The 222,957-nt window shown below is 39.1% G+C and overlaps 3 protein-coding genes, 1 long non-coding RNA gene and 2 pseudogenes across 8 annotated transcripts; 1 reads left to right on the top strand and 5 right to left on the bottom strand.

The window, feature by feature from the left end:
• Positions 1 to 39,084: 39,084 nt before the first annotated feature.
• Positions 39,085 to 55,043, bottom strand: LOC113921476. Its single transcript, XR_003519701.1, has 3 exons — positions 54,918 to 55,043; positions 41,359 to 41,447; positions 39,085 to 39,220 (listed from the first exon to the last, which is right to left on the bottom strand). It is a non-coding gene; the product is annotated as an uncharacterized LOC113921476 (long non-coding RNA).
• Positions 55,044 to 62,133: 7,090 nt separating this feature from the next.
• On the top strand, positions 62,134 to 77,991 carry TMEM263 (transmembrane protein 263). Its single transcript, XM_027592215.2, has 3 exons — positions 62,134 to 62,408; positions 71,070 to 71,136; positions 75,032 to 77,991. The coding sequence occupies exons 2-3, from the start codon at positions 71,076 to 71,078 to the stop codon at positions 75,316 to 75,318; spliced, it is 348 nt and encodes a 115-aa protein (XP_027448016.1). The 5' UTR covers positions 62,134 to 62,408; positions 71,070 to 71,075; the 3' UTR covers positions 75,319 to 77,991.
• Positions 77,992 to 81,095: 3,104 nt separating this feature from the next.
• MTERF2 (mitochondrial transcription termination factor 2) lies at positions 81,096 to 95,480 on the bottom strand. Its single transcript, XM_027592213.1, has 2 exons — positions 95,377 to 95,480; positions 81,096 to 83,372 (listed from the first exon to the last, which is right to left on the bottom strand). The coding sequence occupies exon 2, from the start codon at positions 83,332 to 83,334 to the stop codon at positions 82,156 to 82,158; it is 1,179 nt and encodes a 392-aa protein (XP_027448014.1). The 5' UTR covers positions 83,335 to 83,372; positions 95,377 to 95,480; the 3' UTR covers positions 81,096 to 82,155.
• Positions 83,238 to 203,446, bottom strand: CRY1 (cryptochrome circadian regulator 1). Of its 5 annotated transcripts, none has more exons than XR_003519699.2 (14): positions 202,950 to 203,144; positions 133,860 to 133,968; positions 111,160 to 111,302; positions 105,689 to 105,873; positions 105,211 to 105,299; positions 104,490 to 104,630; positions 104,096 to 104,407; positions 102,775 to 102,926; positions 102,341 to 102,543; positions 102,141 to 102,236; positions 95,556 to 95,627; positions 95,377 to 95,480; positions 88,025 to 88,147; positions 83,324 to 83,372 (listed from the first exon to the last, which is right to left on the bottom strand). XR_003519699.2 is itself a non-coding variant. In XM_027592211.2 (13 exons), the coding sequence occupies exons 1-12, from the start codon at positions 203,105 to 203,107 to the stop codon at positions 95,377 to 95,379; spliced, it is 1,764 nt and encodes a 587-aa protein (XP_027448012.1). In that variant the 5' UTR covers positions 203,108 to 203,144; the 3' UTR covers positions 83,238 to 83,372. The 5 variants fall into 5 exon arrangements, 3 of the variants coding, with proteins under 3 accessions (XP_027448012.1, XP_027448013.1, XP_027448011.1); XR_003519700.2 differs by having other exon boundaries at positions 88,025 to 88,124; XM_027592211.2 differs by lacking the exon at positions 88,025 to 88,147 and having other exon boundaries at positions 83,238 to 83,372.
• Positions 125,240 to 125,356, bottom strand: LOC113923182 (annotated as a pseudogene).
• LOC113923183 lies at positions 179,931 to 180,040 on the bottom strand (annotated as a pseudogene).
• Positions 203,447 to 222,957: the final 19,511 nt, after the last annotated feature.

Here is a 222,957-nt window from a genome sequence, read left to right as displayed (position 1 = left end):
GGTAGATATATTTATATACATCATATTCTTTAATCCAACTAACAACTTTAGGAAATAGTATTGTTATTTTCCTCATTTTACAGCTGAGGAGACAAAACACTTAGAGAAGTTGAGTAGATTACCTCAGATCATACTTAGGTAATATCATGTAAGTGACAGAACAGGATTTCAGACCCAGGTCCATTGGACTCAACACGCATTGACTTTCCACCATTAGCCAACAGTTTCAGAGCGCAGGTGCGGGCTGCCAGGCTGGGCCTACAGCACTGACTGCTCAGAGGGTCCTCAAGCCCCTTTATCAATCTCTGTCCCCATCTCCCAATATCCGTTTAGCCTGATCGCTCATTATTCCCAGCATGGGAATAATGAGCGATCAGAAGCCACCTCCCGAGCCATTTATTGAGCAAATGCATTTTGAGCACTATCACGTGCCATGTCCTGGTAAACAAGAGACACGGTGCTGTCTCCATGGAGCTTACAGTCTAGTCGATGGGAGGAGACAGACAATACACAAGTGAACGATGGTGTCATCACAAATTGGAAAAGTGCTCAGAAGAGAAGAAATGGGCAAAGGGATAGGAGGCAGACATAGAAAGGCTGGTATGGGACGGCTGGTCACATGCAGAAGTAAGACTGAAGCTGCAAGTCTCAGTCTCTCCCCTCTTGGCCCAAGGCTTACTTTCTTCAAGAAAACCAAGGAGCTACAAGATCCCTTTCAATTTGAGAGGTTTTAAATTCTGAGACATCTCTGCCTAATCCCTTAGGGCTACCCCAGCTTTGCAGTTTTTCAGTATTTTTGTTCTAGCTCTATATTTTAATTTTGGTCTCTGGCCCCATGGTCTGTAAACATTTTTGATTGCATATACCACCAGTAACAAGCTGAGCTGCACGTATATGTTTTCTCATTTATGTATCAATGTATGCACTTAGACAACAGTATTAATGCACACTATAACCTGTGCTATTCAATATAGTAATCACTAGCCACATGTGGCTTAAAGTAACTTAAGTTACTTTAAATTTTAAAACACTTAAAAATTCAGTTCCTTGGTTGTACAGGCTACATTTCAAGTGCTGATATAAAACATTTCCATCATCACAAAAAGTTCTACTGGACAGTGCTGTTCTAAACTTTAAACCAAAATAGAAGTGTTTAAAGGGTAAGATAAAAAATTAAAATAGAAATTCCAATATTTTCCTCCCACACCTCCTGAGATCATCTAGCACATCCCTGGGAGGCACGCAAACCACCCTCTTCTTTAGAGATCACTGCTCTAGATGTCTGATGTGTAGAGTGGATTAAAATGCAAAAGCAAAAAACAAAACCAAAAAACTGCCTTCACCAGTATGCCTTCTATCCAAGTAAGTGTTCCAATCCTAATATTTCTCTGTTCCCTTCCTCACCTCCTATACATCCAGCCACCCTTATCGAATTACCATTCCCCGAGTGCCGGATGTCCTCCTTCATAAATGCCCGAGCCACCCTGGAATGAGGACTAAGCCCCACTTCTCTGCTGGGTGAACTCAGTTTCAAAATCCATCTCAAAGTCACCTCCTCTGTGAAGCTTTCCAAGAACTCTTAGAAAAAAAAATCAGTGATTTTTTTCCTTCCATGATGCTTCTTTACTCACTTGATGCTTCTTTATACAGTGGTTACAATGAGCCAAACATGAATGAATACATGCCAGGAGGTCCGAACAGGGCAGAGCACACTGAAAGAACCGCCTGAGCATCAGCTGCAATGAGGATGATGGTAACGATGCAGCTGCTGCTGGAGGGCAGACACGAAACCACAGTCCATGACTCAGGACGCCTAGAGTCTCTGAGAAAGGCCCACAAGAAATTAGGAGATGGTACAAGTACTTCGTACTAAAGCATGGGGGCACTGTGGGGTCCCCTGGACAGCACTCCAATCCAGTCCAATCCAGCTCCTGGGAGAGGTTAAAAAATACCTCCAAGGAAGACGTCTGCATCTGTTCAGGCTGCTATAACAAAATACCGCAGACTGGATGGCTTATGAACAACAGAAATGTATTTCTCACACTGTGGCGGCTGAAAGTCCAAAATCAGAGTGGCAGCATGGGCAGGTGAGGGTTCTCTTCCAGGCTGCAGACTTCTTGTATCCTCCGCTGGTGGAAGGGGCAAAGGAGCTCTGGCGGCCTCCTTTATAAGGGTGCTAATCTCATTGGTGAGAGTTCTACCCTCATGACCTAATCATCTTCCAAAGGCCCACCTCCTAAGACCATCACATTGGGCATTAGGATTTTAACATCTGAAGTTGGGAGGGGAGGGGGGAGACACAGTCAGACCATAGCATAGGGGGCACAGAATGGAACTATATAAATATATAAATACATATTCCAAGAAGCACGAAGGCTCCCCACTTTTCTGTACTACTCTTTGTGAGTCCCTGAGAGCAGTTTACACAAGGCTTTGAAGTCAAGCCTCATTTCTGACGGAAGAGTCCATGGCCTGGCTTGCCCACCCAGCTTATCAGTGGCAAAGCCAGAATTCGTGTCTAGTTCTAAGAAGCTTCCGGAAGGACGTCTCCCCGGGGCCCCAGGAGACTCACAAAGTCCCCTGTTTTTTCCTTTCACAACTCTCCTCCCAACTTGTAATTACATGATTATATGCTTGTGAGTGTGTTTACTGTCTCCCAGGCTGTCAGCGTTTTTGCTCACCACCGTATTCTCAGGGCTTGGCTCTCAGGAAAGTTTCCGCAAAGCTTTATAGTTCAGTTTCCCGGAGCCGGCACGTGAGCCCCGCCCACCGACCACAAGGCCCCGCCCATCTACACACGGTCCCGCCCACTCCCTGCTAGGCTCCACCCTCCACCTTGCCTTAGTGGAAGCGCAGGGGGGCACCCAGGGCCCACAACGTGGCCCAGCCACCTGAGCCAGGCTGCCCAGGTCCCACCCACCTTCGCCTTTGCCGTCCAGGCCCCACACTGGCCCCTCTCTGCCACTGCCGGCCATGGAGGGCCCAGGCCTGGCGCCTGCGGTTTGGGAAGAACTGGAGGTCCAGCATGGCCAGCCTGGGATCCTGGTCACCCCTGCAAACCTCTGACCCCAGGCGGCACCCCCAGGCTCATCCCCTTTCAGTGCAGAGCGAGAACCCATTCCCGGTCAATATGAGGCCACAGCCACCATTGTAGCAGCTCCAAGCAAAAAGGGCCCGTCCTTGGGGCCGGGTGGAGGGAGGGCCGGGGGGAGGGGGGGGCGCAGGAGGGCAGCCTTCTGTGTGAGGACCGCCCTTAGGGGTCGCCTACAGAGCTTACAGCTTTCTTGTAATGTTTTTTTTAAGATTTTATTTATTTGACAGAGAGAGACACAGCTAGAGAGGGAACACAAGCGGGGGCAGTGGGAGAGGGAGAAGCAGGCTTCCCGCGGAGCAGGGAGCCCAATGTGGGGCTTGATCCCAGGACGCTGGGATCATGACCCGAGCTGAAGGCAGACGCTTAAGGACTGAGCCACCCAGGGGCCCCAGCTTACAGCTTTCTTAACTACTACGTATTGCTGCTTCCACAAACCCACCCAGTGCAGTGGGCCCAGGCCTACTGAGAAGCGCCTTGCCCGGCTGTGGAGTGGGTGGGGCCTGATGGCGGGAGGGCGGGGCTAGTGAGGTGCGGCTGTGGGCAGGTGTCTCCTCCCAGTGCTCCGCCCAGAGATTCGATTAAGGGTAAGACCCTGCGGCTGGCTAACAGTCCCTGTCTGACAGGTAGCCTCCTTTAACTGGCCCATCTCCCACTATATGGACACAGTTTTAAAAAATGTACATTCTAGAGACACCTGGGTGGCTCAGTCTATTAAGCGACTGCCTTCGGCTCAGGTCACTGTCCTGGAGTCCCGGAATCGAGTCCCACAGTGAGCTCCCTGCTCAGCGGGGAGTCTGCTTCTCCCTCTGACCCTCCCCCATCTCATGCTCTCTCTCTCTCTCTCATTCTCTCAAATAAATAAATAAAATCTTAAAAAATAAAAAGTACATTCTAACCGTTGCAGTGGCTCTTTTCCTGACTTCAGGGTAAAATCCGTATCTTAAACGCAAGATTATAAACACAATTAATCAGTGTTGTTTCAAATCAATTTATGATTATCTTGTAGTATTTTCTAAAAATATTTAAACATTAAGAAAGTTAATTTTTTAACAAAAAAGCAATTCCTATACATGCGACAAAATTACATAGAACTAAACACACACAAATGTATGCCAAACTGGTGAACTCTATAAATTCAACGGGTCTTATCAATATCAATTTCCTGAGTGTGATATTGTATTATAGTCATGCAAGATGTTTTCTTTGTTTTATTTCTTATAACTACATGTGCATCTACAATTGCCTCAAAATAAAGCTTTTTTTTTAAGCAACCAATTGGATATATAACAGGAAATAGTTTGTAATGTTATTTAAGTAACATTAGATTTTTATGTATATTTTATGTATAGATTTTATGTACACCTTATGAAAGGTGCTTGAGGACAAGAATCAGGCCTGACTAATTTTCATAATGGTAATAGTAGATAGTAATTAGGCCAGGACTTTGTACATAGTACAAATGAATGTCCATGAATCCCCAGCCCACACTAGAGCATCTGACTTAATAAATACGGTGTTAGGGTCTAGGGAAGCAAGGGTCCTTGCCTTCAGGGATCTGGCAGGAGGATACAGAGGAGTAAAACCCACAGATACAGTACCATGTGATCAGTGCAGTGAGGGAGGGAAAAATGGGTTCAGTGAGAACATTCAGAGAGGGCTTTTGGAGGGGGTGGAGATGTAGCTAATAACAGAGAGGCGGGCTTACCTTGAACTCAGTGAAGATTAAGCTTCTGGGAAAAGCAAAGGGTCACATGATTAAGTATTTTTAATAAAATTTAAAAATGAAGATATTTTAATGGCCATTTATTAAAATTACTGTTTCTTTTCACTCCATCTTTTATCATACTTCCCTTCTATCAGGTGGCATTGTCTTGACTGAGGGCATTCTAGGGTCTTGGTAGGTGGGGTTAAGCTGGGAATACCCTGTTCTAACCACAATTTGGAAAGATGCTTTGAGAACTTAAAAAAAAATGAGAAATTTCCAGACTCCTGATGTGGATGCATTTTTAAATTTATTTATGATATATTTCCTCTAGAGGAAATTCATATAAAATAAGGCATATGAAACAAAAGGAAATAAAGATGAGCAATGAAATCGAAGGAAATTGTTCTGGCACCGAGAAGAATAACAAAATCAATTTCAGATAAACTCTGAAATACCCTTGTTTATTGAGAAGAAGAGACACATTTCAAGTAGAAATAAAAACTAGGATTTTGGATTACAGATCTAATTAATGAGTGAATCGCAGAAATATATTGGGAATAGATTTGAATTTCTTGATATGTCAAGAAATACAACTATAAAGAGAATATGATATACACTAGCACGAGAACATTAAAGACATTTTGGCATCATCATTTCAATAAGTAATTGATATACTTATTGGCATCATCAACTCAATGAATATTTAATAGCAGTCACTGTGCAAGAAAACTTTAAATGCCCTGAAATCTTATAGTTCCTTCATGACAGGAAATTGGTATTTCTTCAAATTTGACAATTCTAAAAAACTTGTAAGACATTGCTGGTATTTAAGATTTGTTGTGGGGTTGGAATAAATATTTTCAAACTATCCATATAAAAAACAAATTTTGATCAACCACACTACAAGAGAGGCTGGATTCTCTGTTTTTTCTACAGAAAATATAACAAAATCATTGTCAGTATGAAGAGGTGATAAAGAACATACAGCTAATGTAGGACAATAATTATAACAGAGGATATCAAGTAACTAATAAAAACATTGTGGGGCGCCTAGGTGGCTCAGTTGGTTAAGCGACTGCCTTCGGCTCAGGTCATGATCCTGGAGTCCCGGGATCGAGTCCCATATCGGGCTCCCTGGTTCTCCCTCTGACCCTCTTCCCTCTCGTGCTCTCTATCTCTCATTCTCTCTCTCAAATAAATAAATAAAATCTTAAAAAAAAAAACTGTGTATTTTTCTGAATCTTGTGATGTTTGCAGTACTGGACAACTGTTAAAATTTTGTATTTGTTGTGATTCTTTTCATCCTTCCAACCAAACATTTACTTTCATGCCTAACTTTGTATTCATAATTTTGCACCCCTTTCTTAGAGCGAGCAACAAGAACTGTCTAAGCATGAGGTCTCACAAACTGGGATCTGTCTCTATCTATGCAGCTGAAGGACATGCCTTGGCCCCTGCCAACCCCTCTACCCACCACTCACTCACCTCCAGCCACATGGACGAACCCAGAGTCCTCTGAGCACCAGCGCGGCACATAGGTCACCTCAAGACATCTTCACACAAACCCTTTGAGATGGGTACTATCTGTATTCCTATCCTGAGGGACTAATGACAGAGCAGGGATTTGAACCCAAGTAATCAGGTTCCAACATCCACGGTCCTAACCATGACACTTGACTGCCTCTCAACATTGGTCCTATCTACACCATATATCAAGAGCTTGCGAATAACAGTGCTAGAGACATAGACATTACTATTGACTCCTCATAAACACGTGAGGAGAAAGGCACTATTACTGTTCCTAATTTATAGAAGAGGAAACGGAATCTTGTTCCTAACAGCACATCTCCTGGGCAGAGGACCTGGGGAAGCCTCAGTGAATTATTTCCTCTCTGCAGGACATTCTAGGTCTGTCTTGCCCGCAAAGCTTTGCAGGTGCCTTTTCCCTTACCTGAGCCAGAACACTCCCTCCCAACCCCACCGTGCTCATTCCTGCTGTCTTATAAAGCTCAGTTCAAGCATCAGCTCCTCTATAAAAGCATCCTTGTCGCTCTCTTCTCACTCCCTGAGGTGTCGTTTTTCCCCAAAGCATCTTGTGCTCACCTCCATCCGAGCTTCCCCGGGCAGGCTGCGGCATGAGAGCAGTTTCACTGATCCATCTCTGCCACATGACCACAAGCATCACAAGAGACATGGACCGCGTGTTGAGATAAGCCTCCGTGTTTTAAGGCACTGAGCTTGTAGGGGATGTTTGTTTCTGCAGCCTATCCTCGTTTGGCCCAACTGATAAACACCTAGAACTTCCTGAGTGGAAGTGGGGAGAGAGACTCAAATTTTCTCTGACGGGAAAGATAGGAGTCACGCAGATGGCTTCCAGTCATGTTTCCAGGCCACTGGGAAAAGCTGATCTGAGAAAATGAGACCAACCAAGACAGGCAGGGATGGAGAAAGTGCATTGATAAGCAGAAGTCCATGGTTCTGCGTGGCTCTGAGGTCCAACTGGACCTGTTTCCCACAGTTACCGTGAGCCTATACAATCCTGGGCTGCCTCTCAGAGACTGCTACAGAACACAGTCAAACTACCATGTACCGAGTTCCAGAAAAGCATTTTAGAAGCAGAGAGAATAAAACTGGAACAAATCTCAAAGACCCAGCCCTGGGATAGAGAAGTGATCTGGCCATAGCCACTTAAGAAAGATCATCGAAAGGACCCAAGTGAGGTGCAACCAACGTCCTAGGCCTCGAGGGACCCACACCACAGCTCTGGCTCCACCTGGCAAGCTCACACTGAGACACTAGCTCATAAAAACTCCACTTCTGGATTTCTCGTTCAGGCTCTCCTAATTATGAGGATCTTGGGAGAGAGAGTGTGAACCGACCAGACAGCCATCTTTGGGTTAAAGGAGTGCAGGAAAGTGCCCTGGAAAAGTAGGCTGTGTGCGTGTTGGGAAAGGAGCCCCAGAGCCCTCAATGAGCTGGAACCAAGGGGGAAAGGAGCAGCAGAAAGCCATAGGCAAATTGAGCCCTGGGGCAGGGGGAGAGCTCCTGGCCGGTGCAAGCTCTGCACCGGTCACCCTGGGCTTCCAGATCCTTCCTTGTCTGACTCATCACAAAACTGGAATGAGCTGCGAAGGGGGTGAACTGGGAAAACTCCAGCTCAAAGGACAATGTTCTCAAACCCCAGGCTTTTTGGATGCTTCACTCTTCCTCCCACTTGTAGCTGTAGCTGACACTTTTCCAGCTGCCTGCCCAGCCACACACCCCCATCCCCGCTTGCTTGTTTCCCTGCGAGCTGCTCCCACCCAGCCACACTCAGAGCCTTTCCGGTTACCCCTGTGCCCATCAGCCCTGGCCCCAGCCTGGTGGCACAGACAGAGGCAAAGCGCTGACACGGTATGGGGCTGTGGGATGAACAGCAAAGGTCCTGTGGCTCTAGAGGGCCACGGGGAGTCACGCCAGAGCCCTGGACTTTTCAGGACCTTGTTTGAGGCCTGGGGTACTTTTATCCATTTGTCTGTTTAAGCCAGTGGAGTGGTTTTTAACAGTGGTTCTTAACCTTTGGTGGGTCACAGATCACTCTAGGAATTCAAAGAAGACAGTAGAACCAACCCCCCAGAAAAAGGCACAGGTGCACACGATCGGACAAACAGCATCAGGGGAGTTGCAGACTCCTGAAATGGATCATGGACCCCAGGTTAAGAACCCCTAGACTAAGGGCCAAGGAATTTAGGCCAAGAAGGCTAGACAGAGGGTCCCAAGCCCATGGCTGAGAGCTGGCATGGTAGAAGAATCAGGGAGATTCAGACTTAAATTCTAGTCCTGCGGGGCGCCTGGGTAGCTCAGTTGGTTGAGCGACTGCCTTCGGCTCAGGTCATGGTCCTGGAGTCCTGGGATGGAGCCCCACATCGGGCTCCCTGCTCAGCAGGGAGTCTGCTTCTCCCTCTGACCCTCTTCCCTCTCGTGCTCTCTATCTCTCATTCTCTCTCTCTCAAATAAATAAAATCTTTAAAAAAAAATTCTAGTCCTGGTAATAGCCATGTACAAGAATATGTGTGTGCTGAGTGGGGGGTGGATGGGGGGCAGTGGGGTGGCGATGGAGGCATAACAGGATACAGTCATAAAACCCAGAGATACAGGGCGCCTGGGTGGCTCAGTCGTTAAGCGTCTGCCTTCGGCTCAGGTCATGATCCCGGAGTCCTGGGATCGAGTCCCACATCGGGCTCCCTGCTCAGCAGGAAGCCTGCTTCTCCCTCTCCCACTCCCCCTGCTTGTGTTCCTGCTCTCACTGTCTCTCTCTCTGTCAAATAAATAAATAAAATCTTTAAAAAAAAAAAACCAGAGATACAGCTTAATGAATTGTCATTAAGTGCATGCCTGTGATGCTCTAAGTCAAAAGATTAGAACAGTGCCAGCACTCCAGAAACCTCCCTCATACCTTTTTCCAGTTATAAACTAACCCCCTTCCGCCCCTTACCCAAGGGTAATCACTGACGTGATTACCCTTGGTGTGTGCAACTTCTTGTTCCCATTCTCTCTCCTTCAGCTGCTTTCCAGAGCTTCTGGTTTTGGTCATTGAGGTACCCAGACCTCATTTCAGATGATGCAGAAAGCAGAGTCCCCCATGGCAGCTCTTGGGCCAAATCCCTGTGCTCCTGATGGTTCTTTTAGTGCCTCACTAGCATCAGACCCTTCCTGAAGACTGAGCATGAAGGAAGCTGTCTGGAGAGCTCTTGTGGAGGGAGTGGGGGCAGGGGAAGGTAGAATTGGCAGACTCAGGAATCTGGACCAGCATTTAGGACACTGCTATTCTCTCTCTGCAAGGCCATTACTTAGATCTGTTCTTGGGCATATTCATTAGCCCTTCTGTGCACCCATCTCTTCCTCTGGGGAGAAAAACCACCAACACCTGCTCAGATAAGGCCACTTCTAGGCATCACAAAATGATAGAGAAGAAGGCCATCAGAAGAAGAAGACCATCTATCAAGTGCAGGGAAGGAAAGGGGCTAACACAGTTTCTAGTTCTGGTCCTTTCTGAGACTTGACTACATTTTTTGCCCTTGGAAACCATGAGATGCCCCCCATATCCTTCCCATACATTGACCGTTTTTGATTAAGCCAGGAGAATAGCTTTTTGTTTCTGGCAATCACATGCACCCTGACTAGGATAGAAATAAATCCATCTGGTTCTTTTATCTCTCACTTTTCAAAAAGTCTATCTTTTTGAAGTCTATCACCAAACCAAGCCTCAGTAATATTTATGAAGTCTCAGACACCAAAAATATCTCCATGGCAGGTCACGAGGAACACAGACAAGTTCTTCTACCCTTGTCTTCCTTTAGTATCAGGCTCTCTGTGTGCACACCACACTTTCTCCCAGCTGCTGCCTGGATTCACAGGAGGCATAGCTTAGTGGGAGAAGCTTGGGTTTGGGTGTTAGAGCAGAGTTTGAATCATGGCTCTACAGCCTTGAGCAAGCAGCTTCACTTCCCCAAACCTCAGCCATAAAATGGAAATACCTCCATCTCTGATGGTTTGTTATAATGAATACCACAGTCTATGCAGCTTAACAACAGAAATGTATTTTCTCACACATCTGGAGGCTAGAAGTCCAAGGGCAAGGTGTAGGCAGGGTTGGTTTCTTCTGAGGCCTCTCTCCTCAGTTTGTAGCTGGCGGTCTTTTCCATGTGTGTTCACACAGTTACCCTCTGTCGGTGTGGTCTGTGTCCTAATCTTGTCTTCTTACAAGGACACTAGTCGCAGTGGATTAGGGCTCACTCTAATGACTTCATTTTAACTTAATTACCTCTTGAAAGGCCCTGGTTCCAAACACAGACACATCCTGAGGTCTTGGGGGTTAGGACTTAAAAAATTGGGGGGAGGTACACAATTCAGCCCGTAACACCATCGCAGGCTATTTTTTAAGGATCTTAGAAGATGAACCAGCACAGAGAAGGTATCAGGGTGAAGGCGTCAAGGCTCAGCCCAGCCTTGCTCCCCTAACCTGGGAGTCCAGCAACTGCCTGGTGGAACAGCTCAAACTGGAGGCCAGCGGGGTGAGGTTCAGGGTCTTGGAACTGCACCAGGGCTGTGTGGAGAAGGCCTGCCTGCTTGTCAGAGCTCCAGCCAGAAAGAAGCAACACATTCCAGGAGTCTAGATCTTGGGCTTTGCTTTGAGGACTGTGAAGAATCACTGAGGAATACTCCGAAGCACAAAGTGATGAATGACTGCCCCCACAGCTCCAGAAAACACTTTTCTCTAGCCTGATAACTTTAAGATATTTCAGACCTTTCCCGCGACCTGGTATTACAGCCAAAATTCTACAGAAATCGGTGAGTCAATTCAAATAGGGAAACCAGGCAAAGGAGTAAACATTTAAATAATAATGGCCTGGTTCTTTTGGTGAAGTGCTTTATACTTGACAAACAAAAGCCTTATCACCAAACATATCAAAACAGATTTCTTCTGTAAGTTAATGAGTGGTGTTTCTATACCTGGGGTATTATGTATGTTTTATTTACTGTGTGTTTACATTTTAGGAAGGAAGGCATTTTTATTTTTTTTTAAATGGAATATTTGCAATTTGTTGTTCCTAAGATTTTTATCCTACAACAGAATTTGTTCTTTTCTCAAATCATAATTTATAAATGCAGACAAGTATAAAATTGGGGGAAGAATAGGCTGTACTAATCAAATTAGATCTTGGTTTTTCTCAATGAGATTATTTTATTTTTAAACACCAAATATGGGAGCTGTTTCTTAGCAAACATGTTTGGGAAGATTAATGCTGTGCTGATATTAGATTGCCCCATCCCGTATATGAAATGGATATGATTGGGCGCCTGGGTGGCTCAGTTGGTTAAGCGACTGCCTTCGGCTCAGGTCATGATCCTGGAGTCCTGGGATCGAGTCCCACATCGGGCTCCCTGCTCGGCGGGGAGTCTGCTTCTCCCTCTGACCCTCTCCCCTCTTATGCTCTCTCTCTCTATCTCATTCTCTCTCTCAAATAAATAAATAAAATCTTTAAAAAAAAAAAAGAAATGGATATGATCTTTGTCTTAAGTTCCTCTCCTTTATAGTTGTGATTGTACTTTTTTGAAAACAATACATTATTTCACGCCTTTAAAAAATGCTTAAAATAGGACCTATAGAATACTGCAAATGGTTAAAAAACTAAGTAATGTGAAAATATTACAACCTAAAAGAATTCTCAACATCACAAGTGTTTTCCTTTGATTATGTGCCTTGATTTAGTTTGGGACACTTTTAAAAGGGTACTTTATAGGGGTGCCTGGGTGGCTCAGTCATTAAGCATCTGCCTTCAGCTCAGGTCATGATCCCAGGGTCCTGGGATCGAGCCCCGCTTTGGGCTCCCTGTTCAGCCAGGAGCCTGCTTCTCCGTCTCCCTCTCCCTCTCCCCTTGCCTGTGTTCCTGCTCTCACTATCTCTCTCTGTCAAATAAATAAGTAAAAAATGTTTTTTAAAAAGGGGTACTTTATATGTGTAGTAATTTTTGAAGAGTTTGGAAATCAGATTTCTGCTTAATTCGTTTCAAAAAAAGCGGTAAATATTACTTTAACTTGAACCTCAGATTTTTCCGAGAGAATCCTAATTACAGTATTCTCTCCTGTTGTTCACAGAAACCCCTGGATTTTCCTGGACATTCTGATATTTTAGTATCCAGTCTCCAGAACGGAGACCTTGCATCCCCGAGTCTCGCGGGGAATTTGTGGTCCTTGCCCTTGAGAGAGACCTGGGCTCCAGGACGGGTGGACAGTGGCAGAGGCAGCTTGCTGGTCCCTAACAGAAGAACGTTATTCCTCTGAGGCTTGAGAATCCTGCTCTTCGGTGATGGCATTGTCCCCGCTGCCCCACAGAGCCGCAATTCAGGCCCTGCGCTCAGCCCTTGCCAAGCTCCCGGAGAGCTCTGGATCCTGCCCGAGTGGTCATCGGCCTCTGGAGCCAGAGTGTGAAAGAGGCCACTTTACATTTGATACAAAGCATCAGCCGGTCTCATTCACGGTGCCTGGAACATGCTAAGCTCCGGACGTAGGGCTGGAAAGTGGCACTTGGGCACAAATGCCCTTTCCTGCCCCCCCACCCGCAAGGCTTTCACAGGCCGAGAGGAACACGCAGTGGCTTGTCTTTGCCACTCCTCATCTCCCCAGATGTCAAGAGATGTTGTTCTGGGGAACAGCTTGAGAAAAGCCCTATTCTCCTCGCTCTTCCTCACCTGCCAAGAAGCCCTGGGCTGCAGGTGCCTGGTGGCACCGAGGAGCTGCCAGGAAGTGTCAGGCCATTCAGGCCGGTTGAGAAGTGGCCTCCCTTCTGCCAAGTCTCAACCCTGGCAGCTCTGTCCGTGGGGACTGTTCTCATGAGCGGCACCTGTCTGCCCAGGCCTCAAACTCCAGTGCCCGCCTGCTCGTCACACAAATGCAGGTGACCCTGTGACCAAGGGCCTCCCTCAGGGCTGTGGTGCCTCCCCTGACAAAGCCTTGCTTGTTCAAATCACTGAGTCTCAAGAAGGTCTCAAGTCCCGGAAGGAAATGAGAGAGGCCAGGTGACTGACAACATTGCCCAACGTGCTCATTTTACAGATGGAGAAAGTCAGGTGGAGGCAGGAGAGGGACTTTGAAGAGTATCAGCAGTTCTGAGGGTTCTCAACCCTGGCTACAGTTAGAATTGCCTGGGGGAACTTTAAAAACCGAGATCCTTACTTAGAGGGTCTGGTGTGGGGGTGGGAGGGTAGCACCCCTCAGTGGAGCCCTAAAAATATTAAGAATCCCTGACCTGGCTCAACCCACTTGTTTTATAGACACTGCAGACAAGAAAAACAGAGGTCCTGACAGAAGGGAATTTTGAGATGGTTAATCTTGTGGGGAAACTGAGGCCCGAAAGCTTCAGTAGAACCACCCAAGGCTCCACAGCTAGTTAAGTGGTATTTTAGTATTTTGGGCAGCCTAACTTTTAATGGTCTCAGAATGCCTTCTACTGCGATCATGTCCAGTTTTATTTTCACAGACTCTGCTTTAACCTCATGTTTGTTCCCTACCACTCACAAAATGAAGTCTGCCTTCCACAGCAGGGCATTCAAGTCCCCCTCACAACATTGGCCCTGCTTGCCTCTCAAAAGGCACCTTCATACCCAGGCAAGAGGGGCCTCTGCCCTAGTTCCCCCACTGTCGAGGGCTCCACTCCAGCCTTTTTCTGGCTGTGTCACACATCATGGAACAGGGTCAATGGGGTCAAAGGGATGGAATCACCTGGGTACTCTGGACCTCATATAGCCCAAGTCCATCTACAGGGCCTGTGTAGCCTCTTCTTAGGGCTTTCTGGGGAAAAAAAGTACCGCTCGGTCTGAGGGATGGCCCCACAGCAGCTGCCCTATCCACGCATGTCCATTCTGGTCTCTTCCTGGTACAGGCTGGAGTCCAGAGTGGGAAGAGCAGAGAAGGAAGCTTTTAGGCCAGAAGCTGGCTCCTCTGTGCTCTGAGGAATCCAAGTATTCGAATTCCAAATGTTGCCTTCTAGACTGTCACAAAGGTACATTTGTCAAGGTAGAAGGATAGAACATATTACACTGTTTGATTTATAAACTGTAAATATTTAGACATGGTACGTAGGCCTCCATTTGTACTCTTGCCCTAACCCTGTACATGCTGGGGAGGGGGGCTGATTCCTGAGGAACTCAGGAAGGAATGGTGGTCAACCTTGCTGCCGGAAGGTACATGGCCCAGCCCTCCAGTAGACAGGAAATTTGCACTGGCAAATCCTGGAGGGACCACAGGCTGTGAAGTGATCTGGAAGGTGGTGTCCTCCAGGCCCTGGTTGGTGAGCACCTCCTCCCTTTCTTCCTGCAGTGCAGTTCTTATAAAGTCCTGTCTTTAAATTCCTAGGCTGTGGCCTTTTTTCGGCAATAGAATTTCCATAGATCACGTAAATACTAGGAACAGGACTGCTAGATCAGAGGATATCTCAGATATTTAATTTGCCTAAGTAATTCCAGATTGTTCTTAGGATCGCTGAACCCACCTACCGTCACCCCAGCTTGCTGTCCGTGAGGGTCCCACTGTCCCTGAGTCTCTGCCCACACTTGATGTTATTCAGCTAAGTTTTGCCAGATCATTGGTAGATAAGTTGTATCTCGCTGTTGCTCTTATCTGCAAATTTAAAAAAATTACTGTCTCGGTCTGTTTGGGCCACTGAAACAGAATGCCATAGACTGCGTGGTTTATAAACAACACAAATTCCTCACGGTTTTGGAGCCTGGCAGTCTGAGGTCATGGTGCCAGCATGGTGGGGTTCCGGGCCCAATCCTGGGTTGCAAATGGCCATTTTTTCATTATGTCCTCACATGGTGGAGACAGCAAGAAAGCTCTCTGGGGTCCATTTTATAAGGGCCCTAATCCCATTCATGAAGGCTTTACCCTCATTACTGAATTACCTCCCAAAGGCTTCACTTCTAAAATCATCACACTGGAAGTTAGGAATTTAATGCAGGAATTTTGAAGGGACACATTTCAGCCCATAACAATTACTACTGATTGTGAGTAGCTCATCATATGCCTGTTAGCTTCAATCAGCTCCAGATACTCCCACTGACTTACCAGGCAGCCACCTTTCTCTAAGGTTCTCTGCAAAACGAGCTTGAGAGGCAGGAACCAGTCTGCTGACATCTCGATTCCCTGAGACGCTAAATAACAGAGATGCCCATGACGCTATCGCATTTGCCATTCCTGTTTATTCTCAGCTTTCAGGGACTTCATCTCCTACCTTCTTGCCTTCCTAGCTCCGTGTTCTACAGCTGCACTGGCCATGAAGATGCAAAGCCATTCCCACCTCAGACACTTTGACTCCCACTTGTTCCCTCTGTCTGGACCACTGACCTTCTCAAGACTTGTTCCCTCCTTCCCATGAGTTTCTATTCAAATGTCAACTCATTGGTGACATCTCTGTCCTTTGTATCTAAAAAAGTAGCTCTTTGAGTATTTCCCCCCTTAAGTTTTATTTTTGAAAATTTTAAAAAGTTTATTTTAAGTAATCTCTACACCCAGCGTGGGACTCAAACTCACAACCCTGAGATGAAGAGTCACATGCTCTTCCAAATGGGCCAGCCAGGCACCCCCCCCTTACATTTTCTTCTTAGTACCCTCCACCATCTGGCATTCCCATTGTCTATTGTGGTGTATGTTTACTGGTCTGGTTATTTAGTGTCTGTTTCCTGGGCGCCACAATAGCAAAGACCATGTCACTGAGATATCCCAAGTGCCTGGAAGGGGGCCTGTCATATAGTAGATACTCAGTGATCACCTGTTGAATTGAAAAAATTCTTACTAGTTCCTTCTGTACAAGTATTATACCCTCCTGATACAATACTCAATTGCAAACGTCTGGACATTTACCAGTTTTTCTCAGGGTAGTTTTAAACCCAGACCTAATGGGTTAACATAGGAAGAGCCATTAGAGAAGAACAAAACCCACACACAGGCGAATAAATATGAACAGAGTGGATTTCCCATAGAAATTCGGTTAGCTCCCTGGGATCTCTGGTGTCTTCCCCAGACTGACCAAATCAATATATTTCCAGATCTGGCTTTAAAAAACAAAACAAAACAAAACAAAAAAAAATGGTAGTTTCTCCTAGATGTGAAATTATTTCCTAGAGTTCATTTGGCACAAATTACTTCGGTTGCTTTATATTGCTTCTACTGTCCTTGGTCTGAATGTTAATTTCTTATTTACCAGAAATATATCTTTCCATAAAAAGCCACTAGTTTTTAGGCTTAAATTTTTAGTCCAATGTAACTGACAGATTAGAAAAACACTTTGTCACAGTTGCACAAACCCTTTCCAAAAAACTTAACTCTACTTGCTTTCTCTGAAACTTGGGGGGGAAAAGTGGTTAGGAAACACTGGGGCTAGAATTCTGTCCCAGCCAGGTCTTTCTAAAAAAAGGAAAAAAAAAAAAAGTCAGTTGGAGTCCAGTTGTATGGGCTGTCCATTGTTTAAAAAAAAAAAAAAAAAGTTTTAACCCCAGGGTGGAAAAACTAACATTGTCACTAGGATATGAAGAAACCATGGTGAAGAACTAGCGTCGAGGAGGCCCCACAGAATGGCCGGTGGCATCTGCTCCTAGGGCCTTTATCAGCAGCCTTGTATGTTCTATTCAAGGCTCTCAGAACGATTGTTGGCATGATGTAGACAAATTGACGCAAATTAGTTTAGCACGGGCTATGCAAAGTTTAAGCTTGTTGAGCAACACATGTGGGCCACATAGCAACAGCTCCCAACCCGATGCAAAAGGTGTTGGATGCAAAGTACTAACTATCCAGATTCTCCACTTCTAGATTGGAGCAGAATTTGCAAATCACTGGTAGAGACTGGGGGAGGGCTGGGAAGGAGGGGGGAGCAGGAAGTTGGCAACAGAGGCTGGAGCCCCCACACTGACCCTGAAGGCCAGTGATGGTTGACAAGAAGGACTCCTGAAAGAGCCACTTGCACTGTCTACAGTTTACTGCCTGGTGTAGTGTGGTCACAAATACTCAGAGGACTGGCCCCCAAAGATAAAGGAGATTCAGCCACTTTGCTCTTTACTTTTGGTTCAAATATCTCACGACAATTCCTTCTGGGCTGGTGTCGTGCAGACCACATAGAGGGGTCTTCTAATTGTATTTACAGTAATTTAATTACAGCAAGGAAAGCTTCAGAAGGCCGGGTTGACAAAGATCTATACTATAGGTGTTGCTGGCAGAGTTTTAATCTGTTAAATCAACACAGAAATGGTAAAAATAAAGCTATTCCAGAGTTTGGAAGCCATTTCATGGACTCCCACCTCCCCTACCCTGCCCCCCCCTTTTTAGGGGAGGCTGGGAGGGTGAAGGAGACATTTTCCTGAGGTCTGCGGCTTTCCCACTTTTGTTCATATTATTTTATACTCCATGAACACCTTACATCCATCTGAACACACACATGAAATTAGATATTATAACTGCACTATTGCCATGTGTGTGTGCACGTGCATTTAATTAAATCCATCTCTGGATAGTTGTTCAACAAATTGGTAATAGTGGGGTTTCTGGGGAGGATACCTGGGAGAGTAAGGGGTTGGAGAGAGAGGCAGACTTACCCTTAACCTATTCCTATGTACTATCGCTTTCCCTGCCCCAAACATCTTTATACCAAATATTTAAAATAGTTTTTCAATAAATTCATAAGGAAATTTTTCCGCAAATACTAAATCACAGAAGTCAGCAATCTGTATTCAAATTTGATTATTTGGCTAACTACTTACCTAGTCTTGTAGGTATCTTTCTCTCTGGGGGCCTCAGCTCTCCTATCTTTACAATGGCAGAGAATGGACCAGCTACTCCTCAAGTCCTCTTCCTTTCTCTGAGATTTAGAAACCAGAATCTAAAAAAACAGCATGTGCTAATACTGCCATCTAGCAGTCCAATGGGGACCATGTGGGTCCAGCTTTCCTCTGGCATTTTGAAAAGAGGTCTGTGAGCTATTATGCAAAATACAAAGACTTCATTGGCTATGCAGACATCTTGCAGCCCCTAAGTGCTTTGTGGAGCATGAGAAAGTATAAATATATAAACAAATCGTTAGACATTTAAAAAATAGTTGTCCATCAAAAAAACTATTAGAATAAATGAATTCAGTAAAATTGCAGGATAGAAAATCAATACAAAAGTTAGAAAACAATTCCATTTACAAATTGAATAGAGTATAGAAAATAGAATAGAAAATCAATACAAAATTAGAAAACAATCCCATTTACAAATTGAATCAAAAAGAATAAAATACCTAGGAATATATTTAACCAAGGAGGTGAAAGACTTGTACACTGAGAACTATAAGACACTGGTGAAAGAAATGGAAAAAGATGCAAATAAATGGAAAGGTATGCCATGCTCATGAGTTGGAAGAATATTGTTAAAATGTCCATACTACCCAAAGCAATCTACAGATTCAATCCTTATCAAAATTCCAATGGTGGGGCAGAGTAGGAGGAGTAGGAGACCTGGATTTCGTCTGTCTGGTCTCAGGAATTCAGCTGAATAGGGATCAAACCATTCTGAACACCTACGAACTCAAAAGGAGATCGAAGAGAAGAATAGCAACAACTCTCTGAACAGAAAAGCGACCACTTTCTGGAAGGTAGGACGTGCGGGGAGGTGAATCCGAGGCGATATTCAGGAGGATAGACGGCGGGGGAGGGGGCCTCCGTCGGCCGCTTCTGGCAAGTGATAGAGCGGGGGAGCACAAAATCGGAACTTTTAGAAGTTGGCTCCGCTGAGGGACGTCGCTGCAGTGGCTAAGCGGGGGGTGGAACCCTCGCGGGACAGTGTGGTCTCAGGACCCTCGGGGTCACAGAAAAACCGGGGGTGCCTGAGTGCGACAGAGCTCCCAGGTATCGGAGCGGGGAAGCCGGCTGCAGAGACGGAGCCGAGGTGCGGGCTCTCAGCTCGGGGTGGCCATATACTGTGATCCGCGGCCCAGTCGGGCCACTGCTCCTCCAGCAGGGACCCAACAAGCGGCAGATCCGGGGAGACTCCCCTTCCTCCCCGGAGAGGAGTGGTGCGGGAGCGCACCGCAGGGATCTGCTGGGTCTGGAGACTCCACAGGGGGTCGGTTGCCAGAGATAGAAACACTCGATCACAGGCCGGGTGAGCACGGAGTGCGGCCGGAGAGTGGGGAGACGGGAGTGACTGCTTTTCTCTGGGGGCGCACTGAGGAGCGGCACCCTGAGTTCTCAGCTCCTCTGGGTGGAGATTGGGAGGCCACCATTTTCACCCTGGTCCTCCAAAGCTGTACCGAGAGCTGGCAGGGAACAAAAGCTCCCAAGAGCAAACCCGAGCAGATTACTTAGCCCGGACGACACGGGTGGGGCAATTCTGCCTCCGGCAAAGACATTTGGGAACCACGGCAACAGGCCCCTCCCCCAGAAGATCAGCAGGAACAGCCAGCAAGCCAAGACCAAGTTTACCCATCAAGGAGAATGGGAGAACTCCAGCGCTAGGGGAATACTGCGCATAGAATTCATGGCTTTTTTTTTTACCATGATTCATTAGTTTTTCAAAATTAATTTTTTAACTGTTTTTTTTATTTTTCTTTTTCCCTTTTTCAACCAACATCTTATCAATCCTTTTTTAAAAAAACATTTTTTATTTTTCACTTTTTGAGTCATATTTTATCCCTTCATAGTAGTTACCCTTATTTTTGGCATATATATATAAGTTGTTCTCTTTTTAAAATTTTGAGATACAGTTTCTTCTAACAGATCAAAATATACCCTAAATCACTAGTGTATGGCTTTGTTCTAGTCTCCTGCCTGATCACATTCTCTCCCTTTTTTTTTTAAATCTTCTTCTTTCTTTTTTCACAGAACCTCTTATCTTATCAATTCCTTTTATAAAATCTATTATAATTTTCATCTTTACAGTCATCTTCCATCCCTTCATTGTATCAACCCTTATTTTGTACATATATAAGTCTTTCTTCCTTTAAAATTTTAGGAGGCACTTTTTTTTTAACAGACCAAAATACGCCCAAAATCTAGTGTGTGGCACTGATCTATGCACTAGCCTGATCATATTTGATCATATTGTTTTTTTTTGTATTGTTCTGTTTTTGTTTCTATCTTTTTCTTTTTGTTTTTTTTTTTCTCTTTCTTTTTTCTTTCTTTCCCTTTCTTTTCCCCTGGTTTCAGGTCTTTTCTGATTTGTATAGAGTATATTTGCTGGGGACGTTGTTAACCTGTTAGCATTTTGTTCTCTCATTCATCCATTCTCCTCTGGACAAAATGACAAGACGAAAAAAATCACCTCAGCAAAAAGAAAAAGAGGTAGTACCGTCAGCCAGGGACCTACTCAATACGGACATTAGTATGATGTCGGACCTAGAGTTCAGAATCATGACTTTAAAGATACTAGCTGGGCTTGCAAAAAGCGTGGAAGTTATTAGAGAAACCCTTTCTGGAGAAATAAAAGAACTAAAATCTAACCAAGTCGAAATCAAAAAGGCTATTAATGAGGTGCAATCAAAAATGGGGGCACTAACTGCTAGGATAAATGAGGCAGAAGAGAGAATCAGCGATATAGAAGACCAAATGATGGAAAATAAAGAGGCTGAGAAAAAGAGAGAGAAAGAACTACAGGATCACGAGGGCAGAATTCGAGAGATAAGTGATACCATAAGATGAAACAACATTAGAATAATTGGGATCCCAGAAGAAGAAGAGAGAGAGAGAGGGGCAGAAGGTATATTGGAATAAATAATAGCAGACAACTTCCCTAATGTGGGGAAGGAAACAGGCATCAAAATCAAGGAGGCACAGAGAACCCCTCTCAAAATCAATAAAAATAGGTCCACACTCCGACATCTAATAGTAAAACTTACGAGTCTCAGAGACAAAGAGAAAATCCTGAAAGCAGCTCGGGAGAAGAGATATGTAACCTACAATGGTAGAAACATTAGATTGGCAACAGACCTATCCACAGAGACCTGGCAGGCCAGAAAGGACTGGCATGATATCTTCAGAGCACTAAACGAGAAAAATATGCAGCCAAGAAAACTATATCCAGCTAGGCTCTCATTGAAAATAGAAGGAGAGGTAAAAAGCTTCCAGGACAAACAAAAACTAAAGGAATTTGCAAACACGAAACCAGCCCTACAAGAAATACTGAAAGGGGTCCTCTAAGCAAAGAGAGAGCCTAAAAGCAGCATAGATCAGAAAGGAACACAGACAATATAGAGTAACAGTCACCTTACAGGCAATACAATGGCACTAAATTCATACCTTTCAGTAGTTACCCTGAATGTAAATGGGCTAAATGCCCCAATCAAAAGACACAGGCTATCAGACTGGATTAAAAAACAAGACCCATCAATATGCTGTCTACAAGAGACTCATTATAGACCCAAAGACACCACCAGATTGAAAGTGAGGGGGCGGAAAACCATTTACCATGCTAATGGACACCAAAAGAAAGCTGGGGTGACAATCCTTATATCAGACAAATTAGATTTTAAAACAAAGACTGTAATAAGAGATGAAGAAGGACACTATATCCTACTTAAAGCGTCTATCCAACAAGAAGATCTAACAATTGTAAATATCTATGCCCCTAACATGGGAGCAGCCAATTATATAAGGCAATTAATAACAAAAGCAAAGAAACACATTGACAACAATACAATAATAGTGGGGGACTTTAACACCCCACCTCACTGAAATGGACAGATCATCTAAGCAAAAGATCAACAAGGAAATAAAGACTTTAAATGACACACTGGACCAAATGGACTTCACAGCCATATTCAGAACATTCCATCCCAAAGCAACAGAATACACATTCTTCTCTAGTGCCCATGGAACATTCTCCAGAATTGATCACATCCTAGGTCACAAATCAGGTCTCAACCGATACCAAAAGATTGGGATTATTCCCTGCCTATTTTCAGACCACAATGCTTTGAAACTAGAACTCAATCACAAGAGGAAAGTCGGAAAGAACTCAAATACATGGGGAGGCTAAAGAGCATCCTACTAAAGAATGAATGGGTCAACCAGGAAATTAAAGAAGAATTAAAAAAATTCATGGAAACCAATGAAAATGAAAACACAACTGTTCAAAATCTTTGGGATACAGCAAAGGCAGTCCTAAGAAGAAAGTATATAGCAATACAAGCCTTTCTCAAGACACAAGAAAGGTCTCAAATACACAACCTAACCCTACACCTAAAGGAGCTGGAGAGAGAACAGCAAATAAAGCCTAAACCCAGCAGGAGAAGAGAAATAATAAAGATCAGAGCAGAAATCAATGAACTAGAAACGAAAAGAACAGTAGAACAGATCAACGAAACTAGGAGCTGGTTCTTTGAAAGAATTAACAAGATTGATAAACCCCTGGCCAGACTGATCAAAAAGAAAAATGACCCAAATCAACAAAATCATGAATGAAAGAGGACAGATCACAACCAACACCAAAGAAAGACAAACAATTATAAGAACATAGTATGAGCAACTCTATGCCAGCAAATTAGATAACCTGGAAGAAATGGGTGCATTCCTAGAGACGTATCAACTACCAAAATTGAACCAGGAAGAAATAGAAATCCTGAACAGACCTATAACCACTAAGGAAATTGAAGCAGTCATCAAAAATCTCCCAACCGACAAAAGCCCAGGGCCAGATGGCTTCCCAGGAGAATTCTATCAGACATTTAAAGAAGAATTAATACCTATTCTCCTGAAACTGTTCCAAAAAGTAGAAACGGAAGGAAAACTTCCAAACTCGTTTTATGAGACCACCGTTACCTTGATCCCCAAACCAGACAAAGACCCCATCAAAAAGGAGAATTACAGACCAATATCCTTCATGAACATGGATGCAAAAATTCTCACCAAAATACTAGCCAATAGGATCCGACAGTACATTAAAAGGATTATTCACCATGAACAAGTGGGATTTATCCCTGGGCTGCAAGGTTGGTTCAACATCCACAAATCAATCAACGTGATACAATACATTAACAAAAGAAAGAACAAGAATGATATGATCCTCTCAATAGATGCAGAAAAAGCATTTGACAAAGTACAGCATCCTTTCTTGATCAAAACTCTTCAGAGTATAGGGATAGAGGGTACATACCTCAATATCATAAAAGCCATCTATGAAAAACCTACAGCGAATATCATTCTCAATGGGGAAAAGCTGAGAGCCTTTCCCCTAAGGTCAGGAATGCGGCATGGATGTCTACTATCATCACTGCTATTCAACATAGTATTAGAAGTCCTAGCCACAGCAATCAGACAACAAAAAGAAATCAAAGGCATCCAAATCGGCAAAGAGGAAGTCAAACTCTCACTCTTTGCAGATGATATGATACTGTATGTGAAAAACCCAAAAGACTCCACCCGAAAACTGCTAAACTCATACAGGAATTCAGTAAAGTAGCAGGATATAAAATCAATGTACAGAAATCAGTGGCACTCCTATACACCAACAACAAGACAGATGAGAGACAAATCAAGGAGTCAATCCCATTTACAATTGCACCCAAAACCATAAGATACCTAGGGATAAATTTAACCAAAGAGGCAAAGGATCTGTACTCAGAAAACTATAAAATACTCAGGAAAGAAATTGAAGAAGACACAAAGAAATGGAAAAAGGTTCCATGCTCATGGATTGGAAGAACAAACATTGTGAAGATGTCAATGCTACCTAGAGCAATCTACAGATTCAATGCAATCCCCACCAAAATACCATCCGCTTTTTTCAAAGAAATGGAACAAATAATCCTAAAATTGATATGGAACCAGAAGAGAGCCCGAATAGCCAGAAGAATGTTGAAAAAGAAAAGCAAAGCTGGCGGCATCACAATTCCGGACTTCCAGCTCTATTACAAAGCTGTCATCATCAAGACAGTATGGTACTGGCACAAAAACAGACACATAGATCAATGGAACAGAATAGAGAGCCCAGAAATGGACCCTCAACTCTGTGGTCAACTCATCTTTGACAAAGCAGGAAAGAATGTCCAATGGCAAAAAGACAGTCTCTTCAACAAATGGTGTTGGGAAAATTGGACAGCCACATGCAGAAGAATGAAACTGGGCCATTTCCTTACACCACACACAAAAATAGACTCCAAATGGTTGAAAGACCTAAACGTGAGACAGGAGTCCATCAAAATCCTAAAGGAGAACACAGGTAGCAACCTCTTCGACCTCAGCCGCAGCAACTCCTCCTAGAAACATCGCCAATGGCAAGGGAAGCAAGGGCAAAAATGAACTACTGGGACCTCATCAAGATAAAAAGCTTTTGCACAGCAAAAGAAACAGATCACAAAACCAAAAGACAACGGACAGAATGGGAGAAAATATTTGCAAATGACATATCAGATAAAGGGCTAGTATCCAAAATCTATAAAGAACTTATCAAACTCAACACCCAAAGAACAAATAATCCAATCAAGAAATGGGCAGAAGACATGAACAGACATTTTTCCAAAGAAGACATCCAAATGGCCAACAGACACATGAAAAAGTGCTCAACATCGCTCGGCATCAGGGAAATCCAAATCAAAACCTCAATGAGATACCACCTCACACCCGTCAGAATGGCTAAAATTAACAAGTCAGGAAACAACAGATGTTGGCGGGGATGCGGAGAAAGGGGAACCCTCCTACACTGTTGGTGGGAATGCAAGCTGGTGCAACCCCTCTGGAAAACAGTATGGAGGTTCCTCAAACAGTTGAAAACAGAGCTACCATATGATCCAGCAATTGCACTACTGGGTAATTACCACAAAGATACAAATGTAGGGTTCTGAAGGGGTACGTGCACCCCAATGTTTATAGCAGCAATGTCCACAATAGCCAAACTGTGGAAAGAGCCAAGATGTCCATCGACAGATGAATGGATAAAGAAAGGTGGTATATATACACAATGGAATATTATGCAGCCATCAAAAGGAATGAGATCTTGCCATTTGCAACGACGTGGATGGAACTGGAGGGTGTTATGCTGAGTGAAATAAGTCAATCAGAGAAAGACATGTACCATATGACCTCACTGATACGAGGAATTCTTAATCTCAGGAAACAAACTAAGTGTTGCTGGAGTGGTGGGGGGTGGGAGGGATGGGGTGGCTGGGTGATAGACATTGGGGAAGGTATGTGCTATGGTGAGCACTGTGAATTGTGCAAGACTGTTGAATCATAGATCTGTACTTCTGAAACAAATAATGCAACATATGTTAAGAAAAAAGAAAAAGAAGAAGATAGCAGGAGGGGAAGAATGAAGGGGAGTAAGTCGGAGGGGGAGAGGAACCATGAGAGACGATGGACTCTGAAAAACAAACTGAGGGTTCTAGAGGGGAGGAGGGTGGGGGATGGGTTAGCCTGGTGACAGGTATTAAAGAGGGCACATTCTGCGTGGAGCACTGGATGTTATGCACAAACAATGAATCATGGAACCCTACATCAAAAACTAATGATGTAATGTATTGTGATTAATATAACAATAAAAAAATTTTAAAAAATTCCAATGGTATTTTTCACAGAAATAGAACAAAGAATCCTAAAATTTGTATGGAACCACAAAAGACCCAAATAGCCAAAGCAGTCTGGAGAAAAAAAGAACAAAACTGGAGGCATCATACTCCTTGATTTTGAACTATATTGCAAAGTTATAGTAATTAAACCAGTGTGGTATTGTCGTAAAAACAGCCACATAGATAAATGGAACAGAATAGAGAGCCGAGAAATAAACCCATGCATGTACAGTAAATTAATTTATTACAAAAGATCCAAGAATATACAATGTGGAAAGGATAATATCTTCAATAAATGGTGTTGGGAAAAACTGGACAGCCATACACGAAAGAATGAAACTGGATGACTATCTCACACCATACACAAAAATTAACTTGGATTAAAGACTTGAACATAAGACCTGAAGCCATAAAAACCCTAGGAGAAAACATAGGCAGTAAGCTCCTTGACCTAGGTCTTGGTGATGAGTCTTTTTTTTTCTTTAAATTTTTTATTTAAAAATTTTTTAATAAAAATAAATAATAAAATAATAATAATAATAAAATAATAAAATAAAAAATATTTATTTATTTTCTTCTTCTTCTTTTTTTTCTTGACTTATATCGCATTATTTGTTTCAGAGGTACAGATCTGTGATTCCACAGTCTTGCACAATTCACAGCACTCTTGGTGATGAGTCTTAAAATTTGATTCCAAAAGCAAAAATAAACAAGAGAGACTACATAAAACTAAAAAGCTGCTGTATAGCCAAGGGGACTATCAACAGAATGAAAAGGCAACCTACTAAATGGAAGAAAATAATTGTAAATTGTATACTAATAAGGGGCTAATAGCCAAAATATATAAAGAATTCATATAACTCAATAGCAAAAACCCCAATCTAATTTAAAAATGGGCAGAAGATCTGAATAGGCATTTTATACAAAGAAGACATACAGATGGCCAAAAGGTACATGAAAAGATGCTCCACATCACTTATTATCAGGAAAATGCAATTCAAAACAATGGGATATCACCTTAAACCTGTTGGTATGGCTATTATTAAGAAAACAAGAAGTAACAACAGTTGGCGTGGATGTGGAGAAAAGGGAACCCTTGTGTACTGATGGTGGGAATATAAATTGGTATAACCAATATGGAAAACAGTATTGTTTTCAAAAAATTAAAAATAGAACAACTATGTGATTTAGCATTTCTACTTCTAGGTATTTATCCAAAGAAAATGAAGACACTAATTTGAAAAGATATATGCACCCTTATGTTCATGGTACCATTGTTTACAATAACCAAGATGTATGTTACAACAAACTAACTGCCCATAGATGGATGAATGGACAAGGAAATTGCGATATATATACAACGGAATATTATTCAGCCACAAAAAGGAATGAAATCTTGCCATTTGTGACAACATGGATAGACCCGGAGGGCATTATGCTAAGTGAAAGAAGTCAGAGAAGAACAAAACCATATGATTTCTCTTACATGTGGAATCTAAAAAACAAAACAAAACACCAAGCTCATAAAAACAGATTGGTGGTTACCAGAGGTGGGGCATAGGAAATGGGAGAAATGAGTGAACCATTTTTTTTTAAGTCTACACTGAATACATTTAAAAAATAATTCTAAGCCTGTAATATTTGACCAACAGTAAAACCCTCATTGAAATTCTGTGGTCTCAAGGGCCTTTGGGGATGTTCCCAGGCTGCTCGATGTAACAGATATTTGTTGGGTACCTACTAGACCACTGTGCAGATGTGGTGGGGAAAGGCAGGAATTTGGTTTCATGCAGTTTAGACCCTGTAGCCCTATTAGGATGAAGACTAAGATCTTTTGGAAGTGTGTTCCTGGTTAGCCTAGGCATCTCCAACAGCTACATAGTATTGGCACATACCAGGAACTTCACAAATTCTTGCTTTCAATGAATGAACAAAGGAATGAATGAATGGCCTGGATTTGAATTTGTGTCCCCTGTGTAAAAGGGTATTTTCTTCTCTGAACTTCTATTTCCTAGTCTGTAAAATAGAAATGATAACCCTTACCCCAGATTGTGAGGATCTATTGATATAACAAAGGGTGATGCTTCTGTCAACTGGAAAATACTAAAAAAAAAAAAAAAAAAAAAAGGAGGTGGGGGAGGGGAATCTCTGTGTTTTAAGACTCACCAACAATTTGCTTTGCATAACTAGGAAATATATTTTTCGCTCCCCAAAGTGATGTTTCCATTTGAGAACTAGAAAATGTTTTCTGCCATATTTTCTAAGTTTACTTGATTAGCTCAAAGAGATATTGTGGAAATAACCCAAATTCAATGTGAAGTAGACTGTTTTTCCCACCTCTTCTCCCAACCCCTCTTTCTTGGCAAACGAATAGGTTGTGCTCTTTGTTTTTTGTTTTTTGTTTTTTTACCTCATTTCCAGGTTTCCATATATGTCAACTGAAGGAGATAAATTGGATAAATTCTAAATTTTCTTCCTTTTAAAACAGATTGGAACAGGGACAGTTGTCCGGGAAGGACAACATAGCACGCCCAATGTTGTGGAAAAACGGTGATATGCTGCCACCTGTTGGTGATGCATTGAATTATTTTTTGATTTTTTTTTTTGTCAAAGCTGAAGTTTAGCATTTAAATATTATTAACTACAACGTAATGAATTTACACATATATTTACAGTAGAAACTCCCTGCAGTGCCAAGGGAAAGCGATACCTCCCCCAAGTATTAACAATAGTCGACTCTTAAGAAGCATCCTGTACAAAATGCTACATGTATTCTCCCATTTACCTCCTCATCGCCACCTACTTTGAGTCTTTGATTATCCCCACTTTACAGATGAGGAAAGGGATGTCACTAGGTAATAGCTTGCCCCAGGTCACAGGGGTGGTAAGGAGCAGAGGCAGAACTCAAGCCCAGTCCTTTCTGACGGGGCCCAGGGGCCCAGCATTAACAGGTACCCATGCAGGTGTATTTTATAGTATTGATATCCTTGCTTCTGCTTAGAAAAGTAGTTAACATCTTTGTAGAAATTTTTATAAATTACAAAGAAAATAAAAATAACTTGAAATCCTATGACTAAAATGAAATCAATGTTAACATGTTGTGTGTATCTACACAGTATTTTTTTTTTAAGTTTATTTATTTAAAGTAACCTCTGCAACCAACCTGGGGCTTGAACTCATGACCCCAAGATCAAGAGTCACATGCTCTTCTGACTCAGCCAGCCAGGCAACCCTCTAGCCAGTTTTTTTTTTTTTTTGAAGATTTTTATTTATTTATTTGACACAGCGAGAGACACAGCGAGAGAGGGAACACAAGCAGGGGCAGAGGGAGAGGGAGAAGCAGGCTTCCTGCCGAGCAGGGAGCCCAATGTGGGGCTCGATCCCAGGACTCTGGGATCATGATCTGAGCCGAAGGCAGACGCTTAACAACGGAGCCGTTCAGGCGCCCCTCTAGCCAGTATTTTTAATGCTTATATTGTGTATATATTTGTACTTTAATATATAATTATTGTCAAAAATCCCCTTCTCCTTTAAAAAATTCATTCAGTCATCCAATTAAGTTTAGCAAATGCTTACTTTGCGCCAGGTGGAGATGCAATGGAGGAGATTAAAAAACAAAAACAAAAATATGACCCCCGTCCTCGTGAAACTAACAGTCTTAAAAAAGTGGACAAATAATTACACTAAAATAAATACTCCAAAGTATTCTATTTGGAAACTGTTCCAGAACAGGTGACAAGGGAAGCCAGTCTACACTGGAGGCCACAGAAAGCTTTTTTGAAGAGAAGTTTAGAAAGATATGGACAATTCACGTACTTTTTGACCACCCTTCTCACTCCCTACCCCCGCCCCCACCACACATATATGCTCCCACAACCAACTTTCCAAGCAATTCTTGGCTTCCCGGACGGAAAACCTGGCCTCTCCATTTTCTCCCCACTGCTCAGGTAGGCACAGGGACAGACATGTAAGCCCCTCTCTAAGCAGATGAAAGAGTGGGAATAAGATATTATTCTCTTACTCCAGGCACCCCCAATATTTACAAGTGATTTTTGGGGACCTCCCCTCTCTTGGCTTCAGAGAGAGGAAAGCTTCTCCCCACACAAACTCCCCATTTCCACTTCCACCACTGCAGGGATCTAGCCCCCATGGCTGGCGCCTCTATTTGGAGAGAGCTCAAGTCTACAGTTTGCAGCTGAGGTCTTAGTGTCAATGCCTGGGTGACAGGAAAAGGCCCACTTCACAATTATGCCACCGGTTCTCAATCCTAACTGCAGAGTAAAATCACCTGAGTTTTGGTCCTCAGCCTCAGAGATTGATTTAAGTGGTCTGGGGGCAGTGCCTGGGTCTCTGGGGTTTTCGTTATTGTTGTTTTAAGCTATCAGTGTGCAAAGTAAGTGGACAACTGTGTCATTTTTGGTATTTCTGTAACATTTAAAACTATTATCTGCTTCCTCCTCCCACGTCCTTAAAGCTTTTTCTTTCCCTGTTTTCTGAGGTGGTGTTGTTCTAATGGACACATCCCTGACCACTCCACATCTTCCTACTTTGATGGCTCCTTTCTCCTTTTGGCCTCCAAATGTAGGTGTTCCTCTGGTTTTTTTCTTCACCTTCTCTACTGTTACACTTGTTTCTTTGGCATCACATAAACTTCCAGAGCTTCAGCTGTCTCTCTTCAGTTCTTTTTTTTTTTTTTTTAAAGATTTTATTTTTTTGTCAGAGAGAGAGCACAAGCAGGGGGAGCGGCAGGCAGAGCAGGTAGAGGGAGAAGCAGGCTCTCTGCCAAGTGAGGAGCCCGATGTGGGACTCGATCCTAGAACCCTGGGATCATGACCTGAGCTGAAGGCAGACGCTTAACTGACTGAGCCACCCAGGCATCCCTGTCTCTCTTCAGTTCTAATCTCTTCCCCTAAACCCAGACTCACATTATATTTTCCTCCTAGACATTGATACTTAGAAATCTGATAAGACCTATGGAATCATTACTCCTTTAAATGTCCTTGCCACATTTCAGCTTCCCAACACTGATACAATAAATGACCACAAATTTTTGTCCCAAACAGTATACAATTTGTTATCTTACAGTGCTACAGGTCAGGAGTCTAAAACCAATATTACTGAGTTAAAATTAAGATATATCAGCACAGCTGCATTCCTTGCAGAGGCTTTAGGAGAGAATTCGTTTCTTCCCTTGTCCAGTTCTTAGAGCCTGTTGCATTCCTTAGCTTTGGGCTCCCTTCCACCAAAAGCCAGCAACAACCTGTTGAACCATCTGCCTCCCTCTCCCCCATTTAAGGATCCTTGTGATTACATTGGTCCCACCCATGTAATCCAGGATAACCTCCCTAATTTAAGGTCAGCTGACTAGTACCTCAACTGCTGAAACTGCAGTTTCATCTGCAACTTTAATTCCCCCGGTCATGTAACATAACACATTCACAGTTTCTGGGGATTCGGATGTGAACATCTTTGGAGGTCATTGTTTTGCCTGCCATAGTCATCTCTCCACTCCTTCCTGGCATCAAGGTTTTCATTCATTTTTTTTAGGGGGGCGGGACAGGGGGAGAGGGAAAGAGAATCTTAAGCAGGCTCCACACCCAGTGTGGAGCCCAATGCGAGACTCAGTCCCACAACCCTGAGATCATGACCTGAGCCAAAATCAAGAGTCAAACGTTTAACCAACTGAGCCACACAGGCACTCCCATTGCTTTCATTCTAATGCAGTCCTTCACTTTTTCTCATCTAAATTATTATTTTTTTAAATTAACATATAATGTATGATTTGTTTCAGGGGTACAGGTCTGTGATTCATCAGTCTTACACAATTCACAGTGCTCACCATAGCACATACCCTCCCCAATGTCCATCACCCTGCCACCCCATCCCTCCCACCTCCCACCACTCCAGCAACCCTCAGTTTGTTTCCTGAGATTAAGAGTCTCTTATGGTTTGTCTCCCTCTCTGGTTTCATCTTGTTTCATTTTCCCCTGCCTTCCCCTATGATCCTCTGTCTTGTTTCTCAAATTCCTCATATCAGTGAGATCATATGATACTTGTCTTTCTCTAATTGACTTATTTCACTTAGAATAATACACTCTAGTTCTATCCATGTCATTGCAAATGGCAAGATTTCATTTTTTGATGGCTGTATAATATTCCATTGTGTGTGTATATATATATATGTATATATATATATATGTATATATATATACTACATCTTCTTTATCCATTCCTCTGTTGATGGACATCTAGGCTCTTTCCACAGTTTGGCTATTGTGGACATTGCTGCTATAAACATTGGGGTGCAGGTGCCCCTTCAGATCACCACATTTGTATCCTTGGGGTAAACACCCAGTAGTGCAATTGCTGGATTGTACGGTATCTCTATTTTCAACTTTTTGAGGAACCTCCATACTGTTTTCCAGAGTGGCTATACCAGCTTGCATTTCCACCAACAGTGTAGGAGGGTTCCCCTTTCTCTGCATCCTTGCCAACATCTGTCGTTTCCTGACTTACTAATTTTAGCCATTCTGACTGGTGTGAGGTGGTATCTCACTGAGGTTTTGGTTTGTATTTCCCTGATGCCGAGTGATGTTGAGCACTTTTTCATGTGTCTGTTGGCCATTTGGATATCTTCTGTGCAGAAATGTCTGTTCATGTCTTCTGCCATTTCTTGATTGGATTATTTGTTCTCTGGGTGTTGACTTTGAGAAATTCTTTATAGATTTTGGACACTAGCCCTTTATCTGATATGTCATTTGCAAATATTTTCTCCCATTCTGTCAGTTATCTTTTGGTTTTGTTGACTGTTTCCTTTGCTGTGTAAAAGGTTTTTATCTTGATGAAGTCCCAATAGTTCATTTTTGCCCTTGCTTCCCTTGCCTTTGGCAATGTATCTAGGAAGAAAAGAAGTTGCTGTGGTTGAGGTCAAAGAGGTTGCTGCCTGGGTTCTCCTCAAGGATTTTGATGGATTTCTGTCTCACATTTAGGTCTTTCATCTATTTTGAGTCTATTTTTGTGTGTGGTGTAAGGAAATGGTCCAGTTTCATTCTTCTGCATGTGGTTGTCCAATTTTCCCAGCACCATCTGTTGAAGAGACTGTCTTTTTGCCATTGGACATTCTTTCCTGCTTTGTCGAAGATTAGTTGACCATAGAGTTGAGGGTCCATTTCTGGGCTCTCTATTCTGTTCCATTGATCTATGTGTCTGTTTTTGTGCCAGTACTGTACTGTCTTGATGATTACAGCTTTGTAATAGAGCCTTGAAGTCTGGAATTGTGATGCCACCAGCTTTGCTTTTCTTTTTCAACATTCCTCTGGCTATTCAGGGTCTTTTCTGGTTCCATACAAATTTTAGGATTATTTGTTCCATTTCTTTGAAAAAAGTTGGTGGTATTTTGATAGGGATTGCATTGAATGTGTAGATTGCTCTAGATAGCATAGCCATTTTCACAAAATTTGTTCTCCCAGTCCATGAGCATGGAACGTTTTTCCATTTCTTTGTGTCTTCCTCAATTTCTTTCATGAGTATTTTATAGTTTTCTGAGTACAGATTCTTTGCCTCTTTGGTTAGATTTATTCCCAGGTATCTTATGGTTTTGGGTGCAATTGTAAATGGGATCGACTCCTTAATTTCTCTTTCTTCTGTCTTGTTGTTGGTGTATAGATATGCAACTGATTCTCATCTAAATTATTGATATTAGCTTCCTAAATGGTCTCTCATAAAGTTTATCCTCACTTTATCTAATAGTGGGCTATAAAATCAGTCTTCCCAAGGACGGTTCAAACAATACTATTACCTTGCTCAAAAACATTCAGCATATCTCTAGAGAATTGATTCACTGATATTTTGTAAAACAATTAACATTTGCTAATACCTTCCCTTTGTTTTCTTCTTCAATTTCAACTTCTTCCCTTTCTTTCCAGGGATAGCCTCACCAAGAATTTTGTGTGATCTTTTGGGTGCATGAATTTCTATATTTCCCATATAAATACATAAATACAGCAATATATAGAATGTTTTGGATACGTTTAAGATTTTTTACATAAATGATATCCCATTGTTTGTATCTTTTTGCAAGTTGCTTTCTTCAACTTGCTTTTGAAGTCTCCACTTGTTCATATGTACAGATCTAGTTAATTATTTTAACTGCTATGTAGATTCAATTGGGTAAATATGCTACATTTTAGTTTTTGAATTCTTTTTTTTTTAAGATTTTATTTATTTATTTGACAGCACAGAGGGAGAGTGAGAAGCAGACTCCCTGCTGAGCAGAGAGCCAATTGCGGGGCTCAATCCCAGGACCCTGAGATCATGACCTGAGTCAAAAGCAGATGCTTAACCGAATGCACCATCCAGGTGCCCTGAGTTTTTTAATTCTTTTAAATGGATAATTCAGTTGCATGGTTCAGAAGTGAAAATTATACCAAATGGTACACACTGAGGTCTTGTTCTGCCTTTGCTCCTGTCTACCCACTTTGACCCCATCACTTACGAGTTTCTTTTATATCATTCTAGCATTTCATTATGAAAATACAAGTGTATGTTCCTATTTTCAACTCCTTTGTTTTATAAAAGATACTACAATATATTCACCCTTCTGCATTTTGCTTTTCACATAACAGATTATTCTGGAATCACTATGAAGCTGGGGGTCTTCAGTTCCATGGGAGGTGCAGGAACCCAAGCTCCTTCAGATATAAGCCTCAGGGGCAGCAAGACCTTAACAGGAATGGTTGTGTACCCACCTTAAGAGCCTCGGCAATGAGGGGCGCCTGGGTGTCTTAGTTGGGTGGGTGGCTTAGTTGGTTGGGCGTTTGCCTTCGGTTCAGGTCATGATCCCAGGGTCCTGGGATCGAGTCCCACACTGGGCTCCCTGCTCAGCAGGAAGCCTGCCTCTCCCTCTGCCTGCCACTCCCCCTGCTTGTGCGCACTCTCTCTCTGACAAATAAATAAAATCTTAAAAAAAAAAAGCCTCGGCAATGGTCCATATGGATGATCTTGTCATGGTGAAAGATGAGCTACCTATTTTCAAATGGAGCAATGGCAATGGTAGACCCCACCGAGCAAGGACCTTCCACATTTCCCTGGACTGTTGATTTGAGAAACATTGTCCATGAGCGAGGAAAAGGACACAGAACAGCAAGCAAAGTTCACATGTAGAAATCAGCCATGTCCACACCTAAGGTTAGATGAAAGTAGCACTGACAACAGTCCTCCAAAGATCACCCCCTGAACACAAAAATAACACCCAGAAGATTATGTCAAAGACCAGAACCGCTACCAGAAAGATGTTTCCACCAATCAACCAATTTAGCCAACAAAGAATCCAAATCATGTTTGAGAACAGGAGAACAGTATCTATGGTCTTATGATGAATGATCAGGAAATATTTAATTCTGAGTCAATGAATTGGTGACATCCAATTTTGCCTCTTAGATAAAATGACAAGAAAATTTAGTATATTCATGCTTCTGTGAATATCATCTAAAAGCATGTACTGTTAACAACAAAACAAAAAGAGGCCCAGCTATATGAATAATATAAAAACTCCTCCAACCACCCTGCCCTAGGCATGTGGGATGGGTGTCTATATGATAATCGCCTGCGAACAACAAAGAATAACCAGACCCTAAAAAGTAAGTAAGCCTTTGAAGGTGTTATCAATAGAGATGTTAAAAGGACTTAAGTTCCCTGGTTAGTTTTCAATAAAAGACCAACCCTAAAGGCCCCCACTGGCAACCCTGTCAGGACCCCTCTCACTGTTGAGAGCTTTTTCTGTATCTTCACTTAATAAACTTCTATGGCTTTACTAAAAATAAAATAAAATAAAATAAAATAAAATAAAATAAAATAAAATAAAATAAAATAAAATAAAATAAAATAAAATAAAATAAAAATAATAAAATAAAATAAAATAAAATAAAAACTCCTCCACTGAACACATCTGCTTGTTAGAGCTTTATGATTTCTGGCTATCTTGTTCTTTAACTTAACTATAAATCAGTGGTCTTCTAACTTTTCTCCTTCTTTCTTTATGTTAGCTTGTAGCTGCAAATTTGATGTAGTATACTAATCAAGAACTCTAAAGAAAGTTTAAATCCTATATAACTAACTCTGTAAGTCTAAAGCCAACATTAAATCTAATAAAACAAAAACAATTAAAAAAAAAAAAACCCTAGTGGTACATCTTAGAAATCTTTCCAAACAAGTTCATTTGCTCATTCTTTTTTATTTTTTTAACAACTTCTTAGTATTCCATTGTGTGGGATGTACCATAGTTTAATTATTTCCCTATTGAAATAATGTTGTAATGAATAACCTTGTACATTCATCATTCCATACATTTGCAAGTGGATCTTAAGGATAAATTCCCAAAACTGGTATTGCTGATTTGTGTTAGATATTGCCAAATTGCCCTTTAGAAGAGTTTATCTTTTGACATTCTATCAGTAGAGGGCAAGACAGTATATATTTCCACAAACCTCTCTAAGAGAAGGTATTGTTGAACAATTGGATCTTTGCTAGTCTGATAGAGCAGAAAGTATCTTAGTATAGTTTACATTTGCATTTCTCTTAGTATGAATGAGGAGTGAAGGTCAACATTGTTTCATGTATAAGAGGCATTTTTGTCTTCTTCCTTCCTTGTGTCTTTCTTTTGGAACTCTGTTCTTATATTTTGCCCATTTTTTCCTATTCCTATTGTGTTGATGTTTCATTTCATCTTAATTTCTAGCAGCTCTTTACATAGTGAGTTGATAAGTAGAGTGATTAACTCCTTCTGTCTATAATATGGATTGCAAATATTTTTCCCAGTTTACTATTTATCCTTGACTATGGTTTCTTTTACTTGAAGAGGTTTTAGATTTTTATATAGCCATATTTATCAAATTTTAAATGGCATCTGAATTTTGAGTCACAGAAAAACCTTCTTAAATCCAAGGTGATAAAAAATCTCATTTTCCTCTAGTACTTTTGTGAAGAAAGGATCCATTCCCCCCCCCAATGATCACCCAGTTGTCATAACACTATTTACTTTACTAAAGCATTTTTACTCCACAAAATGGAGATGCCAACTCTATCATACAGAAAACTCCCATACATATTTGGATCTTCTGAATTTTCCATTATTTTCCATTGGTTTGTTGTCCATTAATGCACACACTGTTTTCATCACTGATACCTCATAGCATGTGTAATATTTGGTAGGATTAATTTCTTCTCATTGTTTTATTTTTCAGAGTTTTATTGGCAACTATTGCTTATTTTTTATATTAACTTCAGATTTAACTTGCCTAGATTTTTAAAAATGGTTGCTATTTTTATTGGAATCAGGTTAAATGAAAATATGAAGTTATAATCTGTTTACTGTTCAAATTATCCTATCTTTACCAGTGAGAATCATTTTAAGTTGGCTTCAAGTTTTTTTTAATTAAATAAAATGGTTATAAAAAATTAAAAATCCCTTTACGTACACATCATCCAGGTTTAACTATTATTAACTAAAGGCCAGTCTTGTATCATCTATACTCATCTTTACTCCCCCACCCACAGATTACTTTTAGGCAAATACCAAGACATTATATATATTATTTAATTCATAAAATATTACAGTAGGTACTAAATTATAAGGACTCTTTTTTCCCAGCTTTGAGATATAATTATCATATAACATTGTATAAGTTTAAAGGTGTACAATGTGATGATTTGATACACATATATATGAGAAATGATTAAGAACTTTTTTATCTTTATTTATTTTAAAGATTTTATTTATGTATTAGAGAGAGCATGAGCAGGGGTAGGGGCAAAGGGAGAGGGGCAGAGGGATAGAGAGAAGCAGACTCCCTGCTGAGCAGGAAGCCCACCATGGCATGAGGGGCTCAGTCCCAGGACCCTGAGATCATGAACTGAGCCGAAGCCAGATGCTTAACCGACTGAGCCGCCCAGGCACCCCAAGGACTTCTTTTTTTAAAAACATAGCCACAATGTCACCATCACAACTAAAATTTCCTAGAAGTTAGATTTCTGGGTCAAAGGGCACTTGCATATGTAATTTTGTTGATATTGCTAAATTCTCCACCATGAGGCTTGTGCCATTTTTGCATTCTTAGTGGCAATGTATGAAAGTGCCTACTAATATAATCTAATTGTCAAACTCATGGATTTTTGCCAATCTGGTAGGTGGAAAATGAGATTTTATCATGAGCCAGGTAGAGATATTTTCAAATGTCTTTGTATTTTTTCTGTGAAGAATCTATTTAATATCTCTTGTTCATTTTTTAATATGATTTTTGGTCTTTATCTTTTCTACTTAAATTCTTTATATATTAAGGACATTAACCCTTTGTGATATCAGTTGCAAGCATTTTTCTCAGTTTGCCATCTTTGTTTTTACTTACCACGGCTTTTGTCATGCAATTTGTTATCGGCTGAATTGTTTTCCTCCCAAATTCCAATATTAGGTCCTAACCCCAAGTAACTCAGAATGTGTATCCAGACTGTATCTGGAGATAGGTCCTTTAAAGAGGTTATTAAGGTAAAATGAGGTCATATTGATGGGCTCTAATTCATTATGACTGATGTCCTTATAAGGAGATTAGAACACAGACACTGGGGAAGACCATGTGAAGACAGAAGATGGTAATCCAGAAACTAGGAAGACCTCAGAAGAAGCCAACCTTGCTGACAGCTGATCTCATACCTCTAGCGTGCATAATTGTGAGAAGTTTCTGTTGTTTAAACCACCAAGTTGAAGTCTGTTATGGCAGCTCTAGCAAACTAATACACAAAAGTTTTCTAAAACCTTGTCAGATTTATCAGCCTTTTCATTAGTGTGTCTAAGTTAGACACTAGGCAGTTAGTAAATGTGTCCCACTCCCCAGTAGAGAAATTCACCCTCACCTTTTTCCTAATATTTGATCATTTAATTTTTCCCCATAACTGTTTAATTTTAGAAGTTTTAGGTTTGCAGAAAAGTTGCAAAGATAGCAGAAAGCATTCTTGTATAACCCTCATGCAGTTTTTCTTGCTGTTACCATCTTATATTACCATAGTATTTTCGTCAAAACCAAGGAACCAACATTGATACAGTGCTATTAACTAAACTTCACACTCTGTTTGGGTTTTATTAGATTTCTTCTGATGTTTCTTCTTCTGTTCCAGGATCTCATCCAGGATACCACATTACACTTACTTGTTGTGCTGCTTTAGGTACCTCCAGACTGACATTTTCTCAGCCTCTCCTTGTTTTTGATAACCTTGATCCCAGAACTACTGCTCATGTGTTGTGAGGAATATCCTCTGTTGGGGTTTGTCTGGTGTTTTTCTCATTGTAGACTAGGGGTTGGGACTGCTGGAAGATCACAGAAGTAGAGTGTCATTCTCATCACATCATATTAAGGGTACGGGACTTATTTTTGATGATGTTAACCTTGATCACTGTAAAATTACATTTTTTCCTCCCCTTTTCATACCCAACTCCTTGGAAACCAGGCACACCCTCAAGTGAGACAAGGAATTAAACTCTTGTTAGGAAAATGCCTGATGAATTTTTTTTTAAAGATTTTATTCATTTATTTGAGAGAGAGAGAGCACATGCAAAGAGAGGGAGAGGGAGAAGCAGACTCTCCGCTGAGCAGGGAGCCGGACACGGGGCTCGATCCTAGGACCCTGGGATCATGCCTGAGCTGAAGGCAGACACTTAACCGACTGAGCCACCCAGGCATCCCATCTGATGAATTTTTGAGGGTAAGTGCCCTACCTGAACATTCCACTGCCCAAGCCTCTGCTGTGAGCAATAAAAAACCTGGTCAACCTCTTCAACGCTGGCCAGATTCCAAAAATGTAAATATAAATCATTCATATGTGATACTTATTTGGTTTTCATGGAAACTTAAAGCAATTATTTTAATTAATTATATTGAATTGCTCTTTGAGAGAATTTGTTTACTTTATGAAACCACATACTTAAAATCTAAGATGATGTGGATTATTGTTAGAATTTGCAACTTCACTGGCAAATTAATTCAACTATTTTTCTATAATCGCTATTTCCCTAAACGTACTTTTGAAAACAATCACATTGCCATAATTTAAATAAATGATTGCTGTATGTATAGAAAAATAAATGTGGTCCTTTTGAGGTTATGTTTTGGAGTATTTATCAGTAACTGAAATTGCCAGTAACTGTTGTCAGGTAGTGAGTTCATTAGCCAGTGTTTATTTTTATTCTTGAGCTTTGATTAGTGAACTTTTTTTGAGTTAGTAAACTCTTTTTGAGTTCTACCTGATTTGTATTGTTTTTAGCCAAATAGGTCATACAGCATTAAAACCTACTATTTATGGAAACTACATTAAAAAAAAATCCAGGCCAATACATAATGTAAATCATGGTTGTCCTATATTGGGATAAGCTATCAATTCTGCCTTTAGATGCAATATGTAATATTGTTGCATCAAGTTTACTGGCAACAAATCAGTATCTGCTCTTCAGTGACAGGCAGTGACAGTGCCTTCCTCCAGGAAAAAAAGGGAAAGAAACATCTCATTACTTTGTATACTTATATAGTTTCAGTGACAAAGACTTCTGAAAAAATCAGTTTCTTACAAGTGACCTTGAATTCTACAGTCTTTGATTTTTCTTAAAATTGTGATTTAATTAACTTTTTAAATGACAAATTTAATGTATGTGATTCTCTATGCATTTAAGTTAAAATGCCAAAAATACGAATTGAGACATAGCCATGTCTTTGTATTATAAACAGTAAGCAATCTGTTTGAGATGTTAGGTTTTATCGCCCACTGCTGTATTTGTAAACAAAGACAAATGTTGCTCTAAGATGTAGTTGTAATTGACTATGGATGTGATACTTGATTTCTTAAAGATAAGCTTGTTTGCTCTTGTGCATTATACTTAAAAACTTTTTAAAAATGTATTTTCATAACTTTAAGAAAGTTAGGTAAGTTCCCCCCTTTCTTTTTTTCTTTCTCTTCCCCTTGTGACAATTCAGTCCAAGACCACTAGATGCCAGGGTGGGCTTCCACAGCAGGGTAAGGACACAGGTTTGGGGGAAGATGTTCACGTGGGGTGGGAGCAGTATGGGATTTTACAGCCCATGTGGAGTGAAGAAGATGTTAATGTAGGAGGGTGGCCGCTGCTGTGGAACAGAAGCCCAAGTGGAAGAGGAAGATGGGGCCATGGGGGCGATGAGAGAATGATTACATAGAGTGCGATTAACCAATTAGGTAAATACGTTAAAGGTAATGGGAACCAAGTGTCTCGTCAGAGAAAGGACAAATAAATATGGAAAGGGAGAAGGCAAAAATGAATCTTATGGCATTAATTTCAAATCAGAGGTATTGGTGTAAACTTATGGTTGTCAATAGAGAGACATATGGAAATATAGATTTTATTAAGATATCAATAAATGTGTGTTTGTACAACTTAACAGCAATGAGCCTACCCAGTGCCAGATCTTGGTTTCCACATACCGTAAAGTTGGAACATCTTGTATAGGAAGTTAGAAACTGCTCGAGACACTGTGAATTGTGCAAAACTGTGGAATCACAGATCTGTACCTCTGAAACAAATAATGCGATATATGTTAAGAGAAAAAAAAGAAGAAGATAGCAGGAGGGGAAGAATGAAGGGGGGTAAATCAGAGGGGGAGACGAACCATGAGAGATGACAGACTCTGAAAAACAAACTGAGGGTTCTAGAGGGGAGGGGGGTGGGGGGATGGGTTAGCCTGGTGATGGGTATTAAGGAGGGCATGTTCTGCATGGAGCACTGGGTGTTATGCACAAACAATGAATCATGGAACACTACATCACAAACTAATGATGTAATGTATGGTGATTAACATAACAATAATAAAAAAAAGAAACTGCTCAAGAGTTATGGGCACATGTCAAAAGGGCATGGGAGGCAACTTAAAACGGGCTCCTGCTAGCCAAACCTAGGCCAATCTGAGCATCAAAATAAATAATGATAACCTATTGAATAAAAGAGAAATCCATGAGTCCATATTGATTTAAGTAAACCAATTAATTGAATGTTTGATGAGGAATGGGAATATTTAGTCTCACAATACCTCTGCACAAAATACTAATTACAAAGGGAAGAGTAATGTTATAGTAGATACCACCTAGACAAGTGATCAAAATGAACATCATAAGTTATGAGACAGATTGAAATCATGAGCCAAATGACTGTTCGAAATGCAAAGAACACCATATCACCTCTGTCATACTCCTGCTGTTCTGGTTATCTCTTGTGGCTTAACAAAACACCCCCAGCTAGTGGTGGGAAACAAAACCATGTTACATGTTCACAGATTCTGTGGGTCAGGATTTGCATGAGGTGCAGCACAGATGAATCATCTGTGTTCTATGAGGTTTGGGGTCTCAGCTGGGGAAAAGACTATAACTTCTGGGGGGGCACTGAAACAGCTGGGGGCTGGAATCATCTGGAGTCTTCTTTACTCAGTTTGGTACCTGGGCTGGGATGATTTGAAACCTGGGCTCAGCTGGGGCAGTCAACCAGAGCATCCTCATGTGGCTCTCCATGTGGTTTGGCTTCTCATGGCCTGGTACCTGGGTTAAAGGGAGCATCCTGAGAGAGATTCTAGGGAGGGAGTATTACAAGGGACATACACAGAAGCTGCAAGACTTCTTTTAACCTAGACTTGGAAGTCACCAACATCACTTCCACTGCATTCTCTTGGTTACAAGAGAGTCCCTAAGGCCCACCCAGATTCCAAGGGAGAAAAATTAGACTCTACTTCTTTTTTTTTAAATTTTTTTAAATTTTATTTGTTTATTTCAGAGAGAGAGAATGAGAGATAGAAAGCACGAGAGGGAAGAGGGTCAGAGGGAGAAGCAGACTCCCCGCCAAGCAGGGAGCCCGATGTGGGACTCGATCCTGGGACTCCAGGATCATGACCTGAGCCAAAGGCAGTCGCTTAACCAACTGAGCCACCCAGGCGCCCTAGACTCTACTTCTTAATGGGAGAGTGGCAAGGTCACATTGCAGAAGATCATGGGAGATGGGAAAAAGACTGGTTCAATTCAATAATTTTGGCTACACTTTCTTTCATTGTGTGTTTTGTAGGTATTGTCCCATTGTCTTCTGGTGTTCAATGTTTCTGTGAGAAGTCATATGTTTCTGAGGAGAACCTAATTTTCTTTCCCTTAAAAGTGACTTGATGTTTTTACCTGGCTGGCTAAATAATTCCTTATTTCTCTCTCTGGAATAATTTACATACCATAATATTTGCTCATTTCAAGTGTACAATATAATAATTTTTGACAAATTTACATAGATTTGCAAATTACCACAATCCATTATTAGAACACTTTTATCACCCCAAAAAGATCCCTCTTGCCCATTTGCAGTTGATTCCTATTCACAACTCCCAGTCCCAGGCAACCACCTTAACTTTCTACTTTCTATCTACTTTCTATCCTTATAAGATTTGCCTTTTATCTTATTCAACATAGTACTGAAGTCCTAACCAGATGAGTTAGGAAAGAAAAAAAATATATAAGGCACTCAAATCAGAAAGGAAGAAGTAAAACTATTTCTATTTGTAGATAACATATTATATATGGAAAAACCTAAAGATTCCATCAAAAAAGTTAGAAATAATAAATACGTAAAGTTGCAGGATACAAAATCAATACACAAAAATCAGTTGCATTTCTATACATGAATAATGAACTATCATGAAGAGAAATTAAGAAAACAATTCCATTTACAATTGAACCATAATGATTAAAATACCTAGGAAAAGGGGCATCTGGCTGGCTCAGTCAGGAGAGCATATGACTCTTAATCTTGGGGTCATGAGTTCAAGCCCCACGTTGGGTGTAGAAATTATTAAGAAAAATTTTTAAAAATTTTATTTTATTTTTTAAAAGATATTGATTTATTTGACACAGAGAAAGATAGTGAGAGAGGGAACACAAAGCAGAGGGAGTGGGAGAGGGAGAAGCAGACTACCCGCTGAGCAGAGAGCCTAACACGGGGCTCGATCCCAGGACCCTGAGATCATGACCTGAGCCGAAGGCAGACACTCAACAACTGAGCCACCCAGGCGCCGCCCCCCAAATTATTAAGATAAATAAAATAAAATAAAATATCTAGGAATAAATTTAACCAAGGAGGTGAAACACTTATACACTGAAAACTATAAGACACTGGTGAAAGAAATTGAAAAAGATGCAAATAAGTGGAAAGATATTCCATGCTCATGAACTGGAAGAATTAACATTGGGTTTTTGGGGAAGAATTAATATTGTTAAAATGTCCATACCACCCAAAGCAATCTACAGATTCAGTGCAGTCCTTATCAAAATTCCAATGGTATTTTTCACAGAAATAGAACAAACAATTATAAAATTTGCATGGAACCACAGAAGACTCTGAATAGCCAGAGTAATCTTGAGAAAAAAAAGAACAAAGCTGGAGGCATCACATCTCCTGACTTCAAATTATGTTACAAAGCAACAGTAATCAAAATAGTATGGTATTGGTATAAAAACAGACACATAGATCAGTAGAAAAGAATAAAGCCGAGAAATAAATCCATGCATATATGGTCAATTAATTTACAACAAAGAAGCCAAAAATATATAATGAAGAAAGGATAGTCTCTTTAATACATGGTGTTGAGAAAACTGGACAGCCATTTGCAAAAGAATAAAAACACTATCTTACACCATACACAAAAATTAACTCAAAATGGATCAAGACTCAAACATAAGACCTGAAACCATAAAACTTCTAGAAGAAAACTTGGTAGTAAGCTCCTAGACATTGCTTTTGGCAATAATTTATTGGGTTTGACACCAAAAGCAAAGGCAACAAAAGCAAAAATAAGCAAGCGGGACTACATAAAACCAAAAAGTTTCTGTACAGCAAAGGAAACCACCAACAAAATGAAAAGGCAACCTATCGACTGGAAGAAAATGTTTACAAATCATATGTCTGATAAGGGGCTAATATTAAAAAGTATAAAGAATTCATACAACTCAGTAGAAAAACAATCAATTTTTAAATTTTTTTTAAAGACATATTTATATATCAGCATCATGATCAGACTATTACATTTAGCAATCAGCAGCATGGGTGCAAAAAAAAATCTACATTAAAACCCTTTGTTGGAATGCTTTACACCTTCCATAGAACAGAAACTAAAGTAACATGTTATATAATTAGTCACAAATACAGACCTTGAGGTTTTTGCCCATACACACGAGCGTCGTCTAAAACATGTCTTCTTTGTAGCAGCTCAGCCCTGCCACCACCCTGCTTGAGTTCACAAATCTGTTGCAGCCTGTAGCTTCCCTGTCACTTGTCTGGCTCTCCTCTCCGGCTGAGCTTTGTTTCCTGGCAGCAGTGAAAATCTCCTGCCACTGCCATAGCTACTGCTGTTGCTGGAACCGCCGTAGCCACCTTGGTTTCACGGTTTGGCCAAGTATTGGCCTCCACCACCATAGGGGCCAGAGCTTCTGCCTCCAAAATTTCCTCCTCTCATGGGTCCAAAATTTGAAGACTGACTGTTGTAACTGCCAAAATAATGATATTCCACCACCTCCAGAGTTGCTTCCAACATTACCAAATCTGTTCTAGCCATCCCCACTGCCACCATATCCACCACCACGACTGCCACCAAAGTCTCCTTGCCACTGAAGTTTCCTCCATGACCAAAGTGTCATTCCCACCAAAACCACCTCCACGGCCACCACCAAAGTTTCCAGAACCACTTCGACCTCTTTGGCTGGATGAAGCATTCACCACCTCTTGCTTAGACAAGGCTCTCCTTACTTCACAGTTGTGGCCACTCACAGTGTGGGATTTCTGAATGACAATTTGTCTGCAGAGTCATGGTCATCAAATGTTACAAAAGCAAAGCCTCTGTTGTTGCCACTGCATCTGTCAGTCATGATTTCAATCATTTCAATTGTCCCATACTGTTCAAAATAATCTTAGATGATGTTCTTCTGTGTCTTCTTTAATACCACAGACAAAAATCTTTTTCACAGTTAAGTGGGCACAGGCCTTTGAGAATCTTCTCTCGAGACAGCCCTCTTTGGTTCCACAATTTTTCCATCCACCTTGTGTGGCCTTGCATTTGTGGCTGCATCCACTCCTCCACAGTGGCATACATGACAAACCCAAAGCCTCTTTGGACCTGTCATGACCACACAGTCCATAAGTGTTCCCCTTGCTCATAATGGCTCCTTGGATTCTCATTGGTTGTTTCAGAGCTCAAACCTCAAGGAAGAGCTTCCACAGCTGTTCAGGGTCTTTCGGAGACTCTGACTTAGACATGACAGTGGTGGGAGGGGAGACTTTAACGATGCTTACTTGGCGGTGTCCACGGGCAGAAAGGCACAACCTGGTTTTTTAAATGGGCAGAGAATCTGAAGAGACATTTTTCCAAAAAAGGCATACAGATGGCCAACAGGTATCTGAAAAGATGCTCGATATCACTAATCATCAGGGAAATGCAAATCAAAACCACAATGAGATAATCACCTCATACCTGTTAGAATGGCTACTCTCAAAAAACAAGAACTAACAAGTGTTGGCAACGATGTGGGGAAAAAAGGAGCCCCTGGGCACTGTTAGTGGGAATATAAATTGGTACAGCCACTGTGGAAAAGAGTATAGAAGTTCTTCAAAAAATTAATAGAACTACCATGTGATTCAGCAACCCCACGATGGATATTTATAAAAGAAAACAAAATCACTATCTCAAAAAGATATATTCACTCCCATATATTCAGTATAGCATTATTTACAATAGCCAAGACATGGAAACAACCTAAGTGTCCATCAGTGGATAAAGAAAATGTGGTATACGGGGACACCTGGGGGGCTCAGTTGGTTAAGCATCTGCCTTCGGCTCAGGTCATGATCCCAGGGTTCTGGGATCGAGTCCCACATCAGGCTCCTTGCTCAGCGGGGAGCCTGCTTCTCGCTCTGCCTGCCGCTCCCCCTGCTTGTGCTCTCTCTCTCAAATAAATAAATAAAATCTTAAGAAAAAAGAAAATGTGGTATACATATGTAATGGAATACTATTCACCCACAAAAAGGGAAATTCTGTCATTTGGAACAATGTGGATGGAACTTGAGGGCATTATGGTTAAGTGAAATAAGTCATAAAGAAAAAGACAAATACCATATGATTTCATTTATATGTGAAATCTAAAGAAACAAACATTTTACAAAAAGCCACTCATAGATATAAAGAACAACAGATCAGTGGTTGCCAGAAGTGGGGGTGAGGGGGCAGGCGAAATGTGTGAAGGTGGTCAAAAGGTACAAACTTCCAGTTATAAGTAAGTCCTGTGATGTAATGTACAGCATGGTGACCAGGGTTAACAATATTGTATACTGGAAAGTTGCTAAGACAGTGGATCTTAAAAGTTCTCACAAGAAAAAAATGTAACTATGTGTGGTGATGGATGTTAACTAAACTTATTGTAGTAATCACTTCACAATATACATCTATTGAAACATGTTGTACACCTAAAACTAATACAACAGTACATGTCATTTACATCTCAATTTTAGAAAAGGATTTGCCAGGGTGCCTGGATGGATCAGTCAATAGAGCGTGTGACTCTTGATCTCAGGGTTGTGAGTTTGAGCCCAATGTTGAGTGTAGAGATTACTTAAAAATAAAATCTTTGAAAAAATAAAAAAAATTAAAAGGGATTTGCCTTTTCTGTAAATGTCACATAAATGAGATCATGCAATATGTAGTCTTTTGCATCTGGATTCTTTTACAAGTGGGAAATGTTACTGAGGAATGTTGAAGTGTGTAACTAATCATATGTACTAGATGCACTGGCAGAGGCAACCATAGGAGGTACTGATAAAAATTATGAAGAACAGAATATGAAAGTAAGCCTGATAAATTATGAAAATCAGGACTTCAGAGTAAGTCTGATAAAGAATTATGAAAAAGATGATGTCAGAGTAAGCTCAATGTACCTAGTAACACAAATTGAAAAATTGCTTCTATTAAAAGTAGGATGATGTATAACAACTGTAGCTTCGTAGTGAGTACACTTGTGAGTAACTTGTATGCATTCTGGTATTTTTTCACTCAATAATAAAATTTTCTAATTGTATATTTATGAACTGGCACGTTCCTTTGGGTCTCAATTTCTCATTTCTCCTATATACACAGCATGTTTTTGAGGTTCATGTATGTTGTTGCATCTATCAGTGGTTTGGTCCGTTTTAACTGCTGAACAGTATTCTATTGTATGGATACACAGTCTATTCTCATTATTCCTGGTACTTATGTTCTATAAAATTGCTTCAAACACTGAATTTAGTGAATACTGAATTACTGGCTGTAGGGGAAATGCAAGGTTAGGTTCCTGCAACACATCATTTTCATCAACTAATAATATATAAACTTGTTTTTTGTGTGTTTCTGTCTAAAGACACCATATTTACTATTTAGTGTTGATTCATTAACATCGAACTCATGGCAAACAGCACTATAACTCATGCCTGAATGAAGCTTCTCTAACACATGTATTTTTTTCCACAAGGCACATCACAACTTTCTTGTGCTTAGGAATACTAGCTAGCACTTCAGCCCTAGGCCTGGATGCTTTTTTAAACAAAATCACCAACAAAAGCACCAAAAAAAAAAAAAAAAAAGTGAAAAACATGGCACTAAATAGCCTGCAAAAGGACAACTGTGTACAGGAACAGAGCTGAAACAAGAAAGCAGAGTGTCGCCTTGTCTGACCTCAGCTGGGGATGTGTTTGTTGGGTGACTCAATGTTTCTGCTGCCCTGCACATGTGCATATCCAAGAATGGCCAGGAAATTCCTATTGATTTTGAGGTTACAAATAAGTTTTAGCAAGTAGGCAAGTCTGCACATGTGGAGTCCATGAATAATGAGAACTGACTACTATATTTCATCTATTCACTAGCTGATGAACATTTTGATTATTTCTACACTTAGGCTATTGTGAGTAATTCTGCTAGGAACATTTGCATACAAGTCTTGGCAAAAATATTTGCTTTTATTTCTCTTGGGCAGATACCTACAAGTGGAATTGCTTGTTTACCTTTTTAAGAAACCACCAAACTATTTTCCAAAGTGGTTGTACCATTTTATACCCCCACCAGCAAAGTCTGAGGGTTCTAGTTTCTCTATGGCTATAGTAAAATCACCATAGGTTATAGCCTATCTTTTGATAATAGCCATTTTCATGGGTGTGAAGTGGTATCTCATTATAGTTTTGATTTACATTTCCCTAATGTCTAATGATTTTGTACATCTTTTCAGGTATTTATTTAGTCATTCACATGTCTGTTGTAGGTGAAATGCTTATTAAAATATTTTGCTTGCTGGGTTTTTTAATTGGGTTGTCTTTTTATTATTAAGGTCTTTCTATATTCTGGATACAAGTCCTTTATCAGATATATGATTTGCAAATATTTTCTCTGTGGTTTGTCTTTCTATTTCAATGGAGTGCAATTTCATGAAGTACAAAAGTTTTCAATTTTGATTAAGTCTAGTTTATTGATTTTATCTTCTCTGGAAATGATTTTGGTGTTGTGTCTAAGTGATTTTGGTGTTGTACTTTGTCTAACCCAAGATCATAAGGATTTTATGCTGTTTTCTTCTTGAAGTTATATTCTTTATCTTTTAATGTCCAATGATTTTTATGTTGGCCAGTATTGAGCAAATTTTTCCTAAATTATTATGTATAAGTCAAAAAGATTTTTTCTCAGAAAAAATATATTTTAAAATTTTGCTTATAGATATTTCTATGTTCCACTGTTTTGCTTTTCTTCTTAAGGGAGAATTAAGTATTTTGCCTGTCTTCTATTATTTGCCATTTGCTCTAGTCTTTTTTATGTCTTTCTTTTATTCTGTTTCATCTTTTCTTTTCTCATTTCTAATCTCTATTAGAAAGAGCCCCTAACTGTGCTTTCAGTCATGCCTCATATTGCTTGTGCTTCTTATAAGTTAGTCTTCATTTTTTGTAATGGTTTGTTTTTCTCTTGTTTCTTCTTTGATACCTATCACTTAATGCTTCACCCTCTCCTATCATCTAGCTAGCACCTCCTATTATCTGACCATTTCTTTCCTGAGCTTGTCTACTTCTGCCATGTGTTTTCCCTTCTTAGATTTAACTAAAGCACTGAGTTTCTGAAAGTTCACACTGGGATATTGGGTAATCATTTTCTTTTGCTTTGGATCAACATTTTTCTGTTAAGTTTCTTTGTCCCTCAGGGAAATTTTATTGCCCTATTTCATCATTTTCTTACAATATCATTGTAAGAATGTTTTTTACAAAATTATATTAGATTTAAAGATTTATTAGTTACATATTCCTAAGGAGGTTAGAAGAGGGCAACTTCCAGGTTTTGCATTGCAAAACTGGTTTGTCACAGAAAAACTCCCTAATAAAGTGACATTAGAGCAGACTTGAAGGAAATGAGGTGGAAGCCAGAAATCCCAAGCATTCTGGGAGAGGGAATAGCAAGTATGAAGTCCCCGAGGAAGGAGAATACTTGATATGTTTGGAAGATAGCAAGGGCCAAGCTGGCTGGAGTAGAGTGTTTAAGGAGGCAAGAATAGAAGATGAAATCAAGGTGCAAGATAGGGGGAAATAGTACAACTTCCACAAGGCTTTTGTAGGAAGTGAAAGGATTTTGGCTTTTATTCTGAATAAGATGGGAAACCCCTGGAAGATTCTGAGCAAGAAGTTGACATAATCTAATTGAGATTGCAAAAGAATCACTCTGAATACTTTGTTGAGAGCTGACTATACAGGTGCAAGCATGAGAATAGGGAGACTGGTTGGGAGACTACTGCAATAATTCAGGTGAGAAATGATGGAGATCTGGACCACAGGGGTAGCAATGGAAATAGTGAGAGATGATTAGATTCAAAATATATTTTGAAGGTACAGATAACAATTCCCCAAAGACTGGATGTAAGCTATGAACAAAAGTGAGTACTCAAGATGACTCCAAGGTTTTTGAACTGAGCAACTACAAGGATATAGTTGTCATTAACTAAGTTGGGAAAGACTGATGAAAGATGAAGTTTGAGGGGCAACAACAGGAATTAGAGTTTGGACATCAACTCTGAAATGTCTATTATACATCTTAACTGGAGACTTCTAATAGACAAATTGCTTATACATACAAGCCTGGAGTTCAGGGGAGAGGTCTAGACTAGAGATAATAATTTAGGAGTAATTGGCATATACATAATATTTAAAGTCATGATACAAGAACTAGAGGAATAATTGAAGTTACTCAATCTAGGGGGTCACTTTTGATTAAGATATCTGAAGCCTGAGCCCTGGGACTCAATGTTTAGAAGTCAGGATGAGAAGGCACTAAAACATGAGATTCATACGGAGCCTAAAACACCAGTGAAGACCTAGTAGAGAGCCCAAGAACCCATTCACAGAGCGGCCACTTCTCTTCCACATTGCCATGAGGTCATGTACAACACACAGCCTCTGGGGAAGGGGAATGGTGGGGAAGACCACCCTGACGGACTAAGCATTTATCCCTAAAGAGGCTAAATTGACTCTAAAAAGACTCTTTATTATGGAAAGAGACTGAGTTACCTTTAATAACTGGCAATTTGTGATTTTTTTCCTCTACCATCAAAGGGAATCGAAGCATCAAGGCAAGTTATAGGAATAGAGTGCTATATGTTTTACACATTTGGGTATAGTGTGAAAAATTTAGATTCTGCCATATTGATCAACAATTCAGTCAAAGACATCCATGTTTCTCAGCTCCCCTGAAGCTCTGACACCCCCAGTGGATCCAATTTACTCTCAAGCCTCAATAGCTTGAAGGCAGAAGATATTGTACTTTCAATTGTCTATCACAATACCAACAGCTACTATATACTGACACTTACTCTGTGTGTAAGCAGTTTAACACATTGTTCCTTGCTCATCATCACAATCTTAGGAGATGAGGACTATCAGTCTACATTTTAGAGATCAGGGAAAAGAAGCCCAAACAAGTAACCTGACCAAAGCAGCAAAGTCAAGATTAAAACCAAACTCTCATTACAGCACCTGGACTTTGATTCACCATATCATATTGCTAGTCACATCACCTTGAAACTTAGGTTCATCTACTCAAGGCTCCAGGAATCTTGAAGGAAGGGGGGGCATAATTAAGGCAACCCACGAGAGACCAACTGAGCTGAGGGGGTTGGAGGTCACATCTTTCATAAGCATAGAGGCACTGACAGATATATCTTGCTCAAATTTTGTCACTCCTATAATCCATCTTCCTAAGAAGCACTGGGCTGTGGGACTAGTGGTCTATTTTGGGACTATTAACTAGCACAGAGGCTCTGAAAAGCTAATTAATCTCTTGGCAAATAAATGATTAGACCCCATGTAAGGATGTGCCCTCAAAGCAAAGAAGGAAATTAGGTCAAGGAGTCAGTGATAACAAATTTTAGCTTGGCAGTTTTAGATCTAGGGAGAGATTAATGTTGGCTCCTTCACACTTTGGTGAAGGATTTGTGGTTATTTACCTCAAATTCTATGTGAGTATATATGACAGATTTCAAAAGTTGCTCTAAAATAGGGTTTCCTCTCCTGAAACTCATTTGCCTTCGCAAATTGTTGTTTGATATTAGTATTTCATGTTAGGAGAAATCCATCTTCCCTGGTTACAGAGGACTTGATTTAAGATACTAGATATCCTCAGGTTTTTCTTCACCTGTAAAAGAGAGACCATACCCTTTATAATGCATACAGTATTGCCTAAATCATAGATGGGAAGTTGTTCCCAAACATAGGCCAAACTGGGAGAGGCTCTCTTACTGCAGTTCACAAAAGTCCCAGACAATCATACTGTGTTCTGGGGTCACATGGAAAATGTTAACTCAGAAAGTCTCTCATCTCAGGGTAAACATAGAGGTTCTTTCAACCTGACTATTGCAGATGACAATAAAGACGCTTTGGTTCAACTTCAGGCTGCTCTACTGTCTATTTTTTTTAAAGTTCTACCTTGACCATCTTCACCAATTGCCATTTAACTCTTTATCATTGAAAAGGCTTCTGCCAAGTGAACTCTGCTACCACTTTGGGTACTTTGTCCCAAGGTGAAGTTTTTATTACTAGTTCCCTTCATGGGTCTAATATCTATACTGGATGTGGGTGGAAAATAGTAATCATTCCACTCTGCCTCTTTATAAGTATCCAGCTCAAGTCCTTATAAAAGTAGGCACTTAACATTTATTAAAAGATAACTACCTCCCACCTCCTTATCCTAGAAGCTCCCTGCAGGCCACATCCCTATCTATCTTCTCTGTATTCATTCAGTCCTCATTGTCAGGACCACCCATTTTGACATTTATTTGTATTATTCTTCAATGATTTATAAATGCTTAATGTGCCTATGTCTTGCCTTAAGAGTGAACTACCTAGGGATAAGATTTATATCACCTATCTTCTAGTGCTAAACACATGGATGGTATGTAAGAAATGCCCAATGTTTTGGTTAGATTCTGCTGGCTACAAGAAACAAAGGCTACAGAAGTTCCCTCAACTAATGAGAGAAACTATTCAAAGAGAAACCAAAGCCAAACAGCCCATAGGAAGAGCAGGGCCTGCAGCAGAATCAGGCTATAGGATACTTAGCATTCTACTACTCTAGAAGGTAGAACCAGGGGCAGAAACCAGATTCAAACTGGGGTACATAGGTTGTTTTCCCTAGGCATATAGACTTGAGTCCCAATAATTCTAGTAGGAAAGCTGGTTTGAAGCTAATCTGATAATAAAAGTTATCTTTCCATATCTATGAGCAGCTTCCTCAATCATAGAGAGTCTACCAGTTCATGGTTATAGACCTTCATGAGGTCTGGTTACACTTACTGTCCTTGCCTTCCATAACATGTCTACACAATCATCTTCCCAATTCCACCTCCTTTTTTTCTGACTCTAGCTCAAATGGGTTTCTCTTTCTCATAACAAAATGATCCCTTTCTAGAAACCAATTTCCTACAATAAAATGGTTCCTCACTAAGATCACAATATAGAAGTAGTCTATGAAAGCATCCACATTATTTCAACCCTACAATAAATTTTATTAAAATTGTTTTCTGGGCCGATTGGGTGGCTCAGTTGGTTAAGTGTCTGACTCTTGGTTTCAGCTCTGGGTCCTGAGATCCAGCCTCACATTGGGCTTTCTTTCTCCCTCTCCCTCCCCCTTTGCCCCTCCCTCTTTGCCCTCATGCTCTCTCTCTCTAAAATAAATAAATGAAATCTTTTTAAAAAATTGGTTATTTTCTTTTCAATAATTGAATTCCCTCCTTTTTGGAACTATTGGGAAGAGAGAACACTACCTTCAGTGTACACATTATAGCCTGTGCTGTCTCTTCTGACCATGGAGGGGTTAGCAGAGAGAGTGCAAAAAATGCAGACCACACTGGGCTTGAGAAAATTCTAAGTCACAGGGAGAGATGAGCCAGACAAACCTTCAGTGGCTGAAAGAAGAAAAGAAGATTCAATGACAGAAGAAATAAAAGAGAATCTTTAAGCAATTATAGACTCTCTGTCCCAGCTCTGGGTTAGGAGACTTGGACAGAATTGTAAAACTGGAAAAAGAACTGACAAATGCTAAAGAGGAACTTGAATTCAGGGCTAAAAATTGGGGGTATGTCAAATGCAGATTTTTCTTTGAAATTCACTATAGCTGAGCAGAAAGAGATGCCAGGGAAATCTGATGATATGGAGTCCCTAACTAGGAATACACAAATTAAAGATGACTTTATGAAAGATATGAAAGTACAACTGGTTGACCCCAAAGACACCAGATATGAAATGCTTGACTCCAAAATTTTTCTCCTTCAGGAAAAAATTTCTTGAATCCCTGTCAAGAAACGTCAGGAAAACAAAGACAACAGTAGCTACTGATGTTGGAAGAGTTGGTAAATAAACCAACCTGGCATGTTGAGACCCTTTAAGCAGACAGCTCTACGGCAGTCTGATGAAGTTTCATACTCACCCAGGGAACTATGAGTGAGGCTGAATTCTGCAAATGAAACTGGAAGGTTTCCAGGTATTATGCAGTCTTCTTTAACTGCTTCTTAGAAGGTGCCTGGAGCACTTAAAGCAGAATGAAGACCCTGGCCACCACTGCCACTGAAGAAAAGGGAAACAAGAAAGTCCATCAAAATGAGGCCCTCTGAGCACTAGTGGGTGATGTCCAGATTGGGCCATTAGCATGGACTGTGAAATTAATCTCAAATTAATCCACCTGTATCTTTGCTTGATCTCTACATAACATGATAGAGGTTATTATAAAAGTATTAGCCCCTTTTAAATCATTCTTAAACTAGATATTTACTCAAGAGAAATGAAAGCACGTTTACACAAAAACCTGGACCCACATTTTATAATAGCACAAAACTAGAAATAATCTAAGTGTCTTTTAATTGGTGAATGGATAAGCAAATATTTTCATCTTCATTCCCTTTTCCTAGGTCTAAAGGAGAGCAGCCATATATGCTCCTAAAGGGCAGCACTTCATAGCATGCCCACTTCACGAGCATCCCATCAGTAACACAACCCAAGTTCAAAGATGCTCAATTTCCTTCTGTTTTTACCTACTTTTGCCTACTTTGCCTACTTGACCACTGTTGGCTACTGGTAGGCTCTCAAAGGCTTTTACCTCTACAGTACAGCATTAGGAAGCTCATTTGTGCAATAAACATGTTCCTGCAAAGCTGTAAATCAGTTTTTGAAATCCAAATATATTTTCCCACAGTTCCTTAGTTTCAGGGATGTTTTATCTTAATTTGTGATTAATAATCAGTTGGCAGTGACTTTTAACTCCAGTTTTAAGTTACTCCACTATAAACCAAGTAGTTCCTCATTTGTACAAAAACATTCTTTTAAGATTTATTTATTTATTTAAGAGAGGGAGTGAGAGAACTTGAGCACGAGCATGGGGGAGGGGCAGAGGGAGAGGAAGACAAGCAGACTCCCCACTGACTGGGGAGCCTGACTCGGTGCTTGATCCCAGGACCTTGAGATCATGTCCTCAGCCAAAATCAAGTCAGATATTTAACTGACTGAGCCACTTAGGCACCCCTGTACAAAAACATTTCAATGTACTATGAACTTGCTCTACAAAAAAGAAAGGACAAGTTCTTTCATAATGTGGATTATGCACTAATAATTTATCTTTTTAAGATTTAGAATTTAATTATCAGGTGGGCTACTGTTCTTGTCTTTTTTTTTTTTTAAAGATTTTATTTATTTATTTGAGAGAGAGAATGAGATAGAGAGAGCATGAGAGGGGGGAGGGTCAGAGGGAGAAGCAGACTCCCTGCTGACAGCAGGGAGCCCGATGTGGGACTCGATCCTGGGACTCCAGGATCATGACCTGAGCTGAAGGCAGTCGCTTAACCAACTGAGCCACCCAGGCGCCCCTGTAGTGCCCGGTGGCCATACCTCATATCTCAACTTTTTTTCCATTTCAACATTTTTCTAAAATCAGGCTTATTGAGATATAATTGACATGCAATAAAATTGCTCCTAAAATTTCTTCAAAACTCTATGAGTTTTATTTTTTTAAAAGATTTTATTTATTTATTTGACAGAGAGAGAGAGAGAGCACAAGCAGGGGGAGCGGCAGGCAGAGGAAGAGGGAGAAGCAGGCTCCCTGCTGAGGAGAGAACCTGACATAGGGACGTGGGGCTCGATCTCAGGGTCCTGGGATCATGACCTGAGCCGAAGGCAGATGCTTAACCAATTGAGCCACCCATGTGCCCCAAAATTATGAGTTTTGAAAGATGCAATGTGTAACCCACATTACACTCAAGATACAGAACAGTTCTATCACCCCAAAAAGTCCCTCAAGCCCCTTTGTAGTAAACACTTCCCGACTCCCATGTTACCACTAATCTGTTTTCTTTCCCTACAGTTTTGGCTTTTACAGAAACATCAGTATATAGATATTTGAATTTGCACCTTTCACTTAGAAGAATACATTTATTACTTTATGTTGTTGTATCAGTAGTTTGTTCCTTTCACTGATGAGTATTTTCCATTGTATATACAAACCACTATTTGCTTATCCATTCACCAATTAAAAGGCACTTAGATTGTTTCCAGTCTTTGACTATTATAAAATGTGTGTCCAGGTTTTTGTGTAAACATGTTTTCATTTCTCTTGAGTAAATATCTAGGAATGGTATTGCTGGATCATATGGTAAGCTTATGTTTAACTTTATAAGAAACTGCCAAACTGTTTACTCAAATGTCTCTCTACTATTCTGCAGTCCCACCCACAATGTCTGGGAGTTCTAGTTGCTCCACATCCTTAACAGCACTTGGAATTATTTTTATTTTGACCAAGGAGTAATATTTCATTGTGGTTTTGATTTGCATTTCCCTAATGACTAATGATGATATAATTTCTTTTGCCATCCATATATCTCCTATGGTGATCATTCAACTACCCCAATTTTTTTTAAAGATTTTGAGAGAGAGAGAGAGCACGAATGGGTGGGGATCAGAGAGAGAGAGAGGGACAAGCAGACTCCCTGCTGAGTGAGGAGCCCGACATAGGGCTTGATCCCAGGACCTTGAGATCATGACCTAAGCTGAAGTCAGATGCTTAACTGAGCCACCCAGGCACCCCAACTAATTCTATGTTTTTAAAACTGGTTTCCTTGTCTTTTTATTGAGTTGTAGGAGTTCTTGATACAGTCATTTATCAGATATGTTCTGCAAATATTTTCTCTCAGTCTGTTACTTGTCTTTTCATTTTCTAAACACTGTCATCCAAAGAGCAGACATTTTTATAAATTAATTTTTTAATGGAACTTTGGGTGTTGTAACCAAGGATCACAAAGATCTTCTCCTATGTTTTCTTCTAAAAGTGTTATAATTTTAGATTTATGATCCATTTTGAGTTATTTTGTTTGTGGGGCAAGGTATGGGTTGACAGGTTGTTCTCTTTTTTCTTGCCAAATAATGTTCAATTATTCCAACATTTTCTTTTCTTTTCACTATCTTTTGGTAAGATTTCATTTATCAGACACTCCATATAGAATCTACAAAAATGAAGGACATCCTTTAGCTTTGGTGTGACAATCTTATGACTAGAGATGGGAGGACAGTTCCCACTTTCTTTGGCAAGAAATGCGTAAGTTGTGTGCTTTCTGCTCCATAGATATGCATTGTATAGGACAGTCCAGAAAGAATTGTCAGTGCTCTCTAGCCAGGGATCACCAGGAACACACCAGTGGTTTAACAAGGGTGCTTATTACTCAATTTCAGTGAGGGGAAGCACACACTATGGGCATCAGTGAGACATCTCAGTAAGAGGAAGGACTTATATTTTTAGATTTGTGTTAGGTGATTTAGGGAAATGTGCTTTAAATTGGATGCTGTCAGGAAGCAGGGGTAAGTCTACGATTGAGTATCTTAATAAATCTTTTGGAGAAAGAGGGAAGACTAGCATGACACTAAGGCTGTAATTGGTAAAGAAGTAACAGTCACATTATTTGATATTTTCTTTTTTTTTTAAGATTTCCTTCAAGGTGTTTATTTGATATTTTCAGTTTGTGTATTCCATTTGGTGGTTTGGATAGGTTTCATGTTTTCGTCTATGTTCAGACATGGTTATGGGGTAGTCTTATTTTTGTCCTGATCTATCATGATCATGTAGTGGGCTTTTCTGATGTTGATGTTCTCTGAAACTGTTTATGTTCCACAGGTAACACAAAGGCCTAGCTATGCCAGGCCAGCTCCTAGCAACACCAAGACCTGCCTGATAGCACCAGGTCAGCCTCTTGATGTCAGGGACTGCTTTTTTCTCTCAGAATATAGTGGTTGAGAACTTAGCCCTAGAGTGAGAAAAAAAAAAAAAAACGTGTTTGATTCCAGGATCTGCTCTTTACTGGCTGTGGACCCTTGGATAAATTATCTAACTTCTATCAGCTTCAATTTCGTCATATGAATATGGGATAACAGTACTTGCCTCATTGGATTATTGGGAGGAATGAGATATGTGCTAAAAACTTGTGTCAAGGGGCGCCTGGGTGGCTCAGTCGGTTAAGCGTCTGCCTTTGGCTCTGGTCATGATCCCAGGGTCCTGGGATAGAGTCCCATGTCGGGCTCCTTGCTCAGCGGGGAGCCTGCTTCTCCCTCTGCCTGCCGCTACCCCTGCTTGTGCTCTCTCTTGCTCTCTGACAAATAAATAAATAAAATCTTAAAAAAAAACTGTCAAATAAACCTTAGTTCTATCACAGAAAAGGTTAAGAAAGCTATTGGGGCACAGAAAGGAAAACCAAGAATAGTCCAGGTAATTGTGCCAGGAAAGTCAAGAACAGTAAGAAAGTGAGAACAGAAAAGCAAAATAATTTTCTTTGGGTGATAATCTATATAAAGCTGTTAACTGTCCAGTTCATTTCAAAATGCCAGGATAATGCAATACATTCATAAAAACATGATGGAACACAGGAAGATATATGGACCTTATACCAAGTGATTTGTCATTTAAATGCATTCACATAGAAACACTGAGAAGAGTGGTCTACAACTCAACAATGAAAACTATTATTGTGCCTATGCTAGGAGGTAGATTCATGTGATGGATAGAAAGGGATTGGGATCCCTTTCAACTTCAATGCCTATAAATAATTTATTTATTGCTTTCATGCTTTTGGTGTACAGCTTGCTTCTTTCTGGTCCTTACTTTTTGAACGCCCCATCTTGTTAAGCATGCAATATCACATCTAATTTCTAGTTTTTCAATAATGCAGAAGGCTCTCTGTGTGTAACCAACTACAGGAAAATAGCGATTTAAGAGACTGGCTAATTGATAAAGGCTGCATTAAGAATTTGTTCCATTAAAAGAAAATTATTGCCTGAAGGCTCCACAGACTCATCATTTTAAGACATTATACAATCTTTCAAAATAACATCTAGAAATGGTTTCATTTTAATAATCTGAGAATGAGATTTCACAGAACAGGAATCCAGACCTGAGTGGATTCAGTCTATAAAATGAAGAGGGCCTGCTTCCTTGAGGCTCCTTCTGCCGCACCAAGGTACCCCAAATCAAGACAGCATCCTTCTGTAGAAGCTATTTCATCATTATCATAATATTTTCATTTTAGATCTAGGGGCGGGTGGGCACGGAGTGGTGCTATTCACTTTTACAAGTTTGAAAACTGAGGTAATAAGAAATGTTAGTGTCAGCCTTACAAGAAATACATGCCTATCTATACTGGTTCTGGTGAACTCACAACCTCCCAAAGAGCTTCCCTCCATCACGGTTGGTTTATGTGGTGGTTTTTAACCACTGCTGTGGATTATAACTTTAATAACTGTAAAAACATACAATCTCCCAGGAGCGGCCTCAGTTTTATTAATCATCCATACTTTAATACTGATTAAATTCTCTTGTAGAGAGAAAGAAGTGAAAGGGAAGAACAGTGTAATTGTCCACTTTGTAATTCTGCCTAGTGTTCACCCTGGGAAAGTTACGTATAAGGACAAAGGTTTCTGTGATAATAATAGAGTAGGTACCAAACTCTTCACATTTTGGGTAAACACCACAATCCTTAGAGCCTGCTAATCCTCCAAATAATATTTTACTTATTTTTATAATTTTTTTTTTTTTTTTTTTTTTTTTTTTTAGAAAGGGAGGGGAGGAGGGACAGAGTGAGAATTCTAGGCAGGCTCCATGCCGAGTGCAGAGCCAGGCAGCTGGATCATGAGATCATGACCTGAGTGGAAACCAAGAGTCCCACACTTAAGTGACTGAGCCACCCAGGCACCCCCATCCAAACTATATTTTAAAAAAGTGACAATATTTGTTAATTTCCCCTTTAAGTTCTGGAAAACTAAAATATCCTGATAGTCTTGCAGATCAGTAGTCTAAGTGGATTTGATTTGCTGCTTTGATAAATCAGTGACTAGGCTGAAACCATAAACTATCTAGTCCACTACATTTATGACCTGGGTCAAAGTTAGCTTCTTCTAGGGTGTTCTCCTTGGTTAGCATGTCCTTTTCTGAGCCTGGTCAACAGTTACTATTCGGTTGCATCACCTTGATTATTTTGCATTGGGAGGGGGTAACATTTTGTGAGGTTACTGACTGGTTGCTTCGCGTGTGTTTTGTCTTGCTGACTGGCCCGTGAAGGAGGATCTCAGACTTCTAAAGGAATTCACATTTTGGAAAGCCCTTTCACACCCACCACCTCTTGATACTCTCAAAAAAACCATGATGGACTGCCTGTCCTCTTCACGTTAAGGTGTGGAAGGAGGGGCAGAGAAAGGTGAGCGGGTCCCATTTACCTAGCTGAGCAGCCTCTGAGCCCCACAACTCCTTTCGTCCCCACAACACCTGCAGTTAAGAGTGAGACGCCTCCCATCGCCCAGAGCTCAGGTGCAGACAGCGTCGTCTCAGCGCTACCCGCTTCTCCACACCTTCCACAACGGCAGGCAGAGAGCTTCTGCCACGGCGGGGAGGCGAGAAGAGGCACCCTGCTAGTCAGCAGGTGGCGAGGGAGGGGCGCCACGCCAGGTTTCTAACTTCGACTCACTTCTCTATCCACTACCAAACACCCCCTCTCCTCTTCGAGTGGTCTGGCGAGCCCTCAGCACCAACCGCAGCGGTTCTTACTGCCAATTCCGGGGCAGGGCAGCTTTATAATAACGTCCACAACGTCTCTGTCACCTGGACAGTAAGGGCGCGTCGAGAGCCCCACATTGAAGGGCTGACAGAAGGCCCAGCTCGTCACTCTCCTGAAGGGAAGCAGGGAAAGGAAGAAGATTGAGGCCCAGGGGCTAAGAAAGAGCCCGAAAACTGGCGACCATTCCACCGTCCCTAGGGCAAAGGTTCTGAATTCCAACTGACCGTTACTCGCAGCGGAACGAAAGCTTGGAGAAGCCGCCGGGCGAGGGCTCGAACCCTGACAGCCGCCGCCAGCGCGTTCCCGGGGCTCCGCGCCCCTCGCCCGATCTGATTGGACGGCGGAGGAAAGGGGGCGGGAGGCCCCAGGACAAGGCGCGCGCGCAGGCAGGCCAGGGGTTCCCGCGGAGGCACCCAGGGGGCCAAGGGGCGGGAGCAGGCCGCGGGGCGGGGGGGCCCCCGCGCGTGCGCACGTTCGGAGGCGGCCTGCTGGGGGCTGCTGGGAGGGCAGGGCAGTTCGAGAAACGGGTGGGCGTGTGCCGGGTGGGCGTGGGAGGGGCCTGGGGTGCGCGTGCGCGTCGGAGCCGGAGCCGCGGGAGGAGGCGGGAGCTGAGGAGGCGGCGGCGGAGGGGGCGGGTCGCGTCCGGCGCCACGTCCGCAGCCAGAGGCCGCTGCTGCCGCCGTCGCCAACGGAGTCTTCAGGCTCCAAAGCTTGAGGAGGCGCCTGCCGAACCCGCGACTGCCCGGGGCTGTGCCAGTCGCTCAGGCCGCCGCAGCCCTCTTCGGTGCTGCCCACTCCCTCCGCCCAGCCCCGGCTCCAGGCGCCAACCCTCGACCCCGGAGGTGAGTAAGTGGGGCTGGGAGGGCGGGGGGCGCTGTCCTGGCTTCCTGTCCTCCTCTCTGTCGCCTTCTTCCGTTAGCTCTCCTGCACCTCACCACCCCCGGGCCTGGCTTGCCCGAGCGGAGCCTTCTGGGGGGGACTGAGCGGGAAAGGGGGAGGGGCGGGACGATGTTGGGGGCGAACGGAGGTACGCTGGCGGGGTTGTTATTCTTTACATGTCCCGGACTCCCCAGCGGTGGTTTGTGACTGGGGACGCTCCTTGGAAGCCTCCGCTTCACTTCTTAGCTCCTTGGGTGTCAGGCTGGGGGGATGGGGGTGGGAGGGCGTCAGCAGCTTGGGAGAGGAGAGGAATGCGGCTGGGGGGCTGTGTGCTGGGCTTCCCCACCACACTAACTCCTGACCTGTTGATAAACCGCTCCCGTGGGTTCAGGCACACAAGCCTTGGTCCCAGTGCTCTTCCCACGTAGGAAGGCTCTACTCTCACGCCTAACCGAAAGCTGAAACTGGAATGGAGAGAGGCGCTGACGGCGCCAGGGGTGACTGGGGATCGATGGAGCACCCGTCGGTGCCATCATTGCCTCCCGAGTCTAAATAAAAACCGTGCCTGCTATGCACACGCAGCTTCGAGACTGGTCCCCAAGCTCCCACTTCCAATCAGATCCCCGCCTAAACAGATCGCCTTTTCTATATGAGAAGACAGAAATTCTGGAACCCTATGGGAGTGGGGGTGTGCTTGGTGTACAACGTGGAGCAGAGGGAGGAGGTGCTGAGCTTAGCCCTAGTCACGGCTTCTCCAGGGTCATTTTCTGCCTCTCCTGCCACGTCACTCCCTCTGCTAAAGAAAAAAAGAAAAAGACTTGCTTGTGACTAAAGAGATCAGTGGGGGGAGAAGGGGCCGCTGGGAAAGGTTTAGAAACACCTGAAGAGGAGAGTTATTACTTTATTACGCCCTTGTGAACGCTTGTGCTAATTCCAAATGAAAATACTTTATTTGCTATATGCGATTGCTTAACCTTTAGAACATCCACTGGTGTGGCTGCTCTAAGGGGCTCCCAGGAATATTGATACCACATCAACAGGTTTGTGTTTGCGTGTATGTGGGCATGCCTGCTTTTTCAAAGAACTAGGGAAGTAATCTTTAATAAACCTGTATGCACTCTATTTTGACTTTTTTTTTTTCCACTTTTATTTCTTTATGCTATGGCAGATGTACCAGAAACCAAGTTCAATAAAAATGTGTCCATATATAGAGAATATCATTAGAAAAGTTTAAGGATAGGGGCGCCTGGGTAGCTCAGTCGTTAAGCGTCTGCCTTTGGCTCAGGTCATGATTCCAGGGTCCTGGGATCGAGCCCCGCATCAGGCTCCCTGCTCCGCGGGAGGCCTGCTTCTCCCTCTCCCACTCCCCCTGCTTGTGTTCCCTCTCTCTCTGTGCCTCTCTCTGTCAAATAAATAAATAAAATATTAAAAAAAAAGTTTAAGGATAGATGGGAAAGTTTCTGTGTGTGTGTGTGTGTTTAACTTCAGGAAAATCTTTACCTGTCTTTGTTTCAGTCATTGAGTACTTGCTGTTTTTGCTACTTCCTGAAGATATCTCACTGGATTACATATAAACACCTCCAGAGTAGGGCCTTCACATGCTTGTTCTAGTTGTAACCTCAGTGCCTAACACAGTGTCTGACATGGTAGGGACACAAATATCTGTTGAACTAATGAGGTATAATTTAGTGAAGATTACTGATGTACTGGTTATCTGGTTTGATAGCTTATTGTAATTCTGCTTAATGTTTCATTTAAAGGCAACACTTAAAAAATTGCCATTTTGATACTCTCAGTTGTTACTGTCACTAAGGTGGTCGCTTAAGACAGATTACTTTTTCTTTCCTGCCAGATTCAGTGCATTTCTTGTAGCCTGTGTTCTGTTGATTTAATGGGCAGGGGCCATGTTTAAAATCAGCCTGTTCAGGATAGTTGGTTAACTAGAGAAACCTAAACACAGTAAGCTGGTGTTTTAATATACACTGCTTATTGGTGTATGTGTGTTAAAGTTCTGTATAAATGTATTTTTGAAACTCCTTGTAGTTATTTGGCAAAGAAGCTAAAACGGGAGTGAGGATGTGGCAAAGTTCCTATATATAGAATGTGTAGAAGAATTTAGCTAATTCATTTATAGTCTTTTTCTTATAGGAAATTGGCACTTACTATTTAATAACAGGTTTTTGAAATGGCTTTGAAGGTAAACTGTTGTGTATCGTATTTTGTAGTTCGGCTTCATGTAATGTGTTAGTGTTATTTAACTTCCTTTGGTACACAAAGGGGTGTTTAGCCATAGGCAAATTTGTGCACTATTTTCAAAGTTTGTTTTCACCATTAATGAAAACTTTATCAAATGGTGTAGATATCCACAAACAACAGGGATTCATCTGTTTTCCTTAAAAAAAAAAAAAGATTCCTAAGAGGCATTTGTTTACTTATTTCTATTATTGGAAGAAATTACCCTCTAGGGAATAGTGTTGTTATTAATCCTTGCTCAATATACTTGCCAGCTGCTATATCTATGATACTATTGTACTGAACAAGAATTATTTCTCCTTGGCTTAAAATGCCTAATGTAACTACTGGTGAATTGTAGTCTACAGTGAAGAAGTCTTTCACATTTCACAATTTCTTAAAAAAAAAAACAACACTTATAACCAGTTTTAGTTGGTAGTCTAAATTTCGCATGATAGGACCAAGTAGTAAAACTGATTTATGTCCATAGAATAAGTTCAGTTATTTGTCCTGATCTAAAGGCTGTTTTCTGTTTTTATTGCCTTCCTTAGGAAGGTACTTTTTTTTTTTTAAAGATTTTATTTATTTATTTATTTGAGAGAGAGAGAATGAGAGAGAGAGAGAGAGAGCACATGAGAGGGGGAAGGGTCAGAGGGAGAAGCAGACTCCCTGCTGAGCAGGGAGCCTGATGCGGGACTCGATCCTGAGATTCCAGGATCATGACCTGAGCCGAAAGCAGTCGCTTAACCAACTGAGCCACCCAGGCGCCCAGGAAGGTACTTTTTTAAAAATAGAAACTGTGTATTATGAATTCCTAGAGAGCAGATAATTTTGGGGGTTTTGCATGAAATAAATTGATAAGTCCCAAGAAAGTGTGTCCCCTTTGGGGTAAACTGGAGAAGTCCTGTGTATGCTGAATCACACTGAAATCTCAGAGCCTGACAGGGTGTCTTGGCACATAGTAGGGACCCAAGTATATATTGAACTAATAATTCAGTGAGTTTAGGGCAGATGGTTTGCATAGAATTTAATAATTTTGTTTAAGGATAACATTTAAACGGTCATTTTGACACTTTTCCTGCCAGTTGTTACTGGTCTCCATGTGTGTACTTTTAAATTTTACAAGCAGATTATTTACCTTTCCCAATTTTAAGAGATTAGGAGTGTGTTTGTGTTCAGAATTACCAATTTAAGAAAAACAAGACCCCTGTAATGATGACCATGAACAGGATGGTAATACAAAAAATAGTTCTCCTTAGTGATAAAGTGGTAGTATCTGTAAAGAGGTAATATCACTAAAAGTTTGGCACATACATGTGTGTAGGTGTTGGGAATGATTTATGTTAGTAAAAAATACAGGTGGCATTACAGATAGTTAAGGATTTTAGCAAAAATACTTTTTACAAGGTATTTGATGCCTTATGACCAAATTAGGAATTTAGAAAACAACAGTATTTCAAATACTTGCAGCTTTTACACAATTTTTATTACCCTGAGTTCTAAAGGAATTTTAATACTACATACTTGCTGTTAACACCAATGATGTACAAGAAACTCAGACATTAAAAAATATGTATACAAAACAATCCCTGTGGCCTCTTAAGATTTCAGAGCCCTCTAATACCAAGTTCCTCTCCTCTTCTAGCTTGGCAGGACTCCAGATTTTCTGTTTTACTGTTTATTGATAATCCTGCTGGTAACTGTCACTAACAATATTAAATATATCTGTGGATATTTCTGTATAATAGTATCTAGATTCTTACATTTCAAGCTCTTCTACCAAAAATACACCTAACTTAAAAGCAGAATAAATTCAAGGGGGGTTGGGAGTGTGGTGGGCTGGGAAGAGAGAGCTGGTAAATCTGAGAGTATATCCTGAAGAAGTTCCAAGCAAGAATGAAATTTCTTGAGAGTCTGATTATCCTAAAAAATTCCCAAGCACTTTTCAATTAGCTTTTTAATTTGTATATATTTAAACACAAAAAGTATTTTAAGTTACTGTGTAGTAAAATGCATGCATCATACCTCTCCTGGTTCTTGAAGCCACTGGCATACTACTGCTTACTCTTAAATAAGAACATTTGAAAAACACAATTCCAGCTTAAAGTATTTTTTTAACCAAAAATTTGGACCATATATTGGTATGTATCTTGTGATGCTTAAAATTAATGTAGATACAGATGATAATTTTATCCCACTTATTCCACAAATACTGTGTGTCAGCTTACAACAAAAACATATTCTAACAAAATGATAAGAATATAAATAAGATACTCAAATTGCAAACTGACCAGGGAGAACAGCAAATGAGTGGGGGTCTTGAGGTGTGGAGTTGGGGGAAAATAGGACAACTAGGCAGGCCACAGGAACCTTATCCCAACCTTAAGCTGGGATATTACCTGTAAGCTTCCTGGAAGTCAGAGGGAAAGGGAGATATCACATCTTTCTTTGTATCTTTTAAGTAGGAAAGTACATAGATCTCTAAGAGAAGAAAGCATTCTAAATCTGTTGCAGAAACAAAAGTTTTTCTGAATACCGCTAAAGAAATTTCTTACGTGGAGCTCCGTATCAGAGCTATCGAGTGATATAGTAGATAATTCCTTTACAGTGCAGTACAATGTAGTAAATAGCCTGCATAAGGCTCTTTGTCAGGGTTTCCTTACTAAGGACATAACCGAGAATTAAACTCAGTGTTGTCATTTTCTTCAAATCAGCATTTTGTGATTTAAGTATGTTGTTTTTTAGATCACCTTGATTTGAGGATAAAAACCTAAAAAAAACTAGGATAAAAACTAGGTAGATGAACTACATAATCTTTGGAAATACGCTTTTTGAATATCACTGATTTCTAAGACTTAAAATATATAATTTTCTTTAGGTATGAAAGCAATACGTGTTTATGGTAGGAAATTAAAATATAGATGTTAAATGTAGATTTATATATGTGTATCTATATATAAAGGGGGATGGTATTTTTCTCTGTAGCACACTCTCTCTCTGTCTCTGTCTCTTCTCTCTCTCTATATTTCTATTCCCTAGTGGCAGTCTTTTTCAACATTTTGGTATACTTTCTTTCAGTCTTTTCATGTGCATTTAAAAAAATTGGATTATATGATACATGCCTTTTATATTCTCTGAATGTAACATTAGCATTTCCCCATAGTATTTGGTCTTGATAAATTATTTTAACATCTGCCTTGTATGTCTCTAGGAAACTTATAAATTCATCTCTTGCTTTCCACGAGGCTATACTCACTTGTACACTTTCACATGTATTTTGTATTTTGTTTGTTTTTGTTGGCCTTTCTTTCACTCACCTCTTAAATATGAGCAGTCCAGTGAAGGTTAGCAGTCTACTTCTCTCTTCATTCTTTTCCTTGATCATATCACCCATCCCCCACATTTGTACCTATCACTTCAAACCACTCTCAGGGCCTCAGCTCTAACTCAGACTTCATGCTGAATTTCAGACCCTTTAAATCCACTTGCCTGCTAAGCATGTCCTGTAGATGCCCTGAAGGCATTTCAAATCGAGCTGTTCAAAAACAAGTCCTTTCATCATACGTATAGTCAACAGTAATGTATTGCATGCTTCTATTTTAGAGGGTAGATCTCATGTTAAGTATTCTTGCCACAATAAAATAAAAATTTTAAAAAGTCATCTTTTCTCAGGTTTCTTGTCTCCTGTCCCTTGTCTTCATCATCTTTGTCTACTTAGTTGCTCACACTAGAAATTTTCCATCCTATGTTTTCCTTTTATCTCATATTAATACCCAAGCTCTGTTCTACTTCGTACAAAAAATTCAAGTATTTGTCTATCATACATCTGGCATTGAAAAAGGCTCTGGGGATGGAGCAGTGAACAAAACCAAGCCTTGTTCTCATGGCGTTTACATTCTAATTGTGGGAGACACAAAGTAAACATATGTATTTTTATATATAAATATTTGATATATATGATATATATATATAAATCATATATATTAAGTGAAAGTAAGAGCAATGAAGAAAATTGAGCAGGGTTAGGTGAAAATGATAGAGAAAGGAGTAGGAGGGTGCTAATCTAGTGTAAGGTGGTCTGGGAAGATCTCTGTTAAGGGGACATTTACATAAAGAACTGAAGGAAGTAAGGAAGCAAGCCATGCACGTATCTTGGGGAAGAGCCTTTCAGGAGAGGGTGAGCAGGGAAACCCGTGTTGCTAGACTGGTATAAGTGAGAGGCAGAATGGAAGGAGATGCTGTCAGAGTATTAGATGTCAGGCCTCAACTCTGGATTTTATTCTGAACAAAACAGGAAGCAGTTGTAGGGGTTTAAGCAGAGTGTGACACGGCCAGACTGAAGGAAGAGCAGAGGTAGAAGCTCAGAGGCCAGTTAAGAGACTTTGTAGCAGCCCAGGTAAGAGATAAGATGTAACTGAAAGCGGTAGCCGTAGAGGTGATGAGAAGTGGTTGTGTTCTGGATTTATTTAGGCAACAGAGTTTACTAATGATTAGATGGGAATGTAAAAAACAGGAAATCAAGGGTGACACCTAGGTTTTTGCCCAAACATTTATTTATACAGGAAAAACTGGCAGAGATTAAACTGTTTATTCTATCTCACTGAACTTCTAAAGTAGCCACTTACTGTATTTAATCTCTCTGTCCTTCACCTGTTCTTTTTTTTTAAATTTTATTGTAGAAAGAGCAAGCGTGAGTGGGGGAGGGGAGAGGGACAGAGGGAGAGAGAGAATCTCAAGCAGATGCACTGTGTGCAGAGCCTGACATGGGGCTCAATCCCACGATCCCCGGAGACCATGACCTGAGCCGAAATCAGGAGTCAGCCATTTAAACGACTGAGCCACCCAGGCGCCCTGCCTTCTTCATCTGTTCTTGCTTCAGTTAGCTTCTTAAAGCACAGATCTAACGATGTTACTATCATGGCTCCTCTTTGCCTACCCATAGAAGGATAAAGTCAATTCATATTACATAGATGAACTTGCAGATGTCTTTTATAAAGCAACTCTGATCTTTTGAAATGGTGGTCTTTTTCTTTTTTAAATTACAAGATATATGTGGGAAAATAATTTTTTTAAATTATTTTTCTTTCTATTTCATTTTTCTTTTTTTTAAGGAAAATTAATTTTTTTAAGGGATTCTGATTTAGGAAAAGGTAAGTCTTTTTAGTTGGGATTTGTGGGATATATACAGAAAGGCAGTTTTGAAATGTATGCAATTGCTATCACACCTGTTTTTAAGTAAGCTTTATGCCCAGTGTGGGGCTTGAACTCATGATCCTGAGATCAAGAGTCACATGTTCTACAGACTGACCCAGCCAGGCACCCCCCATCACACCTGTTTTTAAAGTCCCGTTAACATACGTAAGATGTATGTGTGTATATAATTTCTCCATATTTCTGTACGTGGTATGGTGGCATCTATTGATTGGTTGATCAGCCAGGTGATCTGGATTTGTATGTGTATGGTATACAGATCCTGGGAACACAGTGGTGAACAAGCTAAACAGTCTCTCCTCTTGGAATTAACAGTTCAGTGGGGAAGAAGGTGGCTCCACAGTAGTTTTTCATAAGGAAGAGATACACATACTCTGTTAGGAATTTCTGCATATTTTGTTTTAAATTTGTTAAATAGTATTCTAATACTTGTAGTATTGGAGTAGTACTAGTATTCCAGTCTTGACTTGTTTTAATCTTTTCTTAGTCAAGTGAATGTAAGAGCAAATATTTTAAGATAGTAAAGGAGATTGGGAAAAGAAAGTTTAACTGTTTTTTTTTATCCCAGTGTAGCTTATTTTATTTCTTGGGTTCTTTTACTACTCGTACCAAGGGCGTAATCACATATGTATTTTTTCCATACATTTTGAGTTCTTTTGCTACCTGTGTTTGTAAGAGCTCTAAAAACAACAATAAAAATGTAATCAAAGTCCATCTCTTAATGATTCAGATTGGTGATGTCATCTTTATAGGATATCATGATTTTTAGAAAATTTTCAATAGAACATGTTTTTTAGTCATAGTATAGGTTTCCTTAAGTCTGTTCTGAAATAAATTACAGTTAAGTTAACCAATACTCTGTAGGAGGAAGCACTTAAGATTTTTGTCTGCCAACCCTGACTTTCCAATTTTCTTTCAATTATAAGCATCAGTAACAGCATCGGAAAGCTTGTACTATGCTTGGTTAGCTCTTTGGTTGGTGTTTGAGATAAGATTTATATTGTCCGCTAGTGTAATTAAAAGTATTTCTTAAACACCACAAAGTAGGAGAGAAATAAGATGTAGTTTCACAAGTGTTTTCAAATGTTGTTTATCTGAATAAAGTTAAGTCTTAATTAAGCATGTGCTAAGAGGTCGTCTCACAGGTTGAGGTTATAATGAAATGTGTATGTGTTTTTTAGGAGATCATGAATCAGGCAGATAAAAATCAAGAACTCCCATCATACCTTAGTGATGAACCACCAGAAGGTGAGTATGCATCCGACATACTAAGAATGGAAACAAACATCCTACTGAAATAAAATTCTGATTGTTTTTATTAAATTTAAAGTAACAATCTGTTTACCTTGTCAGTGAATATGTTCCAAAAATAATTGAAGATAAACATTTTGAGCTTCTAAGAAGAAAGCACAGATATTGCTGAATGGGGACACCACGCAACTGTTTTATTATATAAGATCTGTTCTTTTGCTACTCTTTTATTAAGACCATTTCACAAGTTAGAGTACCCTTTCATTTGTAAAGAATGGGTGTAGGGTGCAGAGGAAGGATGGACTATGTTTTTTTTCATGTCATGCATATAAAAACTCAATTCAAGAGGCACTTGAGATTTGTTATTAAGCTGTTATTTATCATTGGCAGTTCTTCTTCCTGTATTAATACATGGTCTTAGGGTCTGCTTAAATTTAAATTCTCTTTTAGTTTGAAAATTGTGACATCATACGTCCTTTTCTTACCTAAACTTCAAAAATCCTTGAAAACGCTAACTGCATATGTGAATGTCTTCATTATATACAGAAAATGACTATAGGCATTTTCTATTTGTGGTTTTGGTATAGAACATTATTAAACTTAAACCAAATAGTAATTTCCTTTCACAGCTGCATGTTTATATAGGACAGTCCTAATAGGTAAGATAGAGAATCAAAGTGAAGAATAAGGGATGAAGTGGCCAGCAGAGCAGACTGGAGTTGCAGACAGACTAGTATCTCTGGGAAGAGGGGAGAGCTGGAAGTTGTGACTCTGGGTATTTTATTTTCTTCCCAATTACCCACCGTCCAGAATTTTCTTCCTGTATTTCTTATGTTGGTATTTCAAAAATGAAATTGCTAGGAAAACACAATGAAAAATTTGTACTTAAGCCTAAAAGAAGATGGAGGTAGGTAGGTGATTAGTTTTAGTTTGGTGGAAGAATAGCCTGGAAAATTATTAGTTCAGCTGTTTTCTTGACTTATTTTTTTAGGTCTAGAACCCTAGAGTTTTGAAAAGAAAAGTTAGGGCTTAATGAGAAAGTTGATAAGGACTTTGTAGGAATAAAGTCAGGAAAGAGAGAAAGACGGCTCAGGAGCATGCTTGTCAAGGAAGAGAAAGTGCTTTAGTAATATCTTTATATGGCAACCTGCTAAACCAAAGTAGTTTGCAGAGCAGATGATTTATATGGTGGTAATTAAGAGCACACTGTAATTAAAGAGATCAACAGCATTAATATTTATCTGCTTTGACTAAGAAAAATTGTCTTCATTAAATGCATGTGCACCAAATTTCACATAGCAGGATAATCCTAATGAGGGTATTCAGCATGAGGCAGTTACCTGTTTTATCCTCAAGTCAGGATTTTTTTCCTTTTCCTAGTGTTAGTGACCTTAATTACAAAAGAATTACCAGTTATGTAACCCTTTTCATCATAATTTTATAATTAACATATTCAAATGCTTTTCCACATCTTGTCTTTTATTTCAGCTCTTATATTAAAAATAATTTTATTTTATTTTATTTTTTTTTTTTTAAAGATTTTATTTATTTATTCATGAGAGACAGAGGGAGAGAGAGAAGCAGAGGGAGAAGCAGGCTCCCAAGGAGCAGGGAGCCCGATGCGGGACTCGATCCCAGGATTCCGGGATCATGACCTGAGCCGAAGGCAGATGCTTAACCATCTGAGCCACCCAGGCGCCCAAAAATAATTTTATTTATTTCAGAGAGAGAGTGCATGTGCTCGCACAAGCATGTGGGGGTGGGGGGACACAGAGGGAGAAGCAGACTCCCTGCTGAGCAGAGAGCCTGATGTGGGGCTTGATCCCAGGATGCTGGGATCGTAACTTGAGCCAAAGGCAGATGCTTAACCAGCTGAGCCACCCAGCTACCCCTAGTTAAAAATTTGTATTAACTATGCTTATTACTCAGATAGCTTCAATTAAGAATTTGGTTTTTATAAATTTAGCCATTGCTATATCTTTGTGAACTATTTTGACAGTCAGTGATATTTTCATACTTGTGATATGATGTAAAACCTCTAAGCGATGGAAGGAAAATGTTTATGAAGGTAAATTTGTGCTATATTAGAAAAGCTCAATTTTCAGCATTTTTTCTCCATCAGGTATTATCCGTCTCCCATTGTTGTCTTCTCTGATACATTCTGCTACGAGTTAGTAGCTTTGGTAGTCCTAGTTGGGCCTGTGTACCCAAGAATTTACTTTTCTTTGTGTGAGTTGTACCTTTTCAGTGATTAAAGCCTGAACTATTTAGTGACCAAGTAGTTTTCCACAAAGTTTAGAAAAACATAAACACCATTGCTTATGTGTTGTTGCTGCCTAAATCATTAGATTACAAAGGAGAAAAGACCTGGGTTTGTTTGAGGTTGATACAAGCAAATTTTTATGAAATCTTACTGTTAGTTATTTTACGCTTGAGTTTGAGGTTACATACCAACTTGAATGACTCTATTCAAAATGAAGCAAATCAGAGAACGAACTTGTGACTTTATAAATAAATCTGAATTTTTCATACTGATATTACCTTTTCTGGAGTAAAAGAGTTTTTACAGACTGGATGTTTAAATCACATACTCTCTCTCTCCTGTAAGAATTACTGATGCAGTGAAAGTATTAAGCATAGCTGTAGTTTCTCAACACTACAAAAAATGATTTTAGGTAAGTAACATGATTTTAAGATATGAATAATTATCCTATTTTTACATGGCATTAGCTCTTTAAATACATTATTAAAATGCAAATAGATACCCACATATATTTAAATTAGTGGTTCTCAAACTTTCTGGCTTTTCCACTTTTAAAAATTGAGGACCCCAAAAAGCTTGTGTCTGTTGATATTTGCCATATAAATAATAAAAACTGAGAAATATTTTATTCATTAAAAACCCCAATAGACCCATTACATATTAACGTGATTAACAGTTTTTTTTATTTTTAATTTTTTATTTTAAAGATTTTATTTTTCAACAGAGAGAGAGACAGCGAGAGAGGGAACACAAGCAGGGGGAGTGGGAGAGGGAGAAGCAGGCTTCCCGCGGAGCAGGGAGCCCGATGTGGGACTTAGTCCCAGGACTCTGGGATCATGACCTGAGCCGAAGGCAGACCCCCAATGACTGAGCCACCCAGGCACCCTAACATAGTTTTTAAAAGCAAAAAAAAAAAAAAAAAAAAAAGTGAATAGGGTGGGTGACATTATTTTTGAATTTTTGCAAATCTCTTTAATGTTAGGGTTAATAGAAGACAGCTAGTTTCTCACAGCTGCTTCTGTTTAGTCTTTTGTGTTACTGCACATCATTTAGATTCTGGAAAATTCTGTAGACTTGTGAATGAATGTGAAAGAATAAAAGTGAAAGGATAAATGACATGTTAGTATTATTATCAAAGTAATTTTTATCCTGCAGAGCCCCTGAAATGGTCTTGTGGATACCCAGGGGTCCCAGGCCATACCTTGAGAACCAGTGCTTTAAATGAAGAAGGTTGTTTCAGTGATGATTGAATTCTGTCAAGGAAATGAAGGCTAAATATATTTATCTTCTTATTTTTTCATGCTCCTTTTAGGATATAAAGATTATTAACAGCAACAAAAGTGTAAGTCAAGGAAACACTTAAATTTAGATTCTATTTTATGGAAGTTGTCTAGTCCCAAAAGCATTTTTCCTCATAGATATGAAGACTTAGCATTGGACGAAGGTGTTTTAAAAACATGTACAACCATAGCTTTGAGGGAAGAGGTTTTTAGTGTCTTGATCAGTTTGTATTTATGTGGTTCACCTTACCAAAACAACCTCCTGGTTGTTAGGAAGTCTTAGGGTACTTGACTTGTACTGCTCTTATAAAGACTTATATTTGATGGTCTTCATATTTTCTCTCATTAGGTTCAGTGAAAGATCACCCACAGCAGCAACCAGGCGTGTTGTCCCGTGTGACTGGCGGTATCTTCAGTGTTACAAAGGGAGCTGTTGGTGCCACCATTGGTGGTGTGGCTTGGATTGGTGGGAAGAGCCTGGAGGTGACCAAAACAGCTGTTACAACTGTGCCTTCCATGGGAATAGGGTTGGTGAAAGGGGGCGTGTCTGCTGTGGCTGGAGGTGTTACAGCTGTTGGGTCTGCTGTTGTAAACAAAGTGCCCTTAACAGGAAAGAAGAAAGACAAATCTGACTAAAATATGGAGATACACTCGCTCTCCACAGCATTATGATGCCAGTGGCATTGAATTGCTAAATTATGGACTACAACCAAGTCACCTGTTTGGACGTTTATCTTCTAAACTGCTGTGTTGAAAGTATTGATGACTGGCTTTTGTCCAAAAAGAAGAGACCAATACTAGCACAGTGTATGAAGGTTTCTCATACTTAAATTCCAGCTTTTTATCTGGTAAAATGTTACACTTATTCAGTTGTAACTGAAGATATGGTATATTTGATATTTACTATAAGTCTTTCAGTTTAACTAAAAAATGTGAAAGTTGAATTTAGTTGATGATCTTTACAGTTCCATATGTATAATGTGCCAGGTAACTCATTTGCCCCTTAAGAAGGGAACCTTGAACTACATAAACTGTACCTTTGATGTGCCTAATAGTTTCAGATGTCTTAGTTTTTTTTATAACCATAGTTGATTAGGCCAAGAGGCATTCTTTTCTTAAGCTGGTAAAAGTAGCAGGAATTTAGAGAAATTTAAAAGAAGAGATAAATGGTTTTATGATACTGAGTGTTAACCATCTTTTGTTAGATACGCATTACATTAATTTAATCATTGATGCCTTATAAAACATCTTTTCTAATACCCTAAACATGTACAGTTATTAGAACTATATATGGATTCTTTTAAAAATTGTTTGTGAAATTAGTTTTCCCTCTTAAGAATCTCAGGAGTATTGGGGTAAAGGCATTTCTTGCTCTCAGTAGTGCTTGTAGGCATTTTGTTAACTGTCAGTGTAGTTACCGGTCAAGGTTATGCTTCAGCCTGGTTTCATGCTCCATCTTTAATACACCTCACGGTGCCTAAGGAATATTTCTTTGCTGGTCATAAGCTATCTTGGAAGTTTCATATTAAGGAGGAACAAATAATTTTAAATTCTTAAGAATCACCTAAAGCATCCAAGATATAAAAAAATCTTCACGCCAATTTTATCTTTAGGATGGCTTAAAATGTTAGCAGTACCCCTTTTGAAAAACACAGTAAAAGCAGCCAGAGATATTTGGGAGCTGACTTTTAAATCGAAATGAAATGGGCTCTACAGATTAGTTTTGAATGTAAAGTAGTAAGTGCTGTCAGTGGTTTGTAGACTTTTAAAATGTTACCTTACAATCCTTTGAAGAAGTCGTAGACTTTGTACCATTTCCAAGTCAATTTCAGGCAGGGAATTGAAGTTTTTTATTGTGGATGATAAGTGTGTCATGTCTTCTTAACATGTCTCATCATGTCTCATTCATTCTCAAAGAATATGACTTAGCTGGAATTCATCTTTTTATTTCATACTCAGTTTCATAAAAATTTTAAAAGTGGCACATATATATTTGGCATTCCTCTTAAGTAAGGGTTATAATCCAAGCCTGAAAAATCTTAGTTTTCTTTATACTTCAGTCTGGAAATTTGCCTCCATTTTGCAGAATTTGTGTGTGTGTGTGTGTGTGTGTGTGTGTGTGTGTGTGTGTGTGTGTGTGTGTGTGTAGGAAAGGAGGTGATGCTCTAGAGTAAATAAGTCAGAATACATCCTTGAGAACTTAAAACAGATCACTCCAACACCCAAGGCTTATAAATGTTTGTTTCTAAACCACTAGAGTTTTACATTAATAATGTGGAACAACAAATGGATAAGAACATAACTTTTAAAAGCTTTCATAAACACCAGTAGGGATCTTAAGCAAACATACAAAGGTTCTCGAACCTACCGCTACATAGAAAACTGAGAAGTTGTTGAGTTCATCAGAAATTAAATGGTCATTTATTTCATGCACTATGATTTAAGGTATATTTGTTGGTATATCTGGTCAGATGTCATAATCAGCAAAAGGGATTTTTAAAAGAAATTCCAAAGTTAATAGGTGAACACTAAACAATGATCTAAATAATGGTATTGGAGAACTTGTTTCCTGCTATTTGAAAGAAATTATTGCTTCATTACTAGTTTATATTTCTAATTTATCTTCTGTAGTCATAGGCTCTGCTGTGCTTTGTACCTGAATTTCTAAACACAGACTTTAATTTACTGTGTGCTTGCATATTTATTTTCAACCTTGCTTGTCTTTAAAATTGCTTGAGGAAAAATGGTTGTCATTTCTGCCACCTGGTAGAAAAGCCACCTGGTACATTTTATCTCATCAAGTTTGTTTTAAACTCTGGACTATAACTTTATTCAGGGGAGGCTTTTGCAAGGATGGCAGAGAAGTGTACAAATGAATGGTTAGTTATAGAGGTTCTTGTTGTAATGAACTTGCCATTTGATGATATGTACAGCTGTACACTTGAGTCTTTTCCAGTTTATTTGTGTAGACTAGCAACTTGACCTGTGAAACAGTACTGGTTCACTTCAAGAAACTTAAGGTTGATACATACACTTGGAGGCGTCTGTTATTCAGTGTATCTGTTGAGTGGGTATTTGGCACAATGAGGATGCACTTGTGTGACCCACTTGAATGACTGATCTAATAATGTTGACATGAATCCTGTACTTAGTGAAATGTCAGATGAAGATGACTGGTGATTAATAAAATTCTTTTGTATTAAAGGAATGGGAAAAGAATACATAAATCTGTTAATAAAGCACTATGATCTGCAAAAGATGAAATGTTTCATAAAGATCTAAGGAAATAAAGGAAATTTAAAGGAAAAACAGGGCAGTCTTAGAATTTTTATAGTTCAGAAAGTACGTAGTCAGTTTTTAATTTTTGATACTAATGCACAAACATGACAAAACATCTTTGAATATGTATTTTGATACCAAGACAATGAAATGCAAATATATTTTAGTCAACTCTGATGAAGATTAAAAATGCAGATTTTTAGGTTTTACCCCAACTTTCTGAATCTCTGCAGGGTGGGGCCCCAGGACTGCAATTTAACAGCCTCCACAGGTGATTCTTGTCTACAATTTGGGATCTGATGGAGAAGTAGGGAGCACTTTACTCTGTCCTAAGTAACTATGGAACCAACTTGCACCCCTCCCTAAACACAAGTGACTCAAAGAGATGGAAACCAGTTGGAGGAAGGTAGAAAATGGATATATACTGGGTATCTACTTACCTGCCAGAGGCTATCCATACATTATCTGATTTAATCAGTGCTGGGTAAGTACCTCTTTTTACAAATACGAAACAGGCTTTCCGTGTTTGAGCAATTTCCCATTATCACTTTTGAATTCGAGTAAGTCACAACTTCTCCAGTTAATATCCAGAAACATAAATGGGGCTACTCAGTAACTAGTATTTCATTCTGCTGTTGGCAGTCAGTGCTGACTATACACTTGATTTCCCAGGCTAACTTGAGTTCCCTGGAAGTCTTATAGGTAATCATATTTATTTTGGCAGCTAATTACATTTTGTCACAGAAATGAATTTAGTGTAGTTATAAACTGTTGAAATAATTTTGTTATTTGAGCGTTTTTTTTTTTCACGGAGGAAATAAAATCTGACTCTAGTGTTTTATGTAAGGCTGTCTCTCCTTGCTACATTGTTGAAGATTTCAAATTTTATTCTTAGGAAGACCTAAATAAGAATGCAATCATGGAAAAAGGCAGAAAGGTTCAAGGGCTAAAAACTAGTGGAATAGGAATTGGTCTAAGGGAAAATAAAGTCCGTAGACTATGTTTGGCCATGAATGTGTATTTTCTAAAAATTTAATCTTGTCAAGTCAGAGTAAGCTACACATGTATTTCTAGAACTGTGACTGCCTCTGGTTTTCCACGCCTGGACCTGAGCACAATTTTGCTGATGTACTGACTAGGCTTTTTGCAAATGGCCACTCAACCCTGCCAAACTTTCTTATATACCTTGTATGTTCATTTTCTTATTCCTCAAAACAACACTTCTCTTCTCCTTCCAGCCCTCCTGCAGTACTCCCCTCCCACTCTACTGCCCTTTGTAAGAGGCAACCTGACAGCAACTCTCCTCTCACACCACTTAACCCCATCACCCTGCCTGCATCCATCCCCATCCTCTGTGGACCAGGACTACAACCTAAGTCAGTCCGCTTTTACTTCCTGCAGGATATTCATCCTGCAGTTTTTCCATCTCATCCCTCTCTCTCTCCTGGGTCATATTCATCAGCATATAAACATGTTCTGGTATTTGCTTTCTTTAAAGAAAAATTATGCTTAATCCTACAACCATCATTTTCCTGCTTCCCTTTGCAGTATTGTTGAGAAACTTTATACAGTCTCTGCATCTTACTTATCTCCTGTTGAGACCCGCTCCAGTTGCCTTTTTACCTTCTCATTGCACCAGAATCGCTCTCGATAGGGCCAATGATTTCCTTTTTGCCAAATCCACTGGTCACTTTATATCTTAGTTGACCACCCCATGGCATTCAGTATTATTGGCCATGCCCTCTTTTCTTGGCAGACCTCTTTTGGTCAATTCCTTCCAGGTGTGGCCAGCCACTACAAATCTATACTTATTTCTGGGCAATCTCATTTAGAGTCGTAGCTTTTTTTTTTTAATATTTTATTTATTTGACAGAGAGATAGCGAGAGCAGGAGCACAAACAGGAGGAGCGGGAGAGGGAGAAGCAGGCTTCCCACCGAGCAGGGAGCCCGATGCGGGGCTTGATGCCAGGACCCTGGGATCATCACTTGAGCTGAAGGCAGACGCTAAACGACTGAGCCACCCAGGCGCCCTTAGAGTCGTCGTCATAGAAACACAGATGATCCCTGAATATCTCCCGCTCTGACTTCTCACAGTTCCAGACTTTGCCATTTGCCTGTTTGACATCTCTGCTCAGATATTTAGTAGGTATCTCAAAATGAACTACAACTAAGGTAACCGTATAAATGTATAATCTGTTCCAAACTAGGACACTTCTGAGTGGAAGATAAGCACACCACTTACAATTATGTCAGGACAACAAGCGAACTTTACATAGCACATTTCATCTGGGGTATAGACCCAAGTCGTCTTGCTCACCACCAGCTCTGAAACACCACTTTCTTTCCAAAGGTTCCAAAGGTTTCCCATCACACTTAGGGCGAGATCCTGTTCCTTAGATGGACAGGTGACACCCTGTCCCACTCTCCCTGATAGTCCTGCCCCAACTGTTGCTGCCTGTCGTTCTTTTTCTTGAACAAACGTTCCTGTTTAACTTTGGGTGACACCCTTCCTGTGCCTGAGTCTCACCTGTGTAACAGTAAATGGCGGTACTCAACTGTAAGGGCTCTAAAATACAGCACGCCTGGCACCCAGTAGGTGCTACATGGGAGTATCATTCACTACCCTAAGGAACCAAACAGATTTGGATAGTGAGGGTTACTTGCATTTGCTTATTGAAAAAACACATGGCCTGCATTTTTAATAGGTTTTTCATTACTTAAGGCCATGCACACGTAGGATACAGGTGTTTGTCAGAGCCAAATGTTTGGTTGTGTATTTGTTACAAAATTCAAACTCCACAGCTGAAAGTGAGCCAGTCTATATCTGTATAATGTTTATCTTGGACCAATATTTAGAAATAGAAACTTGGAATGCTACTAAAATCGGTACCATCACACACTTTCTCTTTCAGAGCCAGACCTGGATTTTTAGAGTTTTCTAAAAAGCTGCTTACTTCAAATGTATATAAATTAGATCACTTCAGGAGCGCCTGGGTGGCTCAGTTGTTAAGCATCTGCCTTCGGCTCAGGTCATGATCCCAGGGTCCTGGGATCGAGTCCCACATCGGGCTCCCTGCTCGGCAGGAAGCCTGCTTCTCCCTCTCCCACTCCTCCTGCTTGTGTTCCTGCTCTCGCTCTCTCACCCTGTCAAATAAATAAAATCTTAAAAAAAAAAAATTAGATCACTTCATATTTAAGGAATTTTACATAAAAATCCCTAAGTTTGTTGTTGGTACTCCTTTGGCATGTCAGGTAAGGATATGGCTTTTCTTTTCTTAAAAGACATTTATTTGAGAGAGAGAGAGAGCATGCAAGAGGGGGACAGGGCAGAGGGAGAGACTATCCAAGTGGACTTCCTACTGAGCATGGAGCCATGAGATCAGGACCTGAGCTGAATCCAAGAGTCGACACTCAACCTATTGAGCCGCCCAGGCACCCCAGGGTGTGGCTTTAAAGCAATCCTTTTTCTATTCACAGGTTTCAACAAGGTCAGATCATAGTAAATCCGGGCTCTATCACTTGGCAGGACTCTCTAAGCTTGTTTCCTCATCTATAAAATGGGGAAAGTAATGAATGCACATAAAAGAGTTCTAAGAGGAGATGGTCAGTTTTAAACTAACCACACAAGTAAGCTCTATTCTTTTTGAATGAGAAATACTTGGTTCTCAAAGGCACTCATTTATCCCAACCAAGAGATGAAATCAGCTTTTTCTAAAAAAAAAAAAAATAGAAGTTTGCTAATTTCACTTAACACTAAGCTACAGGATTCAGACCACAGTAGAATGGTGTTTCAGAGCTGGTGGTGAGGAAGACGACTTGGGTCTATATCCCAGATGAAGTGTCCTATGTAAATAAAAACATATCCATACTTTGAATTAAGGGAGTGCACTTGTCAATTTCTTAGAAATGATTCACTTATAAAGTTATCACTCTGATGTGCCATTCACTAGTACAGGAGTTCTTTGACATAGCAGTTCAAGGTAAAAATTACCAACTTTATTTAAAATAAATGCAGTTTATAGTTTAAAATATAGCAAATGAATCCGAGATTATCTACTCAGAGGTAACTTTAGACACAACTCAGAAGCTAAGTAGTTTCTTAAAATTACTAGTGCCTGTAAACTGCCTGAACCACTTGAGTCTTTGCCCCTCAGCTTCACTCTGCAATGCTAGAAAGCAGCAGCAGTCCCCAAGTTACTCTTCAACATTTAATGGTGCCACAGGGTTAAATAATGGCCTTCCTTTTTTGGCCTGAATTTTGCCAAAGTTAGCCTCAAACTCTTTTTTTGTTCCATTTAGATTTACTAGATGTCCATCCTTTATTCTATAGCCTAGGGAATTCAGTTTCCTTATCCTGTACTGTACTATCTGTGGAGTTAATTCAAGCACCATTGGCGTCTCTTTTATCTGAGCTATGGAAATTCCTTCTTTCAGTAATCCCTGAATTCTCTCTTCCAAAACTGGAACAGAATAGTATAAAATGGCAGGACATTTTAAAACTAATTGCTTCAGGTCATGATCTGTGCATTTAAAAGCATTTTTAGAGAAGGAAATGCTGTTCTGTATACTTCCTGGGCAAAGTTGAAAAAGAAATCCTTTGAGTTTGGATAGAAGCTGGAGAATTTCAGAGTTTGTGAAACCTTGCTGCTGGAGAAATTCTAATGTTTCCTTTATAGCTGCAGAAGAATTTAGCAAAATAAATGGATTTTGGCTTAATAATTTCAGTAACCAAACTTTCATGTTGGCCTCGGAGCCTCCTAAATTTAGATAACTCTCTTGGAGAATACCTATCATTTGCTTATTTTTCTCAATAGGATTATGAAAAATATTAGATGCAGTTGTCAAAAATCTGCTAATGACCACATTTTTGAGTCCCAACTCTTGAAAGAACTGAATGTTCAGCTTCAGGGTTTCCTGGTCCTTAACAGTAAAGAAAGATTCTGGAAACTGTTCTATTAATTTGACTAACTCTTGCTCATTTTTGCAGACCAACTGCCAGAGTTCTCTCTGGGTGTTAAAAGTGGTTGGACTGCAGACAATTGCTTCTGGGCACTGTTCCAAAATACTGCCTATAGCAGCTTCACTGGCACCTAGTAGTTGTAAAACATTTGCAATTTCCTCAACATAGGTTTCATCTTCAAAAAGTACCCATCCTTTTAATCTGCGTATTTTCCTGATGTCCACTGAAAATTTATAGAGGTTTTCCACTGTTCTTTTATTTTCTTTGTTTGACTGACGATCAGTTGTATAGGTGAAGCATGCTAAAGAGGGTCTGTATTTTGAAGCTGAGAGCATCTTTCTGAAAGAACACAGCCTGCGGGGCTGGGAGCTTATCAGCAATTTCCACAGCATGCCGGCAGTCCACTGGCTCATTCCCGCTGTCCTGGGGACTCAGAATGTACTCAGCCTACCTGTAACAAAGAAAACACAGGGTTTAACATAAGGGGCACTGACTTTTAGAATGCAAACATAAATCCGGCTCTAAGCAGTAGACAGAAATAACGTGGATTTAAATTAGACAGGAAAACTGAATTTTGCCAAAGTTAGCTTTTTGTGGAATATTACATATATACTCTTAAATAATTTATAAAGAAACTAACATACCTCTTCACAACTTAGACATCTTATACATTATAAACACATTGTCTATGTGAGCTTTGCCACAACCCTGTGAAGTAATTTCCATTTTACAGATCAGTAGCAAGGCCCTGAAGAGTTCAAAGACCTCAAATGTTACTCTGACACAAATTCCCTTTCCTACAACTCTGTTATGTTTTTCTTTAGGAGACATATTTTACTTCTATAATACACACACACACATATTTTACTTCTATATACACACACACGGTTTCTAAATTTTTTTTTAACATTTTACATTTTCAAGTTTATGTTTAGCTGAAGCAAACACTTATTGGGGAGGGGAGTCATCTCTAATTTTATATTTTAGAGTAAATATTTCTGCTGAATAATTATTATCCAAAGTCAATTTATTTAAAATGAGTTAATAAGTATAAACTTGTTTTATGAGAATTATATAAAAATCCTTTTTATAAATCCAAAATTAAAGTAAGTCTTAGCCAGATAACGTGAGGAATGCTATGTGACTGCCCCAGTGGAGCAATGGGCAATCAAATTAAGTGGAATGGGGACCATACTTTTACAACAGTCTAACCAGCTGTCCCCACTTGACAGCTTGAGGTCCCTAGAGATGGCTATACTGTGCCTAATGCATTATGGACTTCGGCACTATTTTCTTGTTATCTCTGGTAATGTAAACATGCCTAGTTTGTTGTTTTAGCTTTTTTCTTTTTTAAGACTGTATTTATTAGAGAGCATGCACAAATGGGGGAGGAGGAGAGAAGCAGAGGACGAGGGAGAAGCAGACACCCCAGCGAGCAGGGAGCTGACAAGGGGTCAATTCCAGGACCCTGAGATCATGACATGAGCCAAAGGCAGACGCTTAACCACTGAGCCACTCAGGCGCCCCGTTTTAACTTTTAGTAGCTGGGAGTTAAGGGTCGAATTGCTGCCACAAAAGCATTAACTGTTTAGCTAGTCAATAGCCTTCCCTTATTACTTGTAGGTTTGAAGGAAAGTTGAAAAAAGCCATAATCCAATCTCTGCCCTTAATAATGCCATTGCCATATATGTCAAGGACTTTTCAGTTTCAAGCCTGTCCTAATGCAAATAAATTGCTATTCTCTAAGGAAAAATAAAAAGTAACGATGTTCTCAGTTTGGTTTACCATTTGTAATAATAGCTCATTGTTAGTGCCCATGGTGTCCCAAATAATTGTACGCACAGTTTCTGTTTTACTACTGGTGGTTCAACCAGAGTTTTGTTCATATAATTCCTAATACCAGTTTCCTTTAGAGGATTCCTAATTAAGCTATTTTAAAATTTCTAGGAGGACCATGGATTTTAACAGTAAGGAGGAGATACTACATAATGAGGATGGGTACATGCAGATCTAATCTGGAGCCCCATACTCCACAGTCTTGGGCCTCAACATCTGTACCACAAGCTGGAAGAAGCGTGGGCTCTGTCGCCAAAATGTCCATGCTCAGTCCTGGTTCTAATTTATGGGGTCATCTTGGGAAAGCTACTCAGCCTCAGATTAAGTCAGTAAACAAGTAGTGATTAGAACAGTACCTCACAGTAAATGTTCAATAAGTATGACTACTAATAGTACCATCTGTAAAAGGGAAAGAAAATACATAAACTTTACAGGGATACTGTGAGTCCAATACTTTGCACAGGTACATAGTAAGCACTCAATAAATAGTAGCCATTACTAGGAAATACCTGGAGCTAAAATTCTTGTACTAATACAACTTTAGATTGTATTTTAGAAGTACATTATTTACAAAGAATAAGTGAAAATTGTGAAAACTGTATTTTAAATGCTTTGGTTGTCCCAAATAACTGTTTATAAAAGCAATACACTCTCACTAAAGGGAATTTGCCAAATTCTGAAAAGAATAAGGAAGTGGAAGAGTCCTTCACAACTGTGCATATCTGATATACATGTCTTTTTTTTCTGATTCTTGTCCCTTTTGTTTTAATTTTTAAATACATAAAGCAAGGCTCCCTTGTATATGAGAAATAGGGTCTTAAGCTCAGCCTACAATCTGAAACTGTGAAGACTCAGAATTTTTCTTGAAAATGTCTTAAGCAGGCACCACACTAAATACTGATACAAGGTCTTCCAGGAAGGCTAGCACAGCAAGGGGTTCCTCAGCACTGAAGGAGATCCCGGTGTTTGGCTAAACACCAGATGAAGTTATTAGGCTTAGTGTGGGGGTTACACTATACAAAATGACAGATTAAATGTTAGCACCACATGGACCACGGAGAGATGCTCCTGCCCAATGAGTCTGAGGGTAAAGTAGGCCATCTCACATTTCCTGCTTACTCCAGGATGAACCATCATGTGCCTCGTGAGTTGTCCCACAATTAACGCTATCTTGCTCTTTCTTACTCTCTCTGATGAGCAAACACAGTTGACTGCAAAAGTGAAGAGCACAAATGTTGTGACTCCTCTATAATCAACACAAATTATATATACATTGATTTACTTTATGCACTCTAAGTATCTAAACTTGGCATCAAAAACACTCTATAAACATTTAAAATGAGTACATGACATATGACAGATACACTGTAATTCTGTAATTCATTCCCTAAGAATGAGTATTTGGGCTATTGGTAGTATTTGTTATATGCTGATTATCTGTCCACATTTCATCATTTTTTAGGATGAATCCCTAGGAGAATTACTGAAAAAGAGATGTGGGAACATTTGAAGAGCTAGGTTGTTAATTTACTATCCAGAAAAAAGATCTCAGTTGCCCTTGTCACAAGCAGTATGACTGGTTCATCAGTTTTAATTCTGATATGTGAAAAATGAACACAGTACTAATTTAACTCCATCTTCTTCTATTAATGAGGCTGAGCTTAATGAATTATTTTGGCCATCTTTATTTCCTTTTGTGAGTTAACTATTCCTGCCTTTTTAAACAGCAATCTTTCTGTTTTTTAAAAACTGACTTATATAAATTCTTCATATAGTAAAAAAAAATCCTCTTGTTTTTGGATTTTCTCCAATTCTCTTTCAGTTGTTAATGGTATATTCCAGCATTGCCAAAGTGGTTATATTTTTTTTTTTATTGTGGTAAGGTATAAATTTCCATTTTAGGTATACAAATCAGTGGCATTAAGTAAATTCACAAAGTTGTACAACCTCTACCACTATTTCCAGAACATTTTCATTGCCCCAGACACAAACTCTGTTCCCATTAAACAATAACTCCCCATTCCTTCCTCCTCGCAGCCCCTGGTAACTTCTACTTTCTGTCTCTAGGGATTTGCCTATTCTTGGTACTTCATATAAGTGGTCATACAATATTTGTTCTGTTGCATTTGGCTTGTTTCACTCGGCATAACATCTTCAAAGTTCGTACATAGTATAGCACATGTCAGAACAAAGTGGTTAATTTTAAGCGGTCAAGGGTCATGGAAGTTTCCCTCTTCTTGATGATTCCTACTGCTTTTACGCACCACATGGTCAGATAAAAATTCATCCATATGTCCTATATTTTTCTTTGATTTTAAGAAGTTAGCTCTTTAATTCACTTGAAATTTCCGTTGTGAGCTGAAAGCCTAAATAGATTATCAATACTTTAGCTATCTCCAAGCACTGTTTTTGAACAATCCTTTCCTTCCCCATGATTTGAGGTCTCCTTTACTACACATTAAATGTAGCTTTTGATTCTACCTAGCCTCCGTCCTCACTCTCCTGATATTTTGCAATTCCCTGAATGAGCCAGGAGGCTAATTTCTTTGCTGCAAACTCGGCTCCCTCTGCCAGACCATTCTAAAACAATCTCTGGGTCAATGCACTCTTGCATACCCCCAAAACGATGTCAAATCTCCTCAGCTTGGACCTCCAGCTTCTCCCGACCCCTACTCCACTCTCATCCAATGCTCTCGCCTTTCCTCTGTACAAAGAAAGGAGAGCAACTCATCACACCAAACTTAAACCTTCTGCTATCTCCCCTTTCCTACAATTACACCTTTCAGCATCCAGGGTAATCCCTGCTTCTGTACTGATCCCAACCTCTCTGGCCTGAACAGAGAGCCTCCAGAGCCCTTTTTTCTCATATACTCACTCCTTCAGCTGTATCCTTCCCTCTGGGGCTCCCACCCTTCAGCTCAATGGAAGTTCTCACTGCCACTCCAGCTAAAACCCTATCTTCTCTTACCCTCAGTTAATTCTTGCAGATCCTTCTCTCTCTCCAATTCCTCTCCTCCTACTTATATAGATCCCAATAAAGACAATTCCCATGTGATTAGAGCCAATGAGGTCTGTTCATTCCTGTCTCTTCTGACCTCTGCAGCTTTCAGCATAGTTGACCACTTTCTCCATGAAATACTCTCTCACCTGATTTCCAGGACTTCCCACTCTCAGTTCTCTTCCCCCTCTTGCTACACTCTCACTTCCCTTTATCTCCTTTGCAGGCTCATCTTCAAAGCTTGATTCTAGACCCTCTCCTCTTCTTACCTTACAGTTTCTCCTCAGAGATCCTGTCCTCATCCAGGGCTTCAGTTAATCACTTAGGCTTCTCTCCAACTTCTTCTCAAAATGTGATCTTGTCACCTCCCTGCAATAAACTTTTCAATGGCACTTTAGGATAAAGACATAAAACAAAATACAAATGCCTTACACCATGGTCTAAAAGGCCTCTCTGTCTGGGCTCTGTCACTACCCGAATCTGTGCCCACCTGCCCCACCCCCAACCCTACCAGCCACACCAGTTCTTTTCAGTCCTTGGTGCTCTGCCTGTTCCCACCCCAGGGTCTTTGAAGGCTGAGGGCTGTTCCCATGCCCAAAGTGGCCCTAACTCCTAGGTCTGAGTGTCACTCTCTCAGGGAAACTTCCCTGACCATCTTGAATAGACGAAGTCTCCCATCCCCATTATAGGCTCTCATGGCACCAGGACTGCTCCTCTGTGCCACCTGTCATAGCTGCAGCTGTTCATGTGTTGTTTCTGTCTCACCCTCCAGGAGGGCAGAGACTCGTCACCACCATGTTCCAATGAATTGCTTCCCTACCCTTCACTTCACTGGCATTGCTGACTCTAGGAGGCATTCCTAGACAAGGAGAATCTTTGTGTGTGCTCTCCCACTGCATCTTGCTCTTAACCTTACTGTAGCACTTAAACTCCTGTAAAGTTCTTCATCCATTCAACCAGAGGTTTTTCTTTTTTTTTTCTAAGCTCATGCTGTGTTGTCAGGCATTACGTCAGATACTAGCTGTTCCGCTAAAATGTTTCTTCATAACTTTGGATCACAGACCCACTGGAGAAACCGGTAAGAGCCACAGACTCTCTTTCCAAAAAGAAAAAAAAGAAAAGACCTGTACTCACAACATTTGCAAAAGATTTTACCAGGATTCATGGGCACCCTGCAGCCCAGCTATAAACAACCTGTACTAGATTGCAAGCACTGGGAGAGCAGGGTCTGAGTTCTGTTCTTCTCTGTCCCTTGTACCCAGCAAAGAACTTGGTACACAGAGGAACAAAATAAGTATCTGTCAACTGAAACTGAATGAACAAATCCAGTTCATGAGGCAGCCTAAGGTAGTGTGTAAAACTGTGGTCTGTATGGACTTAATTCCTGATCATTGGTTGTGTTGTGACATGGGAAAGTCACATCATCTCTCTGTGCCTCAGCTGGAGTGTCAGGAAAATAGGGACACTACATTCTGGGTGACTGTGAAGACTACACTGAGGTAATACCATAACCACCTACAGAGTACTCAGAAAAGTTATTAAATCACCACAAAAACCCATTTTAAAGATGAGGAAACAGATGCAGGTAAAATAACCTGCCCGAGGTTGCTCAGCTAACAAAGGGCAGACCTTGGATTCAAACCCAACACCTTGGCTCCAGAGTACAGCTTTTACCCTGTGTCCTACACAGCAATGCTCTGGGCAAATGTTTGTTAAATCACAACGTGGTCTATTCCCATATACTTGATGCTTCTTAAGCATTCTTGAGATAAGTTCACTTCTGGAATATGCACAATTTTCATACTTAATACAGTCTGCTCTACAACACCAGTAATAATTCAATTAAGTTCTACTTTTATAACATGTATGATCTGCTGACAGTTTCAAATTAACCCTAATGTTTATAAATAAGTAAAAACGAGGACCAAAGGAAGATCTCTGGGAATGATTAACAGCCACACAACCATCTTGTGGGGCCTGCGCTTATCCAGAGGAACTTCTGACCTATGGCGCCTGGGCATTCGCCCAGGCCAAGGAGGCTGAGCAGCTGGCGGGGAGTCCCGTTTCTCGGTGCGCAACCCCGGACCCCTGCCTGTTGGCCACTGTGCTGCTGGTGAGGCTCCCCCCCGGGGGCGGAGAAAGGGGTGCGACTCACCTGTCCACTCCGTGCAAGACGCAGTGAGTCCCGGATCCCCCGCTCCGTCCTTCCTCCCTCCCCCCGCCGAGGTTCCCCGAGGCCCGCCGTCTTCCCGAGGCCTGGGAAGAGGGGTCAAGGTCCCGAGACTAGGGTCCCACCAGGGTCGCTAGTGTCTCTCAACGCTACCGTCCCGGCCCCCTGCCCCTCTACCCGCAGCCAATCACGGCACAGGAGACCCGTGAGCCCCCACACGTACGCCCCCTCAGTCTCAACTCAGCCAATCAAGGTGCGGGACGCAGGCCATGCGCCCCTCACGCAAGGCGGGGCTGAGCGACGGAGGCGGGCAAGCGTGGGAATCAGCGTCCCCGGAAAAAGCCGGGTGCAGCAATTATTGAGCCTGGCATTTTCAGTCTTTCCTTACCAGCTTTTAGAAAATTTGGGAGTTCCGGTCGTTTTGTCCCTTGGGGAATGTCACTAGCCCATAAGAAAAAACGTAAAAGTAACTCAGAAACCGCTGTATCTTGAAGCTATAGCCATTCAGAATTCCCAAAATAATTTGATAAAGAACTAATTTACAATAAATAATAAATAAATAAATAAATAAATAAATAAATAAATAAATAAATATATTTCAAAAAACAAAAAAACCTCTTTGGAACATAGCTAGCCTTAATGCTACCCATCCCACCCGCCCCCAGTAGTGAGCGACTGTGTCTTGATATGTCTTTAAAAGCCTCCCCCTGCCACTTTCGCCTAAATACTTGCCTTTTCCGATAAAGTGCCCAGTGATTTACATTCTAATTATTACCAGTGATGCCAACCTCATAAACTAATTTCTCCTTAAAGCCAGTCCCAATGTCTATCCCATTTATTCTTATATTTATCTATCAATCAACAAATACTTATGGTATGCCTATTAAGTTCCAAGCATGTGAAACAGCAATGAGAAGACAGCAGTGGACAAGACAAGGGGGAATAAAGTACATTCCCGGTCCTGATGGAGTTTACATGTAGGACAGTGAAGGACAAAGACATTAACAACCGATAACATGATTAATCCCAACTAGAGTTAAATGTTTCCAAAGACAGGGTGCCCCGACCCTGCCTAGTTGTCCTATGCTCCTGTATAGAGTTGGGAGTCCGGAAAGCTGTGATTTTCCCAGGCTGGAGATCTCTCCCTTCATGGGTTTCACAGCACACTCTGCACAGTTCTAACAGCCTGAACACACACCACCGTAATTCTTCCAGACTGCCCTCTCACTTTGTGAACCCCTTGTGGAAACTTACGGATTTACTTTCCTATGAACAATATTTGGCACATTATAGGAACCCAGGAAATGCTAACTGGAGTCTAGCCTTAATACTCAGTTTGTGCTCAATAGGCTTTTTGAGATGGACTGACATTTGCACTTTAATTACACTGAGTAGCAGCAAGAATCCTAGCTCTTTATCGCAAGATCAACTCTGATTTCCGGGACATTCTAGAATTAAATGAGTAGCTCATGTGTATGAAGTCAGGGATGCTTGTCCAGTAACCCTTCTCCTTCTGAGTGATCCTTATATAAAAATCCTATTATTCATGGCTTTATTGAACACTTTTTCCTGCAATTCAAGGATCTGGGACCTGGATTAACCAAAATGTTTCACTGCAGAGTAGGATACAGAGAAGGGAAGGCAGTTAAGGAATGTAAACTCAAGCACCTTAGAACTGCATGCTGCAATCACTGGTCAGGAGGAAGGGAGTACACATGTACACTAGGGTGCTGGCAGCTTAGCTTGTACGAGGGCTCCACATAGCTGTATAAGAAATGGTAATACATATGATCATGTGCACTGTAATCAAAACTTGAAACTGACCAAGTCAGCTATGCCAACTGTATTAAATAAATGCTACCTAAAGATTTTTCCATTCCAAGTATTTAGTGAATTTCTAGGGCAATGCAATCAGAAAAAAAGCACTTGGATGGAGAAATGGAAAAAAGAAGCCAGTATTATGGATATTACCTATAAGAAAATTACAAACATGTTTGAAATTGTGGGAAGATCCTGAAGTTTCTAGTACTTAAGGGATGTATTAAAAATATACTGGGGCGCCTGGGTGGCTCAGTCGGTTAAGCTTCTGCCTTCGGCTCAGGTCATGATCTCAGGGTCCTGGGATCAAGCCCCATGTCGGGCTCTCTGCTCAGCGGGGAGTCTGCTTCTCCCTCTCCCTCTGCTGCTCCCCCTGCTTGTGCTCTCTCAAATAAATAAATAAAATCTTTAAAAAAATATACTGTTATCAGTCTTTTATATCCCAATTTTACTAATTTATTCCAAGTGAATGTAAAAGCATAAAAACTTTGTATGTGTTCTTTCAAGTTTCCTTTCCTCAACTCAGTTTTTCCAAGTTGCAGAACAGAACAGGTTTTGTTAATAAGATTTCAAGATATATTTCCCGAATGAATATAAGGTCTTAAATCCCTCAACCACCAGCACGGTTTTCAGAACACTAACCCTTCTGGTTAGGGGAAAACACTGTATTCAAATATCTGCTCACCTGGAATACACTAATACCTGTCTTTCCCTTTCAGTGGTTCTCTTTAGTTACAATTTAGACCAAACTGAACAGGCTTTCCAAAAAAAACCCCTAAAAGCCAAAATCCCCCTACATTTAAAAGTAAAGTATCAGTGTCTATGCTGAAACAATGTTCTTTTACTAAAATATTTATTCATATTAAAACTGAATCTTTTAGGGGCGCCTGGATGGCTCAGTCTTTTAGGTGTCCGTCTTGATCTCTGCTCACGTCTTGATCTCAGGCCCAGGAGTACAAGCCCTGCATTTGGCTCCACACTGGGCGTGGAGCCTACTTAAAAACAAAAAAAACAAAAAACCAAAAAACCCTGAATCTTTTATTCCCCTGGATGATGATGGCAAATCCCAGGTCTATGAATTTCTCAATGCTGTACAGTACAATCAGGTCCAAGGAGTAGGTTGCTAAATACAAGCATCATGAAAAACAATTAAAATATCACTCCTTATTAACAGTGGTGAAAGAAGATAAAACATTTTTTTTCTTTTCTCAGTAATGGAACTTATCAATCAGTGTTAATTCATTATTCAAGATGCTTTTTAAAATGGGCATCATATAAAAATATGTTACTGTTTTTGGATTTTAGACTCAAATTATTCTTAAGTTACCTTTAAATACAATTATCACACTGAACATCTATCACAACTAAGACTGGGAAAATAAAAAAAAAAAACAAAACACTGGTTATAATTCCAAAAGGAAAAAACTAGCCTACGAGAGACAGGAATGGGATAGTAACAGTAATGAGAATAACAACAGCTAACCACAGCTGCAGCGTACAGTTGGGCAGACTATGCAACTGCACGATCCAGGGAGCTATAAAGCATGGCAGCCCTGCAGCTAACACTTATTGATTAACCTGCCACATGCCAGGCACTGTTATGAGCATTTCATATGTAGTATAAAGCAGATACTACTCTCATCTCCATATCATAAATAAGAAAAAAGAAGGCACAGAAGGTTAATAACTTGCCCAAGATCTCAAATGAGTGGCAGAGCCAGGCCTTTGGCTCCAGAGCCCACATTATTAACTGTAGTGACTAACTCATAGTTATAAGCCCCATTATCTGAAATAACCTCTTTGGTTTTAAATCTTTCTTGCAGATAGGTATTATAAAAAGTAGAAAGCATCTGGAAGTTAGTAATCTTATTTGGAATAATTTTGAAAAATACTATATTACTAAATAAATGGGAGATGTTCCTTCATCCAGAATGGTTACGTGTGGCTCTGTCTCTGATTTGTAATCACATCTCACAGAACAATGCTCTCCCCCTTAACTAAAACAAAAACTTAAAAAGAAAAAACAACCACCACCAAGTACACAAGATTCCATATATGCGTATACTTTAATAACAAGGTCACTTAGCTGTAAATGAACAAAGGGAGACAAGGAGAACTTAACACATGATACTTCCACAGATTTGGGTCAAAACAGGCATACATGAAGATTTAAAACATATACTGTCTATGTTAACAGAGGCTATAACTACCAATTTTGATTGCGTACATTTTCTAAAACATTATTATCAAAGAATGTAAAGTTAGATCAAACAATGGTATCAAGAAAATTTTGCCCTAAAATTTTAACAAAGTCTTTTTAAGAAAGTCTAAAAACCTATTTTCCCACATTGACTCTCAAAACTTTGATTTTTATATCAGAATATCAGTTTGCCACTTTAACTTTTACCATACATGAAAAATTATCAAAAATATATTGATGGGTCTATATTAATTGTGACTGTTTATATTTACATTAAGCAAAATTTTTACCAAGTTATTTATATACAAATTACCATTTGTCCTATGTGAAATTCATTAAAAAGTTTAAAACTATAGAAATGTCATTAGAAACAATGCATTTCAAAATGTAACTGCTTTCCATCAATGAAGAACATCATTTTTAAAATAATTTAACTGAAAAAAGTAGTGCACTCCCCACCAATTTCAGCTGCAACAGTATTCCTCCTGAATGTTTTCTGTGATATAAGGGGGAAAAAAAAAAACTGGGTAAAGTTTGCAAGGAATTAAAAGATAAAAATTTGATGAGTGTTTACTGATCTTATCGTCAACAAATGTACAGTCTAATTAGGGTTGGTGCTAAAAAAAGAGCAATTTTTTTAAACTTCTACTTTTTATTATTGCTGTTCATATATATATTATTACTGAAGTATAACTGACAGACAATATTATATTAAGTTTCAGGTGTACATCATACTGATTCAACAATTCTATATGTTACTCAATGCTCAACATGATAAATATAATTAGCAGTAATTTAAAAAATGCAAACAGTTTAAGATAACTGAAGAAACATCTTTTAAAACTGGTAAATGTACTGTTTTAGATACTTTTCATATAAACTTAAATCATAAAACAGTATCCCACATCCAGTTCAACTGAATATAGCCATGGCTTTTTGATACCTTTAAAAAGGGCCAATATTAAAAAAAATTAAACTATTCCTGAACTGGAAAGAATTTAGATTTCAGAAGTATCACAACAGATAAAAGAAACTTATAAACATTTAAGAGGCAAAGATTTGGGGAAAAGTTCATAAAGAGATTATGTTAATACCACTAAAATAAAAAGTCACTTTAATTGTTTTAAACTCATGGTCACATAGTAAGGAATTGAAAAAGATGTCTTTTTCTGAGAAAAAACTTGAGCACAACATTATTACTTTTTCAAATTTAAAGATCATCAATTAAGATGACCATAAAACTAAGTGCAATTTGTCCAGTAGAGATGAACTTCTCTTATCTAAGAATTAACTGATTTTTAACAATCACTGAAAAACTTAAGTCTCAGTTTCTCTAGTTTGAAAAAAAATGATTAGCTCCATTTTGGAAATTGTCTTAATTTATGTTGATCACACACTACACTAAAGCAAGAAATAAGGTCTAAAATATTTACCTAATTAGTGCTCTGTCGCTGGACCTTAGGACCGATGCTCTGAGTGTCCTCTTCCGCGCTAGGACGTTTCCCACTGCTGAGACCAGTGCCCATGGAGCTTCTTCCTACATATTTAAATAAATGTATGTTTAAGATAGGAATGGTAAAAAGAACAGTATGCTCAAATGCTTCGTTCTTACCTTGCTTTAATAGGTGAGTTTGCTGACTGTCCCCATGAGCATACTGTAAAATACCAGTCCCTTGAGAGCAACCTGTTAGTATTTGAAACATAGTAAAATTACTTAAATCCCAAGTCGTATGTATTAAGACAACAAACCTAATTTTTAGTAATAGTAAGGGCATTTATGCTTTTCAGGACTAAACCTCAATCCTTCATATGAACCAAAAATCACATGCCCAAATCAGGAAAATTTAAACTTAAGGTCATAGAAATGTTGACTTTGGGTTCAAAGGCAAAATCACTGATAATCATTTTCTAAAAAACATTCCTTTACTGAGTAACAATTAGACCCTTGACCCTGGAAGCAAAATACAGAGCAACAGTGAGCTATATATCGTCCTTCCCCTTCTGTCCCTTTAGCCCACGTTCTTCCCTCAGTGCCTGTCCAAAACGTATGTCCTTGGGGAGAAGTGGAGGAGGGTCTGCGGATGAGAATTAAACAATTCAAAGCACACAAAGAGGAGGAAGTACAAGGTGGCAGTTACCTAGCCTAAGCGATTACATTAACCCCTCTAAAAAGAAACAACATTACAGGAGAATGGGTTGGCACAGAAAGTAGGTTCTAGAGTAACATTTTTGTCAGTGTGTACAGATTATGGACAAATATGAACATTCTAGCCCCTACAGAGAAGTCACCTCATGGTCTGAACAAGGCAATCTACTTATTTTTTATTGTAATTTCATGCTCATCAAGTTCCTCTGGATAAAGAATTCAGCTTTTCAGGTACTCAAAATTGGGAAAGTGAATGTCCTGATCAGGGATGAGGGCTTCCATCCCTGGAAAGGGATACCTCCACCATAAATAATAAACTAGTGTTCTCTGTTGAAACAGATTTTTTAAAGATTAAATTTATTTGTCAGAGAAAGAGCGGGGAGAGAAAGAGAGGGAGAGAGCACAAGGAGGGAGAGTGGCAGGCGGAGGTAGAAGCAGGCTCCCCCACTGAGCAGGGAGCCCGATGCAGGACTCGATCCCAGGACCCTGGGATCATGACCTGAGCCGAAGGCAGCCGCTTAACCGACTGAGCCACCCAGGCGCCCCTGATATTTTAAATTACATGGTTGTGTGTGTGTGTGTGTGTGTGTGTGTGTTGATTGATTCATTTAGGGGGAAGTGCAGAGGGAGAGAGAGAATCTTAAGCAGGCTCCACAACCAGTGTGGAGCCTGATGCAGGGCTCACTCAATCTCATGACCCTGAGATCATGACCTGGGCCAAAATCAAGAATCGGATGCTTAACTGACTGAGCCACCCAGGTGCCCCTAAATCACATGAGTTTTAAACTTCTAGTCTGCCAGTCACAGGATGGTCACCTCTAATTATACTAAAAACACTCAGTTCTTGGACTTGTTGAAGATCAGATTCTGGACTATAGCAAATTCACCACTGAATGGTGCTATTCCTGGTTTTACCATCAGCAGGGCTTCCCCCAATAGTGATAATTGCTGTCTTGCATTATTGTACAAGATTATTTAAAACTTCACACAACAATGTGAATGTACTTAATTCCACTGAATTGTACATTTAAAATGGTTAAACACTAAGTTTTATGTTACACATATTTTGCTATCAAGAAAACTTCAACAGGGGCACTTGGGTGGCTCTGTCGGTTGAGCATTGGACTCTTGGTTTCTGCTCGGGTCATGATCTCGAGATCGAGCCCTGCATCAGGCTCCCCACTCAGCAGGGAGTCTGCTTGGGATTCCCTTCATCTCCCTCTGTCCCTCCCCCTGCTCACATACACATTCTCTCTAAAATAAATAAATTAAAAAAAAAAAGGAAACTTCAACAAATACATTTTCAATTATCATATTTAGTCGTACCTTATACATTTGTTGAGTGCTCCTTTATGCTAGAGATTATACTAGGTACTAGGGATACAAATATTACTAAGACATGAGGTCTTGTCTTCAAGGGGACTGTGAAGTCCAAGTAGAAGGTGACAGATACATAAAACCACTAAGTACAAATAAGTGTTATTATAATGGCTCTGGGATGGAAGTTGTTACAGCATACAATGAAGACACTGAGGAAGGAAAAGTCAATTTTACTGGAAGATTCAGAGGTAGGCTAAATCACAGACTAGTCACCTCATTTTCTCAACTTCATCAATTTTATTCCTCTTCCAGTTCTAAGACAAATGAGAATAATCTCATAAAAAAAAAAATACTGAGTGAAAGCAGCCAGATACAAAAAAGAATACAAACTACAGGATTCTATAAAGTTCAAAAATGGGCAAAAAATTATAGTATTAGAAATCAGGAGAATGATTACTTTTTTAAAGATGAGGGGGTAAATTAATAAGCTCAATAAATACATTCAGAATTTCCTTAAATAGCAGTTTATTTCTTTAGAGAGTTAAATAATAAGCAGGCACTTAGAATCTTCCTGTGTCCCTAAATTCATGAATATCTCAACTACCTATAACTTCCCCATAAAAATGCAGTAAATTGGGGCACCTGGGTGGCTCAGTCATCAAGCATCTGCCTTTGGCTCAGGTCATGATCCCAGCGTCCTGGGATGGAGCCCCACATAGGGCTCCCTGCTCAGTGGGGAGCCTGCTTCTCCCTCCCCCTGCTTGTGCGTGCTCTCTCTCTCTCTCAAATAAAGATTTTATTTATTTGAGAGAGAGAGACAGAGATAGTGAAAGAGATAGTGAAAAGAGAGCATGAGTGGGGAGGAGAGGGAGAGCAGGAAGCCCAATGGGGTTCGATCCCAGGACCTTGGAATCATGGTCTGAGCCAAAGGCAGACACTTAACTAACAGAGCCACCCAGGTGCCCCAAATAAATAAAATGTTTTAAAAAAATTCTAACTCTAAGCTACTGTGGGGGGAAAATGCATAGAAAAGATATTCAAAGGAAACATACCAAAATTTAATAGTAACTATCTCTACTGGATGGAACTGTGGGTGATTTTTATTTTTCTTCTTTTCTATTTTTCTGAATTTCCTAAATTGTATATAGTGAATTGGTTTTTTTTTAAGCAGTTTTGAGGTGTAATTTACATAACATAAAATTCACCTGTTTTGAGTATACAGTTCAATAAATTTTAGTAAATTTACAGAGTGTGTAATCATTTGCACAATCCAGTTTTAGAACATTTTCATGCCCATTGCATTCATTCTCATTCCTACCCCTAAACCTAAGGTAACCATTAACTTACTTCATTTTAAAGAAATGCCTTTTCTAGATAATTCATATAAATGGAATTGTGCAGTATGTGGTCTTTTATGTCTGGATTCTTTAACCTCACATAGTATTTTTGAGGTCTATCCATGTTGTAGCATGTACCAGCACTTTATTCCTTCTTATGGATTAATATTCCATTGAATGGATGTGCCACATTTTGACTATTATAAATAAAGCTATCATAAACATTCTTATGATTCTTAAGACTTTGTGTAGATATATGTTTTCATTTCTTTTGGATAGATACTCAGGAATGGAATTTCTGGGTTATATGCTAAATTTATGTTTAGCTTTTAAGAAACTGCCAATCTGTTTCCCAAAGTGGCTGTACCATTTTACAGACCACCTCTCAACAACATATGAGGGTTCCAGTCTCTTCACATCCTCCATAACACTTGTTATTGTCTGTCATTTTTTAGATACTCGAGTGGGTACAGGGTAACAAACTCACCCAAGTTTGTCCGGGATTTTTCAAGTGTTAGCACTGCAAGTCTCATGTCTCAGGAAACCCCTCAATCCCAGGTAATCAGTGATAGTTGGTTACCCTCAGTGGGAAGTCTCTTAGTGGTTTTGATTTGCATTTCCCTAAGGACTAATAATGTTGAAAGGGTATTTTTAATAGAAAAAAATTAAATAAATACAAACATATTACTATTGTAAAGAGATTGTGATTTGTTTTATTGTAAGAACAAAAATACTGGGGCGCCTGGGTGGCTTAGTCATTAAGTGTCTGCCTTTGGCTCGGGTCATGATCCCAGGCTCCTGGGATCGGGCCCCGCATCCGGCTCCCCACTCTGCGAGAAGCCTGCTTCTCCCTCTCCTGCTCCCCCTGCTTGTGTTCCCTCTCTGGCTGTCTCTCTCTCTGTCAAATAAATAAAAATAAAATCTCTTCAAAAAAAAAAAAAAGAACAAAATACTTCAAGTCATCTGTGTACAAGTTATAAAGAATCTTGCCCTTTGATATGCCTTGTGAGACACTGTAAAATAAAAGTCTACAAACAGGGTTAAGTAGAGGGTATAAAGGGATATGCTTCAGAAATATCCAAGTCCTTTCAAATGGAACAGAAACTAGAGGGAAGAGAAATGCTTAATAGCATAGTCCAAATCCTCAGGATTGTTCCACAATCACTCCCATTTCCAGGTCCACAATGCTTTCTCCTTCATCTGCCTACCCAAATGCTACCCCATCCCACCATCTTCCAAGAAAACTTCTGTAGTTTTCCTTCAGCTCTCAATGACTGTTTCTTTTCTTATTGCATGTGGAAGCAGCATCTTACAATTTATAATTTTTTTCATTTGTGTTTCTCTTCCCCCCATTTACACTTGAAAGCCTCACAGCACCTAACTACAGAGTGTGTTACAGGCAACTATTTACATGATTAGAGTACTTCAAGATTTATTAATCCTATTATATCATAAAATATCATGTATATCTGTAAAGCAAAATTATTCCAATTCAACTTGCTACCATGGTTAGTTTTTGCAGATAACTCCAAATAATGAATACAGATTTGAGTGGACCAAGAAGCAGTATGAACCATCACTATCCATTAGTTGGGTATCTGGAACCTGTTGCTTCCTACCCTTCTGTTACCTGCCTGTTATTTATGTGCTTCACAGAACTTCTGTCCCTCAAATTCATGTATGGACAGAGGAAGCAGGCTGTGAACTGAACAAGGGATCTGACAAAACTATTGAATTGATATCCTGATGGAAGTTCAAAATGTAGCTCTGAGAAGAACACGTCTGAAGTATACTGCCATCACTGACCTACTACCAGACCGCTAAGTGAGACACGTTCCAGTAAAAAAATGCTTTATCTTTTAAACACTATATATGGCATTACATTTGCGGGGGGCGGGGGGCAATAAGAACTTCTGAACTAGTCAGACCTGGATCTGAATTTTAGCTCAACTACTTACTAACTGTGGGATTGGGATCTTGATTAAGTTACCTAACCTTTCTTGGCCTATTTCCACCACCACCTCCCCAGATTATTGTGAGAATGTGGCCAAAAATCCCCTTGTACTGGGCATAAGGTAGATAGTCAAAATGTGAGTGCTCTGTTCCTTTCTCCTTAATCTAATTGTTGGAGAAAAAAAATATATGCTCTCAAAAGGATACCGAGTATTTCTGAATAAGAAAGTTCAATTTTTTAAAGGTTTTGTTCTCAATATCAATTTTAAACATGTGACTTTTTGGAAAAAAATAAGCATTCCTCAAATGCTGCCTTGTTTTTAATCAAATTAATTAGCCTCATGATATTTTGGTTAGAACCTTTAAAAACTGATACAATGATTCAAATTTCCAGTACTGGCTTCTTGACATTATTAATATCATACATTAAGAATATATGTGGCAACAAAGTATATATCATATGGAAAATCACTACAAACAAGACTAGAAGGAAAAGCTCATGTGCAAAAAGACTATAAAGGCCCTATGTATGTGTATGATAAATCTTTTGACCATATTCACAGGACCACTGACCTTAACTAAATACCTTATACCTGATATGTACCTAAAGAAAGTACAAAATAATGAGCCTTCAGAAAATGGGATATTTGAGTTTCATCTTACCCTTAAAATTGCCCTCCTCAATATCATGCAGCCATCAAAAAAAAAAAAATGAAATCTTGCCATTTGCAACGACATGAATGGAACTAGAGGGTATTATGCTAAGTGAAATAAGTCAATCAGAGAAAGACAAGTATCATATGATCTCACTGATATGAGAAATTTGAGAAACAAGACAGAGGATCATAGGGGAAGGAAGGGAAAAATGAAACAAGATGAAACCAGAGAGGGAGACAAACCATTAGAGACTCTTAATCTCAGGAAACAAACTGAGGGTTGCTGGAGTGGAGGGGTTTGGAAGGGATGGGGTGGCTGGGTGATGCATAATGGGGAGGGTATGTACTATGATGAGCGCTGTGAATTGTGTACGACTGATGAATTACAGACCTGTGCCCCTGAAACAAATAATACATTATATGTTAATTAAAAAAAATTGCCCTCTTCATTCAGTTTGCAAGATCTTTACTTTGAGCTAAATTCTACTACATGTAATGATGCTTTCCATCTCCAAAATGTCACTAATGGAATGACGGGGTGTGTGTGTGTGTGTGTGTGTGTGTGTGTGTGTGTGTGTGTGTGTGTGTGTGTGTGTGTGTGTGTGTGTGTGTGTGTGTGTGTGTGTGTGTGTGTGTGTGTGTGTGTGTGTGTGTGTGTGTGTGTGTGTGTGTGTGTGTGTGTATACATGTATGCAGAAAAAACATTATAGTGAGCTTTAATAAAAAATATATTTGATTATTAATCTCTTTATGTGGCTAAGTACAAAAATTTCCTTTTCACTTACTTCCACTGCTGCTACAACCTGGAATATTTTCTCCAGAAGAATACCCCATGAGGCCTCCATTCCCATTAGGATTAGAAGGCACTGATGCAAGAAGACCTAAAGGGAAAAAATTTCCTATTAAATTATGATCAAGATCAAATTCAAGGATAGGTACATAAACACCTGCCAAAGAAACAAACCAAACGTAATTAATGACATACCTAGTCCTCTATATCGTGAAAGCTGCTGATAGATCTGCTTCATCCTCTCAATATTCAAACGGCTTGCCTCAGCATGATTCACCATTGGTTTAGGATAATTAACTCCTATCAAACATTTGGCTACCTTTTGGATACCTTCTGGTGCATTCCAGGGATCATAGATATATTTTGCAGGGAAACCTCTTAGTACAGGCAAATAACGCCTTTTGGGAGAAGGAAGAAAAATTATTAATAAAATGAACTACAAGCAAATTATAACAAACTATTAGCTATGAATGACCAAAATCAAGTCAATACCATTTAATGATTTGTTTACCTATCTCCTCATCTCTGCTGCCCATCATGAGTGGGGAAAACCTTAAGTGTTGCTTAAACATGAAAAGCTCTTCCTGGATTAGTTATTCCAAACTGAATAATAATCACCCTTGATTTACCTGATATAGTCTCCATTGGGATCTGTTCTCCTACCAAAACCAACAGGGCAATAGCAGTGAAAAAACTGTTGGAAAAAGGAACTACAAGACAGCCACATCCAACTTCCAGCATTTATGCTCCAATCTGCATCAAGCAATAATTCTTCAAATACCTTCAGAAGTAACAGTAACCAATTAGTTTGTACACATATAATTCTCAAAGCAAGCATTTTCCAGGTCTCTGTAGATCAAAAGTCAAGGCAAAGAAAATCTAGCACAGAACTGTAAAATTAAACATTCCAAAGTTAGCCTCCTTGTCAGTGTTCTGTTCTGTAATGAGTTATTTCAGGGAAAGAAAAAGGTCAGTAATATAAGTGAATTAACCTTTCTAGTCTTTGCTGTGTTACTGAGGGGGGAGGGTAAAATAATGACTCAAGTCACTGATTCATTTAAAAAAGGGAAGAAAAAAAGCAGTAAATACTTTCAAGAAAGGAAAGATGCTATCAAATAAATCACTAACAAAAACTGAGAAGCCTGGTATACTGGCCTACATATAGGGAGCACCCAAATAAAAATGACTTTTAAAAATGCACTCGTGAAAAAATCCAAAAAAACAAAAAATACACTAGTGAAAAAGCACACACAAAAAAAACACTAGCATTACAGAGTTTAAATTTGGAATTCCTTGACCAAAAGGGAAAAAGATTTAAAATGCCTTTTTATAAAATTCATTAAGTGTTTACTATACATCCACCTCATGTACAACTTTGTAAAAGGAAATACAGGAGATGCAAAAAAAAAAAAAGGGATCAGAAATGGTCCTTGGATAGGGGAAATATATGATATAGACAGGAAGGTAAAACAAGTCCTATTATATATAACCACAAGATGATGTCACAAAATGTAGTATGCTTCACTTTACATAATCATTAAAAAGTTATAATATAGTGAGGCAAAATGATATATATTTTAAATTTTATAATATAAATTCGTGATTTCTAAGAATTCTTGGGCAAATCTTTTTGTAACAGAAATGATCATCTATAAATATGTTAATCCAATGAGTCCAGAGTGTTAAACCTTATAGTTCCCTCTATGGCTAGGCTGGTTCAGTCTCTGAAATGACTTGAGGTTATAATCAAACCAGTTTTCACCATTTTTCCTGTCTGATTACACCATTCTGCTCTCAATGAGTGTGCCTGTATTAGGGAATTAAATTCTTTACCTGCTGAGAAAAATTAGACTATAAATGAATCTAAGTAACAGACAACTTCTAGGAATTGTTTTAATAAGGTATAGGCTCAAAATAAGACTCTGCTACATTAGTTAGAAGAATACTCACCTTCATTCCTTCTTCCCAACTAATCCACAGGTCACCTCGGGTCAGGAAGCAAGCCACTGCATGTCTGGCTAAATGGTGAATCCAACCCTCCTGACGAAGCTGTGTCATGATGGCATCAATCCATGGAAAGCCTGTCCGGCCTTCTGCCCATTTTGCTAAAGCCTCAGGATTCTTATCCCAAGGAATCTGAACACAGATGGGATTTCCTTCCATTTTATCAAAGCGTGGATTATTTGTTGCTGCTGTATAGAAAAATTCACGCCATAACAGTTGCCCATAAAGGGAAAGGGGAGGGGAACTGTTCTTCTTTACCTAAGGTTAAAAAGCAAAGAAGTATTACCAGCAATTTTTTAAAGAAGTATTTTGAAAAATTAGCTTCAGTTTTAGGTAATACCTTTTTGTAGAGATCTGTTAGCTTGAAGTAAAATAGTCGACATGACAAACAACCAAATCGGAGATAAGGGCTGAGTCCAGTAGGGCTAGCAAGCAGGGAATTTGCATTCATTCGAGGTCTTTCAAAGTTTGCTACCCAAGCCTGAAAACACACAGAGAGAATTATGCTGGCTAATTGCCTTTTCCATTTTAGAAGAGTGTTTAAAACTGACATACTTTTTTTTTAAAAAGTTACATAGTTCTTGGGGAATAAAATTTTATTATCCCAGTCACAAACACGTTTTAATAAACACAACAGAATAAAAGTGAGCATTCTTTTGTTTCAGCCATCCTCATGTAGCACATACTCATGTGAAATAAATTATCTTCAAATTCCTAACACCAAGCTGAGACACTTACAACCTATCTCCTTGACACTGAGGTAAAGGTGAAACAGAAGAACTTTATCTTAGCTTCAAAGTTATGGTCATCAGATACCAGCTTACACAGAAAGAACAGAAGAGATAGTATTGGTAGTAGCTAAAGAAGAAATAGTCAGCAGAGGAGGAAAAACGTATTTAAATGAGGCGATGGTTGTTAATTTTCAAACACTTAGGTCTATGCTATTTTAACTATTTCTCTCAATTCTTCTTTTCAACAGACTATTTTTAGTTTTTAAAAAAGAGTGAAATTATTTTTTAAATGCCAGTTTGGAAATACAAGCATGACCTATATTATCATACTTTTCTTTCCAAATGCCTTTCCAAACGTGTAAGTGCTTCAGTTTCTCCGCCTGGCCATACTGCAGAGGGCAAGCCATCTGTATCAAAACCTAAAATAAAACAAAACAAAACAAAAACAGAAAAAAGAAAAAGATATTCTTCTGTAACTAAAATAATTTTTATTGAACCACAATAATTGGGAAAAAATACTTCACAGAAAAATTCTAACAGTAGCATAAAAATGAACTGAGGGCCCTGGATAGGTCTTCACATATAAGGATATAATATGGTCTCTATTCTTTAGGACAAACATCTTAAGGTGATTAACAGATCACATTTATAGCACACATAATGCACAGATTTAACACTTCTTAGTTTAAGAGTTTCTTTTAGATTTTTTCTCCTTTCTTTCCCTCTTAATGCAAAATACTTTACATATCAAATTAGAAGTGAGATTTTCTGAGTGATTTATTAACTCTCAAGCTTCATTTATACCTACCTAATTCTTCTAATGAAGGGACTCCATATTTCTCATCATGGTCATCAGAAAGAGGAGTTGTGCACTTTTCTATCACTTCGGAAGTAATCGTCTCTACTGGTATCTCTAGTGGTTCCATTTTGCTGATGAGAGTCTGGAATCTCTTATAAGTAAGAGGTGGTTGTCCACCATTGAGTTCTATGATCCTATTACAAAGTTAGTAAAGTGCAAAAAAAAGTTAGTAAAATGCAGTTAGTATGAAGAAATGACAATATATTTTGATTGATAACTTCTGAAAATGCTTAAAATCAGAAAACAAAAATTAATTACTTGACTTCCAGGAGGATATAAGCTTCTCTTATGACCAAGAAACTTATTAAAATGCCTAATGAATCGAAAAATTATTCTCTTCATTTTCTAGACATCTGCTATGTGTCAAAAATATACAGCATGCAAGTAACAAAACCTTTAAGACAAAGGGTATTATTTAGTATCTATGAGTGAAAAAAACAAGTGGTTAAATCAGCCTAAAAGTAATAACATAAAAATAACATAAATGAAAAGGTAAAAAAAAATATTACAACGCAGCTCAAAGAATCTCTTAATCATCAGTAAAAACCAAACCAGACCAATATTATATTGAGGTGCAATAAAGCAAGTCTTATTAATTACGATTCTATATACCATAGTGATAATCACTTGCTACTTTCTGTTGTGCTCATCATGCCTTTGTTAAATATGTCAGCATATGTATCTTACGGACATACTTTAAATTTCCCTCCTCCTTTTTAATGTACTGTTCGAATCAGTTTGCTAGTATTTTGTGAGGATTTTTGCATCTATATTCATGAGAGATATTGACCTATAGTTCTCTTTTTTTATGGTGTCTTTATCTAGTTTGGTATCAGGCTGATACTGGCCTCACAGAATGAATTTGGAAGTGAAATTAAGAAAAGAATCTCATTTACAATTGCACCAAAAAAAAAATCTTTTTTTTATAAACTTAATCAAAGAGGTGAAAGACTTGTACTCCAAAAACTATAAAAACTGACAAAAGAAATTCAAGATGACACAAAGAAATGGAAAGACACTCCATGCTCATGGGCTGAAAGAACAAATACTGATGGGCCACCTGGGTGGCTCAGTCAAAAGAGTGTGCAATTCTTGATGTTGGGGGGAGTTCCACGTTGGGTGTAGAGATTACATAAACAAACTTAAAAAAATTAACACAAAAGATATTGTTAAAATGTCTACACTACTCAAAGCAATATACACATTTAATGCAACCCCTATCAAAATATCAACAGCATTTTTCACAGAGCGAGAACAAACAATTCTAAAGTTTGTATGGAACCACAAAAGACCTCGAATAGCCAAAGCAATCTTGAAAAAGAAAAACAAAACTGGAGGTATCACAATTCCAAATTTCAAGTTATATTACAACATAGTAGTAATTAAAACAGTATGGTACTGGCATAAAAAGAGACACACAGATCAGTGGAATAGAAGAGAAAACCCAGAAATAAACCCACAATTACATATGGTCAGTTAATCATCAACAAAGGAAGAATGAATATACAATGGGAAAAAGTCTCTTCAATAAATGGTGTTAAGGCTGTGGGGCGGAGGCGGCGGAGAGGCCTGCAGCAGCAGGGAGTGGTGGGACCCGGAGCGGGTGCTGGAGCCCAGCCGAGCCGAGCCGGAGTGGGCGGCGCAGGCCAGCGCGGCAAGCAGCCACCATGTCGATGTTCCGGAAACTGTTCAGGGCAGGAGGGGGCAAGGCCGGCAAGGGCGGCCCGACCCTTCAGGATAACATCCAGCGGCTGCGGGACACGGAGGAGATGCTAAGTAAGAAGCAGGAATTCCTGGAGACTAAGATGGAGCAGGAGCTGACCGCCGCCAAGAAGCACGGCACCAAAAACAAACGCGAACTAGAACAAATATAGAATTATTTGGAACCACAAAAGACTTGAATAACCAGAGCAATCTTGAGAAAGAACAAAGCCAGAGGCATCACACTTCCTGATTTCAAACTATACTACAAAGCTGTAGTGATGAAAACAGTGTGGTATTGGCATAAAAACAGACACACAGATCAATGGAATAGAATAGAGAGCCCAGAAATAAACCCACAAATTGACTATATATGGTCAACTAAAATTAATAAATAAATAAATGGTGTTAAGAAAACTGGACAGCTACATGCAAAAAAATGTAACATGCAAAAGAATGGACAGCTACATGCAAAAGAATGTAACTGGACCACTTTCTTGCACCATACACGAAAATAAACTCAAAACCAATTAAAGACCTAAATGTGAGACCTGAAACCGAAACAATCCTTGAAGAGAGCACAGGCAGTAATTACTTTGACATCGGCTGTAGCAACACTTTTCTAGATATGTCTCCTCAGGCAAGGGAAATAAAAGCAAAAATAAGCTACTGGGACTACATGAAAATAAAATGCTTCTGCAAAGGAAACAATCAACAAAACTAAGTCAACCTACTGAATGGGAGAAGATATTTGCAAACGACGTATCTGATAAAGGGTTGGTATCCAAAATCTATAAAGAACTTATAAAACTCATGGAACACTGCACCAAAAACTAATGATGTAATATATGGTGATTAACATAACAATAAAAAAATTAAAAAAAAAAAACCTCAACACCCAAAAAACAAATAATCCAGTTAAAAATGGGCAGAACACACGAACATTTTTCCAAAGAAGACATCCAGATGGCCAACAGACACATGAAGAGATGCTCAGTATCACTCATCATCAGGGAAACGTAAATCAAAACTACAATGAGGTATCACCCCACACCTGTCAGAATGGATAAAATTAAAAACACAAGAAACAAGTGTTGGTGAGGATGTGGAGAAAAGGGAATCTTCTTGCACTCTTGGTGGGAATGCAAATTAGTGCAGTCACTGTGTAAAACGGTATGGAGTTTCCCCAAAAAGTTAGAAATAGAATTACCCTAAGATCCAGTAATTGCACTACTGGGTATTTACCCCCCAAATACAAAAACACTAATTCAAAGGGATATATGCACCCCTACATTTATAGCAGCATTATTTACAATAGCCAAACTATGGAAGCAGTCCAAGTATCCATCGATAGATGAATGGACAAAGATGTGGTATGTATGTATGTATGTATGTGTGTGTGTGTGTGTGTGTGTGTATGTGTGTATATATATATATATAAAATGGAATATTATTCAGTCATAAAAAAGAATGAAATCTTGCCATTTGCAACAACATGGACAGAGCTAGCGAGTGTGATGCTAAGTGGAATATATCAGTCAGAGAAAGACAAATACCAAATGATTTCATATGTGGAACGTAAGAAAAAAACAAACAAGCGGGCAGGGTGGGGGGAAGAGACAAATCAAGGAACAGACTCTTAACTACAGAGAACAAACTGATGGTTACCAGAGGGGAGGTGAAGCGGGATATGGGGTAAATAGGTGATGGGGATTAAAGAGTACACTTTTATCGTGATGAAAAAAATAAAATAAAAAAAAGTACATTTTTCATTATTCCACACATAATTACATATAAATTGTATGTATAGAAAGTAAACACCACAAAAACTATCCTCTCTGCTATTAGTAGTTTTGTTTCAGTGTAATAGTTTGAGTTTATACATAGGATCATAATGAAACTTATGGACTGTGGTTATACTGCAGTGATACTAGGGAAGACACTGCTAATTATAGAACTTAAGCAAAATAAAGACCTGAGAAAAATGTTTTCTGTATGTTACATTTTTATATGATGAATTATATATGGTAAATATTCACATTCAATCCACTAACCAATCCAATTATATACATAACACTAAATTTCCCACTTAGATGTATGCAACTGCTCTTACCCTATTTTGCTTCTGATGGGGTTTGGGACAGGTTGCCCCAAAATATGTCACTTTGGCATATTGGTTACTTTGAATTAAAATTACTTAAGAAACAGTCAGTATAATAAGGAACTCTGACCCTGCTCTGTCTCCCTGAAAGCAAGAAATAAATTCTCTATGTGAAGGGTACTTTCCCAGGACCTGGAGAGTAAAAGATATCCTTATCACCTGAGACAGGTTAATTCAGGCCTGAGAAGGCTGTATAAACTTCATACATTTGCTACCCTAAACCCAAACTTATTTGTCTCGGCATTTCTTCACTAACTTACTTTTTTTTTTTTGTCTAAAAGGTGTAAAACCTGCCTGCTTTGCTCACTTCTTTCAGTCTCATATCCTGGACATATGAATTAAATTTATTTTTCTCCTGTTAATCTGTCTTAAGTCAATTTAATTATTAGACCAGCCAGGAAGTTAGAAGGGAAAAAAGGAAAGTCCTGCCCCCCCCACAAATATACTTCCTTCTTGCTATCAGCTTCCTAAAGTTAAGAAAACTGGTAAACTAGAAGGCAAGTTTATTTTCAAGAGATATATGACTTCTGATAGCAAGTAAGATGCCTGCCTGAAATCAAGCCACAGTTTTTCCATACGTTTGGAAAAGTGAAATAAAATTAACTAGTTTGTCATGTAATTTATAGAATTAGCTTTAACTAGATAAAATGAATAAAAGCAAAATAATTTAAAAGGTACATAAATTATGAGATTTCAAGTTCAGCACTCGTGAAGACAACAGTATGCCAAAAGTTACTAAGTTCATGAATCTTCTGAACCTTCAAAACTCAAAGCATATAATAATTCCTAAATTTAAACTTGACCACAGAATCTTTTTTTGGACAAATCATCACCAAGAAATGGTATTTCAAGAAATACACTTTGAGAAATAAGATATTATGCCACTGTTCAGAGGACTACAGCTATAGAAAGGAGTATTACATGTAATTGGCAATTGGACTTAAAATCCAGATCGACAAGATGAACACACATGAAATAAAAAAACTTCATGCAATCGTACTAAATATATCACAGCATTTCATGGTTGTGTGTCATATAAACTATGAAATTAATATTGCTAAGAGCCCAGAGAGGCAAGACCACAGGCTGAGGTAAATTTTGTGATACTCTTAACAGTTTGAAACTGAAATTCTAAGTATTTTTATCTTATGCACTCACTACATCTGTAATTTTGGCATCTGTCATTGAGTCAATTAAAAAATCAGAGCAGTTAAATAAAATGCTAAGGGTTTGACATATTCATTTAATTCTCCCATAATTCTATTATGTATATGTTGTTCCTTCCATTTTAAAAAACTCCCACAGGTTAAAACTTACTTGTCCATGTACTTTTTTTTTTTTTTAAATGCCCAGCGTGGAGCCTAATGTGGGGTTTAGGCTCATGACCCTGAGATCAAGACCTGAGCTGAGATCAAGAGTCAGACACTTAACCAACAGAGCCATCCAGGCACCCCTTGTCCATGTACTTAAAATACTACTGAACTGTACACTTAAAAATGGTTGAGATAACAAATATTATATGTATTTTACCATAAAAAATAAAAGAAAAAAAACTTACTTGTCCAGGTCATATAATGTATGTGAAATTCGTACAATTACTTCTACTCCAGCTTCAGTAGCCAGTTTCTTAATAGCTGCATCTCGTTCCTTTCCAAAAGGCTCAGAATCATACTCAATTGAAAGTTTAGTAATGTTCCATTCCTAAAGTAAGAAAAAGGAACAAAAATGTACACAAATTTTAATAATTATTTTTCTATTATAACAATACATTCTGGGAGAAAGTGAAAAACTCAAACTCTACATATGAAACAATTATACATAAATCAAACTTCGAATATGAAGGAAGAAACCACACAATTTATAAATTCAGAATTATGTAACTAAGAAATGTACACTCACTAGATTTCAGGCATTATACTAGGCAGTAGACAATCTAGTAATATGCTTAAAACCAGCTTCCTACACTAAATTTGTTTGTATAGCACTTTATTTTTCAAATAATTTACACTTTTATTATCTCATTTGCTCCTTAAAATAACCCCCAGTTTGGCACTTTGGTTGATATCTCCATTTGGCAAATAAGGTTATTTTAAAAATTTAGGGACTTAGTCGCCCTGGGTGGCTCAGTCGGTTAAGCATCTGCCTTCGGCTCGAGTCATGATCCCAGGGTTCTGGGATCAAGTTCTGTATCAGGCTCCCTGCTCAGTGGGGAGTCTGCTTCTCCCTCTCCCTCTGCTGCTGGCTGACTCTCTCTGTCAAATAAATAAATAAAATCTTTAAAAAAAAAAAATTAGGGACTTGCCCAAGTTCACAAAGAACAAGAATACCTGGAGGGTATTTATGTCTGCTGAATTTATGTCTGCTGATTCTAAGAATTGGTCTTTCACAAAACTTTTTTTTTTTTAAGATTTTATTTATTTATTTGAGAGAGAGAGAGAGCATGAGTGGGGGGAGGAGCAGAGGGAGAAGCAAACTCCCCACTGAGCAGGGAACCCAATGTAATGCATGGCTCGATCGCAGGACCCTGGGATCATGACCCGAGCCGAAGGCAAATGCTTAACTGACTGAGCCACCCAGGTGCCCTTTCACAAACCTTTGATAGTTAATATGGTATATGTTGCTTTGGGGAGGTACTCTGTTTTATGTTTTTTATTTCTGATTACCAAAAAATGTTAACTGTGGAGATATAGAGATAGTAATAATGTCAGATATTTATTGAGTATCAGGTGCTATATTGATAAGTTCTGTACACATCTCCTTATAGTGATTTTCAATGTGGAGACCGTGACTTCAGGGAACTGTGATTTCCTATGGGGGTAGTAACTTTAATTCTAAAATCTATTCTGATATATCTTACAAGAAAAAAAACAAACTAAGTATACTATTATTTAAATCACTATATAGTAACACACTAATTCTCCAAACCTGTACAGGTTAGACAAGGGCTGTTCCCAAGGGTGGGTTAAAAAAAATACTACTATAAGCCTTGCAGGGTATATCCTTATCTTTATGCATGCATCTGAAACATTTTTGGGCATTTGTTCTATTTTTCCTAGAAATAGTTCCTTGAAAAACAATTTATAGATAAGCATATTTAAAATTTTGACAGACACTGCCAAATTTTCCACCAGATATACTGTACCAATTCACACTCTCATCAGTAGTATACCAAAATGCTTGCTCCGCATACACTTGCCAGTAGTATGTTAAAGGTTTTTAAAAACCACTAACACATACAAATGGTATACACAGAAAAACAGTACCTCATTTTAAAAATTTTCCTTTCTTGAACATCTTGAAGAATGCATACCAAGCTGTCAATAGCTGTTACCTTTAAATTTAGGAGTGCAAATAAGGTAATTATTTTTTATTTTACACATTTGCATTGCTCACATTTGTTAGTTCAATCACATACTGTTTTTGAAATTTAGAAACAAAATAAGAGTAGGAAAGCATTATATTTGTTTTATAGTGAAGCAGTATAGAGTAGTAGTTAAAAAACATAGGATCTAAAGTCAGACCTCCTGAGTTCAAAGACTGGCTCAACTATTTGCACAAAAGGCTAAGCTCTTCATGCCTGCTTCTTCATCTGTAAAATGGGTAGAATGTGAGTAATGTGCTCAGAGAGTACCTAGCACATAATAAACACTATGTGTTTGCTACAGTAAAATGAAAAAAAAATTATTATGTTACAGGGTTGCTGAAAGATTAAATGAGATAATGCAGGTAAATTGTTAAGAACATAGTACACAGTAAGTTCAATGAATGACAGCTATTATTACTAGCCATTTGTATATTTCTTTTTTGTGAGTTGCAGGTTATGTTTGCTTGGTTTTCTATTGCAGTGAGTTTTTCTCTTATGGACTTGTAAGAGCTCCTTATATTTTAATGATAACAACCTTTCCCTGCCATATATGTTACAACTTTTTTTCCTAAATAGTTTGCAATTGTTTTTTTGATAAATAATTTTTTAGTTTTTAGATAGATGATAGAGCTTAAGATAAGTTTGTTAACACTTTTGAAAAGGAAGAGAACATAAGTCAGACACCTAAAGATCAAAATATAGACCACATTACTAGTAAAGATGAACTGGAGAAAACATATTAGGTTTACAGGCAGGTAAGCTTGCTAATATTTCACCCCTGAATTAAACAGATTTATCTACCCAATGATAAGCATTCCCTTCCCTACAGTATGGGCTACCCCCATAAAATTTATCACACAGAAGAGAATAGGATGTGTGCTCTCAGTAAGTGAGAAGAAATGGTACAATCTGAGCTATACTCACCTAGCTCCTTCTAGTAAACTAACCAATGAAATCTTTCACTTCTTCCCTGGGGATAAATTAGTGAATATCTCTCCCCAAGAAAAATGAAAAGCTAGGGAGGAGAAGGTTCCCCAAACATTAAATGTATTCATTTATACATCAAATATTATAATCTTTATTACAGGCCAAATACAATGCTAGGTCCCTCCCTCCTGGAGCTTACTGAGGAAGACTGGTGACACACAGGTAAATTTAAAAAGTAAATACATAATAACTAGTAGAAAAAAACAGAATGCTATGATAAAGACTATGGAGATAAGCTGATAAGCTAATTATCTACTCTTTTTCTTCCCCAGTTATGCTGGCAAGACTTTCAGTTAGTGGTGAAACTTTATATCCTTGCTTTTCTCCCTATCTTAGGTGGAAAGCACTCAGTATTTCACCATTAAGAATGACATGGGGGGGGGTGGAACAAGATGGCGGAGGAGAAGGAGACCTGGATTTCATCTGGTCCCAGGAATTCAGCTGGATAGGGATCAAACCATTCTGAACACCTACCAACTCAACAGGAGATCAAAGAAAAGAATAGCAACAACTCTCTGAACAGAAAAGCGACCACTTTCTGGAAGGTAGGACCTGCGGAGAAGTGAATCCGAGGCCATATTCAAGAGGATAGACGGCAGGGGAGGGGGCCTCCATCGTTGTCGGCTTCTGGCAAGTGATAGAGTAGCGAAGCACAAAATCGGAACTTTTAGAAGTAGGCTCCGCTGAGGGACATCGCTCCAGTGGCTAAGCGAGGGGGGGACCCTCGCAAGACACTGGTCTCAGGACCCTTGGGGTCACAGAAAGATGGGGGGTGCCTGAGTGCGGCAGAGCTCCCAGGTATCGGAGGAGGGAAGCCGGCTGCAGAGATGGAGCCAAGGAGCGGGCTCTCAGCTTGGGGTTGCCATAAACCGTGATCGGCGACACAGTCGGGCCACTGCTCCTCCAGCAGGGACCCAACAAGCGGCAGATCCGGGCAGACTCCCCGTCTTCCCAAGGGAGGAGCCCCATGAGAGCGCACCACAGGGATCTGCTGCGTTTGGAGACTACACATGGGGCTGGGTGCCAGAGATAGAAATGCTCGGTCACAGGCCGGGTGAGCACGGAGTGCGGCTGGAGACTGGAGACAGGACTGACTGACGGCTTTTCTCTGGGAGCACACTGAGGAGTGGGGCCCCAAGTTCTCTGCTCCTCTGGGGCGGAGATTGGGAGGCCGCCATTTTCACTCTCATCCTCCAAAGCCAAAGGGAAAGCTTGCAGGGAACGAAAGCTCTGAGCAAACCGGAACAGATTACTTAGCCCTGACCAGCGAGGGCGGGGCAATTCCGCCTGCAGCGAAGACATTTGGGAACCACGGCAACAGGCCCCTCCCCCAGAAGATCAGCAAGAACAGCCAGCCAAGACCAAGTTTACCGATCAATGAGAACAGCAGAACTCCAGCGCTAGGGGAATACTGCACAAAGAATTCATGGCTTTTTTACCATGATTCATTAGTTTTTCAAAGTTAATTTTTTTAACTTTTTTTTTGAATTTTTCTTTTTCCCTTTTTCAATCATCTTATCAATACCTTTTTTAAAAAACATTTTTATTTTTCATTTTTTGAGATGTATTCTATCCCTTCATAGTAGTTACCCTTATTTTTTGCATATATGTATAAGTTGTTCTATGCTTAAAATTTTGAGATACAGTTTCTCCTAACAGATCAAAATATACCCTAAATCTCTAGTGTATGGCTTTGTTCTAGTTTCCTCCCTGATCACATTCTCTTATTTTTAATCCTCCTCTTTCCTTTTTCAACCAACTTATCAATTTCTTTTATAAAATCTTTTATAATTTTCATCTTTAGTCATATTCCGTCCCTTCATTGTATTAACCCTTATTTTTGTACATATATAAGTTTTTCTTTCTTTAAAATTTTGGGAGGCACTTTCTTCTAACAGACCAAAATACACCCAAAATCTAGCATGTGGCACCGATCTATGCACCAGCCTGATCATATTTGATCATATTGCTTTTTGTTTTGTTCTGTTTTTGTTTGTTTTTATCTTTTTCTTTTTTCTTTCTTTCCCTTTCTTTTCCCCCGGTTTCAGGTCTTTTCTGATTTGTTTAGAGTATATTTTCTGGGGACGTTGGTACCCTGTTAGCATTTTGTTCTCTCATTCATCTATTCTCCTCTGGACAAAATGACAAGGTGGAAAAAATCACCTCAACAAAAAGAACAAGAGGCAGTACTGACTGCCAGGGACCTACTCAATACGGACATTAGTACGATTTTGGAACTAGAGTTCAGAATGATGATTTTTAAAGATACTATCGGGCTTGAAAAAACATGGAAGTTAGTAGAGAAACCCTTTCTGGAGAAATAAAGAGAACTAAAATCTAACCAAGTCGAAATAAAAAAGGCTATTAATGAGGTGCAATAAAAAATGGGGGCTCTAACTGCTAGGATAAATGAGGCAGAAGAGAGAATTAGCCATATAGAAGACCAAATGATGGAAAATGAAGAAGCTGAGAAAAAGAGAGATAAACTACTCCTGGATCATGAGGGCAGAATTCGAGAGATAAGTGATACCATAAGACGAAACAACATTAGAATAATTGGGATCCCAGAAGAAGAAGAAAGAGAGAGGGGGGCAGAAGGTATATTGGAGCAAATTATAGCAGAGAACTTCCTTAATTTGGGGAAGGAAACAGGAATCAAAATCCAGGAGGCACAGAGAACCCCTCTCAAAATCAATAAAAATAGGTCAACACCCTGACATCTAATGGTAAAATGTACGAGTCTCAGAGACAAAGAGAAAATCCTGAAAGCAGCTCGGGAGAAGAGATCTGTAACCTACAATGGTAGAAACATTAGATTGGCAACAGACCTATCCACAGAGACCTGGCAGGCCAGAAAGGACTGGCATGATATCTTCAGAGCACTAAATGAGAAAAATATGCAGCCAAGAATACTATATCCAGCTAGGTTGTCACTGAAAATAGAAGGAGAGATAAAAAGCTTCCAGGACAAACAATAACTAAAGGAATTTGCAAACACGAAACCAGCCCTACAAGAAATATTGAAAGGGGTCCTCTAAGCAAAGAGAGAGCCTAAAACCAACATAGACCAGAAAGGAACACAGACAATATACAGTAACAGTCACCTTACAGGCAATACAATGGCACTAAATTCATATCTTTCAATAGTTACCCTGAATGTAAATGGGCTAAATGCCCCAATCAAAAGACAAAGGCTATTAGATTGGATAAAAAAACAAGACCCATTGATATGCTGTCTGCAAGAGACTCATTTTAGACCCAAAGACACCCCCAGATTGAAAGTCAAGAGATGGAAAACCATTTACCATGCTAATGGACATCAAAAGAAAGCTGGGATGGCAATCCTTATATTAGACAAATTAGATTTTAAAACAGACTGTAATAAGAGATGAGGAAGTATATCATACTTAAAGGGTCTATCCAACAAGATCTAACAATTGTAAATATCTATGCCCCTAACATGGGAGCAGCCACTTTTATAAGGCAATTAATAACAAAAGCAAAGAAACACACTGACAACAATACAATAATAGTGGAGGACTTTAACACCCCCCTCACTGAAATGGACAGATCTAAGCAAAAGATCAACAAGAAAATAAAGACTTTAAATGACACACTGGACCAAATGGACTTCACAGATATATTCAGAACATTTCATTCCAAAGCAACAGAATACATATTCTTCTCTACTGCCCATGCAACATTCTCCAGAATAGATCACATCCTAGGTCACAAATCAGGTCTCAACCGGTATCAAAGGATTGGGATCATTCCTTGCATATTTTCAGACCACAGTGCTTTGAAACTAGAACTCAATCACAAGAGGAAAGTCGGAAAGAACTCAAATACATGAAAGAGCATCCTACTAAAGAATGAATGGGTCAACCAGGAAATTAAAGAAGAATTAAAAAAATTCACGGAAACAAATGAAAATGAAACTACAACGGTTCAAAATCTTCAGGATGCAGCAAAGGCAGTCCTGAGAGGAAAGTATATAGCAATACAAGCCTTTCTCAAGAAACAAGAAAGGTCTCAAATACACAACCTAACCCTACACCTAAAGGAGCTGGAGAGAGAACAGCAAATAAAGCCTAAACCCAGCAGGAGAAGAGAAATCATAAAGATCAGAACAGAAATCAATGAAATAAAACCAAAAGAACAGTAGAACAGATCAACGAAACTAGGAGCTGGTTCTTTGAAAGAATTAACAAGATTGATAAACCCCTGGCCAGATTTATCAGAAAGAAAAGGGAAATGACCCAAATCAACAAAATCATGAATGAAAGAGGAGAGATCACAACCAACACCAAAGAAATACAAACAATTATAAGAACATATTATGAGCAACTATATGCCAGCAAATTAGATAATCTGGAAAAAATGGGTGCATTCCTAGAGATGTATCAACTACCAAAACTGAACCAGGAAGAAATAGAAAACTTGAAAACAGACCTAATACCACTAAGGAAATTGAAGCAGTCATCAAAAATCTCCCAAGAAACAAAAGCCCAGGGCCAGATGGCTTCCCGGGGGAATTCTACCAAACATTTAAAGAAGAACTAATACCTATTCTTCTGAAACTGTTCCAAAAAATAGAAATGGAAGGAAAACTTCCAAACTCATTTTATGAGGCCACCATTACCTTGATCCCCAAACCAGACAAAGACCCCATCAAAAAGGAGAATTACAGACCAATATCCCTGATGAAAACGGATGCAAAAATTCTCACCAAAATACTAGCCAATAGGATCCAACAGTACATAAGGATTATTCACCATGACCAAGTGGGATTTATCCCTGGGCTGCAAAGTTGGTTCAACATCCACAAATCAATCAATGTGATAACAATACATTAATAAAAAAAAAGAACAAGAACTATATGATCCTCTCAATAGATGCAAAAAAAGCATTTGACAAAGTACAGCATCCTTTCTTGATCAAAACTCTTCAGAGTATAGGGATAGAGGGTACACACCTCACTATCATAAAAGTCATCTATGAAAAACCTACAGCGAATATCATTCTCAATGGGGAAAAACTGAGAGCTTTCCCCCTAAGGTCAGGCACACGGCAGGGATGTCCACTATCACCACTGCTATTCAACATAGTATTAGAAGTCCTAGCCACAGCAATCAGACAACAAAAAGAAATCAAAGGCATCCAAATCGGCAAAGAGGAAGTCAAACTCTCACTCTTTGCAGATGATATGATACATTATGTGGAAAACCCAAAAGACTCCACCCCAAAACTGCTAGAACTCATACAGGAATTCAGTAAAGTGGCAGGAGATAAAATCAATGCACAGAAATCAGTGGCATTCCTATACACCAACAACAAGACAGAAGAAAGAGAAATTAAGGGTAGATCCCATTTACAATTGCACCCCAAACCATAAGATACCTAGGAATAAATCTAACCAAAGACGCAAAGAATCTGTACTCAGAAAACTATAAAATACTCATGAAAGAAATTGAGGAAGACACAAAGAAATGGAAAAACATTCCATACTCATGGATTGGAAGAACAAATATTGTGAAGATGTCAATGCTACCTAGAGCAATCTACACATTCAATGCAATCCCCATCAAAATACCATCCACTTTTTTCAAAGAAATGGAACAAATAATCCTAAAATTTCTATGGAACCAGAAAAGACCCCAAATAGCCAGAGGAATGTTGAAAAAGAAAAGCAAAGCTGGTGGCATCACAATTCTGGACTTCAAGCTCTATTACAAAGCTGTCATCATCAAGACAGTATGGTACTGGCACAAAAACAGACACATAGATCAATGGAACAGAATAGAGAGCCCAGAAATGGACCCTCAACTCTATGGTCAACTCATCTTTGACAAAGCAGGAAAGAATGTCCAATGGAAAAAAGACAGTCTCTTCAACAGATGGTGTTGGGAAAATTGGACAGCCACATGCAGAAGAATGAAACTGGACCATTTCCTTACACCACACACAAAAATAGATTCAAAATGGTTGAAAGACCTAAATGTGAGACAGGAGCCCTTCAGCATCCTAAAGGAGAACACAGGCAGGAACCTCTTCGACCTCAGCCACAGCAACTTCTTTCTAGAAACCTCGCCAAAGGCACGGGAAGCAAGAGCAAAAATGAACTACTGGGACCTCATCAAGATAAAAAGCTTTTGCACAGCAAAAGAAACAGTCAACAAAACCAAAAGACAATCGATGGAATGGGAGAAGATATTTGCAAATGACAAATGAGATAAAGGGCTAGTATCCAATATCTATAAAGAACTTCTTAAACTCAATACCCAAAGAACAAATGATCCAATCAAGAAATGGGCAGAAGACATGAGCAGACATTTTTCCAAAGAAGACATCCAAATGGCCAACAGACACATGAAAAAGTGCTCAACATCGCTCGGCATCAGGGAAATCCAAAATCAAAACCTCAATGAGATACCACCTCACACCCGTCAGAATGGCTAAAATTAACAAGTCAGGAAATGAGAGATGTTGGTGGGGATGTGGAGAAAGGGGAACCCTCCTACACTGTTGGTGGGAATGGAAGCTGGTGCAACCCCTCTGGAAAACAGTATGGAGGTTCCTCAAACAGTTGAAAATAGAGCTACCATACGATCCAGCAATTGCACTACTGGGTATTTACCCCAAAGATACAAATGTAGGGATCAGAAGGGGTATGTGTACCCCGATGTTTATAGCAGCAATGTCCATAATAGCAAACTGTGGAAAGAGCCAAGATGTCGACAGATGAATGGATAAAGAAGATGTGGTATGTACACACACACACACACACACACACACACACACACACACACACACACACACACTGGAATATTATGTAGCCATCAAAAATAATGCAATCTTGCCATTTGCAACGACGTGGATGGAACTGGAAGGTATTATGCTGAGCAAAATAAGTCAGTCAGAGAAAGACATGTATCATATGACCTCACTGATATGAGGAATTCTTAATCTTAGGAAACAAACGGAGGGTTGCTGGAGTGGTGGCGGGTGGGATGGGGTGGCTGGGTGATAGACATTGGGGAGGGTATGTGCTATGATGAGCACTGTGAAGTGTGCAAGACTGTTGAATTACAGATCTGTACCTCTGAAACAAATAATACATTATATGTTAAAAAAAAAAAAGAAGAAGATAGCAGGAGGGAAAGAATGAAGGGGGGGAAATCGGAGGGGGAGATGTACCATGAGAGACTATGGACTCTGAAAAACAAACTGAGGGTTCTAGAGGGGAGGGGGGTGGGGGGATGGGTTAGCCTGGTGATGGGTATTAAAGAGGGCATCTTCTGCATGGAGCACTGGTTGTTATATGCAAACAATGAATCATGGAACACTACATCAAAAACTAATGATGTAATGTACGGTGATTAACATAATAAAAAAATATACAATTTAAAAAGAAAAAGAATGACATTCGCTATGTTTTTAAGACAACTTTTATCAAATTAACATTTACCAATTTTCTATTCCTAGTTTTTTTAAAGTTTTTTAAATCATAAGTGGAAGTTGAATTATATCCAGTGCTTTTTCTTCATCTATTGAGATCATCATAATAGCTTTTCCTATATTCTACTAATAGGAAAGATCACCTTAACTGATTTTTATAATGTTGAACCAACTTTGTATTCCCTGGCTAAACTAATATAGTATTATTTAAAAATATTGCTAATTTCAATTTGTTAATATATTGTTAAGTATATCTGAGTCTGTTTCTGGGGGGACATTTGGCTATTTTTCTTCCTTAAAATTTCTTCATCAGGTTTTGCTGTTAGAGTTATGCTGGTCTCACAAAAGAAATGTTTTGGGGAAGTGTTCCCAACATTTTCCTATGTTTTCTGAAAAGTGTTATAAAACTGGTATGATTTCTTTCTCAAATACGTGATAGAATTCACAACTAAAGCCTTCTTGGGCCCGGAGTTTTATTTATGGGAAGGCTTTCAATTATAAATTCAATTTCTTTAAGAGATATAGGGCTATTCACTTTTTCTTTTCTTTTCCTGAGAATTTTATAACTTGCACTTTCAAGAAGTTTTTCATCATTTCATCTTAGTTGCATAATTTATTGGCAATATGTTTATAATATCCTTTATTATGCTTTTAAAATTTAGAGAATCTCTAGTGATAGTCCCCTTTTTATTCTGGAAAAATGATTTTCTCCCTTTTTCACCCTGATCAAGATTGCTAGTAGTTTATCAATTTAATCTTTTCGAAGCCCCAGCTTTTGGCTTTGCTGACTGAATCAATCAGGATTCAGTCAGGAAACAGAAACCACATCAGAAATTTGAACAGGGAAAATTTAATATAAAGAATTATTAGCAAGTAAAACGTGGTCAACAATGACAAGGAGTAAAAGAGGAGTTAAGGTTACACTTTCCAATAGGGTAGATAGTCAGTAGCCATAGAAGTGGCTTCTGAGCACTTGAAATGTAGCTAGTTGGAATAGAAATGTGCTCTAAGAATAAAATATACACTGGATTTCTAAGACTTCATATGAAAAAAGGTTAAAATAGCTTAAAATTTTAATAATTTCATATTGAAAGGAAAATATTTTGATATACTGGGTTAAATAAAATATATATTTTTAAAAATAAAATATATTGTTAAAATTAACTTCATCTGTTTTTTTTTACTTTTTTAAATGTGGCTATTAGAAAATTTATAATTACATTATGTGGCGTCTGTTGTCCAAGGTGTCCAAAATTAGCAATTGCGGAACACTACTACCACCACTAAATGGAGGGAAAATAAGAAAATAATGAATTAAGAACTTCGAAAAAAAGAACCCTCCACTGAGATTCACACCTCAGTGCATGGGTTCTCCTGCCACAGTAACACAAAACCTTCCCTGTAGGGAAGGAACTTGCCAAAGGGCAAAGCCAGACCTGGTTCATAGGAACAGCACACTGGGTGGCCGAGAAACTTTCTGCAGGGTGTAGGTAAGCTGGAGCCGGTCTGTGGAAGTGGCCTATCACGGGGCAGGGAAATTTGCCAGAGGGTGTGGTTAGACTGGGGCTTGTCCAGAAGGGAGGCTGAGGTAAATACTACTGGGTCTCCCACATGCTCAGCTGCCAGCTAATGCACCAAGAAAAAAGCGAAGAGAACAAGGCTACCAAAACGGAAAGCCCCTTCTGTCCTACTATGACTTTGCAGAGAACCACTACCACCATCTCTCAACAAAACCTACTATCAAGCCAGCTGACAAAGGAGAAATGTTGACAGCATCCAGCTTCACTATCACAAAGCAGGACGTAGGTTAGATTAGAGCTGAGAGACAATAAATTGATTACTGCAATTTATTTTCTCTATTGTTTGCTTTCTGTTTCATTGATTTCCATTCCTGTTTATTATTTTCTTTCTTCTACTTCCTATACTATAGGTTTGATTTGTTTTTTTCTTCTACTTTTTAAAAAGATGGAAGCTTAGTTCTTTGATTCCTTCTTTTCTAATAGAGTACTGAAAGCTATTAATTTTTCTCTAAGCACTGCTGTAGCTGAATCCCATGTTTTTTTAATGGCAAGTTGAGTTTTAATATTTTAAAGAAATTACCCTAATAGTAACACTATTTTTTAACTGAAGTATGTTGTGAATCCCATAAATTTTTGTATAGTTTTCATTAGCAGTTATAAATATTTGCAATTCTCTTGCTATTCATTTTAATTCTATTGAAGTCAAAGAATATATTCTATAAGATGTCAGTTTTTTGAAATTTATTGATATGTTTTGTGGCTGAACATATGGTCTATCTTAGTGAATATTTCATATGTGTTAAAAAAGAATGTGTAGATTTGGGGTGCAGTGTTCTGCAAATACCAGTATACCAAATTGGTTGACAGCATTGTTCATATCACCTATATCTTTATTAATTTTTGTATATTCTATCAATAAGAGTTAGAAATTCACATATTTTTATGCTGTTAGTTGGTACATACACATTTATAATAGTTAAATCTTCTTGATGTAAGATTGCTCTTAATCTCTGGTAATTCTGTCTTAAATTCTACTTTCTCATGCTTACTATTTGCAAAGTATATTTTTTCAGTCTTTTTTATTTCAAACTGTTTTTAATTAAAATTTTTTTTTGAGTAGAGTTGGTACACAATGTTATACTGGTTTCAGACCTACAACATAGTGATTCAAATGCTCTATATGTTATGCTATGCTCACCACAAATGTAGCTACCATCTGTGACTATAAAACACTATTACAATATCATGGCCTATATTCCCTATGCTGTGCCTTTTATTTCTGTGACTTATTCATTCCATGACTGGAAACCTGTATCTCCTGTTTTTCATATTTTTTTCATATTCTTATTTTTATTATTTATATTTTTTAAGATTTATTTGTTGATCTTAGAGCGAATTAGAGCAAGAGAGAGCAGGGGGAGGGGCTGAGGGAGAAGGAGAGAGAATCCTTAAGCAGACTCCCTGCTAAGCAAGGAGCCCAAGGTCCTTCCAATGACTCTGAGATCATGACCTGAGCCAAAATCAAGAGTTGGACACTTAACTGACCGAGGCACCCAGGCACCCCTCTTCATATTTTTAAAATGTCTCTTCTAATCAGCATATAGTTGGTTCTTGCTTATTCTTCATCCAGTCTGACAACTTGTGCCTTTTAAATGGCAAGTTTAAAGTAGACCATTTACACTGAATAAAATTATTGATATAGTTGAGCTTAAATTCACCTATCTGCTTTCATTTAAATGAGTCAAATATTTTCAGTATTCCTTTTTAAACTCCTCTATTAACTTTTTTAAAATAGCTCTTTATGCTATTTTAGATCACAATACATTCTTATCACTGTCTACCTACAAATCATATATTATTACTGAATAATATAAAAACTTATAGATACTTGTATTTATTTTGCTCCCATCTGGTGTGATCCTGTTATAAATTTTATTTCTATATATGTTACAAGCCCCTTAATATTGATATTATCTCCTACAATTCACTGCTATTAGTTGGTTTTAACCTGTCAACAGTCTTTTAAAGAATAGAATGTATAAATATACATAACTAAAAATTTTAAAAAGTTGGTCTTTTATACTTTTACCCATATCTTTATGTGTTCTTTCCTCTTTCTTGCAGATCCTGTCTTTCATCCAGAATGACTTCCTTTCACCTAGCAGAAGTTCCTTTAGTCTTTCTTACAGTATAGATCTGTTGGAAATGAATTATTCTATTTTTGTCTGCCTGCAAATGTCATTTTACCTTTTTAAATCTCTATCTAATCTATCTATCCATCTATCTATCTATATATTATCATCTATCTGAGCCTATAGCACCAGGTATTCCCAGGCAGTCTCCCACCCAAGTACAAACCAGGCCCAACCCTGCTAAGCTTCTGAGATCAAACAATCAGGCAAGTTCAGGGTGGTATAGCCTTAGACTACCTTCTTCTTTTTTTTTTTTTTTTTTTTTTAAAGATTTATTTATTTATTTTAGAGATACCAGTGGGGAGGGACAGAGAGAGAGAGAGAGATTCTCAAGCAGACTCCCCGCTGAATGTGGGGCCTGATGCAGGGCTCAGTCGCACTACCCTGAGATCATGACCTGAACGGAAATCAAGAGTTGGATGCTTAACTGACTGAGCCACCCAGGCATCACTATCTTCTGTTTTTTTAAATGAATATTTTTGCTAAGTTAACAAAGTTGTCTGTAGGGTTGTTTTTTTTTTTTAAGATTTATTTTTAGAGAGAGAGTACACAAGTGAGGGGAGGGGCAAAGGAAGAGAATCTTTCAAGCAGACTCCCCACTGAGTGAGGAGCCTGATGCGGGGCTCAATCCCACAACCCATGAGATCATGACCTGAGCCTAAAGCAAGAGTCAACACCCAACCAAGAGTCGACATCCAGGGGTCCTGTGTGTATTTCTTTAAAGATGTCATTCAATTACCATCTGGACTCAATGGTTTCTGATTAAAAAAGCCACCAACATTCTTATTGTGGTTCCCTGAATATGTCTTTTCACCTCTGGCTGCTTATAAAATTTTCTAACTTTGGTTTTCAGTTTATTGACTTTGATGTGACAAGAGGTGGTTTTCTTTTTTTTTTTTTTTTAGATTTTATTTATTTATTTGGCAGAGAGATAGAGAGAGAGAACAAGTAGGCAGAGAGGCAGGCAGAGGGAGAGGGAGAAGCAGGCTCCCCGCCGAGCAAGGAGCCTGATGCGGGGCTCGATCCCAGGACCCTGGGATTATGACCTGAGCCAAAGGCAGCCGCTTAACCGACTGAGCCACCCAGGTGCCCCAAGAGGTGGTTTTCTTTATATTTATGCTGTTTGGGGTTTTGTCGCACTTCTTGACACTGTGGTTTGATATCTTTTATCAATTTTAGAAAATTCTTAATCATTATCTCTTCAAACATTTTTTTTCTGTCCCAATCTCTCTCCCCTCTTTTTTTTCTAGGTCTACAGTTTTACATATGTTAGGTTAGTGTCACACTCTGTTCCCTTTTTAAAAACACTTCCTTCTCTTTGTGCTTCAGTTGGGATAATTTCAATTGCCAGTCTTCAAGTTCACTGATCTTTTTTCTGCTCTGTCTACTCTGGAAAAGCCCAATGAATGAACTCTTCATTTCCTTCTTCTAAATAGTTTCCATTTTTATACTAACATTATCTTCTATTCACGTTTTTCATCTTTGACTAGGTTCTTTAATGTCTATAGCATAATTATTGTAAAGTCCTTTATTCTAATCCCAACATCTGCATCAACTGTGCGACTATTTCTACTGTTTTTTTTTTACTTGATTGCAAGTCACATTTTCCTGCTTCTTCTGTTTCATAATTTTTGATTATATGACAGACAATGGTATAAAGAATAGAAATGGAACAAATAATATTTATCTCTAAAAAAAGCACATACTCTTGGCTTTTACTGCTAGAATTTGAATTACTATAATCTGTAATTGAGGTGGGACTTGGCTTTGTTGCTGCTTTTGTTAAATTCCATTCACCACTGGGGTTCAAATATTTTGAGGGTAGGATCCAGACTTTTCAACAGGGCTCGGGATTTGAGCATAGACAAGATTCTAGATGGCTTTACAGCCCAGTCAATAGCTTTACAAACTCTATATCTCTCTCTGCTTTGCTGTCTACCCATCAGCTCTATGGTTGCTGGGGAATTCTCTTTGTTTTCCAGCCCTGTCCCCCAATTTTCTGAACCTCTGGAGACATCTTTCTGTCTGTCCTGCTGTGTGTCTGGAGACATGCTGCTGTCCCAGCTTCAGTGGACTGCTACTTTGCACTAAGTGAATGCCCAGCAGCACTTCAATGAGGGATCTCTCTCAGCTCTCTGCCTTGCCCCAGTCTTTGGTATATTGCCACAAAAGTACTGTAGGAAAGAACTAGAGAGTGCATATGAACTTGACTGTGACCAGGGTTTCTTGGAATTCTAATCTGCCATGTCAGTCCATGCATGACCGTGAAAAGCTTGGTAAATTTTGACTGGTTTCTTTTTACTCTCAACTATAGTGGATTCCCTTCTTTTTCTGCTGTGCCTCCATGGATATAGACATGAGTCTCTTTCCTATGAAAAGCTCATCTCTTTATGAAATTTAGGTTTCTCTGTGTCCTCAACTCTCTAGCAGGTTAAAAAAAAAAACCTACAATTTTGTGGCATATTCACTTTCTTCTCATTGTTGAGACATTAGCCTTAGCAACATGTTTATGGACCTCTCCTCTGGCAAGGGAAACAAAAGCAAATTAAACTATTGGGAGTACACCAAAATAAAAAGCTTTCACACAATGAAGGAAAACAACAAAACAAAAAGGTAATCTACTGAATGGAAAATGATATTTGTAAATGATATATCATCCAAGAAGGAATTAATATCCAAAATAAAGAACTTAATAAAACTCAACACCATTCCCCCCAAAAAATCTGATTAAAAATGGTCAAAGGACCCTCAGTTTGTTTCCTATAGTTAAGAGTCTCTTATGGCATTAAGGAGGGCACTTAATGTAATTAGCACTGGATGTTATATGCAACTGATCAATCACTAAACTCTATGTCTGAAACTAATCATATACTATATGTTAATTAATTAGATTTAAAAAGGACCTGAATAGACATTTTTCCAAAGAAAATATACAGATGGGCAACAGATACAAAAAAAGATGCTCAACATCACTCATCATGAGGGAAATGCAAATCAAAACCAGAATAAGATATTGTCTCACACCACTCAGAATGGCTAGTATTAAAAAGACAAGAAATAACAAGTATGGGCAAGAATACGGAGAAAAGGGAGCCCTGATGCACTGTTAATGGGAATGTGAATTGGTGCAGCCACTGAGGAAAACAACATGGAGGTTCCTCATAAAATTAAAAATTAAAAATACCATATAATCCAGAAATTCTACTACTGGGTATATACCCAAAGAAAATGAAAACACTAATTCAAAAAATATACATACCTCTATGTTTGTTGCAGCATTATTTATAATAGTCAAGATATGGAAGCAACCTCAGTGTCCAACGATAGATGGATGGATAAAGAAGATGTAGTATGTGTGCATGTGTGTGTGTGTGTATATATATATATATATATATACATATATATGATGGAATATTACTCAGTCACAAAAGAATGAAATCTTGCCATTTATAACAACACAGATGGACCTGGAGTCTATTGTGCTAAGTGAAATAAGTCAGACAGGAAAAGGCAAATATATGATTTCCTTATATGCGGAATCTAAAAAAACAAAACAAATGAACAAACAAACAAACCAGACTCTTAAATACAGAAGACAAACTGGTAGTTGCCAGAGGGGAAGTGGGTGGGAAGATGAACAAAATAGATGAAGGGGATTAAGAGGTATAAACTTCCAGTTATAAAATAAGTAAGTCATGGAGATGAAAAATACAGCATAGGGAATATCGTCAATAATATTGTAGTAACATTGTATGGTGACAGATGGTGACTATACTTATGGTGAGCACTGAGTAATAGATAGAACTGTTGAATCAATATGCTCTATACCTGAAACTAATGTAACACTGTATGTCAATTATACTTCAGTAATAAATTTAAAAAAAAAGGAAAGAAAATGTAAGTGAAATCATGTCACTCATGTTACTCAAAAATCGCCATGGATTCCATTTCACTCAGAGTAATAGACAAACTCTTAAATATGGTCTATAAATAAAGTCCTGTGATATGGCTCCTTGCAACCTCTCTGACCCTTTCTCTCCTTTTCACTCACTGCTTCTAGCCATGCTGGCCTTCTTGCTATTCCTAAACAAGTCATGGCATACTTCCACATGAAGGCCTTTGTAACTACTGCTCCCTCTGCCTGCAACATTCTTTCCCCATGCTGCAGTGATCTTGGCAGCTCAAAATGACAGATTCTCACAAGTCTGTCAATTAACTAGATGGTGCTTCTGTTGGTCTCACTTGGACTCACCCATGAGTTTGCAATCAGCTGACAGCTTGGCCGGGCCTAGAGGATCTGAGATAATCTCTCTCCCACATCTCAGATCTTGGTGCTGGCTGTTAACTGGCCTTCCATCTCTACATGGTCTCCCATAATTTGATATTCTAGCCCATATTCCCTGCACAATACAAGCAGCATTCCAAAAGGGCAAAGGCAGAAGCTTCAAGGTTGCTTGAAGCTTAGAATTTGGAACTCAATGTCTTCCTTGTCAGTTGGTCAAAATAAGTTATATGACCACCCCAGATTTAAATGCGACCATTTGATGGAACAAGGTGCAAAATGTTGTGAATTCACAATTATCACACCCCAGATATTTGCATGGCTCAGTCCCTTCACATGTTTGCTACATGTCATCTTAGAAGTGAGGCCTTCCATGATTCCATATAAAGTAATTACCCTCCCCTCACCTTGGCATTTAATACTCCACACTTTATTTTAGCACCACCTGATATGCATATTTACTTGTTTTATTATCTCCCTCCTTCCCCCTATCATAGAAGCTCTGCCAAGGTAGGAATATCTTCTATTTGGTTCCCTAGTATATCTACACCACCTTGAACTCTGGCTTGTACATAGTAGGCACTCAATCAAGACCTGTTGAATGAATTCTCTCATTCAAATGAGCATGTACTATAAAGTAAGGCAAGAATCCAAAATAACTCAAAAAGCATAACACAAATTTTATGCATGTGAAATATTAGTGGCTTTAGATGTTCTTTGATTTATTCTAAGATTTTGAACAGAACATTTTGTTACACTTCAGTGAGTCCATCTATACAGACTTTAGTTCCTGTTTCTTGAATATAATGAGAATGGTTTTTTTTTAAGATTTTATTTATTTATTTGAGAGAGAGAATGAGAGATAGAGAGCACAAGAGGGAAGAGGGTCAGAGGGAGAAGGAGACTCCCCGCTGAGCAGGGAGCCCGATGCGGGACTCGATCCCGGGACTCCAGGATCATGACCTGAGCCAAAGGCAGTTGCTCAACCAACTGAGCCACCCAGGTGCCCTAATGAGAATGTTTTAATGTTTCAACTCTTAAAAGTTTCTGCTGGGCCTAGAATGTACATGGTCTTGGTAGCTTACCATTCTGGCACCAAATGGGGAAGCTGCAAGATTTATCTGCATAACAATAATTTAAGTAAGATTCATATGATTAATAGTGTATCCAAGTTTTGCCTACATTAGTGTCTGCTAAGTTTATCATTTCTTGAGAACATAAAAAAAGTTAAAAAAAAGTCCTATATTAAGTTCAGAATTTAAATGGGAAAAATTCTAAGTAGAAAACACATCAGAAAAAAACAACAGTTTATCAGACATATATGTAAATACGTGTGTATAAAAAAAAATAAAAATGCTCTGACCTCATCCCTAAATCTACTCAATATAAACAGAATAAGTGAATGCTATAGAGAGGAGAAGATATATACTAGACATCAGTACTGGAACCACTCTCACCATCCCAATCAACTAAAGCACTGTTATCAGGTCTAAAACAGTTTTACCTTCCATGTGGGAAATAGGATTACTTACCTATTAAAAATTCCATTTTCTGTACTAGAATAATAAAACTAGAGACAATAATGTAAATGAGTCAGCTGGTTACCTACAAAAGAATCTTTTCCCTCAGAGAAACAGGTGTGTGAGGGTGAAGGGGTGGGAAGGAGACCTGCTTTTTATTGTATATCCTTGTAGGCTTTTTTTTTTTTTTAAACACATGCATATAGCACCTCCAAACAAAAAGTAAAAATAAAAACATCAATGCAATTTAAAAAGAGCAATTAATTCCCTCTCCGGCTCTAGACATAGTATATAATCTGAAAGGAAGTTTTCGTAAGTGGCATTTTGCATAGTACATAGCCCAAGGAAAAATCAGAATAAAATGGTAAGCATTCTATATGCCTTATGTGTTTCATGTATCTGTATTTTATGGCTCATGTGGAAATCATTGCTCCTCTGCCAAATTTACAAAGACCGGGAAAGCATCTAAAGACGGTAGGTAGTTTAATCCAATGTTAATTTAGGTAGAAGAAAACTTAAAACTAAGAACATAAAAGATTTTCTGCCTTAAAACAATTTTTTTAAAACAAGTAAGTAAAAGTTTTGTGATTTTATTTTATTTTTTGGTCTTAATTCCAATATATTCAACATATACTGTCATATATTAGTTTCAGAGTAAATTCTATATATCACCCAGTGCTCATCACAAGGGCACTCCTTAATCCCCATCACATATAATTATGTGGACATATTTCACCCATCCCCTTACCCCCACCCCCCTCCTCTGGTAACCATCAGTTTGTTCTCTATAGTTAAGAGTCTGTTTTTTGATCTCTTTCTCTTTTTCCCTTCGCTCATTTATTTTGTTTCTTAAATTCCACATACGAATGACATATGGTATCTGTTTCTCTGATTTATTTCGCTTAGCATTATACTCTCTAGCTCCATCCATATTGTTGCAAATGGCAAGATTTCATTCCTTTTTATGACTGAATAATATTCCATTGTTTAAATACACCACAACTTCTTTATCTATTCATCTGTCAATGGACACTTAGACTCTTCCATACTTTGGCTATTGTAAAAAAATGCTGCTATACGTGTAGGGGTGCATGTATGCCTTTGAATTAGTTTTTATATTTTTTGGGTAAATACCCAGTAGAGCAATTACTGGATTATAGGGTAGTTCTAGTTTTAACTTTTTGAGGAATTTCCATATCTTTTTCCATAGTTGGCTGTACCAGTTTGCATTACCACCAACAGTGCAAGAGGGTTCCTTTTTCTCCATATTCTTAAACACTTGTTGTTTAAGCTTTATTTTAAAGCAACAAAGTCCTCTTAGGATTCATTTTACTTATAGCACATGGATTTAGAGATACATACACTTTTACACTCATGAGTTGTTGATAAACTACTACACCATTGTTGCTGATGTGTTTTCTACTCAGAATTCTTCCATGTACCTAGATTAAATTCTGATTCTAAGTAGCCATAGTAGTAAAACATACTTTGATAAAGTAATTCTTCACTAGCCAAAACTGCTGCATTAGCCAAATCCTAAACATTAAAGGTTTCTTTCATACCAGTGAAAAAGATTAGGTAGTTTTATTTGACTCCCAGCACTGGGGACATTTTCATTCAGGGAAAGGAACTGTTCTCTTCTGCATTAGAAATAGGAGCATTACTATCAAAAAAATTTGATGAATCAAACAGCTGCCAAAAAAAAGGAAAGGAAAAAGAAAAAAAAAGCTGATATACATTAGGAATTCTAATGGTAGGAAAGAGGAAGGGATGGATAAACAAGAGATAACCAGTGAGCACTTGCATGAGCTAGCTGAATGACCTTAGTCAACTCTTTCAACCTCTCCAGGACAAATTTTTTCATTTAGAAAAAAGAAAAAGAAGGGAGACATAAAACCAGGAGATTTAAGATTCTCCTTAAGTTAAAAAAAAAACCCACAAAACTATAGTTTTGTATTATTAGTAGCATGTTGTTCATTATAGCCCTTGAACTCAAAAAATTCTAAGAATTATGCCAAAAATGTACTAGCACATGTAAGCAAAGATATTTGTGTCTGGACAAGGATGTTCACTGACAGCATTATTTGTATTAGCAAAAGCCTGTGGAAAATGACCACATGTTCAGTAGAAAGCTTGTTAAAGAAATCACAGCATACCTACACAATGGAATACTACGAAGCCATTTAAAAGACTGAGGGAGCAGTAGGAAACAATCTCTAAAATACATGGCCATGTGAATAAAGCATGGCACAGATGGTATAAAATATAGGGTGTCTTTTTTTCTTCAAGATTTTATTGATTTATTTGACAGAGAGAAACACAGCGAGAAAGGGAACACAAGCAGGGGGAGTGGGAGAGGGAGAAGCAGGCTTCCCGCGGAGCAGGGAGCCCGATGCGGGGCTCAATCCCAGGACTCTGGGATCATGACCTGAGCCGAAGACAGACAGACGCTTAACCGACTGAGCCACCCAGGCGCCCCTATAGTGCATTCTTATCTCGGTTGTTAAGAAGGGGATGTTAACATACACAAAAATGCAAATTTATACACACAGATGGACCTACAGGTATTATATGTATGTGTGTGTGTGTGTGTGTGTGTGTATACACACATATAGACACATGCACATATATATTCTTATTAATGCAAAAAATATTTCTAATGCATACACAAGAAACTGGTAGTAGTTGTTACTTCTGGGAGGGGAACTAGCACTTTAAGGCAGAAGTAAGATTTAAGTTTTTACTGTAAACCACTTTTTCGCTCTGATTCTACCATGTGAAGCTTTTATTAAATAAATTAAAAAAAACCCATAAAATTTTTATTTAAAAATACTTATATTTCCCATACTTTAAATTACCTCAAATACTTTACTTATCAAATACATGTCTTCTCTGAAAAAAGATGATTATTTTATGCAAAGATTTTTCAGATTACCTTAAAAAGCCTGGGAAACACATCTGCTGGTTGTCCACGAATCACAAACAAACGAGAGTTTAATTTTCGCAGATTGGCATCAAGGTCTTCAAGGCATTGAAGCAAAAATCTACAGAGAAAAATATTAAAATTCTTAAACACGTATATTTAGAAGATATAAAGTATTACAAAATCATGTTATTCTAAAACTTGACATGCCAACCCCATAATTTTATTACCTATTATCTTATTTTTTCTAACTGATCCGTAAATTACTGTTTCCAGAAATCATACTTACAATTTTCTTATTACAAGTTTCTCAGTATTTTAATGAAATTCCTAAATTAAACTTCCATTAAATAATAGTGAGTGAATGTTAGCAAGGTTTAATTGGTAAGCATAAAAGTTATATAAATTAAATGAATTGATTTCATTGTTTCATTGATGAAATGAACTCAAGTTCAAACAGAAAAGCCACCTTGAAAAATCTAGAACATTTTTCTCCTGAAAAAAATGGAAATATCCTATTTAATCACTCTGAGCAAGTGAATAATTTAAGAATTTGAGTATTAGGGGATACTGTAATCATCTATGAGAGAGAAAACATGTCTATATTCAAGTTTCTTATCTAATTAAAGAAACTGATTAAATAGACATGAAATTATGTGGCACAACTCTGAACACCAGGTTAATTAAAAAAGAAAAATTCCATGAGACAGGTGGACTTTTCTCAATGAAGTAAGTACCAACAAGGCTTACACATGATAGATATGTTGAGAAATTCTGGGGTAGTACCAGAAGACTGCTCCCTGTGCATCTTTTACTGTGAAGAAATGGAGCAGTCTCCAAGAGCAAATCTGAAAGAGAGGTCATCCCTGGAAAATTCAACCTCACTATTTGCCTCATGCTAATTTCTAACATTTCATCCAGACTCTCTTCCCCTCAGCTGGACATACCTTATTTCTTCTTTACTCTGCTTCTTTCATGTATCTGAACTTAAGGTTAAATATGTGTCTGTCTTTTCCACAGGCCATGTGTTCTCTGAGAACAGTGATTGTGTTTACTTATGAGGAGTAGCTAATACGAATGAAAAGGCACATTTCAGAAATGCGTTGTCCAATATGGTAGCCACTGTGCACATATAGCCATTTAAATCAAAATGAACAATTCAGTTTCTCAGTCACACTTGCCGTATTTCAAGGCCTCTCAACAGCCACATGTGTGCCTATTAGTTACTATATTGGACAGCACAGGTGAAGAACATTTCTATCACTGCAGAAAGTTCTACCAGACACCATTATTCTAGGAGGCTGTTCAGATCATTTGCCTATTCTGATACTATCATTTCATCAAGAAAGTTTTGTTAATTTTTTACAGTTGTAGTTATTACTGACATCAGTATACTTAGTCAAGTTTGATACTCTTTTCTATTTAGGAGTCATCATCTCTATGGGTGTGGGGACTCATGAAGACTCATGACTACATATATCACCTTTATTTTTTTTTTTAAAGATTCTATTTATTTATTTGCCAGAGAGAGAGAGAAAGCACAAGCAGGGGGAGCGGCAGGCAGAGACAGAAGCAGGCGCTGAGCAAGGAGCCAACACGGGACTTGATCCAAGGACTCTGGGATCACAACTTGAGCCGAAGGCAGATACTTAACCGACTGAGCCACTCAGGTATCCCCCAACATATCACCTTTAGGAAGTTGCACAATTGTCTTTAAACAAATAGGAAACAAATCTTTCTATCTTCACATTTATATTTCACCTCACCCCTGTTCTGTTTGGGTTTGGAGCCATCGCCCTAACTCTGACCCCTACCCCAACCTACCACTACAAATGTGCAAACACTCTGGGGGAGAAGATTGTTGTTGTTTTTACACCAATACAAAAGTACCTGAATTTTATAAAATTATCCATAACTATGAATAATATTTCATGTTTGGTGATAAATGTTTATTAGGAAACATCTAGTTTTATGTATTTGCTTGGCAAAAGAGTTTTTAGACACTATAGCAGTCAGATAAAAAATTAAGAGGTTGAATGAACTAGCAATTTTAAGTTTTCTTAAACAGGACAAAACTAAAATGTCCTGGAAGAATAATCCAGGGCTCAGATAGTTCTCAAATCTCTTTTGTGCCATTAGTTTCAGAATGGAAACGTTTCCATATGGTACAAGCAGGTCAAGGATAGATAGGAAAAAATGGGAAAAGAAAAAAAAACCTGATTAATGCATAAAATGAATAAACCTGGATTAATTAATAATTGGCCTTTTATTTTTCCCTTTCTTGTTCACAGGCTAAGCATTCTTAATACTTTTCAATAAACACCCTATGAACCAAACACTGGAGAGAATGATATGAACTGAAGCAATGTCTTACAATGGAAAATGCAACCAAAGAATTAATTTTGTTTCGGTACTGCATAAAACAAAGGAATAGATATATTTAAATATGGTGTTTTTCTTCCATAGTATGATATTTTTCTTCCACAGATGTTATCATTTGTATCATTGTAATTTCACATAAAAATTAGAGAAGTACAGTGGACTTAAATATAGGTACTTTATTTTTTTAAAAGATTTTTAAAAAATTTTTAATTATTTGACAGAGAGAAAGATAGCGAGAGCAGGAACACAAGCAGAGGGAGTGGGAGAGGGAGAAGTAGACTTCCCATGGAGCAGGGAGCCCGATGTGGGGCTTGATCCCAGGACCTGGGATCATGACCTGAGCGGAAGGCAGACACTTAAAGACAGCCATCCAGGCGCCCCCAAGTATAGATACTTTAAAAAAGAACATTGTACCTTTGTACTGTGACTTCTAAAACCAAACGCATATATTTTTTTCATACAATAAAATTTACTTTGTACATATTTACTTATGTTATATGTACATAACAAAATTATTAGAAGAATACTTACCAAGCTGTTAATAATAGCTATCTTTGGGGAGTGGGAATCTCGGGTGGGACTGAAGATGAGAGAAACAAGCTTTTTTTTTTTTTAAACTTCATAAAAGGTATAAAATTGATAATGAGCATACACTCTTTCAGAGTAAAACAAACTGAGAAATACTGTATCTACTATAAACAAGGTTTAATACAGAGTGAATATCTTTTCAAAGCAATAGACACACCTCTATGGCATCAATTTTGATGGTTTCATACTATTCCATTACATGGATATCACATAATTTAACAACTCTAGCAACAAATTACTATCCTTCAATCAATCCTATAAAGTTCTAATTTCCTTATGTTTATGGCGGGGATAATAACAGGACCCATATCACAGCATGTTGTGAGAATTAAATTAACTAATATATGTGAAGCTCTCAGAACAGTGCCTGATCCATAATAAGCACAATTACCTGTTATCTATTATTTTTGGTCCTCTCTTTCCTAGTATTTCTGTTATTGGTATAATAATTTTAGCCCTTATTATCTCTTGCTGGCATTATTTATTGCAATGTCTTAAAATACATTTTCCTACCAACATCTCTTCCCCACTCTAATCCACTTTATACACTACACCAAATATTTCTGACGCACACTTTCCTGTACAAAGGTCTTCAAAAACTCAATCCCTAAAACACATTATTTTGTTTGGCCACTAACTTAGGGTTCCAGGTTCATTTCTTACTATTCCCCCTTCCTTCTCACCAAACCACTCTTTTCGCCACATATCCACTCTCCTGGAATTTGCTCCATGATCTTCCCTCAGCCAAAATACCTTTCCCAATTTCCATCTCTTCAAGTTCATATACAACTAGTCTTCAGTCTTCCAGCTGAAAGTAATTTCTCCATCATCTAAACTATTTTTCTATTTTTTTAAAAATTTTTTATTATGTTAATCACCAAACATTACATCATTAGTTTTTGATGTAGTGTTCCATGATTCATTGTTTGTGCATAACACCCAGTGCTCCACGCAGAATGTGCCCTCTTTAATACCCATCACCAGGCTAACCCATCCCCCCACCCTCCTCCCCTCTAGAACCCTCAGTTTGTTTTTCAGAGTCCATCATCTCTCATGGTTCGTCTACCCCTCCAACTTACTCCCCTTCATTCTTCCCCTCCTGCTATCTTCTTCTTTTTCTTTTTTCTTAACATTCCATCAACTAAACTATTAAAGGACATATGGAACTCATCCTAGGGAAATGTTCACATTGTACTTTATATTATAGCTATCATATATACACAGCAACTTCTCCTTCTGATGGATTCCAAATTAGTATCTGTGTCTCATTCCTAACTACGCAGTTTTCTTAACCTGTGTTTTGGTTTCTACATTTGACAAACAAATATCATGTGATCAATACAATCTGTTGAAAAGATCAGAAATAGAATTAAAAAAAAAGAACCCATAGAGTTGTCTTGTATGACTGCTGAAAAACTAGAAACACTATAAAATCACCTAGTAGAATTACTAGCACTTGGTAGATATTCATTAGCATAAGCTGGTAGCATAAGTTATCATTATTCTCCTCTTGGAATAATTTATATTTCCAAAAGAAGGAACACATATTTCTATGTAAGTACCTGGGAATGAGAACAGAAGACAATTAATTAGTTGGATGCCTACATCTACATGCATAATTGTCTTGGATTCATAATTTCTCCTAAAAGTGACTTTGAACAAAGGTTCAATGAAAATCTTTCCCAATGACAAGGCAAATGTGAACATGAATAAATACATAACAGGAGCAAGGGAAACAAAAGCAAAAATAAACTATTGGGACTACATCTTGGGATTCTCTTCTTCACTCCACAGTGAAGGGAAACAATCAACAAAACTAAAAGACAACTTACTGCATGGAAGAAGATATTTGCAAATGACATATCCAATAAAGGATTAGTATCCAAAATACATAAAGAACTGATACAACTCAACACCCAAAAACCAAATAATCCAATTAACAATGGGCAGAAGAAATGAACAAACGTCTCTTCAGAGAAGACATACAAATGGCCAACAGACACATGAAAAGATGCTCAACATCATGCATCATCATGGAAATGCAAAACAAAACCACAGTGACATACCCCTCACACCTGTCAGAATGGCTAAAATCAAAAACTCAAGAAACAAGTGTTGGTGAGGATGTGGAGAAAAAGGAACTTTTGTGCACTGGTGTGGGAATGCAAACTGGTGCAGTCACTGTGGAAGACAGTATGGAGGTTCCTCATAAAATTAAAAATAGAACAACCTTATAATCGAGTAACTGCACTACTGGGTATTTACCCCCAAAATACACTAATTCAGAGGGATACATGCACCCTTGTTTACTGCAGCATTATTTACAATAACCAAACAATGGAAGCAGCCCAAGTGTCCAACAACAGATGGATAAAGAAGATATATAGATATGCATATATCATGGAATATTACTCAGCCATAAAAAAGAATGAAATCTTGCCATTTGCAACAACATGGATAGATTTAGAAAGTATAATGCTAAGTGAAATAAGCCAGAGAAAAACAAATACTATATAATTTCACTCATATGTGGAATTTAAGAAATAATACAAATGAACAGAGGGGCAAGGGGAGAAAGAGACAAACCAAAAAACAGACTCTTAACTACACAGAATGAACAAATGGCCACCAGAGGGGAGGTCAGTGGGGGAATGGGTGAAATAGGGAAGGGGATGGAGAGTACACTTATCTTGATGACCACTGAGTAACATCTGGAATTGCTGAATCACCAAATTTACACCTGAAATGAATATAACACTGTAATACTAACCCTGGAAAAAATTTTTTTCTATATATAATATATCTCAAGATATAGTGCAATTAAGATCCTGAATCAACTAATCTCTAAGTATATAATTCTTCCTTGATAATGCCATAAAATGAAACCTCTAATATCCTAGGTTCAAAGTATCAACTCATTGACATACAAGATTTCTTTTCAGTGCTGAAGAGATAGTGTTACTTGAAAGGGTACTATATAAAATCTAAATAAATAAATCATCCTTTACCCTTAACTGGGAAGAGTAAGTTCTGTCAGAGTTCAGATTCAGTGTGTTCCAGAGAACACACCAATTTCAGCCTTTATATATTACAGTTACATGTGCCTCAGAACAGGCATCCAATATTCAATGGAATAATTCAATATAATACATTGAAAATACACAGGGTACACTTTTAACAGGAACATATGTTCAGATCTTCTCTTAATATGGCATATTACTATACCCATTTGGAGGCTCAGTTAATAATGCTATTAACTGCATGCAACAAATTGCTTTTAAAGGCTAAACAGTGAGAGGACTAGGAAAGATGGCGGAGGAGTAGGGGACCCTATTTCAACTGGTCCCCGGAATTGAGCTGGATATCTACCAGACCCCTCTGAGCACCCACGAAACCAGCCTGAGATGTAAGAAGATCTGGATCTCTACAAACAGAATATCGCAGGCGGTTGGTTTTGAGGTACAAAGCAGGAGCCCTGATTCCGCGGGCAGATATCGGAGAACAAATGGCAGTGGAAGGGTGCCTGGCCGTGGGGATCCTACACTGCCAGTGAGCGACAGCCTCGCGCGCTGGGGACGGGGCACAGACTCGCAGACCGGTAGCGGCAGGGAAACGACTTTAGGGCAGCCCACGGGGCGGAAACCCGGAGTGGCGGGGTTGCGCTTGCTATCTGGGGGTGGCTGGCAGTTTTAGAAGCACAAAGGGCAGAGACCTGCTCCGACCTGGAGGCAGGACTGGGGGCGCTGCGGAGGGGCGCACAACCCAGGATGCTGCAGTTTATAGCAGCACGGACAGAAACGGAGACGGTGTGGCCTGGAGAGCTCACTGAAGAACAGACTGCGGTCTCTCTGCTCTGAGGCAGAGGGTTGGAAACGGTCTCTTCTGCTCTGACTCGTGGAAGAGACGCGGAAAGCCTCCAGGGAAAGCCGCCAGAGAACAAAAGCCCCCAAAACTGATTCCCCCTGAGCCCATCCCCCTCCACAGGGGGGCAGGGCAACTCTGCCCAAACAGGGTTGCCTGAGCAAAAGCGGGGCAGGCCCCTCCCCCAGAAGACAGGTTGGGAAAACAAGAGGCCAGCAACCCTAAGGTCCCAAGAAAACAGGTGCAGCTTGCTTGGGTTCTGGTCAATAATTTGGACTCTATACATTCCCTCAAACACCCATCAACAGAATGACTAGGAGGAGGAGCCCCCAAAATAGAAAAGACTCAGAGATTATGACTTATGCTGCAGATTTACAAATGGATGCAGATATAACCAAGATGTCAGAGATGGAATTCAGGCTAGCAATTGTGAAGACAATGGCTAGAATGGAGAAATCAATTAATGGCAACATAGAGTCCCTAAGGGCAGAAATGAAAGCTGAATTGGCAGAACTTAAAAATGCTATCAATGAGATCCGATCCAATCTAGATAATCTAACAGCTAGAGTAACTGATGCAGAAGAACGAATAAGCGATCTGGAAGACAATATAATAGATAAAAAGGGAAAAGAGGAGGCCAGGGAAAAACAACTCAGAATCCATGAAAATAGAATCAGAGAAATAAGTGACACCATGAAGCGTTCTAATGTCAGAATAATTGGAATCCCAGAGGGAGTGGAGAGAGAGAGAGGACTAGAAGATGTATTTGAGCAAATTGTAGCTGAGAATTTCCCTAATCTGGGGAATGAAACAAACATTCGGGTCCTAGAGGCAGAGAGGACCCCTCCCAAGATCAAGGAAAACAGGCCAACACCCTGGCATGTAATAGTAAAACGTGCACATCTTAGAACCAAGGAAACCATCTTAAGGGCAGTTAGGGGGAAGAGATTCCTTATGTACAGAGGGAGGAACATCAGAATAACATCAGACCTATCCACAGAGATCTGGCAAGCCAGAAAGGCCTGGCAAGACATATTCAGGGTACTAAATGAGAAGAACATGCAGCCAAGAATACTTTATCTGGCAAGGCTTTCATTTAGAATGGATGGAGAGATGCAGAGCTTCCATGACCGGCAGAAACTGAAAGAATACGTGACCACTAAGCTGGCCCTGCAAGAAATATTAAGGGGGGGTCTATAAAAGGAGAAAGACCCCAAGAGTGATACACAACAGAAATTTACAGGGACAATCTATAAAAACAATGTCTTCACAGGCAACATGATGACAATTAATTCCTATCTTTCAATAATCACTCTCAACGTGAATGGCCTAAATGCTCCCATAAAACGGCACAGGGTTGCAGATTGGATAAAAAGACAGGACCAGGACCCATCCATATGCTGCCTACAAGAGACTCATTTTGAACCTAAAGATACATCCAGACTGAAAGTGAAGGGATGGAGATCCATCTTCCATGCCAGCGGACCTCAAAAGAAAGCTGGGGTAGCAATTCTTATATCAGACAAATTAGATTTTAAACTAAAGTCTGTAATTAGAGACACAGAAGGACACTATATCACTCTGAAAGGGTCTATCCAACAAGAAGATCTAACAATCGCAAATATCTATGCCCCCAACATGGGAGCAGCCATCTACATAAGCCAACTGTTAACCAAAATAAAGAGTCATATTGATAACAATACCTTAATTGTAGGAGACCTCAAAACTCCACTCTCAGCAATGGACAGATCATCTAAGCAGAAAATCAACAAGGAAACAAGAGCTTTGAATGATACACTGGATCAGATGGACATCATAGATATTTACAGAACATTCCACCCTAAAACAACAGAATACTCATTCTTCTCGAGCACACATGGAACTTTCTCCAGAACAGACCACATACTGGGTCACAAATCAGGTCTCAACCGATACCAAAAGACTGAGATGATTCCCTGCATATTCTCAGACCACAGTGCTTTAAAACTGGAACTCAATCACAAGAAAAATTTGGCAGAAATTCAAACACTTGGAAGCTAAAGACCACTCTGCTCAAGAATGTTTGAGTCAACCAGGAAATCAAAGAAGAACTTAAACAATTCATGGAAATCAATGAGAACAAAAACACATCGGTCCAAAACCTATGGGATACTGCAAAGGTGGTCCCAAGGGGGAAATACATAGCCATCCAAGCCTCACTCAAAAAAATAGAAAAATCCCGAATTCACCAACTAACTCTACACCTTAAAGAACTAGAGAAAAAGCAACAAACGATGCCTAAGCCACACACTAGAAGAGAAATAATTAAGATTAGAGCAGAGATCAATGAATTAGAAACCAGAAACACAGTAGATCAGATCAACGAAACTAGAAGTTGGTTCTTTGAAAGAATTAATAAGATCGATAAACTACTGGCCAGACTTGTCCAAAAGAAAAGAGAGAGGACCCAAATTCATAAAATTATGAATGAAAGTGGAGAGATCACGACTAACACCAAGGAAATAGAAATTATTAGAAATTATTATCAACAACAATATGCCAATAAACTGAGCAATCTGGATGAAATGGAGGGCTTCCTGGAAACCTATAAGCTGCCAAGACTGAAACAGGAAGAAACTGACAACCTGAATAGGCCAATAACCAGTAACGAGATTGAAGCAGTGATCAAAAAAACAAGAGTCCAGGGCCTGATGGATTCCCTGGGGAATTCTACCAAACATTCAAAGAAGAAATAATACCTATTCTACTGAAGCTGTTTCAAAAAATAGAAACAGAAGGAAAACTTCCAAACTCATTCTATGAGGCCAGCATTACCTTAATCCCCAAACCAGGCAAAGACCCCATCAAAAAGGAGAATTTCAGACCTATATCCCTGATGAATATGGATTCCAAAATCCTCAACAAAATCCTAGCTAATAGGATCCAACAATACATTAAAAGGATCATCCACCACGACCAAGTGGGATTTATCCCTGGGATGCAAGGGTGGTTCAACATTCGCAAATCAATCAATGTGACAGAACACGTTAATAAGAGGAGGGAGAAGAACCATATGGTCCTCTCAATTGATGCAGAAAAAGCATTTGACAAAATACAACATCCTTTCCTGATTAAACTCTTCAGAGTACAGGGATAGAGGGAACATTCCTCAAGTTCATAAAATCCATCTATGAAAAACCCACAGCGAATATCATCCTCAATGGGGAAAAGCTGAGAGCCTTTCCCTTAAGATCAGGAACACGTCAAGGATGCCCACTCTTGCCACTATTGTTCAACATAGTACTAGAAGTCCTAGCAACAGCAATCAGACAACAAAAAGAAATAAAAGGTATTCAAATTGGCAAAGAAGAAGTCAATTTTCTCTTTTCTCAGATGACATGATACTTCATGTGGAAAACCCAAAAGACTCCACCCCCAAATTACTAGAACTCATGCAGCAATTCAGTAATGTGGCAGGATACAAAATCAAGGCACAGAAATCAGGTGCTTTCTTATACACCAACAGCACAACTGTAGAAAGAGAAATTAGAGAAATGATTCCATTTACAATAGCACCAAAAACCGTAAGATACCTCAGAATAAACCTAACCAAAGAGGTAAAGGATCTATACTCTAGGAACTACAGAACACTCATGAAAGAAACTGAAGAAGACACAAAAAGATGGGAAAATATTCCATGCTTATGGATCGGAAGAATAAACATTGTTAAAATGTCTATGCTACCCAGAGCAATCTGTACCTTCAATGCCATCCCGCTCAAAATCCCAGTGACATTTTTCAAATGTCAAAATGCTGGAACAAACAATCCTAAAATTTTTATGGAATCAGAAAAGACCCTGAATTGCCAAGGAAATGTTGAAAAAGAAAAACAAAGCTGGGGGCATCACGTTGCCTGATTTCAAGCTATATTACAAAGCTGTGATCACCAAGACAGCATGGTACTGGCACAAAAACAGACATATAGATCAATGGAACAGAATAGAGAACCCAGATATGGACCCTCAACTCTATGCTCTAATAATCTTTGACAAAGCAGGAAAAAACATGCAATGGAAAAAAGTCTCTTCAGTAAATGGTGCTGGGAAAATTGGACAGCCACATGCAGAAGAATGAAACTTGACTATTCTCTAACACCATTCACAAAGATAAACTCAAAGTGGATGAAAGACCTCAATGTGAGACAGGAAATCCATCAAAATCCTAGAGGCAGTAACCTCTTTGACATCGCCCACAGCAACTTCTTTCAAGATACATCTCCAAAAGCTAGTGAAACAAAAGCAAAAATGAACTTTGGGACTTCATCAAGATAAAAAGCTTCTGCACAGCAAAGGAAACAGTCAACTAAACAAATAGGCAACCCACAGAATGGGAGAAGATATTTGCAAATGACACTATACAGATAAAGGGCTGGTATCCAAGATTTATAAAGAACTTCTCAAACTCAACACCCAAAAAACAAATAATCAAGTCAAAAAGTGGGCAGAAGATATGAAAAGACACTTCTCTGAAGAAGACATACAAATGGCTAACAGACACATGAAAAAATGTTCATCATCATTAGCCATCAGGGAAATTCAAATCAAAACTACATTGAGATACCACCTTACACCAGTTAGAATGGGAAAAATGGACAGGGAAAGAAACAACAAATGTTGGAGAGGTTGTAGAGAAAGGGGAACCCTCTTACACTGTTGGTGGGAATGCAAGTTGGTACAGCCACTTTGGAAAACAGTGTGGAAGTTTCTCAAAAATTTAAAAATAGAGCTACCCCTGTGACCCAGCAATTGCAGTACTGGGTATTTACCCCAAAGACACAGATGTAGTGAAAAGAAGGGCCATATGCACCCCAATGTTCATAGCAGCAATGTCCGCAATAGCCAAACTGTGGAAAGAGCTGAGGTGCCCTTCAACAGATGAATGGATAAAGAAGATGTGGTCCATATATACAATAGAGTATTACTCAGCCATCAGAAAGGATGAATACCCAACTTTTTTTTTTTACATCAGTATGGATGGGACCGGAGATTATGCTCAGTGAAATAAGTCAAGTAGAGAAAGTCAATTATCATATGGTTTCACTTATCTGTGGCACATAAGGAAGAGCATGGAGGACACTAGGAGAAGGAAGGGAGAAATGGGGGGGGGGATTGGAGGGAGAGACGAACCATGAGAGACTATGGACTCTGAGAAACAAACAGGGTTTTAGAGGGGTGGGGGTGGCGGGATGGGTTAGCCCGGTGATGGGTATCAAGGAGGGCACGTACTGCATGGAGCACTGGGTGTTATACGAAAACAATGGATCGTGGATCACCACATCAAAAACTAATGATATATTGTATGGTGACTAACATAACATAATAAAATTTTAAAAAAATAAGAAAAATAAAAAAATAAAGGCCAAAGAGTAGTAAAACTCACTACGTCTCTTTGCATAATTATATTACCTATGTAGAACCACAGTTCTCTTGTTATTTAATTGCATTACTAATTTGCATCACTTCAAAATAGAAAGGGTGTTAAGTAAGAAAATATACTTCTTCACTTTAAACATATTAAAGACTTAAAAAAAAAAAATCTCCAGAGTTCACTAATTTATTGCTAAAAAAAAAAGTTACACACAGTGAGTTTCCTTATACTATTAGATGATTTCAACATGAATCAACAGAAACAGTTTCTTAAAGTAGGTCATTGCTATAGCAACCAGTGGGTGGTTTGGTATACTCCCCGTCACAATGACCTACTTTCTAGCCTGTGCTAGAATAGCTTTATATAACCAGAATTTCTAGTTCTGTCTATAAAATAGTTTAAAAAAGGCAATGATGAGATACAACATAATCCCACGGTTGTTGAAAACAAGGCATACAAATTAACATGTATCATACCAGAATAAAGCCATCTGGTTCTGCACTTTAGTTTATAAAATATATCTTATCATAAGCTCAAAGATGAAAAATACACTTAGAATATCTAAATCAAAACAATCCATTGCTAATCCTAAAGAACTAATTTAAGGAATATAAATTAAAATTAAAATCACATGTAAAATACCTTCTGTCCTCTGCATGAAACAACAGTCAAATTTTTAAAAATTAAAGTTCTGGACATATTAATTATAATGAAAACAAGTAAAGAATCTTAGTCATTAACCAAAGTCTATGGTGTTTTATTAGAAAATTTAAAAATTATAAATAGCAATTTGTCTCTCTATAAATTGAATAAAGTTTGCATACACTTTTTTCTGGTTTGTAACAAATTTTTGGTGCTTTCATCTAAATCATTATTCAAATTGTCAGAATAGTTTGTGATACACATTTCCCCTAAAGAGAATAGCTTAGGGGCGCATGGGTGGCTCATTTGGTTAAGCGTCTGCCTTAGGAAGGCTCAGGTCATGACCCCGGGGGTCCAGGAATGGAGCCCCATGTCAGGCTCCTCAGCAGGGAACCTGCTTCTCCCTCTCTGTCTCTGCCCTTCCTTTCCACTGGTGCTCTCTTTCAAATAAATAAAATCTTAAAAGAGAGAGAGAATAGTTTAATGTTCTATGAAGACTAAATGTATATTTTTAAAGTAAATTTTTTATTTTACCAGGCTCTAATGGTCGTAAAACTGAACTTATAACATGACACAACGTTGCTTTTAAAAAATATTTTATTTATTTATTTGAGAGAGTGAGTGAGAGCAAGTGAGAGAGAGAGAGAAAGCACACAGGCCAGGGGAGAGGCAGAGGGAGAGAGAGAAGCAGGCTCCCCGCAAGCAGGGAGCCCAAAGTGGGGATCGATCCCAGGACCCTGGGATCATGACCTGAGCCGAAGGCAGCCACTTAACCGTCTGAGCCACCCAGGTGCCCCACAGTATTGCTTTTTATAACAAATATTTTGCAGTGCTCTCTTCTAAATTCTGAAATTTAAATAAAAATTTAAAAGAAATTTATAGATAAAATAACATCTATATGTACAAATTTAAAGCATTAATATAATGCTTTACTATAATACATGGCAGAAATTAAAGGAAGGTCATTTATATTTTGAAAAGAAATAACACATACTTCCAAATGTAAATATCTGAGTATGACAAAAGAAGACAATGAATTAGTTGGCTACCTACACCTACATCCAGAATCATTTTAAATAGCTACAAAAATGGACTGACATATTTATATTAATGGTGACTCAAACACCATGAGTGGCACTGCCTTTGATGACATGATTTTCTCTAATGTTGAGCAAGACTTAGTAAAATTCTGGACAAAACAATGTACAATCTTTCCTTGATTTACAAAGGTGATAAATATATTCTGGGAAAACTCAATATATATCACTCAGTGTGTGTGTGCATGTGTACATATATATATATATATACACACTCAGTATATATATTAAATATACATATCTTATTTCTAAGAAATACCTAGCATTTACATATAAAAATGGATTTAGGCTCTAGATTCAGAGAATTATAAATTTTTCACTTACATGTAACATCTGGTAGAATATATGAAAGTTATTGGCACTCAAGACAATAATTTATCTTGAGAGACTATCCTGAGCATTGCAAGAAGCCTTTCATTCTTGGCCTCTCTTCACTAATTCCACTGGTGCCCTCCAATCATTGTGACGAACAAAAATGCCCCCACAAATTCCTAAAACAACTCTAAGGAGTTTAAAGATTTATTTATTTATTTGTCAGAGAAAGAGAGAGAGCGTGAGACTGAGCACGCACAAGCAGGGGGAGCAGTAGGCAGAGGGAGAAGCAGGCTCCCCGCTGAGCAGGGAGCCCAATGCAGGACACAATCCCAGGACTCTGGGATCATGACCTGAGCTGAAGGCGGATGCTTAACTGATTGAGCCACCCAGGCATCCTAGGAGTGATATTATTCATTATTCACATAATTTCACTCATTTGAGAGGTACAAGATAGTGATGGGTATGTCCAATACTCAAGGAGCTGAAAATCTAGAAAAGAAACTTAAAAATATACATGATGTATATGCATGAATATAACAGAACCTGCCAGGTAGAATGTAACATGTATTATGAGAGATATGTATGGATAACATTAATATTGCTTTTAAAAATCAAGAGGGATAAATCACTTCTGGATTTCTCTTTTTGAGATGGGGAAAAATTTAGGCAAAAATTTCAAAGATGTGCTGATTGCAGAGAGAGGCCTTCCAATATTAATATACTTATATTAATATTAATATAATTTTAATAGGCAGAGATAGGGAGGGACTATCAGACCCCTGGACTGTAACTTCCTTAAAGACTGGGATTAGAGCTCTCTCCTTCTGCCTGTCGTCCCCCCCTCCCCCGCTTGTGCACACTCTCTCTGACAAATAAATAAATAAATCTAAAAAAAAAAAAATGGACTAGATCTCGTTCACCACTTTCCACTGCCTAGACAATGCTAACATATAGCAGAAGTTAAAAAAATATTTATCTAATAACTAACCAAATAAATTCATGAAGGCAAGAGAAAGGGAGTTTTTTTTCACGTTTTTATTTAAATTCTTAGTTAAGATACAATGTAATATTAGTTTCAGGTGTACAATATAGTGACTCAACACTTCCATACAACACCCAGTGCTTATCACAACTGCACTCCTTAATCCATATCACCTATTTAACCCATCCCCCGATCCACCTCCCCTCTGGTTAACCATCAGTTTATTCTCTACAGTTAAGAATCTATTTCTTAAAAAAAAAAAAAAAAAAAAAAATCTGTTTCTTGGTTTGCCTCTTTTTCCCTCTTTGCTTATTTGCTTTGTTTCTTCAATTGCACATATAAGTGAAATCATATGGTATTTGTCTTTCTCTGACTTACTTCACTTAGCATAATACTCTCTAGCTCCATCCATGTTGTTGCAAATGGCAAGATTTCGTTCTTTTTATGGTTGAATAATATTTCATTGTGTGTATATGTATGTATGTATGCACATGTGTGTATACCACTTCTTTATCCATTCATCAGTCAATGGGCACTTGGGCTATTTCCAAATTTGGCTATTGTAAATAATGCTGCTATAAACATCCGGGTGCATGTATCCCTTCAAATTAGTATTTTTGTATTCTTTGGATAAATACCTAGTAATGCAACTGCTGAAACGCAGGCAGTTCTATTTTTAACTTTTTGAGGTAGTACAATTTTTCACAGTGGCTGCACCAGTTTGCATTCCCACTAAGAGTGCAAGAGGGTTCCCTTTTCTCCACATCCTCGTCAATATTTGTTGTTTCTTGTGTTTTTGATTTTAGCCATTCTGACAGGTGTGAGGTGATACCTCATTAGAGTTCTGATTTGCAGCTCCCTGATGATGAGTGATATTGAGCACCTTTTCATGTGTCTGTTGGCCACCTGGATGTCTTCTTTGGAAGAATTTCTGTTAATGTCTTCTACCCATTTTTAATTGGATTATTTGTTTTTTGGCTGTTGGGTTTATAAGTTCTTTATATATTTTGGGTACCAACCCTTTATCAGATATGTCATTTGCGATTATCTTCTCTCATTCCACAGGCTGATTTTTAGTTTTGTTGTTTGCTTTGCAGAAGCTTTTTATTTTTTTTATTTATTTTTTTTTTTTAAAGATTTTATTTATTTATTTGAGAGAGACTGAGAGATAGAGAGCACGAGAGGGAAGAGGGTCAGAGGGAGAAGCAGACTCCCTGCTGAGCAGGGAGCCCGATGTGGGACTCGATCCCGGGACTCCAGGATCATGACCTGAGCCGAAGGCAGTCACTTAACCAACTGAGCCACCCAGGCACCCGAAGCTTTTTATTTTGATAAAGTCCCAATCGTTTATTTTTGCTTCTATTTCCTTTGCCTTAGGAGACATATCTAGAAAGAAGTTGCTATAGCCAATGTCAAAGAGATTGTTACTGCATATGTTCTCCTCTGGGACTGTCATGGTTTCAGGTCTCACATTTAGGTCTTTAATCCATTTTGAATTTATTTTTGTGTATTGTATAAGAAAGTGTTCCAGTTTCATTTTTTTGCACGTTGCTCTTGTTTTCCCAACACCATTTGTTGAAGAGACTGTCTTTTTTCCATTGGATATTCTTTCCTGCTGTCAAAGAATAATTGACCATATGGCTGCATGTTTGTTTCTGAGTTTTCTATCTGTTCCATTGATCTATGTATCTATTTTTATGCCAGTACCACACTGTTTTGATTACTACAACTTTGTAATATAACTTGAGGTCCAGAACTGTGATGCCTCTGGCTTTGTTTTCTTTTTCAAGGTTGCTTTGGCTATTCGGGCTCTTTTGTGGTTCCATACAAATTTTAGGATTTGTTTGTTCTAGCTCTGTGAAAAATGCTGTTGGTATTTTGATAGGGGTTGCATTAAATGTGTAGACTGCTTTGGGTAGTACAGACATTTTAACAATATTTGTTCTTCCATTCCATGAGCATGGGATGTCTTTCCATTCCTTTGTGTCATCTTCAATTTCTCTCATCAGTGTTTTACAGTTTTCAGAGTACAGGTTTTTCACCACTTTGGTTAGCTTTATTCCTAGGTATCTTACTGATTTAATCAGGTGCAACTGTAAATGGGATTGATTCCTTAATTAGTAGAAAGGGATTTTTAAGACTTGAGTCAATAGTCAATAAAAAGAACATTCTCTGAATGTTTGTACTAGGTACTTTACATATATTTCCAACAACTTTACAAGCTATCTCATTTAAAAAATGATCAATCTAAAACTCATTAAGGACATTTTCTGAAGTAACTCAGCTAAAAATAAAGTAAAAATTTTAATTTGAATATGTCTGACCCCAAACCCATGCTCTTTGCACTATGTAATGCTACTCTCCTACAGGGTATATAATGATCTAAAATGTTTTAGGGAAACTAGTTCGACAGCTTTAAGGACATAAAAAAGATGGCTGGAAAACAGTTTCTGCCTTCAAGATGATGGACAAGCATGTGTGACAAGGGGCGCCTGGGTGGCTCATATAGTAAAGCACCTGTCTTCGGCTCAGGTCATGATCCCAGGGTCCTGGGATTGAGTCCCACATGAGGTAGCCTGCTTCTCCCTCTCCCTGCTGCTCCCCCTGCTTGTGCGCATGAAATAAAATCTTTTTAAAAAATAAGGTTTATTTCTCACTCATGCTATACATTGATTGCAGATCAACCAAGGCATTTCTGCTCACATTTAATTGGTCAAAGCAGGTCACATGGCCAAGCCAGATTTCAAGAAAGCTGAAAGTATAAAATAAACTTCCTGCAGGAAGAGACACCAAATAATGGTAAACAGAATAACATCTACCATAATATGTAAACCAAACACTGATATATATGTACCATGTGGTGAATTTTTTAATGGTGTCTTATGGCAGCAGAGAAGAAATCTAACTCTGGCAGGGGGGTGGCAGGGAAAAGGGGACATGAGAGGGCATGAGGAACAAAACATTTGAGCAGAGTTTGGAATCAATAGGCTGTTGATCAAGAGGATAAAACAGAAAAGGACAATCAAAGCAGAGAAAACAGTATCTTTAAATCAAGGAATTCTTAAGAACTGTGTGTATGTGTCTGTGGGAGGGAGAATGACTACAAATATCATACTTCCTAATACTAAGATGTACATTCCCCCAACCCAGTGTTGACACTTCAAAATATGTTCATAATCAATGTCAAAGAAACCTACCAATTTCTATTGCTGACAATATCCTGGATTAAGATACCCTAACAGAAATACCTAACAACAAACTAACAGCTACAACAAAAGAAAACTTTAAACATAATTCACTGGACTGCCCCAAAAGTAAGGAATCATAAAAGTAAGTAGGTTACTAAGGTCAGCTTTAGCTGTAAGGATTTCTATAGAGCACGGGAAACCCTGAGTTTAATCCAAGTTGAGGAGGAGAGGAGATAAAGCCCCAGGTCCGTCCAAAATGAGGAGGCTAATAATAAACCCTCAATATAAAGCCTGGGCTTCAAAAAGCTCCACTCATAGTTCAAATATAAATAAGGCATAAATCTCAAGTCATAGCATAGAGCAACAAGGAAACTTGCCTATCTTTACTCAGTCTGGATTGAAAGAAAATAAAATCTCCCATTCCTGAATGGAAAGGGATAAAATAGTAACTTTAGAGTGGAGAAACCTAGCAAACACCACCTTAATTACATAATCAGAGTAAACATCACAACATGTTGATATCCTGTACATCCTGACATGATGTGATAAGAAGAACATTTTACCACTATGGATTTTTCACAAAACCTATATCCCAGTCTAATCATGAGAAAAACATCAAACCTAAATTGAGGGCCAGTCTACAAAATATATAACCAGTACTGAAAATCATAAAGGTCATAAAAAGCAAGGAAAACTTGAGAAACTGTCATAGACAGAGGAGACTAAGGAAACATATGACTGAATGCAGTGTGGTATCTTGGATGGGATCCTGGAACAGAAAAAAAAATTAGTGGAAATCTGACTAAAGTCTGGAGGTTAGTTAGTGCATATAAGAAAGTGTGTAAGATGAAGCAGGAAAGAGTATCCAGTGGAAAAAAGACAGTCTCTTCAACAAATGGTGTTGGGAAAACTGGACAGCCACATGCAGAAGAATGAAACTGGACCATTTCCTTACACCACACACAAAAATAGACTCCAAATGGATGAAAGACCTAAATGTGAGATAGGGATCCATCAAAATCCTAAAGGGGAATAATGGCAGCAACCTCTTCAACCTCAGCTGCAGCAACTTCTTGCTAGACATCTCTCCAAAGGCAAGGGAACCAAAGGCAAAAATGAACTATTGGGACTTCATCAAGATAAAAAGCTTTTGCACAGCAAAGGAAACAATGGCCAAAACCAAAAGACAGCCAATAGAATGGGAGAAGATATTTGCAAATGACATATCAGATAAAGGGCTAGTATCCAAAATCTATAAAGAACTTATCAGGGGCGCCTGGGCAGCTCAGTTGGTTAAGCATCTGCCTTTGGCTCTGGTCATGATCTCGGGGTCCTGGATGGAGCCCCGCGTTGGGTTCCCTGATCGGTGGGGAGTCTGCTTCTCCCTCTCCTCCCCGCTCATGTGTTCTCTCTCGCTATCTCTGTCTCTCTCAAATTAAGTAAATAAAATCTTTTAAAAAAAGAAAACTTATCAAACAACACCCAAAGAACAAATAATCCAATCAAGAAATGGGCAGAAGATAGGAGCAGACATTTCTCCAAAGAAGACATCCAAATGGCCAACAGACACATGGAAAAATGCTCAACATCACTTGGCATCAGGGAAATACAAATCAAAACCACAATGAGATACCACCTTACGCCAGTCAGAATGGCAAAAATTAACAAGTCAGAAAACGACAAATGTTTGGTGAGGATGCGGAGAAAGGGGAACCCTCCTACACTGCTGGTGGGAATGCAAGCTGGTGCAGCCATTCTGGAAAACGGTATGGAGGGCCCTCAAAAAGGTGAAAATAGAGCTACCCTACGACCCAGCAATTGCACTACTGGGTATTTACCCTAAAGATACATATGTAGTGATCCGAAGGGGCACCTGCACCCCAATGTTTATAGCAGCAATGTCCACAACAGCCAAACATAGAGCCCAGATGTCCATCGGCAGATGAATGGATAAAGAAGATGTGGTATGTATATACAATGGAATACTATGCAGCCATCAAAAAAGAAATCTTAACATTTGCAATGATGCAGATGGAACCAGAGGGTATTATGCTAAGCAAAATAAGCCAATCAAAGAAAGATAATTATAATATCTCACTGATATGTGGAATTTCAGAAACAAAACAGGATCATAGGGGAAGAGAAGAAAAAATAAAACAAGATGAAACCAGAGAGGAAGACAAACCATAAAAGACTCTTAATCATAGGAAACAAACTGAGGGTTACTGGAGGGAAGAGGGGTGGAAGGATTAGGAAACTGGGTGACGGACATTAAGAAGAGCATGTGATGTAATAAGCACTGGGTATTATAAAAGACTGATGAATCACAGGCCTGTCCCTATGAAACCAGTAATACATTATATATTAATTAATTGAACTTAAATAAAAAATGTTAAAATGGAAAAAAATGTGTAAAATGTTAAGATTAGGGGAGCCTGGGTACAGAGTACACAGGAATTCTTTGTATGTGTCTACAAATCTGAAGTTATTTTCAAAAAATTATTTAAAAAAAAAAAAAACCTTTTGCCCCCTGCCCCCCAAAAGCATAATCTCAATACCAATTCATGGAATTTAAGTGGTCCTAAACACCTCAAGCATATCATTGCATTTAAAGTGGTCCCAGGTTGGTTATGATCTGGGATAACTGTTAAATTATAAATCCTCTCTGGATTCAAACCCATGACTCAATTCCCACACACACACACACACACACACACACACACACACAAAAATCCACCAAAAATTAATCAATCAATCACAAAATATCCAAGGAAACAAGAATTTAATCTGAGTTGAAGAATGAGAGGTCTTAAGATGGCTAAGAATTTTCTGGAACTGCTAAAAGTACCAATTCAAGGAAGTCACAAATCCCAAGCAGGGTAAGAAAGAGAGGGACATAGGGTAGGAGATAAGGAGTAGAACAGAGGTGGTAGGGGAAATAAAGATAGAAATAAAGAACAGACAGAAATAGGCAGAGATATAAAGAGGGAGAGTCAAAAGACAGAGACAGACAATCTACATCTAGACACAACCAATTGAAACTACACAAAACTAAAAACAAAGATACAGTATATGAAGCAGCCAAAATACAGTTATACCCAATAAGCAAAGAATATGTATTCAAGTGTACATGGAACATTTATGAAAACTGACCCTACACTAGGTCGTAACATGGTACTTAACAAATTTAAAAGAACTGGTATTCTTATATCTTGAAATTTAAAAAACACTTTTCTAAACAATTAATGGGACAAAGAACATCATAACGGATTTTGGAAAATACCCACAACTGAACGATAATGAAGAAAATATATCTCAAATGGGAAGAATGCAAAAAAAAAAAAAGTGGTGTTAGAAAATGTATAGGCTTAAATGCTTTATTAGAAGATTTGAAATTGAGTTAGAAAAACAGTAGAATAAATCCTAAAAAAAAAAGAGAAAGAAGGAGATGATAAAGAACAGTAATTAGTAGAAACAGAATACAAATACATAATAAAACAAAGCCAAAATTTATTATTTGAAAGATAAAGGGAAAAAAGGGGAGGAGGCAAAATAAGCAATATTAATAAAAAGGAGATAAAATCTCATATAAATTTTTTTTAAAGATTTATTTATTTACTTGAGACAGAGAGCTGGGGGGGAGGTGGGCAGAAGGACAGAGTCTTAAGCAGATTCTGCGCTGATTGCGAAGCCTGATACGGGGCTCAATCTCACGACCTTGAGATCACAACCTGAGCAAAAACCAAGAGTTGGTTGTTCAACTGACTGAACCACCCAGGCGCCCCTCAGATAAAAATTTTTATTAAGAGTAAAAAATACTGCCAGGATTAAACAGAAAATAAGGTAATATGAACAATTTTATGCCAATAAATTTGAAAACTTAGATGAAATGGATAAATTCCTCACTAAAACTGACTCAAGAGCAAAAACGGAACATGAATAGTCCTATAGCCATTAAAGAAAATGAATTCATGGTTAAAAATCTTATAAGCAAGACGCAAGAGCCAATCAGCTTTACAGATAAGTTCTACCAAATTTTCAAAGAATACGTAACTCTAATTTCATAGAGAATGCTAATCTCATACAGAGGATATACAAAAAAGGAACACTCCTCAACTCATTTTATGAGGTTAAATTTACCTTAACACCAAAATTAGACAAAAACAGTACAAATGGAAATTTGCAAACTAATCTCACTCACAAGGATATTAAACACATCACATCAGCAAACCAAATCCAGCAAAATATAAAAAATATACATCATAAGTTGGACTTATCTTCAGAAAGGTGATTAGTTTAATATTGAAGATTAGTTTATGCAATTCAGCTCATTCAAAGAATAAAAGAAAAAATCATATAACTAATTGAGCAGATGCAGAGAGTAGCCACTAAATTTGATTTAGCCTCAGGGGCGCCTGGGTGGCTCAGCTGGTTAAACGACTGCCTCCGGCTCAGGTCATGATCCTGGAGTCCCGGGATCGAGTCCCGCATCAGGCTCCCTGCTCGGCAGGGAGTCTGTTTCTCCCTCTGACCCTCCGCTCTCTCTCATTCTCTCTCTCTTTCAAATAAATAAATAATATCTTTAAAAAAAAATTAAAAAAAATAAATTTGATTTAGCCTCAATAAACTAGGACTAGAAGGTAACTTCCTTAACATGAAAGAGGGCATCCAAAATAATACTTACAGAAAACATCATATTTAATGGTAAAATGTTGAAAACACTGCTTTTAGGTTGGGGAGAAGACAAGGATGCCTGCTATCACCACTTCTATTCAACCTGTAGGTAGCAGACCTAACCAGTGAAGTAACAGAGCAAGAGATAAAAGGTATAAAGAAGGGAAAGGGGCAGAAACAAAAGCAGGATTATTTATAGATGATAGGAGTATCAATACTATCAATATAAAAAAAAGAAATACACAGAAAAATTATTTGAATTAATAATAGGGCTTAAAAGGGTTAAAATCACTTAATTCCTAGAATCAATTTACACTAATACAATCTATGTAACTTAGGCCTCTCTGACCTCAAATACCACACAAAGCTATTTATAATTTAGAACTCTTATAATTCCTGTCTAATTTTAGAAACCACTGCATTGTGACTTTACCAGGTTAGAACAAAATTAAGTATAAGATGTACCTGTGGGCTTTAAAGGATTTACATACAATAAATAAAATCTGTCCAACATGAGGTCAAAAGCATGCTGTCCCAGATCTATGTTTAATTCTTTTCTGTAGTCTAATAGTATTATTTGAGATTTGTCACAGTTATATCTCAATACAGCTGGAAAAAATATTTCAGTTTTTACTTAATAAAATTCCAATATTCATATGTGAAAATAAAAAGACTAATAATGCTGAAAAAAAATTTTTTCCCCTAAATATATGACCTACCACGTGTCACACAGGTCTATCTACAGTTTGGCCAATGGTCAAGATCTTTCCCACACTGACATTACTCCAAAAAGTGATAGTTACCTAATGCAATCTATCCATCTACCTTTTCATAAAAAATTTATTGAGAGCCTACTAACATTGTCGTGGTCCCTGGGATAAAGGAGAAAACAAAATTAAGTGCCTGGTCTCATGAAGTTTTCATGATGATGATGATAATAGCTGCAAACATTTAGAAACTGTATTATCAGATGCTGCTCTAAGCACTTTACAAGCACACACGCCACCCTTTGATATAAGTACTTCCCTCATTTACAAATGAGGAAACTGAGGCATAAAGAAGTAATTCTCCCAAAAATACATGAATAGAAAAGTAGCAAAACTAGGATTTAAAACCCATTCAGTCTGCCTGCCTTCCAATTCTAAGCTCTTGAATCACTACACCACACTTCAGTTGTTGTAATTTCTAGAGAAAAACTAAAATATGGTAGAGGAATATTGGAGGAGAGTATAATTTTATATACAGTAGTCACAGCAGGATTTTTTTAATTTTCTACAGCCTTGATTCAACATCTTCCTTTGAAAATCCCCTCAAACCTGTCTTCCCACAGTCTCTCCCCATCTTAGTTACTGATGATTCCATCCTTCAAGTTACTCTGACCTGATTGGTCAGAATAGGATATACCTATGTTGAGAAACAACTCCCAAATCAGTAGCTTGACAAAACAAAACATTTTATGTTGCTCATGCTGAGTTCACTGCAACTCCAGGCAGTTATCCTCTAAGTGGTGACTTTACCATCCAGTTCCTTTAATCTTGTGGCTCTATAATTTCAACACAAGGCCTCCTTCCCAGCAAGAAGAACCAGAGAAGGCTATAGGGGCTTTACTCTGCCTCAGCCAAGCACATCCTTACACAATTCACTGGCCATAACTAGTCATGTGGCTTCACCAAACTACAAATGGAGATAAGAAGGGAAATGTCAAATATGCCCAGGTAAGAACTGGATACTGGTGAGCAGTATCATATCGTCCTTGACTCCATTTTCTTTTGTAGCCCACATGTAAAACTTCGGCATATCTTATCAGTTGTACCTTCAAAATACATCCAGAATTTAACTACTTTGCACTACCTTTACCTTACCACTCTGGTTCAATCCTCAATCATTTCTGACTTAGATTATTACAATGACCTTCTATCTCACTGCTTCCATACTTGCCCCCACTACCCACCCCCGTCTTCATCCAAACACCAAGTGGTCATGAACAAAACCTCCAACTGCAATGACTTCCCAACCCATTAAAAAAGAAAAGTTCTTAAAATGACCTTCTAGGCCCCCAAGGATAAACCTGGGCAACAGTTATCTCTCTGACTCCATCTCCTACTACTTTCCTTTTCCTTTACTTTGTTCTAGACACAGACCCTCTTTGAGATCCCTTGAAGATGACAGAAATGCTCCTATCTCATTGCCTTTGCAAAGGCTATTCTTTCCATCTAGAATACACTTCCCTCATATACCTACATGGTTCAGTTCCTCAGTTTCTTCAGGTCTTTGAGCTCAAATATCACCTCTGAAGTGACACCCTCTCTGACCATCCTATTTAAAACTGACCTCCCCTCACTTCTGCTCCTAGCAACCCAGACCCCCTTTCCTTGCTATATTTTTCTTTTTAACACATGCCATCTCTTACATACTAATATATATTATTTTTATATTTATTCACATTCCCATCTAGATAGAAATTCTATAAGAGTGGGGTTTTGCCTCTTTTGCTCACTGCATTCATTAAATATATTTTTTATATGAAAGAATGAAGATATCATTTGTGCAGAGAGAAACACTTAAGAGAGTAAATGACCTATACAGATCTCTGAGAAAAGAGAATATCCATAGAGGGTAAAGACCCAGATCCATGAGGTCTTGTGTTTGTCTGAGGAACAAAAAACATGCCTGGAGGCCATTTGGTGAGGGAAAAGAGTAAGAAAATGATAAATGATATTAAGGATGCACTAGGTGTCAAGTCACATAGAGACCTTGACTTTTACTCTGAATAAGATAGGAATCCTTTGAACAGTTTTGAGCATAGGTTGGGACATGACATGAATTAACTTGACTTCTGGGTAGAAAATGAGTATCAGACAAAGGGCAGAAATAGGAGACCACTTAGGAGACTTACTATACTTCTGTAGAGAAGAGATGATGGCATAGATAAGAGTGGTAATGTGAAAATTTTAAGAACAATTGAAATCTGGATAGAAATTTAAGAGATAACATAGCAAAGGAAGTGGGATTACGAAGTCTAGAGTCCAAGTCTTCAGTCCAAGTATGAGCTGAAGATATAATATTGGAAGTCATCAGCACACAGATGGTAGTCACAAGACTAGATAAAGGAAAAGAAAAACAGATGGAAGAAAGGACCTTCACTTGGAATGAAAAGATGAAATGACAGACAGGAGGATAGAAAGAAGCCTAGAGAGAAAAGGAAAAAGAAAAAGGATGGGATGAAGTCTAGATAGATAGAAGCAAGGGATAAATGTATATATTCCCAGAAGGAAGGATGGATAGAATGACTGATGAAAGGAAAGGAGGGAGGAAGAGCAGTTAAATAGGATAACGATGCTATGACACATGGGAGAAAGAAGGACACATGACAAACTCTCCCTCTTCACAGATGACATGATACTTTATGTGGAAAACCCAAAAGACTCCACGCCAAATTACTAGAACTCATACAGCAATTCAGCAATGTGGCAGGATACAAAATCAATGCACAGAAATTAGCTGCTTTTCTATACACTTACAGTGTAACTGTAGAAAGAAATTATGAAATCAATTCCATTCACAATAGCAACAAAAACCATAAGATACCTAGGAATAAATCTAACTAAAGAGGTAAAGGATCTATACTCTAGAAACTACAGAACACTTATGAAAGAAATTGAGGAAGAGGGCGCCTGGGTGGCTCAGTTGGTTAAGCGACTGCCATCAGCTCAGGTCATGATCCTAGAGTCCTGGGATCGAGTCCCACATCAGGCTCCCTGCTCGGTGGGGAGTCTGCTTCTCCCTCTGACCCTCTTCCCTCTCGTGCTCTCTATCTCTCATTCTCTCTAATAAATAAATAAAATCTTTAAAAAAAATTAAAAAAAAAAAGAAATTGAGGAAGAGGCAAAAAGATGGAAAAATGTTCCATGCTCATGGATTGGAAGAATAAACATTGTTAAAATGTCTATCCTGCTCAGAGCAATTTACACTTTCAATGCCATCCCTATTAAAATACCAGTGGCATTTTTCCAAGAGCTGGAATAAAAAAATCCTAAAATTTGTATGGAACCACAAAAGACCCTGAATTGCCAAGGGAATGATGAAAAAGAAAAACAAAGCTGGAGGCATCATGTTGCCTGACTTCAAGCTATATTACAAAGCTGTGATAACCAAGACAGCACGGTATTGGCACAAAAACAGACACATAGACCAATGGAACAGAACAGAGACTCCAGAAATGGGACCTCAACTCTATGGTCAACTAATCTTTGACAAATCAGGAAAGAATATCCAATGGAGAAAAGACAGTCTCTTCAATAAGTGGTGCTGGGAAAACTGAACTGCTACATATAGAAGAATGAAACCGGACCATTTCCTTACACCATACACAAAGATAAACTCAAAATGTATGAAAGACCTCAATGTGAGACAGGAATCCATCAAAATCCTAGAGGAGAACATAGACAATAACCTCTTTGACATTGGCCACAGTAACTTCTTTCAAGAGACGTCTTCAAAGGCAAGTGAAACAAAAGCAAAAATGAACTTCTGGGACTTCAACAAGATAAAAAGCTTCTGCACAGCAAAGGAAACAGTCAACAAAAAACTAGGAGGCAGCCCACGGAATGTGAGAAGATATTTGCAAGTGACATTACAGATAAAGGGCTGATATCCAAGATCTATAAAGAACTTTTCAAACTCAACACTCAAAAAACTAATAACCCAGTCAAAAAATAGGCAGAAGACATGAACAGACACTTCTCCAAAAAAGACATACAAATGGCTAATAGACGCACGAAAAGATGCTCAACATCACTAGCCATCAGGGAAATACAAATCAAAACCATAATGAGATACCACCTTACACCAGTTAGAATGGCAAAAATTAACAAAACAGGAAACAACAAATGCTGGCAAGGATGTGGAGAAAGGGGAACCCTCTTACACTGTTGGTGAGAATGCAAGTAGGTACAGCCACTCTGGAAAACAGTATGGAGGCTCCTCAAGATGTTAAGAACAGAGCTACCCCATGACCCAGCAATTGTACTACTAGGTATTTACCTCAAAGATACAGATGTAGTGAAAAGAAGGGGCATGTGCATCCCAATGTTCATAGCAGCAATGTCTACAATAGCCAAACTGTGGAAGGAGCTGAGATGCCCTTCAACAGGATGAATGGACAAAGAAGATGTGGTACATATACACGATGGAGTATTATTCAGCTGTCAGAAACGATGAATCCCACCATTTGCATTGACCTGGATGGAACTGGAGGGGATTATATGTTAAGTGAAGTAAGTAAAAAAGACAATTATCATATGGTTTCACTCATATGTGGAACATAAGCAATAGCACAGAGGACCACAGGGGAAGGGAGGGAAATCCAAAGGGGCAGAAATCAGAGAGGGAGATGAACCATGAGACTATGGACCCCAAGAAACAATCTGGGGGTTTCAGAGGGGAGGAGGGTGGGGGGAGGGGGTAACAGGGTGATGGGTATTGAGGAGGGTACGTGCTGTGATGAACACTGGGTGTTACACTTAAATAATGAATCACTGAACACTACATCGAAAACTAATTATGTATTATACAGTGGCTAACTGAACATAATAATAAAAAAAAAGCAAGAGTATATGGGACAAAAATGCAAAGAATGATGGGGTAGAGAAGCAAGAATGGACAGAAAGACAAGGAGTGGGGGATAGGATGGTAAGTGAGAAAAAGGGGGAAATAGGACAGAGGTAGGAAGGAACAATCCAACTGAAATTTGAGAATCCTAAGATTTCAGTAACAAAAAAAGGGTCAGTTTGGTTTAATTACTAATAAGTGAGTTATGAACCAGTCACGGACCTCAAACACATCCCAAATAGACTTGATTTCACAGCTGAAAGTAAGATATGTCTCTTTCTTGATGCATGCTATATAACTATACATAGAACTTGTTCTATGCTTAGAGAAATGTATGAAGTAAAACTAAATGAACCCAAAATATATCACCATTTCTTATTTGGCAAAAAGACTAATTTAGATTCACATTAACTTTTACTCTTTTTAGAGACATTTGAGAGTTAATTATTAGCAATCTAATAAAATGTAGAATCACATATTCTGAAGTGTAGTCTTTCATTTATACAACCAACATTTGGGCACCTACATAGGACACAAAAAATAAATCCAGATTCTAGTTCTCAGAGCCTCCAAGTTTAATGAGAATAAGACATGCAGCAAATTTATTATAGTAATTAATACACTGTATTATTGAAGTCCCTATTATTTTCTTTTGTTTTTGAAGTCCCTACTGTTAAAGGACATATAAAGGAAGGCAATTAGGCTGAGGAATATCTGTAGTAAAGTTTTACAAAGAATATGACTGATCTGGATCTTTTAGGAACTACTGAGTACTTTGTAATAGCACTTTATTTTTTTAAAAGATTTTATTTATTTTTATTTTTATTTTTAAATTTTATTTTATTATGTTATGTAGTTTTTGATGTGGTGATCCATATTCACTGTTTTCATAAACATCCAGTGCTCCATGCAGTACGTGCCCTCCTTGATACCCATCACCGGGCTAAGCCATCCCCCCACCCCTCTCCCCTCTAAAACCCTCAGTTTGTTTCTCAGAGTCCATAGTTTCTCATGGTTCATCTCTCCCTCCGATTCCCCCCCTTCATTTTTCTCTTCCTTCTCCTAATGTCCTCTATGCTCTTCCTTATGTTCCACAAATAAGTGAAACCATATAAAAATTGACTTTCTCTGCTTGACTTATTTCACTTAGCATCATCTCCTCCAGTCCTATCCATACTGATGTAAAAAAAAAAAGTTGGGTATTCATCCTTTCTGATGGCTGATTAATATTCCATTGTATATATGGACCACATCTTCTTTATCCATTCATCTATTGAAGGGCATCTCAGCTCTTTCCACAGTTTGGCTATTGCGGACATTGCTGCTATGATCACTGGGGTGCATATGGCCCTTCTTTTCACTACATCTGTGTCTTTGGGGTAAATACCCAGGAGTGCAATTGCTGGGTCATAGGGTAGCTCTATATTTAATTTTTTGAGGGACCTTTACACTGTGTTCCAAAGTGGCTGTAACAAATTACATTCCCACCAACAGTGTAAGAGGGTTCCCCTTTCTCCATAACCTCTCCAACATTTGTTGTTTCTTGCCCTGTCAATTTTTGCCATTCTAACTGGTGTAAAGTGGTATCTCAATGTGGTTTTGATTTGAATTTCCCTGATGGCTAATGATGATGAACATTTTTTCATGTGTCTGTTAGCCATTTGTATGTCTTCTTCGGAGAAGTGTCTGTTCATGTCTTCTGCCCATTTTTTGACTTCATTATTTGTTTTTTGGGTGTTGAGTTTGAGAAGTTCTTTATAGACCTTGGATACCAGCCCTTTATCTGTAGTGTCATTTGCAAATATTTTCTCCCATTCTGTGGGTTGCCTCTTTGTTTTGTTGACTGTTTCTTTTGCTGGGCGGAAGCTTTTCATCTTGATGAAGTCCCAAAAGTTCATTTTTGCTCGTTTCACTAGCTTTTGGAGATGTATCTTGAAAGAAGCTGCTGTGGGAGATGTCAAAGAGGTTACTGCCTCTAGGATTTTGATGGATTCCTGTCTCACATTGAGGTCTTTCATCCATTTTGAGTTTATCTTTGTGTATGGTGTTGGAGAATAGTTGCAGCGAATATCATCCTGAACGGGGAAAAGCTGAGAGCCTTTCCCTTAAGATCAGGAAACATCAAGGATGCCCACTATCACCACTACTGTTCAACATAGTACTAGAAGTCCTAGCAACAGCAATCAGACAACAAAAAGAAATAAAAGGTATTCAAATTGGCAAAGAAAAAGTCAATTCTCTCTTTTCGCAGATGACATGATACTTTATGTGGAAAACCCAAAAGACTCCACCCCCAAATTACTAGAACTCATACAGCAATTCAGTCATGTGGCAGGATACAAAATCAAGACACAGAAATCAGTTGCTTTCTTATACACTAACAATGCAACTGTAGAAAGAGAAATTAGAGAAATGATTCCATTTACAACAGCACCAAAAACCATAAGATACCTCAGAATAAACCTAACCAAAGAGGTAAAGGATCTATACTCTAGGAACTACAGAACACTCATGAAAGAAATTGAAGAAGACACAAAAAGATGGAAAAACATTCCATGCTCATGGATCGGAAGAACATTGTTAAAATGTCTATGCTACCCAGAGCAATCTATACCTTCAATGCCATCCCAATCAAAATTCCAATGACATTTTTCAAAGTGCTAGAACAAACAATCCTAAAACTTGTATGGAATCAGAAAAGACCCTGAATTGCCAAGGAAATGTTGAAAAAGAAAAACAAAGTTGGGGGCATCATGTTTCCCGATTTCAAGTTATATTACAAAGCAGTGATCACCAAGACAGCATGGTACTGGCACAAAAACAGACATGTAGACCAAGGGAACAGAACAGAGCCCAGATATGGACCCTCAACTCTATGGTCAAACAATCTGAGTTACTAAAAGAAATGTATTTATATATCCCTCCATGGTTATGAGTTTGTTTTTCTTTTTAGTTTTTTTTAGGTTTTTTTTAAAGGTATATTTTATAAGATTGTATTTATTTATTTGAGAGAGAGAGTGAGTCAGAGAGAGAGAGAGAGAAGGGGCAGGGAGAGGGGCAGAGGGAGAAGCAGACTCCCTGCTGAGCAGAGGCTCCATTCCAGGACTGAGCTGAAAGCAGAGGCTTAACCGACTGAGCCACCCAGGTCCCCCTCTTTTTAGTTCTATCAGTTTTGGCTTTTTGCATTTTGGGGCTATGTCTCACACATAAAATTAGACCTAAATATCTTCCTTGAGGACTCACCATTTTAATATTCATGAAGTATCCCTCTAGAGCTCTAATAACAATGCTTCTTTACTTTAAATTCTACTTTATCTGATATTAGTAACACCATACCACCTTTCTTTCTATTAGTGTATGCACAGGCATATCTTCTTCCATGCTTTTTTACCTTCAGTCCATCTTAAGCTCCACATTTAAGGTGTATTTCTTATAAACATCATATTTTAGGTTGAACCACATGAAACTGCTAATATTATCCTGTTTTTGACCTACAAAAACAGAAATTTCATAGCTCAAAATCTCATAGTTTTTTTAATTCAAACCATCTTTATTAATTGGAAAATATGGTCCATTTATAATTAAGAGTTACTGACATCCACAAGTTTTAACTTTACCTTCTTAATATTTGTTCCACTTGTTCTATGCCTCCTTTGTCTTCTTTTTTAAATTTTTATTGTTATGTTAATCACCATACATTACATCATTAGTTTTTGATGTAGTGTTCCATGATTCATTATTTGTGCATAACACCCAGTGCTCCACACAGAATGTGCTTTTTTTTTTCAGAATGTGCCCTCTTTAATACCCATCACCAGGCTAACCCATCCCCCCACCTTCCTCCACTCTAGAACCCTCAGTTTGTTTTTCAGAGTCCATTGTCTCTCATGGTTCGTCTCGCCCTCTGACTTACTCCCCTTTATTCTTCCCCTCCTGCTATCTTCTTTGCATTATTTGTTTCAGAAGTACAGATCTATGATTCAACAGTCTTGCACAATTCACAGCGCTCACCATAGCACATACCCTCCCCAATGTCCATCACCCAGCCACCCCATCCCTCCCACCCCCCACCACTCCAGCAACCCTCAGTTTGTTTCCTGAGATTAAGAATTCCTCATATCAGTGAGGTCATATGATACATCTCTTTCTCTGATTGACTTATTTCACTCAGCATAACACCCTCCAGTTCCATCCACGTCGTTGCAAATGGCAAGATCTCATTCCTTTTGATGGCTGCATAATATTCCAGTGTGTATATATACCACCTCTTCTTTAACCATTCATCTGTCGATGGACATCTTGGCTCTTTCCACAATTTGGCTGTTGTGGACATTGCTGCTATAAACATTGGGGTGCACGTACCCCTTCGGATCCCTACATTTGTATCTTTGGGGTAAATACCCAGTAGTGCAATTGCTGGATCGTATGGTAGCTCTATTTTCAACAGTTTGAGGAACCTCCATACTGTTTTCCAGAGGGGTTGCACCAGCTTCCGTTCCCACCAACAGTGTAGGAGAGTTCCCCTTTCTCCACATCCCCACCAAAGTCTGTCGTTTCCTGACTTGTTAATTTTAGCCATTCTGACGGGTGTGAGGTGGTATCTCATTGAGGTTTTGATTTGGATTTCCCTGATGCCAAGCGATGTGGAGCACTTTTTCATGTGTCTGTTGGCCATTTGGATATCTTCTTTGGAAAAATGTCTGTTCATGTCTTCAGCCCATTTCTTGATTGGATTATTTGTTCTTTGGGTGTTGAGTTTGATAAGTTCTTTATAGATTTTGGATACTAGCCCTTTATCTGATATGTCATTTGCAAATATTTTCTCCCATTCTGTCGGTTGTCTTTTGGTTTTGTGGACTGTTTCTTTTGCTGTGCAAAAGCTTTTTATCTTGATGAAGTCCCAATAGTTCATTTTTGCCCTTGCTTCCCTTGCCTTTGGCAATATTTCTAGGAAGAAGTTGCTGCGGCTGAGGTCGAAGAGGGTGCTACCTGTGTTCTCCTTTAGGATTTTGATGGACTCCTGTCTCACATTTAGGTCTTTCAACCATTTGGAGTCTATTTTTGTGTGTGGTGTAAGGAAATGGTCCAGTTTCATTCTTCTGCTTGTGGCTGTCCAATTTTCCCAACACCATTTGTTGAAGAGACTGTCTTTTTTCCACTGGACATTCATTCCTGCTTTGTCAAAGATGAGTTGACCATAGAGTTGAGGGTCCATTTCTGGGCTCTCTATTCTGTTCCATTGATCGATGTGTCTGTTTTTGTGCCAGTACCATACTGTCTTGATGATGACAGCTTTGTAATAGAGCTGGAAGTCCGGAATTGTGATGCCGCCAGCTTTTTCTTTTTCAACATTCCTCTGGCTATTCGGGGTCTCTTCTGGTTCCATACAAATTTTAGGATTATTTGTTCCATTTCTTTGAAAAAAGTGGATGGTATTTTGATGGGGATTGCATTGAATGTGTAGATTGCTCTAGGTAGCATTGACATCTTCACAATATTTGTTCTTCCAATCCATGAGCATGGAACCTTTTTCCATTTCTTTGTGTCTTCTTCAATTTCTTTCCTGAGTATTTTATAGTTTTCTGAGTACAGATCCTTTGCCTCTTTGGTTAGATTTATTCCTAGGTATCTTATGGTTTTGGGTGCAATTATAAATGGGATCAACTCCTTGATTTGTCTCTCTTCTGTCTTGTTGGTGTATAGGAATGCCACTGATTTCTGTGCATTGATTTTATATCCTGCTACTTTACTGAATTCCTGTATGAGTTCTAGCAGTTTTGGGGTGGAGTCTTTTGGGTTTTCCACATACAGTATCATATCATCTGCAAAGAGTGAGAGTTTGACTTCTTCTTTGCCGATTTGGATGCCTTTGATTCTTTTTGTTGTCTGATTGCTGTGGCTAGGACTTCTAATACTATGTTGAATAGCAGCGGTGAGAGTGGCCATGCCTGCCGCATTCCTGACCTTAGGGGAAAAGCTCTCAGCTTTTCCCCATTGAGAATGATATTCGCTGTAGGTTTTTCAGAGATGGCTTTTATGATATTGAAGTATATACCCACTATCCCTATACTCTGAAGATCAAGTATCAAGATACTTGATCAAGAAAGGATGCTGTACTTTGTCAAATGCTTTTTCTGCATCTATTGAGAGGATCATATGACTCTTGTTCTTTCTTTTGTTAATGTATTGTATCACACTGAATGATTTGCGGATGTGGAACCAACCTTGCAGCCCAGGGATAAATCCCACTTGGTCATGGTGAATAATCCTTTTAATTTACTGTTGGATCCTATTGGCTAGTATTTTGGTGAGAATTTTTGCACCCATTTTCATCAAGGATATTGGTCTGTAGTTCTCCTTTTTGATGGGGTCTTTGTCTGGTTTTGGGATCAAGGTAATGGTGGCCTCATAAAACGAGTTTGGAAGTTTTCCTTCCATATCTATTTTTTGGAACAGTTTCAGGAGAATAGGTATTAATTCTTCTTTAAATGTCTGATAGAATTCCCCTGGGAAGCCATCTGGCCCTGGGCTTTTGTTTGTTGGGAGATTTTTGATGACTGCTTCAATTTCCTTAGTGGTTATAGGACTGTTTTCAAGTTTTCTATTTCTTCCTGGTTCAATTTTGGTAGTTGATACATCTCTAGGAATGCACCCATTTCTTCCAGGTTATCTAATTTGCCGGCAAAGAGTTGCTCATAATATGTTCTTATAATTGTTTGTCTTTCTTTGGTGTTCGTTTTGATGTCTCCTCTTTCATTCATGATTTTGTTGATTTGGGTCATTTCTCTTTTCTTTTTGGTAAGTCTGGCCAGGGGTTTATCAATCTTGTTAATTCTTTCAAAGAACCAGCTCCTAGTTTCATTGATCTGTTCTACTGTTCTTTTGGTTTCTATTTCATTGATTTCTGTTCCGATCTTTATTATTTCTCTTCTCCTGCTGGGTTTAGGCTTGATTTGCTGTTCTTTCTCCATCCAGCTCCTTTAAGTGTAGGGTTAGGTTGTGTATTTGAGACCTTTCTCGTTTCTTGCGAAAGCCTTGTATTGCTATATACTTTCCTCTCAGGACTGCCTTTGCTGTATCCCAAAGATTTTGAACAGTTGTGTTTTCATTTTCATTGGTTTCCATGAATTTTTTGAATTCTTCTTTAATTTCCTGGTTGACCCATTCATTCTTTAGTAGGATGCTCTTTAGCCTCCATGTATTTGAGTTCGTTCCGACTTTCCTCTTGTGATTGAGTTCTAGTTTCAAAGCATTGTGGTCTGAGAATATGCAGGGAATGATCCCAATCTTTTGGTACCGGTTGAGACCTGATTTGTGACCTAGGATGTGATCAATTCTGGAGAATGTTCCATGGGCACTAGAGAAGAATGTGTATTCCGTTGCTTTGGGATGGAATGTTCTGAATATGTCTGTGAAGTCCATTTGGTCCAGTGTGTCATTTAAAGTCTTTATTTCCTTGTTGATCTTTTGCTTAGATGATGTCCATTTCAGTCAGGGGGGTGTTAAAGTCCTCCAGTATTATTGTATTGTTGTCAATGTGTTTCTTCGCTTTGGTTATTAATTGCCTTATAAAATTGGCTGCTCCCATGTTAGGGGCATAGATATTTACAACTGTTAGATCTTCTTGTTGGATAGACCCTTTATTAGGATATAGTGTCCTTCTTCATCTCTTATTACAGTCTTTATTTTAAAATCTAATTTGTCTGATATAAGGATTGCCACCCCAGCTTTCTTTTGGCGTCCATTAGCATGGTAAATGGTTTTCCACCCCCTCACTTTCAATCTGGGGGTGTCTTTGGGTCTAAAATGAGTCTCTTGCAGACAGCATATTGATGGGTCTTGTTTTTTAATCCAATCTGATAGCCTGTGTCTTTTGATTGGGGCATTCAGCCCATTTACATTCAGGGTAACTATTGAAAGATATGAATTTAATACCATTGTATTGCCTGTAGGTGACTGTGACTGTATATTGTCTGTGTTCCTTTCTGATCTATGCTGCTTTTAGGTTCTCTCTTTGCTTAGAGGACCCCTTTCAATATTTCTTGGAGGGCTGGTTTCGTGTTTGCAAATTCCTTTAGTTTTTGTTTGTCTTGGATGCTTTTTATCTCTCCTTCAGTTTTCAACGAGAGCCTAGCTGGATATAGTATTCTTGGCTGCATATTTTTCTCGTTTAGTGCTCTAAAGATCTCATGCCAGTCCTTTCTGGCCTGCCACGTCTCTGTGAATAGGTCTGTTGCCAATCTAATATTTCTACCATTGTAGGTTACATATCTCTTCTCCCGAGCTGCTTTCAGGATTTTCTCTTTGTCTCTGAGACTCGTAAGTTTTACTATTAGATGTCGGGGTGTGGACCTATTTTTATTGATTTTGAGAGGGGTTCTCTGCGCCTCCTGGATTTTGATGCCTGTTTCCTTCCCCACATTAGGGAAGTTCTCTGCTATTCTTTGCTCCAATATATCTTCTGTCCCTCTCTTTTTTCTTCTTCTGGGATCCCAATTATTCTAATGTTGTTTCATCTTATCGTATCGCTTATCTCTCGAATTCTGCCCTCGTGATCCTGTAGTTGTTTCTCCCTCTTTTTCTCAGCCTCTTTATTTTCCATCATTTGGTCTTCTATATCGCTGATTCTCTCTTCTGCCTCATTTATCCTAGCAGTTAGAGCCCCCATTTTTGATTGCACCTCATTAATAGCCTTTTTGATTTTGACTTGGTTAGATTCTAGTTCTTTTATTTCTCCAGAAACGGTTTCTCTAATAACTTCCACACTTTTTTCAAGCCCAGCTAGTATCTTTAAAGTCATGATTCTGAACTCTAGGTCCGACATCATACTATTGTCCGTATTGAGTAGGTCCCTGGCAGACGGTACTACCTCTTGTTCTTTTTGCTGAGGTCATTTTTTTCGTATTGTCATTTTGTCCAGAGGAGAACAGATAAATGAGAGAACAAAATGCTAACAGGTTAACAACGTCCCCAGCAAATATACTCTATACAAATCAGAAAAGACCTGAAACCAGGGGAAAAGAAAAGGAAAGAAAGAAAAAAGAAAGAGAAAAAAAGAAAAAGAAAAAGATAAAAACAAACAAAAACAGAACAAAACAAAACAAAACAGAATATGATCAAATATCATCAGGCTAGTGCATAGATCAGTGCCACACACTAGATTTTGGGTGTATTTTGGTCTGTTAGAAGAAAGTGCCTCCTAAAATTTTAAAGGGAGAAAGACTTATATATGTACAAAATAAGAGTTGATACAAAGAAGGGATGGAAGATGACTGTAAAGATGAAACTTATAAAAGGTTTTATAAACGGAATTGATAAGAAGTTTGAAAGAAGAAAGAAGAAAATTAAAAAAAAAAAAAGAAAAGAAAAAAAATGGGAGAGATTGTGATCAGGCAGGAGACTAGAACAAAGCCATACACTAGTGATTTAGGGTATATTTTGATCTGTTAGAAGAAACTGTATCTCAAAATTTTAAAGAGAGAAGAACTTATATATATATATATATATATATATGCCAAAAATAAGGGTAAGTACTATGAAGGGATAAAATATGACTCTAAAAATGAAAAATAAAAAATGTTTTTTTAAAAAAGGGATTTACAAGATGTTGGTTGAAAAAGGGAAAAAGAAAAATTAAAAAAAAACAGTTAAAAAATTAACTTTGAAAAACTAATGAATCATGGTAAAAAAGCCATGAATGCTATGTGCAGTATTCCCCTAGCGCTGGAGTTCTCCCGTTCTCCTTGATCGGTAAACTTGGTCTTGGCTTGCTGGCTGTTCACGCCGATCTTCTGGGGGAGGGGCCTGTTGCCGTGGTTCCCAAATGTCTTTGCCGGAGGCAGAACTGCCCTGCCCTTGTCGGTCCCAGCTAAGCAAGCTGCTCGGGTTTGCTCTCAGGAGCTTTTGTTCCCTGCAAGCTCTTGGCACAGCTTTGGAGGACCAGGGTGAAAATGGTGGCCTCCCAATCTCTGCCCGGAGGAGCTGAGAACTCGGAGCCCCGCTCCTCAGTGCGCCCCCAGAGAAAAGCAGTCAATCACTCCCATCTCCCTGGTCTCTGGCCGCACTCCGTGCTCACCCAGCCTGTGACCAAGTGTTTCTATCTCGGGCACCCGACCCCGTGTGGAGTCTCCAAACCCAGCAGATCCCTGCGGTGCGCTCCCGCGCCGCTCCTCCCAGGGGAGGAAGGGGAGTCTCCCTGGCTCTGCCACTTGTTGGGTCCCTGCTGGAGGTGCAGTGGCCTGAGTGGGCCGCGGATAACAGTTTATGGCAACCCCGAGCTGAGAGCCCGTGCCTCGGCTCCGTCTCTGCAGCCGGCTTCCCCGCTCCGATACCTGGGAGCTCTGCTGCACTCAGGCACCCCCGGTCTTTCTGTGACCCCGAGGTTCCTGAGATCACAGTGTCCCGTGAGGGTTCCAGCCCCCGCTTAGCCACTGGAGCGATGTCCCTCAGCGAAGCCGACTTCTAAAAGTTCCCATTTTGTGCTCCGCGGCTCTATCACTTGCCAGAAGCAGCCGACAGAGGCCCCCTCCCCCGCCATCTATCCTCCCGAATATTGCCTCAGATTCACTTCTCCTCATTTCCTACCTTCCAGAAAGTGGTCACTTTTCTGTTCAGAGAGTTGTTGCTACTCTCTTCTTCGATCTCCTGTTGAATTCGTAGGTGTTCAGAATGGTTTGATCCCTATTCAGCTGATTTCCTGAGACCAGACGAAATCCAGGTCTCCTACTCCTCTGCCATCTTGCTCCGCCCACCCTCTTGTCTTCTTTTAAATTATTTTTTCACTATGCTATTTTCCTCCACTCTTAGGCTGTTATAACTTCTTTTTAGAGGTTACTTATAAGTCAAAATATAATCCCTAATTTCTTGAAATCCAATATAAATTTGTATTTTTATTGATTCTCTAACAATGCAAAGATCGTAGAATATACTGACTCCATTTAACATAGATACATATAGAAAACATATTCTTATTGCTTTGAACAGCTGGTATTCATTCATTCACTTACTCATTCAGTATCCACATGCTAACAGTTTCTATTACTTAACTTCTGTATTTGTTGTTTTTTTTTAAAGATTTTATTTATTTGAGACAGAGTAAGCCAAGAAAGAACTATCGGGGGGAGGAGCAGAGGGAGAGGGAGAAGCAGACTCAACCGAGCAGGGAGCCAGATATGAGGCTCAATCCCAGGACTCCAGGATCACGACTTGAGCCCAAGACAGACACTTAACCAAATAAGCCACCCAGGTGCCCCACTCTTCTGTATTTCTATCTAGAATCTTTTTCTTTTGCCTGACAAACCCCTTCTAGAACATTCTTCACATTTGATCTGCTACTCCTGGATGATTTTCTCTCCTCTCCTTCTGGAATTTCAATACAAATATGCTAGACCTCTTTGCCATGTCCTATATGTCTCTCACACTGTTGTATATTTTCCATCCTAATGTGTCTCTGCTTCAGTCTGGTTATTTTTTCTGAACTATCTTTCAGTTTACTAATTCTTTCCTCAGCTACATCTAATCTTCTGTTAAACCTATTCACTGAGTTAACAATTTCCGCTTTGTATTTTTTCATTTCTAATATTCTTATCTGATTATTTTCATAGCTTTTTTCCAAGATTCTCTTTTATCCAATTTCTTGAAAATATTAATCATGATTGTTTTAAAGTCCATGATTAATAACTCTAATATCTGGATTTCTTATAGGTTTGCTTCTAATTATTTTCTTCTTTCACTTCTTCATGGTTTCAGTAATTTCTTCTCTTTTAGTATGCCTGGTTATTTTTGACTGCATGCCAAGCATTATGTATCTAAAAAAACTATAGGGTTGCCTAGGTGGCTCAGTCGGTTAAGTGTCTGACTTCAGCTCAGGTCATGATCTCGGGGTCCTGAGACTGAGCTCTGCATCAGGCTCTGTGCTCAGTGGGGAGTCTGCTTGTCCCTCTCCCTCTTCTTCTGCCTTCCCCCCTCCCCCCACTTGTGCTCACATGCCCATGCTCTCTCTAAAATAAAATCTTAAAAAAAAAAACTATAGTCTCCTTTATAGAATTACTAACTTTTGCTTGTAGCACTTCTAAAATAAAGTCTAATATCATTAATCAATCAATAATTCAGTTGATTTAATGCTGGATTTCAGGGCTTCAACAGGCTGTTGCATTCAAAGTCTGCTCCTAGAGTACTGCCCTTCAAGGATCCCAAGCCAAAGTTGAGAATTTTCAAGGGTCTTTATTCCTTGGTAGGCTCTGAACTCCATTATTTTCCCCTTCTGACCCCATGAAACTGCTGGAAATTCTGCTAGGCTTCTTAGTCACAATTTCAATTTTCAAAAGTGACTTCTGGGGTGCCTGGGTGGCTCAGTCATTAAGCGTCTGATCAGGCTCTCTGCTCAGCGGGAGGCCTGCTTCTCCCTCTTCCACTCTCCCTGCTTGTGTTTCCTCTCTCTCTGTCTCTGTCAAATAAATAAATAAAATCTTAAAAAAAATAAAGTGACTTCTGCATTAAGGAAAAAGCAGCATCAAATGCCAGGTTCAACTGTCTTCATTTCCCTTTTCTTCTAGATCCTATTCCACCAATTCTTAATAACTTTGTAACTCTCCAATGACTTCAAAGAGATTTTTTTTCAGGTTTTCTACATGCTTTTAGCAGTTAAGTTGGCCTAAGACAACCTAATCAGCCATTTCCAGTAGCAGATATGCTGAGGAGTTCGGTTCTACATATATTTAGTCTGAGGTGTCTATTAGATATCCAAGTGGACCTGTTAATTATTAAATGATGTACGTAACCCTGCTATTCAGGAAAGATATTTTGATAGTTAGACATAAACTTGGGATTCATTGTATAAACGGTATTAACAGCTGTAAGGCAAGATGTATGGATGAAATGACAGATGGATAGAAGTAAAAAGAAAAGGAGCTGTAGAAGGAAAGCCTCAAGGAAGTGAGGACATAAAAAAGGAATGGACTCAAGAGTAAGAGAGAGATACACAGGGGGAAAGAAAATAGGAAGAATAGTAAGAGAAGCTACAAAAACTGGGAGGATACAGGGGAGACTATGAGGAGAACTAGGCAGAAGATGGCAAGGGGAAGGAGGCTGGGAAAAAGAATTGTAGGACGCATGCAACCACACACACACACACACACACACACACACACACACACTCACAAAAGAGGGAGACAGAGTAAGGAAGAAAGCTTGGCAGAAAGGATAGGCCTTTATAAGACAGATCTCTGAAAGAATGACATGGATGAAACAATCAGTCTTTGAAAGGACAAACTAACCAAACTTACGACAGATGGATGTCTAGATGTCACTTAGGAAGTTAGGAGGCAGGAAGAATGAAGGCAAGGAATGGTGGATTGGAAGGGAAAGAAAGGGACAGACACTTGGATGAAGAGAACTAATGGGAGGTCAATGTAAGGGCTCTAAAGAAAAGAAGAAAAATGGAAGAATGAAAAATATCCAATTAAGATAGCCACTAATATGACCCAGTTTTCAATGCAGGGTGAAGAGAAGGAGAGAAACCTTTCTTAAATTCCAAAAAAGAGGGTCTGGACCTGTCATGGTCCACAGACTCTAACTGCATGTGTTTGCACATCTGAAAATAAGAAATGTTCCCTGACCACACAGATATTACATAATCATACCAAAAAAACCCATATTCTAAATAAAGAAAAAACAACAACAGAAGTGCACTTAATGAACTAACTGTACAAACTACAGTATCTTATTTAGGTAAAAAGTCACATTTCAGCCTGTACTAACTTCTACTATCTTTCTGGCCCCTAGTAAGCCTACTAGGATCCATACCATTTTAATGCTTCCATAGTAAATTACCAGTGACTAATAAAATGCAGAAAAGCATATCAGAGGCACTTTCAATCATTCATTCATTCATTCATTCATTCTTTAAATCAACATTTGAGCATTTTCTTGACATACAATAATAAATATAGATTCACATTCCTTAAGGCCTCCCAAATTTAATGAAAATAAGGTATAAAAATAAACTATTAGTTATTAAAAGTATTATAAAACTTCATGGCACTAAGGAAACACAGAAAAGTCAAATCTGTTAAGGAGGACTGTAAGGTTTCACAAAGATGTTTGATATGTTTGGGTCTTTTACTATCATAGCATTGTACTTTATAACAGCAGTGTAAGATGATCTTTAACAGCAGTATCATATATCTTCTGGAACTGAATTACACTAGCACATGTATATGTAATTTACTCCACCCTCATTTAAAAAAATCACATAAAAGTATTTGTAATCTAGGCCTCATACTAATCTTTATCTATTTTTAGAGAGCATTGCATTTTGACTTCAAAAGGACCAGCAAAATCAGGTAAGAGAGCTATTTTGGGGCTTTAGGAGACTTACAGGGAATTAAATAAAATCTGTTAAACATTTGTAAAAGGCAAACTATCTTAGAGAGCTATATATAGTGGCTTTCTGTAGTTAGCCTGAAAGAAATTTCTTTTCTGAAAAATATTTAAAAATGCTGCAAGTTATACTGATTTTTCTGATCTATGACCTAAATTACACACAATTATCTCAAGTTTGCCAGTGGTTTTTCCCAATCGTAACCAAGTAAGAACACCCCCCCCAAAAAAGAAATAAGGGGAAAAAAGAAGAAATCAAGAAGTTCACAGAAAGTAAACCACAGGGCACCTGGGTGGCTCAGTCAGTTGAGCGTCTGCCTTCGGCTCAGGTCATGATCTCAGGGTCCTGGGATCAAGTCTCGCATCAGGGTTCCTGCTCTGTGGGGAGTCTGTTTCTCCCTCTACCCCTCCCCACTGCTCATGATCTCTCTCTCTCTCTCAAATAAATTAAATCTTAAAAAAAAGATAGTAAACCACAGTATTATAATTAGATTTGTGACTCTTTCCCAAAATGACAGTACCTACTCTCACCACAATGGCAATCCCTTGAACAATGCCATGTAATCATTTTCCCTCAATAAATATGTTTTGAGAATCTATTATGCACTATGAACTGCACTAGATGTTAGGGCCATAGTTATTTAAAAAAAAAAAACATTCCTACCATTTATTATGTAGCTTATATTTTAGTGGGGAGGGATGCAGACAGAAAAATAAAGGAATGAGTCAGATGGTAATAACTGAATATTACAAGATTAAAGAGAAAATGGTGATTTTATACAATAAAGGAATGGAGATTGTTATTTCACATAAGATTGTCAAGTAAATCCTCAGTGATAATGGAACACTTATGCAGACACCTAAAGGAAAGTGAGGGAACAAGTCACACTGGAAGAAAAACATTCTGTGCAGAGGGAATAGCATATGTATAGTTCATATGAATATGCATAATATCTTTGGAAGAATACTCAAGAGATTAGTATGGCTACAGCTTAGTGAAAGGTAGAGTGCTAAGAAATTAGGTTAGAAAGTTATCAAGTTCCAGTTCACACAATATCTTATAAAGTATTATATGGACATCACATTTTATTCTGAGATGTCATTACAGAATTAATCTTACTTATGATTATAAAGGATCATAACAGGTTAAAGGAGAGAAAAGGAAGAACCAGGGAACTCTAAAAGGAAACTACTGCAACATTCTATGCAGTGGCTTTGGTCGAGATAATTAATACATAATTATGAGACATGGTCTGAGCTTGGGTACATTTTGAAAGCAGAGCCAATATAATTTAATCAATACGTTTAAAGTTAAAAAAATAAACAAATGCAAGCAAACAAGCAAGAACCAAAAACAATAAGTTTAGGGAGTAAAAAATGGAGTAAATTTTTTTTCAGATATGTGAAAAAGAATGAAAGAAAACTCTCTATAAAAAATATAAACTGAAATAAAACAATGATATAGTTAAAAAGAGAATTATGTAATGGAAAGCTGATATAAAGAAATTTTACAAAATGAAACAGAGAAGCAAAAGATGGAAAGTATGGAGAAGTAAGACATTAAGAAAGCATCTAACAAGTGTACAAATGGAATTCCAAAAAGAGAAAGGAGAATGAGGTAGGAGCACTATTTGAAAAGTTAACAGCTGAAGAATTTTCAGAACTGATTAAAGATACTAACTCAAAGGTTCAAGGAGCCTTACAAATCAAGAGGAATGAATGTAAAAAAACAAAACAAACAAAAAAAAACCACACCAAGATCCATTACTGAAAAGCTGAAGAACATACCAGAGAAAGAGAAGATTTAAAACTAAACAAAAACAAAAAAAAAAACCCACCCTCAATAAAGTAACAGCAGGCATGGCAGCTGACTCTACTCCATCTCTAATATGTTGAAAGAAAATAATTGTCGACCTAGAATTCTACACCCAGCAGAAATAAGGACAGAAAGACAGTACCATTAGACAAACAAAACTTGAGTGTGCCACTAGCAGTCCTTCACTACAGAGCATTCAAAAAGATATTAATGTAAGAGAAAGTGATTTCAAGTGCAAGATTTGAGATGCTAGAAGGAATAAGGAACAAAGAAAGTGGAAATATGTAGGTAAATAAATACTAGCCTTATAAAACAGCAAAGATTGTATTTTGGATTTTTTAAAAGCAAAAAAGAAGGGGTGCCTGGGTAGCTCAGTCAGTTAAGTGTCCAACTCTTGATCTCAGCTCAGGTCTTGATCTCAGGGTCTGAGTTCAAGCCCCACATTGGGCTCCATGCTAGGTGTGGAGCCTACTTAAAAGCTAAAAAGAGAGAGATAATTAGTATGTTAAGTCAGGAAACTAATTGGACTTTAAAATTTTAAGTGTCTTAAGGGCCTTGTATTACTAAAAAGGGGCAGAGTTATTGATTAACTTTAGACACCGATCACTGTGCCTGCAGTAATTTCTAGGATAAATATTAAGTTAAAATTATGTGTAATTTAAAGCTAGTATAAAGAAATGAAAAAAAGTTAAAACAATCAATTTTAAAGAAGGGAAGATAAAGCAGGCAGGACAGAAAAAAAAAAAGAAAAGATGGTGGATATAAATCTAAATGCCCTGGTAATTACAACAAATGTAAATAAGCTTAAATTAAAAACTAAAAATTGTCAGGCCAATTAACCCAAAAGCCAAATATATGTTGTTTTTAAGAGACATCTAAAACAAAGATTCCAGATTGAAAACAAAAGGATACAAAGAGTTCACCATAAAAATATCAAAGAAATACAGCTATAGCTGTATTAATTACAAACATAATGGACTTTAGGGAAAATAGTATAAATTAAAAAGACACTGTTCATAATGATATACACTTCAATTCACCAAGAAAATACAATAATTATCTAATAATATAAATTTTATACCTATATCCATCACATTTCATAATGACAGAAACTAAAAGTATCAATTTACTAGGACATATATCTGTTATAACAACTTCAAAATGTATAAAGTAAAAAGTGACAGAACTTCAATTAGCAATAATCGCGCCTCGGATAAACCTCATTGGCTATGATACTGCCACTGCGCAAAGCTAAAAGTGACAGAACTTCAAAGAGAGATTCATGATTAAGTTGGGGGCATTTCAACACTTTTTTGACAATATCTGAGATAACAAGCAGATCAAAGATGATTATAGAAGATTTGGACAATACATTAACAACTGTAACTTAATTTAGAAAAATGAAAAACCAACTCCATCTAATAAAAGTAGTAGACAATGATAGAAAAGTATACACATTTTTTTTAAAAAAACTGACCATACATATGGACATTAAAAAAAGTCTAAACAAATTTCAAGAAATTTAAATAATACAGAGCATATTCTCTTATATTGATGTATTTAAGCTAAAAATTAACCCTAAAAAGATAATCAGAAAAATTTTCTGTTTGGAATATAAGTGTTATAAATAAAACATAAAGAAAAATACTTCTAAATAACTCAAGAAACAAAGAAACAAATCATAATAATATTTAGAAAATATTTGAGCTGAATGATAATGAACATATCACATTGAAGAGACCTGTGGGCTACAACTACAATAGAAATTAAAGGTACTTTTACACAGCTAAAAGCTTATGTTAGGGGGAAAAGGGCTACAAATTAATAGTCTAGGCATACACCCCAAGAAGTTAGCATTAAGAAAAAGATAAAAGAAAGAATAAAAATAATAGATACTAATGAAATTGAAAACAAACCTACAATAGAGAAGATCAATAACTACAAAAGTTGGTTCTCTGAGAAGATGATAAAATTAATCAACCTCTGTCATGGGGATAAAAGGGATCATACAGGGAACACAGTCAGTGGTATTATAATAGCATTGTATGGTGCCACATGGTAGCTACACTTGTGGTGAACATAGCATAATGTACAGACTTGTCAAATCACTGTTGTATCCTGAAACTAACATAACATTGTGGGTCCACGATACTTCAATTAAGAAAAAATTAATCAACTTCTGATGAAATTCATTAAAATGAAAAAGGAAAAGACACAAGTAATATCAAGAATGAAAAGGACAAAATAAATACAGGTGCTACTTACATTTAAATCACAAAAAAATAAGGTGAGTTTCAATTTCAAGAAATGGACTAGATTATTTAGATCAATGTTCCCATTAATAACAAATAAAAATATTAATATATATAAAACATCTTAAAGCATCTAAGAGCTGAGACAAGACAATAAGGAATTACCAAACCAAAAGTTAAGAAGAACACACAATCAGCTTTTGCCCTAAAAGAATTTGTTAATCCCAAAGAATCTGACCAGCAGTTTTGATCACCTCATGATACAAGAGGTACAGAAGTCAAAACCAAGGATCAGCCAAACATATAAAGTCTAAAAGAAGACACTCAAAACATTAAGCCAAAATGCTACACATTTCCTTTGGGAATGAATAAACCAGAAATAAAATCCTCTTCCACATGCCTTGTGGTGAGGAAGCCTTGGCATTCAAGCAGAAAAGGAGGGGAAAAAATAAAAAGAAAAGACTCTAAATTATAAGCACTGACCAGCCCCAGGGCAGATTTGCAGCCCAAATAAAAAGGATCAGGGTGGTCCACGAAACTTCAAACCATAAACTTAAAGTGTCCCTTAAGTGGCAGTGACTCTAATGCCACTAAGAAGTACAAATTCTTTGAGAAAGCCACCTTTATCCAGGGCCTCAGTTCTGAAAATTTTTCAAATACAAAAATCCTCAAAGCAGCTAAAGGGTAGGGGCAGATAACAGATTACCTTCAAAGGAGCAACAGTCCTCAACAACAACAATGAAAACTAGAAGACAGTATTCTATATTCAATAAGCTGCGGGGGAAAGGGAAAGTAATCTAAAATTCTATACCCATGAAAATATCTTACAGGTACAGAGATAAACATATAGATGTATTTTGATAAAAGATAAAAGGATTTGCCTCTAAAAGATCTCACTAAAGGAAATTCAAAATGATATGTTTCAGGCCAAAGTGAAGTGATTCTAGATGATCAATTGTTAGTATGTAAGAAAAACAAACAGAAAATAAAGTAGTAAATATAAATGAACTCAAACTTAACAAAAAAATATTGTAATAATGTCTAGGGGAATTGGTTTTTAAAAATGATAGAATTAAAACACAGAAGTTTAATTACAGAAGGGAATAATTAAATGTAAATGTTCTAGGCCCCATGTACTATACAGTAGGAAGGCAAAGGGTAAGGATTTGCATTAGACTTTGAAAAATTAAGTATATATCTCTTTTTTAAATCACTTTAAAGTCATGTAAGTATATTACCTTTATGGCATTTGATAAAATTTAACCACATATATGAAAATATTCTTAGAAAGCTAGAGAAACCATTTTTCTTAAGTTTCTTACTGTGACAAAATTTATCTAATGATGAAGAACAAATATCGTGAAAATGTCTATGCTAGAACAATCTACACATTTAATGCAATCCCTATCAAAATACCATCAACTTTTTTCAAAGAAATGGAACAGATAATCCTAAAATTTGTATGGAACCAGAAAAGACCCCGAATAGCCAGAGGAATGTTGAAAAGAAAAGCAAAGCTGGTGGCATCACAATTCCGGACTTCAAGCTCTATTACAAAGCTGTAACCATCAAGACAGTATGGTACTGGCACAAAAACAGACACATCAATCAATGGAACAGAACAGAGAGCCCAGAAATGGACCCTCAACTCTACGGTCAACTCATCTTCGACAAAGCAGGAAAGAATGTCCAATGGAAAAAAGACAGTCTCTTCAACAAATGATGTTGGGAAAATTGGACAGCCACATGCAGAAGAATGAAGCTGGACCATTTCCTTACACCACACACAAAAACAGACTCAAAATGGATGAAAGACCTAAATGCGAGACAGGAAATCATCAAAATCCTTGAGCAGCAACCTCTTCGACCTCAGCCACAGCAACTTCTTCCCAGAAACATTGCCAAAGGCAAGGGAAGCAAGGGCAAAAATAAACTATTGGGACTTCATCAAGATAAAAAGCTTTTGCACAGCAAAGGAAACAGTCAACAAAACCAAAAGACAACCGACAGAATGGGAGAAGATATTTGCAAATGACATATCAGATAAAGGCCTAGTGTCCAAAATCTATAAAGAACTTCTCAAAGTCAACACCCAAAGAACAAATAATCCAATCAAGAAATGGGCAGAAGACATGAACAGACATTTCTGCACAGAAGATATCCAAATGGCCAACAGACACATGAAAAAGTGCTCAACAACACTCGGCATCAGGGAAATCCAAATCAAAACCTCAATGAGATACCACCTCACACCAGTCAGAATGGTAAAAATTAACAAGTCAGGAAATGACAGATGTTGGCGAGGATGTGGAGAAAAGGGAACCCTCCTACACTGTTGGTGGGAATGCAAGCTGGTGCAGCCACTCTGGAAAACAGTATGGAGGTTCCTCAAGAAGTTAAAAGCAGAGCTACCCAGCAGTGGCACGACTACGTATTTACCCCAAACACAAAACGTAGTGATCCAAAGGGGCATGTGCACCCCAATATTTATAGCAGCAATGTCCACAATAGCAAAACTATGGAAAGAGCCTAGATGTCCATCGGCAGATGAATGGATAAAGAAGATGTGGTGTATACACACACACACACACACACACACACACACACACAATGGAATATTATGCAGCCATCAAAAAAATGAAAGCTTGCCATTTGCAACGACATGGTTGGAACTAGAGGGTATTATGCTAAGCAAAATAAGTCATTTAGAGAAAGACAAGTATCGTACAATCTCACTGATATGAGGAATTTGAGAAAGAAGACAGAGGATCATAGGAGAAGGGAGGGAGAAATCAAATAAGATGAAACCAGAGAGGGAGACAAACTTTAAGAGACTCTTAATCTCAGGAAACAAACTGAGGGTTGCTGGAGTGGAGGGGGATGGGAGGGATGGGGTGGCTGGGTGATGGACACTGGGGAGGGTATGTGCTATGATGAGTGCTGTAAATTGTGTAAGACTGATGAATCACAGACCTGTAGCCCTGAAACAAATAATACATTATATGTTAATTTAAAAAAATATAAAAAAAATTTTTAGTACCTATGGAAAAAAAGAGTAAGATATACAATGCAATAACTTTTTATGTGAATTTAAAAATAAGTACACAAGAAATAACAAGACCTATGTTGCAAGAACACAAAGAAATATATTAGAATATAAACAACATACTATATAATTACTTTCTGAAAGTAACATAAATATTAAGATACTTGTTTATATGGGGAATGGAAATTCAAATAGATAAATATAAAGGAGAACTAAAGAAAGAAAATAACCAAGAGAGAGACTTTACATACACCAATGATGATAATGTGTCTTGAAAAGAGGATTAGTTTAACTTTCTGCACTTAAGGTTAAGAAAAATCATACACTGAGTTCTTTTGTTATTAATAACACTTTTTCAGTTGACTCCAGATGTTTTGTGTACATAACTGTATCATGTAAAAACAGCAATGATTTTACCTTCTCTTCCATTTTTATACCTCTTAGGCCTGCATTAGGTAGTACCTCTAGCACAATGATAGCAATAGTGATGATAGCAAGCATCTGTATCTTTTCAGTTTTATAAAAATTCTTCCAAAATTTAGCCACTAAACATGATGCTAGCTTTTGAGCTGATTTTTTATATAACCATATTAAAAAGACTTTGGGTGCTCGGGTTGCTCAGTTGGCTAAGCCTCTGACTCTTGATCTCAGCTCAGGCCTTGATCTCAAGGTCATAAGTTCAAGCCCTGTATTTTTTACTTACTTACTTACTTACTTACTTAATTAAATGGTAGCCTTCCATTTCTGTTTAGCACTAGCTTTTATTAAGAATGAATGTAGGGGGCACCTGGCTGGCTCAGTTGATAGAGCATGCAACCCTTAATCTCAGGGTTATTGAGTTCAAGCCCCATGTTGGGCATGGAGCCTACTTACAAAAAAAAAAGGATGTTGAATTTTACTAAACATCTGACATCTGAAGATGCTCTTGTGATTTTTCTTTGCTCTATTAGTACAGAGATTATATCATTGTATTTCCAATATTGAATTATCCCTGCATTTTCAATATGCATGTAGAGCATATGTTTAAATATGATTTTTGTATTCTATTAGATAAATATGTACATTTTATTCCTAAATAATATTGGACTATAGATTCCTCCTCTTTTATTATGCTCTAGAACAGTGCTTTTCATGGCACTAAATTTACATATTCCTAAAAGTTCTGTAGAACTTTCCATGATAGGAAATCATGAGGCATTCAAGTATGTGACTAGACAAGATCACATAATGAATAAATGTGGATAGAGTTCTGTAGAACCCAACTATGAACCTATCTGGGCCTGATGCTTTTTATAAAAGTAACTCTTTGACAATATTCTGTATTCCTTCTGTAAGAACTGTCCTTTCAAAAGATCAATAAAATTGAAAAGCATCTGGCAATCTAACTAAGAAACAAACAAAAAAAAGAAACAAAAATACAAATACCTATTAGTATTTGTATTTGTATAACAGCAATTCTGGTGATTATTAAAATAAAAGAATGGGGCACACAACTTTAGCAATACATATAAAAATATAAAATGAGATTAAATGGTAGACATTTTAGGAAAAAATGAATTATTATCAAATTAAATGACCAAACTGACTAAAAAGAAAACCTAAGAAAATTAATAAACACCAATGGAACTGAAAAGTATGACAAAGATGATCTAAGTCAGGACTTGTTTCACTGCAATAAACAGAAATCTACTCAAACTAAGTCAAGCAAAAGAAAAAAAAAAGTATTGGGAAAATACTGGGGTATCTCACAGAACCTGTGCTCAGGGAGTATAGTCAGCTAAGGATTCTATAATGTTAGGAAACCAGGATTCCTGCTCCCTTTTGGAACTGAATGGTCTCATTTGTTCTTTCTATACACGTGCCCATTTTTTTTTCTTTCTACAATCACTTTTCTATGTAAGATTCCTAGCTTTTTATGCCTGCTCAATGTCAAGGCCCAATACCTACCAACTAGAGTCTCTATGTGCCTTTCTGAAACTTCCAAATTCCAAATTGGTAGAGCTTGGGTAAGGTATCAACTCTAGATCCAATAAACTGTCCACAGGAGAAAGATGAAAAATAGAGCACAATGTCATAAGCTACTAAAACAAAAGCTAAATTCATCCTTTTAGTAAGGGTTTTGACAGGGACAGTATAATGTGTGAACTGCGCATTTTTACAATTTTATTTTATTGGGTTTTTGTTGTTGTTGTTGTTGTTGCTCTTTAGAGAAAGAATGTGTACAAGCGGGGGGTGGGAGGGGAAGGGCAGTGGGAGAGGGAGAGAGAGAATCTTAAACAGGCTCCATGCAGGGCTTGATCTCAAGACCCTGAGATCATGACCTGAGCTGAAATCAAGAATCAGACGCTTAATTGACTGAGCCACCCACGTGCCCCATCCATTACCTTAACTTTGATACACCTTAAACCAAGTTTATCATTCTAACCCCCAAACTAGCTCCTTCTGACTTTGTCTCCCTTTCTGTGATCCCCAAACTTGGAATCATCTTTGTCTCCTCCTTTTCTAAAACCTCATATATATCACAAAATCCTTTTTAGTATTTCTCTTTCACTGATTCAATCTTTGCTTTCTGTTCCTATTATATGAGCCAAAGTTATGACCCTCATTACAAAAAGTAGCAACACTAAACCCTATAATAAAAAAGGTATGTTAACCCTAAAGTGAGAATCTGACCACCCAACACATGTTAATATCAATAAAAGGACTGGCAGGCACATTCTCTAATACATATACACTATACAGTAATTTAATACTAAGTCATTCTATTTATATTTTTTAAAGATTTTATTTATTTGAGAGAGTGAGAATGAGAGAGAGAGAGAGCACATGAGAGGTGGGGAGGGTCAGAGGGAGAAGGAGACTCCCCGCTGAGCAGGGAGCCCGATGCGGGACTCGATCCCGGGACTCCAGGATCATGACCTGAGCCGAAGGCAGTCGCTTAACCAACTGAGCCACCCAGTCGTCCAAGTCATTCTATTTATATATAGCCTTTTAATTCCAGCTGGCCTATATCACTTAAAAACAGCAAAACTTAAAGACACCACATATGTCATCAAGATATTTAGTTTGCTGTTATTGTTGCTACTGAGATGTAAAGCTGGAATAAGATAAAAATGGCAAAAGTAACTACAGTCAATAGAATCCCATTTTTTAAAATACCATTTTTCCTTCTTTCATTTCTAGGAAACCCTAATATCCAATTAAAACAAGTAAGCAACCCAAAACAAATAAAATATGTAAGAGTTTTAAAATGTCAAATCTTAAAATGTCAAATCTTAAAAACCTTAGTTACATCTTTTATAGTACTAATAATTACTTTTCCTAATACCATCACAGAAATCATACAATCTCTCCAAATCCTCTGTAAAACAGAGGCCAACACTCACTGATGGCCAAGACTAATTTCAGCTTCAGAAAAGCAAGCTATCACTTTCTAGCACATCTGATTCCTGTTTCAAAGTTCTAGGCATATCAAGAGTCAAACCTGCTTATGTCAGTTGAACTTAACTGTAATCACATAATTTAAGTTTTAATTAATTACTGATTGAGTGTAAAAAGAAAGCAGTTTGTCAAATCACTGTGTTGTACACCTGAAACTAATGTAACACTATGTTAAGTATACTTCATTTTTAAAAAAGCTGTTCTATTGAAAACTAAACTGAATGCTTCAAAATGGCTTGATAAAAGGTGAATCACTAAAAAAGTTTCTAATTTCCTGTGGATTAAATATTTATAATATATCATAAGAAAAAATGTACCAAAGAAATGTACTCAAGTTTGCTTCACAAGAGTCTTTAAGGTTTTAATCAGCTTTTAAAAAAAATAGGCACTATCAGACTATGGGTGTAATTTATGCATGAAAGCCAACATGAAACTCCATCAATGAAATCAGCAGAACAATACTCCTTTATACACTCAACCTACAAGTACATGTTGAATACCTATATTAACTTTTTGGTCTCAGGACCTTTTGTATTCTTAAAAATTACTGAATAATCCCAAAGAGCTTTGTCTTATAGGTAATATCTACCAACATTTACGTGAGAAATTAAAGCTGAGAAAATTTTAAAACGCAAGACTATACCCGCACACATTCCATTAGCCATCACAGCAATAATGTCATTACTCATCAGCACCTGGAAAACTTACTTTATACACATGTGAGTGACAGTTAAAAAGTCAAATAATGTCTTAGTATTATTATAAATGAAGACAGTTTTGGATTAACTAAAAGAGTCTCAAGAACCCATAAGCATCTCTGGACCAACCAATGAGAACCACTATTATAGGGTTGAAGAGCCAATAATGAATAATGAGGAAGCAACAATGAATCAACCCCTCTTTTGTGTAATTTGCTGAAGGAGAACAAAGAAGTAAATCAATAAATGCATAATTTCAGGTAGTGATAGATGCCATTAAAACAGGGCAAGGAGACAGGGAAAAGTGGGAGGTATGCAGAAGTAGGGGCAATTAATTTATATAGGATGGTCAGAAGAGGTCTCTTTGAGAACGGCTATTGAAGGAATGAGCCCTGCTAAGGTCTAAGATAATATTCCAGGTAGAGAAGCAGAAAATGCAAACACCTTGGAAGCCATGGGAAGATTCTGAGCATAGAAATGACCTGATCTGATTAAGGTTTTTAAAATATTCATCTGGCTTCCACACGGAACAGACCAGGAAGGCAGGTATAAAAATTGAAGTAGAAAAGTTAGGAGGCTATTGCAATGTCCTGAAAAAAAAAATTGGTGACTTGGATAGTATAATAGCAATGGAAGGGTGAGATTTGAAAGGATATCAAAGTTATTTTTAAGGAAAATCTATAATAACTGCTGAAAGACTAGACATAAGGTTTTGAGGAAAAAAAAAAAGAAATGAAAAAAGATGGCTCCTCCGATTTTGCAGGGCACCAAGGTAAATGTTGCCATTTATTGTGATACAGAAAAACCATGGTAGGTGGGGAGGATGGAGGCAAAACCAAGCTGAAGATACTTATTTGGAATCCAAATAAAAACACTGGATATGTGGGTCTGGAGCTCAAGATAGAGGTCAGGGCAGGAAATGCATGATAGGAAATCATGAGGCATTCAAGTATGTGACTAGACAAGATCACATAACGAATAAATGTGGATAAAGAAGTGAGTAAGAGAACTGAGATCTGGAATTTTGTCTTACATCAAAAGCTGTCAACATACATTTATGTAAGTGTTCTTTTTTATGTTTGCCTTTTTCAGAAAACTAATTTCTGGTCCCAATGGTATCAGATATCAGAGCTTTTTTCGTACTTCCCTTTTCATATTAGGACACTGACTCAAGAATCTCTGGAACTTCTCTTCTCTCAAACCAGTATTTCACTCCCTCCTTCCTCCCACCCACTCCCCCCTCCACACAAACACTAATTACCTCTACTCCTAATTTCTCCCTCTAGTTACCCCAGGGTTCTCTCTCCTCTGTGCTCCCAAGGTTTGCATATTTCTACAGAAGTCCTATTTAACATTCTATATTCTAATTATTTGTCCTTTAATGGTGTGCAAGTTTCCTTATGGGCAGGAACCTTGACTTTAATCTCTGTATCCCCAGGGCCCTGCAAAACAGGCTCTTAATGAATGTTTCCTAAATGAATAAAATGAAGGGTGAGTGACCTGCCCAAAATCAGTACCACTACTACTCAGTAAGAAAGTAGGGATTAGAATCTAGAGAGCCAGATATTCTAAACTCACTTTAATCTGTCATTCAAAGAACTCTACACTGGGGCCTCACGTTATCTATATATTTTCTATTTATCATCCCGTCTTGACCGTAAGTTTGGTGATGTGCCCAAAATTCACCTTCTTCAGCCTGTCCAGAATCTGGTAAGACTTAAGTCTTACCTCTCCCATAAAAACTCTCATCAATCCCTCAGTCACTGCCCTCCTCCCCCACACCAGCCACACACACAAAAATCAGTAACCCCTTATATAATCTGATTTCTGATCTTACAACTACATTAAAACTACTCTTTCAAAGTTTACCAAAGGCCTTTATAACAGTTAAAGTATAATTTTCAAAACAGTAAAATCATGATTATCATAAAAATATTAAATGAATATATGGCAGAGATTTTATTTAATTCATTATAATGAATTAAGGGATCAGTAAGATGCTAAAATTGGTTCAAATGAGAATTGGACATACAGAGATTTACAATGCTCACGCTACAAAATTCATTTGCATGACATGAATAGGAATAATTTACATTGGTATGGACAGGAAACATTTGTTCTGTTATCAGTTTTCTAAATCTTAACTTTTTAAAAAATTTTATTTCAAGTGTAATTAAACATACAGTGTTCTATTAGTTTCAGGTGTACATTGTAATGATTCAACAATCCTATATTTTCTCAGTACTCATCAACATAAGTGTACTCTAAATTCCCTTTACTATTTCACCCACCTCCACACCCACCTCCCTCTGACAGCCACCAGTTTGTTCTCTGTATTTGAGTCTCGTTTTTTCGTTGGACTCCTTTTTTTCTATTCATTTCTTAAATTCCACATATGAGTGAAATCATATGTTATTTGTCTTCCTCTGACTGACTTACTTCACTTAGCATTATACTTTCTAGGTCCATCCATACTGTTGCAAATGGCAAGATTTCATTCTTTTTTATGGCTGAGTAAAATTCCACTGTGTGTGTGTGTGTGTACACCACAAGATTTCATTCTTTTTTACGGCTGAGTAAAATTCCACTGTGTGTGTGTGTGTGTGTGTGTGTGTGTGTACACCACATCTCCTTATCCATTTATCTTATCAGTGGACACATGGGTTGGTTCTATGTCTTGGCTATTGTAAATAATGCTGCAACAAACACAGAGGTATATACATCTCTCTGAATTAATGTTTTCATTTTCTTTGGGTAAATACCCAGAGTGGAATTACTGGATATGGTATTTCTATTTTTAATTTTTTTGTGTGATTTTATACCTTTATTTGACAATCAGCGATTAGTTCTCATCCACATTAACTGTCTGTAGATTTCTGAAAGTGGTGACAGGTACATAGGTAACCAGTGTGTACAGCTTGTTCGGTGAATCTTCATCCTTGTTATGTTTTCTGGACAACCGCGCATGGATATGGTATGGAACATTCCTTTGGCCCAGACAGCTTTGTTGAGCCTCGTGTCAATGCGCACATCTGGAGTTCCCATCTCCTTCATGGCAAATTTCCGGATCTCTTTGAGTGCCCGAGGGGCACGCTTCTTGAAATCCACTCCATGGATGCACCTGTGAATGTTGATGGTATATTCTCTGGTCACTACCTCGTTGATGGCAGAACGGCCCTTCTTCTCGCTACCCTTCTTCGCGGGAGCCATTCTGCTAGGCCCTGGTTGGAAAGGAAGCAATTTTTAATTTTTTGAAGAATCTCCATACTGTTTTCCACAACGGTTGCACCAATTTGCATTCCAACCAATAGTGCACAAGGGTTCCTTTCTCTCCACATCTTCACCAACACCTGCTTCTTGTGTTTTTAATTTTAGCCATTCAATAGGTGCGAGGTGATATCACATTGTGGTTTTGATTTGCACTTCCCTGATGATGAGTGATGTTGAGCATCTTATCATGTGTCTGTTGGCCATCTCTATGTCTTCTTTAGAAAACTGTCTAGGGGCGCCTGGGTGGCTCAGTCATTAAGCATCTGCCTTCAGCTCAGATCATTGTCCCAGGGTCCTGAGATTGAGCCCTGCATCAGGCTCCCTGCTCCACAAGAAGCCTGCCTCTCCCTCTCCCATCCCCCTACTTGTGTTCCCTCTCTCGCTGTGTCTGTCAAATAAATAAATAAAATATTAAAAAAAAACAAAAACAAAAAACTGTCTATTCAGGTCCTCTGACCATTTTTTAATCAAATTGTTTGTTGAGCGTTGAGTTGTATAAGTTCTTCATATATTTTGGATATTAACTCTTTATCAGATACATCACCTGCAAATATCTTCTTCTTTCACAGGTTGCCTTTTTGTTTTGTTTATGGTTTCCTTCACTGTGCAAAAGCTTTTTATTTTGGTGTAGTCCCAATAGTTTAATTTTGCTTTTGTTTCTCCTGCCTGAAGAGATTTCTAGAAAAATGTTTCTACAGCTGATGTCAAAGAAATTACTGTCTGTACTTTCCTCCAGGCATTTTATGGTTTCAGGTCTCACAGTTAGGTCTTTAATCCATTTTGAGTTTATTTTTGTGTATGGTGTACAAAAGTGGTCCAGTTTCATTCTTTTTCATGTAGTTGTTCAGTTTTCCCAGCACCATAACTTTTTTCCCCCCAGAGGTAGAATTTAGTGATTCATCAGTTGCATATAACACCCAGTATTCATTCTGTCAAGTGCCCTCCTTAATGTCCACACCCATTTACCCCACCCCCCCACCTACCTCCCCTCTAACAACCCTCAGCTTTTTTCCTATAGTTATGAGTCTCATAGTTTGTCTCCCTCTGATTTCATCTTATTTTTTTCTTTCCCTTATGTTCATCTGTTTTGTTTCTTAAATTCCACATATGAGTGAAATCATGATATTTCTCTTTCCCTGATTTATTTTGCTTAGCATAATACCCTCTAGTTCCATCCACATCGTTGCAAATGGCAAGATTTCATTCTTTTTGACGGTCAAATAATAGTCCACTGTGTGTATATATGTGTCTGTGTGTGTGTGAGCACATCTTCTACATCTTCTTTATCCATTCATCTGTTAATACACACACATCTTCTTTATCCACTTGTCTGTTGATGGACCTCTGGGCTCCTTCCATATTTTGGCTATTGTGGACATTGCTTCTATGAACATAGAGGTGCATGTGTCCCTTCGAATCACTATATTTGTATCCTTTGGATAAACACCTAGTAGTGCAATTGCTGGGTTGTAAGGTAGCTCTATTTTTAACTTTTTGAGGAACCTCCACACTGTTTTCCAGCGTAGCTGTACCAGTTTGCATTTCCACCAACAGTGTGGGTTGGAAGGGCTAGGAAGGGTTCCTCTTTCACCACATCCTTGCCAACATCTGTTGTTTCCCGAGTTGTTAATTTTAGCCATTCTGACTGGCCAGCACCATAACTTTTATCTACACTTTGCCTTTTATCTCTTTTTACAGAGTTGTAAAGTAGTCTAGACAATCAAGAACAAAAGTGCATAACCCTAAGTTAGAATAATGTAATTTCTGGAGGGTCCTCTATATCCCAGAGGGTCTACTGCCCAGCATTCAAGACATTCAGTCATTTCTTCCACCCGTTTCCAAGTCATTGAGTATTTTTCCCATATAACTGTCAAAACTCATCCTAACTTGCCTTCTTCAGCACAATGAAGAAAAATTCTTGCCACCTTTGGTTTCCATGATGCAGTACTCACCTGGCTCCTCTTTTTACCTCTCTGACTGATTCTCTCAGTCTCCTTCACCAGTTTCCATTCATCTTAAATATAGTAACCACCAAAATTTTGATGCATTTTACTCTACCCAATATCACCAGTCATGCTTCACCTATTAATTATATAGGATTTACTCCCATATCCACAGTTCTAATGTCTATAATCCCCAAACTTGAACTTCTCTTTTCCCCATTTCCCATGTTGATATCTTAGCAGTACCTCAAATTCAGCAATGACCTAAACTAAACTCATTCTTTTCCTCATCGAAATATGATCTATTCCTGCATTCTCTAACAGCTAATTGTCAAAGAGGCACAAAGCATGAGAATCTTACATTCTAATGCCTCTCTGAAACTGCCTTTTTGACAGTAACCTAAACTGTCCACTGCACCTCTACAATCACTCTCTTGCATCTTCCCCTTCCTCACAGACTTTTCCCTAATTAAAGTCTATACTACCTTTCAATGGACTATTGATAAAGCCTCCATTCTGCTCTACTATCTCTTTCCTCTATCATTCATTCAACTGCCAAATTATATTTCCTCAAAAAGGAGTCAAAGTTTTTCTGACCTTCTGATCTGAGTTCTTACATAATAGGCATCTATTGTTTTAGGACATCCACCTACTTTCTACTCATTCTACTTCAGTTACTTCAGTCCATTTGAGTTGATCCACCCATGAGGCACACAACTGCAGCTCACACAGATGCTCACAATGACTGGCTCATAAATTGATTCAAACAGAGCCAATGAAGTACCACAGACTTTTGCTGAGACTTCTGGGGCAGAGACATATGCTTTTTACTACTGTAACTGCTATTGTTATTGCTCTATTTCACCACCAGAGGACAGTCTGAGAAGTCAACCCAGAATAAGTGAAGTTTGGAGATGCAGAGGGAAATTTGGTCCTGGAGACATCTTCTGAGCCCTAGCACCAACCCATATGTCTGAAGCCACTTCCCCTTGGGTTGTTCAATTATATTTGCCAATAAACTCTCTTTCTGCTTAAGCCTGTTTGAGTCAGGCAAAACCATCCAGAGTACTAAACAATACTTCCTGTCTTCTCATGCACCATATGACTCAGTTACACCAACATCTATACCAGTATCAGAATATTGTGCTTTGCCTCATGTTATTTCCTTAGCCTGAAGTTTTCTTCCCTCAACCTGGACGGAATTCCTTCCCTCTATTCTGTGTTTATTAAGATTCATCTCATACTTCAAGGCTCAGCTCAAATGCCTCAGTGAAGCAATCCTCTAAGGCTAGAAAAAGAAGCAAAGGACTAGATTACACAGGGATTTTAAACTATGCTATGGCTTTTGAACTTTAACCTAAAGGTAAAGAAGTGTCACTGAAGGATTTTAAAGAGTAAAGGACATGAAGAGATTAGCAATTTTAAAGGATCACTCTGGTTGCTGTATAGAGAATGAATTAGAGAAGGGCAAAGGGGACAATGATTCATAAACTACTCAAATAATCTAGCCAAAAGGATGGTGGTATGGAAGTGACAGTGGAGAGAGAAGAATGTATTTCTGTGGTTATTTTATTTCTGAATAAATCCCTCTTTATACTGAGGGCAGAGAAATTATCTACTGACTTCCATTTACCCACAGAAATTAACAAAGTGGTTGGCACACAGTAGGAACTCAAATATTTCTTAAATAAATTAATATATAATTAACAATCTTATCTGTCAATTGAGCAACTGGGCAAATGATGGTATTATTTATGAAGATAGGAGACACAGGAAAATTCAGTTTGTTTTTGAGATAGAGATAATGGAGATGATGATCTTTGTGGTTTTTAATTTTTTTAGAGGGGGAGGGGGGAGAGGCTGAAGGGGAGGGAGAGAGAATCTGAAGCAGGCTCCACTCCCAGCCCGGAGCCTGACACAGGACTCCACCTCACAGCCCTGAGATCATGACCTGAGCTGAAATCAAGAGTCAGATGCTTAACCAAGTGAGCCACCCAGGTGCCCCGATGATCTGTTTTGAACAGACTGAGTTTAAGGTAATATAATACAATCAGACAGGGAATCTATATATAATGGATGCATATCTGGGGATCAGGAGAGAGATATGAATTGAAGATGCTGATTTGTGAATCTTGAGCAAATGGATAACTGACTTTTTGAAGAGAGAGGAGACTGTCTAGGAATTATGTAAAATGAAAAACAGGTGATCACAGACCTAAGGGGCATTTAAGAGCTGAACAGAAAAAGAGAAGTAAAGGAAGAACACTAATAGCTTTGGCAGAAAAAAAAAAAAAAAAAAACAAATAAACAAGAGGAAGGTCCTCTAACCAATTTAAAGGGAAGAAGAGGAAAGTGTGGTCAAAAGTGTCCAACATGGTAAAAAGTCAAGGAATGAAAAGTTTAAAAGTATCCTTTGGATGAATACTATCTTGGTGGAGTAGATGCAGTGGAACCCAGACTAGGAGTGGACTGAAGAAGGGTGAGTAGAAAGAAGATAAAGAAATGAAGTCAGCCAGTATTAGACATCTTATACATTAAATTTGGCTAAAAAGAAACTGAGAAACATAGTTACAGGGTAGGAACATACTCAAAGGGTAGGTTTTCCTCCCCTGTTGGTTTTCTTGTCCTTACAGAACTGGGACTTATGCATGTTTAAGTGCTGACTGGAAGCAAACCATAAAGAGGTTAAAGAAAGGGTAAGAGAATAAATCATCAAAAATGAGTCACAATATGTGTGTGTATATCAAAACATCATGTGGAACACCTTAAATATATAGAATTTTTATTTGTCAAATATACCTCACTAAAGCTGTAAAAAATATGAGCAGTTTAAAATGGGGTATACCTGAAAAGACTGGTTTTGAATAAGGAAAGCAATGTCTCTTCCACTGAAATCAGACAGTAGAAGGAAAGAATGGGTAAGGATGTAGGTATGTTTATAGATTTGGTTATTGAAAATTAAAAGAATCTACATGTGATAATGGCAACTGTGTTTTTTTTAAGATTTTATTTTTATTTATTTGAGAGAGAGCGAGAGAGAGAAAGAGATAGCGCACAAGCAAGGGAGGGGCAGAGAGAGAGGGAGAAGCAGGCTCCCCACTGAGCAGGGAGCCTGACGTTGGACTCAATCCCAGGACCCCAGGATCATGACCTGAGCCGAAAGCAGATGCTTAACCAACTGAGCCATCCAGGCGCCCTTGTCAACTGTGTTTTAAACATGTTGAAGTTTAAATGTCAAAAATAGTTATCTTCACTGAAAGTTGTTTCTCTGAATTATGAGTTTAAGACACATTAGCATCAAAGTTAAATGAAGTAACTGTCACATTCCTAAACCCTAGACTTAACAAAGAAAATTTTAAAAATATGTATCAAATGCCTACTTTGTACGGACACTGTGGAGAACACAGAGAGCTCTTGCCCCCAGTATCTGTACAGCCTTGTTACCTCCCTTTCTTTAGGTCTCTGTTCTCACATTCTGCTTTATTTCTCTCCATTATACTTACCACCACCTGACATATTATATATATTTTATTGCCTGTTTCCCCTCCTAGACTAGAAGGACCTCAAGGGCAGGGACTTTCTCTTATTTACTGTTGTATCTCCAGTACTAAAACAGTGCCTACTATAAACATGAATGAAAAATAAATCTTTGATTGAATGAAATGGTACCTTCTCTTCAGGAAAAAGAGTTGCAATCTGTTAAATGAAGGAGAAATGAATATATGAGGACTATATCAATATTCACAAAATAAGAAGTATTTACTTCTTTTTAATGGTATTTAATGGTGATGTGGGAAGCAATATCAAAAAATGGCGTAAGACAAGATGTCCATCAACAGATGAATGGATAAAGAAGATGTGGTACATATATACAATGGAATATTATGCAGCCATCAAAAAACGAAATCTTGCCATTTGCAATGACGTGGATGGAACCGGAGGGTATTAGGCTAAGCAAAATAAGTCAATCAGAGAAAGACAAGTATCATATGATCTCACTGATATGAGGAATTTAATCTCAGGAAACAAACTGAGGGTTGCTGGAGTTGTGGGGGTTGGGAGGGATGGGGTGGCTGGGTGATAGACATTGGGGATGGTATGTGCTATGGTGAGTGCTGTGAATTGTGTAAGACTGATGAAATCACACACTTGTACCTCTGAAACAAATAATGTATTATATGTTTAAAAAAGAAGAAGAAGAAGAAGATAGTAGGAAGGGAAAAATGAAGGGGGGGGAATCGGAGGGGGAGACGAACCATGAGAGACTATGGACTCTGAGAAACAAACTGAGGGTTTTAGAGGGGAGGGGGTTGGGGGCATGGGTTAGCCCGGTGATGGGTATTAAGGAGGGCACATATTGAATGGAGCACTGGGTGTTATACGCAAACAATGAATCATGGAACACTACATCAAGAGCTAATGATGTAATGTATGGTGACTAACATACTAAAATAAAATTTTAAAAAAATGGCGTAAGAATTCATAAGACTGTAAAGTGTAAAGCATCCCAGACAACATGATAAAAAATGTATTATGGAAAAGGCAGCATGTGGACTGGACCTTAAAGGGGTAGGTAGATTTTTTTAAGTGTACAATTCAATGTTTTTTTAGTATATTCAAAGAGTTGTGCAACCATCACCTTCTAGAATATTTTCATCACCTCAAAAAGAAACCCCATGCCCCTTAGCTACCACCTCCCAACTCCCCCAAGTCGGCTAGCCCTAAAAAGCCACTAATCTAATTTCTGTCTCTACATATTTGCCTATTCTAGACATTTCATATAAACATAATCAAATAATTTGTGAAATTTTGTGACTGGCTTCTTCACTTAGCATAATGTTTTTAAGGTTCATCCATGTTTTAGCATGTATCAGTACTTCATTTCTCTTTATGACTGAATACTACTCCATTGTATGGATATAACATATTTTAACCATTCATCAGTAGATGGTCATTTGGGTTGTTTCTACCCTTTGACTATTATGAATAATGTAAATTATTAAAATAATAGTCCTATGAACATTCATATATAAGTTTTTGTGTGGTGTAATTTTAGTAAGAGATAAGTAAAGGAAGGAATGGAAATTTTTTTTTAAAGTACGCTCCACCCACAAAGTGGGGCTTAAACTCACAACCCTGAGATCAAGAGTGGCATGCTCTACCAACTGAGCCAAACTGAAATATTTTATATCATTCAATCCCAAATATGACAAATTCAAGATAATGTTTTCACTGATGAGGCCAAGTGAATTTTCATAAAGCTTAATTTATTCAAGTCAAAGGACTGTCCTTTATTTTCCAACAATGTCCTTCAAAGTTTCTTTTTAAATGTTAAAAGATCCTTTTTAAATGAAATTATAGCAATATTAAAAGGTAATTTTGGGGGGCGCCTGGGTGGCTCAATTGGTTGGGCATCCGACTCTTGATCTCAGCTCAGGTCTTGATCTCAGGGTTGTGAGCTCAAGCCCTGCACTGGACTTCATACTGGGCACGGAGCCTACTTAAAAAAAAAAAAAAAAAGGTAGTTTTGTTAATTTACTCAGGTAAAAACTTCGTTAAATCCAATCCAAAAATCTAGGAAATGCTGTTGACTGAAGGAAATGGCATGAAGGAAAGAAAGTAGAAACCCACAAAATAGCCTGAATGCCAACTAAGGAGATTGCACATTATCCTACGTCATAAGGAAATGAATAAAGTTGTTTCACTATAAAAGTACTGACTTCTGGATGCCATTTCATTCAATGAACTGTAACTGAGCTACAGCTATATAAAAAGTACTGAATTCGGGGCTATGACAACAGACTAAATAAAACTCTGTCCCTGCCTTTTTATAACTTAGTCTTTAGTATAAGAAAAAAGTCTCCATTCATTATTACATCTTTACCCATCTTTCAGAAAGGACAATATTTAATAGTTAAAAATAATCTTTTAAAAAGGAAAATATGGTGGTGCCTGGGTGGCTCAGTCATTAAGCGTCTGATCTGGTTGTCTGCTCAGCGGGAGGCCTGCTTCTCCCTCTCCCACTCCCCCTGCTTGTGTTCCCTCTCTCGTCTCTCTGTCAAATAAATAAAATCTTAAAAAAAAAAAAAAAGGAAAATATGGGACTATTCCTACTGTGCTTAAAGCTTTATTTCACTCATTTGACAATGTGAGTTGCTGGGTGTACAAAGATAACATATAACTAACTCCTATCCTACAGAAGCTTACAGTCTAGATTTTATAAACTTATCAAATGCTCTAGAGGAAACTGACTGCAAACATGTAATTAGATATTATTCACCTAGGGCTTTCAATTTAGTAGCAAATAACAAAAAAGCACTTACCAGTCACATTTTAAACATTTTACATTTGTTAAATAATTTATTAACAGTTTTATGAAAAGGTTATTACTATATTAAGATATTATTAATACATTAAAATATATTAATTTATCTTTTCCCAGAATCTACATTAATGACATCAGTTCTGCTAATGAGTGCTTTTAAATACAGTTGCTGTATCATTCCCATCAGCGCAAACATACGGTAATTTCTCCAATCTTCAAAAAAAAAAAAAATTCTCTCTTGAATTCACATTCCAACCCAGGCACCTTATCATTTTTCTGATCCCCTTATAACAAAACTCCCTAAAAGACCTGTCTGTAGGAGATGTCCCCCAAATTTTCTCCTCTCAGCCTCTCTTTACCATTCCAGAAAGGCTTTGCCTCTGACACTACCGAAACCACTCCAGTCAAGACTGTAAATGACCTCAAAATCCTAAACAGGATTTTTAGTTTTTAGTTCTTATCTCACTTGACCTATCAGCAACACCTGACAGAGGTAAAGCATGCTCTTGGAAATACTTTATTTGGCCTCTAAGACACCATACTCTTCTGGGTTTTCTTCTCATCTTACTAGATACTCCTCAATCTCCTAGGCTAATTCTTCCACAGCTCCACAATTTCTACACATTAGAGTATCCAAGGCTCTGACCTTGGACCTACTCTGTTTTCTATCTACACTCACTTCCTTATGTTCTCACAAAGTCTCATGGCTCCACTAGAATTTAACTTTAACAGGAAAGGGATTTTTTTAGCTATTTTTGTTAATGCTGAATGCCCTGAACATAAAACAATACCTGGCATGTAGTAGGTACATGACAAATATTTGTTCAATGAAAGGATGAATGAATAAATGGCTTAAATATTATCTACAAACTGATGACTCTCCAATTTATACCTCCTGCCTGGAACTCTGTCCTGAACTCCCGATATATCCAACTGTCAATCTGCCATCTCTACTTGGATGTATAATAAACATCCCAAACCTAAGTCCAAAAGAGAACTCAATCACCCTCCCAATGGCTTCTGCAAATGACTTCACTTTCTTGGCCAAGTGCAGCTTTAGCCTAGTTCCTCAAACAATTTCAAAATAATCCCTAATCTCTTCTCTTTCTCTAATACCACGTAACCGATCTGCCAACAAATACTGTGGATTCTTTTTTTTTTTAAGATTTTATTTATTTATTTGAGAGAGTGAGACAGAAAGAGCATGAGAAGGGGGAGGGTCAGAGGGAGAAGCAGACTCCCCGCTGAGCAGGGGGCCCGATGCCGCACTCAATCCTGGGATTCCAGGATCATGACCTGAGCCGAAGGCAGTTGCTTAACCAACTGAGCCACCCAGGTGCCCAATACTGTGGATTCTTCCTTCAAAATATACTCAGCATTTGACTACTTCTCACCACGCCCACCACTATCACTGTGGTTCAAGCTGGAAGAATCCAACAGCTTCCTGTTTCTTGTCCACCTTCTCCTCCCAATCTAGAACTATGATCAGAGAAATTTTTTCAAACTTAAATTAGATCACACCACTTCTCTGCTCATAATCCTCCAATCATTCCCTCTTTGCTCTGAGTAAAAGCCCAAATCTTGACAACTGCCTATAAACCTCTACTCAGTCTGGCCCGCTTACGTCTCTGACCTCACCTACTACTACCACTATTCTGTTCCTTTTTTTTTTTTAAAGATTTTATTCATTTATTTGACAGAAAGGGACACAGCGAGAGAGGGAACACAAGCAGAGGGAGTGGGAGAGAGAGAAGCAGGCTTCCCGCTGAGCAGGGAGGCCGATGCGGGGCTCGACGCGCGGGCTCGATCTCAGGACCCCGGGATCATGACCCAAGCCGAAGGCGGACGCTTAACGACGGAACCACCCAGGCGCCCCTATTCTGCTCCTTTCATATTGCTTCTTTTGCTGTTTCTTCCAAAGGTGAAACACATTTCCACTTCATGGCCTTTTCCCTCACTGTTCTCCCTGCCTGGAACGCTTTTTCCCTAGATATCTGCAATCCATTACCTGTTTCATCAGTTTAACTGCCACCTTCTGAGTTCTCGGCGATCACCATATTTAAAACTGCAGGGAGGGGCACCTGGGGTTGACTCAGTCCGGTGAGCAGCTGCCTTCAGCTCAGGTCATGATCTCGGGGCCCTGGGATGGAGCCCCAAGTTGGGCTCCCTGCTCAGCGGGGAGTCTGCTTCTCTCTGCTCCTGTCCCCGGCTCGTGCTCGCTCATTCTAGCGCGCGCTCTCTCTCAAATAAATAAAATCTTTAAAAAAAACAAAAAACAAAAAAAAAAACTGCAAGGATAATCCCACCCCATTGTATTCTTTATCCCCTATCTCTTCTCTATATTTCTCCACAGCTTTTATCACCATCAACTACTATATATTTGACTGTCTGGGACATAACGCTCGAAAAGGATAAGAATTTTTGTCCGTTTCATTCACTACTATATCCCTGGTGTTTAAAGCAGTGCTAGGAATACAGTAGTGATCAATAACCTATCCGTCAAACAAATGCTTTCATTTCCACCAGGGGGCCTAACAATCACCTAGCCTGGTATTCAGGAAACGACCATAAAGCTTCTCGAAAATTTTTTTCAGTGCTCTGATCCCTAGAAGGCTTTACACTTTGCCTAGAAAGAAAAACTGTGCTTTCTCTAGTCAACCACAAGGAGGAGTTGAGAGGAAGAGCTGAGCAAAGAGAAACCAGATGTTTCCCTTGCTTTTCCTACGGCGACCTCGAGGTGGAAGAAAAGTGGATTTGGAGGTGCCTGTACTGAATGATTTTTCTCCACACTATGCGTTACCTAGACACCCACAAACGTAAACACGCAAAGCAGCGATCCTTTCGAATGCCACAGAGGCCAAGAAAATCAATCCAGCGGCCACTGAGAACTCGGAGGGTGTTTCTTTAACAACACCGCTAAGAATTCCCCATAAAACCAGGGGAAGAGTTCCCACTAGCGCAGAGGCACGTAACTCACACATGAAGGCCAAGGTGTTCCCGGTTGCTGGTACTCTCTGGCCAGAGAACTATTAAATCAATTCCATTTCATTCTCAAGGCACCTCCAACTTGGAAAACGGCGTTAAGTACCGCGGTCCCAGGTCTAAATTCTCAGATTCGGCCGATTGCAAGTCAAGTCCTGATTCATTAAACACCAAAATCCCCATTTCCCACGGGATTTCGACTTACCGCCACCTGTTGATGCCCACATTGGAGGAGCCGGCGAACCAGGGGTCGAGGATGTAGACGCAGCGGATGGTGTCAGCGCCCTGAATGCACTCCTTCAGGGCGGGGTTGTCGTGAAGCCGGAGCCCCTTTCGGAACCAGTGCACGGCGTTCACCCCCATCCCGGGGGCGCGGCGGCGGGCGAGTCCTTGCCCAGTTCCCCCACCGAGAAATTCAAGGAAAGAAGGGCCGGCTCATACCCGACACCTCTGCTTCCAGGGGAACCGCCACACCCAAGGAGAGGGGAAAGGGCGGCAGAAGGGAAAAAAGGAAAAAATGAGTCCGAGGAGGGGGCCGGAGAAGGAGAGGACGCTGGAGGCGCAGCTGGAAGATGAATGGAGGTTGCCGTCAGCGGAGTCCGGGTGTGACGCCCTTTAGGAACCGGCGCCCGCCGCAACCGCCGGCACGAGCCGCATCGCTTCGAGGGCCTCGGAGCCCGGGGAATGAGCACGTTCCACGAGCCCGAGCCGCCACGACGGCCCCGACCAGCACCGGCAGCCCCAGGAGGTTCGTCACGAAAACCTCGCCCCACCGAGGCGGCCCCGGAGGAGAAAACCGCCCGCCTGAGGCGAGCCACCGAGAGGGATGAGAGGGGATCCAGCCACAGTCGGCCACGCCGTCTCTCGGTCAGGGGAAGAGGAGTGAGCACGGAGGCGGTGGTCGAGGCCGCTGGACGGTTGCCGGCCGGTGACCGGTCCCGAGGCTGCCCGGGTGACTCCGCCGCCACCGCCGCGTCAGCGGCCTCGGCCCCGCCCCCGGATCCTCATTGGAGAGCGCGCTCCCCACGTGACCCCCGGCACCTCACGTTTCTGAAGTGTGTTTACTACAGCGGCTCAGACTGAGGAATCTGCTCATGATTCAGTCGCTTCTAGGGGGCGGCAGCTGCTTGATCTCAAAGCCCTCGACCCTCGCCCAGACCCCGAGCTTTCTTTCTCTGCCCTTTTTCTCCGCCGCCTGGTCGCCTAAAAGCGCCCACGATGACCACAGGCCCCATGTGAGGGAAGGCTTAGCCCCGCCCCTGGAGGCCGTGAGCGTCCCCTATTGGCTGAGGCTCTCTGAGACCCGGATGAGCACGGGGCTGCGGGGAGCTCGCGGGGGCGCGCTCGGCTGGGATGGCGCGCGTGCGCTCTCGCTGCGTTCTAGAGCGAAGGAGGGCGCGGCCGGCCGTCTGGAGCGCGCTCTGGGATTCCTCTTGTGGCGTTCCGGGAAGGCCTGGAAACAGCCGTGTGTCCTCCCGGAGTCGGCAAGGGAGTCCGGCGGGGAGTGAGCGTGGGATGGGTTGAAAGGAGAGAAGAAAGCTCCGTTAGACTTCAAGCCCCAGCCTTGTGCTTCAGTGCAGCTTTGGCTAAAGAAGCCGACTTTGGAGTGTGTGGAGCTGGCGCCCCCCCATTCTTCGGGCCCTCGTGGTGTTGCTCCCTCGGATGTGTTCCGGGGAGTAAGGGTAACGGGCAAGGCGGGTGCCAGGCACCCGGAATTCCTTAATACTATTTATGTATCTTCAACCTGTCAGCCCTGATTTCTCACCCTTAGTGTGGTTAGAGCGACAGTGAGCATCAGGCCCGGTCATTCCTTTCGACGTGTGATGCCCTTATATTCATTAAGCGATTTACTGAATGAACCAGGCACTGTTCAGAGTGCTAGAGGTACAAGAGAGAAATAGACAAAAACCTCAGCCCTGGTGGAGTTTACGATGTGTCTCTTAACCTTCAAACGTGCTATTTTTTCCTTTATAAAATGCTCTTCTTTAGAATGTGCTATTCACCATAGCAACCTTTGAGCTACCTAGTACATTTCTACACATCCCTTTAGACTCAGATAAAGTGGTACCTAATTTGTGAAAATATCCCTGTCATCCAGAGCGGATTTAGGACGTACACCCATCTCCCCGGGTGTGTCTCTGATACATTAGTTAACATACTATTGTGAAGATTAAATGAAAAGTACATACTTTAATACCTAGCATGAAGTAGGTGTTCAATAATAGTATTTATTATTATAACAGTGTGTCTCTGATTTCCTCTCAAGGACAGGGTGGCTGTCCAGTTTGTTTTTTGCATCATCAATACCGAGTATAGAGCCTGACACATACGCATTACAATGTGTATTGAATGAATGAGTGAATGAATGAATGCTCTCTGCCACCAGTGTGTCCCGCAAGGTTAAAAGGAGGAAGAATACGGTACTTGTTATGGGTTGAGTTGTGTCCTAAAATTCATATAACCCCTCATACCTGGGAATGTGCCCTTACTTGGAAGTAAGGTCTTTGCAGATGATCAAGGTAAGATGATGTCATTAGGGTGGGCCCTAATCCAACATGACTAGTGTCCTTATAAATTTGGAAATTTGGACACAGAGACAGACCCACACACGAAGAGAATGCCATGTGAAGATTGGAGTCATGCTACCATAAGCCAAGAACTAACTATTCAAAGCTAAGAGAGTGACCTGGAACAAATCCTTCCCTAGCACCTTCAGAGGGGGCATGACCCTGCTAACACTTTGATTTCTGATTTCCAGCCTCCAGAACGATGAGACAATAAATTCCTGTTGTTCTAAGCCACTTATTTTGTGGTACTTTGTTAATAGAGCTCTAGCAAACTAATACAGCAATACTAAATTCAATAATCTAGTGAGCCAGTGTCTGGATAGTCTTCCCTAACCCTGCTTCTATTGCCATAAAAAGGGCATGGCATCCTTTCTTTGGTTTCTTAAGAGCATTTAAAGTTACATATATGAAAACCCTTTGTTCACTATAAAGTATTAAGTATTTGTTATTTTTATCAGCGGAGATGAGCCTTGGGTAATTACCACTCTGAAAGATCCATCATCTATGCATAGGATGTAGCACACAGAGCTGTGCCCTTACTTGGATTGCCTCATTCTCCAGGGTCTATTGTACTTTTTAAAATAACAGTGTTTTGTGTTTCACTTTGGGCAGTGTTAAAGTAAGTAGATTATGCCTAAGGACATAGGAATTGTTTTCAAGCAATCAAATGAAATTGTGGAATGGAGGGAGAGAGAGAATATTGATTTGTGTAGGGTTGATTTATGTTTGCCAATTGTTCGTTTAATAAAGACAGATTTTTTTCCTAACAGGCAACTATATGTGGGTGGGTGTGTAAATGAAATTTACACAGAAATGTACTGATTTATTATAAAAGTGTCAGTCCTGTCAGCTGTGCATTCCTCGAAGACTAAAAGATTTTTATGGCACACAGGTGGTTACTTTAATATATCTATTATGGGGAAGGAGTAACCATTTAATAATTGCTGTGATTTATTGAGCACCTACTATGTGCCAAGCACATTAGGTTATTATTAACCTTCATAATAATCTTCTGAGGCAGCTTATTATTATTAATTTATGCCTGCTTTCCTGATGAAGACACTAAAGCTCAGAAATACAAATAAGTAGTTAAACAAGATGAAAAGTCAAGACTGTTTCTGAATCCAAGCTCCTTGCTTATGTATACTATCTCTCACTGGTAACACCACTCCCCTTCTTTTTCAGTGAGTATTTATGTTTAAAGGGGTAAAGGAGGGATTGAGAGCATTGTCAGAAATCTGTGAAGTTCTGTGAAGCACCAACATCATGGGGTAGAAAGAGTATGGGACTAAGAAGAAGAGACTAGGTAATTATCTCATCTAGCCATTAATAAGTTGATGATCTTGAACAAGTCACCTAGGCTTTCTTAGCCTGATTAATTCATCTATAAAATCAGTGGATTGGTGGCGCCCGGGTGGCTCAGTCGTTAAGCATCTGCCTTCTGCTCAGGTCGTGATCCCAGTGTCCTGGGATTGAGCCCTGCATCAGGTTCCCTGCTCTGTGGGAAGCCTGCTTCTCCCTCTCCCACTCCCCCTGCTTGTGTTCCCTCTCTCACTGTGTCTGTCTCTGTCAAATAAGTAAATAAAATCTATAAAAAAAAAATCCGTGGATTGGACCAGATGATTTTTAAGTTTTTTCTACTATTTAAAAATGCTAGGACTCCATGAACACAACCCTGACAAAGGTTCAAAAAAATCTACCAAGAGTCCTGGTAAACATTCTTTTAACTGCCAACAATGTTGGATGAATATCTCTTCAATTTCATGAGCACCCTTGATAAAAGTGTATAAGCCTTTAAATTGAAGGCCTGTGTTCTCTCATGACCCCATCTGGCAAAGGTGATTTGGGGATATGTTACCAATACACAAATAATGAAGGAGTAGAGTAGGTGATCAGCTCATGCAGCTACAACCACATCTCTCCAATGAGGTCTGAATCCCACCCTTGGAAGAGACCCCTTATGCTCTCCCAAGTTTGTCCTTCCTTAGGTACTGTCCCTCAGGCCTGTGGTATTCATCATAGTTCCCTCCCCCCCTTTATCATTAATTATAATTAATTATAAATTCCCTGTTATCCTAATAATTCTTTTTATGAAACATTCCCTGTTGGATTTACTGTGTGGTTTCTGTCTCCTCATTGGACACTGACTGATACAATCTGTTAACTGACTGAGTCCACACAGATGTACTTGCGAACAGTTTTCTTGGTTGTTCTTGCCCTTTTTGTTGCCCAAATGCATTTAGAAAGTGTAAATAGTTACAAATGTGGCAATATGATATTGTGAAATATTAACCAACATTTTTACGCCACAGATCTTTTTTTTGTCCTGTGACCATCCCCATGCAGGTCATTGGATGGGAGTCTTCTGTTGCCTCAGAGGGGCAGAAGTTGAGGACAAAGGTAGTCCAATATTTTTGTTCTAAATTCAAGGGCTTAGATCTAGATGTAAATCAGGAAGAATTTGCTGTTCCTCTTCCCTCTCCCCAGCACTATATAAAAATTCTTTAACCTGAGATGGGATATGTGTACAAGGAAAATAAGACAGATACGCACTGATCTTTTTGAAAACGAGAAGATAGTATTTCACCTATCCTTGTAGGATTAGCTCCAGATTCCTAGATGAGCTTAGGGTGTTCTGAGAGTAGAAGACATTGATGCCAACTTCCCATCTGAAATCTGGAAGCTGACCCTCATGGAGTCCCCATACCACTTTACTGGGACCCAGAACAAAAGCCTATGAGGGATGCCACTGGACAGAGAGAACGTGGAAAGCCCTGCCAAGCCTCCTACTGGCTAAGAGAACAACTAGATTTTTTTACACGTCCCGTTTTCCTTAGAGGGCTGCAAAGGTTAGCTGAAAGAGAAAACCAACTAATTAAGGGATTTTTCCAAAGGGGACAGTATTGTGCAAAATGTCATGAAAGGTTATAACCGATGACCAAATGGGGACGTGGGCATCTCAACAGATGCCATCCTGGAGAGAGAGCAACACCTGAGGACAAGACAAGATCATACATTCAGTAGATGGCAGCGTAGACAATTGAGGAATGACAGCCAGATCACCCCCTTCCCTCTAAAGATGTACTGTTCCTTAAACATCTGGGAACTTAAATACTACTCTGAAGAGAAGATGAGGAAAGGAGATGTTTTTCACAGCTGACTGAGTTGGGATGACAGGAAAATTCTGAAATGACCAAGAAAACCTGGAATTCACCAACCCGGTTTTCAACCAGGGAGTAGGTTGAGATGTTAGGACAGAAATTAAGTTTACCTGTAGAAAATAGGACTGCTGGGAACTCTCTAAAGAACATACTCGTAAGTGACCAGTATTATTAACTCAAGGCAGAAGAAGAAAGAACAAGTTAGAGGAGGCAAGGTATATATGCTGGTGTGAGAACAGGTACTGCCCAACCTGCTGCTCACTTTCCCCAACCTCTCACAATTCCTGGAAAGCAGAGAGGTCGCCTAGGGCTGGTCATGCCACCTGGTGGCTAGTGCAAGAAGTACAAGCAGTTCCACGAGAATCCATACAATATATTCAGAAAAATCGTCGCTCTGCAAAGAGGTACTGTTAAAACAATAAGGTTTATGGGCGCCTGGGTGGCTCAGATGGTTAAGCGTCTGCCTTCGGCTCAGGTCATGATCCCGGAGTCCTGGGATCGAGTCCCGCATCGGGCTCCCTGCTCCTTGGGAGCCTGCTTCTCCCTCTGCCTCTGTCTCTCTCTCTCATGAATAAATAAATAAAATCTTAAAAAAAAAACAATAAGGTTTATGAAAAACATTTGGTTGAGACGGACCACTTAAAATGTATACAAGTTAATAACGGCATCACTAACAAAAAATAACCATCCTAACTGTTGTATTCCTCTCAGCTTGCGGTGTCCAGCTGTGTGCACCCGCTTGGACATTCAGCTGTTGTTACTTAGTGGAACAAAACATTAACCTATTGGGTAAAACTGCATATGAATCAATACAACTTTTGCCTTTTTCTGACATCATTTCTCTCTTAACCAATCACAGACAGACAAATTTGCATATCAGAAACCCTTGTAGTAGAAGAGCTTGTGAGTCACTTTCCCTTCCCCAGCTCTAAAGGGGACCTTGACCTACTGAGCACACTGTATCCAATTTCCACAAGCCCCCCACCCCAACTCCCATGCTCACACTTTTTCCAGTCTTCAAAACAAAATTCTGCTTCAAGCAAGGTCTTTATAACTCTTATTTAGCTCTTCTGACTCTCAGTCCACAAAACCAAGTGTAGAGAAAAATCATTTTCTATAAATCAACTTAAGGGGGGCTGGGTGGCTCAGTCAGTTAAGTGTCTGCCTTCAGCTCAGGTCATGATCCTGAGTCCTGGGACTGAGCCTGGATCGGGCTCCCTGCTCAGGGGGGAGTCTGCTTCTCCCTCTGCCTCTGCCTCTGCCTCTGCCTCTCCCCCATCTTGTGCTCTTTCTGTCTCTCTCTCAAATAAATAAATTAAATATTTTTTAAAAATAATAAATCAACTTAATTTCTCATGTCATGCTCTGCTAAGTTGGCAGGAAATCTATCCTAGTCATTCTTGGAGTTTTCTTCTCACTTCCTGGGAGCCATGTCAAGATTATGTGGCCTCATGCAGTGGGGCCCACGTTCTGGGAGCCCTCAGTCATCTGTCCATACTTGCCTCTGCATCTCTGCAGAGATGGCTAATGTCTCTCTCACATGGTCTCTTCAGATCTGGGTGACATCTGCTGATGACAACAGGGCATTGGGCACAAGGCTGCCCTAATAAACAATCCTCCCTCAACTGCCTGTTACAAATGGGGACACCATGGGCACTGGGCTGCTCTCTGTCCCTTGACCTGGGGGAAGGCGGGGGGCAAGAGCCACCAGTAGTCTCCCAGATGATTGCCCAAATGAGGAGGCCCCCTCCAGTCCCTCACCTTCAAGGATCCACATCACTGGACTGGAGCCAAGGGTGCAAATGGATGTGGCAGATAGGCCAACCTTGATCCTACTTGATACTGGGGACACCTAGTCCATCTTGACTTCCTTCTCTGGAGCCCACTCCTCTAAAACCTACACCATCATGGGAGTGTCTGGCCTGCCAGCCATCAGACATTTCACTGATCCCCTGTTCTGCATTTGGGAGGAACAAGCATTTACTCATAGTTTTCTAATTATGTCTGAATGTCCCAGCCCATTATGAGGCAGGGACCTCTCACAAAAATGGAAGGCTGAAGTCCTTTTCGGGCCTTATACTGAAAACTGTCTTTGAAACCTGCTGGGGGCTCTCTTAACATCACTTTCACCCATTCCAACACAAATCCTAAAAGGCTGGGATTCCCTAGTCAACCCAGATATCTGGGATCATGGAACCCCTGGAAGGGCAATAACAACCACATCCATTATGATTCAACCTAAGGAACCCATTACCACCCTCATAAAAAACAATACCCTCTTAAACCTGAAGCTAAACCAGGGCTACAGCACATAATCACCATGTTTTTGAAACATGGGCTTCTTCTCCCAACAACCTCACCCTGCAACACTCCCATCATAGCAGTTTAAAAAAAAAAGGACAACAGTTATCACCTAGTCCAAGACTTATGAGCTGTTAATGAGGCTGTTACACCCCACCCAATGGTGCCAAATCTGTATGTCATCCAGGGCACCATTCCTTCAACCAGTCTCTGGTTTATGGTCCTGGACCTTAAAGATTCTTTCTTCTGCATCCCATTGGCTCAACAATCCCAATTTCTGTTTGCATTTGAATGGGAATCCGCATGTGGGCCACCGAACAACTTACCTGGACGGTACTCCCACAAGGATTCAGGGATAGCCCCATCAGTTTGGCCAAGCCCTCTCTAAGGATTTATAAGACTTACAACTTGAGGGGGGAGCTATCCTCTAATATGTGGACGATTTCCTCCCCCACTCAAGAGTTAGCCATCCAACATACTGTCCAAACCCTAAACTTTTTGGCAAAAAAAGGACACAAAGTATCCAAATCCAAAGCTCAACTGATAACAGCAGCAGGTGTCCTACCTGGGAGTTATCATAACCTCTGGGAGACAAAGTCCTTCCCCAGAACAGAACCGAGCCATAATTAACCAATCCATACCTACCACTGGTAAGCAGCTAAGGGCTTTCTCGGGCCTAACGGGTTACTGCAGAGTCTGGATTCCCAGCTATGGACTTTTTGTCCAGCCTCTTTATGGGGCTCTAAAAGGCAAATCAGACTCCACTCCCCTTAATTGGGGAACCTTCACAACAGTCGGCTATGGACGATTTTAAGAGCCTCTTAAGCAGGGCACCTGTTATTGGCCTACCCAACCCTGCTAAAACTTTCCAGTTTTATGCCCAGGAAAAGGAGGACGTTTTAACACATAGACTTGGGACTACTCCCCAGCCCAGGCTCTGGAGGTGTGGCTGTTAACCTTGGTAGTTAACAGCCTCATGCCTAACTACCTGCCTAATGCTTACGTTCCAGGCCCTGTTCTAAGCACCAGAGACACAAGGGTGAGCAAGTGGGTCCTCTGTCCCCAATGGAGCTGCCATGTTGTACAGAAACATGTGTCCCTCCCAAGCTCTGTTTAAAATTGCACACTTGTAAGCAAATTAATGATTGCTGCAGTTTGAAACCACTGTTTTGGGTGGTTACACAATGTTGAGAAGAAAACCACAGGCCCAAAATGGCATCAGTTAGGCCAAGTCACCAAACCCAGGGCTTAATTCCTAACCTAACTGCAGTTTCAATCTCCAGAAGTGTAAATCTTTATTGGTGAGTCATGCATTTTCTTATCGGCACCAAGAAGACAATCAGTCCCATGAGCCCTCTCAACCCAACACCAAAGGAAGATTGAGGGTAGTCACCTCATAAGACACACCCCTCCCCCTTCCCCGCCTAAGGAAAGGTGACCTTGCCCGGAACAATCCTTTCTTTTCTTTTGCTAATAACTTCCTGGCCCCACCCTCCCTCCTCTAAAAACCTTCCATTTTGTACAAGTCCACAGAGATCCCCTCTGCTTGTTAGAAGGGATGTTGCCCAATCCCTGAATCGCTCAAGAAAACCAATGAGATCTTCACGTTCACTGGGCTGAATTTTTGTTCTTGAACAACAATAATGGTAACTGCAACACCACTTGTAAGCCCAAAAGAAATTCTAGTATTTACTGATAAATGTAAGGCTAATGCTAACAAGATACTTATATCAAGGATAAACAAGACATTTTGAAATTAGAAAAAAATAATACTAGGAACAATAATAATAGCATCTGTACTCATCAAATGCTTTTCCTCTTAATTTTTTTAAAAAGATTTTATTTATTTATTTGAGAGAAAGAGCGTGTGTGTGAGAGCACAAGCAGGGGGAGCGGCAGACAGAGGGAGAAGCAGGCTCCGCACTGAGCAGGGAGCCCAATGCAGGACTCGATCCCAGGACCCTGGGATCACGACCTGAGCCAAAGGCAGACGCTTAGCCAACTAAGCCACCCAGGCGCCCCTGCTTTTCCTCTTGGATCCATGTGCACTGTCACGTGCTCTGTTCTGAATTTCTGTGAAGCACCTTTCCCAGGCTCCTGGCCCTCTGGCTTCCAGATAGGTTTGGCCAGTGGTGATGAGGGATAGTTGGAAGAAAGACAGTCAAGGACAAGGGCCCCCACCCTAAGAGGGAAGCACCCTTAAAAGGATTTTACACCACCCTGGAAGGAGCCCTCCACCCTTTCCCACATGATAGGTAGATGACAAAAACCTGAGTGGGTGCCGGGCTCATGGAGGGTTAATCAGATTGAAACAGCCCACCAAAAAGCCATAAAAACCCCTAGACTTATAAACTCCAGTGGCAACCCTCTTGGGTTCCCTCCCTCTTCGGGAGCTTTGTATTTTCGCTCAATAAACTTTGCTTTGCTGCCCACCACTCTTCTGCTGGTCTGCCTCTTCATTCTTCTAAGCTGTGTGACCAAGAACCCCGGACACCAAAGGAAAAGAAATCCTGCACCAGTGGAAGGCACAGGCATTAGGCAGGAAGGGAGAAGCCAGGGTTTATCTCCACCCACCCCTCTTTCCAGCCACCACTATTTCTTGTGACATCGTTTCTGGCATTGGCTGTGACTCCAGGGTCCTCCCACCAGCTGGACAGCCCCTCTCTCAGGGGTGCTGGTTTCTGCCTACTCCTCCTTCTGGGTCCCGGATAAGACTGGTTCTTCCATTTGCACCTCCAGGTCAAGGGATGCTACCTACTTGCTGCTGTGAGTGACCTTGGGGTTGTCTTACCAGACTGGCTTCTTAGCTCTTTCAACACATAGGCCCTTTGTTATTTTACCTTTATTGGAAACGCTTTAAGTGGTTCCTATTTCCAGGCTAAGCTGTGATTGATTCAATCACTAATATTTATTGTATATTCTAGTAACTATTAAAGTTACTATTATCATTTCCATTTTCCATGTGAGAGAAGGCATGGAGAGATTAACCTGCCCAAGATCACACATTCAGACTCGGTGCTATTAATGTCTACAAGCAATGAATACCGTCAGGAATTACTTCTTGATTAATGTTGAATAAAATTGACAGTCATTGTTAGGGGTCACTAGGAGGCCTTCTGGGGTGCTGGGAATGTTGGGTTATTGTAACCAAACCAATGTGAGTTCGCTCCTTGGAGGTCAGAAACTGCCCCAGGTTGAGTTGTCCCATGAAGAAAACTTTTATTTGCAACAAATAAGGACATCCCCGGGAATGGCTTCCAAAGCTGGGACTCCCTGAGAGACGGTGAATGGGTTCCTTTTGTTTAGGGTTAGAGATGAATATTTAGATAGGGAATTCTTGTCATCACATGTAGGGATGGCCATAAGGTCGCACATGCTCCATAAAGAAACATGCCTATACATACATTGTATGCTATGTAAATGAGGCTGAGCCTCCTCTGTGGGTGGAGATTTTAGTATTATAATGAAGTAAAGGTGACTGTAGATCATTCCAGAGGTCACTCCAGGGTCGTCTGCACAGGAGCAAGGTTGGGGGGGCAGGCGGTTAGCTCAAAAAGTCTGGTGGTCTGGGCCAATGGGAGGTCTTGTCAGGGCCCTTCACGGGCAGAGTGGTTTCGGGTTTCATTTGCCTGAGTAAAGAGGTAAACTGGAAAGAAGAGCTTAAGGAAAAATGTAAAACAAAGGTTAGTAAGTACAAGCAGGTGGGCAGTTAAGGTCAAGTCTTGGGGTCTAGCTGGTGACACTATTTGATCTGGGGCTGGTTACATGAAAGTGCTCACTTCGTGAACACTCATAAAGCTGTACATTGATTTGGGCACTTTTCTGTGTGTTATACTCCAATAAAAGTTACTCTCTATAGACTATGTCAGTTTGTTGTTTTTTTTTTTTTTTTGGACTATGTCAGTTTTTTGAAATCTCCAGAAATCTTTGAGTCCTCATTAAATCTAGAATTCTCAAATCTTAAATTTCAAGACACATTATTTCTTTTTGAATTCTAGAGATTCCAATTTCAATTCAAGTCCACGTTATAAATAGTTTTGGTGGCACAATTATGTGCCAGACAGGTGCTAGGTGTTGGGAATGTACCTGGACATAAACAAAGCCCTCCCCCTGGTGGAGCCATGGGGAAGACCACATTGAAAAGGAATCACAACACAGATGTGGGTCCCACTCAAGTGGAAGTTTATTAGAATGTGGGAGCTTATAAAGAAAGGATTTAAGCCAAGTGGAACTGAAACTAAGATCTGAGGCTAAAGGTGGGAGCGGGGGAGGGGGGTGGGCTGAAAAAACGCCAGACTAAAGGAAGTGAAAGGCTCCACGGCAGCCCCGCGGGCTAGGCCTAGGCAGGGAAAGGTAGAAAGGAAGTCATAGACAGAAATATAAAGCAGACCAGCAAAGGCCACATTTCAGAAATGAATTTTCTGGCAGAAAATTGTTATCAGCAGCTATCAACAGCTCTCAAGTCTGCCTGCAAAGAAGTACCAGGGATACTTGGGTTAACAGGAAGTCAGAAGTACATCTTTCCATGTAGCATGAGATGAGACCCTACCAATTCCCCCACGATGACCACCACACTGGGAGGAGGGCTGGAGGTCTTAGTAAATCGAGGACAGGGTTTGGAAGTGTAGAGGCTCCATGCCTTGAGCCACTGTTACCATTACGCCTCTCCTCCCGAGGACACACTTCTTGACGTCCAGTCAACTTTTTCCCTCTCTCATTACACGCAGAGGCCACTATCTTCCCGTCCCAGGCAGACAGTCTTTCCCCATCCTGCTGGACACACAACACAGCCTCACAGCCATGCTGGGCAGCTTTCCCTTCTTGAAGCAAATACTTGCCATCGGTAAAGACTTAAAGACTGCAGATAGCAGAAAAAGAGAAAAATGTTAAAAATAATGCCCAATTCAATCAAACAGTGAAAAGATGAGTTGAATCCACTTAAAGCACCATGGGGGGTGGGATGGGTTGGGGATTCAAATAAAGGCCAAGAATTAGATAATGGTGTAACTCAAAACCAGAAGGCGGGTTTAGCAACACCAACCATTTCCATTGGAAAGTTTTGGGCTTACTGTCCCTCAATGGAATAAGTGACTAATTTTTTAAAAGGCGAGTGCATCTATTTTTGGTGCTGGAAAAATAACCCTGGAATTCAGATCCTGCCTTGGGCCAGAAATCTCTGGCAAGAAATCAATGCAACTTGCTTGGGGTGAGAACATCAACTCATTCTGAGATGGTCTAACTTAGTCTGGTGTGTGTATATATGTATTTTAGCCTTGGGAAGATTTAAATTAGATACAGAAAAATCAAGAGACCAAATCCACACCACTGTATTAAATTTAGGAACAACAATCTGTGTATATTTGGTATTCATAGTATTTATAATGTTTAAAGTAATTGGGTATATGAGAATATCTCAGAGATTAACCTTCTGATTCCAACTTGAAATGTATAATGGAGTAATTGATCTTAGATTTGTAATTTATTGCTGAAAGTTATGAGAGGATTTTATGGTTTGAAAGCTGTATAGTATTGGAATATTTAAGAGATTTGTTATATTTATAAATTCAGTTTAGTCTGTAAGTACTTGAGAGTGCTTTGCTTGTCAGAATAGGTGATTAATGTACTTAAGAAAATTGAGTATGTTAAATTTATTAATGCAGTTTAAAACATTTAAGGGAAATTTAATTAAACTAAGCTTGTAAAAATAACTAGTTGAAGGGAGTTTAGTTTGTTCAACTTGAGTATATTAATCAAAGCCCCCTTATTAAAATATACTAGACTTATTCTTAGAATAATAAAATTTGTATGTCGAACCTAAAGGCTTAAGGGAAACTGGATTTAAAATTTTATAGTTTAAAAAAATTGATTATAGGTTTAAAAATAACCTTTTCTGTACATATCACCAACCTTCCACCTCACCTCCTCCATGGACACCAAGCTAAAAGAACAGTCTTTTGGGACGCCTGGGTGGCTCAGTCGGTGAAATGTCCACCTTTGGCTCAGGTCATGATCTCAGGGTCCTGGGATCGAGCCCCACATCCAGCCCCACGTCGGGCTCCCTGCTCAGCGGGGAGTCTGCTTCTCCCCCTTCCTCTGCCACTCCCCCTGCTTGTGCTTACTCTCTCTCTCTCCCTCTCTCTCTCTGTTAAATAAAGTCTTTAAGGAAAAAAAAAGATTCTCTCTCCCTCTCCCTCTGCCCCTCCCCCACCACTCTCACACTCTCTAAGAAAAAAAAATTAGATATAGTATTACAAAAACTGTAAGGAGAGCAGCCACATTAGCTTATATTCACCCACTCCTGTCATAGACTGTAAACTGGGCCATATACAAAAGTACACATTATCTTCAGGGAAAGACATTTGCAGCTAGTTCACAGTTATTCCCCTTGGATATTCTTGCATTTTCCCCCTCATTTGTGACAGTCAACGTTTGACTTCAAACTTACAAATGTTTTGTGTTTTAAAAGATCTAAAATGTGATGCAATTTCATTTCAATCAAAACAACTTTGTCAACAGTTAGTTCCCCGAGCTTATTTCATTCATATTGTAGCTAAAATAAACTGCATTTGAACTGAAAACTGTAGGAAACAGTACTGCCACATTATTTACGAGAGCCCTCAGCATAGAAAGCTATGATAGATGTCATGCGTAAGTGGCTGTGTAGGAGAAGCTGGTGTGGCTCGACTGGCCTCTGGGTCTCTGAAGCTCTCCTCTCTCCACTCTCATTTCTTCTCCTGAACTCTTGGGATTTCATCCAGCTGGGAACTTTCACCCTCTTTTTTCCTTTTCCCCAATCTTGCAAAAAGTTCTCAGGGAAAAAATTAAAAGACTGTTTTGTTTTTAAGATTTTATTTATTTATTTGAGAGAGAGATAGTGACAGAGCGAGAGAGAGCACAAGCCAGGAGAGGGAGGAGCAGGCTTCCGCTGAGCAGGGAGCCTCACGTGGGGTTCGATCCCAGGACTCTGAGATCATGACCTAAGCCAAAGGCGGACACTTCACTGACTGAGCCACCCAGGCGTCCCTGGAGAGAGAGAATCTTAAGCAGGCTTCACGCCCAGCCCGGAGCCTGATGCAGGGCTCTATCTCATAACCTTGAGATGCTGACCTGAGCAGAAATCAAGAGTCTGACGCTTAACTGACTGAGCCACCCAGGCGTCACACTATATCTAATTTTAAGGGCTATTAATGAGTGTGACAAGGTGACACTGTGAAGTTTTAGCTAGAGTGTTGTCTCTCCTCAACCCCTCCAAAAAGTCCTTTGAATTTCTTACTATTTACCATGTGGTTTAGCCCCTCAAACAGACTGGACCACTTCAGTTGATTCAGGGAGAGGGGACGAATGCCCTCTTGCCTGCCTGCACCTCACGAGGCAGAAGCCTCTTGCAACTGCACTAACACAGTGCCCACCAGCACCTGCAGTTCTCGAGCCCTGGAAATGTGTCTAATCCAAATTGAGATGCGTGTCAGCATAAAACACATCAGATTTTACTTAATGTAAAAAAAAAGAATGTAAAATATCTCACTGATAGGTTTTATATTGATTGCACGCCAAAATAATAATATTTTGGATATATTAGATCAAATAAAATATATTATTAGAATTAATTTCACCTTCAGGTGATCAAGGTCAACATCAGTGGTTGTAAGTCATGTTGATAATATACCCTTGATATCATATGATGAAAATGGCACTTTACCTCTGTGATCTTCTGCACAAATTCCCGTAACCTCAATGTAATCGTGAAAAAAAATCAGACAAATTCCAGTAGAAGGATATCCTATAATATCCCTGACAAACAATCTTCAAAACTCTCAAGGTCATCAGAAACAAGAAAAATCCAAAAAACTGTCACAGCCAAGAGGAGCCCGAGAAAACATGACAAAGAAATGTAATGTCATGTCTTGGACTGGATTCGGGAATAGAAAAAGGACATTAAGTAAAAAGTAAGGAAATCTGAATCAATTTGGGATTTTAGTTGATAATAACGTGTCAATATTGGTTCCTTATTTGTAACAAATAAACCCTACCAACATAAGGCATTAATAACTGGATGTGTCCATGGAGGCATATTGGGAACTCTGTACTATCTGCTCTTTTTTTTTCCCTATAAATCTAGAAGTGTTCTAACAATTATGTCTTAAAAAAAAAAAGTCAGGGGACAGATAACATATAGAAGCAGGATAGGGTTGAGATTGGGCCAGGCCATATGAGAAGGCTTCTGGGGTAGCCAGCGAAGCTCTATTTATTACCTTGGATAGTAATTACACAGGTGCTCACCTTATAATAACTCATTCAGCCATACATTTGTTATAAGGAACCAATATTGACTTTTAAAAAAACATGTGGCTACTAGACAGCTTTAAATTACATATGTGACTTGCATTATTTTTTATTGGAGCACTCTGCCTTAGAAGCTTCCGGTATAAGAATATTGTTCCATTTTGCCTTTGCATGAAACTTTCCTGCAAGGTGCTTGTCAGGCTCTAATAGGGCAGAGAACTGGGACTTCACTGAAATTATGTGACTTTTCGTGCCTGCTTGCTAATGAATGTACATGTTGCTTTCATTGAAGGATACCATCTGGTAGTGAGATTGTGCCTAGAGACAAATTAGTCCCTGTAACCATGGGACACTCCTGATTCTTACCAAAAGAACCTGACAATTACAGGACAGACAAATTAATTTAGGTCTGTTTGCAAGGAAGAACAGGGACTTTCCAAAGTCCACACAAAAGGCTTAGGAATGAGCAGAGAGAGAGTGGGCTCACAGAAAAATTCTCAGCTCCAGTGTGGGCTTGCTACAGAAAGCAGGATGGGTGATGCTGCCGGGGGCATGGCTCCCTCTGCAGAGGCCAGCATAAAAGAATGCCCATGCCTAACGTTCAGCCGAAATTTGCCCTTTGAACCAACATCAGTGCAGGACGGAGGACAGCAGCAAATCAGACATTTCCCTGCCTTGCTTCTAAGCTGCCTGGGACTTAGATAGATCCCAGGAAAGAGGGAATGAAGAAAAAAAGAGGGGAAAATTAAAAATCAACCTGAGTTTAAACCCACGGTGGCTCAGAGCAAAAACTTCCAGACTGTTTTCTGCCCTCAGGCAGACTGGGAGCTCAGCTAGAAACAAAGTCTGGCTAGTGAAAAATATGCTTGATACCTGTTTTTTAAACATCTGAGTTTTGTGGCTTATGAAATTTATGGTTAATCCATAGGCTAATGAGCCATATTTGCCTAGTTTATCTAAAAGATACAAAACGTTGGTCATTCCTGTTGGTAGAGGTGCACCAAATACACATTTTGGCCAAATTCCCAAGATATTATAATCAGGCCCAAAAAGTGAATATTACCACCACAGAATTAATTTCTGGCTTCCGAAAACAGGGTAGATTATTGGAAAAATGTCCTCTTATACTCATGGCCCCTGTTTGAAGGTGAGGATACAATTATTTTAGGCAGTCCCGCACGAATAAAAGCTCTGTGCGCCATCTGAAGAAGGTGTGCTCTATTTTCCAAAGCAGACATAAAACAATAGTCATCGCTTCCATTTTTTTTATTCCTAATATTTCTGCGTGTACTTGCTGCCTCACGCCATCGCTTGACAAAAAAAAATTTTTTTTTTTTGTTCTTAAATCTTGGGTCCAGAAATGTGGCAATGGACCAATTTAAATGGCTTCCAAGGTAACACAATTCCCTGCATTTCCATTCGCAGCTCCGCTTTTGTGGTCTGCACAGCAATTTTTAGCATCTTCCCTGGCAAAGCATGATAGGAGCATCTTTGCGGATAAGAAATACTTGCCCTCTTAAGGCCTATTGCTTTGGTTACTTCTTCAGCAGTTTCTGACATATGAACCACTTTCTCTGCAGGCAACATTTAGTGGTTAGAAAGTCCTGCAATATTGGTGTTTCAGTCTGCAAAGTACTGCATTAAAGGCTTTTGTTCAAGCAGGCTTTTAAGAATGTAATAGCCGCTATTTCATCTTGTTTGAACATCTTGTATAAGTACATGACAAGGCAGTGCCAAAATCCCTCGTCTGCCTTATGGTTTGTCTTTGCTTGAAGCAAAATGATGAAAGTGGCCTGTTATCTTTCTGTTTACAGGACATAATTCTGCTTCGTTAGGCTGCACGCTAATTAGTTGCAGAAAACACAACTGAAGATTCATGGCCTAAATGGAATTAAATAACTAAAACCCAAATACACTTTTTGGAGGTTGTTTTAATGTTATGAATCCTAGAACACCAAGCAGTACTATGAAGATTAGAATTAGAATCTAGGGGAGCCTGGGTGGCTCCAGGGGTTAAGCGTCTGACTTTGGCTTGGTCATGATCTCGGGTCCTGGGATCAAGCCCCACATCGGCTTCAGTGGGGAGTCTGCTTGTCCCTCTCCCTCTGCCCCTCCACACCCCTCCACTTGTTTTCTCTCTCTCTCTGTCTCTGCTCCTCCCCCCACCTTATGCATGCATGTATTATGTATTAGTAATTTTTTCATAACATGAAGCATTTTCATAATCTTATGAAAATATTCTTTAGAATAATTATTCTAACACTACTCTTGCAAAGTAAAAATATACATTTAGACTCCAACTGAGTGATAGGAATTCAAAACACATAAATCTTTTTTTTTGCTCGATTACATCTAAAACGCTTGCTTATATTTGAAAATACATATTGAGATATTAATAATGACTCTGAATGATAGATCTCATTCTGCTACTGACATTGTCGTGCTGATTAGATTTAATGGTAGTTCTACAGTTGCTTGCATATCGATCAGATGCAAGTTCAGGGAGGCCAGAAATAGTATTAAAGTTGGCATATTGCTACTCAGAATGCCAGAAGGATTTTGACCCTCAGGAACCCAATACCAAAAATTGATTTTGGCCAAATACTGTGGCTGAAGCCAGGCTGTGATACAGCGCTCATTCTTAGGACACAGTGAATGAATGGAGGTCCAGGCATTTAGGCAGGAAGCAAACGAGAAGGCAGCTACCATAGACAGAAACGACTTTTGCTCAAATTAATGGGGTATATAGAGTTAGGCCAGGAATAGGATTTGGTGATCAGGGCTAAAGGACAGTGCCATCAATGAAAGGGGAAGCTTAGATTAGGCCTATCCTTTATGAAAAGTCTACTAAATATCACACGTGCTAAGTATTTTCCATGTGCAGCCCAGATGTCTGCTAGATTGATGGGCCCTGCTGGTTAGCTATACCAAAACCTGTTCCCACCCTTATCAGTGCCTCCAGTTATTTCCAGAAGACACTCAAAAGTGTGACTTACATCTTCCTTCTGTAGGTTGGTATCATGTGTCTGTGGACACTATGTACACAGCTTCTTGGAGAAGACCCACCGCACAACGTGGAAATCCCCAGGACCCTGCCAAGGACACTGCTTCTGGGTACACTCAGTACAAACCCCCGGGTGCCTGAGCAGTGTTTGGCAAGGATTTGGGGGCAGTGTGGTAGAGTGGTTTCTTCCCAACTAGCTTTGCTTATGCCCAGAGCCCCTCAAATCCCTCTTGATCAGCCTTGCTGGCCTCTAAACACCCCTCTCACTGGGGACTGAAAACTAGACCCTGGTCTAGCACCTTTCCCCTTTCTGGATTTTTCCTCTCCCACTACTTGGCTCTTCCCCTCATAAAAACACTCCTCCACCTTCTTCCAGTTTAAAAAATAACAAGCAAAAAACCCACGTCCAAATGTAGACAGAGATAAATCAGTACAAGTATGTGTCGAGGGTAGAGGGAGAGGAACAGGATATTGTTCCTAGCCCTTCCCTGGTTGGGATGTTATTCTAGTTTTCTGTTGCCACATAAAACATTACCACAAGACCAGTGGCTTAGAACAACATCCATTTTACTATCTCACGGTTTTGTAGGTTAGAAGTGCAGGGCAGCTCCCCTGGGTTCTCTCCTTAGGATTTTACAGATTTTCTCTTCTGCTACCAGCTGGAGAGACCTCTCTGCTCTTGAAGGGCTCATGCAATTCAATGAGGCCCACCCAGATAATCTCCGTTTTGGGGAGTGACATCTCATTTTAACCACAGGTTCCATCCATACCCAAAAGGGAAGGGAATAAGCAAGAGTGAGGGTCATTGGGGGTCATTCTTACAATTGTGCCCCCACATACATACATTGGAATTATTACTTTGCTCAGAGTCAGATTTCCAGATTTCAGGCATCTCTC

This window comes from Zalophus californianus, chromosome 9 (assembly GCF_009762305.2).
Source record: "Zalophus californianus isolate mZalCal1 chromosome 9, mZalCal1.pri.v2, whole genome shotgun sequence".
NCBI lineage: Eukaryota > Metazoa > Chordata > Mammalia > Carnivora > Otariidae > Zalophus > Zalophus californianus.
This window is presented reverse-complemented; position numbering and strand designations above follow the sequence as displayed.

Coding starts and splice junctions, on each gene's coding strand:
- TMEM263 (XM_027592215.2), top strand. CDS start 71,076: ATGAATCAGGCAGATAAAAATCAAGAACTCCCATCATACCTTAGTGAT. Junction 71,137..75,031: donor TAGTGATGAACCACCAGAAG/GTGAGTATGCAT, acceptor TTCTCTCATTAG/GTTCAGTGAAAGATCACCCA.
- MTERF2 (XM_027592213.1), bottom strand. CDS start 83,334: ATGAGCCAGTGGACTGCCGGCATGCTGTGGAAATTGCTGATAAGCTCC.
- CRY1 (XM_027592210.1), bottom strand. CDS start 203,107: ATGGGGGTGAACGCCGTGCACTGGTTCCGAAAGGGGCTCCGGCTTCAC. Junction 102,927..104,095: donor GTTGGGAAGAAGGAATGAAG/GTGAGTATTCTT, acceptor TTACTTCTGAAG/GTATTTGAAGAATTATTGCT. Junction 102,237..102,340: donor TTCACGATATAGAGGACTAG/GTATGTCATTAA, acceptor TTTTCCCTTTAG/GTCTTCTTGCATCAGTGCCT.